This window comes from Somniosus microcephalus, chromosome 13, assembly GCF_052327205.1.
Source record: "Somniosus microcephalus isolate GS21.2 chromosome 13, FLI_Smic_1.0, whole genome shotgun sequence".
Taxonomy (NCBI): domain Eukaryota; kingdom Metazoa; phylum Chordata; class Chondrichthyes; order Squaliformes; family Somniosidae; genus Somniosus; species Somniosus microcephalus.
This window is the reverse complement of record NC_140999.1, coordinates 130,729,414-131,017,771: the sequence shown is the minus strand read 5'-3', so window position 1 is coordinate 131,017,771 and position 288,358 is coordinate 130,729,414. Positions and strand designations below refer to the sequence as shown.

General features: G+C 46.7%; 1 protein-coding gene across 1 annotated transcript; it reads right to left on the bottom strand.

Annotated features, from left to right (window-relative positions):
• Positions 1 to 75,710: 75,710 nt before the first annotated feature.
• LOC147108601 (uncharacterized) lies at positions 75,711 to 235,667 on the bottom strand. Its single transcript, XM_086005284.1, has 17 exons — positions 235,260 to 235,667; positions 221,750 to 221,875; positions 213,448 to 213,522; positions 212,473 to 212,646; positions 208,968 to 209,125; positions 182,203 to 182,379; positions 166,370 to 166,886; positions 161,069 to 161,231; positions 134,275 to 134,386; positions 121,237 to 121,327; positions 119,063 to 119,149; positions 92,653 to 92,805; positions 90,410 to 90,539; positions 90,277 to 90,309; positions 84,230 to 84,327; positions 81,355 to 81,438; positions 75,711 to 81,258 (listed from the first exon to the last, which is right to left on the bottom strand). Exons 1-17 carry the CDS (start codon positions 235,473 to 235,475, stop codon positions 81,130 to 81,132), a joined length of 2,523 nt encoding a protein of 840 aa, XP_085861410.1. The 5' UTR covers positions 235,476 to 235,667; the 3' UTR covers positions 75,711 to 81,129.
• Between the last annotated feature and the right edge of the window lie 52,691 nt (positions 235,668 to 288,358).

Here is a 288,358-nt window from a genome sequence, read left to right as displayed (position 1 = left end):
GGCTTTCAGCATGGCAGTATCCTACGAAGCAGCAGCACGGGGAGCTGCGGAAATACAACAGAAACCATAAGAATACAGCGCTAACGAAATGCCGTATGGAGCAGAAAAGTGCTATCGCTGCGGCAGAACAACCCATGATCAGAAGGACTGCTGGTTTAAGGACAAAGTATGCAGGCAATGTGGGAAAATGGGACACATAGCAAGAGTCTGCAGGTCGGAAAAGAAAACCAACACTATAAGAACTACTAAGGAAAAGTACAAGTAAGGAAATTGACAGACAGTAGTTTGGAAGATCAGGAGAGTGATAAGGACTCCGGGAGCAGGAGACTAAGTTGACTAAAGTTACACAACGTGATCGCAAAGGAGGATCACTGAACCATTTGGGTCACCCTCATGATAGCAGGGTCCCCAGTAAAGATGGAATTGGACACAGGATCAGCCCTAACTGTCATGAATCAACGAGATTATGAGCGGCTATTCCCACACATACCCTTGAAGGACACGTCCATTGTATTGAAGACATACACGGGGCAAAAAGTCTACCCCAGAGGAAAAATAAGGGTGCCAGTTGAATACAACGGCAAGGAAACACAGAAATTGTATCTATATATACTACCAGATGGAGGACCACCATTATTGGGATGTGAATGGATCCGAAAAATACAATTGGATTGGCATTCCATTCAGGCGCTAACTGTGACTGATAAAAAGGATGATGACGTCACACCTGGACGACTGTCAAAGTTTCTAACTGGCGCGAAAGAGGTGTTCCAACAAGGACTTGGGACTCTAAAAGGAGTAACGGCAACGATTAAAATCGAAGATAACGCAAAACCAAAATTTTTTAAGGCCAGACCGGTACCTTACGCGATCCGCCCAGCTGTTGAAGCAGAGCTGGAGAGTCTGGAGCATTCGGGTGTGCTGTCCAAGGTGGACTGGAGCGAGTGGGCCACACCCATTGTTCCTGCAATGAAGAAATCATTGAGCAGCACGCCTGGGGAACCGAAGAAGGTTCGCATCTGTGGGGACTTCAAGGTAACTGTGAACCCAGTCCTGCACACAGTACAATATCCATTTCCACGGATAGAAGATATTTTTGCCTCACTATCTGGAGGGAAACGCTTTACAAAGATTGATCTGGCCCAAGCGTATCTACAAATGGAGGTGGAAGAAGCATCTAGGAAATACCTCACGATAAACACTCACAACGGCCTTTACCCGTACAATCGGCTGGTATTCGGGGTAGCATCAGCCCCGGCTATTTGGCAGAGGGTGATGGAACAAGTCCTGCAAGGGATCCCGGGGACCCAGTGTTATTTGGACGACATCCTGGTTACGGGCGAAAATGACAGTGAACACCTTGCCAACCTGGAGCAGGTGCTCACGAGATTACAGGAATATGGGCTACGAGCCAACCGCCCCAAATGCGAGTTCTTCAGGAGACAAATCTTGTATTGTGGCCACATGATTGATGAGGAAGGGTTGCATAAGTCGCCGGACAAGATTGAGGCTGTAGTCAAGGCTCCAGCACCGGAAAATGTGTCGCAACTGAGGTCGTTCCTCGGGTTGGTGAACTACTACCATAAGTTCTTGCCGAATTTATCTACAATTCTGCACCCACTGAATGCCCTACTGCAAACTGGAGTAACTTGGAAATGGAGTGATGAGTGTAAGCGTGCCTTTCAGAAATGTAAATGCCTAATCACTTCAAAAGAAGTATTGGCCCACTACAATCCAACACTACCAATTCGGTTAGCATGTGATGCGTCTCCCTATGGCATCGGAGCTGTGCTGTCACACAAATTCCTTGACGGTTCAGAGAGGCCAATAGCCTTTGCGTCGCGCTCGTTAACCTCAGCCAAGTGTAACTACGCCCAGATTGACAGGGAGGCCCTCAGCCTGGTGTGGGGGGTGAAGAAGTTCAATCGCTATCTGCACGGGCAGAAATTCACCCTACTGACTGATCATCAGCCCCTGTTCTCCATTTTTAACCCAAAGAAGGGCGTTCCGGTGATGATGGCGCAACGGCTGCAAAGATGGTCACTTTTTCTAGGGGCACATCAGTACGACATAGAGTAAAAGGGTACGAAACAGCATGGAAACGCTGATGGGCTGTCGCACCTACCGTTGCCTACGGTAGAGGAAGCACCTGCAGTGGACACTGTTGAGATATTCCATGCGACCATAGTCGAATGTCTACCTGTTACAAACTCAAGTATAGAGAGGGAAACCCGAAATGACCCGACACTCTCTCGGGTCTATGATTTGACGGTGAAGGGATGGCCAGCACATGGCGACTCACTGTTGCCAGCATTCTCGCCAAGGAGAGAACAGCTGTCAGTGTGCCGGGGGACCTTGATGTGTGGATCCCGAGTGGTAATTCCACCCAAGTTGAGAGGTAGAGTGCTCAATGAGCTTCATGAGGGTCATCTGGGAGGGGTAAAAATGAAGAGACTAGCCAGAGCGTTTGTGTGGTGGCCGGGAATCGATAAAGAAATCGAGGATATGACCAAGAGATGCACAGGATGCCAGAAGGTCCAAAAAGCTCCACCACAGGCCCCGATACATCCATGGGAGTGGCCCTCATCTCCATGGCAATGGGTACACATTGATTTTGCTGGTCCATTTATGGACTCAATGTTCCATTCGCTGTGGACGCCCATTCGAAATGGCCGGAGGTCATCAAAATGTCCTCCACCACGATGGAGAAAACTATTGCAGTCCTATGGACCATCTTCGCCAGGAATGGCTTGCCAGAACAGATTTGCTCCGACAATGGGCCACAGTTTGTGTCCGAGGATTTCCGGAGGTTTCTGAGGAATAATGGGGTCATTCAGACTGATGCAAAAAAGCTTGGGGTGAAGAGCTACACTCACCCCACTATGACTATTGAGGCCTGCGTTAAAGCCATGGCTGGGGTTGTCGGCCCCTCAGCCATCATAGCGGCCTCAAAAATGTATGGGAAGGCTGTGTTCTTCCTGGGGTTGGAGTGGGCGGTGTCCCTGGCCGTCGCCAAGGGGCTCACCGTGGGCGGGACCTTCCTGCCGGTGGATCCTCTCGAGGCCACCGCGCAGAGAATTGTCATCTCAAACGTCCCGCCCTATGTCCCTGGTGAGCTCCTCCTCCCACATTTGCGCCAACTTGGGGAGGTGAGGTCGAGGATCATGCCCATCCCGCTCGGCTTCCGGGAAGCCAGCCTTCACCACGTCTTCTCCTTCCGGTGCCAGCTGTTCATCCAGCTGGCGCGGGAGGAGGGCACCGATGGTGCATTCATCGTCCACCATGAGGGGACCGCCTATCGCGTCTTCTGGACGTCGGACGGTGTGCGGTGCCACACCTGCAAGGAGGTGGGGCATGATGCGCCATCAATTAACCTGGGCTCGCCAGGGGCTGGAGCTGCCCTCAATAATCCCCTCCTTCAGGAGCCGCTCCACTTCGGTTTTGATGAAAACCCTGTCCCCGGCACTGTATCGCCTGCTCTTTGTGGCGATGGGCTTACAGTCGGGGGTGAGGTTAGCAAACAGTGGGGGGGTGGGACTCTGTGTGGAGAGGTTGCATCTGGTGCGCGGCGGGCAATTTGGAGGCTGCTGGCTGTGGACTGTGAGTGGGGGGAGGGGGCCACCGTACGCCATCGTAACGCTTTTGAGGTGGCACTGGAAATCCAACCCCAGTAGAACGGCAGCGCAAAGTTGGGGCAGGACCAGGAGTTTAAAATTATTGAACACAGTCCCGTCTACTACTAGTGTCACCACGCAGTAGCCGCCAATGTCCGCTGACTGGGACTCGGCGGCCATAGAAATCCGCTGGTGCGCAGGCAGGACTGGGAGAGAGCAACGCCGCACCGTGTCGGGGTGGATGAAGCTCTCTGTGCTCCCGGAGTCAAAAAGGCAGTTTATTGCATGGCCGTTTACCTTAACGTCCATTTTGGACCGAGCTAGTTGGTGCGGTCTCGTTTGGTCCAGCGTAACAGAGGCCAGCGTAGGGGTCGGTGTGTCGCTGCGGGTATCAGATGGCGGGGGGTTGGCGGCCTGCTGCGTCCCGGCTGGTGTCCAAGATGGCGGCGTCCATGATTCCCATGCGGCTGGAGTCGTCCAAGATGGCTGTTGCTGCGGTGGTTCGCACATGGCTGGGGAGGCCCAAGATGGCGGCCCGCACGGCCCACACGCGGCGCTGTTGGGGGCCCAAGATGGCGGCTCGCACGGCCCACATGCGGCGCTGCTGGCGTTCGGGGTGGCTTTGGCCTTGCAGACGTTAGCGTAGTGTCCCTTTTTCCTGCAGCCCGAGCAGGTCGCATTCTTCGCCGGGCAGCGCGCTCTGGGGTGTTTGGCCTGGCCACAGAAGTAGCATTTCTGGCCTTGGGATACTGCTGTCTGGCTTTGGGACACTGCTGCGGTGGTTGGGCTGTTGTTGGGCTGTGGCTGGGGTGGCACGGTGCTATGGGGCTGTCCTACCGTGTCCCAGGTCGTCGTTCCCCGCGGCGTCCACGGTGCAGAGGAGTAGGCATCCATGCCCCGGTAGGCTGCGTCCAGCGTTAGTGCGATTTCGGAGGCTTTGTCAAGGGTGTGGTCACTCTGCTCCAGCAGTCGCTGTCGGGTGTAGTTGGACCTGTGGCCCGCTACGAAGGCATCCCGGATCAGTTCCTCCATGTACTTAGTGGGCGTTACCGCCTTACACCCACAGGCCCGGCCAAGCACGGACAGTGCTTGGAGGTATTCCTCAGTCGATTCCCCAGGTTGTTGCTTGCGACTCCCCAGGAGGTGCCTGGCGTAAACTTCATTCACAGGGCGCGTGTACTGGGTCTTGAGGAGCTGGAGGGCGGCTGTGTACGAGGTCGCGTCCCGGATGACTGCGTACACTCGGTGGTTCACCTTGGAGATCAGGACAGACAGTTTGTTCGCATCCGTTACGACCGCAGTGGAGGCAGTCAGGAATGCCTCGAAGCACATGAGCCAGTGAGCAAACTTGGTGGAAGCGTCCGCTCCCGACTGTCCAGGTCCAGGCATGCTGGTGTGAGGATCTTCTCCATTATAAAAAATTTAGTTAATAAAATTGATGCGCCATCAATTACTCAAAAGACTGAGGTTAAGCGAGTAACAACCAGGCTTTTATTAACTAAAGAATGAAGGTCTAGTCTCGAGTGGTCGACCCGTCCAGAATACTAAGGGACTGCGTGGTAGTCACTTATATACCTGGAATAGTGGGAGGAGTCAGCCGAGGCATGTCCAGACCTGTACCTAGTGGAATACACATATACATACAGACAGGTATAACAGTGGTTTACCACAGGGCACATCTGGAAAAACTGCCCTGCCTCCAAGGCCGCCGGATCATCTCGTGCGGCCGAGGCTGGCGCCACCGCCGCTCCTCCCCCCGGATTTGCCCGCGCATCGGGAACATCTGATGTGCGGTCGACGTCGGGGGCCGATGCTACCAAGGCCTCCGGCGGGGGGGAGGGAGCGCGTCCGGCCAGAAAGAAGGCGCGGCGAAAAACTAAACACCTTAGGGCGGGTCCCCCCGTGGAGGGCCAGCCCTTGCCCCTTGCGCCCCTTACACTCGTGCTCCTCGCGGAGTAAATCGGGGCAAACGCGAGTGGGAGCAGCCTCGTGCCCGAGCCTGTGGCCGCAACCGCCGTAGCGGTAACGCCAATACCTGCGGCCGGGCTCGGGCCCGAGGAACCCGACAAACCTGCTCCGCCGGAGGGAGCAGAGGAAGAGGCCTCTGCGGACATAGAGGTCTCCCTCGCTCCCTCCGTGCTAAAAAGAAGGCGCGACCCCCTGGAAGAGGAGGAGGACCGGGAGGAGGAAGGTCCCTCCGAGCAGGGGGAGTCGTCGTCTGCCGCGGGTACTGCGCCCCCCCCCCGCTGTCGTCATCACCAGCGATCGGCGGGGGTCGCCTGTCCCTCGGGTGGCTGAGGCAGATGTGTCTGTCCGGCACGTGCCTCCTGGGGATGGGGACGAGACCCTGCCCGTGGGGGGGGTCGCGGAACAACCCGCGGCTATTGACATTTTATCGGTGCCGTTACCCCTCGCCGGGTCGGGCGGCCTGGGGTCTGGGTCGGGCGACCTCGAGGAAAATGAGCTCGCCCAATGCGACCCGGACATCTCCCAGGGGCTGTTCGACCTGGTAGAGGGTTTAATTCAAAACACACCAGCTGGTGGCCACCATGTTGTGGTACCGGTTGGTCACTTTGATCTCTCCCACTGCGTTTGTCGCCAAGATGCAGAAGAAGCTCATCGACTTCTTCTGAGACAAAAGGAAGCACTGGGTCTCTGCCGCGGTTCTGAGTCTCCCGCTTAGGGAGGGCGGTCAGGCGCTGGTGTGCCTTCGCACCCAGGCTGCGACTTTCCGTCTTCAGACGCTGCAGAGATACCTGTACATCAAGAATCCTCCGAGATGGTGTGCGCTGGTGACGTATTCCTTCCGCCAGCTGCACGGCCTCAATTACGACACGCAGCTCCTGTTTGTGAAAGTGGGCTGCAGGCGTGCCGGCCTGCGGGAGCTGCCTGTCTTCTACCAGGAACTGCTATGGGTTTGGAACTACGTCGCTTCCAGGCAGAGCTCTCCTCCGTCAGGAGCGGCGGCTCTCCTTCGGGAGCTGCTGCTCAGGAATCCGCACCTCCACAACCGCGGGTTCGGGCGGCTGGCGGAGGGCAGGGCTGTGCCTGGCAAGGTGACCAGAGTCGGGGACCTGCTCGATGGCGGAGGAGCGGGCTGGATGGTGCCGGAGGAGCTGGCGCGGCGCCTGTCCTGGGCTAATGTCAGGCTCGCGGTCGAAGCCATCGAGTCGGTGAAAGTGGCACTGGGCCCTGACTCCACTAAGTGTATCGAGGCGGCTCAAGCATGTGGGGTGATCCCGTCCGAGCTTACCCCCGTTCGGACGGAATTCCTCATCGGCGCCTGGCCCCGAAAGTCCCCTCGAGAACCGACGCCTCACAACTTGAGCCGTCTTGAGGAAATATCCTCCGTGCCTTTTCATTCCGCGCGGAGGGGTTTCCTGTATGGGCTGCTCCTGCACACTCTCCACTTTGCCATCTTCGTTTGCCGTCCGGACACGCCTTGGCGTGGCGTCTTGCCGACCGGCGGAGGCGGGGGTCCCCAACGGAGGGCTCTCTACGAGGGAGTCCTCCCTTGTTCCATCGGGGACTGGGCCTGGAGGGTGTAGCATGGAGCGGTCCCGTGCAATATGGTTTTAAGTAGGTTCACGGACTCCCAGGCCACCTGTATTTTTTGCGGCCTGGAGGAGTCCGTGTTTCACGTTTACATCGAGTGTGAGAGGTTGCAGCCCCTCTTTCACTACTTGAAGGGGCTGCTCCTCGATTTTTGTTTGCACTTCAGTCCCACGCTCTTGATCTGCGGTCACCCGGTGCGGAGGGGAGCGGGCAGGTTGGAGTACCTCCTTGTAGGCCTGCTCCTGGGCCTGGCTAAAAGAGCCATCAATTGGTCCAGGCAGCGAGCGGTCGAGGGGGTCATATGGCCGGATTGCCTGACTGTCTTCCGCGGCCATGTTCGCGCCCGGGTGGCCCTGGAGATGGAGCACGCGGTGTCCGCCGGCACGCTTGAGTATTTCCGCGACCGGTGGGCGCCGCGGGGACTGGAGTGCATCATCAACCCGGAAAACCAAATTTTAATTTGATTTGTTAAGTTTTAGTTGAACTTTTGTTAATTTACAGTCCAATTTGTTTTGGGGTTTCTTTGGGTCCAAACAAAAGAGTACCCTCTGTTTCAGCATTTCTGGCTGTGCAGCTGCCTCAGTCAGCAGGAGGAGAAGGAGCAGCCAAACCAGGAGAGTGGAGAGTGGAAAGTGGTGGTCTCCTGACCAGGAAGAGGAGGAGAACGAAAGACCACCACCACCACCACCTCCACCATCATCACAGCAACTGGGGTGCCTGGAGAGAGAAGACAGAGGAGGAGAAGGAGAAAGCAGGCCAGCAACAACACCAACCAGGGGAGAGGCCTTTCCTATCACTGCCTCCCCAAATTGGCCTCCACTTCAGAAGAGGGAGAGAGGGGAGAGAAACCACCTTCACCATCAACCACCAACCGTTTGGAAGGAGGGAAGGAGAACATCTTTCATATCATCTACAGGTGGGTGTTATTTGGGGCACTCTCCCAAAGACTTTGTTTTGCAGTTGGGGGGAGAAAAGAAGAAACAAGGCCGGAACATCAAGGGGTGTCTGTGTGTGTGTGTGGCTCTTGTTAAAAACTAGGCCACACACACCACTAATAAGCACCCCTTCTATTGCCTGACCTGGGACAGCTGGAGTTGCCTAGGTGAAGTCCAATTTCATTAACTACATCATTAAGACCTGTTGTGGGACTGAGCCTGGGGCATCTCCAGCTTTCCCAGGTGAAGACATCTTCTCCCCCTGCCAGAAGACCACCACCATCAAAGACTTTTAATTTTCCATTGGAGAGTGCACTCCTGCCAACACCCACCCACCCACCATCCTGAGTGGCAACCCTGCCCTTGCGGCCTCCCTTCTTCCCACCCCCACCTCTCTCTCTCTCTTTGTCTCTCTCTGCCTCTTTCTCTAGGCACTTCAATTTCATTTCATCTTTATTGATTAATTGCCTATTGAGCAGAAGGGAGAAGGCCCCTCTCCCAATTTCAATCAAGAAGGGGAAAGGAGTGCCTACATTTTAAACAGCTCCCTCTGCTCAATAGAGGACCAAAAAAAATACCTGAGGCCATTAACACCTTCAGGCCTGTGACTTGGGGTGAGCGTAGCCCTTATAACAACACCCCATAATGGCGACTGCATCTTCGCCGGTGGCAGGACCAGCCAGGACTTATGCGGGAGTGGCAGCCACAGCCACAGCTGCTCCCGCTACTTCTGCTGCCCTGTCGCCTTTTAAACTTATGACAAAAAAGCTTGGGGTGAAGAGCTACACTCACCCCACTATGACCATTGAGGCCTGCGTTAATGCCATGGCTGGGGTTGTCGGCCCCTCAGCCATCGTCACGGCCTCAAAAATGTATGGGAAGGCTGTGTTCTTCCTGGGGTCGGAGCGGGCGGTGTCCCTGGCCATCGCCAAGGGGCTCACCGTGGGCGGGACCTTCCTGCCGGTGGATCCTCTCGAGGCCACTGCGCAGAGGATCGTCATTTCTAATGTCCCGCCCTATGTTCCTGGTGAGCTCCTCCTCCCCCATTTACGCCAACTTGGGGAGGTGAGGTCGGGGATCACACCCATCCCGCTCGGCTTCCGGGAGGCCAGCCTTCGCCACGTCTTCTCCTTCCGGCACCAGCTGTTTATCCAGCTGGCGCGGGAGGAGGACACCGACGGGGCGTTCGTCGTCCTCCACGAGGGGACCGCCTAACGCGTCTTCTGGACGTTGGACGTTGTGCGGTGCCACGCCTGCAAGGAGGTGGGGCACATCAGGAAAAACTGCCCCGCCTCCAAGGCCGCCAGATCGTCTAGTGCGGCCGAGGCTGGCGCCGCCGCCGCTCCACCCCCCGGGTCTGCCCGCGCATCCCGAGTAACTGATGAGCGGTCGACGCCGGAGGCCGATGCCACCAAGGCCTCCAGCGGGGGGGAGGGAGCGCGTCCAGCCGGAAAGAAGGCATGGAATAAAACTAAACACCTTGGGGCGGGTCCCCCCGTGGAGGGCCACCCCTTGCCCCTTGCGCCCCTTACACCCGCGCTCCTCGTGGAGTTGATCGGGGCAGACGCGAGTGGGAGGGGCCTCGGCCCGAGCCTGTGGCCGCAACCGCCGTAGCGGTAACGCCAATACCTGCGGCCGGGCTCAGGCCTGAGGAACCCGACAAACCTGCTCCGCCGGAGGGAGCAGTGGAGGAGGCCTCTGCAGACATGGAGGTCTCCCTCGCTCCCTCCATGCTAAAAAGAAGGTGCGACCCCCTGGAAGAGGAGGAGGACCGGGAGGAGGAAGGTCCCTCTGAGCAGGGGGAGTCGTCACCCGCCACGGGTACTGCGCCTCCCTTCCCGCTGTCTTCATCACCAGCGATCGGCAGGGGTCGCCTGTCTCTCGGGAGGCTGAGGCAGATGGGTCTGTCCGGCACGTGCCTCCCGGGGATGGGGATGAGACCCTGCCCGTGGGGGGGGTCGCGGATCAACCCGCGGAAATTGACATTTTATATGTACCGTTACCCCTCGCCGGGTTGGGCGGCCTGGGTTGCGGGTCGGGCGAGCTCGAGGAAAATGAGCTCGCCCAATGTGACTCGGACATCTCCCAGGGGCTGCTCGTCCCGGTCGAGGTTATAATTCAAGACACCCCATCCGCTGGGTCGGAGGTTGGTGGCGGGGAGGAGGATGGCCCCCTGGCTGCGTCTCTGGTGCCGGACGTACTGGAGGAGCTGGGAATTGTTCTCTGCCCGGTTTCTCCGGTCGTTCTGGCATCTGGGGCGGGGGGGACTCCGAACCACCGCCATCTTCTGTCCCGGCGCCCCTAGAGGAGCCCAGGGAGGAATCCTCTGCCGCCGATCCTGGGGGTGGGATCCGGGCGGAGGCGGGGCCGGCTGGTGCGGCCGAGCTGTTCGCTGCGCACTGCGCGACGGATGGGTCGGCCGCTGGTGATGACCCCCTGGAGGAGGATGGGGACTCGGTGATGGGCACGGAGGACGATTTGGACTTCACCGTCAACGAGGCGCTGGATGACCTCGTGCCCCTTGCCGAGTCTCTCCTCATTCCCGTAAGGGAACTCCGGGACTTTATGGCCACGTGCCAAGGTCGGCACAATAAGATCCGGCTGGCCCTCAACAGGTGGTCGGAGCTGGCACTGCTCATCGTGTCCGTCCACGCCGCCGTTAAAATCATGGGCGCGGACGAGGGCGTGGACCCGCTCGAGCTGCGTCGGCTCAGAACGTTTCTCACTGGGCTGCTGAGGAAGTGGCGGCTGACCAGCGGCTGCGCTCCCTCCCCCCGTTAGGTGTAGGTAGAGGTTGCACTATGCTTCTGACATGAAGATAACCATAGCCAGCCTCAACATCAACGGCAGCAGGGAGGCGCGCCGCAGATTCAATAACTTCTCGGTCCTTCGGGACGGGAAGTATGCGGTGTGCTTCCTGCAAGAAACCCACACCATTCCGGGAGACGAAGCCACGTGGCTCCTGGAGTGGCAAGGAGGGGTCAGCATGAGTCACCTCTCCAACAATTCCAGCGGGGTGGCTATCTTGCTGGCCCCGCATTTTCAGCCGGAGATCTTGGGGGTCAAGGAGCACGTGCCGGGCCGCTTGCTCCAGGTCACTGTTCGCCTGGGGGGCGTGCCGCTCCATCTAGTGAACGTGTACGCCCCTCAGACCGGTGCGCAGCAAGTGCACTTCTTCGAAGAAGTGTCCGCTCTTTTGGGCTCCGTCGACGCGGGCGAGCGCATCATCCTCAGGGGGGATTTTAACTGCACCCTCGAGGCGAGGGACCGTTCAGGTCCCCCGCGAAGCCCGGCGGCGATGGAGAAGTTGAGGGACCTGGTCGGGTCCTTCGACTTGGTGGACGTCAGGCAAAATCTCCACCCCGACTCCAGTGCCTTCACTAGTGTGAGGTTTGGGGGAGGAAGGTCCAGAATCGACAGCCTCTACATTTCCCGGGCGTACGTCTCCTGCGTTCCGGCGGCTTCCATGCGGCCGGTGCCGTGCACGGACCACCACCTGGTGTGGACGGAGCTAGCTCCGCTGCGCGCGCGGGGGGTGTCCGAGTACTGGCAATTTAACAACCTGCTGCTGGAGGATGCGCGGTTCCGGGATTCGTTTCGTCGGTTCTGGGCCAACTGGAGCAGGAAGCGGGGGGGCTTCCCCTCCTTAAGACTATGGTGGGACGTGGGCAAGGCTCACGTCCGTCTCTTCTGTCAGGAGTACGCGAAGGGGTCGACCAACAGGCGGGAGGCCCGGATCGGGCGGTTGGAGAAGGAGGTGCTCGACCTGGAGTCCCGTCTCGGTCAGGTCGTCGAGGACCCAGCCCTGCGGAAGGTGTACGAAGAGAAGAAGGGCGAGCTGAAGGACCTGCAGCTCGTTGGGTCCCGAGGCGCGTATGTGAGGTCGCGGATCCAGCTCCTGCGGGACCTGTACCGTGGCTCCCCCTTCTTCTACTCGCTGGAAAAAAGACGGGGGGTCCGTAAGCAGCTCTTGGGGCTGCTGGTCGACGACGGATCTCTGGTCTCGGATCCGGAGGGAATCACCGCGGAGTACCGTGCCTATTACAGGGCTCTGTTCTCTCCGGATCCGTCCAGCGAGGATGCGCGCAGAGTTTTGTGGGAGTACCTGCCGAAGGTCAGCCCGGAGGACACCGAAAAATTGGACGCTCCTCTAAGCCTGGCGGAGCTGACCGGCGCCCTCCGCCAGATCTCCAGGGGAAAGTCCCAGGGGCTGGACGGGCTGACCGTGGAGTTCCACAGGGCATTCTGGGACGTCTTGGGGGGCGACTACGCGCGGGTCCTGGGAGAAAGTTTGGTGACTGGGGAGATGCCCCTCTCTTGGCGCAGGGCGGTCATTGTCCTGCTGCCTAAGAAGGGCGATCTCCGCCTCCTTAAGAACTGGCGCCCAGTCTCCCTCCTCAGCACGGTCTATAAAATCTTTGCCAGGGCCATGTCTGCTTGCCTTGGCACCGTGCTGGCCCACATGATCCACCCCGACCAGTCCTATACGGTCCCGGGCCAGACCATCCATGATAACATCCATCTGGTCCGGGACCTGGTCCACCACTCCCAGAGGGCTGGTCTGTCGGTTGCCTTCCTTTCCCTGGATCAGGAGAAGGCGTTCGACAGGGTGGATCACGAGTATCTCTTCGGGACTCTGCGTGCATTCGGGTTCGGGACGCATTTCGTCGCCCGGATCCGACTTCTGTACACCGCCGCGGAGTGTCTGATTAAAGTTAACGGGTCCTTGATGGCGCCCCTTCGCTTCGGGAGGTGGGTGCGTCAGGGATGCCCCATGTCCAGTCAGTTATACGCCATTTGCATGGAGCCTTTCCTGCGCCTCTTGTGGAAGAGGTTGACAGGACTGGCTCTGTAAGGGCCGGGCGTGGAGGTGGTCCTCTCGGCTTACGCCGACGACGTGCTCCTCACGGTCACGGATCCCGCTGCACGGCCTCAATTACGACACGCAGCTCCTGTTTGTGAAAGTGGGCTGCAGGCGTGCCGGCCTGCGGGAGCTGCCTGTCTTCTACCAGGAACTGCTATGGGTTTGGAACTACGTCGCTTCCAGGCAGAGCTCTCCCCCGTCAGGAGCGGCGGCTCTCCTTCGGGAGCTGCTGCTCAGGAATCCGCACCTCGACGACCGCGGGTTCGGGCGGCTGGCGGAGAGCAGGGCTGTGCCTGGCAAGGTGACCAGAGTTGGGGACCTGCTCGATGGCGGAGGAGCGGGCTGGATGGCGCCGGAGGAGCTGGCGCGGCGCCTGTCCTGGGCTAACGTCCGGCTCACGGTCAAAGCCATCGAGTCGGTGAAAGTGGCACTGGGCCCCGACTCCACTAGGTGTATCGAGGCGGCTCAAGCACATGGGGCGATCCCGTCCGAGCTTACCCCCGTTTGGACGGAATTCCTCATCGGCGCTCGGCCCCGAAACTCCCCTGGGGAACCGGCGCCTCACAACTTGAGCCGTCTCGAGGAAATACACTCCGTGCCTTTTCATTCCGCACGGAGGGGTTTCCTGTACGGGCTGCTCCTGCACACTCTTCACTTTGCCATCTTCGTCTGCCGTCCGGACACGCCTTGGCGTGGCATCTTGCCGACCAGCGGAGGCGGAGGTCCCCAATGGAGGGCTCTCTACGCGGGAGTCCTCCCTTGTTCCATCAGGGACTGGGCCTGGAGGGTGTTGCACGGAGCGGTCCCGTGCAATATGGTTTTAAGTAGGTTCACGGACTCCCAGGCTGCCTGCATTTTTTGCGGCCTGGAGGAGTCCATGTTTCACGTTTACGTCGAGTGTGAGAGGTTGCAGCCCCGCTTTCACTACTTGAAGGGGCTGCTCCTCGATTTTTGGTTGCACTTCAGTCCCATGCTCTTGATCTACGGTCACCCGGTGCGGAGGGGAGCGGGCAGGTTGGAGGACCCCCTTGTAGGCCTGCTCCTGGGCCTTGCTAAAAGAGCCATCAATTGGTCCAGGCAGCAGGCGATCGAGGGGGTCGTCCAGCCGGATTGCCTGCCTCTCTTCCGCGGCCATGTTCGCGCCCGGGTGGCCCTGGAGATGGAGCACGCGGTGTCCGCCGGCACGCTTGAGTATTTCCGCGACCGGTGGGCGCCGCGGGTACTGGAGTGCATCATCAACCTGGAAAACCAAATTTTAATTTGATTTGTTATGTTTTAGTTGAACTTTTGTTAATTTACAGTCCAATTTGTTTTGGGGTTTTTTTTGGGTCCAATCAAAAGAGTACCCTCTGTTCAGTAAATACCTGTTATTATTGTTCTCCTGCAGTCTGTGTATTATTTGTACTCGGACACTACAGTGAGGCGGACCTGCACCCCCTTACAGACCTGGAGGAGCGAGTGGGCGACATCATTGGGGCCCAGGCCGTGGGGGCTGTGGCCATTTGAGAGGTCGACCCCCTTGGGGACAACAACGATATGTTTATCACCTCTCCCTCTTCTCTCATACTACTTCCCCCTCACACCACAAGCCTTTCCCACTTTCCATCTAAATATATTGTCTTCATTCCTTGCTCCCTTCCTGCACCCCTCACCTGAACTTAACCACACACTTGTGTCTTTATGCTTTCAGATAATCAGCCACCATATGACCAGCCTGTCCTTCAGCCTCCCAGTGGCAGCGATGCGGGAGAGGAGGAGGAAGAACAAGCCAGAGCCTCACTGCCTGTGTCTCCCGAAGGCGCTAGGTTGGATAATGGGGCGACGCAGTCACTGGAGCACAGCCTAGTACAAGGGTCTGATGTGTGTGAAGCCCCGGGACCCAGCGGCCTGCATCAATGCCACGGGGAAAGGGAAGCTCCAATGCCATCTCCCCGGAGGGTGAGTTCACACAAGTTCTGCTGCACAGGGCTCAGATGAGGACCTCGATGTGGAGGCTTTGACCAGACGGTCGATGGGCATGCACACTGAGCTCATGGGTACAATGGGAAGGGTGCCTGAGAGCATAGATGCACTGGCTAGAAGGATTCCGCCTCCAGCATTGCACTCATCTCTGTGCACACCATCGAGCCCATCCTGGCACTTTGCAGAGGATGGTCGACTCACAGAGGGACCGTGGGGACCCAGAACTCATGCCACGTGTCATGCTTGAGGTGGCAGCATCTATTGCAGCGCAGGCCAAGGCAACGCAATGGCTTAGTGCTGTAATGGAGTCATTGGCTGGTGTCATCCAATCTGAGACTGCTCTCATGCAGTCTCAGATTGATGCACGCAAGCGCTGACTGCTGCCATTGTCGCTGGGTCGCCCACTGTCCACCGGGGATCTCACAGTGCCGCAGCAGGCCAGCAATCTGTGCTCAAGCAGATTCATCCTGATGCTGTGGTTCTGCCCCGGGGGAGTGGCAGTGTGTCAGTCGAGCAGGAAGGTGCTGTCCTCTCTCAGGAGGACAGCATTCCTGCTCCCACCACTGCCACTCCGCCATTGCACTTGTCGCAGCCTGTAACCCAGCCAGCCCAGACTGCTGCCACCTATGCTGAGGTGGTGCTGTCTGCAGCCAGGCCCTCCAGGCCCAAAGCTAGTTGAGAGCATCCTGCAAGGCCATCTGCAGTCTCTGGCTCCCAGACTCAGCAGCCTTCCACCAGCCTTGCTGCAGCCACTGGGGCCACATTATGGAGGAGCAGTAGGGTCGGGAGGGGGGATCTCCAAAGGGGAGGGAAATCATTGAAGAAGGGGGAGTAATGAAGACTTTATTTGCAAATGAGTGTAAGGTGAGTTAATAAATTGATGTGTTTGTAAATAAATTGTTGTGTTTGTTTATGAATAGTTGTGTTTCATAAGAGAGGGTTGTGTTCCATAATAAATTGTTAATTTGATGTTGCACATTTTGTGATGTTTCTCATTTGACCTTTGCCCGGTGATAGGGGCTGCGAGCTGGATGTAATGATGTGGTTGTGCTGCACAAATACTATGTGATTCATCATTTATTGGAAACAGTGTCTAATGAGGTGCTCACGCATGGCCTTGCAGAAGCAAGATTGAGTGCCTCCCTCCTCCGTTGCTGCTGCTCTTCCTCCTCTTCATCCTCCGCCTCCTCCTCCTCTTCCTCCTCCTCTCCCTCTTCCTCCTCCCGAGGTGGATCTGCAATCCCCGGTGGTAATGGCTGGGCCCTCAGAATGGTCAGGTTGTGCAGCATGCAGCACACAACGATGAGAAGGGACACTCAATCAGGGGAGTACTGCAGGGCTCCTTCAGAGCTGTCACGGCAGCAGAATCATTGTTTTAGCACCCCGATAGTGTGTTCGATCAGGTTCCTGGAGGCACTATTGCTGTCATTGTATGTGTGCTAAGCAGGAGTGTTGGGGCTGTGGAGGGGTGTCATCAGCCAGGTGGCGAGTGGATAACCCTTGTCTCTGAGCAGCCAGCCGCGAGCTTCATGTGATGGGTGGAACAGTGCTGGGACTGTCGTAGGATGAATATATCGTGCCTGCTGCCAAGATAGCAGGCATTGACGGCAAGGATGCGCTGCCTGTGGTCGCACACCAACTGAGCATTCAGAGAGTGGTAGCCTTTGCGATTACGGAACACCTCTGCATTGTGATGAGGTGCCCACAATGCCACGTGGGTGCACTCAATGGCGCCCTGAACCATGGGGAAGCCCGCTATTCTTGCAAAGACACATGAGCATTCTTCTTGTTTCTCCTTGGTCATGGGGAATGTGATGTACTCCCTTCTCCTTCTGTAGAGAGCATCTGTTACCTCCCAGATGCAGCAATGGACAGTGAACTGGGAAATGTTTGCAACATCCCCTGTTGAAGCCTGGAAGGAGCCGCGAGTATAGAAATTGAGAGCGACTGTGACCTTAATTGCCACTGGTCCTGAGCTGAGGCTGGAGCTCTGGCTGCAGGAGGTGGCAGAGCTCTGTGACCACCTCCTTGCTGAAGCAGAGCCTTTTAAGGCACTGCTCCTCTGAGAGGTGAAAGTAGGAGAAGTGCTCCCGGAATCCTCTGGGAGAGTAAGGCCTCCTGTTGCGAGGTCTGTTGGCCCTCCTCCTACCTCTGGCCACATTTGGCAATCTCTGACTCTGCAGCTGCTGCCTCTGACAGAGTTGCTGGGGGGCAAGGTGGAGTGCCAGCACAGCCCCCATAAATGAGAGAAAAAAGCAGGTGGAAATGTTCAGTGCAATACAAGTGAAGAAACTGTTAGAGCAGCAACAAAGCAAAGATGGAGAAAATGTGAACGTAGTCAAAACGCTATCTGACAAACCAGCAATGAATCTGACCTCCCAATGACCCGATAGCTGATCCCTTTAAATAGCGCCCCAGGAGCAGCAATCCCAGGTATCAACGCCTGCTATTTCTGTCATTCTCAGCGCCAGGCGGTAAGTTGGGGAAGCGACTGAATTTCGCATCTGGGGCGCTAACGGGGCGTTGCACACTCATTGAAATCACAGTCTGAGCGGCACTACAGGGCCAGGCGCTAAGTGCTAGTGTCAGCGCTAAATGCCGACTGAATTTTGTGGGCGGCGTTCAAATCGCCATGCCCGGGCGACAAGCCATTGGCGCCCTGTTAGCTCCCCGCCTGGGCGCTAACAGGAGGCACTAAGGTACCGAATTTCTAGCCGTACATCTTTATGGGTTAAGTTTTTTTTCCTATTTACCATCTTTGGTTTTATTAATGTAACTTTATGGTCTGAAGTACAAGCAGAGAAGGATCTACAGCAACTTATCAAACAAACATAATTGCAATAGCTCAGAAATACAAGCTTCCAACTCCCTAAATAGGGTATATAAGATTAAATGTGGTGTAACTAATCCAATAACCAGGAAGTGGAAAAAAGAAAGAAAAGCAAAAGAAGCCCCTTGTGTTTGACTCTCAAAGAGCACATTATATTGTGGAATAGCTCATTATATTTCAGTGGAAGTAGATTTGAAATGCATTCAAGGGCCCTGGTGCTCTGAATTTGAACTGTTTAATTGCAGGGTGGACTTTGAACACTAGTGGTACATTGAAGCTTCTGTTAATGTACAATTGTTCACATGCATGGTTACCTCCAATTCATATTACTCGCCTTTAGGATCTTGACTGTGGACTGTCACCAATGTCAGTAGTAGCATTTGGTTATGTTTGCCAACAGCAGCAATGTACATCCAGTTACAAAGTGAGAAACCAGCCCTCGAGGCCAGCTCATTTACAATACAGCACTGTTAGCAGAATAAAGGCCACCTTTGATAGCAATGCTATAATATAAGTGTAGTGTAAATAAAACAAGCCACCCACCGGTAAGTTAATGACTGATATATTTTAACAAGTATATCACCAGGAAATTGTTTAGAACAACTGAGATTAACATTGTAACTGTTACAATGAAAAACTATGAGAAAACCCTATTCCAATTACAAAGATACAGAAACAGCAATTACTGCGTAACAAAAAGAAACGCTACAAGGGAAACAATCGTGACTCTTTTAAAAAGCCTGTTGTGCATGGAGAATCAGCATCAGTGATAAATTTATAACCTGACATACACCTCTAAACAAAGACAATACATCAATAGGCATGTCAACACTTTATCTACCTGCCAATATGTAAAAACAGTCATACCCAGCTAATAGAATGCACCAGTAGAGACACATATACAGAAAACTTCTCTGTCTATATAAACATTGATTATCTCAGATCACCATCAGACTTGTCAGACCCAGAAGAAATGAATCTTCAATATTAGATTAGGTGTGAAGATTGTTCTCTGAGCTTATTTTCGCTCTTTTAGGCAGGCAATAATGGATGGTTGGAATGAAATGTACAATGGGATGTGGTTCCAAGTAGGGTTGAGGCTAATATATGTGCATGAGAGGGCACACCCCTACTATTTACCACACAAACCCTTGCTTCTACTCAATCACATTTCTAGGTTTGTTTATCCACTTGCTTACTCTCATAAAAATCAACTGACATTGCATTAGAACTGATTGACTGCACAAGGAAGATACAAAAAAGGAGTGATGTCAAAGCTGTTGCCTCACAGAGGACTGACGATGGATTTACATAATTACAGGAAAATAATAGTACAAAAATATGTAGATTATGAGGATATAATTTTACAAAATACAGAGGAATCTCGCCCCATTTTTCGGCGTGAACGGTAGCAGGTCGAATGAAAAAAAAATATTTGTGCTGATTTTGCGCCAGTAGCCTAGCCGATGCAATTTTCAAGTGGGCCTCCATTTAGGTGGCCAGCGCTCCCGCCGAAACAGGTGGGAACCTCGTTAAAATATTTAAATCGGGGTCCTAAGATGGTCTTTCAGAGGGTGAATTGCTGTGAGTCGCTCTAAAAAAGGGAAGTAACAGTTTTTCCAATGATTTTTATGGGGCCAAGAGGAGCCGCTGGATTTCCCACCTCACCCCGACCGGCAAGCTGCCTGTCAGCACTCATCCAACATTGGCAGCTCACAGGCTTATTAAAATAAGGCCTGACCACAAAAATGGATCGGGACTCACACCCACATCATCAGGCGGGCATAGCAGATGCCTCAGCACCTGATTGATGCAATAATCAAAAATCACCCCCTTTGCATCAATCCAACGCTGCTTTCACATTTACACTGCAGGTTTAGGTTTAGCAATCTAGAATCAGGGCCTGATTACTTCAGAATGAAGCAAGAGGTAGAATTCCTGGATCCAGAGTGGTGCCAAAACTGGTTTACAAGGCATTTAGGAGTTTCGTACAATGTCCTGCACATCTTTCAAACCTACCTATTTCAACCTAACTGTTCAGGGAGTGGGAAATCTTTCATTTGTGCTATCTAAACATTTACTTTTCTACCTGTTAGTTGAGAGCTCTGATCCTACCTGTATCGAGAGAGATGCAGACGTTTTTCCTAAACAGGAAAGTTAAAGTTTCAGCCAGGCAGGAAACCAGCTGTTGTGTCTCATTGTGTTCTTATTACTATATATATTACAGACACTTTTAGTTCATTTTAGTTAGTGCTTTTACTTAGCTGTATTTTTTACTTTGTTACAGCGCTGCCGCATGGTGCAGAGTGTTAAAGATGTCCGACGCTGCACTGTGCACTGCCCGTGCACAGTGTGCCACATAGCAATATAACTACACCATACCAAATTAGTTCCATACCAAAGTAGTTCCATTTAACGATGTGATACTATAACAATGTAACATCCCTTTCTCAAAAAACTAAAACATGAAATTTAACAATTTAAATTAACAAATATTATATCTAAACTATTATTATCAACTACAAAGAATCGTGAGTTTTTTTTTTATTTGCGATATCGTTCAGGTGGTTGGATGTTGTCCCTCCATCTTGTGGATTTGGTGGTGACCATTCCTCTCTGCGGTGTTTTGGTGTGTTCTGCTCTTGTTGTTGTTGTTGCTGTCGCCTTTGGAGTTGGAGTGTGCATGCTCGTGGTTGTTTGATTTGTAGCGCTTGTTTCTGGTGTTCTACTGCTTGTGGTAGCTGGTGTTGTCAATGTTGCTGATGTTGTCTGCTGCTTATCCAGTTCAGGTGAAGGTCTGATGTGGAGTCTGTTCCGTCTGTATTGGTTACCAGGTTCAGTCTCTATGAAGTAGGATCTTGGAGTATCAGCTTTTCCAATGACCTTGGCTGGATTCCAGGTTTTCAACACCGGGTCTTGCACATGCACTGATTGTCCATTCAGCAATTCTGGTAGTGTCTTTGCATGTTTATCGTAATGTTTGCTTCCTACGATTTGTGCTTCTGCCAGCTTTTGTCTGAAGTCCTCCTGGTCCTGGGGAGGATGTATTTTTGCTGGTAGTGTAGTCTTAAACTTCCTCCCATTCAGCAATTCCACAGGTGATTTCATGTCTGCTTTCAGTGGTGTTGATCTGAGTAATAGGAGGGCAAGGTCTTGGTCTTCCCCCATCTCACTACTTTTGATGAGAGTTCTCTTGACAGTCTGGATCTGCCTTTCGATGAACCCGTGTCCCTTTGGGAAATGTGGGGATGAGGTTACTATTTTGAACCCATACTTTTCTGCCAGAGCTCTGAATTCACTCGATGTGAACTGGGTTCCATTGTCACAGATTACCTTTTCCGGGATTCCTTGTTCAGCAAACAAGCTCTTTGCAATCCTGGTGGTGGTTGTGGCTCTCAAGTCCTTCATCCTTCTCACAAAAACAAACTTGGAATAGTAATCTGCCACTATGAGATACCATTCTTGATTGCACATGAAGAGATCTGCCCCAACAGTGTGCCATGGTCTTGACGGTATTTCACTAGGTATCATCTCCTCTTTCTGTTGTGCATTTCTGTATTTCTGGCATATACCACATGCAGAGACCATCTGTTCGATATTTTTGTACATGCCTATCCAGTATACAGCTGATCTGGCTCTCAGCTTGCATTTCTCCATTCCCATGTGGCCTTCATGTATGAGATGGAGAAGTTGTGTCTGCTAATAGTTCTCTTTCTATGTTGGTGTATCTCGTCTCGGCTGACGTCAAGCCCTTTGATGCGAAAGCTATCGGCTTTCCTTCCTGCACCAGAGCTGCCCCTAGTCCTCTGGTAGAAGCGTCTACTTGCAGAGTGACTGGTTTTCTTCTGTCATAATATGACAGACTTGTTTCTTTGCACAACAGTTCTTTAAGTTGTTTGAAATTCCTTTTGTGTGATTCAGACCACTGGTATTCGGCGTCTTCTTTCAATAGCTCTCTGAGATTTGTTGTATGTTCCAACATGTGTGGGATGAAAGAACTCATGTATTGGACCAAGCCGAGGTAACTACTCAGCTCTTTCTTGTCTTTGGGTGGTTTCATTTCAGCAATCGCTGCAATCTTCTCTGGATTTGGCTTGACTCCCTCTGGTGTATAAATCATACCGAAGAATTGGCATTCCTTGACTTTAACTATGCACTTATCTGCATTTAACTTGATGCCAGCCTTCCTGGTACTCTCCATGGCCTCATGTAGGTACATGTCATGGTCTCTTTCATCTGCTCCATAGATCTGAATATCATCAGCTATTCCTATAGCTCCTTCACAGCCTCTGTATGTCTCGTCTATTTTCTGTTGAAAGATATCTTGACTGACCTTTAGCCCAAATGGTAGCCGGAGGAATTTGTAACGCCCAAATGGTGTGTTGAATGTTGTCAGTGTTGTTGATTCCTCATCCAACTTCATGTTCCAATATCCATTTCTGGCATCTAGTTTTGAGAAAACCTTGGCTCCTGCCAGTGATGGCGTAATCTCCTCTAGCGTTGGGGTGGGATAGTGGTCCCTCTTTATCTCCTGGTTTAGATCTTTGGGGTCCAAACATATTCTGAGATGCCCGTTTGGCTTTTCTCGTACCACAATTGAGTTTACCCAGTCTGTGGGTTCAGTGACCTTTACGATCACTCCCTTTTCTTCCATCTCCTTTAGCTCTCTTTCAAGCTTTGTCTTCAGCTCAATGGGTACTTTTCGTGGAGCATGGATAATGGGCTTTACCTTTGGATCAATGGTGATGTGGTATTGGAAATCTCCGAAACATCCCACTGTATCATCGAAACATTCCGGATACATGTCTATCAAGTCTTTTTTACTCTTGATTTGTGGGCGGTTCTCCAGTGGGGTGTTGCTGTCTATCTTCAGTGGCATTTCCGTCAGCTCATGATGCACTGAGATCAATCTCAACTTCTCGCAGCTGTTTAATCCCAGGATCGCTGGCCCCTCAGTGTCGGTGACATAGAACATGCAGTTGATGTTCTTTCTTTTATGTGTCCCTTTGATAAAGGTTATTCCGAGTTGTTTAATCTCACTCCCCCCATATGCTGTCAGCGTGACATTATTTGCCTTTAAACAACCATTTTTCGGGTAGCCATCTTCTCTCAGGTTTCCGGGAAAGACCTGCTGGTACAGTCTCAATGGGAGAATGTTGCTCTGAGCCCCTGTGTCCAGCTTCAACTTTAAGTTGATGGTTGTGGGCCGACCTTTGACCTTTTTTTGATTTGGATGATGGTGTGCAATTCTCTCCTCGGAGTATTTTCCACTCTGGACATCTCGTGAAGCTGTATCTTTATGGTTTCGATGTTTAGTGCATTGTCGTGATCATCATCATCATCCTGCTCATCCATGGCATGGATATTGTGTTTCTTTCTCTGGTTCAGCTGTCCGCCTTTGTTTTTGATGTATGTTCCTTCTTTCTTCGTTCTACAACTCTTTCCCTGTGGTTTAGTTTGCCACATGCATTGCAGCTTGTTCCATATGCTGGACATTTCCTCTTGTCTGTGTAATCGTGCGGTCTTCCACAATTTCTGCACGTTTCCCCCGTTGTCATGTGCATGTCTTTGTGTGTTGTACTTTTCTCTCACTGCATCCACTCTGTTGTCCGTCTCAGAAGCCGTCCGCATGTCAGCCGTTTGAGAAATCAGCATTTTCATTTGCTGCTTCATGGCTTCATGAGCTCTCGCAGTATCTATAGCCTCTGTTATTCCGAGCTTTTCTTTTCCTATCAGGGCTTTTTGTACCTCTACATGCGCTGACCCCCATATTAGCTGGTCCACAAGCCTTTCCTCCATTTCCTTAAATTTACACTTGCTGGCTTCATTTCTCAGCCTTGTCAGGAAATTGTCAGCTGTTTCACCGGGTTCCTGTCTTAGACTCTGGAATTTGTATCTGTGTATACGGTGATTGGATTTAGGCTCTAGATGGTTGCTGAATTTATCAAAAATTGTCGCAGGGTTTTCCTTTTCCTCTTCAGTCAAACTCCAGCTATTATACAAATCTAGACCTTTTTCTCGTGTCCACAACAGAATGTGACTAACCTTTTCCTCGTTGGTAGTACCCTTCAGGAAGCTTTTGAATGTAAGCTCACATTTCTGTTTGAACTTGCGGAATGCTTCTACTATATCGTCGGCTTCCCAGTTCATGAGGGGTTGCATTTGCACAGTCAGTGCAGTGGCAGCTGTCATTTTAGTTTCCCGTAGGATTCACTTTCAATCACCGCAGACACCGGCACTCACAATCAGCTCATAAAATCACTTTTCGTCTTATTCGTAGTTCGTATAGCACAATTTTGTACTCACTTATACCGCTGCCACCATGTCGTGTCTCCTTGTGTTCTTATACTATATATATTACAGGCACTTTTAGTTCATTTTAGTTAGTGCTTTTACTTAGCTGTATTTTTTGCTTTGTTACAGTGCTGCCGCATGGTGCGGAGTGATACAAGATGTCCGATGCTGCACTGTGCACTGCCCATGCACAGTGTGCCACATAGCAATATAACTACACCATACCAAAGTAGTTCCATACCAAAGTAGTTCCATTTAACGATGTGATACTATAACAAATTAACACCAGCATTATAAACATGGCTCTGCCTGGCTGGAACTCAAATTACAGTTACCAGTGTACATGCATCCTTGGGCAAGCAATCTCACACAACTTCAGCTCAATAGTATAACTGCAACTAGTGCAAACCAAACGTTTCAATTTTTAAAATTAAATTTCAAAGCCTCATAGTTAATCTGTTAGATTGCCTTTAAGGAACAGGCTGCTGGCTCGTGCAGAGAATGCTGATTTGCTGAATTCCTTCAAGTGAGAGCTGGACCTGTTTCTGGCTGTGGTGGAGAGCACGTCGTACAAGAGATAGGTCCAGTGTAACACTAATCAGGGACACAGTGGTATCCTGGACTAGTTTTGATTGTCTAAGGAGGTCAGAGAGGAATTTTCCAGATTATTTTTACCCCTAATTTGACTGGGTTTTTAATCTGTTTTTTTGCACCTCTCCCAGTAGGATCACATGGCTTCTGGGTGGAGTGGGGAGTGCATATATTGTGATGCACAAGGCATCGCAGTTGTGTGGGACAGGCTGAGTGGACCAGTGGATCTTTCCCTGTCTGGCATTGTTAGTATGTTTGTAAGTTTTAAAAGTTAGTAAAGTAATAGGATAGTCAGTCATTGAACAACATTTAAACATTTTACCAACATTTGGATGCCACAGATTGTAGGTCTTCTTGTGTGTTTAATTTTACATGGTCATAGATCACTTTTTCTTAGCATAAGGCAGTGAGCAAGACAACATAACCACCAGTTTATATCACTTTCAAAAAATGTAGTAGTCTCAAACCTGCAGAATATATAAGAACTATTTGATGCGCCATCAATTACTCAAAAGACTGAGGTTGAGCGAGTAACAATCAGGCTTTTATTAACTAAAGAATGAAGGTCTTGTCTCGAGTGGTCGACCCGTCCAGAATACTAAGGGACTGGGAGGTAGTCACTTATATACCTGGAATAATGGGAGGAGTCAGCCGAGGCATGTCCAGACCTGTACCTAGTGGAATACACATACAGACACAGACAGGTATGACAGTGGTTTACCACACTATTACTTCTAATTTGTATTCAATGCTATTACAGCACAGCAGTATTGCAATACTGCGAGTAAGAAATTAAATAGTTTGGTTATTGCAGTTCCGTGTCTTCTCATTTAAAATAAAAGACATACACAGCAATAATGGAGATTCACAACTCCCAATGGTTACATTTTACACAGACAATTCCAATCATAGGAATCTAAAATTTGAGGGTTACACATAATTCAGTTTCAGTTGGACAGGTCTCGCACCTCACTTCAAGTCATTCAGAACATGCCTTTGTTTCCTGTTGCAATTAAAAGCTGAATAGAACTGCATATGATTATAATATTCAGATGCATTAGGAAAATGAAACTTGACAAAAATATGCTTCCACAGCAATCTGCTATCAAATCTGCATATATATGAAGTTGACTGGATATATTAGAGCAGAGAGGCAATATGATCAAGTGTCAGTGTGATGGGGGTTGAAGCTTTCAGCTCAAGGACCTTAGTTTAATTAGTTTCTTGCTTCCATCCCTCCCCCATTTTGCTGATGCACCTAATTCGCCCATTGCTGTGAAGTATTATTGGGTTCCATTTGCAATGGTCTACAGTAGGCATATTGGACCATGTAAGATATAGCTGAGTGTAAGATCCATCAAAATTGTAGTACACAGATAATGCATCATATAGAGTTATATGACATATCATTGTCACATCACTGACAACTTCAGGTTTTCAATTTTCTATTACATTTCAACTAGTATTGAAATTCGGAGCTAACATTTTTCTGTGGATGAGGGACTAGTTAATAGTGTGTTCAGATTTGAGTTGCTAACTTCTTTAATTTTCCATTTTAGAATAGCCTCTTTGTATTCCATCATATAGTGCATTGTACTTCTTACTTGTGAGTGGTGGACATTTTGTACACCCTTTTTCAGGCAAGTAAGTACCCTGTAGCTTGGGCTGCCTATCATCATACTGCTGCATTGTTGGCTAATATGGTCCTTCCTCTGTACAAGTGTTTGTAGCAATAATTTTTCACCCATTAAATAAATCCATTGGGTCTAATTCCAGCTTTACCTTCCCATTATGCACCCCGCATGTCGGATGGAATAGGAATTTGGGCGGAGACAACAACAACTTGCAGTTACATAATGCCTTTAATGCAGTAACACGTCCCAAGGTGCACGTTTTATATTGGAAATACCTATTTTATATTGGAAACAAAACTCTCTCCTCTGATTTCACTGCCCTCCTGTCCTCCCTTAATTTCTCTCCATATGAACTCTCCTACCCATATTCGTGGCTATCCTCTCAACATTGTCATCTCACATGGCCTCTCTACTCTCAATCACAGACAAGGCCATTTCCAACCACTTTCTTGTTAGCCCCCACCAATCCCCTTCTAACGTCATGTCCTTCTGCATCCATGGAATCCATTCGAGATGCTTCTGAGAATAATATGTCACAGAACAAACCAGGGAACAAGATATTTTAGATCTTGTGTTGTGTAATGAGACAGGGTTAATTAGTAATCTCATAGTACAGGATCCTCTGGGGAAGAGTGAGCACAGTATGATAGAATGTCACACTGAGTTTGAGAGTGAAATACTTAAATGCGAAATGAGAGTCTTAAATTTAAATAAAGCTAATTACATAGGTATGAGGGGTGAGTTCACTAAGATAGATTGGGAAATTATATTAAAAGGTATGACGGTAGATAAGCAATGGTGAACATTTAAAGAGATATTCCAAAATTCTCAACAAATATACATTCCATTGAGAAATAAAAACTCGACGGGAAAACTGATCCATCCGAGGCTAACAAGAGAAGTTAAAGATAGTATTAGATTAAAAGAAGAGGCTTATAATGTTGCAAAGAATAGTACTAAGCCTGAGGATTGGGAGAGCTTTAGAAACCAGCATAGAATGACCAAAAAATTGATTAAAAGGGAGGAAATAGAATATGAGAGTAAACTAGCAAGAAATATAAAAACAGATTGTAAGAGCTTCTACAAGTATGTAAAAAGGAAGAGAGTAGCAAAAGTAAGCATTGGTCCCTTAGAGGCTGAAATTACAATGGTGAATAAGGAAATGCAGAGACTTTAAACAAATATTTTGGCCACGATTTTCTCAGCGGTGTCGGGATGAGGGTGGGTCAGCTGGTTTCCGGGTTCCAGTCACACCCCCAGCTGCCTCCGCTCTGCAGATGTGATTTTCCCTTGATTGGCCTTGTTAATTAACAGGAAGCGGTCTGATGACGTCATTTATGATGTGTCATCTGCCGGTTTCCTTAAAGGGACCATGCACAATTTTATTTTGACAGTTGATTTTTCAGTGTTTGACAGCATTGAGGTGCTGAAAATACTGACAATCACTGCACAAAGGTGAACTCTTGCACCCAGGCTCTCCATTGACTCCCTCCATATGCTTATGGAGGGAGTCACAATACGCAGGGAGGTTCTCTTTCCTTCCAAGGGTGAAAGAGACCTCCCCAGGACACAACTTACCTTGCACCTCCACCCAACCCTCTCTATCTACTTTATCACTTCCCCATCTCACTAGCCACCCCTCACACTCACCCTCATTCTACTGCAAGCAAACCAACTAACAACACACAAGGGTGGGCACTTGAGAGGTTTAGCCAATGTCCATGTGAAGTTTCTGGTAATGTGTTGTCATACAGTGAAATCTCTATTTCAAAAAGTGTCCCTTATTGGACGGCTCTGAGCACATTTTGAGAAGTGTCTTACTGAGTTCCCCCCCCCCCACCCCACCCCACCACCCCACTATAGTGATGTGTGTGCATGGAATGGCTTGGACATTAAATGGATGCTTCACGGTGCTGGTGTGGGATGGTGTCAACCTGGCACATCATCTGGCAGCCAGGGTTTACAAAATCAAGTGAAGAAAGTCTGGCCATGGTGATGCCATCGCTGGCCTCCCGGACAGCAATTTTGTCAGGAGCTGATGCCCTGTGTCCAGTGCAGCAACAGGTGATGGTGGTGAAGTTTGGTGATGAGGTTGGTGATGTTGCTGTTGGGGCTGATCGTGGGAGGATTTGGAGGACCAAGGTCTGATTGTTTCATTGGCTCCGATGTTGCTGGAATAGATGGCAGCTGCGGGTGAGATGACAGAAGCGATCTGTCAATGGTGAGAGAGGGTCTCCCAATGAGGTGGCACTGGACATACAGTTGGATTTAAAAACTTGTAAGCTAAAGAAATCTGTATATGTATTAAAAATGCAGTCACCAACATTTTCTTTGCTCTGAAACTCACCATGTGCAACATGGCATCCTTGACACCACTTCTGCAGGTGTCATCTTTTCACAAACATCAGACCAGACTCACAACACGCCAGATTGAGCTGGCATGTTCCCCAAACAGCGGGTAACCAGTGGGGGAAAAGGCAAAATTAGAAGTAAGCCTCAAAAGATTCTTAAATTGGCTCTTAACAAGCCATTTAAGTACCAGAATTGTCTCCCCCGCCACTTGGTGCCGGGTCAGTTCTGCGCTGACAGACCCGACACCTGGAAGACTCGCATGGAGGTGGGTTGACAGCTGGTTTCCTACCCGCTGTCAATCTTTGCGCTTTTGACAGCGGTCCCGCCTCCAAAGCTGCACTCTGAGCGCTGGCAAAATTCCAGCCAAAGTATCTGTCTTCACAGTAGAAGACACAAAAATCATACCAAAAATAGTGGAGAACAAAGGGGCTATTAAGATTGAGGAACTTAAAGTAATTAATTACAGTAGAGAAAAAGTATTTGAGAAACTAATGGGACTAAATGTCAGCAAATCCAATGGACCTGCTGGCCTACATCCGAGAGACCTAAAAGAGGTAACTGCAGAGATAGTTGATGCATTGGTTCTGATCTTCCAAAATTCCCTAGATACTTGAACGGCCCCAGTGGATTGGAAGGTAACAAATGTAAACCCTGCTATTCAAGAAAAAAACACTAGTGGGCGTAGTCTATAGGCCTCCGAACAGTTGCAACTCTGTTGGACGGAGTATCAATCAGGAAATAGTTAAGGCTTGTAATAAGGGAGCATCTATAATTATGGGGGATTTTAACTATCATATTAATTGGACAAATCAAATTGGGCAGGGCAGCCTTGAGGATGAGTTCATTGAGTGTATTAGGGATGGGTTTCTTGAGCAGTATGTAACTGAACCGACCAGGGGGCAAGCAACCTTAGATCTGGGCCTGTGTAACGAGACAGGATTAATTAAAAATGTCCTAGTAAAGGATCCCCTTGGAATGAGTGACCATAACATGGTTGAATTCCATATTCAATTAGAGGGTGAGAAGGTTGGATCTCAAACAAGTGTGCTAAGCTTGAATAAAGGAGACTATGAAGGTATGAGAGCGGAATTGAGTAGAGTGGATTGGGAAAATAGATTAAAGGGTAAGACGATACATGATCAGTGGTGTACATTTAAGGAGTTATTTTACAACTTCCAAAAAAAATATATTGCACTGAGAAGAAAAGGGTGTAAAAGAAAAGACAGCCATCCGTGGCTAAGTAAAGAAATTAAGGATAGTATTTGACTAAAAACAAGGGCATATAAGGTAGCCAAATCTAGTAGGAGGATAGAGGATTGGGAAAACTTTAAAAGACAGCAAAAAATAACAAAAAGATTGATTAAGAAAGGGAAGATAGATTATGAAAGTAAATTAGCAAAAAATATAAAAACAGATAGTAAGAGTTTTTATAGTTATATAAAAAGAAAAAGGGTGGCTAAAGTAAATGTTGGTCCCTTAGAGGATGAGACCGGGAAATTAATGGTGGGAAATATGGAGATGGCAAAAACACTGAATGAATATTTTGTATCAGTCTTTACAGTAGAAGACACTAAGAATATCCCAACACTGGACAAACAGGGGGCTATAGGGGGGAGGAGCTAAACACGATCAAAATCACTAAGGAAGTGGTACTCGGTAAAATAATGGGACTCAAGGTGGATAAATCACCTGGACCTGATGGCTTACATCCTAGGGTCTTGAGGGAAATGGCGGTAGGGATTGTGGATGCATTGGTAATAATTTTCCAAAACTCCCTGGACTGAGCAAAGGTCCCGGCAGACTGGAAAACTGCTAATGTAACGCCCTTATTTAAAAACGGCAGTAGGCAGAAGGCTGGAAACTATAGACCGGTTAGCCTAACATCTGTGGTAAGTAAAATATTGGAGTCCATTATTAAGGAGACAGTAACAGGACATTTGGATAATCATAATTTAATAGGACAAAGTCAGCATGGTTTTATGAAGGGTAAGTCATGTTTGACAAATTTGCTGGAGTTCTTTGAGGAAGTAACATACAGGGTGGATAAAGGGGAACCAGTGGACGTAGTGTATTTAGACTTCCAAAAGGCATTTGACAAGGTGCCACACAAAAGATTATTGCTTAAGGTAAAAAATCACGTGATTGGGGGTAATATTCTGGCATGGATAGAGGGTTGGCTATCTAACAGAAGGCAGAGAGTTGGGATAAATGGTTCATTCTCGGACTGGCAATCAGTAACTAGTGGTGTTCCACAGGGGTCAGTGCTGGGTTCCCAACTCTTTACAATCTATATTAACGATTTGGAGGAGGGGACCGAGTGTAACATATCAAAATATGCAGATGATACTAAGATGGGAGGGAAAGTAGTGAGTGAGGAGGACATAAAAAACCTGCAAGGGGACATAGACAGGCTAAGTAAGTGGGCAGAGATTTGGCAGATGGAATACAATACTGGAAAGTGTGAGGTTATGCACTTTGGCATGAAAAATCGTAGAGCAAGTTATTATCTTAATGGCAAGAAACTGGAATGTACTGAAGTACAAAGGGATCTGGGGGTCCTGGTGCACGAAGCTCAAAAGGTTAGTATGCAGGTGCAGCAAGTGATTAAGAAGGCCAATGGAATGTTGGCTTTCATTGCTAGGGGGATAGAATATAAAAATAGGGAGGTATTGCTTCAGTTGTACAAGGTATTGGTGAGACCGCACCTGGAATACTGCATACAATTTTGGTGTCCATACTTAAGAAAAGACATACTTGCTCTCGAGTCAGTACAAAGAAGGTTCACTCGGTTAATCCCGGGGATGAGGGGTTGGACATATGAGGAGAGGTTGAGTAGATTGGGACTCTACTCATTGGAGTTCAGAAGAATGAGAGGCGATCTTATTGAAACATATAAGATTGTGAAGGGGTTGGATCGGGTGGATGCAGGGAGGATGTTCCCGATGATGGGTGAAACTAGAACTAGGGGGCATAGTCTTAGAATAAGGGGCTGCTCTTTCAAAACTGAGATGAGGAGGAACTACTTCACTCAGAGGGTGGTAGGTCCATGGAATCTGCTGCCCCAAAAAGCTGTAGAAGCTACATCATTACATAAATTTAAAACAGAAATAGACAGTTTCCTAGAAGTAAAGGGAATAAAGGGTTATGGGGAGCGGGCAGGAATTTGGACATGAGTCTAGGTTCGGATCAGTCATGGCCCTGTGGGTAGCGGAGCGGGCCCAGGGGCCGTGTAGCCTGATCCTGCTCCTATTTCATGTGTCTAATTCTGTTAGATTCAGGAGATGGTTCTGTGATAGTAGATTGGCGGTTAGGATCAGATCAGCCATGATCTTATTGAATGGCGGAGCAGGCTCGAGGGGCTGATTGGCCTACTCCTGCTCCTATTTCTTATGTTCTTATGTTCTTATGAGAGAGAGAGCAAACAGGGAAATACAGGCCAGTTAGCCTAACATCAGTTGTCAGGAAAATGCTGGAATCCATTATTAGTGAAGTGGTAACAGGGCACTTCGAAAATTATAATATGATTAGGCAGAGTTAACGTGGTTTTATGAAAGGGAAATCGTGTTTAACAAATTTATGAGAGTTTTTGAGGATGTAACTAGCAGGGTAGATAAAGGGGAACCAGTGGATGTAGTATATTTAAATTTCCAAAAGACATTCCATAAGGTGCCACATAAAATTTTGCTATGGAAGATAAGGGCTCATGTGATTGTGGGTAATATATTAGCATGGATAGAGCATTGGTTAATGGACAGAAAACAGAGAGTAGGGATAAATGGGTCATTTTCCAGTTGGCAGAATGTAACTAGTGGGGTGCCGCAAGGATCAGTGGTGGGCCTCAGCTATTTAAAAATAAGCAGAGTGGATCAGGAAGGGACAGAGAGAGTAACAAAGGTAATAAGGTATCAGTGACTAAGTGACATCAGGGAAAAATACAAATAAGTCAAAGCTAAAGGTACTATATCTAAATGCGTGAAGCATTCGCAACAAAATAGATGAATTAATAGCACAGATAGAAATGAACAGATTTGATCTAATAGCCATAATGGAGACGTGGTTGAAAAGTGGCCAAGGTTGGGAACTAAATATTCCAGGATACTTAACTTTCAGAAGAGATAGGCAAGTTATTTATAAGCCCCAAACATTAGATGTAATGTAGGGCAGAACATAAATCAGGAAATTAGAGGTGCATGTAACAAGGGTAATACAGTAATCATGGGGGACTTTAATCTACGTATAGACTGGGCAAACCAAATTTGCAGTAATAGTGTGGAGGTTGAATTCATGGAATATATGCAAGGTAGTTTTCTAGATCAGTATGTTGAGGAACAAACTAGAAAACAGGCTATTTTAGATCTAGTATTGTGCAATGAGAAAGGATTACTTAATAACCTTGTAGTAAAGGGGCCTTTAGGGAAGAGTGACCATAATATGATACAATTTTATATTGCGTTTGAAAGTGATTTAGTTAAATCCAAAACTAGGCTCTTAAATCTAAATAAAGCAAACTACGTAGGTATGATGGGCAAGTTGGGTAAGTTAGATTGGGAAACTACATTAAAAGGTATGACAGTAGACAAGCAATGGCTAGCATTTAAAGAATTAATATATAATTTACAACAAATATATATTCCTTTAAGGCACAAAATCCCCACAGAAAAAGTGGTCCAACCGTGGCTAATGAGAAGTTAAAGATAGTATTAGATCAAAGGAAAAGGCTTATAATGTTGCCAAAAAGAGTAGTAAGCCTGAGGATTGGGAGGATTTTAGAGTTCAGCAAAGGAGGACCAAGAAATTGATAAAGAAAGGGAAAATAGAATGTGAGATTAAATTAGCGAGAGACAAAAAAACAGATTGTAAAAGCTTCTATAGGTCTGTAAAAAGGAAAATATTAGCAAAAGTAAATGTGGGTCCCTTACAGGCTGAGACAAGAGAAATTATAGTGGGAAATAGGAAGTGGCAGAGAAATTAAACAAATACTTGTTGTCTGTCTTCATGGAAGAAGACGCAAAAAAACTTCCCAGAAATAGTGAAGAACCAAGACTCTAGCGAGAATGAGGAATTGAATGAAATTAGTATTAGTAAAAAAAAGTACTGGAGAAAATAATGGGACTGAAAGCCGATAAATCCCATGGACCTGATGGCCTACATCCTAGGGTTTTGAAAGAGGTGGCTATAGAGATAGTGGATACATTGGTTGTCATTTTCCAAAATTCCATAGATTCTAGAACGGTAGCAAATGTAACCCCACTTTTTAATAAAGGAGGGAGAGAGAAAACGGGGAACTACAGACCAGTAGTAGGGAAAATGCCAGAATCTATTATTAAGAATGTGGTAACAGGGCACTTAGAAAATAATAATAGGATTGGGCAGAGTCAACACAGATTTATGAAAGGGAAATTGTGTTTGACAAATCTGTTTTTTTGAGGTTGTAACTAACAGAATAGATAAGGAGGAACCAGTGGATGTTGTGTATTTGGATTTTCAGAAGACATTCGATAAGGTGCCACACAAGAGGTTATTAAAGAAAATTAGGGCTCATGGGATTGGGGGTAATATACTAGCATGGATTGAGGATTGGCTATTGGATAGGAAACAGAGATTAGGAAAAAATGGGTAATTTTCGGGTTGGTAGGCTGTACATAGTGGGGTACCGCAAAGATCAGTGCTTGGGCCTCAGCTATTCACAATCTACATCAATGATTTGGATGAGGGGACCAAATGTAATATATCCAAGTTTGCTGATGATACAAAGCTGAGTGGGAATATAAGTTGTGAGAAGGATGCAAGGAGGCTTCAAGGGGATATAGACAGGCTAAGTGAGTGGGCAAGAACATGGCAAATGGAATATAGTGTGGAAAAATGTGAAGTTATCCACTTTGGTAGGAGAAATAGAAAAGCAGAGTATTTTTTAAATCGTGAGAGATTGGGAAATGTTGGTGTTCAGAGGGACCTGGGTGTCCTTGTACATGAATCACTGAAAGTCAACATGCAGGTACAGCAAGCATTTAGGATAGCAAATGGTATGTTGGCCTTTATTACAAGAGGATTTGAGTATAGCAGTAAAGATGTCTTACTGTAATTATATAGGGCCCTGGTGAGACCACACCTGGTGTATTGTGTACAGTTTTGGTCCCCTTACCTAAGGAAGGATATACTTGCCATAGAGGGAGTGCAATGAAGATTCACCAGACTGGTTCCTGGGTTGGGGGGATTGTCCTATGAGGAGAGATTGAGTAAACTGGGCCTATATTCTCTAGAGTTTATAAGAATGAGAGGTGGTCTCATTGAAACATACAAAATTCTTACAGGGCTTGACAGGGTAGGTGCAGGGAAGATGTTTCCCCTGGCTGGGGAGTCTAGAACCAGGGGCCACAATCTCAGAATAAGGGGTCGGCCGTCTAGGACTGAAATGAGGAGAAATTTCTTCACTCAGAGGGTGGTGAATCTTTGGAATTCTCTACCCCAGAGGGCTGTGGAGGCTCAGTCGTTGAGTATATTCAAGACATAGATCGATAGATTTTTGAATATTAAGGGAATCAATGGATATGTGGATAGTGCAGGAAAGTGGTGATGATGTAAAAGATCAGCCATGATCTTATTGAATGGCTGAGCAGGCTTGATGGGCTAAATGGCCTACTCCTGCTTCTATTTCTTATGTTCTTATGTTCTTATTTACAATCTATATTAATGACTTAGATAAAGGGACCAAGTGCAGTGTATCCATGTTTGCTGATGATACAAAGCTAGGTGGGAAAGTAAGCTGTGAGGAGGACACAAAGAGCATGCAAAGGGATATAGACAGGTTAAGTGAGTAGGCAATGAGGTGTCAGATGCAGTATAATGTGGGGAAATGTGAGGTTATTCAGTTTGGTAGGAAGAATAGGAAAACAGAATATTTTTTAAATGGTGAGAAACTATTAAATGTTGGTGTTCAGAGAGATTTAGGTGTCCTCGTACATGAAACATGAAACATTAGCATGCAGGTACAGCAAACAATTAGGAAGGCAAATGGCATGCTGGCCTTTATTGCAAAGGGATTGGAGTACAAGAGTCTTACTATAAGGAAGTCTTACTACAATTGTACATGGCTTTGGTGAGACCACACCTGGAGTACTGTGCATAGTGTTGGTCTCCTTATCTGAGGAAGGACATACTTGCCTTAGAGGTGCAATGAAGGTTCACTAGATTGATCACTGGGATGAGAGGGTTATCCTATGAGGAGAGTTTGAGTAGATTGGGCCTATACTCTCTGGAGTTTAGAAGAATGAGAGGTGATTGTATTGAAACATACAAGATTCTGAGTAGGAATGACAGGGTAGATGCTAAGAGATTGTTTCCCCTGGCTGGAGAGTCTAGAACTAGGGGGCATAGTTTCAGGATAATGGGTCAGCCATTTAAGACTGAGACGAGGAGGAATTTCTTCACTCAGAAGGTTATCAATCTTTGGAATTCTCTACACCAAAGGGCTGTGGATGCTGAGTTGTTAAGTATATACAAGGCTGACATAGATAGATTGTTGGACTCTAGGTGAATCAAGGGATTTGGGAATCGGGCGGGAAAGTAGAGTTGATGTTGAAGATCAGCCATGATCGCATTGAATGGTGGCGCAGGCTTGAGTGGCCGTATGGCCTACTCCTGCTCCTAATTCTTAAGTTTTTATGTTCACTCTGGGGAAAAAACTCTCCCTCAAGTCATTTACAATTGCACTTTCAAGCTGCCTAGCCTCCTTTGGTCCTTTATTCACTTCTGCAACCATTAATCTCCCTCTCCTCCATATTTGATCCTCTTGTTCCCACTAAAACCTTTAGGGCTAAAAATTCAGTTTGGGGCGCCAAGCTCGCCTGGGCGCCGGAATTACCGCTGCACGCGGAGCCACTTGCGCCATCGGGATATTCAGTTTCAGCGCCCCAAATGGAAGCCGGCCGCTAAACAAGGCTTTAGGCGCCCCGCTTGGGGCGCTGAAACTGAATTTCGGCGCGCAAAGTGCTGCAACGCCACCCGCTGCGGTACGGCAGGCTGCGGTACTGCAGGCCTTCCTCCCACTGTTAAGGGGGAGGTGCCTGCAACAGCGCGATCCCCGCTCGCGAGTGCCGGCAAATGAGCCCGGCACCAAGGAGAAGTGCCGGGCTCTCGGGAAACAGCCGGCAATGCCGCGGGGGGGGGGTGGTTGTAGGAGGCCGGGGACGGAGGTGCGGGCAGGCGGCCGCCGAAAAACCAGCCGGCCGCACCTCCACCTTAACTCGCCCCACTACCGCCACAGGTAGGCCCCTGTGTACCGGTCGCTATTTGCGGCCGGCGCGGAAGATGCGGCCGCGACCTAATATGGCGCTCGGGGCGGTAGCGGGGCGCTGCGCACACCGATCATGTCATCGGTGGCGGCGCAGCGCTACAGGCTAACACCGCCATTAGCGCCCCGCTAAATATCGCGGTGGTTGTGGCCAGTGGTGCTAAAGCCTCTGAGTGGCCTCTTTGGGCGCAAACTGGTGGCGCAAGCAACTGAATTTCTAGGCCTTAGTCTCCCTCCTGGTCATTCCATGTGGCACAGCCCCCATCTTTGATTCTTCAAATCCTAGGGGCACAGACTTGAGCATATCTGATGCATAACTGGTTATCCATTGCCAGATCTAGCTGGATGACATCAAACACTTCCAGGCCTCATTCCTCTTACAAAACTGTCTACTATTCCTGATATCATAACACACAGCTTTTCTCCACTACCATCCATTTCCTCAAATCCCTGTCCCCTACACCTCCAAGTATAAAGAGCTCATGGAGTTCTTTATCACTCAGATCGAGGCTAGCTGTTCAGCTGCCTCTGCTACTTCCCACCCCCACCCCTATCCCTTGCTCTCCATGAAGGCTACCCCCCTGCTCTAGACCTGAACCTGCATCTTTCTTTAGTTTCTCTCCTATTGTCCCTCATGCCTTCTCTGAGCTCATTTTGTCCATAACAGTCACCTTCTACTCCCTTAGCCCAATCCCAATAAACTACTGACTACCCAACTTCCCTTCCTGGTTCCTATGCTAGTTAACTACTGGCTCTCTCCCTTTCAAAACTGTCGTCATCACCACCCTTCTTAAAAATACTCCCCTCAAACTCTCTGTCCTTGCAAATTACCATCCCATCTCTAATGTAATTTCATCTCCAAAGTCCTTTAATGTGTTGTTACCTCTCAAATCTGTAGCCATCTTTCACACAACTCCATGTTTGAATCTATCTATATTAGGTTTTTGACCTTATCCCTCATTGTCCTTTCTGCAACTTTAGACACAGTCGATCACCAACTTCCTCCAACGCTTCTCCTCCATTGTCCAGATGAGTGGGACTGCCCTCGCTTTCTTCCGCTCTTACCTATCCAATTGTAGCCAGAGCATTCCCAGCAATGGTTTCTTTTCCCACCCCACACCATTAACCTTAAGAGTCCTCCAAGGATCTATTCTTAGACCCTTCCTCTTCCTCATTTACATGCTGCCCCTTGGCGACATCATCCGCAGACATGGGGTCACCTTCCACAAGTGTGCTGTCAATAGCCATGACCTCTCTTGACCTGTGTTGTCAGACTGCTTGTCTGACATCCAGTCTTGAATGAACCGCAATTTCCTCTAGTTAAACACAAGGAATACCAAAGCTGTTGTATTTGGCCTCTGTCATAAACTCCTTACCCTTACCTCCACTTGGCATCCTATTCAACCCCAAGCTAAGCTTCAGACCCCATAATCCTCTCCATCGCAAAGACAGTCTACTTCCATATAAGTATCAAAACATATATGGAAATTCTCCAAGAAATCTTGAAGTAATGGCATTAGATTATGCTGTAGACTGTGTGTAAATGCGCATTTGATTGAACTGGAGTGGCAGATGCAATCACAAAAGATTATGGCTTCGATTTTCATTGGGCCATGAGGCGGGCTTTGAGGAGGGCGGGGGGTTAAAATCGTAAAAAATGGCAGGCGGGACCCCCCCCCCAACCGCCTGGTTCCCGACTCCGAGCAATTTTAACTCAGGCGTGTCTGATGGTCCCGACTCTGTCCTGCATCCAACAGGCGGGACTGGTCTTTAAGGCCCTTAATTACCACTAAATGGCCTCTATAATCCTCTTTTAACAGGCCTTTGCTATTTTAAACCTTTTCCCACGTAAAACACGCCTGGTGGGAATCACGAGTGTGAAACCTGGTGGGAGCACTATTGCATTGGTGACTTTCAACTGCAGGTCAACCATTAAAGCTGAGAATTGATCAGTCATGATTTGCTGGTGGCAGGACTTCATGGTCTCAGGTCTGGGGCAACTTTTACAAGGCTTAACCACACCTGTGGAAGGTTGGTGCCTCACACCCATCTCCATTGTGACCTCCTGGGAAAACCCTCTCGCTACCTTCACTCAGTGCTTCCTCAACGGAGGCATATACCAGAAGCATGGGAGCCATTTATTTCCTTCCCATCTGGGCATTAGAGGAGCTCGAGCAGCAGCCGCGGCAGCAGCAGAACCAGGAACAGCAGCAGCAGCAGGAGCGCCAGGTTGCTGCTCAGCCACCTGAAGCTGCACAGGCCAGAAGGGGCCAGCGCCTGGAAGCCCGTCGGTGCAGGAGATACCCCCCAAAGAGGGTCTACAGACGCAGGGTCAGCTACCTCAACATGTCTGAGCAGTAGTGCCAAAGGCGGCTCCGACTTTCGCGAGAGGTAGTGACTGACATCTGCGCAATGTTACAGCAAGACCTGCTGCCCAGAGGACCAGGTGGACAACCATTACCAGTGGCCATCAAAGTCACCACCACACTCAACTTTTTTGCCTCAGGCTCATTCCAGGGATCAGCAGCAGACATCAGCGGCATCTCCGAGGCGGCCGCACACACTTGCATCACGCAGGTAACCGATGCTCTCTTTGCCCTCGCGCACAATCACATCCATTTCACCAAGGACCGAGCAAGTGTCATGGCGCAAGCGGTTGGATTAGCTCATCTGGCAGGCTTTCCAAGGGTGCAGGGCATCGTTGACTGCATACATGTGGCCCTTAGGGCACCCCATCGCAATCCAGGTGTTTTTGTCAGCCGCAAGGGCTTCCACTCCCTTAACGTTCAGCTGGTGTGTGACCACAAGAAGGAAATTTTGCATGTTTGTGCCATGTACCCTGGCAGTTGCCATGACTCCTTCATACTGCGCCAGTCTACTGTGCCTCCGCTATTCAGTCCACCAGACCAATTTAACGGATGGCTACTTGGAGACAAGGGCTATCCCCTGAGGACGTGGCTAATGATGCCATTGAGGAGGCCAGCCAACGAAGCTGAGGAGCGCTACAACTCCAGCCACATTTCCACCAGATCCATTATCGAGCAAACCATTGGTTTGCTGAAGATGCGCTTCAGAAGCCTGGATAGATCAGGTGGGGCCCTAAAGTACTCAGCAGCCAGGGTCTCCAGAATCGTCGTGGTTTGCTGTGCACTTCACAACATGGCACAGCGTCGTGGCTTGCAGATTCCTGAGGACCAAGTGGCTCCTCACATATCCTCCTCCTCCTCAGAGGAGGAGGAGGGCGAAAACAAAGATCCTGCAGAGGCCCATCAACCAGCGGCAGCATTATGCGAGAACATTGCTGCTTGGGATGCAAGGAACGCGCTCATCCTGGCCAGATTTGCTTAGCCTAGTCAATCAAACACTTTTGCTTCACAGCTTCTTACCTGAGCATCGACAATGGCCAAGACCCTGCGGATTCCTAGCTATTTGACCAGCATACTGACATCTGCAATTAATCCTAAGCCTTCAATGTGAAAGTCCCATTCGCAAAATGACAGACGACACAACTGCAACAGTTGCCATCAGAATTTTTATGTACAAGAACCAACTGATGGCATTTTTACAATAAACACAATATTTCACCCAAGTGACTACCCTTGTGACTACTTGTGCAGAATTTTCCTCTTATGCGTGCTCCTACGTAATGCTTTCCCTGTGGCTTCAGCAGCTGTGGAGGCCCCTTGCTCACTTTCCTGCTGCTCCTGTCTCGACACCTTTGGCGGGTGTCCTCTGGGGTTGCGAGCCTGTGAGGGCTCATCAACAGTCTGCTGCTCCTGCGGCTGTGCAGGGGTTGAGATGTCTATCTCACTTGGGTGTGGACTCCAGTGGGGCTCTGACTGAGGGCTCTGCAGTGACATGGAAGTGTGAGCGCTTGGAGAGGAGCCCCCACTTCCTTGAGGTCTGCCACCAACCTCCCTCTCATGGGTCAGGTCCCCTTCAGTGCCTGCAAGTGGCTGGAGAGCAGCTTGCTGCACATCAGGGGGGCCATGGGGACCCGTATCTGCAATGGCAGTCCTACTCAAAAGGACTTCCATGAAGGTCTGGTTTCTCTGTTCAATAGATGCCCATCGCTCCTCAAGAGACCATATTTTCCATACCCTGGCGACTAAGCTCCTCCATGGCCGTAGCTCTCCTCTCCTCTACTGTAGCCATCCTCTCCTGCACAGTAGCCAGCCTTAACACGGAGGTAGCCATCCTTTCCGTGTTGATGCGTTCATGCGCCAATGACTCCACAAATGCTCTGCTCATGTTCGCTATGGACTCCTCCATTTGCTCCACACTCGCAGTGACCCTAGAGATAAAACCTGCCAGAGACTCCTGCATCTGTGCCTGGAGTTCCATCACCTCTGATCTTATGGATGGACCCAGAGGCAGAGGGTCGACATGCTGCTGAGCCGAGCTGGCAGAGTCCTGCACCTTCCAACTAGGACTCTCCACTGCTGTCCCTGTCTCCACAATCTGCTGATGCTCACTTGTGAGCTGTGATACACCAGGTGACAACACTACTCTATGTCCTGAAGGTCCCACCGAGGTGTGAGTGTCTGCGCTGGTGCTGGGTGCGCAGAATTCTGCTGACGCTGCGCCCTCAGAGGTTGCAGCTTCGTCTGAGGAGTCTGGCTGCTCAGCCTCTTCTTCCTGGCTAGGGGGGACGGATGCTTGTGATGGTCCTGTGGGGGAGTAAAGGAAAGAGTTACAGATGTGATGCCAAGGCTACATGCACATAGATTTTTGCAGATGCTCATAAGTCCATCTGTCACAGCTTGACAATCATTATCAGCAACTCATGCAATGTCAAAGAGAGAGATGGGAAACTTTTCTGTCACCAGCTTGCTGTGTTGCACCCGTCTGTCTGTCCCCCATGCGCGAATCATCCTCAATGCCAATGATTTCTAGGATGGCCTCCTCCCAGGGGGTCAGGTGGGCTATTGCGGGTGGCCCTCCTCCTGTCCTGGCTCGCTCTCTTTTGTTGTGAGCTCTCTTTTCCTGCAATGAGGGAGACAAGTGGAGGTTGAGTGAGAATGAAGGAGTGAGTGTAGAGATTGCATAGCATAGATACTTAGAAGGAGACAAAGATGGAGTGAGGTTGCAAGACCAAGGGCCCTCCCTGTGTGTTGTCAGTTGTGTTCAAAGCATCAGATTGAGAGGGAGTGTGAGGGCTGCATGGTGGAATAGTTACGTGAATGTGAGCATAGAGAGAGAGGGAATGGGTAAGGGTGCATGGATGTCAGTGTCAAGTGGGATGTGGAGGAAGAGATTGCTGAAGCTGAGTGCTGGTGAAGAAAGGCAATGGGGATCAGATTGAGGGTGATGGGAAATTCATACTCACATTTCCAGTGCGCTGAAGGTCATGAAATCTTTTCCTGCACTGTGTCCAGGTTCTGCAGGTGACTCCCAAGGAATTGACCTCCTCAGCCACCTGCCTCCACATAGTCTTGGTCTGAGTAGAAGGCCTCTTCCTCCCTGATGAAGGGAACAGGACCTCCCTGTTGGCCCTAGCCCCATCCACCAATGTCTGAAGTGCTGCCTCGTCAAAGCGAGGAGCTGCTCTTGCCCTCCTGCTTGTCATCTCTCCTGCAGGTCCCTCTGACACCAAATGGAGGAAGCTTGGAAGCTTGCAGAAGAAGCAAGGCTTGCTGTGGACCTTAAATGCAGCAGCAATGATGACGTCATCGGAGGGGACTTTCAGTCATGAAAAAGCCCCTTGCAAATGCTTCCCACACGTTGGAAATCAATTGGCCAATTGAGTTAAAATTGCATCAGTCTCCCACATCCATTTAGACTCATGTGGGAAACACGAAATTCGGGGAACATGACCACAGCCCACACCTGAACTAAAATCACCCCCTATGTCTAGTTATTCATTCCATGCATTTCACTATTATTGAGCAGATGTATCTTTACTGTATGTACATATTTATTAATTAGAAAATATACTTGAGTGAACAGAATTGTCCCTTATGTTTCATTAATATCTCTACCAGGTTCCTTCTCCAAAATCCACAATAGTTAACAACATTTTCCACAGTTTTTCACTCATCCTGATTGTAATTCAGATGGCCTGTATTTTATACACCTGTGTTATGAAAATCCAATGTCTTATCTCCAACTGTAAGGTTTTTATACTAAAAATGCTTCCACCTTACTTTTCAACCCAATCAACTTGACTGGAGGAATCTTTCGCAATAGAAATGCTGAGCACAGCATCTAGAAAAATGATTACAAGTCAGGATGAGTTACTCAGTCAATATATAAAACCAAGTTTCCTCCTGTAACCAGAGTGTTTCCAGTATGGGTCCCGCTGGGTATTGGTCAAAGGTCTGCTTTATTTACACTGCTGCAAACTCTAGATCTCTGCAAACTGTAGATCTCTGCAAGCTGTAAAGGCACAAGGCCAGGCATGGAAGAATGGTGACCAGACTGGCAATCCCCTGTTACTTGGTGAGTCTTCTATGTACTGCATCCATACAAATGTGCAATTAGGTGGGTTACTAACCAAAATAGGGTGCTAATGATGTTCACTCTAGAATGGAGTCCACTGTGGATTGACTACAGCAAAGATTCTGTTGGATAAATGAGATTTTAAATGCCTGCCCGCTTGCTATTAAGATTAGACAAACCCCAAGTGGCCTGAGGTGCATGCATTGAATTGTGAACACAAAATGGATTGTCTATTTGACATTATGACATTACAAGTCTAGCTTCTGCAATTCCCATATGGCGAAACATGAACTCTGTACAGTTAGCACCGCAAATGCTTTGACTGGTGTATTTAGGGCTAAATAGAAAATTTTCACAGTACAATCAACACTCATTAGTTATCTATGCAACTGAGTGACATTATGATGATTTTTCAAAAAAAGTTGTTTGACAGAAAATAAATGTCTTTAATACCAATCTATTAAAAATAATAGGCTGGAATCATCCTTTATGTGGGCAGAGCGTCTATTTGGGCAGCAATTAAACATAGTTATCAGCTAATTGTTTGAATGATTTTTTGTAAGGTATATTTATAGCTAAGGGTAAATTTAAAAGGTTTAAATGGAAACGTGTGCTCATTAACTATTTTAAGGAGCTTAGCTAATTGGAAATTAGACTCTTGACCTCTGCAAATTACAATGCCGTAATAGTGTTGTCATGAATCTTATCATTCATGAAGAAATGACTCATGAAGTAACACTGGGTGGCCAGCTGGTGGCGACGTCCAAGGAGCATAAATACTCGGGTGTGGGCCCAGCTTGCTCAGGACGTTTTTGTAACCAGGAACTAGAGATGTAACTAGAATCTCATGGTTGTGAAACAGTTGATTAAAGCCTTGTTTTATACTCAAACCAAGTGCTCAGTAGTCTTTTTACATCAATTTAATCAACTGGACCTGCTCCACGCTCTGAGTGGTCTTGGGAACAGACGGCTACGACTCAAACTGTAGAAGGGAACTCGGATGAAGTAATCGATCCATCATGGAGAAACTACTCAGACCCGCCTGTCTCGACTTGGACCCAAATTCACTTACAGCTGCTAAGGCATGGAAACACTGGTATCGTACCTTCAGCAACTTCCTTGAGGAGTGTGGTGAGAATGTTCCTAATAATTTACGAAAGCTTGCCAATTATGTATCCCCTCATGTGTTTGACTATATCGAAGACTGTGTAGACTATGACGCTGCTATCCAAATACTTCAGCAACTATATGTTAAGGCCCCAAACAAAATTTTTGCTCGGCATCTACTGGCTACAACTCGACAACAACCCGGGGAATCACAGATGAATTCCTTCAGAAACTTTGCAGGCTCAGCAAGGATTGTAATCTTAAAGCTGTCACAGCTGAGCAGTACCAGGAGGAGTTAATTCATGATTCCTTTATTAATGGAATTGCGTCTCCCTTCATACGTCAGCGTCTGCTGGAGAATAAAACCCTCAAGTTACAGGCTGCCTATGACCAGGCATGTTCTCTGGACTTGGCAAAGAGGAATGCAGATACCTATCTTTCACTACGTGCACGGGCTGCTGCTGTCACTTTTAGTGACTCCTTCGATAGGCCTCAAGCGGAAGCCCTCACTGATGATGACTCCAACCTGGCTGATGACAACCCTACCCTAGAAGCCTTCACTGATGACGACCCTGCCCTAGTGGCATCTTGGCAATCTGGAAGGAAGTGTTTCTTCTGTGGAGGTGCATTCCACTGTAGGAAATTTTGTCCTGCTTGTAACGCAGTCTGCAATCATTGCAGTAAGAAAGGTTACTTTTCTAAGGTATGCCAGTCAAGAGCCTCTGTTAGTAAGAAAGGCCACTTTTCTAAGGTATACCGGTCGAGAGCCCCTGTTAGTTTAGCAGCTGCTATCTATAAAACTGCTCCTCCCCCAAGAACCACCACTAAGGTTACAGCTGTCAAGGGTAAAACTGCCCCTCCTCCCATCACAGCTGTTTTTCCCCAAAATCTGTCCTATGCAGCCATGAATGTTTTGGTAAATAGACACATTTTGAGTGCACTAATCGACTCATGCAGCTCTGACAGCTTCATTAGTTAGTGGGCTGTCCCTCGGACAGGGAAATTGCAATGGCTCTGACGACACTGACCACCAACTCTTCTGGCTTTTGTCTTGTCGACCTTATTCTCAATGGCCGAACTTATTTCTCCACCCGGCTCGGGGTGCTCAAAAACCTATGCAGTGATGTGCTCCTGGGACAGGATTTCCAGAAACAACACAAATGACTCACTTTTGAGTTTGGAGGGTCAAAGCTGGAGCTTACTATTTCCAAAGTACCGTTTTGTGCACTTTCGGCAGCTTCGCTCAATGAGCCCTCCTTGTTTGCCAATCTTTCCCCCCCCCCGATGTAAGCCCAAAGTCACTAAATCACGATGTTTCAGCCAAGGTGATCGATCCTTTATCGAGGCAGAAATCTCTCGCCTTCTAGCTGACGGTATCATTGAGCCATGTTCATCCTCCTGGCGGGCTCAAGACGTCGTTGTTAAAAATCCTCTGAAGCAACACAAGAAACGTCTTTGCATCGATTACTCTCAAACTATTAACCAGTATACTGACCTGGATGCCTACCCACTACTACGCATCGATGACATGGTCAATAACCTTGCCAACTAAAAGGTATTTTCAACTTTTGATTTAAAGAGCGCATACCATCAAGTACCGTTAAAGGACTCTGACAAAAAGTATACGACCTTTGAGGCCAATGGTTGGCTTTATCAGTTTTGTCACCTCCCATTTGGGGTCTCCAATGGGGTGGCCATCTTTCAACGGGCAATGGATAGCCTAGTCAAACAGGAGAACTTAACGGACACTTATCCATATCTGGCTAATATCACCATTGCTGGTCATGACCAGAAGGAGCATGATGCCAATCTCCAGAAATTTTTTGACGTTCTCCGTCGTCGCAACTTAACCTTAAGTGAGTCCAAATCTGTGAAATCAGTACCATCAGTCAACATCCTTGGCTACTGGGTGGGCAACGGTGTCATCGAACTGGATCCGGAGTGACTTTGTCTGCTTCAGGAGCTCCCTCCCCCTACGAATCTCGGCTCTCTTCGTCGGGCACTCGGCATGTTCGCCTATTATGCAAAGCGAATACCCCACTTCTCCGACAAGATCCAGCCCCTGCTTCATGCGAAGTCATTTCCGTTGGAGGCAATGGCTATTTCAGATTTCAACCTCCTCAAGCGACAACTGGAAAAAGCCACGCTTCGTTCCATCGATGAAAATCTTCCTTTCGTGGTCGAGTGCGATGCATCGGAGGTGGCGGTCTCGGCTACTTTGAATCAAAGTGGTCAACCCGTTGCATTTCTGTCCAGAACTTTGCAGGGTAGCAAGCTCCATTATCCTCCTGTTGAGAAGGAGGCTATGGCTATCATCGAAGCAGTAACTGGAGTCATTTTCTCGCTCATCGCCATTTCACGCTTATAACCGATCAGCGCTCCGCAGCCTTTATGCTGGATAACCGGAAACGCACTAAGATCAAGAATAACAAAATACAACTCTGGAAGATGGAATTGGCTGCCTTTTGCTACACCGTACATTATCGACCTGGCAAAGAGAATGTGGCCCCGGATACCCTCACGCGGGCATTCTGCTCTTCTATGTCAACTTCGACTCTTGCGGATCTTCATATTGACTTATGCCATCCTGGCGTTACCCGTATGTTGCACTTTGTGCGACCTAACAATCTCCCATTTTCTACGGAAGATGTGAAAAGAACATGTTCCACCTGTAGAATTTGTGCGGAATTAAAACCGCAATTCTTCCGCCCATCGGATGGCTCGCTCATACACGCTATGCAGCCTATGCAGCGACTCAGCATTGACTTTAAAGGGCCATTGCCTTCCTCAACGCGAAACACCTACTTACTTACTATGGTGGACGAATACTCATGCTTTCCCTTTGCTTTCCCCTGTTCCAATATGCTTACTTCCACAGTGATCAAATGCCTCAATCAAGTCCTTTCCCTTTGCGGTACGGCTAATTTCATCCACTCTGATCGGGGTCCCTCCTTCATGTCAAGCGAACTCAAAAGTTATCTTTCCCAACGGGGAATCGCCACAAGTAAAACGACACCGTATCATCCCATCGGTAACGGACAGGTTGAGAGATACAATGCTATCATTTGGAACGCTGTTCGTCTTGCACTGAGGTCACGCAACCTACCAGACCAGCACTGGGAAACTGTGCTCCCTGACACGTTGTATTCCATCAGGTCTCTTCTTTCTATGTCCACCAATGTCACTTCTCACGAGCGATTCTTCAGGTTCCAGCGTTTCTCCACTCATGGGACGTCCCTACCGTCATGGTTGGCAGCTCCCGGCCCCGTGCTGCTCCGAAGATTCATCCGATCTTCCAAAAACGATCCCCACGTCGACGAGGTGGAAATAACAGACGTTCATCCCACATACGTGCACATGCGGTACCTTGATGGCCGGGAGTCCACCATTTCACTCTGAGATCTGGCTCCTTCTCCAACCGGTCCCATGGACCCAACTGATAGAGGAACCCATAGTAATGATGCTGACACTCTGCGCTCCTTTGAGGATGACGCCCTACCTGGGACATCAAGGTATCTGCCGGCTACTCCACTGGATCAACTCGGGGAGCCAAGCGCTCCCCACAGGATGGCCACCCGAAGCCAGGACGCCGGTCAATCCCCGGCTATCAAACAAGATGAAGCCAGCTCTGCGCTTCTGGGGACCCGCACCCGGAGTCACGATCTCCTCAGTCTCCCTCAGGTCGATCAAGACGACACGGGCCCTGTCGCTCTACCAGTACGGACCAAGCGACCCAGAGACCAAGACACAGTCCGAGGAGACGTGCCTTCCAGCTGCAAACAAAGATCTAAAAGACTGCGGCTATTCGTGGTCCGCCTAATCCGCTAGGAGGAAGTCGTCAGACTCCCAAATCTTTCAGGCGGGAAGAATGTCATGAATCTTATCATTCATGAAGAAATGACTCATGAAGTAACATTGGGTGGCCAGCTGGTGACGCTGTCCAAGGAATATAAATACTTGGGCGTGGGCCCAGCTTCCTCAGGACGTTTTTGTAACCAGGAACTAGTGATGTAACTAGAAATCTCATGGTTGTGAAACAGTTGATTAAAGCCTTGTTTTATACTCAAACCAAGTGCCCAGTAGTCTTTTTACATCAAGTGTTAACTTAACATTGTGCAAAATAGCAACTGTAACAAAGAGAGCCAAGAAATAAAGGTTTGAGAATTAGAAGGTCTGTGGCAGAAGTGCTAAGTCCCATGGTTGTCTTCAGGACCAGAATTATTTCAATAGACTCCACAGCCCACCCATAGAAAGGCCTAAGAGAGGAAGCTGAATGGTCAAACACAACCTCCCGATACACAAATGTGCCAGAATGTGAAAAAAATAGTTCAAAGAAGAGAGATTCCTCAAACTTACAGAGGAGGGAGAGTAGCTAAACCTTTTACCATGTAGTGTTTGAAGAACGTTGGTGGTTATGCCATTGCTGATAGTAGGATTGACTCTAGGTAGGCTGTTCGGTATTTAGAAATGGTGGTGGTAATGTCATGTTTATTTTATCTTAAGGTAGGAATGTTAATTACTTCAGTTACCCACTGAGTGAATTTATTCTACGGGATTTTGTTCGCCTTAGTTGTCAAAATCTGGCTAATCAGGATTTTGTGTTTCTCAAATGGCTTAATAGCCACGTAATGAGTCAAGTAACAGCCCTGGGGACATTAATCCAGCTCCAGAGAGTAGGAAACTGAATAAAGTTAAGCAGCACACTGAATTCCGACAGCGCAACGCACTGACTTGGCCATTTCTAGAATATGACAGGTTGCTTTATAGGTCTATGACATTCACACCAAATTATTTGCTCTTCATGGAGTAGATCTTGACTCTGTGTAATAATGTAAACTAGTGAATTGGCAGCCCACTTTACATCACTCCCGATATTTATTTCTGATGAAGTCAATAGAAACAAAAATCGGGCAAGCTGTAAAACGGGCTGTCGATTCATTATCACCTGATTTACATTATCGCACAAAGTCGAGATCTACCACTTTACAGGAAAGATGTGGTTGCACTAGAGAGGGTACAGAAATTTATGAGGATGTTGCCAGAACTAGAGAATTTGAGCTATGAGGAAAGATTGGATAGGCTGGGGTTGTTTTCTTTGGAACAGAGGAGGCTGAGGGGAAACTTAATTGAGTTGTATAAAATTATGAGGGGCCTAGATAAAGTGGATGGGAAGGACCTTTTACCCTTATTAGAGAGGTCACTAACCAGGGGGCATAGATTTAAAGTAATTGGTAGAAGGATTAGAGGGGAGTTGAGGAGAACTTTTTTCACCCAGAGGGTGGTGGGGGTCTGGAACTCACTATCTCGTCTCACCTTGAATATCTCTTAATGTCTCTTCTTTCATCCCTTCCCCCATTTCCTAGCCCCCCAAACTGCCTTTTGTTTCATTTCCTGCCTTTTCTCTCAGTTCTATAGATGGGTTTAGACCCAAAACGTTGACTCTATTTCTCTCTCCACGGATGTTGCCTGGCCTGCTGAGATTTTCCAGCATTTTCTGTTGTTATTTCGGATTTCCAGCATCTGCAGTATTTTGCTATCGTATTAGTGTTTGGTTCACTGCCACCTCTCTTCTAGGGATGCCCACCTTGAAGAAGTTATGCTCTTCTCTTCGACGGGATCTCTGTTTGGCTCTTCAACTTTGTTCATCTTCATTGCTTTCAGTTTCCCTTCTCGTGTTTGATCAGGTATCTGCCAAGACTCGGTTTCACAGCCATATCATTTTCCTCAGCAACTGTCTCCGGTTCTGACTTATTCCACGTGGATTCCAATTAAACTTCCACCCTTCGTGTTTCGGATCCACCCAGGATTACAAATATCTCCAAGATAAGAACATAAGAACATAAGAAGTAGGAGCAGGAGTAGGCCATACGGCCCCTCGGGCCTGCTCTGCCATTCAATAGGATCATGGCTGATCCGAATCTAGACTCATGTCCACTTCCCTGCCCTCTCCCCGTAACCCCTAATTCCCTTATCTGCTAGGAAACTGTCTATCTCCGTTTTAAATTTATTTAATGTTGCAGTTTCCACAGCTCTCTGGGGTAGCAAATTCCATAGATTTACTACCCTCTGAGTGAAGAAGTTCCTCCTCATCTCAGTGTTGAAAGGGCAGCCCCTTATTCTAAGAATTTGCCCCCTAGTTCTAGTCTCACCCATCAGTGGAAACATTCTCACCGCATCCACCTGATCAAGCCCCCTCACAATCTTATATGTTTCGATAAGATCGCCTCTCATTCTTCTGAACTCCAATGAGTAGAGGCCCAACCTACTCAACCTTTCCTCATACGTCAACCCCCTCATCTCCGGAATCAACTGAGTGAACCTTCTCTGAACCGCCTCAAGAGCAAGTATATCTTTTCTTAAATATGGAAACCAAAACTGCACGCAGTATTCCAGGTGTGGCCTCACCAATATCCTGTATAACTGCAGCAAGACTTCCCAGTTTTTATACTCCATCCCCCTTGCAATAAAAGCCAAGATTCCATTGGCCTTCCTGATCACCTGCTGCATCTGCATACTAACTTTTTGTGTTTCATGCACCAGGACCCCCAGATCCCTTTGTACTGTAGCACTTTGCAGTTTCTCTCCATTTAGATAATAACTTGCTCTTTGATTTTTTCTGCCAAAGTGCATAACCTCACACTTTCCAATATTATATTCCATCTGCCAAATCTCTGCCCACTCACTTAGCCTGTCTATGTCCTTTTGCAGGTTTTTTATGTCCTCCTCACTCACTGCTTTCCCTCCCATCTCTGTATCGTCAGCAAACTTGGATATGTTGCACTCGGTCCCTTCCTCCAAATCGTTAATATAGATTGTAAAGAGTTGGGGTCCCAACACTGACCCCTGCGGAACACCACTAGTTACTGATTGCCAGCCCGAGAACGAACCATTTATCCCAACTCTTTATTTTCTGTTAGATAGCCAATCTTCCACCCATGCCAGTATATTACCCCCAATCCTGTGATTTTTTTTATCTTGATCAGTAATCTTTTGTGTGGAACCTTGTCAAATGCCTTTTGGAAGTCCAAATACACTACATCCACTGGTTCCCCTTTATCCACCCTGTATGTTACATCCTCAAAGAATTCGAGCAAATTTGTCAAACATGACTTCCCCTTCATAAAACCATGCTGACTCTGTCCTATTAAATTATGTTTATCCAAATACTCTGTTACTGTTTCCTTAATAATGGACTCGAACATTTTGCCAACCACCTTATTCTTTCCAGTTTTGAAAAAGGGTTCGACCCGAAACGTCAACTCAAATTTCTCTCCACGGATGTTGCCTGACCTGCTGAGTTTTTCCAGCATTTTCTGTTGTTATTACAGATGTTAGGCTAACTGGTCTATAGTTTACAGCTTTTTGTCTACTTCCCTTCTTAAATAAGGGTGTTACATTAGCAATTTTCCAATCTGCCGGGACCTTTCCTGAGTCCAGGGAGTTTTGGAAAATAATCACCAATGCATCCACAATTCCTACCGCCACTTCTCTCAAGACCCTAGGATGTAAGCCATCAGGTCCGGGGGATTTATCCGCCTTAAGTCCCATTATTTTACCGAGTACCATCTCCTTAGTGATTTTTATCATGTTTAGCTCCTCCACCCCCATTGCCCCCTGTTTGTCCAGTGTTGGGATATTTTTAGTGTCCTCTACTGTAAAGACTGATACAAAATATTTGTTCAGCGTCTTTGCCATCTCCCTGTTCCCCACCACTAGTTTCCCGGTCTCATCGTCTAAGGGACCAACGTTCACTTTAGCCACCCTTTTATTTTTATATAGCTGTAGAACCTCTTGATATCTGTTTTATATTTTTTGCTAGCTTACTTTCATAATCTATCTTCCCTTTCTTAATTAATCTTTTAGTTATTGTTTGCTGGCTTTTAAATGCTTCCCAATCTTCTATCCTCCCACTCGATTTGGCTACTTTATATGCCCTTGTTCTCAGTCGGATACTATTCTTTATTACTTTACTAAGCCATGGATGGCTGTCTTTTCTTTTACTCCCCTTTTTCCTCAGTGGAATATATTTATCTTGAAAGATGTGAAATATCTCCTTGAATGTAGACCACTGCTCTTGTACCGTCTTACACTTTAATCTGTTTTCCCAATCCACTTTAGTCAATTCTACTCTCATACCTTCATAGTCTCCTTTATTTAAGCTCAGTACACTGGTTAGAGATCCAACTCTCTCACCCTCAAACTGAATTTGGAATTCAACCATATTATGGTCACTCATTCCAAGGGGTTCCTTTACTAGGACATTTTTTGTTAATCCTGTCTCATTACAGAGGACCAGATCTAAGATTGCCTGCCCCCTGGTTGGTTCAGTTACATACTGCTCAAGGAACCTGTCCCTAATACACTCTATGAACTCTTCCTCAAGGCTGCCATGCCCAATTTGATTAGTCCAGTCAATATGAAAGTTAAAATCCCCCATGATTATAGCCATTCCCTTATTACAAGCCCCAACTATTTCCTGATTTATACTCCGACCAACAGAGTTGCAACTGTTAGGAGGCCTATAGACTATGCCCACTAGTGACTTTTTCCCCTTATTATTCCTTATCTCCACCCAAACTGTTTCACTATCCTGATCCTTTGACCCAATATCATTTCTGACTATTGCAGTGATTCCATCCTTGATTAACATAGCAACCCCACCTCCCTTTCCTTCCTGTCTGTCCTTCCTAATTGTCAAATACCCTTGTATATTTAGTTCCCAGTCATGATCATCTCACAGCCATGTTTCCGTAATGGGCACCAGATCATACCCATTTGCAGTTATTTGTACCGTCAACTCGTCTATTTTGTTACGAATGCTGTGTGCATTCAGATAAAGAACTTTCAAATATGTTTTCTGACAATTTATTCCTGCTTTTACCCCTTTTACTACTTTACCTTTATCATTATACATTCTGTCCCTTCCTGACATGCTCTGGTTTTTAATTCCCCCACTGCTACCTTGCTCTATTGCCTTCTCCGCTGTCATTTTTATTTTTCGCTCTCTTAAAACCTCCCCCCCACTAATTAGTTTAAAGCCCTCTCTACAGCCCTAGTTATTCGATTCGCCAGGATTCTAGTCCCAGCACTGGCCAAGTGAAGTCCGTCCTAACGGAACAGCTCTCTCCTGTCCCAGTACTGATGCCAGTGTCCCAAGAAGCAAAACCCATTTCTCCCACACCAGTCTTTGAGCCACACATTTAACTCTCTAATTTTATTTACCCTAGCCAAATTTGCACGTGGCTCAGGTAGTAATCCAGAGATTATTACCCTTGTGGTTCTGCTTTTTAATTTGGCCCCTAGCTGCTCAAACTCCCTCAGAAGAATCTCTTTCCTTGTCCTATCTATGTCGTTGGTACCAACATGGACCACGACAACTGGATCCTCCCCCTCCAACTCCAAGTTTCTCTCCAGCCCAGAGGAGATGACCTTAACCTTGGCACCGGGCAGGCAACACAGCCTTCGGGACTCTCGCTCTCGGCTGCAAAAAACCCTATCTATCCCCCTCACAATACTATCCCCTACCACTACAACATTTCTTTTAACACCCCCCACTTGAATGAGATATTCATTGATCCTCGAACTACTGCTCTCGCCGCATCTTGAGATCCACGCTCAACGCCATGTGGCACCACATGAACACTCTCGACCTCTCTCTTCAGCAGCACTGACGCACTCTATCTCAAAGCTGTCCGGGTCCATAGTTCCATTTCATTCTTCGACTAATCCGACGCGTCAATAAAAAACTTTTTTTCTTCTTTTCCGATGTCAAGGATCGCAAGCTTCATCAACTCTTGAACACCAACGCCCCTCCAGAACCTTCTTCCCCTTCACTTTCCTCTGACCCCCCTTCTCCCAATCTCACCCCCTGCCGCGTTTTCACTATCCCCTGTGACCTTCCCCTCTCTGACTCCGAATGATCAGTCCTCAGCAGAGGCCTGAGCTTCATCCCCTTACGCCCCCACCTCAATGAATTTCGAGCTCGGCACGATACTGAACTCTTTTTCCGCCGCCTTCACCTCCGTGCCCACTTCTTTGGCCAGGAGTCTTCCCCTCACACGGCTGACCCTTTCTCCCGCTTTCAGAATTCTCGTTCTACCTGGACCCCTCCCTCTGGCCTCTTACCCTCTCTAGATCTTTTTATTGCTAACTGCCGTCGCGACATCAGCCATCTCCATTTCTCTGCTCCTCTCACTCACTCCAGCCTACCTCCCTCTGAACTTGCAGCACTCCATTTGCTCAGATCCAACCCCAACATTGTCATTAAACCTGCAGACAAGGGTGATGCTGTTGTTGTTGTTTGGAGAACCGACCTCTACCTAGCAGATGCTGAATGCCAACTCACCGACACCTCCTCCTACCTCCACCTGGACCATGACCCCACTACCGACCATCAAACCACCATTTCCAAGACTTGGCCTGAGGGCGCTCCGCTTCTTCCTTGAACAGAGGCCCAACCAGTCCCCATCCACCACCACCCTCATCTGCCTGGCTGAACTTGTTCTCACATTGAACAACTTCTCATTTGACTCCACTCATTTCCTCCAAATTAATGGTGTTGCTATGGGTACCCGCATGGGTCCTAGCTATGCCTGCCTTTTCGTGGGATATGTGGAGCACTCTTTTTTCTAGTCCTACTCGGGTCCCCTCCCTCACCTCTTTTTCCGGTACATTGATGACTGTATCTGTGCCGTTTCCTGCTCTCGCCCTGAACTAGACAATTTCATTCACTTTGCCTCCAATTTCCACCCTTCCCTCACCTTCACAGGGTTCATCTCTGACTCTTCCCTTCCCTTTCTCGACTTCTCCATCTCCATCTCTGGGGATAGGTTATTGACCAACATTCACTACAAGCCCACTGACTCCCACAGCTACCTGGACTACACTTCCTTGCACCCCGCCTCCTGTAAGGACTCTATTCCATTCTCCCAGTTTCTCCGTCTCCGCTGCATCTGCTCCGACGATGCCGCCTTCCACACCAGTGCTTCCAACATGTCTTCCTTTTTCCTCAACCGAGGATTCCCCTCTACCATGGTTAACACGGCCCTCAACCGGGTCCATTCTATCTCCCGCACTTCAGCCCTCACCCCTGCCCCTCCCTCCCGGAACCACGATAGGGTTCCCCTTGTCCTCTCCTTTCACCCCACCAGCCTCCACATTCAATGGATCATCCTCCGCCATTTCCGTCACCTCCAACATGACCCCACCACCAAACGCATCTTCCCCTCCCCTCCACTTTCAGCATTCCATAGGGACCGCTCCCTCTGAGACACCCTAGTCCACTCCTCTATCACCCCCAGCACCCCTTCCCCTTCGCCCGGCACCTTCCCGTGCAAGCGCAGGTGATGCAACACCTGCCCATATACCTCCCCCCTTCCCACTGTCCAGGGCCCCAAACTCCCCTTCCAGGTGAAACAGTGATTTACTTATACTTCTTGCAATCTAGTATACTGTATTCGCTGCTCACGATGTGGTCTCCTCTACACTGGGGAGACCAACTGCAGATTGGGTGACCGCTTTGGGGAACACCTCCGTTCAGTCCGTAAGGGTGACCCCGAGCTTCCGGTCGCCTGTCATTTCAATTCACCGTTCTATTCCCACTCAGACCTCACCGTCTGCGGCCTCTTGCATTGTTCCACGGAAGCTCAGCGTAAACTCGAGGAACAGCATCTCATCTTCCGATTAGGCACTTTACAGCCTTCTGGACTCAATATCGAGTTCAACAATTTCAGATCATAATCTCGGCCCCTATTATATTTTTATATTTTTTATCCACTCTTTTGGTTTGTGCCTTTTCCTTTTTTTTCTCTCTCCCACACGGCAGCTGTCTCTCACTCTGCCAGCGCATTTCACACTTCATCTAGAGCCATTGTCTGTTTCTTTACCTGTCCTATGACTATCTCGTCTCACCTTGAATATCTCTTAATGTCTCTTCTTTCATCACCTCCCCCATTTTCCAGCCCCCCAAACTGCCTGTTGTTTCATTTCTTGCTTTTTCTCTCAGTTCTGTAGAAGGGTTTCGACCCGAAACGTTGACTCTATTTCTCTCTCCACGGATGTTGCCTGGCCTGCTGAGTTTTTCCAGCATTTTCTGTTGTTAGCCTGGAACTCGCTGCCTGAAAGGGTGGTAGAAGCAGAAACCCTCACCACATTTAAAAAGTACTTGGATATGCACTTGAAGTGCCGTAACGTACAAGTCTACGGACCAAGAGCTGAAATCAGAAACAATTCAAGTTTATAAATTGTGCGCATCATCTACTTGTTTGATTTGTATTGAAAATGTTATTTTAATTTAATTTCATAGTTAGTTACAGTCTCCTTTGTACTTGTAATTAATTATTTAAACATTGAAACTTGGACATTTTTCATTCCCGAGAGAGAGCAAAATATACTGCTGAGCAGTGCATTAGGGCTTTTAAATCGTTTAAAGTGCCTGTGAGCAGAGCACTGCTCAGCTGATTAAAGTGTCAGTGTGCATAGCACAGTAGATCATTTAACAGCCCAATGGTAATGAGTGAAGTGGGTGCTTAGTCTCTGGTGGAACCTACGCTTTCAGGTAACCCTCTCCCATCAATGACAACACTGAACCAGCTAATATGATAGTTGCAGGAAATCCATGTTGAGCTGATAATCGGCCACAGAGTTTAGCTGCTCCCTTGTTGAATTGACCCCAGCTCACTGGGCGAGGCCAATCCCACCGGATCATTTTCACTTCCTCCAGCAGAAAACTGCTGCACCTTTTCTCTAAAAGCCCATTGAATGGCCTTGATAACCAGCGGCAGATTAAAATAAATGTTGCCAATTCCGCTCCCCCTTCTTATGTGGAATAAGGAGTTGTGCAAAAACGGGTGGGGGGGAGATACTGGTGGTTTCAGCTTATCTCCAGGTTTTTATTTGCCAGTTCTCACAATCAACTCGCCGTTACTGCTGTTTAAAAACAGATAACATCGACTGGTAGATTTCTTTTGAATTCTATAATGACAGTCACTGTACAAAATTACCAACCGCGTGAAATTGAAGTTAACATGATATGGATGCCAATTATACATTATGGAGCATACATCTTGAAGGCTGACTAGTTTTACCTCAATTTCATGAAGTTTTCTAAGCATACGTAGCTGAATGTCTTATGCAGCAATCTTAAAAAAAAACTTCTCAGATGATGTATAGTCTGAAGCCATGTGCTCATAAAACATATTTTCACATCTACATAGGTAATTCATTCATATCCCAAACCACAGCTGATTCCACGGTGGAAGATGTGTCCAAGAGAGAGGAGAGATTTACACTACTGACATGCCATATGCTATCTGCAGTCACCACACCCCCAACACAACAGAAAGGCTGATGGAGAAGATCTCACTTTGCAGGGTTAATACACAAAAGGAAGAGATCTTTTCTGCTTTGAAAACATGAAGGGACACTTTACCTAAAAAATGTCAAAAGTTAATCCCAGTTGTTCCTCCACTCACTGTTTAAGACACAATATGACAAGGAAAATCACTGAAACCACTGAAAGTGTATATGATGCTATGTATGGCTTCCACCAGTTGCATTATTAATTTACACCCTTGCAGAAAACCTTGCAAGTTATTGGGTACAGTTAAAGAAGCAGGATAGCCCTTTCTTTAACCTGCTGACTGCAGTACTCCATCCCCCTACATTCTTCTATGCAAGTAGAGATGTCACTAAGCAAAATTTTATGGAATCCTCTGACAGTCAGCTTGGATAGAAAGAATGAACTTGTAGTTAGATAATGCCTTTCACATCCTTAGGTTTTCCCAGTGCTTTTCACAGCCAACACAGGCTTGGATTCTCCTGTAAAATGCCACCCCTTTCGGGAAGATTTTTTGGGGGGGGGGGCTAAAGGAGTGAAATATGTTCTTAAAGATGGGCACTTCAAATTCATCAAAAAATAAGTGCACCTACATTCTCCTCCCAAAAAAACACCAGTTCCCTTTAAGACCCACCAGAAGCCTGCTCCACCATACTTAAATGAGGCTGAGGCGGCATGGCAACCTCCTCCCCTCTATTACCCTCCATTTCCACCCAAAATCATTTCCACCACTATATCAGATATTTGCTGAAAAGTGAAATTGCCTGACAGCCTTATAAAGATTGCCTCAAAACTGTTTTCCCTCTCAGCAATAATAAGCCAATGAAGGATGGTTTTCCAGTCTCCAAACTGCTCTGCATGGTAAGTGAGGTTTCTGACAATAAATTGTAGCGGATTATCAGTGGTTTCACATTGGCGAGTGTCAGGACCCCTTGCTGAAAACTAGCCAATGGGAGGATAATCCAGGTCTTAAAATACAAAAGGCATTGATATATTGGCAAATGTGGACAGCCAATTTGCACGCAGCAATTTGAACTGTTGAGAGAATTTGAGTGCATCTGTGGGTAATGTGTTACTGAATTGAGAGGTTGACCCGACATTAGGATCTTTGTTGTGATACCTTCTCCAATAGGCCTACTTCAAGTAAGGTTTAATTTTTTAATATTAAGTAAAGTTAATCACTTTTTACTATATAAGCATCACAATAGGTTTTTTAAAATATGTTAAATAACAAGTCATTCTTCATCATTCCGCATCCAGATACTTTTCTTCAATTGAAATTTTTAAGACTGATTTTTGTTAGGTTAGGTACGGATATCAAGGGATAAAGCAAAGGAGGGTAAATGGAGTGGAGGTGCAGATCAGCCATGATTTAATAAAATGGTGGAACAGGCTTGAAGGGCTGAATGGTCTACTCCTATTCCTATGTTCCTAAAGTGGGATATTATTCCCAAATAAAACTTTAAAAAGAGAAGGATATCGCAGCACTGGAGTATGTGCTGTAAAGTGTACATGCATCTTGCACATTCATTACTGAAGTGTTCTGGCAAACAAGACATACAATTATCATTTGGGTTCTCATTTCCTTACTGTACACACATAGAAGGTAGCTTACCTTGTGCCAGATAAATCATTATTATATATATCATAGAATCATAGAATCATTCTTGTGCAATTTTTACTTATATTATATCTGTCTCCTTCTGTCAGTTAGCTAATGTAATCATTGTAGGTAGTTTATAAAATGGAGACTACTTAGAAATGCCAAAACTATTTTGTGTTTCCATTAAAGTCAATTATAATGAATCATAACAGTTCAATAAATCACAACAGTTTAATTTATATGGAATATATATGGAAGATTTATGATTAAACATTTGCCTTAGAGAGGGAAGGAATTAAACCTTACTTCAATTCTATCTGGTAGCACATATGTGGAAAACTATTTTTATTTTAGTCAGATCCATACCTTAAGTGTTAAATTAACCCTACTAGTACCCTGGGCAAGTTTACTTGTCTATGGGGTCTATTACGTCCGTGAATGATTGAGACACGGACAGCAGGAGTTGAACAAAACAGGTCTTTACTGATGGAAGTCAATAGTGAAACTGAAAACAACAGCGGCTCACTAGCGCCTTTTATACAGGGGTGGTCACTGCCGGTACTGCAGTCTGAGACCAGTTATTCTCTTAAAGGTACATACACAACAATTCCTCCCCTTTTAGATAAACAGTACATAACATTCATTTAACAACTAAATGATAACTAATTACAATCACAATTACGGTTGCTAGATACATTGGTTAAGTTTAAGCAATTATAAGTTCAGTCTTTGAGGAGGCTTCCTGATTCTGTCTGGATAACGCCTCTTTGGGGTATCAGGTTCTTCTGGCAATGTTGAGTCGGGATCAATGTCGTTGTTTGATTCATCTGCTTCCAATATTACCGGTTCTGCGGTAGCTGCAATTGGAACGTCGATTTCATTACCAGGTGTATCAGATCGTGGTGTGGAGTTGACGTTTTCCAGTGACTCTAGAATCTGGTCAGCATGGCATCTTACAATGCTCTCCCCAATGTCCACGGTATACATGAGAGGTCCTTGCCGTGTACAAATCGTTCCTGGCTGCCATTTCTCAGTGCGGTAGTCCCGGGCCAAAACTGGTTGACCTATCTTAAAACTCCTGGTCGGCCTTTCATTCATATTCTGAAACTGCCTGTTCTCCACATCTCTTCGGACATTTGGCTTAACCAAATCCAAGCAGCATCGTAGTCTTCGATTGAAGAGCATCATGGCTGGAGTTTGGTTGGTAACCGCATGTGTCGCATTCCGGTAGGCAAACAAAAAGTTGTCCACCTTGTGTTGTAGGGGTATATCTTCATTACACATTGCCTTGACAGCCTTCTTGAATGTTTGGACAAACCTCTCGGCCAATCCATTAGTGGCTGGATGATATGGGGCAGATGTGTAATGCTTAACACCATTGTTCTTTAAGAACCTCCGGAACTCTTCAGACACAAACTGTGGTCCATTGTCAGAGCAAATCTGTTCAGGCAGCCCATTCCTGGCGAATATGGTTCGTAAAACTGCGATAGTTTTTTCCGTGGTGGTTGAGGACATTTTTATTACCTCTGGCCACTTTGAATGTGCATCCACCGCAATTAAAAACATCGAGTCCATGAAGGGACCAGCAAAATCAATGTGCACCCTTTGCCATGGAGATGAGGGCCACTCCCATGGATGCAGAGGAGCTTGTGGTGGGGTGTTTTGGACCTTCTGGCATCCTGCACAGCTTCTGGTCATCTCCATTCGATTTCTCTATCGATTCCCGGCCACCACACAAACGCTCTGGCTAAGTTCTTCATTTTTGCCCCACCCAGATGACCCTCATGAAGCTCATTGAGCACTCTATCCGTCAACTTAGGTGGAATTACTACTCTGGATCCACACATCAAGGTTCCTCTGCACACTGACAGCTGTTCTCTTCTCGGCGAGAATGCTGGCAGCAGTGGTTCGCCATGTGCTGGCCATCCCTTCACCGTTAAATCATAGACCCGTGATAGTGTCGGGTCATTCCGTGTTTCCTTTTCTATGTTTGCATTCGTCACAGGGAGACATTCGACTATGGTCGAGTGGAATAACTCCATTGGATCCACTGCAAGGTCTTCTTCTTCCACCGTCGGCAACGGTAGGCATGACAATCCATCAGCATTTCCATGCTGTTTAGTTCCTTTGTACTCGATGTCATATTGGTGTGCCCCTAGGAAAAGGGACCACCTCTGCAGCCGTTGTGCTGTCATTATCGGTACGCCCGTCTGAGGGTTGAAAATGGAGACAAGAGGTTGATGATCGGTTAGTAGAGTAAATATTTGACCGTGCAGGTAGTGATTGAACTTCTTCACCCCCCACACCAGGCTGAGGGCCTCTCTGCCAATCTGGGCGTAGTTATGCTTGGCAGAAGTTAACGAGTGTGACGCAAAAGCTATCGGCCTCTCTAAACCATCAAGGAATTTATGTGACAGTACCGCCCCAATGCCGTAGGGAGACGCATCACACGCCAGTCTGATCGGCAGTGCTGGGTTGTAGTGAGCCAATAATTCCCTTGAAGTGATTAAGTCCTTACTCTTCTGAAAGGCCCGCTTACAATCATCGCCCCATTTCCATGCTACCCCCGTTCGTAGCAGGGCGTTCAGTGGGTGCAGAATTGTCGACAAATTCGGCAAAAACTTATGGTAGTCATTCACCAATCCGAGGAATGACCTCAGTTGCGACACAGTTTCAGGCGCTGGGGCCTTAACAACTGCTTTAATTTTGTCAGGGGACTTATGTAACCCCTCTTCATCAATCACATGGCCACAATACGATATCTGTTTCTTAAAAAATTCACACTTGGGGCGGTTGGCTCGCAGCCCATGTTCCCGTAGTCTAGTGAGCACCTGTTCCAGGTTGTTAAGGTGTTCACTGTCATCTTCACCTGTCACAAGGATGTCGTCCAAGTAACACTGAGTCCCCGGAATCCCTTGCAGGACTTGTTCCATCGCTCTTTGCCATATCGCCGGAGCCGATGCTACTCCAAATACCAATCGATGATACTGGTAAAGACCTTTGTGAGTGTTTATCGTGAGATACTTCCTAGAGGACTCTTCAACCTCCATCTGCAAATGTGCTTGTGCTAGGTTAATTTTTGTAAAACGCTTCCCTCCAGACAGTGAGGCGAAGATGTCTTCTATCCTTGGAAGAGGATATTGTACTGTGTGAAGGACTGGGTTCACAGTCAACTTGAAATCCCCACAGATGCAAATCTTCCTTGGCTCCCCGGACTTATTGCTTAACGTTTTCTTCATGATAGGAACGATGGGTGTCGCCCACTCACTCCAGTCAACCTTAGACAACACGCCTGCCTTCTCCAGATTCTCCAGCTCTGCCTCGACGGCTGGGCGAATATGGTACCGGTCTTGCTTTGAAAAACTTGGGAACTGCATTCTCTTCTATTTTTATCGAGGCGGTTACTGTTCCTGGGACTAGGGACAGGGTCACTGGCAAGGCTTGGAAGCTAAGCAGAGCCAGGCCTTGTTAGTACCTGGAGGGGTGACCATCAGGGAAGACCAGGTGCAGAAGGTCACGGAAGGAGCCCTGAGGAGGGGCGGTTGGTGAGAAGGTCACGGAAGGAGCCCCGGGAGGGGCGGCTGGTGAGCAGGCCCGGGCGTTGGGCTGAAGATTGTCGGACAGGAGGAATGGTGGAAATAGAATGGCGGCGCGCACAGACGCAGCAGCTTTGCTTCTCCCAGGACGGTGCTATTTACGTTTAATGTTAATGTTATTTGTACTGGACTCATGGGAGCTTGCAAGATCACATTTCGTTGTTCATGTACTTGTGCATTGTACAATGACAATAAAGTTGAATTATTATTATTATTATTTAAGCGTGCCCAGTTCTTGTTGAAATACCTCTTTGGCGTTAGCTACGATTGTTGACAATCATCCAGGAGTGACGTCTTCATCTTTTTTACCGTCCACCGTCATTGCATGAATGGAGTGCCAATCTAAGTTTATCTTCCTGATCCATTCCCGTCCCAATAATGGTGGTCCACCATTTGGCAGTATGTAGAGATACAATTTCCGTATTTTCTTGCCGTTGTATTCGACAGGCACCCTTATTTTTCCTCTGGGCTATACTTTTTGCCCCGTATACGTCGTCAAGACGATGGATGTCTCTCTCAAGGGTATGTGTGAAAATAGCCGCTCATAGTCTCGTCGATTCATGACGGTTAGCGCTGATCCTGTATCCAATTCCATTTTAACTTGGGACCCTGCTATCGTGAGGGTGACCCAAATGGTTCGGTGGTCCTCTTTTGCGATTACATTGTGAAGTTTGAGACAGCTTAGTCTCCTGTTCCCGGATTCACTATCGCTCATCTGGTCTTCGGAACTACTGTCCGTCATCTTTTGTACTTTCTTGTACGGTTCCTTAGTAGCCTTTTTGTTGTCGCTGGTCTTCTTCCCAGACCTGCAAACTCGTGCAATGTGTTCCATCTTCCCGCATTGCCTGCATATTTTGTCTTTGGACCAGCAGTCCTTCTGGTCATGGTTAGTTCTGCCACAGCGATAACATTTTGCAAATCCCCGTGTCATTTCGTGGCTGCCATATTCCTGTGGTTTTTGTTGAATTTCTGCAGCTCCCCTGGCTGCTGCTTCATACGATACTGCCACGCTGAAAGCCTTATCTAGCGTCAGCTCTTTCTCTGAGAGTAACTTCTTCTGTGTTCCTTCACTCAGGAGTCCACAGACAAATTTGTCCCGTAGGGTATCTGCCAGTCCTGCTCCGAACTGGCAGTGCTTTGATAGCTTGCGTAGTTCCGTAAGGTACTCAGCATTGCTCTCATCTTTATGCTGAGTTCTCCTGTGGAATTTAAATCTTTCTGCTATCAACAGTGGTGCAGGGTTTAGGTGTTCCTGTAGGACAGCAACAATTTCGTTAAAACTCTTTGCCTTCAGTTTGGCTGGAGTAATCAGGTCCCGCAATAGGCCGTACGTTCTAGCGCCCATTAAGTTTAGCAATATCGATGCCTTTTTCTCCTCCGCTATTTCATTTGCCTCGAAATATACCTCGACTCTTTCCACATACGTGGTCCAGTCCTCTATTGTATTATCAAAAGCAGTGATACAGCCAGTCTTCGGCATCTTGCAAATCTAAAATGGCGCCTCCCGCGCTTTGCCTTCTTCCCCAATTTAACAAAATGGCGCCTCCCGCACTTTGCCTTCTTCCCCGCTGATTAAGATGGCGCCTCCCGCGCTTTGCCTTCTTCCCCGCTGTTGTTAGCACTGCTTTCCGCGGTTCCCGTTGCAACCTGCAGCTCCTCGCAGTTTCTTGCGCGTTTAATATTTCTTTTTTTTAAATTATTTTCCCGTCGTGGAACAACCCTGTGGGACCCTTGCCTCCCTCTTCGCGGGTCTATACGCAGCCCGGCTTCGTAGCACCGGCCGCGCCCTGTGTGCTCCACCCTCTCTCTCTCTTCTTCCCGACAACGCTGCTCGGCCCCATTGCAAACCACCCGCTCGAGTTCACGACCGCCGCAGCCCAGGAAGGATCAGTGCACTACCTGCCACCAGCCCGATTAGCTGAAGCACCGTTGACAGGAACCAGGCCCCGCTTTCGACAGCTTCTCCAGCAATCTTCAACTCCGCTAACACAGGGGTGGATGCCCACGGTCGACGCCCGTTTCTACTGCCTCTTACTTTCTTTTCTTTCTGGCCTCGACCTCTGCTCACTTTGCTGTAGGAATGGATCCCCGGAGGTGGTGCAGACTGTAGGTAGGTTCGTATCTGCTCGTCGCCAGTATTACGTCCGTGAATGATTGAGACACGGACAGCAGGAGTTGAACAAAACAGGTCTTTACTGGTGGAAGTCAATAGTGAAACTGAAAACAACAGAGGCTCACTAGCGCCTTTTATACAGGGGTGGTCACTGCCGGTACTGCAGTCTGAGACCAGTTATTCTCTTAAAGGTACATACACAACAGGGTCCACTAACAAATTTTCTCATTGGCAGCAGAACTTCCTGGTTTGGATATAATCTTTATGTTGTACATTGACTTGATAATTTCTATGATGCAACCATAAATTCCTTGAATCTATTTTATTCAGTGGCTGGAAAATCATCTTTAGTGTGAATTTTTAGCCAACAGAAATGCTGTTTAACAAACACCGTTGCTCCAACCTCCAAAAATAGTCAGTAGAAGCAGGGAGGCAGAAGACATATGAGCAAAATGTTTTAAACAATGGCCCAGTAATTCCAGTCCCAACGCGTGAGTACGGACGGGGTACTCACGCGTGGGCCCGTTGGAAGTGCCGGATTTCAGCATGCACAGCGCATGCGCGGAAAACCGGCAATTCCTCTCCTCTGAACCAAGGGGTTAAGAGGCGGTTCCCTTGCGACGTTGGAGGCAGCGTGTACGCGTTGAACTTCATTTTTTTTGACAGGTTTGTCCGTGCGTGAAGGCCTCCACTTTTTACGAATGTAAAAAGCAGATGTAAGGACTTAGTTTTATAAGGTAAGTGGTCTAATAATTAAAGTTAGAAATTTTTTTCCACAGGTTTATAATTTTTAAAGAATTTACAGTAAGGTAAGTGTATTTTTGGACCGGACTTCTTGAAAAAAAAATTTTGGCAGAAATTTGAATAATTGTTTAAAATAGTTTGTTAAAGTTATTAATAGTTCATTTAATTATTGGAATGTTTTTTTAACTTTTATTTAAAGTTTAAGTAGTGTATTGGGCGCCCGGACTTTTCATGAGTTTGACAGGTCTTATGTCTAACTCATGAATGGACTTTTGTAAACTCCCATTGGTTGCCCAGTGCTCACGTGATCCCAGCCAGCTCATCGCACTAAGTACGCCGCTGGATCACGCACGCACAGCGCGCCGGGAGCTGAACCGGGCTACAGACCGGAAATCCATGCAGGCCCAGTCTTCAAATGTCAGCGCGATATGTAAGTGTAGGTCGGGGGCTTGCACCCGCGGGAAGCCCCCGACCCGAATTTCTGGGCCAATATAAAATGTAGGGAGAAAAGTGTTGGGATGGGTAGAATGGGGTTAAAATTGTAGAAAAGAGTAAATTAAGTTAACATTTGAAGAGGACCAAGAGAATAGGAGGAAAAAAATGAGAGGTTCAACTGCATTTTATTTTTATGTGCTTATATTTTAGGTGTTTAGTAGTTTTGGTCATTATTCAAACAAAATTATTCTTGATATTTGTGTATATCATTGTAACTGTGAAACTAATATATATCTCTCAGTATGCAATGCTGGAAACCAACAACACTGGCTGAAGCAGGGAGACATTTTAGCCAAATCAAAAAGAAAATACTGCAGATGCTTGAAATCTGAAATAAAAACAGAAAATGCTGCAGATACTCAGTAGGTCAGGCAGCATCTGTGAAGAGAGAAACAGAGTTAACGTTTCAGGTCGATGACCTTTCATCAGAACTGGAAAAAAGCAGGAAATGGAACATATTTATATCTCCAAATTTGCAGACGACACAAATCTGGGTGGGTGTGTGTGATGTGAGGAGGATGCCGAGAAACTACAGAATGATTTGGACAGGTTGGGTGATTGGGCAGAAGCATGGCAGATGCAATAAAACGTGGATAAATGTGAGGTTATCCACTTTGGTGGCAAAAACAGGAAGACAGATTATTATCTGAATGGCAATAGATTGGGAGAAGGGGAAGTGCAACGAGACCTGGGTGTCCTTGTGCAACAGTCACTGAAGGTAAGCATGCAGGTGCAGCAGGCAGTTAAGAAGGCAAATGGTATGTTGGCCTTCGTAGCGAGAGGGTTTGAGTACAGGAACAAGGATGTCTTGCTGCAGTTGTACAGGGCCTTGGTGAGACCACATCTTGAGTATTGTGTGCAGTTTTGGTCGCCTTATCTGAGGAAGGATGTTCTTGCCATGGAAGGAGTGCAGCGAAGATTCACCAGGCTGATACCTGGGATGGCAGGAATGACGTATGAGGAGAGATTGGGTCGATTGGGCTTGTACTCGCTGGAGTTTAGAAGAATGAGAGGGGATCTCATTGAAACTTTTAAAATTCTGACAGGACTGGACAGACTAGATGCAGGAAGGATGTTCCCGATGGTCGGGGAGTCCAGAACCAGGGGTCACAGTCTAAGGATAAGGGGTAGGCCATTTAGGACAGAAATGAGGAGGAATTTCTTCACCCAGAGAGTGGTGAACCTGTGGAATTCTTTACCACAGAAGGCAGTAGAGGCCAATTCATTAAATATATTCAAGAAGGAGTTGGATATATTTCTTAAGGCTAAAGGGATCAAGGGGTATGGGGAGAAAGCAGGGACCGGGTACTGAATTTGGATGATCAGCCATGATCGCATTGAATGGCGGAGCAGGCTTGAGGGGCTGAATAGCCGACTCCTGCTCCTATCTTCTATGTTTAAGCAAGTGTAGGGGCTGGGAAAGGGGGGAGGGGATGAAAGAACAAAAGGGAAGGTCTGTGATTGGATAGAAGGCAGGAGAGGTTAAGAGACATTGAGAGATATTCAAGGCAAAAGGAGATGGTAATGGGACAGGTTAAGAAACAAAGGATGGCTCTAGATGAAGTGTAAATTGCCCTGGTAGAATGAAAGACAGCTGCCATGTGGGAGAGAAAAGACACAAACAAAAGGTGTGGATAAAAAATATATATATGATAGGGGCCGAGGTTATGATCTGAAATTGTTGAACTCTATGTTGAGTCCAGAAGGCTGTAAAGTGCCTAATCGAAAGATGAGGTGCTGTTCCTCGAGCTTACACTGAGCTTCAATGGAACAATGCAAGAGGCCGAGGATGGAGAGGTCAGAGTGGGAATGGAGCGGAGAATTAAATGACAGGCGACCGGAAGCTCGGGGTCTCCCTTACAGACTGAATGGAGGTGTTCCGTAAAGCGGTCACCCAATCTGATTTTGGTCACCCCAATGTAGAGGAGACCACATCGTAAGCAGAGAATACAGTATACTAAATTGCAAGAAGTACAAGTAAATCACTGTTTCACCTGGAAGGGGTGTTTGGGGTCCTGGGCAGTGGGAAGGGGGGAGGTACATGGGCATGTGTTGCATCTCCTGTGCTTGCATGGGAAGGTGCCGGGCGAAGGGGAAGGGATGTTGGGGGTGATAGAGAAGTGGACCAGGGTGTCACGGATGGAGCGGTCCCTTAGGAATGCTGAAAGGGGAGGTGAGGGGAAGATGTGTTTGGTGGTGGGATCACCATGAAGGTGGCAGAAATAGCGGAGGATGAGCCGTTGAATGTGAAGGCTGGTGGAGTGAAATGTGAGGACATTTTAGCCATCTTGCAGAGATTCAACATGTCCAAGTACAATAATTAACAAATGTGAGGATATGAATTGGCACACTGCTCATCATATGTGGTAACTAGGGTTGCCAACCCTCCAGGATTGTCCCGAAGACCGCAAATGTAATGGAGGAGGCAGGAGAGCTGGTTTCCTGGTTCCGGTCCCACTCCCAGCTGTAGCCACTCTGTAGACATGATTTTCCCTTGATTTTGTTAAGCCCGTCCTGCGGGCTTCCCGGCCAATTAACAGGAAGCAGGTCTGATGATGTCATTTGATGACACATCATCAGCTGGTTTCCTTAAAGGGACCACATGGAATTTGACAGTTGTTCTGTCAGTGTTTGACAGCATTGAGGTGCTGCAAACACTGACAAGCACTGCAAAAAGGTGAAAGCTTGCACCCAGGCTATCCAATGACCCCCTCCATATGCTTATGGAGGGAGACACAGCATGCAGGGAGGTTCTCTTCCTTTCCAAGGGCAGACAAGACCTCCCCAGGACACCAACGCAGCCTGGGTGCACATTGCACAGGAGAACAAAAGCAGGGATGTCGTCAGGGGTCCCTGGCTGCAGTGGCGCCAACCTTTCAATGATCTCAGTGGATCACAAAATGTTACTGCAAAGCCACACTCAAACTCATCCTGCTGTGCCACTCAACACATCCCCATCACTCTGCCTTTCATACCCTTCTCCTGCATATCCTTACTCACACCAACTTACCTTGCACCTCCACCCAACCCTCTCTTTCTACATCAACACAATAAAAGATGGAGAAACTGGGAGAATGGAATAGAGTCCTTACAGGAGATGAGGTGGGAGGAAGTGTAGTCCAGGTAGCTGTGGGAGTCAGTGGGCTTGTAGTGAATGTTTGTCAATAACCTATCCCCAGAGATGAAGACAGAGAAGTCGAGGAAGGGAAGAGTCGAAGATGGACCATGTGAAGGTGAGGGAAGGGTAGAAATTGGAAGCAAAGTGAATGAAATTTTCTAGTTCAGGGCGAGAGCAGGAGACGGTACCAATATAGTCATCAATGTACCAGAAAAAGAGGTGAGGGAGGGGACCCGAGTAGGACTGGAACAAAGAGTGTTCCATATATCCCACGAAAAGGCAGGCATAGCTAGGACCCATGCGGGTACCCATAGCAACACCTTTGATTTGGAGGAAATGAGTGGTAGAGATAATATCTACATTATCACTTCCCCATCTCACTAGCCACCCCTCACTCACCCTCATCCTACTGCAAGCATACCAACTAACAACACACAAGGGTAGGCACTTGAGAGGTTTAGCCAATGTCCATGTGAAGTTTCTGGTAATGTGTTGTCATACAGTGAAATCTATTTTTTCAAAAGTGCCCCTTATTGGACAGATCTGAGCGCACCTTGAGAACTGTCTTAGTGAGTTCCAGTGATTGTTCAGACATAACTCCCCCACCCCCCCAACCCCAAGCTATAGTGATGAGTGTGCATGGAATGGCTTGGACATTAAAGGGATGCTTCATGGTGCTGGTGTGGGATGATTTGGCAGCCAGGGTTTACAGCGTCAAGTGAAGTAAATCTGGCCATGGTGATGCCATCACTGGCCTCCCGGGCAGCAATATTGTCAGGGGATGATGCCCTGTGTCCAGTGCAGCATCAGGTGATCGCGGAGAAGGTTGGTGATGTTGTTGGTGCTGCTGGTATGCCTGGTGATGTTGGTGTTGGGGCTGATTGTGGAAGGATTCGGAGGATCAAGGTCTGATTGTTGCAATGGCTCCGATATTGATGCAGTAGATGGCAGCTGCAGGTGTGATGACAGAAGCGATCTGTCAATGGAGAGGGAGAGGTTCTCCCAATGAGGTGGCACTAGACATACAGTTGGATATAAAAACTTTTAAGCTATAAAAACTTTTAAGCTAAAGAAATCTCTGTACGTATTAAAAATGCAGTAACCAACATTTTCTGTGCTCTGAAGCTCACCATCTGCAACATGGCATCCTTGACACCACTCCTGCAGCTGTCAGCTTTTCACAAACATCAGAGCAGATTCAAAACACGCCAGGTTGAGCTGATGTGTTCCCCAAACAATGGGTAACCCATGGGGGAGAACATAAAATTAGAAGTAAGCCTCAAAATAGTCTGAAATTTGCTCTTAACAAGCCATTTAACAATCTGAATTGTATCCCCCGCCGCTTGGTGTCGGGTCAGTTCACCGCTGACACCTGGGAGACTCGTGTGGAGGCGGGTTGACAGCGGGTTTCCTACCCGCTGTTAATCTTTGCTATTTTGACAGTGGACCCACCTCCAAACACGCCCCCTGAGCACGATTAAATTTGTGGCCAAAGTCTCCAGGAATGAAAGGTTAATCTCCTGGACTTAGAAACATAGAAGATAGGAGCAGGAGTAGGCCATTCGGCCCCTCGAGCCTGCTCCGCCATTCAATGAGATCATGGCTGATCATCCAAATTCAGTACCCTGTCCCTGCCTTCTCCCCTCATCCCTTGATCCCTTTAGCCTTAAGAAATATATCTAACTCCTTCTTGAATATATTTAATGAATTGGCCTCAACTGCCTTCTGTGGTAGAGAATTCCACAGGTTCACCACTCTTTGGGTGAAGAAATTCCTCCTCATCTCTGTCCTAAATGGCTTACCCCTTATCCTTAGACTGTGACCCCTGATTCTGGACTCCCCGGCCATCGGGAATATCCTTTCTGCATCTAGTCTGCCTAGTCCTGTTAGAATTTTATAAGTTTCAATGAGATCCCCTCTCATTCTTCTAAACTCCAGCGAGTACAAGCCCAATCGACCCAATCTCTCCTCATACGTCATTCCTGCCATCCCAGGTATCAGCCTGGTGAATCTTCGCTGCACTCCTTCCATGGCAAGAACATCCTTCCTCAGGTAAGGCGACCAAAACTGCACACAATACTCAAGATGTGGTCTCACCAAACCCTGTACAACTGCAGCAAGACATCCTTGTTCCTGTACTCGAACCCTCTCGCTACGAAGGCCAACATACCATTTGCCTTCTTAACTGCCTGCTGCACCTGCATGCTTAACTTCAGCGACTGGTGCACAAGGACACCCAGGTCTCATTGCACTTCCCCTTCTCCCAATCTATTGCCGTTCAGATAATAAGCTGCCTTCCTGTTTTTGCCACCAAAGTGGATAACCTCGCATTTATCCACATTATACTGCATCTGCCGAATCACTCAACCTGTCCAAATCATACTGGAGTTTCTCGGCACGGCTGCAAATAACGCAGGAGAAAGCTCATAGGGGCGTTTAAAAAAGTGCTTCTATTATTTTCTTCATTTATTAGTTAGAGAAACATATTGGAGATGGGAACAGGCTGTTTGACTGGGCGGGGCGGTTGGAGGCAGGAGGTGACGTGATGGAACCTCCAGGAATAGTTCCAACCAGCGTTGACAGCCCTAATGGGTAGGAATATTACCGTGAAGATCATAATTCTGGACAAAATGTTTAAAAGCTGCATCTCTGGGATGAAGCAGATGTATTACACTCTTGATCCAAATTCCAAAATATATTTAGCTCAAAGACATGTTACTCTGTTTCAGATCACCTGGCAACACTGGTTGCTATCAGTTACTAGAAAATCCTAAGCATTTGTCAAAATACTGTCTGCAGCCCAGAGTAAAAACACAGGCACTCATTTGAAAACATTCTATAGATTTGTGGCAACGATTGATTTGGAAGCAGTTGTCAGCAGGTAAGTTGCATCAAATATTTTAAAAGCAGAGCTTGAGGCAAAAGACAAATTAGTGCATGTAAAAAGCTCATTTCATGTTGCAAACACTATCAGTTAAGTGTGAATTAGTAAGCTGGTAACTAAATGCATTAGGAAGATTACAGAAATATGAAGGTCCAAATGGAAACATGCTCAATACATTGGGACACGGTCGTAAGATAAAGGAAGAATTGGCACAGTTGAAGGAATATGTAAGAGGGCAACATATACAAGAGTGAGAAACATACAATAGGAAGTAACACAAATTTACTCTGGAGATAGAAACTTATTTGGGAAGCAGGTATATTAAGAGATATGGTGAAAGATAAAAGAGCTGACATGGCTAACAAAATGGTAGAGCAAGCTCGATGCACTGAATGGCCCATTGCTTTTGTTACAATACCCATATCTCAAAAACAGTATAATTGTGCAGTGTGCAGGACAATCCGTGCCAAACAGATTAAACGTATGTTTAATAAAATTGCAAATCCAAACTGAGTTTATAATCTTAATTTAAATGGACCCATTTTGTTTCCAGCTATAAACCTGTTGGGTTAAAGAAGCAGCTTTCAGTGTGCCTTCAGCATTGTGACTGTCAGGGCAATAATTTATCACTGCAGCCAAGTGTTGTACATACTATATAAAAAGTAAGATAAAAACACACTTTTTTTCTCTTTAGCAACCACAAATTCACATTTAACGGAATTGTTTGGCTTGGTATAAAATAGAGGAATGAGATGTAAAATTATGAAATGACTAGCACTTTCCCATGACTAATATGTATATACTTCAAGAGGCTGCCCGCTAAAGTCCTTCTTAGAAATGACTCCAAAAATAACTTAAATCTATGAACTGAACTGTGGATGACATTGTAAAATTCAACAGTCAATTTGTTCTCACTTCAAGTAATGCAAGTTCATAAACAGGTATGTCCTTGGAATTATGTAAAAATAATATTCACAGATCCAATAAATTCACAAATCCAATAAGCCTGAAGAGATTGGCCTGGATTTTGCAGTCAGCGGTGAAGGAACGGTGCTCGCCGTTCATTATGCTTACAGCTGCCCACGGACTTTTCATGGGCTATTGACGGCAACTTACGAATACTAGCAATCCTTTGCCGTGTGGCGCCCTCTACAGGGGCTCTGTTCAATTTTCCTTTGTTTATTGTACAAGTACTTGCATTATATTTTGGAAATTGATGAATGGAACAGTTTTAGGAACAAAAGGAAAGCTCATTTAAGTCTGTATATAATGTATAATTAATGAAGTAAGAAATGCTTGCTTTTTCCTTTATGTTTTTCAAATTCCCTATGCTTGTCTTAGCTTGTGATTGAGTGAGTAGAGCTGGTGAGTTTAGAAAAAAAATGCATTAGACAAAACAGTACTACAAAGCAAGGCCTTAGCTTCAAACAGCTTGCTTTAAACATTTTAAAATAATACCTGTTGCTGAGGCGTCAACATATCAAAGGCTGTCGGAATAGGTGCAGCGGAATGAAAATTTAAGCTATCACTTGTCACTCCACAAACTGGCACCCAGAGGATGTGAATCAATATCACATTACCCATTGTTTGGTCAGTGTCAGAGTAAGTTCTCAGATGTCCAGGTTGAACATACAAATAGCTGTAATCATAGTGACCAACGTAGAATTCAAAGAGCGGTAAGAGATGACTTAATTACAAATTGGCTGTTGCAAGAACAAACAGAAAATTGAATAAAATATTCTAAAGGAAAGAATTGACTAAATCTTTACATAAAAAGTATATAAGAATCTGACGTCTTTGAGACATATTAGTACTGTACATGATTCTGTACTCAATCTAATTTTTAATCCTTTTTGCTGCCATCATCCACACTCTGAGTTATTTATTGTGTTTCATTTAATAACTTCAGTTTTTTGCTTCCCTCTCTATTTTTTCCCTATCCTATCCGGTGTTAAAGTAGGGATGTCCAAACTAGAGTCCATGGGCCACATCCAGCCCACAAATCCTGGCAATCCAGCACACAAAGCCCGAGGAGCTCAGTTCTATTTACACTTCTACTTCTCATGCCCTGGTTTTTTCTATTTGCGTTTTGTGGGCACAACGGCTTTTAAAAGGCAGTTCTTTCAGCTGTTTCCTCATTGGTAGATAAATCCTCAATCAGAATGCCACGATGGGTTAGTATCTGCAGTGTGAGAGATATGAAAATTAATTGCCCCATTATATGGGGTCCAGGAGACAGTGGCCCACAAAGACAAAAGCCTTGGACTCTCCTGCCTTAAAGATTGTTCTTCAATTATTTATCATTTTATCTCATTCCTAATGTTTTTTTTAATCTTATGTTTGAACTAAACAATTTGGGGGAAAACATTTTTTTTCAAAAATGTGTCACCTAAACTCAGCACTGGATTGTGTTGGCTTTTGTTTTAGGTATTACATTCTGATTTAAAATTTACAATAATTTTTAATTAAGCAGTGACTTGAGTGAATAAGAATTGAGCAATAAATTAATGAGTGTCTCTGGTGAGTTTATCACAACTGGGTAATTCATATCACAACTTACTCCACATCTCCCCACCCTTTTTTCATTGTTTTATTTTTCCATATGAACAAGGAAGACCATTCGATTCATTAGAGAAGGGCAAATTTAGGAGAGGTACAGAGAAATATTTCTTTATGCAGAAAGGATGTTCATACATGTAGCAACCAGAGAAAGTCTTTCTCGCTTAAGGACTTACCATTCTGCCAGGTGCTTCCTTTGAAAGTGAGAGCTGATGAAAGGTGTCATTAAATAGTGCTAGGTGAACATTTTCAGCACTTACATTAATTTGATCCTGAAATACTGAGAACAATTGAAGGGGGGAAAAAAGTAAAATTCTCTGCCATCATCCACACTCTGAGCAACCAAAGAATGGAAATAGTGAAAGCAACTAACAGTTATATGCGAACACCTGATGCAAAAGCAAAGCTGCGAACAAAATGACACACACAAACACAAATGTGACATTTTACAATCTGGATGATTAAGAGCAAAGAAGCAACACCTAGTGTGCTTTGTAAATGGAAGTTAAATGTCAAAATGAGTATTTTATAAATGATGGATATGAACAAATTGATTTTTGTTTATTACTATGTCAACAACATTTTTTTTTAGTGCGGTCACGGAGGGTTACTGTCGCTGATGGCAATATGGCACAGTGCAAGTCAAAATTGCACCTCTAGGCAGCTCTTACAATGTGTAATCAAAGTAGCACCACCAGATGGTGACAGTAAGAGACAGAGGACTAGGTAAACTCTTACTGTGAACTACAGTATGACAGACTGGCTTAATGACAACCGGATGCAGCATTGCAAATTTATAATATGCATTAAATAATTTATTAACTGATAATTGGTTGCTGAAAATACACATTGCAACACGGCATGTTACATAATGCTAGACGCCATCAAGCTAAGCTTCATTAATAATCCTGATCTTCTGCGTACAATTCATGTATTTTTTAGGCAGATATGCTCACGAGCTACATGCATTCTGCTTTTAAATTGATGCATGTCTGATCAATCTGAAGGTTAAAACCATGGCAAATAAAAACAGTTCACAACAGTTGCCCTGTTGGAAAGAATGTTGGGCAATTTCATGGGAGGCAAGTGGGCATTTCTTGCACCCACCTGGTTCCATTCTAACCCATTGAAAAAGGTGGGACTGGCAAGATAGGAAATTAAGCCCTGATATTTACAGGGAGAGGGTCGTAGTGCCCGGAAATGCAAGTAGTGCAGAGGTTCTGCCGAATTTAACAGCAGGACCTCATTTGAATTTTTTTCTCTTCGTTTCCCGGCCGGTAGCCAGCCAGATTGAGAGGCTGACTGGGTGTCAGGTGGCAAGGCCTGCACTGGAAGGCTTCAGCTAGGGAGCGGAGAGGAGGGAGGGGGAGATGGGAGCATGGGTCAGGGGGCGATCAGAGCGTGGGTCGGGGTGGGGGAGATCGGAGCATGGGTTGGGAAGCCACTTTTCCTGATCAGTAGGGGGCAAGCACTCCTGCTCCTCCTGGTCCACAAGCAGTCCTGGAAAAAATCTTAATGGATCCTGTCTTTCTCGCCTCTCTTCAGCTGCCAGTTTTCCCAAGCCCTGGGAAACCCAGCCAGCAGCTGTTAAATCTGAAAGGCTGTTAAAACTTGGGGGAAGAGAGTTCCAGATTTGTGTGAAAAAGTGCTTCCTGGTTTTGCTCCTGAAAAGCATGGCTCTAATTTTAAGATTATGTCCCCTTATTCTTGATCTCCCCCACCAGAGGAAGTAGTTTAAACACCTCGATCAGATCAGCCCTCAAGCTTCTATACTCAAGGGAATACAAGCCAAGTTTATGAACCTGTCCTCATAATTTAGCTCTCCAAGACCCGGTAACATTCTGGTGAATCTGCGCTGCATCCCCTCCAGGGTCAATATATCCTTTCTTAGGTGCAGTGCGCAAAACTGAATGCAGTACTCCATGTGAGGTCTGACCGAGGCTCTATACAACTGAAGCAATAACTTCCTCACCTTTTGTATTCCAGCTCCCTTGGGATAAAGGCAAACATTCCATTAGCCTTTTTGATTGTATCCCTCCAGAAATCCTGCCAGTTCTGCTCTGGCATTATGCAGACTTACTTACTATACCAGCATGGAAGTGAGGGTCTAATGCCGGTTTCCTCATTGATTCACAAAGCAATTGATTATTATTAGGAAAGTGGTTCCACATAAATCTCCAGCATTTCTCTTTGAAAATTAAACTTTTGAGCTGAAACAGCCAACCACTACCACCCCACCGTTGACTACCAAGGTGCCTCTCCAATATCTCTAAGAGACAGTCATGCAGGGAGTGGCCCCTTTATGCAAATAACCCATAAATCAATATTTGGGATAAGGTCTATGCTGGGCAAAACTGACAGCTGGAATTGTTGCCCCATTGCACTTCCAGCAGAGGATTGGGGATTGAGGAATTTCAGGGCCTTGTTGTCTTCAATCTTGAAAGAAGTCAATTGAGAGAGGGACAGTTAGTGGTATACAAGATAGAAACTGGTGTAGAAAATGTAAATATAGATAAATTGTGACAGGAGGTCAAGGGGGCACAGATTTGAACCAGTGAAAGACAAATTTAGGACTAATGTCAGGAGGTTCTTACGCACACAAAAAGTGATCAACCCATGGAATGAGCTTTAAGATCATAAGAAATAGGAACAGGAGTAGGCCATTCAGCCCTTCGAGCCTGCTCCGCCATTCAATAAGATTATGGCTGATCTTCTACCTCAACTCCATCATCCGGCACTATCCATATATCTCTTGATTTTCTTAGTATCTAAAAATCTATCGATCTTTGTGGTAGGGTACTAAAGGGATAAACCTTGGAATACCTTTTTTTTAATTGGCTGTTGTGATAAGTGGATTGTAGGTTTTTTTCTGTATGGATAATAGAGGAAGAACTGTCTTTGTAGTAATCTTGTCAACCTGCCAAATGAAAACACTAAAGGGGTAATTTTGCAATGCTCCACCCCCAGCGTGGAGCCTCACTAGGTGGCGAGGAGAGAGCTGAAACAATGTGGCCCTAACCTGCACTCGCCAGTAGAGTCTTGCAGAATTACCCCACAAAACTAATCAAATAAAACTTATTATTTCAACCAAAAGAAAGAACTAGAGAAACAGTCCTAGTTGACATGCCCAGGAGTCTCTGCAGATCAGTTACCAGCAAGAAGACATCTCAAGATATAGAAGGAAGGTGTGTTAACAGGGGTAGTGGTACCAGTTATTGTGGTCTCCTGGAGTTTACTTGATCACCGCTGAGGGTTGGAGAATCATTTTCCAGAGTTGTTTTCCCTAAATTACCCCAAGGCTTTTTCCTCCTTTTATTTTGCCTCTCCCAGGAGATTGTGGGAAGTGAGAAATGGATTTAATGATGTGAACCATGTGGAATGGGATGGGTTGATGGACCAGCTGATCTTTTCCTATCCTTTTTTGCATGTTCATATGAAACTATTTCCTGTCACTTTCCCTCTCCTTCCTGCTCCACCAACAGCAGCCCTCTCTCAGAGGCTCAGCTTCCCCTCAATATTCATGACTTCTATTCTCTTTTTTCACAATGGCAAGAGCATTTCCTTCTTTCTATAATTTCAGCTCTCTTCCTCACAGTAACTCCCTCCTTGATTTTCCTATCAAAGAGCTAAACTGTGGGCTGAGAATGCATAATAACTGCTCCATTACTAAGTTAGCAGGGACTGTTTCATTATCTGGCATGGTGCAGAGCACCTACAGACCAATCGGACATGCCACTGAACACGTGTTTTTAAATACAGTTAGAAGAAGGTACAATATAACAGACTCAGCACATGGGTAAGAGCAGTCGGCCCTGGAAACTACTACCACACGGACAGATGGATAGATGTATACACAGACACAAAATGACAAGGGATTTGGAACTTAGATGTCAATCGTATAAAAGACACATTCAATTCTGAAAGACCAATCAAATACCAAACAATAAAGTTTATATGATATCTATGAGCAAAACAGAAACCCAAGCCATTTATATGAACAGAACAGGACTGGAGAAAAGGAGCTTTTCACAGCTGAAAACTACAGCACAAATCGTATTAGGTTAAGAGGTGTGTAGGTGGATGTCAAATAGACTTGGGGAAATGACAGGTTTCATGGTTGCTCAGTGGCACCCTCAATGTTTCTAAAAATCAATTCTTTGGAGCTAAATTTCTTTTGTCTGGAGCAGTGCACTCAAGCTCATGAACAAAGTTTAACATCTGAATCTCAAATTCTCGTTCTAATAAAAAGATGAAGACATAAAACATATGATTTTGAAAAAAAATGAATATTTTTCTATTAGTTTACCATGGTCTATCAACAGTCTTTATTTTGGCCTAGAAATTCAGTTGCGTTTGCGCCCACTTACTGGCTATAGAGTGGGTTGCGCCGGAAGTTTTTTACGCCCGAAATTGAGTTCGTCCCTAACATTGGCATTAGCCGGTAGCGCTGCACTGGCACCGATGATGTCATCGGTGTGCGCAGCGCCCCGGTTCCAATGGTAAACCGTCCCGATGGCCAAATTCAGTTGCGGCCGCCTCGCCCATCGCAGCCGCAAACAGCGTTTGCAAAACGGTGCCTTGCAGCTCCGAAAGGCCGGCGCATAAAGGTGGAGCGGCAGCCGGCCGCTTTTCCGGCGGCCGCCTGCCCGCAGCTCCCTCCCCGGACTCCTGCACCATCCCCCCGCGGCATTGGTGTGTGACTCCCGCGAGCCCGGCACTTCTCCGTGGTGCCGGGCTCATTTGCCGGGGGAAATCCAGCGGCGATCTCACGGCTGCAGGCAGCTCCTCCTTAAGAGAAGGAGGAGGCCTGCAGTACCCCAGCCTGCCGCACCGCATCGGTTGCCGCAGCGGCAGCTGGGCGCCGGAAACTGACATTCTTCGCCCCAAACGAGGCGGCCAAACCCTGCAATAGCGCCCGCCGCCGTCTTGGGGCGGCGCTACTGAATTTCAGGCGGGCGCTAGGGGAATGCGGCCCAGCGCTAAATTTCGGGCACTAAAGACCTGGCGCGGGGAGACCGAATTTTTAGCCTTTTATATTTTACAGAGTTGTGTAAATTCTATTTTCCATTACTTTTACCTGAATTTTCTGCAGGTTATAGCTCCAAGGATGACAACACTGAGCCCTAGAACAGTTTTGCAGTTTTTGTATCTACCATCAGCAGCAAGAAACCTCCCTCCTGTTCTCCCTCCACCCCCAACAACCTCAGAACGCTTCCTCCTTGCAGTAAAGTAATGTTTCCATTGCCAATAAGAGCTGTCCTTATAGTCTCTCTGACTGTGACTGTCCAATTAGTGGCAATCACTGGTGTATTCTAGCTAGGCTTGTGCTGTTTTGAGACTGTCCAAAATGATTTTACTCAGCACATTAAACAGTCATCAAGAGATTTAAAAAAATGTCTTCCCATCAGTCTGAATTGAATTTAAACTCAAGGCAGACATAATAGTATTGTCACTCAACCCACTGTGAGCTTTTTTAAGAATAGAATTTGATGGTCTTATCAAAAAAAGAGGTCTTTTGTTGTTCACATCACACACCACATAAAAATATCAAAAATAAGAGCAACATATTGGTCCTAGTTCACTCAATTGTTCCGCATACAGATGAATTGTATGTTGGTCTGCAAGTAACAGTGTCTGGTACGTGTATTCAGGCTTTCAGATTTGAACAATACCTTGAAAAAAAACCAATGCAATCAGTACTCAGCTACCTTAAACTGGAGTGAGACATCATTCTGGTGCTTCAACATTCTGTGCCACAGAATAATAGGATGCTGGGCCATACCCCTGGTTCTCCTCACAATGACCTTTCCAAACTTGAATATCCATCCCATCAATGGGTGAATGAGTCATCCTAGACTGTTTCCGCTTAAGAGCTAATGTGAATGGCACTGAGGGGAGACTGAGAAGAGGTCAACTCGTTGTTCTCACAGATGGTGTGTAGCATAGAGGGAGATAAATTAAATGGGGGGGGGGGGAATAAATATCTTAAAATTGCGATGAATAAATTGGTGCTTCTATTTCAGTTTTCAAAATATAATATGCTAATTTTTGGTACACGAGTACAGATTTGATCTGCAGTCCAGCACTGGAAGGTGATCTGAAACACAACGTAGAGGCATCAGGAAAAAAATCTAGATAAAATCTGAGGTACATTTCTTTCTCGACTGCGGAATACGAAAACCCTAGAATGCTTCATGTAACAAGCTTTCGCATTATTTCTGAGCTGTTTGGAGTCTGCAGTTTCTTTGTTCTTTGACAGCTTTCCTAAAATCTTTAATGAAGGAGGAGACCCATCCGAACATCTCCTGCGAGTCTCGATTCTGTGGCTCTCCAAACTTAACCTATCAGAAACAGACAGAAGCAGATTTGAGGTTATTGTCATAAAGAGGTAACAATACAATGTGCAAATGAATTAGAAATGTCACTAGTAATATTACCAAGATGCAATTGTAGAGTTTCTTCATTTCATCACATTGCTTGGTCAAGTGAGACATTTCAGCTTCATATTTTTGAATTACAGACTGGAAACAAAATGAGAAAGGATCATTTTATTTCAAAACGCTTTACAGACAAGACTTCAGAAAACTAGAGAAAGGCTGCTCATTATGATCAAATTCATTTCTGATCTTCAGACAAAGCTGATATTAAATTATCTTGCTGATTTGATATTATTGTCTTACAGGGTTCTTCAGTGTCTCAAACTATAACAGAAATTGACCTCCTCTGATGTGCTAAGTGTAGAGACTTATTGACATGGCCAACATTTTGTTAGAACTCCAGCTCCTGCACTTCCCCCACATCTCTCTGTCATGCAAGTGCACATCCCAATTTTCCTTCTTTTGCTGGTGACACATGTTCCTCTTCTCTGGCTCATGCAAAATCTACAATTAAGTTAAAGGAAAACAGAGCTGATGGTGCCTGTACTAATAACCAGGGGTGTATTTTGCAATGTTTTGACAAATATTATATCATGAGGCACCTAAAGCTTTGAATTGTTCAGATTCTTGTAAATTATTCCTTTTCTAGAGCTGCAACACGAATTTCCCTAGTGCCCGCACAGGCAAATAATGATTAAAAAACTCAGAGATATGGTACCTGCTAACCCTGCATGTCAGCCTGTGATGCCCAATCCCAGCCATGCTGTCAAATTATTTTGCATTGCTATAAATTGTGTTTGTGCTGTTGCAATGGGTGCGGGGAGGGGACATCATGTGCAGTTTTGATAGCCAGGTGGTGGCAAAGAGGCAAGGCTGTGGTACAATGATTGCTTTGAAGGAGCTCTGTGTCAAACACCGTGATGCAGCCTGAGAGAATGAGTGAATACATAAAGGATCTTAAGGATTATCACTGAGTTCAGAGGCACCTGGAGGCAGTTATAACAGCTGAATTATTGACATTGTGTCTCAAGTTTTTTAGTATCACAAAGACAACCTTCTAAAAAATGTAATATAGAAATAACAGCCTTCTGAAGGTTTGAAGCGCAGAAATGAGCTTACTCTGTACTACACTCACTAACCTAACACAATCTTAAAGAAGACTTGCAATTATATAACGCCTTTCACGGCCTCAGGAATTCCAAAGCATGGATTTGTTAAGGGAAGGTTGTGCCTGACTAACTTGATTTAATTTTTTGAGGAGGTAACAAGGAGGGTCGATAAGGGTAGTATGTTTGATGTAGTCTATATGGATTTTAGCAAGGCTTTTGATAAGGTCCCGTATGGCAGACTGGTCATGAAAGTAACAGCCCATGGGATCCAAGGCAAAGTGGCAAGTTGGATCCAAAATTGTCTCAGAGGTAGGAAACAAAGGGTAATGGTCGAAGGGTGTTTTTGTGACAGGAAGCCTGTTTCCAGTGGGGTTCTGCAGGGCTCAGTACTGGGTCCTTTGCTTTTTGTGGTATATATCAATGATTTGGACTTGAATGTAGGAAGTATGATTAAGAAGTTTGCAGATGATACAAAAATTGGCTGTGTGGTTGATAATGAAGAAGAAAGCTGCAGACATCAATGGACTGGTCAGGTGGGCAGAACAGTGGCAAATGGAATTCAATCTGGAGAAGTCTATCAAGGCAAGGGAATACACTATAAATGATAGGACACTGAGAAATGCAGAAGATCATAGGGACCTTGGAGTGCATGTACACAGATCCCTGAAGGTAGCAGGACAGGTAGATAAGGTGGTTAAGAAGGCATATGGGATACTTGCCTTTATTAGCCAAGGCATAGAATATAAGAGCAGGGAGGTTATGCTTGAACTGTATAAAACACTAGTTAGGCCACAGCTAGAATACTGCGTGCACTTCTGGTCACCACCTTACAGGAAGGATGTGACTGCACTAGAGGGGGTGCAGAGGAGATTTACGAGGATGTTGCTTGGGCTGGGGAATTGAAGCTATGAGGAAAGATTGGATAGGCTGGGGTTATTTTCTTTGGAACAGAGGAGGCTGAGGGGAGACCTAATTGAGGTGTATAAAATAATGAGGGGCCTAGATAGAGTGGATAGGAAGGACCTATTTCCCTTAGCAGAAGTGTCAAGAACCAGGGGGGCATAGATTTAAAGTAATTGGTTGGAGGTTTAGAGGGGATTTGAGGAGAAATCTTTTCACCCAGAGGGTGGTGGGGGTCTGCAACTCACTGAAAGGGTGGTAGAGATAGAGACCCTCATCACATTTAAAAAGTACTTGGACATGCACTTGAAGTGCCGTAACCTATAAGGCTACGAACCAAGTGCTGGAAAGTGGGATTAGGCCGGCACGGACAAGATGGGCTTAATGGCCTCCTTCTGTGCTGTAAATTTCTATGATTCTATGAAAACACTTTACAGACAATGAAGTACTTTTTTGAAGTATAGTCACTGTTGCAATGTGGGAAACGCAGCAGCCAAATTGCACACAGCATGGTCCTACAAACAGAAATGTGATAATGACCAGACAATCTGTTTTAGTGATATTGGTAGAGGGATAAATACTGGTCAGGACACTTGGAGAACACCTCTGATATTAGTATTAATATTAAATTTAACATTGATATGAATTTTATGCTAAGAGCCTACTCCTCAAGAGAAATTGCATAAAAAGCATCCTCAATGTAGTATGTCCTTCAATGGGGCACCATTAGATTAACGTGACATCTACCATGCATTGTTTATGATTCTACATTAATGGAGAAACCATTAAAAATTCCCTTTTTATTAAATGGTCCTCCCTACAACATGCTTTAGAAATGGCTTCCAAATTCAATGTATTGTGCTAAAGTTGCTGTGGAGACATTTTAAATCGCAGCATATTCAGAAAATTTGCTCCCCTGGAATTACCTTCAGCTCTTTGTAGAACTGTCCATCCGAGCTCATCTTGTTCTTCGGTTTGAATACTTTTTTGTGCTGAATAATCTTCCCAAACTCGTTCTTCAAAACTGTTGCAACAGGAAAATTACAAGATCTCAACCATTCTTATTTCAAGTGCGATAACACACTTAAAAAAATCACCAACAATGCAAATACTGCCATTTGACTGATCTGAAATTTATGTTGCCTTTGCCTCACACCAGTGTTGTCGATGGTATCCCATCTTCAGCTGTAGCACAGAGTATGAGATGGTGCCGTTAGCTCGAGAGCATCCGCGAACTCACCCAGAGAAGTGCTTTCTGGGAGCCTCCAGGGTTAGCGTGTCCATTCAGATAGAATAAATAAAGGAACAGTATAACTGGAATTATACTTGGGTGAGAAACGTACTTCCTATACTCCACTGCACCGCATCTATTTGTAGTGAAATGTGAACCAATCTATGCAGCAAAACATCAACAAAATGTGAAAAACAGCAAGAGGTGGAGCGAGAACTGACAACTACTGAAAATGAATTCTTCCATCTCGAAGAGTGGATCTTGTGTAAGCGGAGTGTCTCAGTTCGTTCAGTTCAACCATTTCCAATTTAGTTTCATTTCATGGCCACTAGCTAATGCCTTTGTCTTACTGAAACTCTCTGTCATTTCAGATTCTTAGAAATTTCACTAGATCAATAAAATTGGTGCCTTATTGTTGAAAAAGTTTAAAATGTTAATATGTATATTAATATTTATTTTTGTTGTTTTAAATTGATTTGGGCAATCTTTCCGGATTCTGATTATTCAGAAAGATTTGCAATCTGAAGTGCATTCTGTGTGAATGTCAAGGTTTCAGTTGGAACTGAGTTCAAATTGATTACTGGAGTGAAAACCTCATGTATTTCGCATGGCCAAAATTTCCACAGCTCGACAAAGTTTACTTAGAACAAATGGAGTATGTGATGCGATACCTCTCATTGCCTGTTGGTGGTGCAGCAGAGAACCGTGGGGGAAAAATTTGGTATCGACCATTTTGGGGCGCTAACAGCGGCTGGCCACAAACTTTAGCACCCAGCATCAGCTACCGTGAAATTCGTCTCCAGCGCCCCTGGAGGTGACTGGAGTGCTAAATCAAGCACTACACACTTCTCTTAGGGCGCCAACATCGGGGAACAGGGCGCTACTCAAGCTGTCAATTACCTAGTCCTCAGACAGACTGGTACCTTCCAGTTCTTAAAAGGGAGGTTCAATCATGCTGCACAGCCTCACCCTGATCATTGCTGCTTGTGACCTGGGCCTGCAAGAAGGTGCAATTCTTCAACCAGGAATCTCATGGCTGCTCAGAGGTCCAGGGAGAGAGCTCGCTGGTTCAGCAATCAGGCATTGGAGGCTCTGGTTGTGGCTGTGGAACGCTGACGGGCAGTGCTGTTCCGAGGCACTGGCAGGAGGGCATTGCCCCGGGAATTCACAAGGATGTGGAGGGAGGTGGCCCAGTACATCTTGTCCAGAAGCGTGGTCCACAGCACTCACACTCAGTGCCGCAAGAAGTTCAATGACCTCACTCGGGTGGTCAGGGTGAGTACATACTTGAAATGCTTCTACGTCCCACCATCTCAACCTCACTCTGAGCACAGACGGTATAAACTGCCAAATCCCCAACACTTACCCACCAACTATACCCATGTACTAAAAGTCACATCCACATCTCACACCTTGCTGACATTAACGGCTATCCAACTATGGTAGGCACATCTGCCAAGCATATGGCCGCACACTCACTCACACGCTGTCCTTTTTCTTTCAGGCCAAGCTTGCTCATAACAGGAGGGAGCAGCTACGCACGGGAGGAGGTCAGGCGTTGCTGCACCCCCTTACAGACCTGGAGGAGCGAGTGCACAGAATCACTGAGAGCCATGTCATGGGCGCTATGGCAGTCGGAGAGGTCGACCCCCTTGGGGACAGCAACGGTATGTTCATCACCTCTCCCTCTTCTCTCATACCATTTCCCCCTCACAACACGAGCCCTTCCCACCTTCCATCTAAGTATACTGTCTCCATTCCTTGCTCCCTTCCTGCCCCTCTCCCCTCACGTTAAACCCACTCTTGTGCCTTCCTGCTTTCAGATAGTGAGCAACCATCTGAACAGCCTGTCCCTCAGCCTACCAGTGACAGCGATGCGGGAGAGGATCAGGAACACCAAGCCGGAGCCTCATTGCCTGCGTCTCCCAAGGGCAACACATCGGATACTGGGACCACATGGTCACTGGAGGGGAGCAGAGGAATTAGCTCTGATGTGGGTGAAGCTCCGGGACCCAGCGGGCTGCAGTAACGCCACGGGGAAAGGGAAGCTCGGGAGCCATTCCCAGAGAGTGAGTGCGCGCACGAGTTATGCTGCACAGGACTCAGATGAGGACCTCAATATCGCGGCGATGAACACACAGGTGATGAGCATGCATACTGAGCTCATGGGTGCAATGGCAAGGTGCCCGAGAGCATGGATGCACTGGCTAGGAGCGTGGAGGTGTCCTCCTCCAGCATTGCTCTCATCTCTACACAAACCATCGAGCACATCCTTTCCACTTTGCAGAGGATGGTTGACTTGCAGGGAGACCGTGGAAACCCAGACCCCATGCCGCATGTAATGGGCGAGGTGGCAGCATCTATTGCAGCACAGGCCGAGACAACGCAATGGCTTATTGCTGTAACGGAGTCAGTGGTTGGTGCCATCCATTCTCAGACTGCTCTGATGCAGTCTCAGATTGATGCCACAAAAGCGCTGGCTGCTGCCATCGTAGCTGGGGTGACCACTATCCATCGGGGATCTCACGGTGCCGCAGCAGGCCAGCAATCTGTGCTCGAACAGATTACTCCGGATGCTGTGGTTCTGCCCCGGGGGAGTGGCAGTGTGTCAGTCGAGCCAGAAGGTGTTGTCCTCTCTCAGGATGACAGCATTCCTGCTCCCACCACTGCCACTCCGCCAGTGCACTTGTCGCAGCCTGTAACCCAGCCAGCCCAGACTGCTGTTGCCTATGTAGAGTTGGTGCAATCTGCAGCCAGGCCCTCCAGGCCCAGAGCTGGTCAAGGGCGTCCTGCAAGGCTATCTGCAGTCTCTGGCTCCCAGACTCAGCAGCCTTTCACCAGCCTTGCTGCAGCCACTGGGGCTACATTACAGAGGAGCAGTAGGGTTGGGAGGGGGGAAGTGCGAAGGGGAGGGAGATCATTGAGGAAGGCCCACTAACTAAAATGTTTAGACAAAATGGGGGGGGGGGGGGGGGGGAAGGGGGTTGTACCAAAGTTGGATGTGTTTGTAAATATATTGCTTACATTGTTAAGAATTATTTTGATGTGCTAAGAACCGGTTCTGTTTGTTAATAAATTGTTGTGTTTATTTGTTATTAGTTATGCTTAATAAGACACAGTTGTTCAGAATAATAAAAATGTTTATTTCAATGTTACAAATTTCCTCATGTTTCTCATTGGAACTTTGGCTGGTCATAGGGGCTGTGGGCTGGCTGTAATGATGTGGTTGTTGAGCCCAAATGCCATCTGCTCTTTCATTCGTCGGAAACGCTATGTAATGAGGTGTTCACGAACGGCCCTTGCAGAAGCAACATTGAGCGCCTCCCTCCCACGTTGTTGCTGCTCCTCCTCCTCTTCATCCTCCTCTCCCTCTTCTTCCTCCTGAGGTGGTCCACCAATCCCTGGTGGCAATGGCTGGGTCCTCAGAATGGCGAGGTTGTGAAACATGCAGCACACAACTATGAAAATCGATCCTCGATCAGGGCTCCTCCAGAGTGGTCAAGACACCGGAACCATTGCTTCAAGATGCTGATGGTCTGTTCAATGAGGTTCTTAGTATGCAAGCTCAGCAGGAGTGTTGGGGTTACGGAGCAGTGTCATCATCCAGGGGGAGAGTGGATAACCCTTGTCCTCGAGGAGCCAGCTGCGAGATCATGCTGTGGTTAGAACAGTGCTGGAACACCAGTCTGGCGCAGGATGAATGAATCGTGCTGCTGCCAGGATAGTGGGCATTGACGGTGAGGACGTGCTGTGTGTGGTCGCATACCAACTGCACGTTCAGAGAGTGGAAGCCTTTGCGGTTGCGGAAAACCTCTGCATTTTGATGAGGTCCCCACAATGCCACTTGCGTGCAGTCAATAGCGCCCTGAACCATGGTGAAGCTCACTATCCTAGTGAAGCCACATGCGCATTCATGTTGTTTGTCTCGGGTCATGGGGAATGAGATCTACTCCCTTTTCCTTCTGTAGAGAGCATCTGTGACCTCCCGGATGCAGCAATGGACAGCGAACTGGGAGATGTTTGCAATATCCCACGTTGAAGCCTGGAAGGAGCCGTCGACGTAGAAATTGAGAGCAACTGTGACCTTCACTGCCACCAACAGAGACGTCCTGGTCCTGAGCGGAGCCTGGAGATCTGGCTGTAGGAGGTGGCAGAGCTCTGTGACCACCTCCTTGCTGAAGCAGAGCCTTCTAATACACTGCTCCTCTGACAGATGGATATATGATAACTGCTCCCAGAATACCCTGGGAGGGTAAAGTCTCCTGTGGAGAGCCCTGTTGGCCCTCCTCCCTCTGGCCACATTTCCAACTCTCTCTCTCTCCGCTGCCTCCGATGGTGAAGCTGGAGGGCGAGGCCCTGAGCCAGTACAGCCCCCATTAACTCTTGTAAATGTGGTAGTACCAAAGGTTACAGAAATGGGAACCTGATAACCTTTAAGTAGAAAACCGTCAAATCTCTCCAAACACCTCTCTCCCTCTCCCAACGTGCGTAGGCAGAATTGATTGCTAACAGGAAAAAACAGGAAGCGCACACCTTTAAATAGTGCTCCCCCAGCTCCCAGCCGACTGCAAACCGTCCCCCTCTACCTGTCGTTCCTAGCGGCAGGCGCTGAGGCAGGGGGCGAGAATCAATTTCCGGTCCAGGGCACTACTGGGGTGATGCGCGCCTGGATGATGTCACGATCTCTGGGCGCAGGAGATCGTGGCGGTAGTGTTTAGCGCCACCGCAAACCACTAGTTGAATTTCGTGGGTGGCACTAAAATCGCCGCGCTCAGGCAGTAAGTCGTTTGCGCCCCCTGGTGGTGCTAACAGGAGGCGCTAACTAACCAAATGTTCCCCCCTATAACTTCTACATGCTCAGCATTACCACCAAGGAGGCATTTAGCAACCTTGAAGTTATTTGTGACATCCATGAAATATTTGTGAAATGTAGTGGCTGTGCCTTTAACAAGAGGAGGTATTATTGATTGAGTGGCTCATATGCAACATGAATTACAATAAAAACCAAGACTATTGCACTTAAATAAATAGGTTTTAATATTTAACTCCCCAGAGGAATCCAAAACTGATTATGTAAGGACAAAATGATTGTGAGGAGGCTGGCAGGTTTAAATAAATGCAGTGCTACATATCACTCTAATATGCCTAGACATTTAACACCAGATATATGTTAATACTGTGAAAGAGCAATTTCATTAAGACTGTAAATGTGTCAATGGGATGTTTAATGCCGTTGGTTATTTTTACCTGCTTTTGAGCAGGTGCTCTTATTTTCTTTCTCCTCGGACTCCATTTCCTCCAACCCCACTCCATACTTCTTAATCAGCAGCATTGTGAGGTACAATCTTTGATGCCAACAGGCACCATCAATGTCTTCAGATCACCAGCCAGGAGGTGACCAATTCAGGAAGTGGCCTTATCCGAACAAGTGCCCACTCTTGTGCAGAGCGCCCAAAAGAGAATAGCCAACTTACCCCTAAGGTGGAGAGTTGTACTTAGAAATTACTTAGAAAGTTGCTGACGCACCAGTAATCGATGCAACAAGAAGAATTCCTCTATTTGTAATTTATGGTGAAAATGTAAACACATTCTTTATCAAAGTGTTTTATGATTTTGCTACAAATAATGCCCAGATGACACCTTCCCCCTGAGATACTCAGAAGACCAACCATATCAATTTGCTACATGGTGACAGAGAATCCTACAAAATCTCTTCCTATATAAAAAGGAGTATTTACCTACCATCTATCTCAGCAATCAGACCCTTAATGGAATCTAAGAAGGAAGAGAAACAGACCAGCATCAGGAATGCAGACGATGCGGAGATATTGTACCCTTCCTAATAGCCCTGCTAGATTTAAATGTTTCCACTTACCTCCAGGAACATCTTCAAATTCTGTGAGCTCTTGGGGAAAGTTTGCCAAGGCTGGCTCTTGTGACATAATCTGCTCCACAAGAGCATGAACTAGGGTGAACTTCCTGTCCTTTCCTTGCAACTGGGCCACCTATGAACAGATAACACTGACAAATTGAGATTATCCCTAAATCCCTTTAGACAATTTCAGATGTAAATTAATCCGATAGAGGTTAGATTTCACTTTAAAATGAACTATACTGGTTTGAGCTTTGACATACAGCCCTTTATAAAATTGTGCATTATCATCCAAATCATATGAAATCTGTAATAAATGCTCAGCAAGAATCACAAAATGATTCCCATCTGCATATTCAAAGGGTGGTTGAAGTTTGAAACTCTCTTCCGCAAACAGCAATTGATGCTAGATGAACTGTTAATTTTAAATTGGAGATTGATTGCTGTTTGTTAACCAAAGGTATTACGGGATATTGGCCAAAGGCGGGTATATGGAGTTAGGTGACAGAGCAGCCATGATCTCATTGAATGGCAGAACAGGCTCGAGGGGCTCAATGGCCTACTCCTGTCACTATGTTCCTATATACAAGGAGAGAGGTTGTTCTGCTTGCTATGTGCAGTGACATCACTAAAATGTTTAGCGATTTCCTCTGTCGCATTTCCAGCAAAATTATAAGTCATTCTTCTTAAAACATGTTTGTGATATTAAGAGAAATATTGACCAGAGGAAATCTTCATAAACATATTTATTAATTTGCTGCTCACAGCAGTAGAACAATTCTTACTTATGGATAGCGACAGTTGATTAAAGTAATAAAGTATCTATAAATAACAAATTGTGACATTTTAAGTAAGTTCATAATTGAATCTATTTGGTACACTACCTGCTATGAATGCTTTAAATGGGTTTTAATATTTGGCTGTTTGTAATCATGTCTAAAATAATGCATTAGTTTACAGACTGCAACATTTATCAGCCTCATCCTGCGTTGATGGTTCTGGAACATTAAAGTCATAAGCGTTCCTGTGAAACAAGCAATTGACTCTGCTTACAGAATGGTCTCCACTCAAAAAGAGTTATGCACTCCTCTTCAACAATTCTTAGTTTGTTCTAATGGGTGGGTCTACTTATTCAGTAGTAAATCAAATACCCCTTATAAACTGACAAGCACTGGGAATATGCTGAATAGGGTATCGAGAGCCAGCAGCTGTTAAAGGGACGATGCTGCCCTTAAGGATGTGGTGATTTTGTTCTTGAAAAGAGGTCTTCCAGACAAAAGGCCCAAATCGCTGATTGAACATTGGAGGCCATGGGGCACTAGCCTTGCAACAGAGGGTGGCCATATGTAGCCTTGGAGTTGAACTGGGACATAAAAAGCAGTATTTTTTATCAACTAGATATTCCAGCTATTTTTTTTCCAAAGAACTACTGCAGTTATGACTTGATATCATATGTTTAGATGTCTAGAGAAACCCATATTCAAATGCAGCTCAGGAACAAATCATTAAGGGTGCTGTTATACTGTAGATAATAGTTTGATAATAATTGACTCTGCATAGCTTTGAGTTATACTGCTGGCTGCATATTGTTTTCTGGTTAGGATAAATTGAGATTTGCATATATGTGCTTACAAGTGTGTGCAGAGCTTCACTCACCAATATCCAAATGCCAGATACATTTTTAAATGATGCTGAAGAGCTGATAGTGCAGTCATTTCTTTGTGCTTATATTTCTTTGTGCTTATATAAGAAAAATGTTAAAATGAAGCTTAAAATGTTTTTAAAGTTTACTTAGCACCAGCTGTAGTGATTCTGTAGTCAGTGTGAAACCCAAGCAGCATTAGGCTCCTGGTGGAGGTCACATACTATTTCCCAGAATTCAATGCAGCACTTGATTTGCAGCTTCACTCCTGAGTTAGGTGAGTGATGTGTCACGGTGTGATATCCCAGGACAGATTCTTACAACTTAACTTGAGGATCGCAATTTTAAAAATTCATGCTACTTCTGAGCAAAATCAAGAGAGAACTTTGTTGACACCTGAATTAGTGTAGAAAACAAGCATGAGGCCCAATCAGCATCATATCATTTGCTTTTCTACACTGCAATTGTTTTTTCAGACACATCTGAACTGCAATTGGCAAGTGCCTCCTTTTGACAGGAAAGCTCAGCATTGTCCATGGATCTTCATATCATACCAGGGGCCAGCTTTAAGGTTAGCGTGTGGTAGAATTTGTTCACAACTTACTTTTGTCAGGGAAGAAAGACAAAATCCTTTTGCCTGTCCCTTGCCAGCATTCTTGTTCAGGAAATTACCAATTGCGAGGAGGTACTCGAGCACAGAAACAAACAGTTTACTGTCCTGCAACTGCAAACATGCCTTGATTTTCTGCTTTATCAGCTGAAACAAAAGCAAGACGAAAAGATTAATGTGACCTCATGCCACTCAAGGCTCATAATCATAGACAACAAACTAGTCCTCATTATCAACGTTCCATCTGATAAAGGTTGGAGATATTGGTCAGAACTGTGGAAAACGATTAAGTAAAACATCAAACTTAGAGTAAACATTTTTTTTAAATAATCAGGTTGGACCACACAAGACAGATTGAAAATATTCCATTTCTCCCTTTTTTAATGATAGACTTTTTTGACCAGTGGGACTATAAACTATTTCACAGCTCTTCCATGTACTATCATGAAGCATCAATCTCTACTGGAAGTGCAATGAAAGAACCACGCATTGATGGTGAGCATCCAGAACTCATTCAGATATATTCTGAATCCAAAGTAAACAAAAGCCCAATGTGTAAGTGGGAACAGCACCTCTCCAGATCACAAGGCAAGACTGGTACATCCACTGTAAGACTTCCAGGAAACATAAATGCATCACCATTGCTGGACCACTAGGACTAGGAGGGAACTCTGACGTGTGCTCCTTCCCAGAACGTTAGTGATCTGATGCATAATAAAAGTGCCTAGCTTTGCAGTAACTCTGAATCTTGGATACAACAGAAAATGGCATCACATACAAGCAGAGGCAAACAGGCTTCTATATAATTTTAATGGAATGGCTGCATCACAATTTGAACACAGTGAACTTGGTATTTTTCCCACTTAATTCAAATGTTCAGAATTAAAGCTACTTCAGATTTGCTATTGAGTTTGGTGTCATGCTGTTTGTTGGTAAAGTTGTGGGCACTCTGGTAGTCACGCACATTTTTTTAAATCAGTGTTGGGGGATTGCCATCTTTCACTTTTGGCACCCAGTGTTAGTACAGGTAGACTATCCTTTATCCGAAAACCTCGGGACCAGCCGTGTTTCGGTTTTCGGAAAATTTCGGATTTCGGAAGGTATTTTATAAGACTGGGAAATGTGTCGGGGGGGGGGGGGTCGGCGGGGGGGTCCGCGGGAGTCGGGGTCCGTGGGGGGGGGGGGGTCGGCGGGGGGGGTCGGGGTCGTGCGCACAACTTGCGCTGACCCTCTGCTCAGCGTAAGTCGTGCGCCACTCTGGTCATGTCGTGCGCACGACTTACGCTGAACGAAAAAACCTTCGGTTTTTAGAGGGTTTCGGTTTTCGGAAGTTCGGATAAAAGGTAGTCTACCTGTACCAGGTACTCAGTAACATACATCACTGTCACATCCAGAGTAAAACTTCCGTCTCTCCTGCCCCAACAACATGCTTTTGTTCCCAACTACAGAACAGTAAGCTCTATTATGACAGTATGAAGCATTCTCTGAGCAAGACTGTCAATTTAGTGTCTAATTAGAGGGAGCTTTGTACTGTCATGTCCTCTAGGAAATCAGCTGGGATTATCCAAACTATTTCACTCAACGCCCTTACAACAAATAAGCAGAGATTTGAGCCCAGGTCCCAAAGGTAAAGCACATTAACTCACTGGGCTATCCAGCCCATTAAAATGAACTTCTAAGTAAGTTACTGTAACATTTGAATAAATCTAGCTCAACTCACTATGGGCTGTAACCATTGGTACACCATTTATGTGTCTATATAAAAGCTTTGTGAGATCACATTTAGGGTGTCACACATGCAAGTTTCCATGCCACACTTAAAAAAATTATAAACAAACACATCATCATTCTTCTTCTTGCTAACAGACCTCCAGATCTGCACAAGGACAATTAACTTCTAATTGACCTGAGGAAAGCACAGCAATTAGATCTTAGGCTGGATTTTGTCAATGGGGGCGCGTTGGGGACGGGACTGCTGGTTTTCGGGTTTCAGTCCTGTTGAGTCTGTGTTTCCAAATTTAGTTATGCTGAATAACTGGACACAGACTACAGAAATAATTAAACAGGTCTTTAGTAATTGAGGGTCAGGGCTGAACTGGAATACACTTTGCTCCACAGGGTTTATATACCGGTGTGGTCACCACCGGTACTACAATGTACAGGAGCCATCAAAAAGTAGTCCATCACCTTAAGGTATCCTTTTAAGGTGGTACAGGTTACATACACTACAATTCCTCCCCTTTTAGCTTAACAGTGTACACCCCAAATTAAACATTACATGGATAACATATATACAATTTACACACAAAACTGTTCAAAGATTCAGTCTCTGAGGAGGCCTCCTGATCCGGGCCGGATAACGCCTTTCAGGGGTCTCTGGTTCTCGTTGCTGGGGTGACCCATCCATTTGATCTCCTATGGATTGAACATCATCATGTACGTTCGAGTCTGAGGTAGATGCTACAGGCTCAATAACTTCTTCAACTGGTGTCTCTGCCGTAGACATGGGGTCGACCCTTGTTCTCGATTCCACAAGTTGGTCAGCATGACGTCGTATTACGTTCTCTCCAACGTCTACCGTGTACATCAAGGGTCCTTGTCGGGCACGAATTGTTCCGGATTGCCATTTATCATTCCTATAGTCCCTGGCCAACACTGGTTGTCCTATTTCCAAACTCCGAGTGGCCTTGTTATTTACGTGCTGGAATTGCTTGTTTTCGACTTCCCTACGCACATTGGGTTTTAACAAATCCAACCGGGACCGCAACCTCTTGTTATAGAACATTATGGCAGGGCTTTGATTTTTCACTGCATGCGTGGCGTTTTGATATGCCATCAGGAAATTGTCCACCTTGTGTTGTAGTGGAATATGGTCTTCGCTCATGGCCTTTATCGCCTTTTTGAACGTTTGTACAAATCTCTCGGCCAACCCATTTGTAGTCGGATGATATGGGGCAGATGTATAGTGTTTCACCCCATTCTTTTTCATGAATTTCTGGAATTCTTCTGACACGAACTATGGTCCGTTGTCTGAACATATTTGTTCCGGCAACCCATTCCTTGCAAATATGGTTCTTAGAACTGCGATCGTCTTTTCAGAGGTAGTGGTCGACATCTTAAATCACTTCTGGCCATTTAGAATGTGCGTCTACTGCTATCAAAAACATGGAATCCATGAATGGACCGGCAAAGTCGATATGCACACGTTGCCATGGGGTTGAAGGCCATTCCCACGGATGCAGCGGTGCAATTGGAGGTGCGTTTTGAACTTTTTGGCACCCTGAGCCGCTTTTAGTCAGATCCTCTATTTGTTTGTCGATACCTGGCCACCACACCTAAGCCCTAGCAAGGCTTTTCATCTTGACTCCCCCCAGATGACCTTCATGCAATTCCTTCAGAACTCTCTCCCTTAATTTAGGAGGAATAATCACCCTTGTTCCATACATCAATGTTCCTTGACAGACGGACAGCTGTTCTCGTCTGGCTGAGAATGCTGGTGACAGTGGGTCGCCATGTGCTGGCCATCCCTTCACTGTCAAATCGTAGACCCGAGACAGTGTCAGGTCGTTTCGGGTCTCTCTCTCAATATCCGCATTGGTGACTGGTAAGCATTCGATGATGGTCGAGTGAAATATCTCGACAGGGTCAACTGCCGGTGCCTCTTCCGCTGTAGGTAATGGCAGGCGCGACAGCCCATCAGCATTACCATGTTGCTTTGTACCTTTGAATTCGATATCATATTGATGTGCCCCTAGGAAAAGGGACCATCTCTGAAGCCTCTGCGCCGTCATAACCGGAACACCCTTCTTAGGGTTAAAAATGGAAACCAACGGCTGGTGATCTGTCAGCAGCGTAAACTTTTGGCCTTGCAGGTAATGGTTAAATTTCTTAACTCCCCACACGAGGCTGAGAGCCTCCCTATCTATCTGAGCATAGTTGCGCTCTGCGGAGGTCAATGATCTGGATGCGAATGCGACTGGCCTTTCCAAGCCATTTGGAAACTTATGAGAGAGCACTGCCCCGATACCATATGGAGAAGCATCACAAATTAAGCGAATAGGCAGCGTTGGGTTAAAGTGAGCCAGCACTTCCTTAGAGGTGATCAGTGCCTTGCTTTTTTGAAAAGCCCGCTTACAATCATCGCTCCACTTCCATGGTATTCCCATTTGCAAAAGAGTGTTCAGCGGGTGTAACACCGTGGATAAATTTGGAAGAAACTTGTGGTAATAGTTAACCAACCCAAGGAACGACCTCAACTGGGATACATTTTCCGGAGCGGGAGCTTTCACAACAGCTTCGATCTTGTCAGGTGACTTATGGAGCCCCTCCTGGTCAATGACGTGGCCGCAGTATGAGATTCGCTTTTGAAAGAACTCACATTTCTGGCGATTAACTTGGAGCCCATATTCTTTCAATCTGGTGAGCACCTGCTCCAAATTCGCGAGGTGCTCCTTATCATCATCTCCTGTAATCAGAATGTCGTCCAGGTAGCATTGTGTGCCTGGAATTCCCTGCAATACCTGCTCCATGGCCCTTTGCCAAATCGCTGGAGCCGATGCCACTCCAAAAACCAGTCTATTATACCGATATAAGCCCTTATGTGTGTTGATCGTGAGATACTGGCGTGACGCTTCATCAACTTCCATCTGTAGGTACGCCTGCGCCAGGTCTATCTTGGTGAAGTGTTTCCCGCCAGACAGCGAAGCGATCTTCAATCCGTGGAAGCGGATATTGCATCGTGTGAAGAACTGGATTAACAGTGATCTTGAAATCGCCACAGATGCGAACCTTCCCAGGTTACCCCGGCTTGTTGCTCAACGAACGCTTCATGACAGGAACAATGGGTGTGGCCCATTCGCTCCAGTCCATCTTAGACAGTACTCCTGAACGTTCTAGCCCTTCCAGCTCTGCTTCCACAGCAGGTCGTATCGCATAAGGTATCGGTCTGGCTTTGAAAAATTTTGGGTTTGCATGTTCTACAACCTTGATGTTTGCCGTAATTCCTTTCAGTGTTCCCAGTCCCTGTTGGAACACCTCCATCAGGTAACACATACAAGTCAATTTCCTGACTTTCTTTACCATTGTAGACCACATTTACTTTTATCTTTCCGATGGGGTATACTATTTGCCCAGTGTATGTTTTCAATACAATCTCCGTATCCCTCAGGGGAATGTGCGAGAATAACCTTTTGTAATCTTGCTTATTCATGACCGTCAATGCCGATCCTGTGTCCAATTCCATCTTCACTTTGACTCCTGCTATCAGAAGCATGACCCAGATAGTTTGGTGGTCTGCTGTGTTACCCACATTATGTATTTTTAGACAACCCAGTTCCTTACTGCTGGAGTCTGATTCCATCTTCTGTTCATCTGAACTGTTCTCTGTCACCTTGTGTACTTTTTTGTACTTCTCCTGTGGCGACTTTTTGCTGCTGGTCTTCTTTCCTGACCGGCATACTCTCGCTATGTGACCAAATTTGCCACATTGCCTGCATTCTTTATCTTTGAACCAGCACTGGTTCTGGTCATGCGTTGTCCTTCCGCAACGATAGCACTTTACTGCGCCCAATGCCATTTCATTGGTGCCGAATTCCAATGGCCTTTGCTGTATCTCTGCAGCGCCTCGTGCTGCTGCCTCGTGCGATGCTGCAATGCTGAAAGCTTTGTCCAGCGTAAGATCCTTTTCCTCTAGCAGTCGCTTCTGGGTTCCTTCCCTTAGGAGCCCACACACAAACTTATCTCTCAGTGCGTCTGCTAGTCCTGTACCGAACTGACAGTACTTTGATAACTTGCGCAGTTCGATTAAGAATTCAGCGTTGCTTTCCTCTAAGTTGAATTCTTTTGTAGAATTTAAATCATTCCGCTATCAGCAGCGGCGTGGGGTTTAAATGCTCTTGCAAGATAGTAACAATATCCGCGAAACTCTTTCCTACCGGTTTATCTGGTGTTACAAGGTTCCTTAATAACCCGTACGTCTTCGCACCCATTGAGTTTAATAGGGTTAGTGCTTTCTTATCCTCCGGTACCTCATTCGTTGTACAGTAAACTTCGACGCGTTCCACATAAGTGGCCCAATCTTTCACATCGCTATCAGAAGCAGTGATGTTACCCGTTTTTGGCATCCTTGTTGAGTTTCCTTTCCTTCGGATATGATTATTATTTTATTTTATTTTTTTCAAAATGGCGGCTTCCCGCGCTTGGCGGCTTTTCCCGCGCTTGTCTTCTTCCCCCGCCGACTCAAAATGGCGATTACTGCGCTGTTGCCGTTCTCGCATCCCAGCAGTCCTTTATTTTCCCCTACGCTGCTGCTCTTGTTCCCCGCCGCTCCCGCGGTCCTTGTGGACATAAACGCTTTTCTGGCTGCTGCGCGTCTCTGCCCCGATTGCAGTCCGGCCCCTGACACCGGCTGCGGTCGTGTTCTCCGCCCTTTTCGTCGTTTCCCTCCCCTTCTCTTACTGACAACTCGGCCGACTTCCCCCCCGTGCCGCTCGATCGGGCTTACCTGCCGCTGTCGTCGAAGGGATGTTCACTGATGTTTGACTTCGTGGCCAGAAACCAACCCGGGTTCCCAATTGCCTCCCGTGCTATGCAGTGCCCAGCAGGATGTTGAGGGTGGATGTCCTTGATCGACGCCTGTTTCAGAGGCGAAGCTTCCTTTGATGCAACTGCCGCTAGGTAAGATCAGACTCGTCGCCACTGTTGAGTCTGTGTTTCCAAATGTAGTTATGCTGAATAACTGGACACAGACTACAGAAATAATTAAACAGGTCTTTAGTAATTGAGGGTCAGGGCTGAACTGGAATACACTTTGCTCCACAGGGTTTATATACCGGTGTGGTCACCACCGGTACTACAATGTACAGGAGCCATCAAAAAGTAGTCCATCACCTTAAGGTATCCTTTTAAGGTGGTACAGGTTACATACACTACAATTCCCACCCCCAATGACGTCTGACCAACCCACGCTATTTTCCCTTGATTGACCTCGTTAGGCCCGCTGTGCGGGCTTGCCGGCCAATTAAGGGAAAGCTGGTGATAGAGGATGTCAGCGTATGACGCTTCATCTGTCAAAAAAATTGACAGATGAATTGTCAGCATTTGACAGCTTTGAGAAGCTGTCAAACACTGACAATCTCTGTTCTAAGGTGAGCCCTTGCACTGAAGGCTCATCAAAACCTCTCTCTTCAGCAGAAAGCAGATGGATGCTGCATCTGAGAATGCAGCAGCCATTCTGTCATCTCTGCCACCGAGATGAGGCACCTCCGGATCCCCAAGGGTTGATGTCTGCAGGAAGAAGCAAAGGTAAGGGAACTTTTTCCAACACTTTACACTCACCTCTCATACTTACCTTTCCACACTTGCACCCATCACTCACCTCCACAGCGGACTTTTTGATCCCTCTTACCCCCGCAGACCCAATGCTCGCCTCGCTGACCCTGGCGAGGTTCGCAGCCGGCAGGAAGCCCGCACTTGCAGGGGTAAAATGGGGATAAGCCTCAAAATTGCCTGTTAACTACCTGTTAACAGGCAGTTAATTGGCTCTAATCCCCTTCCTGCCTCCCGAGAAGATGGCATGGAGGTGGGTTGGGAGCGGGGTCAGTACCCGCTCCCAGTTTCTCCCATTTTTCCGGCAGTCCCGCCTCCCTAGGGCTGGGAAAATTACCCCCCCCTTGTGTCAGCCGTGGCTTAGTGGTAGCACTCTTGCCTCTGAGCCTGAAGGTCAAGGGTTCAAGTCCCACTGCAGAGACTTGAGCACAAAATCTGTGCTGACACTTCAGTACAGTACTGCAGGAATATTGCATTGCCCTATAAAATGCTTTGGGATGTCCCATGGTCGTGAAAGGTGCTATATTAATGCATGTCTTTATTCCTTGTGGCCTTAATGGGAGATACCAGTTACACACACACAAGTGCACTTCAGCAACAGAAAAATACTTTGTACGTGACATGGTATAATACTCCTGTCCCTATCAAATAGCTTTTCATCTGACTTGTCGTGAACAATACCATGTAGATCCACTAATATTTTGAAAAGTTCTCTTAAACTTTCCTGCTGTTATTCCCAAACTTGCTGACGGGTATCAAAGATTTGATGTGATTTACTTTTACAAGAGCAAGTGTTTTATTGTTTACACTGGCAGTGGTTATACTTTAAATTTCTCACATATGTAAATTATAGTTCGTGGAGAATCATAGAAAAGCATGCTTGCAGAAGAGCATCTGTGTAAATGTGAACGGCCTGCATACCATGAAAGAATGAATATATTGTAGCTTCTTCAGATAGCTTCCTTAAAACAGTATAAGATGAAGAATTGGTTCTAAAAGAAACTGTAATAAGGAGACACTGTGCATGCGATTTCTTCATTAATATATCTTTAGTTACAGCCGCAGCATTCTGAAGATTAATATCCCACCACACATAGATTTGTTGTGAAAGGTATTGAGCACGGACTACTTCACATTCCAATTTCAAGGGGTTTCTCAAAAGAATAAGCAAAACATTTCTCCTTCGTCCTAATAATGCTGCCTCTGACTATAAGTAATGGAATAATCAATCTGGAAGGGCCCCGAGACAATCAGGCCTCACTGTCGCTCTGATCCAAGTTATCACAATGTTCACTTATTGTAAACTCTCGGAGGACCATGGCGGGTTTGCAAACTACATTCAAAATCATTACCAGGTAAAATTCCTCTGCTTGCTATCTGTAGCAACATCAGAAATGTCCTTGTGAAGATTTCCATGGTTCAGTATTTCTAGAACATCAGAAATTACTCTCAGAAAACACAAGATAATATAACTCCATAACCATACATATTTCACAATAGCACATGTAGAATCTTACAGCACAGAAGGAGGCCAATCGGTCCATCATGCCTGTGCTGGCAGCTGGAAAGAGCTATCGAATAAGTCCCACTCTCCTGCTCTTTCCCCATAGCCCTGCATTTTTTCCCTTTCCAAGAATATATATTATGCCATACACCACCTGGAAAAAGCCAGTAAAGACTCATGAATCAAATTATCCATGTGTTTCTATTTAGTATTTCTGTAATACATTATTGACACATTAGCTGAACTGGATTACTTTTTCTCCTTCCACTAATTACTAAAGTGTAATTTGAGAGAAATTTGGATACTACAAACTTGAACAGCTTTCCTGATGGAAAACTTCCAGTCTGAATCTGTAATTGTTCGTTAGGATGTTCATCAAGACAATAAACTGTAGGGTATGGTAGCACAGTGATTATGTTACTGGACTAGTAATCCAGCGGCCTGGAGGAATGAACCGGCAATGGGGAATTCAAATCCCACCAAGGCAGCTGGATAATTTAAATTAAATTAAATAGATCTGAAATAAAAAGCTAGAATCATTAATGTCGTAAAAAGCCATCTGGTTCATTAATGTCCTTTAGGATAGGAAATCTGCCATCCTTACCTGGTCTGGCCTATATGTTCTAGGCCCAACCATCTTCAGCTGCTTCATCAATGACCTTCCCTCCAACATAAGGTCAGAAATGGGGATGTTCGCTGATTACTGCACAGTGTTTAGCGCCATTCACAACTCCACAGGTAATGAAGCAGTCCATGCCCGCATGTAACAAGACCTGGATGACGTTCAGGCTTGGGCTGCTAAGTGGCAGGTAACATTCATGCCACACAAGTGCCAGGCAATGACTACCTCCAACAAGCGAGAGTCCAACCACCTCCCCTTGACATTCAACACCATTACCATTGCTGAATCCCCCACCATCAACATACTGGGGGGTACCATTGACCAGAAACCTAACTGGATGAGCCACATAAATACTGTGGCAACAAGAGCAGGTCAGAGGCTAAGTATTCTGCGGCGAGTGTCTCACCTCCTGACTCCCCAAAGCCTTTCCACCATCTATAAGGCACAAGTCAGGAGTGTGATGGAATACTCTCCACTTGCCTGAATGAGTGCAGCTCCAACAACACTCAAGAAGCTCGACACCATCCAGGACAAAGCAGCCCGCTTGATCAGCACCCCACCCACCACCTTAAACATTCACTCCCTCCACCACCGGCGCACCGTAGCTGCAGTGTGTACCATCTACAAGATGCACTGCAGCAACTCGCCAAGGCTTCTTCGGCAGCACTTCCCAAACCCGTGACCTCTTCCACCTAGAAAGACAAGGGCAGCATGGGAACACCACCACCTCCAAGTTCCCCTCCAAGTCACACACCATCCTGACTTAGAAGTATATTGTCGATCCTTCATCGTCGCTGGGTCAAAATCCTTGAACTCCCTCCCTAACAGCACTGTGGGAGTACCTTCACCAGACCGACTGCAGCGGTTCAAGAAGGCGGCTCACCACCACCTTCTCAAGGGCAATTAGGGATGGGCAATAAATGCTGGCCTTGCCAGCGACGCCCACATCCCATAAACGAATAAAAAAGACCCACAGCAACATGGTTGACTCTTAACTGCGCTCTGAAATGGCCAAGCAAGCCACTCAGTTGTACCAAACCGCTACAAAAAACAATAATAAGAATAAAACTCTACGGAGTTGGCTGAGCTGTCCTGCAGGCTAGTCATGCAACAGCCTGACGTAGTCATACTCACAGAATCACCGTGGCTGCAGTGTGTACCATCTACAAAATGCACTGCAGCAACTCGCCAAGGCTTCTTCGGCAGCACCTCTCAAACCCGCGACCTTTACCACCTAGAAGGACAAGGGCAGCAGGCGCATGGGAACACCATCACCTCCAAGTTCCCCTCCAAGTCACACACCATCCTGACTTGGAAATATGTTGCTGTTCCTTCATCGTCGCTGGGTCAAAATCCTGGAACTCCCTCACTAACAGCACTATAGTAGTTTCACCACACAGACTGCAGCGGTTCAAGAAGGTGGCTCACCATCACCTCCTCAAGGGCAAATAGGGATGGGCAATAAATACTGGTCTTGCCAGCAACGTCTATATCCCATGAACAAATAAAAAAAAGCTCTCACATAGGTTCATTGGCAGGCAAAAAAGGTCTTTCTGGCTGGTGAGAACTGTAAACCTCTTTCTCTGGGGCACTTTTTCAGAACTAGACTGACATGTCTGCAGAAATATATCCTTCTAAGCAGGAACAGGACTACGCCATTCAACCCTGGGGCCTATTCCGCTATACAGATCATTAGATCATTGCACTGTACCTCAACTTCATTTACCCGCCTTAGCTCCATATCCCTTGATACTTTTACCTAACAAAAATCTATCGCTCTCAGTTTTGAAAGCTCTAATTGTCCCAGCATCTACAGCTTTCTGGAGGAGAGAATTCCAGAGTTATACGACCCATTGTGTGAATAAGTGTTTCCTGATTTAGCTCCTCAATGGCCTAGCTCTAATTTTAAGATTATGACTGCTCAATCTTGATTCCCCCATCAAAGGAAATAGTTTCTCTGTATCTACCCTATCGATTCCTTTTATCATTTTAAACACCTCAATCAATCCTCTATACTCAAGGGAATACAAGCCATGTTTATGCAAGTGCTCAAGAGCAAGCATTTCGATCTCTGCTCGAGTTTGGTCTAACCCAAGGACTTGAGCTACAAGGTTCTGTTTTACATTTACCATTCAGATTTTACACAAGTCTCAGTCAGGGACTGAGGCAATGACAGAAGTTACATCGTCTCACATGGTCCACAGAAACTTTCTTTTCATTCACTGCAGATTATCGGCCCTGAATTTGTTGAAAAAATAATGACAGCTGAACGATGCACAATGTTATTAATGTGCAAATCGGCTAGAAAGTTGTGGTGAGGAAGAGATACTCCATGAATTGCAAAACGCCACAAGCTCCTGGACAATTTACAATGCTCCAACGTTAGCTTCTCATCCTTAACCTCCCCGTGATTTTCAGAAAGTTGCTGCATTTTTTAAAATTCATTGATGGGATGTGGGCGTCGCTGGCTGGCTAGGCCTGCATTTAGTGCCCATCCCTAATTGCCCTTGAGAAGATGGTGGTGAGCTGCCTTCTTGAACCACTGCAGTCCATATGGTGTAGGTACACCCACAATGCTGTTAGGAAGGGAGTTCCAGGATTTTGGCTCAGCGACAGTGAAGGAACAGCGATACAGGTCCAAGTCAGGATGGTGTGTGGCTTGGAGGTGAGCTTGTAGGTGGTGATGTTCCCATGTGTCTGCTGCCCTTGTCCTTCTAAGTGGTAGAGGTCGCGGGTTTGGAAGGTGTTGTTGAAGGAGCTTTGGTGAGTTGCTGCAGTGCATCTTGTAGATGGTACACACTGCAGCCACAGTGCGCCGGTGGTGGAGGGAGTGAATGTTGAAGGTGGTGGATGGAGTGCCAATCAAGCGGGCTGCTTTATCCTGAATGGTGTCGAGCTTCTTGAGTGTTGTTGGAGCTGCACTCATCCAGGCAAGTGGAGAGTATTCCATCACACTCCTGACTTGTGCCTTGTAGATGGTGGAAAGGCTTTGGGGAGTCAGGAGGTGAGACACTCGCTGCAGAATTCCCAGCCTCTGGCCTGCTCTTGTAGCCACAGTATTTATATGGCTGGTCCAGTTCAGTTTCTGATCAATGGTAACCCCCAGGATGTTGATAGTGGGGGATTCAGCGATGGTAATGCCATTGAATGTCAAGGGGAGATGGTTAGAGTCTCGCTTGTTGGAGATGGTCATTGCCTGGCACTTGTGTGGTGCGAATGTTACTTGCCACTTGTCAGCCCAAGTCTGAATGTTGTCCAGGTCTTGCTGCATATGGACACGGACTGCGTCAGTATCTGACGAGTCTCGAATGGTGCTGCACAGTGTGCAATCATCAGCGAACATCCCCACTTCTGACCTTATGATGGAGAAAAGGTCATTGATGAAACAGCTGAAGATGATTGGGCCATTAATTGCCCATTAAGCGCACCACAGAAAGTTAATTAACAGTGTAAGTACCACTTTAATGACGTGATAATTGTTAATGACTGCCAATCAACCTCACTTGCCCAGAAGGTAAACAATTAAAAGTGTAGCATCTTATTCCTTCAGGTAGTGAATTGTTGTTAGAGATTTTAAAAATGTCAAATTTTACATTAAAAAACATTTTCTTTTTGTTTTTTTTTCTACTCTTATCGTAATCCAATCTTTCTTTCCCTCTTTTTATTTCTCTTTCTGTACCTGATTTGACATTGAATTTACCCACGCTAATTCATCCTCCTGCTCTGTTCTCCTCCTGTTTATTTCTCCATCCTTTAATCTCATTGGTTAAGGAGATACACTGATGGTCCTGTCATTCATTCAGGTCCCAGATGCCCTGTTGCCCTCGCCATGCTGGCACTTCCAGAAACTTTGTGGACAAAAAATGTTAAAACCTAAGCGTAAGTCTAACAGGGAACGAACACCTTGAGATGCCCCGCTCCAGCAAAATCAGGCCCTGTATGTTTTTCACCACTCAGTTATAAATCAGATCATTGCTTTCAATTGATAATCCATGATTTATTAATACATTTCTTAATCCTCTTGATGTGCAGAAAGACATCATTACTGTCCAGTTCAATGGTGTTCTCTGGCAACTTATTCCATATGCCTCTTATCCCTTGTATAAAAAAAGGTTCTCCTTTCTGGCTCCTAACTTTCTTTTTTTGTTGTTTTTGCTTGTGTCTCCTGGTATTTGAGCTCTTTGCAACACTGAACTGTTTCTCTGGATAAGCTTCTGTCAATCACCTTCACAATCTTGAAAACTTCAATTAAGCCTCTTCTTTTTCCCCCTCAAAATTTCCTTTCTCCCCCAAAATAAACAAGACCAACTTCCCAAATCTTTACTCATACTTAAATTCCTGATAGCCCAATAAAGAAACGTCAACCGATTAAGTATTTTGCCCAGGTTTTCTTTGTACTTCAAATAAAAACACTCTCCACACTGTAAAAGTCCGGCCCTCTGCTAATTGGTTCCTATGGGAACACATGCTCAGCATACAAAAGTGTCACAAGGTCGTTTGTACTGATGCCGACACGTTATCTTCTGTCCCCAATCCTTTTCAAGGCAGGCATGTACGTCAATTAATTTTGTCCAAGGCTGCAGCAAGCAACTAGTTGATACTCCGCTCACCCTAGATGATCTAAACAATGAGTGGAGTCTGTGAAGGTGGCTGGATAGGATTGTAGTGTGTGTAGAACGTTTCTATTTGAAGATGAAAAGGCCCGACCAAGACAGGTAGTCTATGAGAGCACATGGATTTGAAGTGGATCTATTGACATGGGTAGGGAATTGGTTAGGAGGTAGGAGACAGAAAGCAGGGATAATGGGTATGTATTCAAATCGGCAGGATGTGACTAGTGGTGTCCCCCAGGAATCTGTACTGGGGCCTCAGCTTTTCACTATATTTATAAATGACTTTGATGAAGGAATAGGGAGCCGTGTATCCTAATTTTCTGACAACACTAAGTTAGGTGGCACTGTAAATTGTGTAGGTGAGAGAATAAAGTTGCAAAGTAACATTGATAGATAAGTGAGTGGGCAAAACTGTGCCAGATGGAGTTCAATGGGAGGAAGTGTCAGGTCATCCACTTTGGACACAAGGAAGATAGATCAGAGTATTTTCTAAATGGTGAAAAGCTAGGAATTGATGAGCAGCAGAGAGATTTATGGGTCCAATTATATAGAAATAACTAAAAGCTAGTGGACAGCAACAAAAATAATTAATAATGGAATGTAGGTGTTATCTAAAGGGGTCTGGAATACAAAGGGGTGGAAGCTATGTTACAGTTATATAAAGCTCTGGTTCAACCCCACTTAAAGTACTTTGTTCAGTTCTGGCCACTGGACAAAAGGTAAATCATGCTCGACTAATCTACTGGAATTTTTTGAGGATGTAACTGGTAGAATAGATAAGGGAGAACCAGTGGATGTGGTGTATTTGGACTTTCAGAAGGCTTTCGATAAGGTCCCGCATAAGAAATTAGCATGCAAAGTTAAAGCACATGGGATTGGGGGTAAGGTACTGACTTGGATAGAGATCTGGTTGGCAGACAGGAAGCAGAGTTGGAATAAACGGGTCTTTTTCCGAGTGGAAGGCAGTGACTAGTGGGGTACCGCAGGGATCGGTGCTAGGACCCCAGTTATTCACAATATATATTAATGATCTAGACGAGGAAACTAGATGTAATATCTCCAAGTTTGCAGACGACACAAAGCTGGGTGGGCGTGTGTGCTGTGAGGAGGATGCCGAGAAACTCCAGTATGATTTGGACAGGTTGGGCGATTGGGCAGATGCATGGCAGATGCAGTATAATGTGGATAAGTGCGAGGTTATCCACTTTGGTGGCAAAAACAGGAAGGCAGATTATCTGAACGGCAATAGATTGGGAAAAGGAGAAGTGCAACGAGACCTGCGTGTCCTTGTGCACCAGTCGCTGAAGGCAAGCATGCAGGTGCAGCAGGTGGTTAAAAAGGCAAATGGTATGTTGGCCTTCATAGCGAGAGGATTCGAGTACAGGAGCAAGGACGTCTTGCTGCAGTTGTACAGGACCCTGGTGAGACCACATCTTGAGTATTGTGTGCAGTTTTGGTCACCTTATCTGAGGAAGGATGTTCTTGCCATGGAAGGAGTGCAGCGAAGATTCACCAGACTGATACCTGGGATGGCAGGAATGATGTATGAAGAGAGATTGGGTCGATTAGGCTTATATTCGCTAGAGTTTAGAAGAATATATTCAAGAAGGAGTTGGATATATTTCTTAAGGCTAAAGGGATCAAGGGATATGGGGAGAAAGCAGGGACAGGGTACTGAATTTGGATGATCAGCCATGATCGCATTGAATGGTGGAGCAGGCTCGAGCGGCCAAATGGCCTACTCCTGCTCTTATCTTCTATGTTTCTATGACCTCAGAAAGGATATATTGGCCTTGGAGGGGGTGCAGCACCTATTCACCAGAATGAGACCGGGGCTAAATGAGTTAAATTATGAGGACAGGTTGTATAGATTAGGCTTGTACTCCCTTGAGTCTAAATGATTAAGGCGTGATCTAATTGAGGCACTTAAGATAATTAAAGGAGTTGATAGTGTAGATAGAGAGAAACTATTTCCTCTGGTGGGGGAGTCCAGAACAAGGAGGCATAACCTTAAAATTAGAGCTAGACCATTCAGGGGTGATGTCAGAAAGCACTTCTTCGCACAAAGGATAATGAAAATCTGGAACTCTCTCACCAAAAAGCTGTTGAGGCTAGAGCAATTGAAAATTTCAAAACTGAGATTGATAGATTTTTGTTAGGCAAGGTTATTAAGGGTTACGGAACCAAAGCGGGTAGATGGTGTTAAGATACAAATCAGCAATGATCCAAGTGAATGGTGGAACAGGCTTGAAGGGCTGAATGGCCTACTCCTGTTCCTATGTTCTTTATTCTACATTTACCACACAACACAAGAACATACCAAAGTACTACAACTTATGTCTGGAGGGAAGACCCTAAAATGGACTCTGAACAACAGCCACCAGGAGGCTCTGGAAAAGCCAAATGGGAAAATGTGAGCGTGTCGGGAAGCCGGCTCCAACCCACCGACTTCCATGTTTAACGTGAGCATGTTAGGCTGCTTGCACGCAACCTACTCAGGAGAGGTGGGTTGCCAATTAACATATGCTAATTGTTCAATTTGGAGTGAGATTTCAACCGACTTTTAAATGTAACGTGCAGCCTCAGTTTTCCTGGGCTTCCTGAAACTCGCCAGTGAAAGCAAGGCGAGAACATAGCGGCAATTGAAGGGGCGTTAGAAATGAGGAGTGCCTAAAATGCATATTGGTTACACAAATGAAATTATGACACGAATAATACTGTGTTTAGATGATTGTATTAGAGCTTGAGATAAAGTGTCTTCAGCCTAGTATTAGAGTAGCTGGATAGATGCTTAAAATTTGCCTATGTTTTTGGTTCCCTGTGGATGTTGTAACATTCCACATATTGGCAGTCACATATGACCTTGCTTCCCAGGCTAGCTGTCTGCTGTTTGTGTGCTAGGAAGGCTGCTGACTGTATCTTTAATTTGGCCAACCAAGGCCCAACGCCTATGTTTCTTCCATTATCGCCAATAACCATATTATAATGCTAAGTTAGGATTTTGACTCTGTTTAACAAAACTGCTTGCTAAGAAGCATAAGTTAAACAGTGTGTCAGAATAGAATAGAGGATATCTTTGGGAATTTAATGATTCATTCCATGGTACAATAGTCTGATAATGGATTGAAATAGTTAGTTTTCACAGCTAGCTGCATAAACATCTTTGAACATAAATAGCTGATAACAAGCAGTTACGGACAATTTGAAGGCCGAGCCTGGTATGTCTTAGAAGTTGTTAACTCCAAACTTGGGAGGACAGGGCCGGATGAGTTAAGGGGTAAACAGTCCTCAATTCTACCCCAGGTCCACCCCTAAAAAGAGTATAAAAGAAAGTTCTGAATAGCCCCAGCGCAGATGGTGGAGTGGAGAGCTCCTGAGAGCGGATCCCTATGACTTTGGTCTAACACTCTTGGGCAGTTCAAGAAAGAGAGACATGTGAGATGAGAAGGAGAGCTGTTCGCACACGCCAGCTGTCTGTCCGATCGGGGCCAGTACTCACTACCTGTCATGGTCGTATGTTTTTGCTGTATAACTGGTGTGTTATATTCCACCTTAAACTCCGATTAAACACAAAATACCCACCATATTGGTTGCAGTCGATCCTGATTATTCGAAAGACCAGAGATAAGCTAATCTCTACGGGGGCTGATTCAAACTCATGGAAATACTGCACTAAATACTCAGTACTCACAGCTGCTACTGGGGAAGGGTTTGTTCACAGTACTTTTGCTGAAAGTTTACTTTCTACACAAAGTTTTCTGAATGACATCAGGATGGGTGGCACTTTGGCTGCCTGAGATTGGATCACTGACGAGGACCAATATGACCACACCAGCCTGCTGTTCAGAGACCTATAGCTGGACAGCAGAGAGGGGGGCCGCAGAGAGAGGGGGTGGCTGCAGGGAGGGGGAGCCGCAGAGAGAGGGGGGAGCCGCAGGGAGGGGGAGCCGCAGGGAGGGGGAGCTGGAGCTGCAGAGGGGGAAACAGCAGAGGGGGGGGGAGCAGCTCACATGGGGCACTTCCCGCGACACAGGGTCTACAGGCAGAGGTCGAGTTTCCTTGACATGTCCGAAGAGCAGTGTTTCAGGAAGCTTAGGTTGTCGTGTCAGCTGGTGGCAGACATCTGTAACCTGCAAGAAGAGGACCTGTTGCCTGCTGGACCTGGTGGCCACGCCAAAGTCACCACCGCCCTCAACTTTTTCGCCTATGGATCCTTCCAGGGATCTGCCAGAGACATATTCAGGATCTCCCAATCAGCGACACAAAAATGCATAAGACAGGTAACCGATGGGTTGTTTGCGAGGGCCTGCAATTATGTGAGCTTCGCCTGTGATGACGCTAGTCAGAATGATTGGGCACTCGTGTTTGTGTCTCTGGCTGGCTTCCCACAGGTGCAGGGCGTCATCGGCTGTACACACATGGCAATCCGTGCACCCCCAGATCAACCAGAAGTATTCGTCAACTGCAAGAGCTTCTACTCCATCAATGTGCTGCTGGTGTGCAACCGCAAAAAAGATATTTATACAGGCGTATGCAAGATTCCCTGAGAGCTTGGCCATAGAGCTTGGAGATAGCGCTGGGTGAATCGCAATCGGAGTGGATTGCAGTAGAGTTGAAGCTGAGAATTTGGTGATGATAGGAATTCGGTGGCGAGGAGGAAGACGGTTTCTCACGCCCAACTCAAAAGAAGTACCTAGGTATCTAATATTTAGGTACTTTGTGTTGTTATCTCAGTGGTTCTTGCTAAGCTCGAGTAAATAATTAGTCTTCGGTTAGTTCACTTTGAGGAGCAAATGGAAAAATAGCAGAGTAGTTTAAGCTTAGTTAACAGCAATTATATAAATAATAATCAACTTGTATCTGAGGAATTTATTTAAAGTTTCTAATTAGAATGGAGGGACAGCTGTGATCCGTTGCCTGTAATTCCTGCGCCAGATGGGAACTTCATGACGCGTCGTGTGTCCCGGAGACCCACGTTTGCAGGCAGAGTCTCCAGCTGCTCAAACTCACGCTGAGGGTTTCTGAGCTCGCAGTGCAACTGGATTCACTGCAGGGCATATGGGTGGCTGAACGTTTCCTGGATCGCGGGCCCCAGGAGGTGGTCACCCCATAGCCAGATAGAGTTCAGAGTAGCAAGTGGGTGGCCACCCGGAAGGGTAGGAAGAGGCAGCAGTGCAGGAATCTTCCGGGAGTGAGGCACTCTCAAACATTAGCATTGAGGAGGCTCTTAAAATTAAGTTGGTTCTTGGTTCTTTTGGGCACAAGGACACTAATAGGCACATATTAAAAGCTTTTGAGTATCATTTTTTTTTAATTTACTAAGAAACTGACTGAAACTATACTGTACCCCAATATATTAGCAAATGGTTCTGTATATATTTTTTAAGTCATTTTCAGTCATTTAAAATCAGGTTACTCACAGATGGTGGTCTAGACATTTATTAAAATGCTTATTTTTTGTGATAAACCCATTTTCAACTGTAATAATCAAACTGCACCAAGTTATCACTCTTAAATATATAGGTCTATATTCCCTGGAGTTTAGAAGAATGAAAGGTGATCTCATTGAAACATGTAAAATTCTTAAGGGGCTTGACAGGGTAGATGCAGGGAGAATGATTCCTTGGGGAGTTTAGAACCAGGGGTCACAGTCTCAGAATAAGGGGTAGGCATTTAGGACTGAGATGAGGAGAAATTTCTTCACTCAGAGGGTGGTGAACCTTTGAAGTTCTCTACCCCTAGGGCTGTGGATGCTCAATCACTGAGTATATTTAAGACAGAGATCGATAGATTTTTGTATACTAAGGGGGAGAAATTCGGTTATGTCCCGTTTGGGGGCGGTAACCGAATTAGCACCAGCCATTTAGCGCCCGGCGCGGGAGTACCGCCCCGGTGCTACATTGGGCTTACCACCCCGGCAAGGAAGCAGAGTGCTATCTCGGGCGCTCCGCATCCTCTCAGGGTGGTGTCTGGGGCGCAAAACGTGGTAGCACCGGAGCACAATGCAGCTGCTCGGTGTAGCGCTGATGCGTTTCATCGCCCCTCACCTTCCGTTAAAGGGGAGGGTCACTGCGCACTCTGCAGGCCGTTTGATGGCCTCCACTAGCTCACCAGGCGGCGTGGTGCCGTCGCCGCAGCCCAGCACCGAGACGTGGTGCCGGGCTGCGCGATGGCGGCAACGGCCCATGCCAAGGACTGCCACGAGGGGCCGACCTGGAAGTCAGCCAAAACAATGAAATGGCGGTGCAGGGTGCAGCCAGGCTTCCCCTTTAATTACCGCCTCGCGGGTGGAGGTCAGCCCAGTTCGCAACCCGCGAGGCTGTCGCTGACATCGCCCATGGCAGCTTCACGGGGCGCAGCCAAATTTCTGCCGCGGGGCGCTAAAGGTTCACGTCGCTTGACGATGGCGTCATTGCCGGCGGCGCAGCGCCGCGGGGAGCTACCGGCTACCGCCGCCACTAACCTCCCGCTGAATTTCCTGGCCCACAAGCATTACTGAAAAAGCACTTACCTTCTCCCCGAAGCTGTCCTCGCCTCTCTTTAGCTGTCGGCTTTCCTGAGGTCTGAGAAACCCGGCTGGCCAGGGTTAAATCTACAAAGCAAGTTAAATCTGAGGCTGCCAGCCTCACTTAAATATTTAAATGGCCAACATGCCTCCTGGGAGCGGGTTTGCTGCCCGCTCCTTCTCCCACCTCTGTTAAACCTGGAAGTGAGTGGGTTGAAATTTTAACATCTCACCTGACCCCAACCCACCCATTTTCAGTGTCAGAAAACTCCAGATTGGAGCTCCCAGTCCTTTCTCTGAAGTGCTCATTGCTTTGTAACTTTAATGTTTTCCTGTTTTTTCCCCACTTCAGGCCAGATAAGCAAAGTACTGTGCCTGTATTCTGCCTTTTTATTTTCCTTCCTTATTTCCTTTTTCTTCAGTGCGCTCTGAAAAGGGCAAGCGAAGCAGAAATTTATCAGAAACTCGATGATCTAAAGGGAGAAAGCTACACTGCCTATGTATCGTAGACAGATCCAAGAATTTGAGTAGTGAGTGAAACGAGGACCAAAAAACTCAATGCTGAGGCAGGGTAAAAATGAACTAATATATAGGTGCATCCCATTACCTCATACAGGTCATATATCAACACCAATGCAGATGATGTTGTGATTTATATTAAGCATGCCGACTCTTTATAGAGTGTGTGGAGAATGCAGAATAAAGAACACTCTTTTGCCAAATAAAGCTAATATACATTTGTTGACAACTGTCCTGCTGTATCCCAATAGCTGCTTAAAGCATCAAACTACTGAATGTGTTCAGGAACTTCAGTTACCTCTCTCCATAGCCACCATAGTGACAGTGCCTGGAGTTAACGTGTGTGAATTGAATCCTCCAGCCACCAGTACAGTAAATTGGGGAGGAAGTTAAGTATGAAATTCATAAATAAAACAACTATTCAAATCCTCTTTTCACAGTCTTAATGGCCAGAAAACCTGCAGAAATGATATTGAATTCTGCTTACTGATGTTCATTAAAAATAAATAAATCAGAAAGCTATGATTAGTATCTCACTCGCGAGTCATTCAGCCCTAAGTAATGTACTAATACACGGGAGGCGGGGGGAGTCTGGACTGGTTTAGCAGTGGATCCGTTGAGGCCTCACAAATGAAGGAGGGGAATAAATGGTTCTTCTGCAGCCCGAGCATTGAACTCTTCTGCAATCTGATTAAACAGGATTGCAGTGGAAGAGAATTAACATGTAAAGCACACAAACAACTCACTGCTCATATAACTGCCACAGACTGTTATTTAACGTCATCAATATGAAAGATGTCAAATACATCTGCCACCATACATCTTTCAGTATTGAGTCTTCCTGTAAAAAATACGGGTGGTTATTGAATCTTAATTGTAAATGTGACCCATAATCTAGCCAACTTGCTTATTGATAGAAACATAGAAGACAGGAGCAGGAGTAGGCCATTCGGCCCCTCGAGCCTGCTCCGCCATTCAATGAGATCATGGCTGATCATCCAAATTCAGTACCCTGTACCTGCTTTCTCCCCTTAAGCTTAGACTGTGACCCCTGGTGCTGGACTCCCCAGCCATCAGGAACATCCTTCCTGCATCTAGTCTGTCTAGTCCTGTTAGAATTTTAGAAGTTTCAATGAAATCCCCTCTCATTCTTCTAACCTCTAGCGAATATAAGCCTAATCGACCCAATCTCTCCTCATACGTCATTCCTGCCATTCCAGGTATCAGTCTGGTGAATCTTCGCTGCACTCCCTCCATGGCAAGAACATCCTTCCTCAGATCAGGCGACCAAAACTGCACACAATACTCAAGATGTGGTCTCACCAGGGTCCTGTACAACTGCAGCAAGACATCCTTGTTCCTGTACTCGAACCCTCTCGCTACGAAGGCCAACATACCATTTGACTTCTTAACCGCCTGCTGCACCTGCATGCTTACCTTCAGCGACTGGTGCACAAGGACACCCAGGTCTCGTTGCATTTCCCCTTCTCCCAATCTATTGCCATTCAGATAATAATCTGCCTTCCTGTTTTTGCCACCAAAGTGGATAACCTCGCATTTATCCACGTTATATTGCATCTGCCATGTTTCTGCCCAATCACCCAACCTGTCCAAATCATACTGGAGTTTTTCGGCATCCTCCTCACAGCACACACGCCCACCCAGCTTTGTGTCGTCTGCAAATTTGGAGATATACATCTAGTTCCCTCATTAATATATATTGTGAATAGCTGGGATCCTAGGACCGATCCCTGCGGTACCCCACTAGTCACTGCCTGCCACTCGGAAAAAGTCCCGTTTATTCCAACTCTTTGCTTTCTGTCTGCCAACCAGTTCTCTATCCAAGTCAATACCTTGCCCCCAATCCCATGTGCCTTAACGTTACACGCTAATCTCTTATGCGGGACCTTATCGAAAGCCTTCTGAAAGTCCAAATACACCACATCCACTGGTTCTCCCTTATCTATTTTACCAGTTACATCCTCAAAAAATTCCAGTAGATTAGTCAAGCACGATTTACCTTTTGTAAATCCATGTTGACTTTGTCCGATCCTGTCAGTTTTCCAAGTGCTCTGATATTACATCTTTTATAATGGACTCTAGCATTTTCCCCACTACCGATGTTAGGCTTACTGGTCTATAATTCTCCGTTTTCTCTCTACCACCTTTTTTGAATAGTGGGTTAACATTAGCTACCCTCCAATCCATGGGTACTGTTCCAGAGTCTATCGAATTTTGGAAGATGACCAGCAATGCATCTACTATTTCTCGGGCCACTTCCTTAAGTACCCTAGGATGTAGATTCACCACATTTCTTGATCGCTGTGGCCAGCTTTTAAACAATACAATTTGCACAATTGTTGAGTACAGGGCTCCATCAGAAATTACTGCTGGGAGGCGAGAGGCTGGGTGTAAAGAAAATTCCCTGACTGAGAAACCTGGAAAAAGTCCTCAGTTACAGGCGACTTCAGTTATGCCTACTAATTTTAGCAGGACAAGTCTCCTGGTAAGAGTAAACTGTCTTTCTCTTACAGGCGAGTTTTCTTGAAGTCAAGGTCGCAGACATTTGACAGAACGGAAGTTGGGAACAGATTTTAGAAAATTACTGGGCTGGACTGGGCTTTATAAGATTTCCCACGAGACAGGATATTCCGGCCGACTCACATTTTCTGACGTTGCTCAGATGGGGCAAAGAATTGGGTGGGGAGCTAAATTAACAGGTGTCCATCCAAATTTATTCTTGGGATGTGGGCGTTGCTGGCAAGGCCGGCCTTTATTGCCCATCCCTAGTTGCCCTTGAGAAGGTGGTGGTGGGCCTTTGTAGTTGACAACAACAACTTGCATTTATATATCACCTTTAATGTAGTAAAACAATCGCAAGGTACTTCACGGGAGCGTAGCCTGGCAGAAGTTTAATCACTGTAGTCTGCGTGGTGAAGGTGATCCCACAATGCTTTAGGTAGGGAGTGCCAGGCTTTTGACCCAGCGACAATGAAGGAACAGCAATATATGTCAGAGTCAGGATGGTGTGTGACTTGGAGGGGAACTTGCAGGTGATGGTGTTCCCATGTGCCTGCTGCCCTTGTCTTTCTGGATGGTGGAGGTCTTGAGTTTGGGAGGTACTGCCAAACAACCCTGGGCGAGTTGCTGCAGTGCATCCTGTAGATAGTACACACTGCTGGCACGGTACCCTATTGTGGAGGGTGTGGATGTTTAAGCTGATGGGTGACCTACTCTGCAGTGCCTGTAGTGATCTTCTGGCATCACTTCTGCCAGACACCTGCCCAAAGATGATTCAGGTCGACGGAGGGATCATCAATAATGGCAGCCAGCGGGTGGAATACTGGCAATTTATTGGAGCCAGCAAGTCTTTTGTATTGGTCGCAGCTCCCTCCCTGCCCCTTTAAGCTGCTGCATGAACCACCTCTTCCCCACCCTGCCCTTAGCTCAAGTGGAAAAACTGTACAATCCTCCCAAAACTGAGGCAGATGGGGCAGCAGAAAACCCATCCCAACATACGCCCAGCAGCAATGAAACCACAGTGAAAAATCTAGGTCATGTTATTGACCAGAACTTTATCCCAATATATAATTTCTGGCGATGGGATCAATCAGCTGTGATGGAAACAGTGGCCTCATTTTAAAACAGTTCCTTATATGTGTTTTTTCTCCTTGGAAAACTGTACATGCTTTTAACAGAAGTGGTCTATATTTATTTTATTTAATACATGCAGTTATGTACAGATTCTTTTAAAGTTCAGTCTAAATGCTACAAAGTAACTTGTGTAGTCCCATCATTAAATAGTGATTTACATTGGCCCGGATTTTGCAGTACGAATACCAGTGAGGCTATCAGTGCTCACCGCTATTAAGGAGTAAACTGGACAGCAACTTCCAGCATCTGCATATGCACAGCTAAACACGGAAACCAGCAAATTGCTGTCCGATTTTACCTGCTCCTCCACAAGCTTCGCTATACCGGTATCTCACCGAGAGAGTTGGCACTGAAACACATGCAACGGCGTGAAGTTGTGGTACTTACCGCTAGATACCCACTAAACATGTCACAAAATATGCCTTGTCCATTCAAGTGTAAGTGATTTTTTTAACAGTGTGGTAAATCTTAATTCCTCTCTTAATTATTGGCACTGAATATACTTTTACCAGTGTGGAGTCTCATTCCTTCAAAGTGTAATTATTGTTGGAGATTCTTTTTTTTTTTTTTTTAATCAAAAATTAAAATTAAAAAATGTTTTTACTTTTTCTTTCTGTCTCTTTTATCCCTCTCTCTTAATCCCATCTTTATTTTCCTCCCTTTATTATGCTTTCTGTACATGATTTTACATTGAATTAAATATTCTCACTTACACTCTGCGTGGCTCAGTAAGGATTCTTCAATCTGATTAGATGAGGAGACACGCCATTGCTTGCCCTGTTCACACAGGTCCCAGATCCCCTGTAGAGGGCACCTCGCTGTTTTGCCTCTCTAATTACTGTAAATCGTAGTGTAAAAGCCCACAGAAATTCTGTGGGAAAGTGTAAGTTCAATGACTTTCGTTTGCCGCTGATCGCAAAATTCAGGCCAAAAATTATGTTTCCAATCACCATCTGGATCTTGAGATGACTAGAAATTCCAAGGGAGCTACTGCACTACTGGAAGTCCAGTGACTTCTGCCTCTAGCATAGCTATATTATATTATATACTGCCCACCTAGTCAATCTCCACTGTGACCTCGCCTTAAACCTTGGAGTTAGATCTTTTACATATTAGGGGCAGGTGCACTTGCCAGTAGTGGTGCCAAAAGGAACGCCCGCCCCCACACACCTGGTGTGACTTATTGCTGCTCTGTGGGAGGAGGCTGCAGGCTGGTCTGGACAAAGGTTCCTGGCCTCGAAAGGTTCTCCATTGCTGCTCTATCACCAGCGGACTCCCAATTCAAATGGCAATCAATCTCTCTGGGATAGATTGCTATCAGAATGCAGCATTCTGGGGCTCACATGAGGACCTGTATGGCAAGTAAGCCCGTTTCATGTGGGTGTACTTCCTGTTGGTCATAACACTGGCGTATCTGGTGGGATTTGTGGGGCATCCCACCAAAAAGTGGCGTTGGGGCGAAAGGAAGGGATGGGCATCCAGCAGAGATGGTTTCAATTTCCAGCCCCCTGATTTTTGTCCCATAAAAGAACAGAACTTCTCAGCTCCTGTCTTCAACTTAGTTGCACATACCAGTCTTTTTTAACAGTACAAGTTAAAGGGAGATTTCCTCTCTACTATATGTATGTTTACCGTCATTATCATTGTACAACAGTGCTTACCGGCTGAAGGTCATCAACTGTTTCTGGAAGTTCTCGTATGGTAAGGATGAGATTCAGTCTGTGACTCAGATAGGGAATGTTGCACATCTGTGAAGGAAGTATAGCATGCATAATATGGTTAATGAAGCACCTAATGTAACATTTTATAATTTAATTCTGTAAGTTAAACACCATTAAAAACTCAAGTTCACTATTCCTATTATTGTTAAAGCCAATCCTCACATTGTGATGCACAGAGTATAATTTGTTCAGGCCACAGTGAATTAGTATTGAGATACTGAGCCAGCGGCACATTGTTTTGTCAGTTCGACTCTGGTCCATGGTGAGTCAGCCGGTCTCAGCTGGGGCCACTACAATTGGTGTTTCTGTCACCAGGCTAAGAAAGGGGAAGTCAGCCAATGTCCCCACTCCGGATCCCCACCCAGTGATCTCTGCATGAAAGTGCATGTGTGTGGACACTGGATGAGGACAAGATCAGGCTTGTCATGTTCTCTCAAAAATCATATTGTCAAGGCTTATACATGAAGAACGGCCACTTCGCTGAGGAACCAGTAACTGGCAGACCTAGAACTGTACTCCAACATGAGTTAGTGCCTTCAGAGATAGACTGGAGAAAATTCAGGAAAAGAAATCTGTGCCATTATGCACCATTTTGAAAAGGATATATACAGTGTGGTTAGCAGTGTCTAGGAACTGGCAGACTCAGTAAATCTCACTCATTTCGAGTGAAGCTATCTCACTTGGTTTAAATGCGAAACCTATTTTGATGTATCTCATTCTAATATAAAAGCCCCATTTCTTCAAATGCATTTGCAAGCGGTCTCATTCTTGTTGATCAGAAATTTTACTGCTACTATTTCTCGAACGTTGATAGCTCTGGCAACAGGTCGGCTGCTTGGCAGGGAAATCATAGAATTACATAGAAATTACAGCACAGAAACAGGCCATTCCGCCCAACCGGTCCATGCCGGTGTTTATGCTCCACACAAGCCTCCTCCCACCCAACTTCATCTAACCTTTTCAGCACATCCTTCTATATGTGTGCAATGTGAAAGGAAGAGGCATGCGGAAGAAGCTTAAAATACAGAAAGTAAATAATTCTTAAAGAGAAAGATCTAAAAATAAACTAAGTATTATACTGAAACTAAAAATTCTGTTTGCTGCAAATGGATCTCCTGTTGCTCTGAACTTGCTTGGAGTATAAACAGCATGGACCTTCTGTGAAGTACAGATTTTACTACAAGGAAGTCTAGCAGACACAGGCCCAGACTACGGCTGCACATGCCGAGGTGGTGCAGTCTACAGCTGGGACTTCTAGGTCCACAGCTGGTCGAGGACATCCTGCAAGGCCATCTGATGTCTCCTGCATGGAAACTCACCAGCCGTGTTGCAGCCACTGGGGGCGCACTGCGTAGGAGCACTAGCATAGGAAAAGGCACACGAATGACAGGCACTAAGGGATTGCACAAGGGTGATTAGTTAATAGTATTCATGTAATAGTGTGATATGTTTACAGATAAATTTCTTGTGTTTGGAATCTTTTGTGGTGTCTCTCATTTCAGCTTTGCACCCAGGAGGACGCTGTGATATGGTGTGAGACAGAGATGGTATGATAAGGATGTGGTGAGCTACGGGGATCTGGGGTTTCTTTTATGCAAATCAGAGTCTGATGAGCCGGTCACAGAACTCTGCCACCTACTGCAACCAGACCTCCAGCCTCAGACCAAGGCGACCACAGCTCTCCCAGTGGCAGTCACGGACAGCCTGTCCGGAAGGCCGACGGTCTCACTGCCTCCGCCTTCCCTCCTGTTCCTCCTCCCTCCTGTTCTTCCTCCTCGTCCTCTTCCTCCTTGTACTCCTCCACCTCTCCCTCATCCTCCTCCTGAGGTGGTCCGCAATCCCTGGTGGCAACCTCTGAAACTTCTCTCTTGCCCCTTTCAAATAACAATGGAGCAAAAACAACTCCGGAAGTCTAATATCAAAGCCCATATAATTCAACATATTGTTACGACTCAACACTTTGCACAGGTGACACTCCCACCGTCCCCAACAATACAGGAATCACGGTGTTCCAAATAGTATTTCCATCCTTCTTATAATCTACAATCCATTTCATAATTAAATATTTGTTCAGAAACTTGCTGGAAAGCACAGGATTAAATAAGACTACTTACCTCCATCATATATTGGTCAACAATATGGAGGTCGGACTGGGAGCCTTTGTACATTTTGTACTTTTCAATATCATCCGGCGTGGGAACATATCTGATTTATAAAACAAAAGTACAAAAAGTTACATTTCAGAAATGTAATTAATCAACCTGCACTTAATAAACAAAATCAAGCATACAACAGATAGAAAACTGATTGGAAGTATTTTTTCGAAGAAACTCCAATTCCTGCCCATTAAGTTCATTTCCATATATTGCAACCTTAAGTATGCAGAAGATACTCAGTGAATTAAAAGGCAGTAATCCAATCATGGAAATTTGAGGTGGTCATTTCCGTTGTCATAATGCTATTGATCACTTGATTTAGAAGCTGAAGGAATATCAGTTTTGTGCTGAAGAACCTACAATAATACCATCTGATGAACTACAGGAAATGTCAATCATCTATGCACTAGTCATGGAATTTGCTAATATCGTGAACAACACTGTAAAGCTAAGGGAAGCACAGACAGTTTAATTGCTAGAAATGAAATGAGGTCATTGTAAATCACTCAGTTTTCCTCCATCTCTGATCTAGCTGGCTAGGACAAAATCATTGACAATCCAATTCCACACGGCATAATCCATGGCCAAATAGTGTTTCACTGTTGGGGAATATACTCTGATGCATCTATCCATTTCATTCTGGGGGGCCTTCTTGGTATCCATCTGCCTTTTGTTGATCTCCCGGATGGAGGTGATGCAAGTGTTGGACTTAGTACAGGTAAGGAAGGATAAGACAACCACAGTCACAGAGGATGTAATTCGTGATTTTGGCTAGGGCCATTTTGATGCTGTACCTAGAAAGAAAAATTGGGTCAAGGGCAATGTTCCCCACGCAGCGCTCCAGGGAACCTGCACAGCTGGCTTTTCAATGTAAAACCATGCATGTGTGCTGTTTTGGATGGCTCGCCAAAAAAAAATTACAGGGAACATTGGTCAAGATTAGAGTTTCTGATGACTGAGTTACTGCACTGACTGCCTGTATCTGACTTTTATTTTACTTTTTATGTTGTTAAAGGCCTTGCATCTCCATATCAACTCTGGTGAGAGGATGGCGAAGTTGAAGATGCGAAAATTTTCTTTGATTCGTGCCTTGGTCACAATCAGTTACTTTGTCTGGAAATTGTGTGTTGGAAAATCCTGAGATTCTGTATCTTCATTGGCAATGCCACTGAGGTCATGTATTTGTAGAGGTGTAGGAATGTCTAGTTCCTATCCAAAAGACTGAGGTCCACTCAGGCAATCAAATAAACGAGGTTTAATGAAAAGTAACAGAGATTAACAGATAACTACAAGAGAACATCGAATATAGGTCTAGTCAGTTCGGAGGCTCCACGAGGACTGCTAGGGCGGTTCCGTGGCTGACGTCATGATGTCATCACGTTTTTCCCGCCGGTGGGGGATCACGTGATGAACGGCGTGACGTCATCGCGTTTACCCACGCTATTAAAGTGATCGCGCTCTGTACATGTAAACAGTGAAAACAAAGATACAGACTCAGGCTGTAGCCAACATATTATTAAAGGGAATTATATACAATTGATTGGAGTCCCTTAGTGGCTCTGCCACATGCGCCCCCCCCAGAATTGTCTTTAATAGCAAAAGTAAAATGGTGAGGAGGCCTGACAAGCCTGTCAGATCGACTTCTGTAGCCTTGAAGTGGAAGCTGATGGACGGCGGGCGAGCTGGCGGGTGGTTGCGTTTGATCTGGCACGGCGACTGTGGGCAGTCGGCCACGTTTCGGCGGTTGTGCTATCTCGACTGGGCGGTCAAGGTCCAAGTGAGCCGGCTTCAACCGGTCAACCGAAATGTGGTCCGGTTTACCACCGACATCGACTGAAAAAGATTTGTCGCCCGGCTCTATCACACGGAAAGGACCAGTGTAAGGGGGTTTGAGTGGGTCCCGATGAGCGTCGTGGTGGATAAACACATAGTTGCCGTTCTTCAGCTCAGCTGGGATGTGGGAGCTCTGCAAGCCGTGATGCGATGTAGGCACTGGAGCGAAACTTCTGGCTGCCTCCTGGTGGCTGATGAGCTGCTGGGATGCGGACCATGGCTCTGTTGGAGACGGAAGGAAATCCCCTGGTGCGCGTAGCGGCTGGCCATATACGAGCTCCGCTGAGGACGATTGAAGATCTTCTTTGGGTGCCATACGAAGACCCAAAAGGACCCATGGAAACCTGTCCACCCAGCCCGCGCCTTGAAGGCTGGCTCGCAGTGCGGCTTTGAGCGACCTGTGGAATCGTTCGCACAGGCCGTTCGCCTGTGGATGGTAGGCGGTGGTGTGATGTAGCTTGACGCCGAGCCCCTGAGCCACAGTGTTCCAGAGCTCCGAAGAAAACTGTGGCCCACGACTGGATGAGATGTCCGCCGGTACCCTGAAGCGGGCGACCCAAGAGGAGATGAATGTCCTGGTAACGTCTGCGGAAGTGGTGGAAGACAGAGGAACCGCCTCCGGCCATCGAGTGGTGCGGTCCACCATTGTAAGAAGATGAGTAAACCCATGCGAAGGCGGAAGTGGCCCCACCAGGTCCACATGCACATGATCAAACCTACGTTCCGGAACGGCAAAAGTGGCCAATGGAGCCTTGACGTGACGCTGCACCTTGGCCTTTTGGCAGACCACGCAGGTGTTGGCCCAGTCGCGAACATCCATGTGCATGCCCCGCCACACGAATTTGGATGACATCAACTGTTGCGAGGCCTTCATGCCAGGGTGCGACAACCCGTGGATGGCATCAAAAACTTTTCGGCACCAGGCAACCGGGACGATAGGGCGAGGATCTCCTACGGAGATGTCGCAGAGTAGCGTAGTGCCCGCAGCATGGAATTTGATGTGGCCGCTTGGAGGCTAGAGGGGTTGGTTCTGTAAAATTGGACCTCCGGATCCGAGGCTTGATCCACAGCCATGAGGGCATAGTTGATGCCGAGCTGGACTGCATGAACGGTCGCGCGGGAGAGGCAATCCGCCACCAGGTTGTCCTTACCGGACACATGCTGAATGTCAGTGGTGAATTCTGAGATAAACGTCAACTGACGTTGTTGCCAAGCTGACCACGGTTCGGTGGTCTTGGCCATAGCGAACGTTAGTCTAGCAAGAACCGGAAATGGCAGATGGCCAGAAAAAGGGCCAGCAACTCCCGGTCGAACGTGCTGTACTTTCGTTCGTTTCGCCGTAGTTGACAGCTGAAAAACGCCAGCGGTTGCCACGTCCCATGCACCCACTGTTCCTGCACTGCGCCGATGGCATAGTCTGATGCGTCGGTGGTAAGGGCGATGGTGGCACCTGGCAGCGGGTGTGCCAGCAAGATTGTGTTGGCTAAAGCGCCTTTTGTGTCGACGAACGCCCGGTCCATGTCGACTGTCCAGCTGATCCGACCCTTGCCGGACTTGCACTTGAGGGCCTCGTACAGGGGCTACATGAGCAGAGCTGCATTAGGGACGAACCGGTGATAACAATTTACCATCCCAAGGAACTCCTGCAGGGCCTTGATGGACTGCGGGCGCGGGAACGAAGTAACTGCCTCCACCTTCGTTTGCAGGGGAATTGCGCCATCTGATGTGATGCGATGGCCTAAAAAATCAATCTGCTGCAGGCCGAACTGGCACTTGGCCGTGTTGACTGAGGCGTCTAAAGAGGGTGCGCAAATGGCAGATGTGCTCCTCTTTATTAGGGCTGGCGAGGAGGATGTCGAGGTAGACGAACAGAAACTTGATGTCCCGAAGCACGGAGTCCATCAAGCGCTGGAAAGCCTGTGCAGCGTTCTTCAATCCAAATGGCATCCGCAGAAATTCAAACAGGTGGAATGGGGTGATGACTGCAGTTTTCGGGACGTCTTGCGGGTGTACGTGGACCTGGTGGTAGCCACGGACAAGGTCGACTTTTGAAAAAATGGTATTTCCCGCCAAATGTGCAGAGAAATCCTGAATATGAGGGATCGGGTACCGATCAGGAGTAGTGGCATCGTTCAGGCGTCGGTAGTCGCCGCAAGGCCGCCATCAGGTTTCGGAACAATGTGGAGAGGCGAAGACCAGGGACTATTCGACCGGCAAATAATCCCTAGCTGCTCCATCGTGTCGAACTCCGCTTTCGCAGCTGCGAGCTTGCCAGGTTCGAGGCGCCGGGCCCGTGCATAGACCAGGGAGCCAGTAGTGGTGATGTGGTGTTCGACACCATGTTTCGTGGCCGTGGAAGAGAAAGTGGGTCTGGTCAGGTCTGGGAAATCTCCGAGGAGGTGAGTAAAGTCATCCAGAGGTGGGGACGCGCAGGAGACAGTGCGCGCCACAGTGTTACCGCAGTAGCACGGGATGGAGTGAAAAGTGGCTGCATTGATCAACCGGCGGTGCCGTACATCCACCAGGAGGCCATTGTCGCACAAAAAATCCGGCCCGAGGATGGCTTGAGAGACTTTGGCCGTGATGAAATCCCAGTAAAACCGCTGGCTGCCGAAGCACACCTGGACCCGCCGGCTTCCGAAGGTCCGAATGGCCCCGCCATTAGCCGCCTGGAGGGAGTGGCCGTGCCCCCCAACTTGTAGATCAAGATCTGATGCGGGTAGGATGCTACATTGCGCCCCGGTGTCGCAAAGGAAATGTCGACCAGATAGGGAGTCGTTGATGAAGAGGAGTTTTCCCGAATTACCGATTGCCATCGCAGCCGCGGGGCGCTCCTTATACCCAGTCCTCCTTCGACAGGGTGGCTGCTGTTTTGTTTTTTTTGAGCGAAAAGCTGCAGGGAGGGCGGCATCATCTTGCTTTCACGCCAAAACGGGTGTGGTAGAAGCACAACCCCGCAGGTTGAGGGGCTGGAGCGGCGTCCATGGGGGATGGGCGCCTCGTGGCAGCGCAGTACTGCTGTGTCACCGCGAAGATCTTGTCCGCATCGGCAGCCAGCTCTGCGCAGTCGGTGACTTCCGGCTTGGCTAGGGCAGCCTGAACTTGCTCTGGTAGCTGGCTGAGGAATAGCTCCCTGAAGAGGGAGCATTCCGGTTCGGAGCCCAGGAGCGTGAGCATTTGGCTCATGAGCTCAGACGGCTTGGAGTCCCCGAGGCTGGGCATATTGAGCAGCCGGTGGGCGCGCTCCAACTTTGTGAGGCCGAAAACCTGTAACAACTGCGCCTTTATCGTATCATACTTGCGGTCTTCTGGTGGATTACCAAGCAGGCTGACGATCCGCGAGGCTGTGGCGCTGTCGAGGGCGGAGACCACGTGATAGTAACGGGTCTGATCCGCAACGATGTTCCTGATTGCGAACTGGGCTTCAGCCTGGATGAACCACGCAGCTGGCTGTTGCTCCCAGAACTGTGGTAGCTTCAAAGCAACGGCATTCGATTCCATGTTCAGTAACTTCTGCGAAAACTGTTCGCAAAAGTTGGGGTCACCAATCTAGGAATGTCTAGTTCCTATCCAAAAGACTGAGGTCCACTCAGGCGATCAAATATACGAAGTTTAATGAAAAGTAAGAGTTTAACAGATAACTACAGGAGAACATCGAATATAGGTCTAGTCAGTTCGGAGGCTCCACGAGGACTGCTAGGGCAGTCCCGTGGCTGACGTCATGACGTCATCACGTTTTTCCCGCCGGTGGGGGATCACGTGATGAACAGCGTGACGTCATCGCGTTTACCCATGCTATTAAAGTGATCGCGCTCTGTACATGTAAACAGTGAAAACAAAGATACAGACTCAGGCTGTAGCCAACATATTATTAAAGGGAATTATATACAATTGATTGGAGTCCCTTAGTGGCTCCGCCACAGAGGCAGCTTTTTGGAGGGTGAATGGTGCCAGATTTTGCTTTCTTGTAAGTAAGGGGGTTGCTATCTGTAGTTGCTCCCAAGTTTCTCTGATCAGCTGTAGTGCTCAGGATTGATGCTGATGGCCGAGTGGTTCTAATTTGAATTTCCTTCTCAGAGGCACATTGGCAGAAGTCAGGCTGGCAATTTCTTGGTCTGGGCCGGGCTACAGCTTTGCATTGCTGCTCTACATTCTGGAGTTGGAGATGCGGGCCAGGGATAGAGATCAATGATTTTCAGGCCCTGATTTTGAATAGGATCCCTGTACTTTCTGCAGCCTTTCCAAGAGCCATAAATGCACAAGGTCAATGCCTTTTTGAGGCTGCTGCTTGCTAGTGTATTTTTTCACAAAAGAAACAGTCAGCAGCTGGTAGGAGCTCCTTCTTCATGCTGCTGCACTGAACATGAAGTCACCAGAAGCTTATTTTCACTTTTAGGACAGTTTTCTTCCATATCATCTGCCCCTTGATATGTATAGTGAATACATTAGGTAGAGCTGTGGGATATAATTTATATCTGATAAGCTGGCTGATCTGATTACTCACACACAAAGTCCCAAGTGAGTTATGCTTTATGTCATGAGTGGGATATAAATCATATCCCATGGGCCCTCATAATGTCTTCAGTTTGCATCATACATTAAAAATTAATTAGGTAAAGAGCCAAAAAAATGGGTTTAATGGTACACTATATTCATTTGTGGGCTGTGCCATGCAGTTGGAACCATTGCGAGTGCTAATTAGTCTTTCATTGCGTGATATGAGTTCAGAATCATTATGCTTCGCTCATTCTCTTCAAATGATGTTGAAAGGAAAAGCAGTAGCAGGAATTAGAATGTGATGTTATCCCTGTGAAATACGTAAATAGGAATATTTGTTCAAAATAAATTTTACAAAAAAAGAGATTACACATTCCTCCGTTCACAATGTTTAATGGAAAAGTAGATGTGTAAGAGTGGTAGAGAAAGTGACAACTGCTATCCATGCTGCTCCTCAATAAAGGTAGTTAAAATGCTTGTAAAAAAATGGGAAACAGGTTTTATTAATACTTTGGTCAAGAAGGAGTGCCTAATGTCTAATTGCACAGCTACAAAGCCACATTGAAAAATAAGAATTCCACAGAAGTTCAGACTTAGCATGAGTGAGGATCACTAGCAGGAAGGGTTAAAAATTGAGGAGCGCTAACTTCGCCGGGGAGCTACTTTTAGCGCCCCGGGAAAATTAGCGACCCCGTGCCAGAACTTGAGTGGTTGTGCCCCAAGAGGGAAGTGGGGTGCTATTGGAATCACCCCGCATCCCTCTTGGGGCGCTGCGAGTCAATATCGTGCCGCGGTATTGCAGGCCTTCCTCCCCTTCTTAAAGGGAAGGGGCCTTGCGCAGCGCGACCCAGGGCCCACCTGGGCCCCTGGGGATCGGGAGTGCCGGCAAAAGAGCTCGGCACTCGAGAAGTGCTGGGCTCTTGAAGCGCAGCTGGCACTCCGCGGTGGGGGGTGCCATTCAGGAGGCCGGGGACAGGAGCGCAGGCAGGTACTGGCAGGTGGCCAGCAACAAAAATGGCCGCCCCGCACCTCGCCTTTAAATTGCGCCTCCCCAGCCACAGGTAGGCCTCCCTGACCCCGTTGGACATAGCGTCTGGCAGTAAGTCAGAGGGCGCTCCCGAAGATCGTGAGCGGGGCACGGCGATGACGTCATCACCGGCAGCGAAGCGCTGTGGGGTGCTACCGGTTAGCGCCACGGGGCGCTGCCGGTTAGCGCCGCTGCTAACCTCCCGCTAAATTTCGCGGGAGGCGTGGGCAGCGCCACACCCAGGCGCTAGTTACTTTGCACCCCGTTAGCGCCCTTAGGGCGCTAACAGGAGGCGCAAAGCAACCCAATTTTTCCCCCCAAAGTGTTTTGAGGAGTAATGAGGGCAGCGATTAGCATTGGAGTTTTCTGACCAGAAGCATGGGTTTAGCATCCATTGTTGGGCATTTCCTGGAGGAGCATGAGGAGAGAGAGGTCCAAGAGCACAGAAGCCATGGGAGGCTTGTAAGTCCCAACAGGCATCACCCCAGGGAGCAGGTCTACTTCAATACCCGTTGATGATGCGAAACCCACGACTAAAGAGGCACAGGCTCACCAGGAAGATTGTGATTAGGATGTGCAATCAAGTTTCTTCGGACCTGCAGGGACAGTAAAATATCTAAAAGCATTACCAGTGGTGAAGGAGGCCACCATTGCCATCAGCTTTCATGCCACATGCACCTTCCAGGCACCCACAGAGGGGCATCAAACACTTTACCATACTCCCAGTTACATATATCTCAGCAAAGACCAGAAGCAGATCAGTCTCTAAAAGTAGGAAGACTGATAAGTGAGTGTTTCATTGCCCAGTTCTTCCAGCAAATGCTGGTATTGGCACAATTATTTCCATTTGGACTGATTTATAATCACAGAATTGTTACTTGCAATTTTTTGTTCTGTGCTGTATGTTTTATTTGACTTTTTGGACAACTAACAACATCTTTTCGACACAACGGGAGTGGAATTGGTCAACGGCAGTAGCACAAAGCAGGCTGATTTTCTTTTCCAATAGACCTACGTTACCAAGGTCTCTGCAGTTGTACCGGTGTTGCCATGTGCCTATGTGGCACATAGCTGCGTGTATCTGAATGTTGGACTCCTCCAAATTATCCAGACCACTTTCAAATGCCAAATGCAAGGAGACAAATGACTCCTCAGTACAGTCTTCCTGCTGTAACAACCTGCATTTGAACAAAGATCCAATAAAGTCTGTATTCCTATACAATTCAGTGGCCCCGCATCAGCCATCGCCACTGCTATCCCTTCTTCACCAGTATTTAATGCTTCGCCTTGTGCTTCCTCATACTTATCAATATCAACATCTTCCACAGTGTATATCTGTGATAGTGCCTGCTTCAAGTGGTGGGGGAGGGGGGGGGGGGGGGACAATTGGTCCTTGGGTGTATGGTGGTTGACTGCGTTTTCCTTGCTCTGTGAAGTGAAAAGATGGTGTAAGAAACTTTGCCATATTGGTACTGCAATGCCATTACATGCACTATTAAGTGTTTGTGCATAAACAATGTGTACAGACATGCTGATGTAACATATCAGGCAAATCATAGCATATCTGATAACTATGGTACATAACCACTATTTCCCTATGGTATTCCAATCTTTACTGAATCAATCTCTTTCAGACTATATGTGCTCAATAAATCTACCATTCTTTCCTCACGTAATATGAATACCCACAGGTCTGGGGGCCTACTGGTTGTTGAGAGTTTTGCTTTTGAGCATGAGAGAACTGGGGTTTGCAACATATCCTACAGTATATTTCCTCTCTAATCATTGTATTATACAATTTGCACAATCTGGCTATTTCACTTAATGCTTACTTGTTACGTTCTTGTTAGCATTTGTGTGTCTGTGCAGTATTTTTTTGCATATATTTTGAGAACTACAACTTTCCATCATGTGCTGACATGTTCTGTGTTGCTCTTTACAGTAACATTCATACCTTACCTTGGTGCTTCTCATTAGATTGTGTATCATCTTCTCGACCTCCTGCCTGGTTTATTGAGTGGACGGCAGAGCATCGACACTGCCAGTTGCACATTGCTATGCTTGATGCCTTCTTTGCACATTTGGAGAACTGTCCTTCGTCTATAATCTGCTCCTGTTTCTCCATAACCATCCAGAACATACTTACTGAAACTGGCTTTGTGCTGCTGTCATTGAGCTCTTTTCCCACTATTATTGTGCATTCCATAGCTAGATCCTTGGACACTTCAAAATTCATTGGAGTGAAATGGCTCATTAGCAGCTTCAGAAGAGTGAAAAGATCATTACAGCACTTTTGTTGCAATGCGGCGCTATTTTGTCATTGCAGCTCATAAATTTACATTTTTCACAGCTGGAACCTAGGAATGCCAGATCCTCCGGCTGCTTAATTTGCAAATCTGTTAAAAGTTGGAAGATCAAGTTTTACACCTTTTTAAAAAACAACCACCTGAGGAATACAACGCCCACTGTATGTAGGAATCCTATGGAATAAGAGTTAACCATTCATAGTATTGACCTCCAACACCAAAGTCCCACTTACCTGTTCAATAGTTCAAAGGTGTACCGATGATGAGATTCCTTCTTTAAGCATCCCCTTTCCGATGTTTAGTTATTCGGAAGGGTTGCAATGGTTTCAAGATCGCTGAGCAATCCTTTAATCTCCAAGTGTCAATAAAGCTCTGGATTAGATTTCATTTTCCCATAATGTTAAACCTTTCATTAGATAGTATGAAGACATCAGTGTCCTCTGAGCAGACTTAGGTACGGTTGAGTGGCTCTCTTGTGAAATCCTCCAGCATTGTTGGGACAAGTCAAATTATTTTTTTGAGTGATAGATTATTTTGCTGGGAGTGGTACTGCTTGAATAAGAATGGAGCTCATTTGCTATCTATTCTAGAGAAAAATCAGTCATAAAATGAACATTTTGTCAATGCTACAATTGTTTTTTTTTAAACTCAGTATGGCTGCCATTTCAACTCACTTTATACAAATGTGGGAAACACCCAGAAAAAGAGTTTCCATATGTCACAATTTTAACATCAGCTCCATTTAATGCTTCTTTTAATACTGAGTCAGAAGGTTGTGGGTTCAAGTCCCACTCGAGATTTGAGCACAAAAATCTAGGCTGACACTCCAGTGCAGTACTGAGCGAGTGCTGCACTGTCAGAGATGCCATCTTTCAGATGAAATGTTAAACCGAGACCCCCTCTGCTCTTACAGGTGGATGTCTTCAGCCAATTCGATTCACTCCACGGGATATCAAGAAATGGCTGAGCACACTGGATACTGCAAAGGCTATGGGCCCCGACAACATTCCAGCTGTCGTGCTAAAGACTTGTGCTCCAGAACTAGCCGCGCCTCTAGCCAAGCTGTTCCAGTACAGCTATAACACTGCCATCTATCCGACAATGTGGAAAACTGTCCAGGTATGTCCTGTCCACAAAAAGCAGGACAAATCCAATCTGGCCAATTAACGCCCCATCAGTCTACTCTCAATCATCATCAAAGTGATGGAAGGTGTCGTCGACAGTTCTATCAAGTAGCACTTACCTCACCAATAACCTGCTCACTGATGCCCAGGAACACTCGACTCCAGATCTCATTACAGCCTTGGTCCAAACATGGACAGAAGAGCTGAATTCCAAATGTGAGGGGAGAGTGACTGCCCTTGACATCAAGGCAGCATTTGACCGAGTGTGGCATCAAGGAGCCCTAGTAAAACTGAAGTCAATGGGAATCGGTGGGAAAACGCTCCACTGGCTGGAGTCATACCTAGCACAAAGGAAGATGGTTGTGGTGGTTGGAGGTCAATCATCACAGCCCCAGGACATCGCTGCAGGAGTTCCTCAGAGCAGTGTCCTAGGCCCAGCCATCTTCAGCTGCTTCATCAATGACCTTCCTCCATCATAAGGTCAGAAGTGGAGATGTTCGCTGATGACTGCACACTGTTCAGTGCCATTCGCAACTCCTCAGACAATGAAGCAATCCATGCCAGCATGCAGCAAGACCTGGACGACATTCAACGGCATTACCATCGCCGAATCCCCCATCAATATCCTGGGGGTCACCATTGACCAGAAACTTAACTGGACCAGCCACATAAATACTGTAGCAACAAGAGCAGGTCAGAGGCAGGGTATTCTGCGGCAAGTGTCTCACCTCCTGACTCCCCAAAACCTTTCCACCATCTACAAGGCACAAGTCAGGAGTGTGATGGAATACTCTCCCCTTGCCTGGATGAGTGCAGCTCCAACAACACTCAAGAAACTTGACCCCATCCAAGACAAAGCAGCCTGCTTGATTGGCACCCCATCCACCACCTTAAATATTCAGCCAGCATACTGTGGCTGCAGTCTGTACCATCTACAAGATGCACTGCAGCAACTCGCCAAGGCTTCTTCAGCAGCACCTCCCAAACCCGTGATCTCTTCCACCTAGTGGGACAAGGGCAGCAGGTGCATGGAAACACCACCACCTCCAAGTTCCCCTCCAAGTCACACACCATCCTGACTTAGAAGTATATCGCTGTTCATTCATCCTGGGTCAAAATCCTGGAACTCCATCCCTAACAGCACTGTGGGAGTACCTTCACCGCACGGACGGCAGCGGTTCAAAAAGGTGGCTCACCACCACCTTCTCAAGGGCAACTAGGGATGGGCAATAAATACTGGCCTTGCCAGCAATGCCCACATCCCATGAACGAATAATTTTTAAAAATCCTATGGTACTATTTCAAAGAAGAGCAGGGAAGTTATCCCCAGTGTCCTGGCCAATATTTATCCCTCAATCAATGTAACAAAAACAGATTATCTGATCATTATCACATTGTTGTTTCTGGGACCTTGCTGTGCACAAATTGGCTGCCGCGTTTCCTACATTTCAACAGTGACTACACTTCAAAAAATACTTCATTGGCTGTAAAATGCTTTGGGGAGTCAGGTGGTCGTGGAAGGTGCTATATAAATGCATGTCTTTCCTGCTTTTCTTTCTTTCTCTCCATTTTAATGATATTATATAAAGAGCATACTTCTTCATTATATGAGGGTATGGGTGTGATAGCCAAATGGTTGTGGTACTAGGCTTGCAACTCAGGAGGTTGAGGGTCCAATTCCAATCATGGCAAACTGGGAAACTGGATTCAATATATCTAGGACCAGGAAATTACCACAAAAGCTTCCAGATTGTTGCAAGAACCCACATGGTTCACTAATATCCTTCACATAAAAGAGCCTGGTACCCCTGTTCGGTTTGGCCACTATGTGGCTTCAGTCCCACGTGATATGGTTGACTTTTAATGCTCTCATGGAATGGTCAATAAGTACTATGCTTGCCAGTGTTGCTCACATTCCAAGAACAAATGAAAAAGAAAATCTACTGAGTGTAAGACAAAATAAATTAAGTAACAGCGATTAGGTAACATCAAGTGTGGGTTTTAAAAGACTGTAGATTGTTGAAAGAAGACTGAGTGGGGTAAGCAGTAACAATGGTTTGAGGATCTGGTAAATTAAGGTAATTAATCTTGTTTTCAAACCAGTATGTGGACAATTCACGACTCACAATGGCAGCCATACAGCTCCCTCTCTCTCGCATCATTCCTGAATGGTGCTAATGACTAAGTATCCCTTTCCCTGAAACCTTACCTCCGTAAAGAAGCGATCTGCTCATTTGTTAATCCACCATTTTCTTCTCGTAATATGAACAATTTCCCCCTCAGCTGGGTCACTTTGACAGGGAAGCTTTTCAGAAAAATGTCTTAAAAACAGAAGAAAAAATTATTTAAAATCAGTCACTGTCCATAAATTATGAAGCCCATGTTAATTAGGAGAAATGCTACAAAACCTGTTTTCCATTAATTTTCCAGTCTAATAGCTTTCACATTCTATCTTTTGCGCCCACTTTATTATAACTTTAATTTTATTTTTTTACTCTAATCGATCTATTCTAATGCTTTTTACTCCCAAGAAAATTCAAAACATTTTAATTATCTGCATTCTTCTTTCTTCTGCAACATTGTCAACATTCATGATTTACGGATTTTTTAATTGTTTGTGATTCAAGCAGGGTTTAATATATGTAGAAAGTTCCACTTAAATTTCCCACTTGAATTGTAAGCATTAGAGAAATCTCCATGAATCACCAACTCACAAGTGAATTGTGAGGGTGACATTGTTGCTTCTGGCGAGTTAAAGGTACAGCAGATGTCAAAAATGGGCTATGATGGGCTGGAAAAACAAGTTGATGAGTTATTTTTTCCAGCCAATTAAAAGACAAAGTGGTTGCATTATAGAGGTGACAAGGTCAACATTTAACATGTAAGAAAAATCAAGCTCATAAGTGCCACCAGCTGATGATTAATCATTTGTCCAGAGCCAGGTTGTGGAACGTGCTACCACAAAGAGTAGTTGAGGCGAATAGTATAGATGCATTTAGGGGGAAGCCAGATAAGCACATGAGGGCAAAAGAAATAGAAGGATATGATGATAGGGTTAGATGAAGTAGAGTTGGAGGAGGCTCATGTGGAGCATAAACGCTGGCACAGACCAGTTGAGCTGAATGGCCGGTTTCTGTGCTGTATGCTCGATGCAACTCCAGAGACTTGAGCACAAAAATCTCAGCTGACACTTCAGTGCAGTACTGAGGGAGTGCTGCACTGTTGGAGGTGCCGTCTTTCAAATCAGATGTTACACCAAGGCCCCGTCTGCCCTCTCAGGTGGATGTAAAAGATCCCATGGCACTATTTCGAAGACGAGTAGGGGAGTTATCCCCGGTGTCCTGACCAATATTTAACCCTCAATCAACTGATCAACAGTCACTAAAAAACAGATTACCTGATCATTATCACATTATTGTTTGTGGGAGCTGGCTGTTCCAATAATCCAATTCTCTACCACATCATGGAGGGTTAACTGATCTGGGCACCATCATCGAGTTAAAAGAAAAGAAAGACTTGCATTTATATAGCACCTTTCATGACCTCGGGACCTCCAAAAGTGTTTTACAGCGAATGAAGTACATTTGAAGTGTAGTTACTGTTGTAATGTAAGAAACGTGGCAGCCAATTTGCACACAGCAAGGTCCCACAAACAGCAATGTGATAATGACCAGATAATGTTTTAGTGATGTCGGCTGAGGGATAAATATTGGCCAGGACACTGGAGGGAACTCCCCTGTTCTTCCTGGCAAATTGCAGCACCAGAGTGGAGGGATGAAGTATTCTCCCCCACCACCACCATCACCTTTACTGAGTTCTTGATCTCATCCACACTGCTATGCAGAGGCACTGAGTGGAGCCACAATGCAGAGGGGAAACAAAATCAGAGAGTCATTGGGCTGGATTTTCATTGAGTCGTCGGGTAGGAGGCGGGACTACAACTTTCAGGGTTGTAGTCCTGCCTCCATCGAGTTCTAGCCAACCCATGCGATTTTGACTTGATTGACCTTGTTGAGCCCGCCCAGCGGGCTCAGCAGGCCAATTAAGGGCCACCCGGCAACAGGTGATGTCACAGATTGAAATTTCATCTGTCAAGACCTTTTGACAGATGAAATATCAGCGTTTCACAGATGTTTGAAGCTGTCAAACACTGACAATCTGTATTCTAAGTGAATTCCTTCCTCTCAGGATGATTTAGAGATCTCCCCGGAACAGAAAGCTGAATGCTGCAATTTTTGACAGCTCGCAGCCATTCTGCTTTCTGTGCCGGTGAGATGAGGGACTCCCGAGACCTGAAGGAAGGAAGGCTGTAAAGGTAAGTAAAGGTACAGAAAACGTTGTGATATCCGGCACCGATGGGAACGAGCTGTTGCTGTCCCATCAAAACTGCCGGACAAACCAGCGATAATGTTAAAACATACGGAGCTTGAGCTCCGTATCTAGCAACAAACCCTGTTGCGCTTCTAAACAGTCGGCCGTAGCTTGCAAGCGTCTCTGTAGCTAAGCAACAGCTTTAGCTAGACCTTGCAGAGCCTGACTGGTGAAAAAAAAGCACCGAAAAGAAAAAAAAAACTTACTGAACTGACTCCTGAATTTTGCCGGTGGATCGAGCATTCCGGACAGTTAACCTCCGGATAAACCAAAGTTTCCTGTATGTAAAACTTCTTTAAACACTTTACACACACCAAACACACTTACCTTTGCACTCATGCACCCATCACTCACCTGAACACCGGACATCTCGACCCCGCCAAGCCCTTCATCACGACGGTCCGCCTCCTCTAACTTGGCGTGGTTTGGAGCGGTCGGGAATCCCACACTTCAACGTTAAAAATAGGGATTAGGCTAAAAACTGCCTTTTAACTACCTGTTAGCAAGCAGTTAATTGGCACGAATCCCCTTCCCGCCTCAGGGGGGCGGGTCCCAGTGCGGGGCAGGTACCTGCCTCCTTTGAAACTGGCATGGAGGCGGGTTGGGGGCAGGATGGGTTTGTGCCCCCTGATTTCGCGATTTTAACCCCCCACGCGCCTCCAATCCCGCCTCCACGGCCCAATGAAAATCCTGCCCATTATATCTCACTGTTAGTGGTCACTGGCTGGGGATTAAAAGCAGCTTCAGAAATGGCCTGGGAGCAGGGTGCCAACTCTAAGCTACCTGAAAACAAAGGTGAAAAAATACAGAAAAATAGAAATGTTTCATACCTCTCACAGGAAATAAAATGCGCAATAAAAGAGAAAAGGAGAGAAAAAGACAGCTGTAAATATTTGGCAAATCTTAGGTGTGAGATTTCCTGTTGTGAGTCAGTTGCATACCCAATACGTTACCTCACTCCAAAATATAAACATCTGAAGTGCCTTGGGATGTTTTTCTGTGAAAATTGCTAGACAAATGCAACCTGTTGATACTAAAAGTGGCAACAGCAATGGATTGTGGGAATACCATCAGTATTTAATCCATCAATGTATTTTGATTTACTCCTTCAACATAACCCTAATTTATGACACCACTTCAGCATTTTAAACCCAAGCGCAGTGGAGGCCCCAACCAGATTACCAGCAGTCCATCGAATCCTTTTTTTCCCCCCATTCAGTTCCTACAGACTACCTGCTCTTCAGTCCTCTGTTGCTCACGATGTGTCTCAGTCCATTTTTTTATACCATATCACTCAATCACTTAGATACGTACATAGATGAGACCATCGCCTTTGCATAGGATTACCTTTATACAGAATCATAGAATGGTTATAGCACAGAAGGAAGTCATTCGGCCCTTCGAGTCCATGCCGGCTCTCTGCAAGAGCGCTTCAGCTAGTCCCATTCCCCCGCCCTTTCCCCATAGCCCTGCAATTTTTTTTCCTTCAGGTATTTATCCAATTCCCTTTTGAAAGCCACAATTGAGTCTGCCTCCACCACCCTTTCAGGCAGTGTATTCCAGATCCTAACCACTCGCTGAGTAAAAAGTTTTTCCTCATGTCGCCTTTGGTTCTTCTGCCAATCACCTTAAATCTGTGTCCTCTGGTTCTCGGCCCTTCCAATGCGAACAGTTTCTCTCTATCTACAATGTCTAGACCCCTCATGATTTTGAACTATTTAAAAATACAGAAAAATAGAAATGTTTTATACCTCTTACAGAAAAAAAGTGAGCAATAAAAAAGCAAAGGAAAGACAGCTGTTAATATTAAGTAAATCTTAGGCGTGAGATTTCCTGTTGTGGGTCAAATAGCCTCCTTCTGTGCTGTAAACATTCTATGATTCTATGTAATCTCCTCTCAACCTTCTCTGCTCTAAGGAGAACAACCCCAGCTTCTCCAGTCTATCCAACTAACTGAAGGCCCTCTTCCCTGGAACCATTCTTGTAAATCTTTTCTGCACCCTCTCTAAGGACTTCACATCCTTCCTAAAGTGCAGTGCCAGAATTGGGCACAATACTCCAGTTGAGGTCGGATCAGTGTTTTATAAAGGCTCATCATAACTTCCTTGCTTTTGTACTCTGCCTCTATTTATGAAGCCCAGGATCCCATATGCTTTTGTAACCGCTTTCTCAACCTGCCCTGCCACCTTCATCGATTTGTGCACATACACCCCCAGGTCTCTCTGTTCATGTAACCCCTTTAGATTTGTACCCTTTAGTTTATATTGCCTCTCCTCATTCTTCCTACCAAAATGTATCACTTCGCACTTTTCGGCATTAAATTTCATCTGCCACGTGTCCATTCATTCCACCAGCCTGTCTATGTCCTCTTGAAGTCTATCACTATCCTCATCACTGTTCACTATATTTCCAAGTTTTGTGTCATCTGCAAATTTTGAAATTGTGCCCTGTACACCCAAGTCCAAATCATTAATATATATCAAGAAAACCAGTGGCCCTAGTACCAACCCCTGGGGAACACCACTGTGTACCTTCCTCCAGTCCGATAAACAACCATTCACCACTACTCTCGGTTTCCTGTCAATTAGCCAATTTCATATCCATGCTGCCACTGTCCCTTTTATTCCATGGGCTTCAACTTTGCTGGCAAGCCTATTATGTGGCACTTTATCAAACGCCTTTGGAAGTCCATGTACACCACATCAACCGCATTGCCCTCATCAACCCTCTCTGTTACCTCATCAAAAAATTAATCAAGTTAGTTAAACACAATTTGCCTTTAATAAATCCGTGCTGGCTTTCCTTAATTAATCCATCCTTGTCCAAGTGACTGTTCATTTTGTCTCAGCTTATAGTTTCTAAAAGCTTCCCCACTACGGAGTTTAAACTAACTGGTCTGTAGTTGCTGGGTTTATCCTTACACCCTTTTGTGAACAAGGGTATAACATTTGTAATTCTCCAGTCCTCTGGCACCACCCCCGTATCTAAGGAGGATTGGAAGATTATGGCCCGTACCTCCACAATTTCCACCTTTACTTCCCTCAGCATCCTAGGATGCATCCCATCCCTGGTGACATCTACTTTAAGTACAGCAAGCCTTTCTAGTACCTCCTCTTTATCAATTTTTATCCGATACAGTATCTCAACTACCTCCTCTTTCACTATGACTTTGGCAGGATCTTCTTCCTTGGTAAAGACAGATACAAAGTGTTATGTCCATGTATCTTAATGTTGTGTCCTTCAATAATCAGACAACAGACTGCAGGGAACGATTCAATAGGTGTTTACTGAATGAGGGTTACTCTAGAACTAACTGTACAGCTCACTACTCAGGGTTTATATACAGGTGTGGTCACTGCCGGTACTACAGTATACAGGAGCTGTAAAAAGTAGTTCTCTCCCTTAAGGTATATATACACATTACAATTCCTCCCCTTTTAGATTAATACCATAATACTCATTTAACAATTAACATTTTTAATATACAATGTTATATGAAAATAGTCCATTCATATATTCAGTCTCTGGGGAGGCTTCCTGATTCTTTCTGGATAACGCCTTTCCCGAGTGTCTCGCTCTTGGTGCGGAGGCGATTCTAGCACCCTGTCGTCAGTTGATTCATCAGATTCCAATGCTATTGTTTCTGAGGTAGATACAACCTGTACGTCGGGTTCCTCACCAGGTACGTATGGCCGAGACATGGGGTTGACTCATTCCTGTGACTCTAGGATCTGGTCAGCATGGCGTCTCACAATGTTCTCCCCAACATCCACTGTGTACATTAGTGGCCCCTGCCGTGTGCATATCGTTCCGGGTTGACATTTCTCTGTTCGGTAGTCGCGGGCCAAGACTGGTTGCCCTACATTGAAGCTCCTTGTCGGCTTCTCATTGATGTGCTGGAATTGCTTACTCTCAACATCTCTTCGTACATTTGGTCTGAGCAAATCCAGACGAGATCTCAACCTTCGGTTGAAGAACATCATGGCCGGGGCCTGGTTGGTGACTGCATGTGTCGCATTTCTGTAGGCTAACAGGAAATTGTCCACCTTATGCTGCAGTGGAATGTCGTCATTGCACATGGCCTTTACTGCTTTTTTAAAGGTTTGTACGAACCTCTCAGCCAATCCATTTGTGGCTGGATGATACGGGGCGGATGTGTAATGCCTTACCCCATTCCTTTTCATAAATTTTCGAAACTTTTCGGACACAAACTGTGGTCCGTTATCAGAGCAAATCTGCTCTGGCAAGCCGTTCCTGGCAAAAATGGTCCGTAGGACTGCAATAGTTTTCTCCGTGGTGGTGGAGGACATTTTGATCACCTCAGGCCATTTTGAGTGCGCATCCACGGCTATTAAAAACATTGAGTCCATGAATGGACCAACAAAATCAATATGCACCCGATGCCATGGAGATGAGGGCCACTCCCATGGGTGTAGAGGGGCATGCGGTGGTGCATTTTGGACCTTCTGGCATCCTGAGCAGCTCTTTGTCAGGTCCTCGATTTGCTGATCGATCCCCGGCCACCACACAAGCCCTAGCAAGGCTTTTCATTTTCACCCCTCCCAGATGACCTTCGTGAAGCTCATTGAGCACTCTCTCCCTTAACTTGGGTGGAATTACCACTCGGGATCCACACATCAAGGTCCCCTGGCATACTGACAGCTGTTCTCTTCTGGATGAAGTTGGCAACAGTGAGTCGCCATGTGCTGGCCAGCCCTTCACCGTCAAATCATATACCCGAGACAGTGTCGGGTCATTTCGGGTCTCCTTCTCTATACCAGCGTTAGTTACTAGCAAGCATTCAATTATAGTCGAATGAAATATTTCGACAGGATCCACTGCTGGTACTTCCTCCGCAGTAGGCAGTGGCAGGCGTGATAGCCCATCAGCGTTTCCATGCTGTTGCGTGCCCTTATACTCGATTTCATAGTGGTGCGCCCCTAGAAAAAGGGACCATCTTTGTAGCCGTTGCGCAGTCATCACTGGAACGCCATTCTTTGGATTAAAGATGGAGACAAGTGGTTGGTGGTCAGTCAGCAAGGTGAACTTCTGCCCGTGCAGATAGTGATTGAACTTTTTCACTCCCCACACTAGGCTGAGGGCCTCCCTGTCAATCTGGGCGTAGTTACGCTCGGCTGAGGTTAGTGACCGAGACGCAAAGGCTACTGGCCTCTCCGAGCCTTCCGGGAATTTGTGCGACAGCACCGCTCCAATGCCATAAGGTGATGCATCACACGCCAACCGAATTGGTAGTGCTGGGTTGAAATGAGCCAACACCTCTTTTGATGTGATCAATTCTTTGCACTTCTGGAAAGCTCATTTACATTCGTCATTCCACTTCCATGGTACCCCCGTTTGCAATAGGGTGTTCAGTGGGTGTAGTACGATAGACAAATTCGGCAAGAACTTATGGTAGTAGTTCACCAGCCCGAGGAACGACCTCAGTTGTGACACATTTTCCGGTGATGGAGCCTTGACTACTGCCTCAATCTTTTCAGGGGACTTATGTAACCCCTCTTTATCAATAACGTGGCCACAATACGAGATCTGCTTCTGGAAAAACTCGCATTTGTGGCGATTAGCTCGGAACCCATATTCCTTCAATCTAGTGAGCACCTGCTCCAGGTTGGCGAGGTGATCACTGTCATTTTCACCCGTGACCAGGATGTCGCCCAAATAACACTGGGTCCCTGGAATCCCTTGGAGGACTTGTTCCATTGACCTTTGCCAAATAGCTGGGGCTGATGCTACCCCGAACACCAGCCGGTTGTATTGGTAGAGACCTTTATGAGTGTTGATCGTGAGGTACTGTTTCGAGGCTTCTTCTACCTCCATTTGCAGGTACGCCTGGGCCAGATCAATCTTAGTGAAGCGTTTCCCTCCAGATAGCGAGGCGAAAATATCTTGAATCCGCAGAAGCGGATATTGTACAGTGTGAAGGACTGGGTTCAGTGTCACCTTAAAGTCCCCACAGATGCGAACCTTCTTTGGTTCCCCAGGCGTATTACTCAACGACCTCATCATTACAGGAACGATGGGTGTAGCCCACTCGCTCCAGTCCACTTTGGACAGTACTCCTGAACGCTCCAAACCTTCCAGCTCTGCTTCGACGGCTGGGCGGATCGCATAAGGTCTGGCCTTAAAAAAACTTTGGGCTTGCATTTTCCTCTATTTTGATCATCGCTGTTATGCCTTTTAGTGTTCCGAGTCCCTGCTGGAACACTTCTTGTGCGTCAGTTAGCATTTTTGACAGTCGTCCAGGTGTGACGTCGTCATCCTTTTTGGCATCTACAGTCAGTGCTTGTATGGAATGCCAATCTAGCTGTATCTTCCGGATCCATTCACGTCCTAGTAGTGGTGGTCCTCCATCTGGCAATACATATAGGTCCATTTTTGGTGTTTCCTTGCCGTTATATATAACGTTCACCCTTATTTTTCCTTTGGGGTAGACTTTTTGCCCCGTGTACGTCTTCAAGACAATCTTTGTATCTCTCAAGGGTATATGTGAGAATAGCCGCTTGTAGTCCCTTCGGTTTATGACTGTTAGGGCTGATCCTGTGTCCAAGTCCATTTTCACTTGGACTCCTGCTATCTTGAGCATGACCCAAATAGTTTGGTGATCCTCCGTTTTGATCACATTATGTAGTTTCAGACAACCCAGCTCCTTGCTTCCGGAGTCTGTATCACTCTTCTGTTCGTCTGAACTACTCTCCGTCACCTTATGTACCTTCTTGTACTTCTCCTGTGGAGATTTCTTGCTGCTGGTTATCTTTCCCGACCTGCAGACTCTTGCTATGTGTCCTACTTTTCCACACTGTCTGCACACTTTGTCCTTGAACCAGCAATCATTATGGTCGTGTGTTGTTCTGCCGCAGCGATAGCACTTCACTGTTCCGTATGACATTTCATTTGTGCCATATTCTTGCGGTCTCCGTTGTATCTCTGCAGCACCCTGTGTTGCTGCTTCATGTGATACTGCAATGCTGAAAGCCTTGTCCAGCGTAAGATCCTTTTCTGATGGAACCCAGAAACGGCTTCTTTCACTTTGAAGCCCACACACAAACTTGTCCCTTAAAGTATCTGCTAGTCCCGTTCCAAACTGGCAGTGTTTCGATAGCTTGCGCAGTTCCGTTAAATACTCAGCATTACTTTCATCTTTATGCTGGTTCCTTTTGTGAAACTTAAATCTTTCTGCTATCAGCAGCGGTGTGGGGTTTAAGTGGTCCTGTCGGATTGACACTATGTTTTCAAAATCCTTTTCTACTGGCTTCTCTGGGGTTACTAGGTTTCGTAGTAAGCCATACGTTTTTGCACCCATTGAATTCAACAATACCAGCGCTTTCTTGTCATCTGGCACTTCATTCGCCTTGCAGTATACTTCTATGCGTTCGACATATGTCGTCCAATCTTCGACTTCATTGTCGAACGCTGTGATACTGCCACTCTTTGGCATTTTTGGGTGTGGTTACACTGGCTTAAAATGGCGTCTCCCGCGCTTTCCTTTCTTCCCCGCTGCGGCTTAAAATGGCGTCTCCTGCGCTGCTGCCAACGCCGCTCTCGGCGGTCCTCGCAGCAAATGGCGGCACCCTGTGGGTTTCACGCGCTGCTCCTGCGCTGCTGCCAACGCCGCTCTCTGCGGTCCTCATGGCAATGGCAATGCCTCGTGTTTTCCTGCGCGCCTCTCTCCCCCCGTTGACGCTGCTCGGCCCTTCAACACCGGCTGCGCTCTGCTCTCTCTTGTCTCTCTCCCCCGTTGACGCCGCTCGGTCCTGAACACCGGCTGCGCCCTGTGCGCTCTGCCCTCTCTCTCCCCCGTCGACGCTGCTCAGCCTTTTTCCGTGCCGCTCGGTCGGGCTCTAGCCCGCCGCTGTCCGGGAAGGGTCTGCGCAGTACCTGTTGCCAGCCCGTTTTGCTGGACCACCGTGACTGGAAAGCCAAGCCTGGCTCTCGACAGCCTCCCCTGCGATGCTCAAATCTCCACTGGATAACTGGGCGGTTGCCCGTGGTCGGCGCCCGTGCTTCTGGACTTGACCTTCTTCCTCTGTTCTCCAGGAGCGAATCCCTGGGAGGTGATGCAGAGTTGCAGGTAGGTTCGAATCTGCCTCGTCGCCACTGTTATGTCCGTGTATCTTAATGTTGTGTCCTTCAATAATCAGACAACAGACTGCAGGGAACGATTCAACAGGTGTTTACTGAATGAGGGTTACTGTAGAACTAACTGTACAGATCACTACTCAGGGTTTATATACAGGTGTGGTCACTGCCGGTACTACAGTATACAGGAGCTGTAAAAAGTAGTTCTCTCCCTTAAGGTATATATACATTACACAAAGTACTCACTTAGTACCTCAGCCATGCCCTCTGCCTCCATTTTGGTCCCAAATCGGCCCCACCCCTCCTCTTACTACCCGTTTACTATTTATATGACATAGAAGATTTTTGGATTCGCTTTTGTGTTGGCTGCCAATCTAGCCTCATTATTTCCTTTATCACTTCCCCTTAGAACTTTCTATATTCAGCCTGGTTCTCACGTGTATTCTCATCCTGACATGTGTCATTTTTCTGCTTCATCTTACTCGCTGTTTCTTTCGTCATCCAGAGAGTTCTGACTTTGGTTGCCCTACCTTTCCCCCTCATGGGAATTTACCTCGACTGTACCCGAACCATCTCCTCTTTAAAGGCAGCCCATTGTTCGATTGCAGTTTTGCTTGCTGATCTTGGATTCCAATTTACCTGGGCCAGATCCATTCCCAACCCACTGAAATTGGCCTTCCTCCAATTAAGTATTTTTACTCTAGATTGCTCCCTGTCCTTTTCCATAGCTAATCTAAACCTTATGATAGTATGATCACTGTCCCCCTAATAATACTTGCTCCACTTGTCCCACCTCATTCCCCAGAACCAGACCCAGCAATGCCTCCTTCCTCATTTGGCCAGAAACATACTGATCAAGAAAGTTCTCCTGAACACACTTCAGAAATTCTTCCCCCTCTCTGCCCTTTACATTATATTAGGATAGTTGAAGTCCCCCATTATTACTACTCTATAGTTCTTGTACCTCTCTGTAATTTCCCTGCAAATTTGCTCCTCTATATCCTTCCCACTAGTTGGTGGCCTATAGAATACACCTAGTAGTGTAATGACACCTTTGTTATTTCTTAACTCTAACCAAATAGATTCTGTTCTTGACCCCTCCAGGACATCCGTTCTCTCCAGCATGGTAATATTCTCCTTAACCAATACTGCCACCCCACCTCTGTTCTTTCCTTCCCTATCTTTCCTGAACACCTTATATCCAGGAATATTTAATAAGCAATCCTGCCCATTTTTGAGCCAGGTCTCCGTTATCGCCACAACACATATTCCCAAGTGGCTATTTGTGCCTGCAGCTCACCAACCTTATTTACCACGCTTTGTGCATTTACACACATGCACTGTAAACCTATCTTAGACCTTCTTGTATTCTCTCTTAGTCTGACCCCACCTAATATCGTATTACATCTTACTCTAGTGCTATCTGTCTCTCCCAATCCTTCGTGCACCTTGTTTCTCCTTTCTAATGCTACATCCTGGTGCCCACCCCCCTGCCAAATTAGGTTAAACCCTTCCCAACAGCACTAGCTAGCAAACCCCACCCATGAGGACATTGGTCCCGGCTCTGTTGAGGTGCAACCCTCAGTTAGATCCAGGAGATGCTTTTGTGCCATTGTTTTAATTCAGATTCTAGTAGTCTGGCATCCATGTGCCAACTCCCAGTGTTTATGTTAAAACTGCTTTTCGGAGCCGAGTGGCAGATTTGCAGATCCAGACTGAAGCTCCCACTACCCTGCCCCAATCATGTTTCTGATGGACAGCCAGAAATTTATGAGATGTAATGTGGACACAAAAGTCAGACTGTTTTTAAATGAAGGTTTACTTTATCCACTCGCTTCCACACCTTATGACATGGAGACATTAATTATTAAAGCTGCTAACTTTTGGACAATTTTTCATCATCAGCAAAGCAAATCACAGAACTCAAGCCCACAAACACACCTCCTACCCTATCTCATCCCATCCCTTAACGTGTTGTCGCCTCCCAAATCCGTGCCCATCTTTTCCACAATTCCATGTTTGAATCCCTCCAATCAGGTTTCCGCCCTTGCCACAGTACTGAAACGGCTCTCATCAAAGTCACAAATGACATCCTTTGTGACTATGACAAAGGTAAACTATCCCTCCTCGTCCTTCTTGACTTGTCTGCAGCCTTTGACACGGATGACCACTCCATCCTTCTCCAACACCTCGCCACCGTCGTCCAGGTGGGTGGGACTGCACTTGCCTGGTTCCATTCTTATCTATCTAATCATAACCAGAGAATCACCTGCAATGGCTTCTCTTCCCGATCACGCATTGTTACCTCTGGTGTCCCCCAAGGATCTATCCTTGGCCCCCTCCTATTTCTCATCTACATGTTGCCCCTTGGCGACATCATCCAAAAACACAGCGTCAGTTTCCACATGTACGCTGACGTCACCCAGCTCTACCTCTCTACTTCTTCTCTCGACCCCTCCACGGTCTCTAAATTGTCAGACTGCTTGTCCGACATCCAGTTCCGGATGAGCAAATATTTTCTCCAATTAAATATTGGGAAAACCGAAGCCATTGCTTTCGGTCCCCACCACAAACTCTGTTCCCTATCACTGACTCCATTCCTCTCCCTAACATCTGTCTGAGGCTGAACCACACTGTTCGCAACCTCGGTCTCATATTTGACCCTGAAATGAGCTTCCGACCACATATCTGCAGCATAACAAAGACCGCCTACTTCCACCTCTGTGACATCGCCCGTCTCCGCCCTTGCCTCAGCTCATTCACTGCTGAAACCCTCATCCATGCCTTTGTTATCTCTATGGTGTGGAGATGCCGGTGTTGGACTGGGGTGGACAAATGTAAGAAGTCACACAACACCAGGTTATAGTCCAACAGTTTTATTTGAAATCACAAGCTTTCGGAGCGCTGCTCCTTCGTCAGGTGAAGTGGAGAGATGCATAAAGACACAGCTTATATAGTCAGAGAATTATGACTATATAAGCTGTGTCTTTATGCATCTCTCCACTTCACCTGACGAAGGAGCAGCGCTCCGAAAGCTTGTGATTTCAAATAAAACTGTTGGACTATAACCTGGTGTTGTGTGACTTCTTACATTTGTTATCTCTAGACTCGGCTATTCCAACGCACTCCTGGCTGGCCTTCCACATTCCACCCTACGTAAACTTGAGGTCATCCAAAACTCAGCTGCCCGTGTCCTAACTCGCACCAAGTCCCATTCGCCCATCACTACTGTGCTCGCTGACCTACATTGGCTTCCAGTTAAGCAGCACCCTCGATTTCAAAACTCTCATCCTTACTTTCAAATCCCTCCATGGCCTCGCCCCTCCCTGTATCTGTAATCTCCTTCAGCCCCACCCCCACCCCGAGATATCTGCATGCCTCTAATTCTGCCCTCTTGAGGATCCCTGATTATAATCGCTCAACCATTGGTGGCCGTGCCTTCTGTTACCTAGGCCCTAAGCTCTGGAATTCCCTGCCTAAACCTCTCTGCTTCGTTACCTCTCTTTCCTCCTTTAAGACGCTCCTTAAAACCTACCTCTTTGACCAAGCCTGCCCTAATTTATCCTATGTGGGTCGGTGTCAAATGTTTTGTCTTAAAATACTCCTGTGCAGCGCCTTGGGACGTTTTACTACATTAAAGGCGCTATATAAATACAAGTTGTTGTTGTTGTTATCCAATTTTAGATTTAACAATACGTGGTGCCCCAGTTTTTCTTCCATTTCTCAGAGTTAGTTGTTGCTTGGATCAGAAAGACATCATTTCATGAGAAAAAATTGCTGAAGCAGTTTACCATTTTCAGACTTGGACAAAGATGGATTTGAAACAAGAGTGTGGCGTTCCTAATATCAAAAAAATCTGACTCACTCATCATTTAACATTTCACTTGAATAGAAAGAAGCTAATCAGTGCTTAATAGAATTTTCTCCACAGAAAATATATTCCAGATTACAAATTTTAAACAATCATAGCTTTAGAATGGATCATTTAATTTTAATGATTTAAAAAGTGCTGGAAAATGAAATCAATCTCCAGGTAATAAAAATGATATTGTAATATTTGTTATTCTTTTATCTTACATTGTTTGTTCCAAGAAGTTACACAATCCCTGGTTTAGTTAAGGCAGGTTTGTTCCATACTACTTATACAGGGTATTAGACTCGGTTCACCAGTTAGCACCAGAAAAATGTTTTCCCCGTGCATGCATGCCCTCCACTGGCCAACTCCTGCATGCATAAGCCAAATTAAGCTTCTTCATCATAATTCAAAACAGCACGCATTACAAGTGGAGCCTTTTTTATGTGGCTGCGCATTGTGGGAACTGGGGCTATATATTACAATCCTTGGGAGAGGACACAAGATCACAATATCATAAGTGAATCACCCACCAAATATTGATAGGCCTGGAGAAAGAACATGATCAAAAATGTCCACAAAAGATAATTTAAAAAATGTCCACAAAAGATAATTTAAAAAACACTTTTATTCTCATTTACTTGCCTGTTTGACACAGCTTCAACACCCAATGTGTTTCATCTTTCTCCAACATAAGTTTATCTTTCTATCTATTGATTAGCTAAATTCGGCTTTTCAAGGTTAATTCCCCGGTTTCTCCTCAGATTTTGGAAAGTGAATAAATCTAGAAGCCTATATTATGGCAGCGTTAGCGACAATTAGATATTATTAATTGCCTACATTGGCAACCTCATCTCCCAACAGAAATTCGGATCGGGGGCTTCCCGCGGGTGTAAGCCCCCGACCTGCACTTACCTTGCGCGCCAGCCGTTGAGCTGTGGGCCCCCGTGGAATTCCGATCCGGGGCCTGGTCCAACTGCCGGCGTGCAGTGCTTGCGTATCCCAGGGGCGCAGTTAGTTCGATGCGTCCCCTGGGATCACGTGGGCCATGGAGAGCCAATTGGAGCAGGGAATGCTCCATTCATAAGATTGACAGGAAAACCCGTCAAAAGTTATAAACACTACGGCCCCAAAACAGCACTAAATCTTCAAATAAATTTTTTAAAAATCACATTTTTTAAATAAACTATAAATTACATGAAATAACTATTTGAAACAATAATTTAAATTTTTGAATTTTTTTTTTTTATTTTCTAACGGGGCTAAAAATAAACTTACCTTGCTTTAAAGTATTTAAAAATAATAAACCTGTGGAAAAAATGTTTTAATTTTAATTAATTCACCACTTACCTTGTAAAAAGCAGGCCTTATGCCTGCTTTTTACATGTCTAACTTCTGGAGACTTACCCTCGCGGAAAAACCTGCAAAAAAAAACCCGAAGTTTGATGCGCACGCGCAGCCTCTCCCGCGCACGCGTTCAACCTCTGAACCTCTTCTTTCAGGGGAACGAAGTGCTGGTTTCCCACGCATGCGCAGTGCATGCAGGAAACCGACACTTCCATTGGGCTTACGGGTGAGTACCCCGTGCGTACTCACCCGTGGAGACCCGAATTTCTGGGCCATTAAATCCTTGCCCTTATCTTCAAACTCTTTCACAACCTCATCTCAACTTATCACTACAATCTCCGCTACTTTTACATCCCCTGCCCTGCCTATTGCTCCTGACACTAGCCTTCTGTGCATCCCTCCACCATTTGCCCCACCACTGGTGGCAGAGCCCTCAGCCACCTTGATCCCATTCTCTGTAACACCCTCTGAAAAGTGCCATGCGTTATAAATGCAAGTAAGACATCAGTGCAGCCAACTCCCAGGGGGTGAAATTGGTCTGCGCCAGTAGTGTGAAACAGGCTCACAGCGAATTGGCAGCCTGTTTCACACCGCACAATGGAAAAGTAAAGAAAATTGGGTACAATGTAAAACAGGCTGCCAAATCACTATGAATCCACTTCACGCTACTTGCAAAGACCAATTTCACCCCACGTGTTTGAAGAATAATAATTTTAACTGTAGTTGCGTCACAGCAACAGATTCCCCAGGGAAGAAAAGCAAAATGCTGCAAATGCTGGAAATCTGAAATAAAAACAGAAAATGCTGGAAATACACAGCAGGTCAGGCAGCAGCTGTGGAGAGAGAAACAAATTTAATGTTTCAGGTCGATGACCTTTAGTCAGAATGGGAAAAAGTTATAGAGATGTAACAGATTTTAAGTGAGTGCAGGGGCAGGGAACGGGGGGAGGGGAGGAAAGAACGAAAGGGAAGGTCTGTGATAGGATGGAAGGCAGGAGAGATTAAAAGACAAAAGGGATGATGGTGCAAAGCAAAAAAAGAGATGGTAATGGGACAAGTAAAGAAAAAAAGATGGGTCAAGAAGAGGTGTAAATGGGTATAGTAGAATCATCAACAGCTGCCATCTTAAACAATAGGGGCAGAGGTTATGGTCTGAAATTGTTGAACTCAATGGCCCGGATATTCCGATCCCTACGGATGGGTACGCGCTGTGTACCCACCCGTAGGGACATCGGAAATGCCGGTTCCAGGTGTGCACTGCGCATGCGCTGAAAACCGGCATTTCCGATCTGTCAAGAATGGTCTTGACAGATCCTCCAGCTGCCCTGGAGAAGGGCCTCTGTGGTGGGATTGTTCCACTTTTTGGAGACCCTCCGCCTGCAGAAAACCCTTACAATTCTTACACCTGGTAAAAGCAGGCGTAAGGTTTGCTTTTACCAGGATAAGAGTTCAAAAAAAAATTTTTTTTTTTTTTTTTTTTGCGGATTTATCATTTAAAAATACTTTAAAAAAGGTACGTTTATTTTTAGCCCGTAAAAAGCTTAAGGCCCAGAAATTCAGGTCCCAACGCGTGAGTACAGACGGAGTACTCACGCGTGGACCCGATGGAAGTGCCGGAATCTTGCATGCACTACGCATGCGCGGGAAACCGGCACTTCCGATCCTCTGAACCAAGGGGTTCAGAGGTCGAACGCGTGCGCCCGGGAGTCTGCGCGTGCGCGTTGAACTTCCCTTTTTTTGTACATTTTAGAAATGTAAAAAGCAGCCGTAAGGACTTCATTTTCAAAGGTAAGTGGTCAATTATTTAAAATTAAAACATCTTTTCCACAGGTTTTTTACTTTTAAATACTTTAAAGCAAGGGTAAGTTTATTTTTAGCCCTGTTTTTTTATAAAATTATTTTTTTCAAAAATGTAAATTGTTTAAAATAGTTATTTAATGTCATTTATAGTTTATTTACAAAGTGTGATTTTTTAAAAAATTTATTTGAAGGTAAAGTACAGCTTTACAGCCTCAGCATTTATACATTTTGACAGGTCTATCTGTCAAGACTTATGAATGGAGCATTCCCTGCTCCGATTGGCTGCCTGTTGCTCACGTGATGCCAGGGGACGCTTCGCACTAACTACGCCCCTGGGACACGCCAGCATAGCACGCCGGCCTCTGGGACAGGCCTTGGAGAGGAATTCCACATAGGCCAAGAGGTCAACTGCCGGCGCGCTAGGCAAGTGTTGGTCGGGGGCTTGCACCCGCGGGAAGCCCCGACCCGAATTTCTGGGCCATTACCTTTTTCAAAAAATTAAATTTTTGCTTAATATACTTAATTTATTGTAATTTCAAGTCATTTTAAAAATGTGATTTAAAAAAAAATTAATTTAAGTTTTACTATATTTTTGGGGTGATCGCCATTCAATTATTTGACAGGTCTTCCTGTCGAGTGTATGAAGGGAGATTCCCTTCTTTGATTGGCTCCCCATGGCCCACATGATCCCAGGGATGCTGCGAACTGCCTGCGCCCCTGGGATACGTGGGCCCTGCATACTTGGAGTTTGGAGAGGCCCAGGAGCGGAAGCGTGTGCCTCCCGGGAGCCCTCAGGTAAGGGCGTAGATTTTTTCAGATCGCAGCGCTCTGCCTGTGGGAGGCCTGCGATTGGAAAATACGGGCCAATGTTGAGTCCGGAAGGATGCAAAGTGCCTAATGGAAAGATGAGGTGCAGTTCCTCGAGCTTACGTTGAGCTTCGTTGCAACATAGGATCATAAGAAATAGGAGCAGGAGTAAGCCATTTGGCCCTTCGAGCCTACTGCGTAATTCAATAAGATCATGGCTGATCTTCTACCTCATCTCCACTTTCCTGCACCGTCCCTTGATTCCTTTAATATTCAAAAATCTATCAATCTCTGTCTTGAATATACTCAACGACTGAGCCTCCACAGCTCTGAGGTAGAGAATTCCAAAGATTCACCACCCTCTGAGTGAAGAAATTTCTCATCTCAGACCCCTTATTCTGAGACTGTGACCCTGGTTCTAGACTCTCCAGCCAGGGGAAACATCCTCCCTGCATCTACCCTGTCAAGCCCTGTAAGAATTTTGTATATTTCAATGAGATCACCTTTAATTCTTCTGAACTCTAGAGAATATAGGCCTAGTCTACTCAATCTCTCCTCATAGGACAATACCCTCACTCCAGGAACCAGTCTGGTAAACTTTCGTTGAACTCCCTCTATGGCAAGTATATCCTTCCTGAGGTAAGGAGACCAAAACTGTACACAATGCTCCAGGTGTGGTCTCACCAGGGCCCTATATAATTGTAGTAAGACGTCTTTACTCTTATACTCAAATCTCTTATAATAAAGGCCAACATACCATTTGCTTTCCTAATTGCATGCTGTACCTGCATGTTAACTTTCAGTGATTTGTGTACAAGAACACCCAGGTCCCCCTGAACACCAACATTTCCCAATTTCTAACCATTTAAAAAAATACTCTGCTTTTCTATTTTTCCTACCAAAGTGGATAACTTCACATTTCTCCACATTATATTCCATTTGCCATGTTCTTGCCCACTCACTTAGCCTGTCTATATCCCCTTGAAGTCTCCTTGCATCCTCCTCACAACTTACATTCCCACCCAGCTTTGTATCATCAGCAAACTTGGATATATTACATTTGGTCCCCTCATCCAAATCATTGATGTAGATTGTGAATAGCTGAGGCCCAAGCACTGATCCTTGCGGTATTCCTCTAGTTACAGCCTGCCAACCTGAAAATGACCCGTTTATTCTTACTGTCTGTTTTCTGTCCATTAACCAATGCTCAATCCATGCTAGTATATTACCCCCAATCCCATGAGCCCTAATTTTGTTTAATAACCTCTTGTGTGGCACCTTATCGAATGCCTTCTGAAAATCCAAATACACCACATCCACTGGTTCCCCCTTATCTATTCTGCTAATTACAACCTGAAAAAACTCCAACAGATTTGCCAAACACGATTTCTCTTTCATAAATCAGTGTTGGCTCTGCCCAATTCTATTATTATTTTCTAAGTGCCCTGTTACCATGTCGTTAATAATAGATTCTAGCATTTTCCCTACTACTGATGTCAGGCTAACTGGTCTGTAGTTCTCCATTTTCTTTCTCCCTCCTTTCTTAAATAGTGGGGTTATATTTGCTACCTTCCAATCCATGGGAACCATTCTAGAATCTACTGAATTTTGGAAAATTACAACCAATGCATCCACTATCTCTACAGGCACCTCTTTTAAAACCCTAGGATGTAGACCATCAGGTCCGGGGGATTTATCAGCTTTCAGTCCCTTTAATTTCTCCAGTACTATTTTTTTACTAATACTAATTTCTTTCAGTTCCTCATTCTCGCTAGAGCCTTGGTTCTCCACTATTTCCGGGAAGTTTTTTGCGTCTTCTTCCGTGAAGGCAGACACAAAATATTTGTTTAATTTCTCTGTCATTTCCTTATTGTCCATTATAATTTCTCCTGTCTCAGCCTGTAAGGGACCCACATTTACTTTCGCTAATCTTTTCCATTTTCCATACTTATGGAAGCTTTTACAATCTGTTTTTGTGGCTCTCGCTAGTTTACTCTCATTCTATTTTCCCTTTCTTTATCAATTTCTTGGTCCTCCTTTGCTGAATTCTAAGATCCTCCCAATCTTCAGGCTTACTACTCTTTTTGGCAACATTATAAGCCTCCTCCTTTAATCTAATACTATCTTTAACTTCTCGTTAGCCACAGTTGGACCACTTTTCCTGTGGGGTTTTTGTGCCTTAAAGGAATGTATATTTGTTGTAAATTATGTATTAATTCTTTAAATGTTAGCCATTGCTTGTCGACCGTCATACCTTTTAATGTAGTTTCCCAATCTACCTTAGCCAACTTGCCCCTCATACCTACGTAATTTGCTTTGCTTAGACTTAAGACCCGAGTTTTGGATTTAACTAAATCACTTTCAAACTCAATATAAAATTCTATCATATTATGGTCACTCTTCCTTTAAGGCCCCTTTACTACAAAGTTATTAAGTAACCCGTTCTCAATGCACAATACTAGATCTAAAACTCTAGTTGGTTCCTCAACATACTGATCTAGAAAACTTGCATACATTCCATGTATTCGTCCTCCACACTATTACTGCAAATTTGGTTTACCCAGTCTATATGTAGATTAAAGTCCCCCATGATTACTCTATTACCCTTGTTACATGTGCCTCTAATTTCCTGATTTATACTCTGCCCTACATTACATCTACTGTTTGGGGGCCTATGAACAACTCCCACCAATGTTTTCTGCCCCTTGCTGTTTCTTAGCGCCACCCAAACTGATTGTACTTCTTGATTTTCGGAGCTAAGATCCTTTCTCTCTACTGTCTTTATCCCATTATCAGGGCTACCCCTCCTCCTTTTCCATTTTGCCTATCCCTTCTAAAAATTATGTATCCTGGAATATTTCGTTCCCAACCTTGGCCACTTTGCAACCACGTCTCCGTTATGGCTATTAGATCAAACCTGTTAATAGCGCAGATAGAAATTAATTCATCTATTTTGTTGCAAATGCTTCACGCATTCAGATATAGTGCCTTCAGCTTTGAGTTATTTCTATTTTTCCCTGATGTCACCTTCGCCATCCTTGTTTTCAAGTCCCTCGATGGCCTCGCCCCTTCCTATCTCTGTAACCTCATTCAGCCTCACAACCACCCCCTCCCCCCACCACCAAGATATTTGCACTCCTCTAATTCTGCCCTCTTGAGAATCCCTGATTATTATCGCTCAACCTTTGGCGGCTGTGCCTTCTATTGCCTAGGCCCTAAACCCTGGAACTCCCTGCCTAAACCTTGCTGCCTCTCTACCTCTCTTCCCTCCTTTAAGACGCTCCTTAAAACCTACCTCTTTGACCAAGCTTTTGGTCACCTGCCCCAATTTATCCTTATGTGGATCGGTGTCAAATTTTTTGTCTTAAAATACTCCTGTGCAGCACCTTGGGATGTTTTACTACGTTAATGGCACTATATAAATACAAATTGTTGTTGTTCTGGTCACTGATGTCTTATTACCTTTGTTACCCTCTCTGTCCCTTCCTGACCCACTCTGTTTATTTTACTCAATACTCTATTATGCTCTGGAATCTTGACATTTCTCTCGCTGCTTTTAAATTTACTCTTTCCTGAAGCCTCCCACCCCCTCCCCTTCATTAGTTTAAAGCCCTGTCTACTGTCCTAGTTATTTCGTTCACCAGGTCACTGGTTCCAGCCCAGTTTCAGTGGAGCCCATCCCAACAGAACAGCTCCCTCTTTCCCCAGTACTGATGTCAGTGCCCCATGAACTGAAACCCCTTCCTTCCACACCACTCTTTGAGCCATGCATTTAAACCTCTAATCTGTTTGTCCCTATGCCAATTTGCACGTGGTTCAGGTAACAATCCATAGATTATTACCTTTGAGGTTCTGCTTTTTAATTTGGATCCTAGCTCCGTAAACTCCCTCAGCAGAACCTCATTCCAAGTTCTACCTATGTCATAGAGTCATACAGCACGGATAGAGGCCCTTCGGCCCATCGTGTCCGCGCCGGCCATCAAGCCCTGTCTAATCTAATCCCATATTCCAGCATTTGGTCCGTAGCCTTGTATGCTGTGGCATTTCAAGTGCACATCCAAATGCTTCTTAAATGTTGTGAGGGTTCCTGCCTCCACAACCCTTTCAGGCAGTGAGTTCCAGACTCCAACCACCCTCTGGGTGAAAAAGTTCTCTCTCAAATCCCCTCTAAACCTCCCGCCCTTTACCTTGAATCTATGCCCCCTAGTTATTGACCCCTCTACTAAGGGAAAAAGCTCCTCAGCATCCATCCTATCTATGCCCCTCATAATTTTGTACACCTCAATCATGTGCCCCCTCAGCCTCCTCTGCTCCAAGGAAAACAAACCCAATCTGCCCAGTCTCTCTTCATAGCTGAAGCGCTCCAGCCTGGTAACATCCTGGTGAACCTCCTCTGCACCCTCTCTAACGCGATCACATCCTTCCTGTAGTGTGGCGACCAGAACTGCACACAGTATTCCAGCTGTGGCCTAACCATTGTTTTATACAGCTCCATCATAACCTCCTTGCTCTTATATTCAATGCCTCGGCTAATGAAGGCAAGTATCCCATATGCCTTTTTTACCACCTTATCCACCTGTTCCGCCGCCTTCAGGGATCTGTGTACTTGCACACCCAGATCCCTCTGACCCTCCGTCTTGCCTAGGGTCTTACCATTCATTGTGTATTCCCTTGCCTTGTTAGTCCCCCCAAAGTGCATCACCTCGCACTTTTCCGGGTTAAATTCCATTTGCCACTGTTCCGCCCATCTGACCAACCCATCTATATCGTCCTGCAGACTGAGGCTATCCTCCTCGCTATTTACCACCCTACCAATTTTTGTATCATCCGCGAACTTACTGATCATACCTTTTACATTCATATCCAAGTCATTAATGTAGACCACAAACAGCAAGGGACCCAGCACCGATCCCTGTGGTAGCCCACTGGCCACAGGCTTCCAGTCACAAAAACAACCTTCGACCATCACCCTCTGCCTTCTGCCACTAAGCCAGTTTTGTATCCAATGTGCCAAGGCACCCTGGATTCCATGGGCTCTTACCTTCTTGACCAGTCTCCTGTGCGGGACTTTATCGAAGGCCTTACTGAAATCCATGTATACCACATCCACTGCGTTACCCTCATCCACACGCCAAGTCACCCCCTCAAAAAATTCAATCAAATTAGTCAGACATGATCTTCCCTTGACAAAGCCATGTTGACTATCCCTGATTAATCCTTGCCTCTCCAAGTGGAGACAAATTTTGTCCCTCAGAGTTTTTTCCAATAATTTTCCTACCACTGATGTTAGGCTCACTGGCCTGTAGTTCCCCGGTTTTTCCCTACTTCCCTTCTTGAATAATGGTACTACATTAGCGGTTCTCCAGTCCGCTGGCACATCCCCTGTGGCCAGAGAGGTCCTGAATATATGTGTTAGAGCCCCCGCAATCTCTTCCTTTGCCTCACACAGCAGCCTGGGATACATTTCATCCGGGCCTGGGGATTTATCCATTTTTAGGCCAGCTAAAACCGCCAATACCTCCTCCCTCTCGATGTTAATATGTTCGAGCATATCACAGTCCCCCCGCCCTATTTCTATGTCTACATCGTCCTTCTCCATAGTGAAAACAGATGCAAAAAATTCATTTAGAACCCCTCCTACATCTTCCGGCTCCACACACAGATTGCCACTTTTGTCCCTAATGGGCCCTATTTTTTCCCTAGTTATCCTCTTACCCTTAATATACTTATAAAACATCTTAGGATTTTCCTTTATTTTGCTCGCCAGTGTTATTTCATGGCCCCTCCTTGATCTCCTAATTTCTTTTTTAAGTATCCCCCTGCACTTTTTGTACTCCTCTAGGGCTTCCTCCGTCTTTAGCCTTTTGTATCTGCCAAAAGCCCTCCTTTTTTTCCTAATCCATTCTCGTATATCCCCTGACATCCAAGGTTCCCTGTGGTTTTTGGAACCACCCTTGACCTTTACGGGAACATGTTGCCATTGTATGATCTCAATCTCCCTTCTGAAAGCCTCCCATTGCTCCGATGCGGATTTTCCTACAAGTAGCTGATCCCAGTCCATTTTGGCCAGATCCTGCCTTATCCTATTAAAATCGACCTTCCCCCCCAATTTAGAACCTTTATTTCCGGCCCATCCATGTCCTTTTCCATGACCACCTTAAATCTTACCATATTATGGTCACTGTCACCAAAGTGCTCACCTACTAGCACTTTTTCCACTTGGCCAGCCACATTCCCTAGAATTAGGTCCAGTACCGCCCCCTCTCTTGTAGGACTTTCTACATGCTGGCTCAAAAAGCTCTCCTGGATGCACTTTAAGAATTCTACACCCTCTGTGCCTTTCACACTCTGACTATCCCAGTTAATATTGGGGAAGTTGAAATCCCCCATTATTATTACCCTATTATTTGCACATTTCTCTGAGATTTGCCTACATATCTGTTCCTCTATCTCCCCCTGACTGTTTGGAGGCCAATAGTACACTCCCAGCAAAGTGCTTGCCCCCTTTTTGTTTTTAAGCTCCACCCATATGGCCTCATTAGAGGAACCTGCTAATATATCATCCCTCCTTACTGCAGTAATTGACTCCTTAATTAATATTGCGACACCCCCTCCTCTTATACCTCCCCCTCTGTCTCGCCTGAAGATTCTGTACCCCGGAATATTGAGCTGCCAGTCTTGCCCCTCCCTCAACCATGTCTCCGTGATAGCAACAATATCATACTCCCATGTGTATATCAACACCTTCAGTTCATCCACCTTATTTGCAAGACTCCTTGCATTAAAATAGATGCCATCCAGCCTTGCCCTTATATGTTTGCCCTGTCTACCAAGCTGACTTGTTTTTTTCTCTATAATTGGCAGCACATCACCCCCTATTTCAGCTCCCCTCTGTATCCCATCCCCCTGCCAAGTTAGTTTAAACCCCCCCCAACAGTGCTAGCAAACCTCCCCGCAAGGATATTTGTCCCGCTCTGGTTCAGGTGCAACCCGTCCGACTTGTACAAGTCCCACCTTTCCCAGAAGCAGGCCCAGTGATCCAGGAAAGTAAAACCCTCCCCCCTACACCAACTGTCGTTGGTTCCTACGTGGACCACAACAACTGGATCTTTCCCCTCCCACTCCAAGTTCTTCTTCAGCCGCGAGGAGATGTCTTTAACCCTGGCACCGGGCAACACAGCCTTCGGAACTCTCGGTCACAGCTGCAGAGAACAGTGTCTATCTCCCTGACTATACTTCCCCCTACCACAACTACATTCCCATTCACTCCCCCCACTTGAATGACCTCCTGCACCATGGTGCCATGTTCAGCTTGTTCATCCATCCTGCACGCTTTTCCCTCATCCACACAGACAGCAAGAACTTCATACCTGTTGAACAAAGGCTGAGGCTTCTCCAGCACTGCGCCTGGGGTCCCCTTACCTGCCTGAGTTGCAGTCACACCCTCCACCACTAACCAGATCTGTACCACTACCTCGCCTAAGAGGTGTGACTGCCTCCTGGATCAAAGTGTCCAGGTAACTCTCCCCATCCCGGATGCCCCGCAATGCCTGCACCTGAGACTCCAGCTCAAAAGTCTGAGCTGAAGTTCCTCAAGATGCAGGCACTTACTGCAAACGTGGTTGTTCGGGATGCTCTCCACAAACTCCCACATGCTGCAGTTGTGGCACACCACCTGCACTGCCATCCCAACATGACCTTATTTTATGTAATTAATTAAATTTGTAATTTGGTAACTTAGTTTACATTTTAGTTTCTTGACTACTTACTTGATCTAGCCTAAGGGTACTGAAATTAAATATCTACCTGTAACACAAAGTGCTACAAGTAGCGTAGGCAAAAAGCAGCAACTTCTTCCCTCTCTTCTCCAAATTCCCACTCTTTCCAAACAATGTAAGAGGCCGAGGACAGAGCGATCAGAGTGGGAGTGGAGTGGAAAATTAAAGTGACAAGCGACCGGAAGCTCAGGGTCACGTTTGAGGACTCAACGGAGGTGTTCTGCAAAGTGGTCACCCAATCTGCGTTTAGTCTCCCCAATGTAGAGGAGACCTCATCATGAGCAGTGAATACAGTATACTAAATTGCAAGTACAGTAAATCACTGTTTCACCTGGAAGGAGTGTTTGAGGCCCTGGATGGTGGAAAGGGAGGAGGTAAAAGGGGAGGTGTTGCCTCTCCTGCGCCTGATCGGGAAGGTGCCAGGCGAAGGGAAGTGGGTTTTGAGGGTGATTGAGGAGTGGACCAGGGTGTCACGGAGGGAGCAATTCCTTCGGAATGCTGAAAGGGGAGGGAAAGATGTGTTTGGTGGTGGGTTCACACTGGAGGATGGACGGAAATGGCAGAGGATGATCTGTTGAATGTGCAGGCTGGTGAGGTGAAAAGTGAGGACAAGGGGAACCCTATCATGGTTCTGGGAGGGAGGGGAAGGGGCGAGAGCAGATGTGTGGGAAATTAAATGGACACAGTCGACAGCCATGTCAACCATGGTAGAGGGGAATCCTCGGTTGAGGGAAAAGGAAGACATGTCAGAAGCACTAGTCTGGAAGGTGGAAGTATGAAATCTTTTACATCTCTAACTTTTTCCAGTTCTGATGAAATGTCATCAACCTGAAATGTTAACTCTGTTTCTCTCTCCACAAATACTCCAAGGACTTGTTTTAGTCACTATGCAGAAAAGTTCTAAAATCACAAATATAGGTCTTGTTTAGTAAAGGATGCAATATTAAACTTACTGAAGTTGTGAGCAACTTTTTCATTCAGAAGAATTTGCTGATGGGTAGAAATATCATTGACAGTGTGAGTTACGATAGCTTGGACAGCGAACTGTTCCAAGAGTCTTGGATAATGTAATTGTATCTTTGCCGTACTGCTTTGTCCCCAAATAGATTTCTGAATCTGAAATCAAGAAAATAAATCATCTCAATACTAACAGTAATTGCTTCACATTTGGTCATTTTCTGCTATCATCTAAAAACACATTCTTTAAGAAGATTACTTTGTACATATATATTAGAATATAAAACCACAGTGTACATGTCACAAACAATATTAACAATTTAGAGTACATCCTGCACAGAGCAGAATTCTATGAGGCTATCACAGGGGTGTCTTTGAAACTGGAAATACTTTCCACACATTAAGCACTTCCAGGTCAGCAACCCCTTGGGGGAGATGTAACACTGACCTTCACTTACTTTATCCCAGTACCTCAACCCTTAAAAGAGTGCACACACACCCTTCACCATTACACCAATCTGACGTTTCCACACCTCGGGCAGGATTTTCATTGGGCTGTGGCGGCGGGACTGGAGACGTGTGGGGGGTTAAAATGTAAAAAACTGGCGTGCAGGCCGAACCCCGCCTCCATCCCTCCAAGCAATTTTCATTCATTCGTGGGTAATGGTCCCGTTTCCGCCCCTCCTCCAAGAGGCGGGATAGGCCGTTAAGGCAATAAATTGCTTCTATAATGCCATTTTGAAAGGCCTTTGCGATTTTAACCCTTTTCCCACGTGAAACACGCCTGTTCTGAAACACAACGGTGAAACCTGGAGGGAGCACAATTGGATTGCTGACTATCAGCTGCAGCTCAACCTTTTTTGCCTCAGGCTCATTCCAGGGTTCAGCAGCAGACATCAGCGGCATCTCCCAGGCGGCCACATACACTTGCATCACGCAGGTTACCGATGCCCGATTTGCCATCGCGCACAATCACATCCATTTCACCAAGGATCAAGCAAGTGTCACGGCACGGGAGGTTGGATTAGCTAATCTGGCAGGCTTTCCAAGGGTGCAGGGCATCGTTGACTGCACACAGGTGGCCCTTAAGGCAGCCCATCGCAATCCAGGTATTTTTGTCAACTGCAAGGGCTTCCACTCCCTTAACGTTCAGCTGGTGTGTGACCACAAGAAGGACATTTTGCATGTTTGTGCCAAGTACCCTGGCAGTTGCCATGACTCCTTCATACTGCACCAGTCTACTGTGCCTCCGCTATTCAGTCCTCCAGACCAACTTAACGGATGGCTACTTGGAGACAAGGGCTATCCCCTGAAGACGTGGCTAATGACGCCGTTGAGGAGCCCATCCAACGAAGCTGAGGAGAGCTACAACTCCAACCACATGTCCACCAGAGCCATAATCAAGCAAACCATCGGTTTGCTGAAGATGCGCTTCAGATGCCTGGATACATCAGATGGAGCCCTGCAGTACTCAGCAGCCAGGGTCTCCAGAATCGTTGTGGCTTGCTGTGCACTTCACAACATGGCACAGCGTCGTGGCTTGCAGATTCCTGAGGACCAAGTGGCTAGTCACATATCCTCCCCATTCATCTTGGCCAGATTTGCTTAGTCTAGCCAATCAAGCACTTTTGCCTCGCAGCTTCTTACCTGAGCAACGACAATGGCCAAGGACCAGCGGATTCCGAGCAATTTGACCACCATACTGACAATTGCAAGTAATCCTAAGCCCTCAACGTGAAAGTCCCATTCGCGAAATGACACACGCCACAACTACAGCAGTAGCCATCAGATTTTTTATTTACATTATTCATCTGATGGCTTTTTCACAGAAAACATCAAATTTCACCCAAGTGACTACCTTTGTGACTATTTGTGCAGTATCTTTCTCTTGCGCCTGCTCCTACGTGGTGCTTCCCCTGTGGCTTCAGCAGATGCGGAGGTCCCTTGCTCACTTTCCTGCTGCTCCTGTCTCGACACCTTTGGCGGGCGTCCTCTGGGGTTGCGAACATGTGAGGGCTCGTCAACAGTCTGCTGCTCCTGCGGCTGTGCAGGGGTTGAGACGCCGATCTCAGATGGGTGTGGACTCTGGTGGGGCTCTGACCGAGGGCTCTGCGGTGGCATGGAAGTGTGAGTGCTAGGAGAGGAGCCCCCACTTCCTTGATGTCTGCCACCAACTTCCCTCTCATGGGTCAGGTCCCCCTCAGCGCTTGCAAGTGGCTTGAGAGCACCTTGCTGCACATCAGGGGAGCCATGGGGACCTGTATCTGCACTGTCAGTCCTACTCAGAAGGACTTCCATGAAGGTCTGGTTCCTCTGTTCAATAGATGACCATCGCTCCTCCAGAGATGTCAGTCTATTCTGAACACTCACCATGTTTTCTGCACTCTGGCGACTTATCACTTCCATGGATGTTGCCATCCTTTCCATGGTGATGCGTTCATGCGCCAATGACTCCACAGGCTCTGCTCATGTTCGCTATGGACTGCTCCATTCGCTCCATACTCGCAGCGACCCTGGAGACAAAACCTGCCAGAGACTCCTGCATCTGTTCCTGGAGTTCCAGCACCGCTGATCTTATGGATGCACCCAGAGGCAGAGGGTCGACATGCAGCTGAGCCGAGCTGGCAGAGTCCTGCGCCCTCCAACTAGGACTCTCCACTGCTGTTCCTGTCTCCACAATCTGCTGATGCTCACTTGTGAGCTGTGATAGAGTAGTGTTGTCACCTAGTGTATGTCCTGAAGGTCCCACCAAGGTGCGAGTGTCTGCGCTGGTGCGGGGTGCACTGAATTCTGCTGACGCTGTGTGCTCTGAGGAGTCTTGAGGCTCATGCTGTTCCTCCTGGCTAGTAGGGACGGGTGCTTGCGATGGTCCTGTGGGGGAGTAAAGGAAAGAGTCAGAGATGTGATACCAAGGTTACATGCACATTGCAGATGATCATTAGTCCATCTGTTAGAGCTTCAGAATCATTATCAGCGACTCATGCAATGTCAATGAAGAGATGGAAAACTATTCTGTCACGAGCTTGCTGTGATGCACCCCTCTGTCCGTCCCCCACTTGCGCATCTTCCTCCACTCCTACGATCTCCAGGACCGCCTCCTCCCATGGGGTGAGGTGGGCTACTGAGGGTGGCCCGCCTTTTGTCTTTGCTCGTTCTCACTTTGTGTGAGCTCTCTTTTCCTGCAATAAGGGAGACAAGTGGGAGGTTGAGTGAGAATGAAGGAGTGTAGAGATTCCATAGCATAGATACTTAGGAGACAAAGATGGAGTGAGGTGGCAAGACCAAGGGCCCTCCCTGTGTGATGTCAGTTGTTTTCATAGCATCAGAGTGATAGGGAATGTGAGGGCTGTATAGTCGAATAGTTAGGTGAACGTGACCATAGAGAAAGAGGGAATGGGTAAGGGTGCATGGATGTCAGTGTCAAGTGGGATGTGGAGGAAGAGATTGCTAAAGCTGAGTGCTGGTGAGAAAAGGCAATGGGGATCACATTGAGGGTGATGGGAAATTCATACTCACTTTTCCAGTGCGCAGATCGTGAAATCTCTTCCTGCATTGAATCCAGGTTCTGTGGGTTACTGATAATGAGTTGATCTCTTCTGCCGCCTGGATCCACACAGCCTTGGTCTGCTGGGGAGGCTTCTTCCTCCCTGAAGAAGGGAAGAGCACCTCTTTATGAGCTCTTGCTCCCTCAACTAAAGCCTGCAAGGCAACGTCATCAAACCTCGGAGCAGACCTAGGTCTCTCGCTGGCCATTCTTCCTCCAGGTCCCTGTAGCATGAAAGGCCAAAAGGTTGGCAGTCTGCAGAAGAAGCAAGGTTTGTTGCAGACCTTAAATGCAGCAGCAATGATGATGTCATCGGAGGCGACTTTCAGACTGGAAAAACTCATTTGCCATGGGTTCCCACACGTTGGAACTCAATTGGCCAATTAAGTTAAAATCGCATCAATCTCCCACATTGATTTAGATTCGGGTGGATAACACGAAGTGCGGATTACACGACCCCAGCCCGCCCCTGAATTAAAATCCAGCCCCTGAAGTTTGTTCGTCTCATTGCCAATATTGGTGTCAAGTTAGTGCTCGAATTAATGGCAATATATTGTGAACTCATATCCACTCTTACCCGGAGACCATCCAGACTCATTCCCATTACATTAGCAGCTTTAAGGGAGGGCAGCCTTTCAATAATTCTGTTCAGATATAGCCCCAGAGCAGAAAGGAGAATTCCCACAATCTACAGCACCCAGTTCATGTACCCACAGACCTATTTTTATCAGCTATTGAAATGAATAAACTAAAGCTTGGATGTTTGAAACATCTTGAGATCTACTTTGCCACATGTAGAGTTCGAACTGATAATATTAATTAATGAAAAGGTCATGCTTTGCTTAAATAAATAGCAATTCAATTATTAATAGCCCATACTTTACAATGACGTGAACATAACTGGCAGACAGAAAACAGCGCGCGTGCCATATTACATCAGTATTTTAAGACATACGAAACAATGGATGGGACACTTGGATGATAATTTTAATAAAACTTGTGAACTCCAATTTGTGCCACATAGATGGAGTCATTGGAAAAATTACATATTAGTTCTACACTAAATATAAATAACCAGCTGTTGACTTTCCCGTCTTCATGTATACACCAGCTATCTGGAAATTTAATATTCTTTGTCAACAGTCTCTCAATTATATACAGCTACTGATAAACAAAGGTTCAATGGCCTATATCCATTGACCACAGCAACTGGGAGTAACTTTGTATAAAAGAGAAACCATTTGAAGTGTAATTCTTGAGGAGACACATTTTTAAAACATTTTCTCAATTGAGCTGAGAATCAGAACAAATTCCTTACAGCAACTTCTTGTTTCTTGGAGGCAGTTTGATTTCCTTTGCTCCCTACCACCCCTCCTGTCCTCCAACCCCTACAGTGACAACTTGAAAAGTCTAAAAAGAAATTTAAATTGTTGCTGAAATTTTTTTTTTTTTTTTTACTTTTTTTTTTATAAACTTGCCAGTTTGGAGGAAGGAAAAGCAAATTGACTGTGATAGGCCAGATGTAAGTTTGACAGGCTTGGCTCTGACAAATGTAGAAAATGAATCAAGCTGGAACTCACAGCCAGGTTACAATGCAAACAGACTCAAAGCTGTGCTCTTGCGGTATCATCCCCTCGTGGTTTGATTTTACGGAGAAAGGTACTAATTCTTCCAATCCCTAGGCACAGCTGCTGATTGGCATTAAAAACAGTGCTACAATAAAGGGTAACAGGGAATTACTGAAACTACTGACCTTTTCTGGGGCAACTGCTTCCCAATGAAATGGTTTAGTTTTCTTCACCATACTACTCGAATTCTTAAGTGGGAGTGGAGGAGGTACAGGAATAGCTGGTGGCAGAGGGGGAAGGAGAGGTAGAGGTGGAGCTGGTAGACATTGGCGTGCAAGGGGAATAGCTACTGTTCCCAAAGGTGATTCTACAGTTGTTTTCTTAACTGGAGATGCAAGTTCAGTTCCTTCTAACGCCTCTGCCTTTTTTCCTGCAGCCTCTTTTTGTTCTTCTTTTTCCTCTTCCTCTTCCTGGTTTGGGTTTCCAGGTGAGTCCGGTTGTTTTAATACAGTTTGATCAGCAGGCTCTTTTGTGAATGGTGTATCTGGCATAACCTCAGACAAGTTATTGTCTACAAAAAGCTGTGACTGGGATAAACGCTTCCAGTGCAAACAGCATTTATCAATAGCATCAATCCATTCATCCCGGCACTTTCTTAAATCTTCTGTACTATTCAACTGGCCAGTAACTGGTATTCGGAATCTAAGATTAAGAAAAGGCAATTGGATTATTATGTGCACCAAAATTATTTATTAAAACAGCCTATATATCCTTTACCGAAGTGTTCCAAAACATTCTAGCTTCACATTTTCCTGAAACAGTTTCAGAAATAGGGAATTACCATGAACATTTCTTGAAAGAAATAGCTCAAGAAAGATGAGCCCTAAGTATATGGTGACTGTGTATATTTGAGGTATATGGAGGACTAGAATACAAGGGGGTAGAAGTTATGTTACAACTATACAAAGCCCAAGTTAAACCACACCTGGAGTACTGTGTTCAGTTCTGGGCACCACACCTTAGGAAGGATATATTGGCCTTGGAGGGAGAGCAGCGTAGATTTACCAGAATGATACCTGGACTCCAAGGGTTAAATTATGAGGAGAGATTACACAAACCAGGGTTGTATTCCTTAAAATTTAGAAGATTAAGGGGTGATTTGATTGAAGATTTCAAGATATTAAGGAGAACTAATAGGGTAGATAGTGTTGTGTATGTACCTTTAAGGGAATAACTGGTCTTAGACTGCAGTACCAGCAGTGACCACCCCTGTATAAAAGGCCCTAGCAGGCTTCTGTAGTTTCAGTTTCAAGCTGCCTCTTGTTCAGTAAAGTACCTGTTAAACTGTTCTCCCGAAGTCCGTGTATTATTGAGGCGCGGACTTTACAGTGGCGACGAGTAAGTTCGAACTCACCTGCAGTGTGGCATCATCTCACGGGGGTCTTGCCTGAAAGGAAGGTCCTGGAAGGTCGTAGTCTGAGCAACGGGCGTCGACCGAGGGCAACCGCCCAAAGAATCCATCGGTGTTTGGAGAATTGCGGGAGAGACTGTTGTTCCAGCGAATCGTGCTGGTAGCAGGTAGCGCGCTGACCCTTCCGGACTGCGGCGGGCTCAAGCTCGATCGAGCGGCTCTACAAATCGGGCTGCGCAGCGTCGCCGGGAAAAGAAAACGAGAGAGGGTGGAGCGCACAGGGCGCGGTCGGTGCTCGAGAACAGGACAGCGGAGAGAAACTAAATGGGGGGGGAAGGAAAGCGAGACGCGCCGAAGCTGCGGATCGCCGCCATTACCCCGTAGAATGCTAGGAGCAGCGTGGCAGTAAAGGGAAGAAGCAAAAGCGCGGGAGGCGCCATTTTATCCCGTTGGGGAAGAAGCAAAAGCGCGGGAGGCGCCATTTTATTCCATTGGGGGGGGGAAGAAGCAAAAGCGCGGGAGGCGCCATTTTAAATCGCCCAAGATGCCGAAAAATGGCAGTATCACTGCTTTCGACAACGAGGTAGAAGACTGGACCACGTATGTGGAAAGAATTGAAGTGTACTGCAAGGCAAATGAGGTGGCTGATGGAAAGAGGGCGTCGGTATTATTAAATCTGATGGGTGCGAGTACGTACGGCCTATTGCGGAATTTATTTACCCCAGCTAAACCAATGGAGAAAAGTTTTGAGGAGATTGTTCATATCTTACAGGAACATCTAAGCCCTACACCACTGCTGATAGCAGAAAGATTCAAGTTCCATAAAAGAAACCAGCACAAAGATGAGAGCAATGCTGACTATCTTACGGAACTACGCAAGTTATCGAAGCACTGCCAGTTCGGAGCAGGACTGGCAGACACCTTACGGGATAAGTTTGTCTGCGGGCTCCAGAGTGAAGGAACCCAGAAACGACTACTTTCAAAAAAGGACCTGACGCTAAAACAGGCTTTCAGCGTGGCAGTATCCTACGAAGCAGCAGCACGGGGAGCTGCGGAAATACAACAGAAACCACAAGAATACAGCGCTAACGAAATGGCGTATGGAGCCGAAAAGTGCTATCGCTGCGGCAGAACAACCCATGAGCAGAAGGACTGCTGGTTTAAAGACAAAATATGCAGGCAATGCGGGAAGATGGGACATACAGCAAGAGTCTGCAGGTCGGGAAAGAAGACCAACACGACAAGAACTACTAAGGAACAGTACAGGAAAGTAAAGAAACTGACCGATAGTAGTTCAGAAGATCAGGAGAGTGATAAGGACTCCGGGAGCAGGCGACTAAGTTGTTTAAAGCTACACAATGTGATCGCAAAAGAAGATCACTGAACCATTTGGGTCACCCTCATGATAGCAGGGTCCCCAGTGAAGATGGAATTGGACACAGGATCAGCCCTAACTGTCATGAATCGACGAGACTATGAGCGGCTATTCTCACACATACCCTTAAAGGACACGTCCACTGTATTGAAGACATATACGGGGCAAAAGGTCTACCCCAGAGGAAAAATAATGGTGCCAGTTGAATATAACGGGAAGGAAACACAGAAACTATACATGTATATACTACGAGATGGAGGACCACCATTATTGGGACGTGAATGGATCCGAAGACTACAATTGGATTGGCATTCCATTCTGGAATTAACTGTGACTGACAAAAAAGATGATGACGTTGCACCTGGACGTCTATCACAAATTCTATCTGACGCGGAAGAGGTGTTCCAACAAGGACTTGGGACTCTAAAAGGAGTAAAGGCAACCATAAAGATTGAGGATAACGCAACCCCAAAATTTTTCAAGGCCAGACCAGTGCCATACGCGATACGCCCAGCTGTGGAAGCTGAACTGCAGAGTCTGGAGCGTTCGGGGGTGCTGTCTAAGGTGGACTGGAGCGAGTGGGCCACACCCATCGTTCCTGTAATGAAGAAAGTATTGAGCAGCACGCCTGGGGAGCCAAGGAAGGTTTGCATCTGTGGGGACTTCAAGGTGACTGTGAACCCAGTCCTGCACACAGTACAGTATCTGCTTCCGCGGATAGAAGATATTTTTGCCTCACTATCTGGAGGGAAACGTTTTACAAAGATTGACCTGGCTCAAGCGTATCTACAAATGGAGGTGGAAGAAGCATCTAGGAAATACCTCACAATAAACACTCACAAAGGCCTTTACCAGTACAATCGACTGGTATTTGGGGTAGCATCGGCCCCGGCTATGTGGCAGAGGGCAATGGAACAAGTCCTGCAAGGGATCCCAGGGACCCAGTGTTATTTGGACGACATCCTGGTTACGGGCGAAAATGACAATGAACACCTTGCCAACCTGGAACAGGTGCTCACGAGATTGCAGGAATATGGGCTACGAGCCAACCGTCCCAAATGAGTTCTTCAGGAGACAAATCTCGTATTGTGGCCACATGATTGATGAGGAAGGGTTGCATAAGTCGCCGGACAAGATTGAGGCTGTAGTCAAGGCTCCAGCACCAGAAAATGTGTCGCAACTGAGGTCGTTCCTCGGGTTGGTGAACTACTACCATAAGTTCTTGCCGAATTTATCTACAATTCTGCACCCACTGAACGCCCTCCTTCAAACTGGTGTAACATGGAAATAGAGTGATGAGTGTAAGCGTGCCTTTCAGGAATGTAAATGCCAAATCACTTCAAAAGAAGTATTGGCCCACTACAACCCAACACTACCGATTCGGTTGGCATGTGATGCATCACCTTACGGCATTGGAGCGGTGCTGTCACATAAATTCCGTGACGGTTCAGAGAGGCCAATAGCCTTTGCATCACGCTCGTTAACCTCAGCCGAGCGTAACTACGCCCAGATTGACAAGGAGGCCCTCAGCCTGGTGTGGGGGGTGAAGAAGTTCAATCACTATCTGCACGGGCAGAAATTCACCCTGCTGACTGATCATCAACCCCTGGTCTCAATTTTTAACCCAAAGAAGGGCGTTCCGGTGATGACGGCGCAACGGCTGCAAAGATGGTCACTTTTCTAGGGGCACATCAGTATGACATAGAGTACAAAGGTACAAAACAACATGGAAACGCTGATGGGCTGTCGCGCCTACCGTTGCCTACGGCGGAAGAAGCACCTGCAGTGGACCCGGTGGAGATATTCCATGCGACCATAGTCGAATGTTTGCCTGTTACAAACGCAAGTATTTAGAAGGAAACCCGAAATGACCCAACACTCTCTCGGGTCTATGATTTAACGGTGAAGGGATGGCCAGCATATGGCGACTCACTGTTGCCAGCATTCTCGCCCAGGAGGGAACAGCTGTCAAGTGTGCCGGGGAACCTTGATGTGTGGATCCCGAGTGGTAATTCCACCCAAGTTGAGAGATAGAGTACTCAATGAGCTTCACGAGGGTCATCTGGGAGGGGTAAAAATGAAGAGCCTAGTCAGGGCGTTTGTGTGGTGGCCGGGAATCGATAAAGAAAATCGAGGATATGACCAAGAGATGCACAGGATGCCAGAAGGTCCAAAACGCTCCACCACAGGCCCCGCTACATCCATGGGAGTGGCCCTCATCTCCATGGCAACGGGTACACATTGATTTCGCTGGTCCATTTATGGACTCAATGTTTCTAATCGCTGTGGACACCCATTCGAAATGACCAGAGGTCATTAAAATATCCTCCACCACCACGGAGAAAACTATTGCAGTCCTAAGGACCATCTTCGCCAGGAATGGGTTGCCAGAACAGATCTGTTCCGACAATGGCCCACAGTTTGTGTCGAGGATTTCCGGAGGTTCCTGAAGAATAATGGGGTGAAACATTACACATCTGCCCCATATCATCCAGCCACAAATGGATTGGCTGAGAGGTTTGTTCAGACCTTTAAAAAGGCCATAAAGGCAATGTATAATGACGACATACCACTGCAACACAAGGTGGATAACTTACTGTTTGCTTACCGGAATGCGACACATGCAGTAACCAACCAAACTCCAGCCGTACTGTTTTTCAACCGGAGACTAAGGTGTCGCTTGGATTTGCTCAAACCAAACATAAGATGAGATGTTGAGGATAAGCAGTTCCAGCACATAAATGAGAAGCCAACCAGGAGCTTCAAGATAGGGCAACCAGTCTTGGCCCGCGACTACCGAACAGAAAAATGGCAGCCAGGCACGATATACACACAGCAGGGACCACTAATGTACACAGTGGACGTTGGAGAGAGCATCGTGAGACGCCATGCTGACCAGATTCTAGAGTCACAGGAACAAGCCAAACCCGTACCAGAAGCATGTGCACCTGGTAATGAGCCTGAAGTACAGATTGCGTCTACCTCAGAAGCAGGGGTATTGGAAGCTGACGAACCAACCAATGACAATGAGCCAGAATTGACTCCACCGCCAGAACAGGATACTCGAGAAAGGCGTTATCCAGTCCGGATCAGGAAACCTCCTCAAAGACTGAACTTATAAATGACTATTTCAGTTGATGTATATATTACTGCGATAATTGTAATTGTAATTAGTTATTATTTAGTTGTTAAATGAATGTTATGTACTATTTATCTAAAAGGGGAGGAATTGTTGTGTATGTACCTTTAAGGGAATAACTGGTCTTAGACTGCAGTACCGGCAGTGACCACCCCTGTATAAAAGGCCCTAGCAGGCTTCTGTAGTTTCAGTTTCAAGCTGCCTCTTGCTCAGTAAAGTACCTGTTAAACTGTTCTCCCGAAGTCCGTGTATTATTGAGGCGCGGACTTTACAGGTAGAGAGAAACTATTGTGAAGCAATAAGCCATATAACCTATTCAGAAAAATACACCATTCTATGAAAAAATTCTGGCCTTATTAAAACATGACAAACGGTGTCTGGAAATCTAGAAACCGAACTATGAAAAAGCTTTGAAAGTATTCTGGCTATAGAGATAAGATAGTTGTTGACACTGAATCAATAACCTTATTAAAACAGAAGGTTAAAGGCTCCGGTAGGCTGACCTTTCCGAACAAGACAATGGTTCACCCTGGTTAAGGTGTTCTAATTTACACTTCGTAAAGAAGCACAAACATCTGCCTTTGTAAAAATAACATCATCAAGTAAAAAATGCACCTGCCGTTACACTGTTTTTTATGGTAAACTTAGAACACCTAGAGAAGAGACATAATTCTGTAATGTTATCAGCTGAGGTGACTAAGAATTGCAGGGGTCAGCAGAAAAATGACTAGAGATAATTAGCTTACATCAGCAGAAAACCTTAAAGGAAATACCACTGGAAAAGGGTATAAATATTGAACTCTCAAATGGGATAGTAGACTCGCTTTAAAGGGGCAAAGTGATTCTCAGCTTCAGGAGGCGGCTCTGTAAGTCTCTAACTCTTTGTACCTCGAGGATCAAATGTATTTGATTTTGGTGGCTATCCTGTAGAAAACTAAGAACTGTAAAACTGTAGCGAAGTTAAGATTTGAGAGTAAGGATCTCTGATAATAGAATTGTAAGCTCTCTCTTTTTGGAACTGTTAATGTTGCAATTGACTCACCAACTGTAAATTACATGTCGGTTCTTTAATAAATCTATATATTTTTAGAATTGTCTTACATAAGACTTCTGTATCAAACTCGCAAACTCAATTTCTGTACACTCTTTGGTGAGGAGTTGCAGAATTCTGGGGGAGTTTTCCAGACCCTCATAATATCCGGAACGTTACAGTCTAGCTAAACTTATTAAAAGTGCTATCTGGAGGATGGTAACATTTTCAGGTTGTTCCTTTCCTTTAGGGAGAGATGGTCCAGACCTTTAGACTCAATTAAGCGTCTTTAGGATTCGGCTACCTCAAACTTTAGTTGAAAGTGAACGTCTGAGGAATATGCCTGATCAGGGACTAGTAATGGTACTATTTTCGCTGGTTGGGGAGTCTAAGACTAGGGGACAAAGCCTAAAAGTTAAGAGCCAGGCCTTTCAGGAGTGAAGTTAAGAAATACTTCTACATGCAAAGGATGGTAGAAGTTTGAAACTCTTTCACAAATGGCAATTGATGCTAGATCAATTGTTAATTTTAAATCTGAGATTGATAAGATTTTTGTTAACCAAAGGTATTAAGGGATATGGGGCAAAGGTATATGGAGTTAGTCACAGATCAGCCATGATCTCTTTGAATGGCAGAACAAGTTCAAGGGGCTTAATGGCCTATTCCTGTTCCTATGTTGCTCGATACTGTAAATGAATATTGGTTTTCATTCACAGCAAAGATAGTCTGTCTCAAATCTTTCCATTTCCACTATGATGGGTATACTACTGACCTAGTTTCCCATTTAATGCACAAGAATTGACCGACAAATCACATGGTAATTTTTTTTGCAACAGGAAAAAACTATTAGGCTCAACAAGCCTCTCTCTTTTAGATAGATAAGCTTTATGTATCTGCCTACTCACTTTATCCTTTAATCCCTTTTCTCTCCAAAATGATACATAATAGGCATTTGAACTCATTTATATTGCCCTCTTCAATGGGTTTCCCTGGTAACTTGCTCCACAATCTTCCACCCTTTGGGTAAAAAAGATTTCATCCAACTTCTTTTCTTATTCCTAACTACCTTATTTAGAAAAAAAACTTGCCTCTCCTGTTATTAGAATCTAACTCCAGTGAACAATTTGCCTGGATTTATTTTCCCAATTCTGAAAATGACAGTTAGGTTATCGCAAAGTCTCTGGGGACAATTTTGCCAGCCCTAGGTGTTGTGTCCGTGTATAAGACACAGACTGCAGGAGAAACGGTACAACAGGTGTTTACTCAACGTGGCTCACAGTGGAACTGATCTGTACAGATTACTACTCAGTGTTTTATACAGGTGTGGTCACTGCCAGTACTGCAGTATACATGAGCTGTAAAAGATAGTTCCCCCCCCTTAAAAGGTTACAATTCCTCCCCTTTTAGATTAACAGTACTTATTTAACAATTAACACTCATTAAACAATTAAATATCAAACTAATTACAATTAACACTTTTAACATGCAACATTAGCTGAAAATAGTCTATTTATATATTCAGTCTTTGGGGAGGCTTCCTGATCCTTTCTGGATAGTGCCTTTCCCGAGTGTCTTGCTCTTGGTGCGGAGGCGATTCTGGCCCCCTGTCGTCGGTTGGTTCATCAGCTTCCGATGCTACTGTTTCTGGGGTAGATGCGACCTGTACGTCGGGTTCATCACCAGGTACGTATGGGCGAGGCATGGGGTTGACTTGTTCCTGTGACTCTAGGATCTGGTCAGCATGGCGTCTCACGATGCTCTCCCCAACATCCACTGTGTACATTAGTGGGCCCTGCCGTGTGCATATCGTTCCTGGCTGCCATTTTTCTGTCCGGTAGTCGTGGGCCAAGACTGGTTGCCCTACATTGAAGCTCCTTGTTGGCTTCTCATGGATGTGCTGGAATTGCTTACTCTCAACATCTCTTCGTACGTTTGGTCTGAGCAAATCCAGGCGAGATCTTAACCTTCGGTTAAAGAACATCATGGCTGGGGCCTGGTTGGTGACTGCATGTGTCGCATTCCGGTAGGCGAACAGGAAATTGTCCACCTTGTGCTGCAGCAGAATGTTGTCATTGTACATAGCCTTTATTGCCTTCTTAAAGGTTTGTACGAACCCCTCAGCCAATCCATTTGTGGCTGGATGATAAGGGGCGGATGTGTAATGCTTTGCCCCATTCTTTTTCAAGAACCTCCGGAACTCTTCGGACACAAACTGTGGTCCGTTGTCGGAGCAAATCTGTTCTGGCAAGCCATTCCTGGCAAAAATGGTCTGTAGGACTGCAATAGTTTTCTCCATGGTGGTGGAGGACATTTTGATGACCTCAGGCCATTTCGAGTGCGCATCCATGGCTATTAAAAACCATCGAGTCCATGAAGGGACCAGCAAAATCAATATGCACCCGTTGCCATGGAGATGAGGGCCACTCCCATGGGTGTAGAGGGGCCCGTGGTGGTGCATTTTGGAATTTCTGGCATCCTGAGCAGCTCTTGGTCAGGTCCTCGATTTGTTTATCGATTCCCGGCCACCACACATAAGCCCTGGCTAGGCTTTTCATTTTTACCCCTCCCAGATGACCCTCATGAAGCTCATTGAGCACTCTACCTCTCAACTTGGGTGGAATTACCACTCGGGATCCACACATCAAGGTCCCCCAGCACACTGACAGCTGTTCTCTCCTTGTCCAGAAAGCTGGCAACAGTGAGTCGCCATGTGCTGGCCATCCCTTCACTGTCAAATCATATACCCGAGACAGTGTCGGGTCATTTCGGGTTTCCTTTTCGATACAAGCGTTCGTTACCGGTAGGTATTCAACTATAGTTGAATGGAATATTTCGACAGGATTCACTGCTGGTGCTTCCTCCGCAGTAGGCAGTGGCAGGCGTGATAGCCCATCAGCATTTCCATGCTGTTTCGTGCCCTTATATTCAATCTCATAGTGGTGCGCCCCTAGAAAAAGTGACCGTCTTTGCACAGTCATCACCGGAACGCCCTTCTTCGGATTAAAAATGGAGACAAGAGGCTGGTGATCAGTCAGCAAGGTGAATTTCTGCCCGTGCAAATAGTGATTGAACTTTTTCACTCCCCACACTAGGCTGAGGACCTCCCTGTCAATCTGGGCGTAGTTACGCTCGGCTGAGGTTAGTGATCGTGACGCAAAAGCTATTGGCCTCTCTGAGCCGTCCGAGAATTTGAGAGACAGCACCGCTCCAATGCCGTAGGGTGACGCATCACATGCCAACCGAATTGGTAATGCTGGGTTGTAATGGGCCAATACCTCTTTCGATGTGATTAGTGTTTTGCTCTTCTGGAAAGCTCGTCTACATTCGTCACTCCACTTCCATGGCACCCCAGTTTGCAGTAGGGTGTTCAGTGGGTGTAGTATTGTAGACAAATTTGGCAAGAACTTATGGTAGTAGTTTAGCAGCCTGAGGAACGACCTCAGTTGTGACACATTTTCTGGTGCTGGAGCCTTGACTACTGCCTCAATCTTCTCTGGGGACTTATGTAACCCCTCTTTATCGATAATGTGGCCACAATACGAGATCTGTTTTCTAAAAAACTCGCATTTGCGACGGTTAGCTCGGAGCCTATATTCCTGCAATCTAGTGAGCACCTGCTCCAGGTTGGCAAGGAGTTCACTGTCATTTTCGCCCGTGACCAGGATGTCATCCAAATAACACTGGGTCCCTGGGATCCCTTGCAGGACCTGTTCCATTGCCCTCTGCCAAATAGCCGGAGTTGATGCTACCCCGAATACCAGCCGGTTGTATTGGTAGAGACCTTTATGGGTGTGGATTGTGAGGTATTTTTTTGATGCTTCTTCTACCTCCATTTGCAGATACGCCTGGGCCAGATCAATCTGAGTGAAGCGTTTCCCTCCAGATAGCGAGGCGAAAATATCTTCAATCCACAGAAGTGGATATTGTAGTGTGAAGGACCGGGTTCACTGTTACCTTAAAGTCCCCACAGATGCGAACCTTCCTTGGTTCCCCAGGCGTGCTGCTCAACGACTTTTTCATCACAGGGACGATGGGTGTAGCCCACTCGCTGCAGTCTACCTTGGACAGTACACCTGAACGTTCCAGACTCTCCAGCTCTGCTTCGACCACTGGGCGGGCTTAACAAGGTCAATCAAGGGGAAATAGTCGATGGAGGCGGGTCTAAAACCCGACAAGCAGCAGTCCCGCCTCCAACGCGGCCCCATTGGCAAAATCACAAATTGAGAAATTTGTGCGTATTTTTTTTATTTTTTTATTTATAAAGGAATTTTTTTTTGCACTTTAAACAACTTCAAAGACTCCAACCCAAATTAGAATGAATTAACTCTCTTTGAAGGTAAAAAAATTGCCCTCATCAGTGTAAAATGTTGCTTCCTGTCACAGATACCAATTTGTTTGATTAAGGTTTTATGATAGACTAGCATATCGGGGCAGATTTTATTGGCCCCTGCATGGCATAAATGTGGTGGTAGTGGCCTGAAAAGGTGTTGGGTCACTTACCGTCTCCGCTTATGCTGATGCTCTGACTGCGGTCACCTTGGGTAGGGTTCCGAGATGGGCAGGCATAGTGCCCACTTCCTTCTGCTGGGAGGCCAATTGTAATGGAAAAATTGGGGTCCGATGATGTACATAGGGCCTCAATTGCTGCGCACACTCCATTCATTTGTACCACCATAGAGCAGCCTAAGCAGCGGTCCTTAAAGTCCGTAATTGGAACAAGATGATGAGAGTTTGAATGTTTTGCAAGCTTTATCAATTGAAGTTGAAAATTTGTGGTAGGGTTTGAGTGGGGAAGGAGCTCCAGTTAATCTGTGCCCTTCAAGAATGGCACTACAATGTGACTGAAGTTTTTCAAATAGAGGAAGAGATGTGTTATGGATTAGATTTCTTGTAAACTAAAATATTAGTCTGTCATAGTTATAGTCATAGTCATATGGCACAGAAGGAGGCCATTCGGCCCATCGAGTCCGTGCCGGCACTCTGTAGAGCAATCCAGTCAGTCCCATTCCCCCGCTCTATCCCCATAGCACTGCAAGTTAATTTCCTTCAAGTGCTTATCCAGTCTCCTCTTGAAAAAATTGAGGGCTCGATTTTGTCAATGGGGAGCTTTTGGAGGCGGGACTCCCACTTTTTGGGTTGTAGTCCCGCCTCCATCGACTTGTGGCCAACCCACGCTATTTTTCCTTGATTGACCTTGTTAAGCCCGTCCAGCAGGCTTAGCAGGCCAATTAAGGGTCACCTGGTTACTGGTGATGTCAGCGATTGACATTTCATCTGTCAAGAGCTTTTGACAGATGAAAAATCAGTGTTTGACAGCTCTGTGAAGCTGTCAAACACTGACAATCTGTCTTCTAACTTGAGTCCTTCTACTCAGACTCAGTTAGAGAGCTCTCCAGACCAGAAAGCAGAGGCTGCAGCTTTGACAGTTCAGCGGCCATTCTGCTTTCTGTGCCGGTGAGCTGAGGGACTCCCGAGAACTGAAGGAAGGAAGCCTGCAGGAGAAAGTAAAGGTAAGTAAAACTTATTAAAACACTTTACACTTACCTCACATACTTACCTCTGCACACATGCACCCATCACTCACCTGCACAACGGACATCTCGACCCCTCCAAACCATGAAGACCGACTGTCCGCCTCGCTAACTTGGCGTGGTTCAGAGCCGTCGGACAGCCCACACTTCAGGGCTAAAAATAGGGATAGAAACATAGAAGATAGGAGCAGGAGTAGGCCATTCAGCCCCTCGAGCCTGCTCCACCATTCAATGCGATCATGGCTGATCATCCAAATTCAGTACCCTGTCCCTGCTTTCTCCCCATATCCCTTGATCCCTTTAGCCTTAAGAAATATATCCAGCTCCTTCTTGAGTATATTTAATGAATTGGCCTCTACTGCCTTCTGTGGTAGAGAATTCCACAGGTTCACCACTCTCTGGGTGAAGAAATTCCTCCTCATTTCTGTCCTAAATGGCTTACCCCTTATCCTTAGACTGTGACCCCTGGTTCTGGACTCCCCGACCATGGGGAACATCCTTCCTGCATCTAGTCTGTCCAGTCCTGTCAAAATTTTATAAGTTTCAATGAGATCCCCTCTCATTCTTCTAAACTCCAGTGAGTATAAGCCCAATCGACCCAATCTCTCCTCATACATCATTCCTGCCATCCCAGGTATCAGCCTGGTGAATCTTCGCTGCACTCCCTCCATGGCAAGAACATCCTTCCTCAGATAAGGTGACCAAAACTGCACACAATACTCAAGGTGTGGTCTCACCAAGGCCCTGTACAACTGCAGCAAGACATCCTTGTTCCTGTATTCAAACCCTCTCGCTACGAAGGCCAACATACCATTTGTCTTCTTAACCGCCTGCTGCACCTGCATGCTTACCTTCAGCGACTGGTGCACAAGGACACCCAGGTCTCTTTGCACTTCCCCTTCTCCCAATCCAGTGCCATTCAGATAATAATCTGCCTTCCTGTTTATAACACCAAAGTGGATAACCTTGAATTTATCCACATTATATCGCATCTGCCATGCTTCTGCCCAAATCATCCTGGAGTTTCTCAGCCTCCTCCTCACAGCACACACGCCCACCCAACTTTGTGTCATCTGCAAACCTGGAGATATTACATCTAGTTCCCTTGTCTCGATCATTAATATATATTGTGAATAGCTGGGGTCCAAGAACCAATCCCTGCGGTACCCCACTAGTCACTGCCTGCCACTCGGAAAAAGACGCGTTTATTCCAACTCTTTGCTTTCTGTCTGCCAACCAGTTCTCTATCCAAGTCAATACCTTGTCCCCAATCCCATGTGCCATAACTTTACATGCTAATCTCGTATGCGGGACCTTATTGAAAGCCTTTTGAAAGTCCAAATACACCACATCCACTGGTTCTCCCTTATCTATTTTACCAGTTGCATCCTCAAAAAATTCCATTAGATTAGTCAAGCACGATTTACCTTTAGTAAATCCATGTTGACTTTGTCCGATCCTGTCACTGTTTTCCAAGTGCTCTGCTATTACATCTTTTAAAATGGACTCTAGCATTTTCCCCACTATCGATGTCAGGCTTACCGGTCTGTAATTCCCCATTTTCTCTCTACAATCTTTTTTGAATAGTGGGGTAACATTAGCTACCCTCCAATCCATGGGTACTGTTCCAGATTCCATCGAATGTTGGAAGATGATCAGCAATGCATCTACTATTTCTAGGGCCACTTCCTTAAGTACCCTAGGATGTAGATTATCAGGCCCTGGGGATTTATCGGCCTTCAATCCCGTCAATTTCCCTACATTTCGCTACAAATACTGATTTCTTTCAGTTCCTCCCTTTCATCAGACCCTATGTTTCTCGACATCTCTGGGAGGTTATTTGTGTCCTCCTTTGTGAAGACAGAACCAAAATATGTATTTAATTGGGCTGCCATTTCTTTGTTCCCAATTATAAATTCCCCTGATTCTGACTGCAAGAAACCTACGCTTGACTTCACCAATCTTTTTCTCTTCACATATCTATAAAAGCTTTTACAGTCAGTTTTTATGTTCCCTGCAAGCTTACTCTCATATTCTATTTTCCCCTTCTTAATTAATCCCTTTGTTCTCCTTTGTTGAATCCTAAACTGCTCCCAATCCTCAGGTTTACTGCTTTTTCTGGCCAATTCAAATGTCCTCTCCTTGGATCTTATGCTATCCCTAATTTCCCTCATTAGCGACGGTTGAGTCACCTTTTTTGTTTTATTTTTATGCCAAACTGGGATGAACAAATTCTGTAGTTCATCCATGCGGTCTTTGAATGTTTGCCATTGCCTATCCACCGTCAACCCTTTGAGTGACATTCCCTAATCCATCCTAGCCAACTCGCGCCGCATACCATCATAGTTTCCTTTATTTAAATTCAGGACCCTCGTCTCTGAGTCAACTACTTCACTCTCCATCTTAATGGAGAATTCTATCATATTATGATCGCTCTGACCCAAGGGGCCTTGTACAACAAGATTGCTAATTAATCCTTTCTCACTATCTGTTAACAGGCAGTTAATTGGCACTAATTCCCCTTCCCGCCTCAGGGAGGCGGCTCCCAGCACAGGTCGGGTACCCACCTCCTGGGACATTGGCATGGAGGTGGGTTGGGAGCGGGGTGGGGTCCTGCCCCCCGATTCTGCAATTTTCCCACCACTCCCGCCTCCAAACCTGCCTCTTCGGGGCTTGGAAAATCGAGCCATGACTGTCTCCGCTTCCACCACTTCTATCGGCAGCAAATTCCAGGTCATCACCACTCGCTGCATAAAAAAGTTTTTCCTCACATCCCCCCTGTATCTCTTGCCCAAAACCTTAAATCTGTGTCCCCTAGTCCTTGTACCATCAACTAGTGGGAACAGCCTTTCCCCGTAGAGCCTATCCAAACCAGTCATAATCTTGTACACTTATCAAATCACCCCTCAACCTCCTTTGCTCTAATGGAAGCAAATCCAGATTCTCCAACTTGTCCTTGTAGCTAAGATCCCCCATCCCTGGAACCATTCTGGTAAATCTCCTCTGCACCCTCTCAAGGGCCTTCACATCCTTTCTAAAGTGTGGTGACCACCTTGTTGAAATGATGGGTACTATAACACCCACAGTGGCTGTTGAACGTTTCTGTATGGGAGCCCCCTGAAAATAGACAGATTTTGGAGAACACCAATCCTAATATCCAGAACAGATTACCATCTCCTGAGTGGATACAGTGCTGTTGGTGCAGAAACCTTTTCTTTTTACTCAGTATACACTGAACTAACAGGTCAGGGAATTAACAAATACAGAGAAAAAAAATGATGACAGTCAGGACCTAAATCTGATGACTGGTGGAGCCCCTGGGTTCCCTCACTGGCCCCATCAGGTCCAAGGTCTCCCTTTGAAAATCTATTCTGTAGAACGTATTTAAAAATTCTCTAATGCCTCCTTTAGTAGGATCGAACCTAGCTCCAAGTGGAATGTTGCTCCAGAGAGCTTGCAGCAGAAAATGTTTGCAGCTGACTTTGTCAATAAGATTTATTCATATGGTACACACAAAATGAAAGTCACTTACAAGTAACAGTTTTTCTTTGTGATCACAGTGAAGGAGCCGCTCCCCGCCTCCTTGTGTACACTTGCGTTACCATCCGACAAGTAAATCACGTTCGGAGTCAAACCCAACTGCTCACTCACTTCACCAAGACTGAGGCGCTGAAAACAAAGCTCTCCTTTGCACAACTGCACACAGTATCTGAAACAAGGAAACAATAAGATGAGGAAGAGTGTGTTCTCCTTTAAAAAAAGCACAAAAGATTCTATTTGGCATATTGGAGTCACCATCTTAACCACCAGTTTATGCACAGTTTACAATTGATAATTCAGTCATTTTTTGCAGTACAAATTTGAATTATCACACAATTTTAATTAAGCAGTGTAAATAACATTGGAAAATAGGAATTCAGTGCTGAATTTGAATTAGATAATTGTAATGAAACAATTTTGAATTAATAGACTTTGTAAGTAAATGCTTTAGTGAACACTTGTGGTGGATATAAAGTACTCCAACACAATACTACCACAGTTGGCCCTTTTTTAGTTTATGAGGTGGCATTTCAATAGAACATGGGCTAAGGAAGGTGCATGGGATGTATATAAATTTATGGGACACATTAAATTTGTTTCAACATATCTCAGCAGCAGTGAGGAAATCAATTGGAGGGACTTAGACCACCATTTTGTCTCATCCTGCTGACACCATTTTGTTTTCCTATGCTGATCCCTAGGATAGGATGAGGTATGTACGGCAATATCTACCAGGTTGGCATCTGCGTTCAAATCCCAGGGGCACTAGGTCATGGACGCTTGGCTTGCAGGGGGAGGAGCGAAGCAGATCAGCCGGTGTCTACAAAATTTTAAATTGCTAGCTACACCCCTGCAAGACTGTTCTGATGGAGCCAGAATATGGACAAAGGTTGCTGAAAACACAAGTTTGGAAAAAATTCTATTAGTGCTCTAACAGGCATACCAGAACATCCCGAGCCCAACACAGTTCTGCTCACCAACCTTTTGGCACTAAGGAGTGTCGTGCTCAAGGTTTACTCTCAGAAAATACAGGATAAAGTAACATGTTTCCATGATGTTACATGTTTCTGAATAGCACATGGGGAATCTTACAGCACAGAAGGAGGCCAATCGGTCCATCGTGCCTATGCCGACTCTTTGAAAGAGCTATCCAATTAGTCCCACTCCCCTGCTCTTTCTCCTGCAATTTTTTCCTTTTCAAGAATATATATTATGCTGTAGGAACTGGGGTTCCTAGCCGAAGAATTGAGATCGACTCAGAAAATCAAAAACAATAAAATTTAATGAACAAACGAAGCTGTACAGGAAACTATAGGATACAATGCAAATAGGTCTGGTCTGTTTGAAAGCCTCTCTGGAAACTGCTAGAAGGTTCCGAGCTCAACTGCTAGCAGGTTCCGAGCTCTGACGTCATGATGTCATCACGTTCTTCCCGCCGTCGAGAGATCACGTGACGGACGGCATGACGTCATCACGCGGAGTACAGGAAAGAAGCCCTAGTACAGTTAACAGATACATTAAAAAGGTGCAGCCCCCAGCTGTACTACATTGCTGTAAAAGGAATTATATACAAATGTCCGTAATCCTCTGGTGGTTCCACCACATGCGCCCCCCCCAGAATTGCTTTTAACAGAGAAGGTAAGGCGAGAAGGAGTTCTGACGAGTCTGTCCGACCGACTGATACCCCGGCAGCTGGAACGGAGCGCTAGAAGACGAACTGGACGTTGGCTGTGGTTGGGATGACGCCGCAGGCAGAGAAGAGGCCGGCTGTGGTCGACCTGGTGAGGCGAGCACTGGCGACTCGGCGGATGACTGTGGCTGTACCGGACTGGCAGTCGACGGTGGACGACCACGACGAGGCGGCTGAGGGGTGACGACTGGTTCGCTCAGATCCAGATGCGCTGGTTTCAACCGGTCGATGGAGATGTGGTCAGGCTTACCGCCGACGTCGACTATGAAGGACTTGTCACCTGACGAGATGACGTGGAACAGACCTGTGTAAGGCGGTTTGAGCGGGTTTTTGCAAGCATCCTGCCGAATGAACACGTATTCTACGCTCTTAAGATCCACCAGGACATGGGAGCGCTGCAGGTCATGATGCGACGTAGGCACTGGGATGAAATTCCTAGCCGCTTCCTGGTGGCTGACGAGCTGCTGAGCTGGGGACCAGGGTTCCATGTGAGGAGGAAGAAAATCGCCAGGCACTCCGAGTGGTTGGCCGTAAACCAGCTCTGAAGAAGAATGCAGGTCATCCTTAGGCGCCGTGCGAAGACCTAGCAGCACCCAAGGGAGCCTGTCCACCCAACTAGGCCCACGGAGACTAGCACGCAGTGCGGCTTTAAGGGACCTGTGGAATCTTTCACACAGACCGTTCGCCTGTGGATGGTAGGCGGTGGTACGATGAAACTTGGTGCCCAAACCTTGAGCTACGGCGTTCCAAAGCTCAGGTAAATTGAGGCCCCCGGTCGGAGGAGATGTCAGCCGGTACCCCAAACCGAGCTACCCACGACAAGATGAAGGCTCTGGAGACGTCTGCCGCTGTGGTGGCAACCAAAGGAATTGCCTCTGGCCACCTGGTGGTGCAGTCTACCACGGTGAGGAGGCGAGTGTACCCGCGAGAGGAAGGGAGAGGACCAACCAGGTCCACGTGCACATGGTCGAATCGACGCTCCGAAACCGGAAAAGTGGCAACTGGGGCCTTAACATGGCGTTGTATCTTGGACTTCTGGCAACTCACGTAGGTATTGGTCCAGTCACGGACGTCGAGATGCATGCCCTTCCAGACGAATTTCTTTGCCATGAGTCATTGTGACGCTCTCATGCCAGGGTGTGACAACCCGTGGATAGTGTCGAGAATTCTCCTGCGCCATTCGACTGGAACGATTGGACGTGGGACGCCCATCGAGATGTCACACAGGAGTGTGGTCCCTGCGGCCTGGAAACTGACATCAGCCACTTGTAAGCTGGAAGGTGCGGTCCGGTATGCCTGCACTTCAGGGTTTGCCTTCTGTTCTTTTGCCAAACTAACATAGTCGACTCCCAGTTGTACTGCGTGGAGCTGGGCGCGGGAGAGACAATCCGCCACCAGGTTGTCTTTGCCCGAGACATGTTGTATGTCGGTTGTAATTTCAGATATGTACGTAAGATGACATTGTTGCCGTGCCGACCATGGTTCCGCTGTCTTGGCCATCGCAAAAGTAAGTGGCTTGTGGTCTACAAAAGCCGTGAATGGGCATCCTTCCAGTAGGAAGCGAAAATGGCGGATGGCCAGAAACAATGCCAACAACTCTCTATCAAAAGTACTATACTTGCGTTCTTTCTTCCGCAATTGGCGGCTGAAGAAAGCCAGTGGCTGCCATGTGCCGTCGACCCACTGCTCCTGTACTGCCCTGATGGCATAATCAGATGCGTCAGTGGTAAGGGCAATGGTTGCGCCCGGAAGGGGATGTGCCAACATGGTCGCAGCAGCCAAAGCGTTCTTAGTGTCGAGGAAAGCCTGGTCCATCTGGGGTGTCCAATCGATCAGGTCTTTGCCCGATTTACCTCGGAGGGCCTCGTACAAAGGTTGCATCAACAATGCTGCCTTGGGGACGAACCGATGATAAAAATTGACCATTCCCAGAAATTCCAGGAGGGCCCTGATGGTCTGAGGAAGAGGGAACGAGGTGACTGCTCCCACCTTTGTGGCCAGCGGGACAGCGCCTTCTGAGGTGATTCTGTGTCCCAGGAAATCAATGCTGTGCAACCCAAACTGGCACTTGGCCGGGTTGATAATAAGGCCATGTTGGCGGAGACGAGAAAAAAGGGTACGCAAGTGCGTAATGTGTTCTTTCGTGCTGTTACTGGCAATAAGGATGTCATCTAGGTAGACGAAGATGAATGGCAGATCGCGCAACACGCAATCCATGAGACGTTGGAAGGCTTGTGCTGCATTCTTCAGCCCAAACGGCATACGAAGGAACTCAAAGAGCCCGAAAGCTTTGATGACGGCAGTTTTGGGGACGTCCTGAGGATGCACGGCCACTTGATGATAGCCTTGGATGAGGTCTACTTTGGAAAAGATGGAATTCCCTGCCAGATGGGCCGAAAAATCCTGAATGTGAGGAATTGGGTACCGATCCGGTGTGGTAGCCTCATTCAGGCGTCTGTAGTCGCCACATGGTCGCCATCCGCCGCCCGGCTTAGGAACAATGTGTAATGGCGAGGACCAAGGACTATTCGAACATCGAATAATACCCAGGTGTTCCATTATATGAAACTCCGCCTTGGCGGTCGCGTGTTTACCAAGTTCCAGCCTTCAAGCTCTCGCATAAACGGGGGATCCTGTCGTGGTAATGTGATGCGCCACGCCGTGCCTCGCGACTGAAGAAGAAAATGTGGGCCTGGTGAGCTCAGGGAACTCACTGAGAAGATGAGAGAACTCATTTGGAGACGGGACTGCACAGGCAACTGACCAATACATCGCGGTGCTTCGGTGGCAGGGGACCAAGTGAAAAATGGAGGCACTGATTATAAGAACATAAGAAATAGGAGCAGGAGTAGGCCATACGGCCCCTCGGGTCTGCTCCGCCATTCAATAGGATTATGGCTGATCCGAATCTAGACTCACGTCCACTTCCCTGCCCTCTCCCCGTAACCCCTAATTCCCTTATCTGCTAGGAAACTGTCTATCTCCGTTTTAAATTTACTAAATGTTGCAGCTTCCACAGCTCTCTGGGGTAGCAAATTCCATAGATTTACTACCCTCTGAGTGAAGTTTCTCATCGCAGTTTTGAAAGGGCAGCCCTTTATTCTAAGATTATGCCCCCTAGTTCTAGTCTCACCCATCAGTGGAAACATCCTCACCACATCCACCCGATCAAGCCCCCTCACAATCTTATATGTTTCGATAAGATCGCCTCTCATTCCTCTGAGCTCCAATGAGTAGAGGCCCAACCTACTCAACCTTTCCTCATACGTCAACCCCCTCATCTCCGGAATCAACCGAGTGAACCATCTCTGAACTGCCTCAAGAGCAAGTATATCTTTTCTTAAATATGGAAACCAAAACTGCACGCAGTATTCCAGGTGTGGCCTCACCAATACCCTGTATAACTGCAGCAAGACTTCCCTGTTTTTATACTCAATCCCCCTTGCAATAAAAGCCAAGATTCCATTCGCCTTCCTGATCACCTGCAGCACCTGCATACTAACTTTGTGTGTTTCATGCACCAGGACCCCCAGATCCCTTTGTACTGTAGCACTTTGCAGTTTCTCTCCAGTTAGATAATAACTTGCTCTTTGATTTTTTTCTGCCAAAGTGCATAACCTCACACTTTCCAATATTATATTCCATCTGCCAAATCTCTGCCCACTCACTTAGCCTGTCTATGTCCTTTTGCAGGTTTTTTTATGTCCTCCTCACTCACTGCTTTCCCTCCCATCTTTGTATCATCGGCAAACTTGGATATGTTGCACTCGGTCCCTTCCTCCAAATCGTTATAGATTGTAAAGAGTTGGGGTCCCAGCACTGACCCCTGCGGAACACCACTAGTTACTGATTGCCAGCCCGAGAACGAACCATTTATCCCAACTCTCTGGCTATCTAACAGAAAACAATCTTCCACCCTTGCCAGTATATTACACCCAATCCCATGATTTTTTATCTTGATCAGTAATCTTTTGTGTGGAACCTTGTCAAATGCCTTTTGGAAGTCCAAATACACTACATCCACTGGTTCCCCTTTATCCACCCTGTATGTTACGTCCTCAAAGAATTCGAGCAAATTTGTCAAACATGACTTCCCCTTCATAAAACTATGCTGACTCTGTCCTATTAAATTATGTTTATCCAAATGCTCTGTTACTGTTTCCTTAATAATGGACTCCAACATTTTGCCAACCACAGATGTTAGGCTAACTGGTCTATAGTTTCCAGCTTATTGTCTACTTCCCTTCTTAAATAGGGGTGTTACATTAGCAGTTTTCCAATCTGCTGGGACCTTTCCTGAGTCCAGGGAGTTTTGGAAAATAATCACCAATGCATCCACAATCCCTACCGCCACTTCTCTCAAGACCCTAAGATGTAGGCCATCAGGTCCGGGGGATTCATCCGCCTTAAGTCCCATTATTTTACCGAGTACCATCTCCTTAGTGATTTTAATCATGTTTAGCTCCTTCCACCCCCCCCCCCCCATTGCCCCCTGTTTGTCCAGTGTTGGGATATTTTTAGTGTCCTCTACTGTAAAGACTGGTACAAAATATTTGTTCAGCGTCTTTGCCATCTCCATGTTCCCCACCACTAGTTTCCCAGTCCCATCCTCTAAGGGACCATCATTCACTTTAGCCACCCTTTTTCTTTTTATATAGCTGTACAAACTCTTGTTATCTGTTTTTATATTTTTTGCCAGTTTACTTTCATAATCTATCTTCCCTTTCTGAGTTAATCTTTTAGTTATTGTTTGCTGGCTTTTAAATGCTTCCCAATCTTCTATCCTCCCACTCGATTTGGCTACTTTATATGCCCTTGTTTTCAGTCGGATACTATCCTTTATTACTTTACTTAGCCACGGATGGCTGGCTTTTCTTTTACTCCCCTTTTTCCTCAGTGGAATATATTTATCTTGAAAGATGTGAAATATCTCCTTGAATGTAGACCACTGCTCTTGTACCGTCTTACACTTTAATCTGTTTTCCCAGTCCACTTTAGTCAATTCTACTCTCATATCTTCATAGTCTCCTTTATTTAAGCTCAGTACGCTGGTTTGAGATCCAACTCTCTCACCCTCAAACTGAATTTGGAATTCAACCATATTATGGTCACTCATTCCAAGGGGATCCTTTACTAGGACATTTTTTATTAATCCTGTCTCATTACACAGGACCAGGTCTAAGATTGCCTGCCCCCTGGTTGGTTCAGTTACATACTGCTCAAGGAACCTGTCCCTAATACATTCTATGAACTCATCCTCAAGGCTGCCATGCCCAATTTGATTAGTCCAGTCAATATGAAAGTTAAAATCCCCCATGATTATAGCTGTTCCCTTATTACAAGCCCCAACTATTTCCTGATTTATACTCCAACCAACAGAGTTGCAACTGTTAGGAGGCCTATAGACTACGCCCACTAGTGACTTTTTCCCCTTATTATTCCTTATCTCCACCCAAACTGTTCCTCGCTATCCTGATCCTTTGATCCAATATCATTTCTGACTATTGCGGTGATTCCATCCTTGATTAACATAGCAACCCCACCTCCCTTTCCTTCTTGTCTGTCCTTCCTAATTGTCAAATACCCTTGTATGTTTAGTTCCCAGTCATGATCATCTTGCAGCCATGTTTCCGTAATGGCCACCAGATCATACCCATGTGTAGTTACTTGTACCGTCAACTCGTCTATTTTGTTACGAATGCTGCGTGCATTCAGATAAAGAACTTTCAAATATGTTTTCTGACAATTTATTCCTGCTTTTACCCCTTTTACTACTTTACCTTTATCATTATACATTCTGTCCCTTCCTGACGTGCTCTGGTTTTTAATTCCCCACTGCTACCTTGCTCTATTGCCTTCTCCGCTGTCATTTTTATTTTTCGCTCTCTTAAAACCTCCCCCCCACTAATTAGTTTAAAGCCCTCTCTACCGCCCTAGTTATTCGATTCACCAGGGTTCTAGTCCCAGCACTGGCCAAGTGAAGTCCGTCCCAACGGAACAGCTCTCTCCTGTCCCAGTACTGATGCCAGTGTCCCAAGAAGCAAAACCCATTTCTCCCACACCAGTCTTTGAGCCACACATTTAACTCTCTAATTTTATTTACCCTAGCCAAATTTGCACGTGGCTCAGGTAGTAATCCAGAGATTATTACCCTTGTGGTTCTGCTTTTTAATTTGGCCCCTAGCTGCTCAAACTCCCTCAGCATAACCTCTTTCCTTGTCCTATCTATGTCGTTGGTACCAACCTATGTCGTTGGTACCAACATGGACCACGACAACTGGATCCTCCCCCTCCCACTCCAAGTTTCTCTCCAGCCCAGAGGAGATGTCCTTAACCCTGACACCGGGCAGGCAACACAGCCTTCGGGACTCTCGCTCTTGGCTGCAAAGAACCCTATCTATCCCCCTAATGATACTATCCCCAACCACTACACCATTTCTTTTAACTCCCCCCACTTGAATGGCCCCCCGCTCCACGGTGCTGTGGCCAGGTTGTTCATCCTCCCCGCAGTCCCCGTTCCCATCCTCACAGGGAGTAAGAGCCTCAAACCTGTTGGACAAGAGCAAGGACTGTGGCTCCTCCAGCACTACCTCCCGGCAGTGTCGGACGTCGATGAGAAACCCGTTTGCACAGAAGAAATCTGCCCCCAGGATGGCCTGTGAGACTTTCGCCGTGATGAACTCCCAAACAAAACGTTGGCCGCCAAAACTCAACTGGACTCTACGTTTTCCGAACGTGCGAATGACCGCACCATTGGCTGCCTCGAGGTGGGGACCTTGACCGCCGAATTGAAGATCTAGCTTCGACGCTGGTAGGATACTGCACTGGGAGCCAGTATCACAGATAAAACGTCGCTCTGACAGGGAGTCTGTAATGTATAGGAGTTTCCCTGCGGACCCGACGGCCATCGCAACTCCGGCGCGTCCCTTAGGCCTTATTGATCTTCTCAGAAACCGCTTGTTTGAGGTAGGTTTTTTTTTGGTGAGAAACTGCAGGGCGGACGGCAATTTCTGGCCCTTGTGCCGAAACGAGCATGGTATGCACACCAGCCTGCAGGAGTCGTCGTCGGAGTCGCTCTTGTGGGGGATGGGCGCCTCGTGGCTGCACCAGATTGTTGAGAGACGGTGAATATTTTATCCGCTTCCGCGGCGAGTTCAGCACAATCCGTGATCGCGGAATTGGCCAAGGCCGTCTGTACTGGCTCTGGTAGTTGACAGAGAAACAGCTTGCGGAACAGAAAACATTGCGATTCCGAGCCCAAAAGTGTGAGCATTTGGCTCATGAGCTCTGAGGGTTTTGAGTCTCCAAGGCTGGGCATGGAGAGAAGTCTGCGAGCGCGCTCCGACTTGGACAGACCGAAAATCTGCAGTAAACGTGCTTTTAAAGCTTCGTACTTGCCATCGTTCGGTGGACTCTCGAGGAGGCTGATGACCCGCGAGGCCGTGGCGCCGTCGAGGGCGGAGACCACGTAATAATAACGGGTCAAATCCGCTGCTACTCCCCGGATTGCAAATTGGGCTTCCGCCTGGAAAAACCATGCGGCCAGTTGTTGCTCCCAAAATGGCGGCAGTTCGCGGGTGACGGCGTTCGTGTCCATGATGTAACTTCAACGAAAATTGTTCGAAGAAATCAAGGTCACCAATGTAGGGACTGGGGTTCCTAGCCAAAGAATTGAGATCGACTCAGAAAATCAAAAACAATAAAATTTAATGAACAAACGAAGCTGTACAGGAAACTGTAGGATACAATGCAAATAGGTCTGGTCTGCTTGAAAGCCTCTCTGGAAACTGCTAGAAGGTTCCAAGCTCAACTGCTAGCAGGTTCCGAGCTCAACTGCTAGCAGGTTCTGAGCTCAACTGCTAGAAGGTTCCGAGCTCTGACGTCATGACGTCATCACGTTCTTCCCGCCGATGAGAGATCACGTGACGGACGGCATGACGTCATCACGCGGAGTACAGGAAAGAAGCCCTAGTACAGTTAACAGATACATTAAAAGGTGCAGCCCCCAGCTGTACTACATTGCTGTAAAAGGAATTATCTACAAATGTCCGTAATCCTCTGGTGGTTCCGCCACAATGCCATACATCAACCTGGAAAATACCAGTAAAGACTCAAAAATCAAACTATCCATGCGTATCTATTTAGTATTTCCATAGTACATTATCGACACATTTGCTGAACTGGATTACTTTCCCCCCCTCACTAATTACTAGACTGTAGTTTGATAGAAAATTGGATACTGCAAGTTTGAACAGCTTTCCAGAGGGAGAACTTTCAGTCTGAATCTGTATTTACTCTTTAGGATGTTCATTAAGACAATAAACTCTCACATAGGTTCAAAGGCTGGCAAAAAAGGTCTTTCTGGCTGGTAAGAACTGTAAACCTCTTTCTCTGGGGCATTTTTTCCAGAACTAGACCAACTCGTCTGCAGAGATATATCCTCCTAGGTAGGAGCAGGAATAGACCATTCAACCCTCTAGCCTATTCCACTGTTCTATTAGATCATGGCTGATCTGTTCCTCAACTCCATTTACCCGCTTTAGCTCCATATCCCTTGATACCCTTACCTAACAAATATCTATCAATCTCAGTCTTGAAAGCTCCAATTGTCCCAGCATTTACAGCCTTTTGGAGGAGAGAATTCCACATTTGTACTACTTACCCATTGTGTGAGAACATTTTTCTGGATTTTGCTCCTGATTGAGCAGTCATAATCTTAAAATTAGAGCCAATCTTGATGTCCCCATCAGAGGAAATAGTTACTCTGTATTTACCCTATTGAATTCTTTTATCATTTTAAACACCTCGATCAAATCCCACCCACCAGTCCTCTATACTCAAGGCAATACAAGCCAAGTTTATGCAAGTGCTCAGTAGCAAGCATTTCGATCTCTGTTAGGACTCGGTCCAACAAAAGGACTTCAGCCACAAGGTTCTGATTTACATTTACCATTCTGATTTTCCACAAGTTTAAGTCAGGGACTGAAGTTTATGACAGGAGTTGCATCATCTCACAGGTCCGCAGAAGCTTTATTTTTATTCACCACAGATATCAGGTTTTTCACTGTTACCTCCAAGGGTGAATTATGCAAAATGTGTGTTTTCACTACAAACAGACAACATGGACAGTTGGGCCAGGGTGAGGGGAGAAACAAAATTTTATAAGCCATAAAATATCAAAGCAATGTGATATTATTCATCTGATGATGCTTTCTTGAGAAATCCTGGAGCTCTTGTGACCAGCTCAACTGAACCCCAGCAACCAAGGCTAACTTACTTAAACCCTTAAAAACACATTGCTGCCAACATATGCAACTAAGGCACCAATGTACCCTCCAAGGGCTGTGAAACAATATACACTATGGGCTGAATTTTCCAGGGTGGTAGTGGGCAAGTTCGGTGGCAGGACGGGTGGGAATGTAGTTTTTTTTGACAGCGGGTCAGGAACCCGCCGTCAACTCGCTCCCACGTGCCTTTCCCACAGGCGCATCTGTCAGCATGGAGCAGACCTGACCTGCAGCGGCGGGGGACCTAATTGAAATTAGGAGGTACTTTACAGGCACTTAAGAGCCTTTTCCCCCCTATTTTTTAAATTTCCTGCATGGCCACGGGATTTACATAGTTCGGGAACCACGTCTGTCAACCTGAGGCGTGAGTTCCGTGGCCATTGATCCAGCTGATGACTTGACAGCATGGAAAACAAACCAAATAAAAACATGTTGATTACATCAGCTAACAGATTGATGGAGATTCTGTACGACTTGAAAAGCCACTGGTAAATGTTAATTTTTCACCACCATTCTCGGCTGTTGCCTTCCAACTGAACAGTAATTGCAGTGAATTGATCTGCACTATAAAAAAATGACATATACCATTTCAATACATTGTGTTGTTTCTGGTCAGACTTTTCTCACAGTATACTGTGATTGTCCAGTTACACATTAAATCAAGTCATCAGCCATAACAATTTCATTCTTATCACTCATTCCACTGGTTCAATTTGCTTTCAGTCCCTAAATATATGACTAATTAAATTTTTCAGTCTGAGACTTTAGGGTGAATTTCTGCAGAGGTTCTCTCACTTGTCCATTATTAACTTCAACAAAAGAGCTGTAGAAATCCCAGAAACACATTGTAAGCACCGCTTACACTGTTTGTCAGGGATTCCGCAGTTCTTCCGCTGAACTTGCATAAGGTTGTAACTCCACCCCTTTACAATGACATTTAAAATCTGCTTAATTTTATGTATTATCTATACACACACATCCTTTATTTGTACCAGTTACTGATACAAAAGTCTACTGATTTGTGACTAAAGCACCAATAACTTCACAATTAATGTACTTTTTTAATTATGTTCCTGATCGTATTTGTATTATTGATCATATTACTTAATGATAATTTTATTCAAATATTTGTCACTCATATTACATTATATGATTGTACAGTAAAGATTCAACATCCACTATGTTAGATTGAACTTAAAATGCAATGTGGCCAGTGTCCCTTTAAGGATCCCGACTTAAAACACGTCATGAATGACGTCACCACACCTGCTCCAGCTCATTGGGCCGGGTAACGCGCTGGGTGGGCTTAATAGGCTCCATTAAGGTAAGTTCATTTTCAACAGCGGGATGGAGCCAGCAGTGGGGTTGCGACCTGACACGGAGACCACCCGCACTGGACCCACCAAGGTAAGGAAAATTCCGGCCTATATATCTGTATGTAAACTCTTGAAACAGTAATTTTAAAAAACGTCTAAAGTAGTTTTGCTTTAATCTTCCGCTCACCAAGAGGTACATAACTATGTTTTAGAAGCTTTGTAATATGGAGGGGGGGGGGGGGAATTTGGTTGCTTTGCCCCTCCCGTTAGCGCTCTAAGAGGGTGCTAACGGGGCACAAAGCAACTAGCACCCGGGTGCAGCACCGTCATCGCCGTGCGCAGCACCCCGCTCGCGATTTTCGGTAGCGCCCCCCGACTTACCACCGGACGCAATGTCCGACGGGATCAGGGGGGCCTACCTGCGGCCGGGGTGATGCTATTTAAAGGCGAGGTGCCGGGCGGCCATTTTTGTTGCTGGCCGCCTGCCAGCACCTGCCTCCACTGCCGTCCCCGGTCTCCTGACCCGCCCGCCCCCCTCCCCCCATGGAGTGCCGGCTGCGCTCTGTGAGCCTGGCGCTTCTCTTGAGTGCCGTGCTCTTTTGCCGGCACTCCGATCCCCGGTGGCCCAGCTGGGTCCCAGGTCACGCTGCGCAAGGCCCCTCCCCTTTAAGAAGGGGAGGAAGGGCTGCAATACCACGCCACGTAGAGCCACGATATTCCCTCGCAGCACCCCAAGAGGGAGGCAGGGCGCTTCCAGTAGTGCCCCGCTTCTCTCTCGGGACGCTACCACTCAATTTCAGCCACGGGGCGCTTATTTTTTCGGGGCGCTACCGGCGAAGATAGCACCTCAAAGGGGGCGCGGCTCAATTTTTCCCCCATGGTTTTTTTCTTAAATGCTGTGTAAGTACACAGTATATTTAAAGTTAAAATGCTCACAAGCCTACTGCAGCAACACCTGGACTGTATTTTTGTGTCTTCTTTCCTGTTAATTCAAAATCTTAACTTCAATGAGTAACATTACTAACAAAATTGCCGGAACAACTGGCTTTGTAATGTTTGATTTCTAAGAATGGGGTTCTGCTAACAGGTTGTTAGTTAGAGATGGACAAGTATTTCTCCTGTTTTTTGTAAAAAGAATTTAATTCCCCAGAGCAGTCAGTATTTCGTCTGCATCTACATTCAGCCAACATGTCAAGAATGCATTCAATTTACAAGTCACTAGGAAATAGCATACACTGCATAAACTAACCATCAGAAAGATCACAAAAGAAATAATAATTAATATTAAAAACATTATCTGGACTCAGCATGTAATCAACATCTGAGGTGCATGGAATCCAATTAGTAATGAAGTGACATAGGGGATAACACAACATGGAGAATCTAGTCTGTTCATATTTTTCAGACAAAATGCACTATTTTTAATCATGCTCACTGCACCTGACCAAGTTAGAGTTTTCATCAGTGACGCTTGATGAATTTAGGTCAGAGTTAGGTCTCAATTCTCAATATTAAATACAATACACAAGTATTCACTTTACAACTGTAAACAGTATATTAAGCATCATTTGAAACTGTTAAACTGGTCATGGACAACTTCATATAACGTTATTAATCACACGTTAGAATGGCTCATACATAATAAATTGCAAATATATCACCGAGGGCAACATGTTAATGCTAAATGATTTTCTGGAATAAATAGAACAGATGATGTGTGTTCTTTTGCATTATAGAGTAACACTGAATGGGACTGTTGCTTACAGGCAGCAGTTTAGACATTAAAATTCTATTTAACCCTTTCCCGGATAATTAGCATTCCATACAGTATTAACTGAGATGTCTGTCTGCACTCGTATCTTCAGTTTAAGTTGAGGGGAATAACAATTCTTCAGAATTTTGCAAATAAAATTCAGTTGTAGGAACGGAGGTTCCTATCAAAAAGACTGAGTTCGACTCAGGTAATTAAATTAATGAACTTTAATGAAATCAAACGAGTTTAAACTGGAAACTGCTAGAACACATCAATAACAGATCTACTCTCCTTGAGGGCTCCACGAGGACTGATCCTCTGATCAGGAGAGTGACGTCATGACGTCATCACGTTCTTCCCGCCATTGGGGCATCATGTGCTGTAAAGGTAACTAGGCATTGTACAGTCAAACAGTGTAATTAAAAAGGTACAGGCACAGACAGTAACTACATTGCTGTTAATAGAATTATGTACAACTGCTCCAAGTCCTTTGGTGGCTCCGCCACATGCGCCCCCCAGAATTGTCTTTAACAGAAAAGGTGAGGCGAGGAGGAGGCCTGATGAGCCTGTCCAATCGACTTCGATAGCCTGGTAGAGGAAATTGACGACCGGTGGACGAGTTGGCAGTCGGTGGCGGCTGAGCAGGCACAGCGAGCGCAGTCGGGTTGTCAGGTGGCTTTGGTTGATCAGATGCGGCGGCAATGGGCGGTCGGCCACGTTTGAGCGGTTGCGCGACTACGACAGGGTGGTCGAGGTCCAGGTGAGCCGGCTTCAAGCGGTCCACCGAGATGTGATCCGGTTTCCCTCCGACGTCGACCAAAAAGGATTTGTCTCCCGGTTTGATGACGCGGAAAGGACCAGTGTAAGGGGGCTTGAGCGGATCCCGGTGAGCGTCGTGTCAGATGAAGACATACTCCGCAGTCTTCAGTCCCGGTGGCACGTAGGAGGTCTGCAAACCGTGATTGGACGTAGGTATCGGGGCAAAGCATCTGGCCGCTTCTTGGTGGCGAACGAGTTGCCGGGAGGCGGACCATGGCTCTGTGGAAAAAGGGAGGCAATCTCCTGGTACACGGAGCGGCTGGCCAGAGACGAGTTCAGCCGAAGACAATTGTAGATCATCTTTGGGCGCCGTACGGAGACGCAACAGGACCCATGGGAGTCTGTCCACCCTTCCTGCGCCTTGAAGACTGGCCCGAAGAGAGGCTTTAAACGACTTGTGGAACCGCTCGCAAAGGCCGTTTGCCTGCGGATGATAGGCGGTGGTGCGATGAAGTTTGGTACTGAGCCCCTGAGCCACAGCGTTCCAAAGACCCGAGGAAAATTGTGGCCCGCAGTCCGAGATGTCTGCCGGTACCCCGAAACGGGCGACCCAACAGGAGATGAAAGCTCTAGCGACGTCTGCCGACGTGGTGGAAACCAAAGGAATTGCCTCTGGCCACCTAGTGGTGCGGTCCACTATGGTAAGGAGATGAGTATAACCCTGAGAAGGCAGAAGCGGCCCCACGAGGTCCACATGCACGTGGTTGAAACGACGCTCTGGAACAGTGAACGCAGCCACTGGAGCCTTGACATGATGCTGGACTTTGGCTGTCTGGCATACGACGCAGGTATTAGCCCAGTCACGGAGGTCGATGTGCATACCTTTCCAGACGAACTTGGCTGAGATAAGCCGTTGCGAAGCCTTCATCCCTGGGTGTGACAATCTGTGTATGGCATCAAAAACCCTTCGGCGCCATGCAACTGGCACTATGGGACGAGGAACTCCCATGGAAACGTCGCAAAGGAGCGTGGCACCTGCGGCCTGGAAGACGACGTCGGTCACTTGGAAGCTAGAGGGAACGGTTCAATATGATTGGACCTCCGAATCCGAAACCTGATCTGCCGCCATGAGGGCGTAGTCGATTCCCACTTGCACCACGTGGACCGTCACACGGGAGAGGCAATCTGCCACCAGGTTGTCCTTACCAGACACACGTTGAATGTCCGTGGTAAATTCGGAAATGAACATCAAGTGACATTGTTGACGAGCGGACCACGGTGCGGTGGTCTTGGCCATGGCGAACGTAAGGGGTTTGTGGTCGACAAAAGCCGTGAAGGGGCGCCCCTCCAATAAAAACCGGAAATGGCGAAGAAAAGGGCCAGTAGTTCCCTATCGAAGGTGCTGTACTTTTTTTCATTTGCTCGCAATTGACGGCTGAAAAACGCCAGTGGTTGCCATGTGCCGTTGACCCACTGTTCTTGCACCGCACCGATGGCGTAGTCTGGCACGTCAGTGGTAAGGGCGATAGTAGCACCTGGAAGTGGGTGCGCCAGCATGGTTGCGTTGGCCAAAGCGTTCTTGGTGTCGCCGAATGCCTGGATCATTTCAGCTGTCCAGCTGATTGGGTCTTTACTGGACTTGCCCTCGAGGGCCCCGAACAAGGGTTGCATGAGTTGAGCCGCCTTGGGGACGAAACGTTGGTAGAAGTTGACCATCCCCAGGAACTCCTGCAAGGCCTTGACTGTCGACGGCTGCAGGAAAGAAGTAACCGCCTCAACCTTCGTCGCCAAAGGGACGGCACCGTCCGATGTTATGCGATGTCCCAGGAAGTCGATTTGTTGCAGGCTGAACTGGCACTTGGCCGGGTTGATGAATAAACCGTGTTGGCTGAGGCGCGTAAAGAGGGAACGCAAATGGGAGATGTGCTCCTTGCTGGCACTGGCGATGAGTATGTCGTCAAGGTAGACGAAAAGGAACCGCAGGTCTCGAAGAACGGAGTCCATTAAACGCTGGAACGCCTGTGCTGCGTTCTTTAAGCCAAATGGCATCCGCAGGAACTCAAAGAGGCCAAAAGGGGTGATGACTGCAGTTTTCGGGACGTCTTGTGTGTGTACTGGAACCTGGTGATATCCACGGACGAGATCGACTTTAGAGAAGATAGTATTTCCCGCCAAGTGGGCCGAGAAGTCCTGGATATGCAGGATCGGGTACCGATCTGGAGTGGTGGCGTCGTTGAGGCGTCGGTAGTCACCGCATGGCTGCCAGCCGCCGCCTGGTTTCGGCACAATGTGGAGAGGCGAAGACCAGGGACTCTTCGATCGCCTAATGATGCTGAGCCGCTCCATTGCGGCGAACTCCGCCTTCGCAGCTGCAAGCTTGCCGGGTTCGAGTCTTCTAACCCGCGCATAAACCGGGGAGCCAGTAGTGGTGATGTGATGTTCAACACCATGTTTCATCGCTGAAGAGGAGAAGGTGGGCCTTGTCAGCTCCGGAAACTCCCCAAGGAGCCGCGTGAAGTCATTTGGAGGAGGGAAAGCACAGGCAATGGAACGTGCCACGGAGGTACCATGGAAGAATGGGATCGAGTGGAAGGTGGCCACGTTGATCAGCCGGCGGTGTCGGACATCGACTAGTAGGCTGTTGGCACACAGAAAATCTGCCCCTAGGATAGGCTGTGAGAGTGTAGCTGTGACGAAATCCCAAAAGAAGCGCTGACCGCCGAAACAGACTTCGACCCGCCACTTTCGGAACGTTCGAATAGCTGCGCCATTAGCCGCTGCGAGGGAAAAACCGAGGTTCCCAGTCTGCGTGTTGAGCTTCGACGCAGGTAGTGTGCTACACTGCGCCCCGTGTCACAAAGGAAACGGCGGCCCGAGAGGGAATCGGTGATTTAGAGGAGTTTCCCCGTAGAACCGACGGCCATCGCCACCGCAGAACGCCCATTAGACTTGGTCATCCGTCGCCAGGGACGCCGCCTGTGCCTTCTTGTTCTTTTTTTTGGCGAAAAACTGCAGGGGGAACGGCAGCATCGTGCTTTCGCACCAAAACGGGTGTGGTAGGAGCACCAGCCCGCTGTAGGAGAAACTGGGACCGCGTCTGTGGGGGGTGGGCGCCTCGTGGCTGCGCAGCACTGCTGGGTAACCGTGAAAATCTTATCGGCTTCGGCCGCGAGCTTGGCGCAGTCAGTAATGTCGGAGCTGGCCAGGGCAGCCTGAACCTGTTCAGGCAGTTGATAGAGGAAAAGCTCCCGGAAGATGAAACATTCCGGTTCAGCCCCCAATAGCGTGAGCATTTGGCTCATGAGCTCGGACGGTTTGGAGTCCCCGAGGCCGGGCAGCGTGATGAGCCGGCGAGCACGCTCCGACTTTGATAGCCCGAAAACCTGAAGCAACCGCGCCTTAATTGCATCATACTTGCTGTCAGTAGGAGGACTACCGAGGAGGCTGATGATCCGTGATGCAGTTGCGCTGTCGAGGGCGGGGACCACGTAATAATAACGGGTCTGATCCGTGTTGATGTTCCGAATGGCGAACTGGGCTTCAGCCTGGATGAACCAGGCGTCCGGTTGTTGCTGCCAGAACTGTGGCAGTTTCAGCATGATGGCGTTCGTGTCCATGTCGAATCGGCCACGAAAATTGTTCGTAGAAGTCGGGGTCACCAATGTAGGAACGGTGGTTCCTATCAAAAAGACTGAGTTCAACTCAGGTAATTAAATTAATGAAATCAAACGAGTTTAAACTGGAAACTGCTAGAACACATCAATAACAGGTCTACTCTCCTTGAGGGCTCCACGAGGACTGATCCCCTGATCAGGAGAGTGACGTCATGACATTCTTCCCGCCATTGGGGCATCACGTGACTAACGGCATGACGTCATCACGTGCTGTAAAGGTAACTAGGCATTGTACAGTCAAACAGTGTAATTAAAGGTACAGGCACAGACAGTAACTACATTGCTGTTAAAGGAATTATGTACAACCGCTCTGAGTCCTTTGGTGGCTCCGCCACACAGTAAAGATTGTAGGAAAACAAAATATATATAATTCAGTAATTAACAGATAAATTCCAGGGAACTTCTAACCACGATCGGATCAGCCTGACCAGAACTGGCTGCTGCAAGAGCTACTCCAGGTATAAACATCACTGTAAGAGCCGCGCCACTACAATCACTTTTGAAGGGGAAATAGTACAGATAAAGGTGCTTCATGTGACCACAATAGAGAATTATTGGTTGTAGCTGGCTAGCAATGAATAATTGCTACATATCTGATTTCTTACAGACCCAGAAGTGTGGGGTTCGAAGTGGAATTATAATCTTCGATAATGAGTTTCAGAAAATTTGAATTTTGCACAGTACATTATTAATTACAGGAAAAAATGCACAAATCATAATATAAAACCCCAAGCAATGCTTATTCTTCATACACAGCACTGTCGATTCCTGATGCACATTGATTTGCCATAGCTTTCTATACAGATTTACCAAAGGCAAGAGTAGACGTGAGGCATGCTGCAATGGAAGACTGATGCTGTTTCCTACTTTGAAGGATAGACTGTTTAAAAGCTTGGGATATATTTGTATTGGTTAGGCTCAGTTAAAAAGATGGATAATTCATGAATAGCATTTGCATCATTAAGAATTGGAGTATGGATGTCATATTAGCTGCTGAGAGGTTGTTTCCCCTGGCTGGAGAGACTATAACTAGGGGTCATAGGACTCGATTTTGCCATTGGGGTCAGGCTGGGGCGTGTCTGGTGGTTTTCGTGTCAGGACCCCAACTCCGATTTGAAGTGGGAAAAAAGTGCGATTTTGCCCTAATTGGGTATTTGATTTCCAGCGTGTGGAAACCGCTGGCCCAATGAGTCTTTTCATACAGAAAATCGCCTCCGATGATGTCATCAATGCTGCTGGATTTAAGGCCTGCAAGCAGCTTTGCTTCTTCTGGAGACTTTAAACTTTATGCACATTGTTGTGATCGCTTCATTCAGCAACTATGTCCAGCCGTAGGCCAAAGTGTGCTCGAAGGTTCGATGAGGCCTCCTCCAAGCTCTGGTGGAGGGAGCAAGATCAAATAAGGAGGTGCTCGTCCCTTCCTCAGGGAGGAAGAAGCCTCCCCAGCAGACTAAAGCTGTGTGAATGCAAGTGGCCCAGGAGGTCAACTCAATCTCTGTATGCCGCAGAACCTGGCTGCAGTGCAGGAAGAGGTTTCATGACCTTCTCCGCACAGGAAAAATTAGTATTCCTTTCCTATCACCCTCAATCTGATCCCCATCACCTCTCCTCACTTTTGCCAACCTCTTCCTCCACATCCCACTTACATCCCTGCACCCTTACCCATTCCCTCTCTCTCTATGGTCACATTCACTTAACTATTCGACCATGCAGCCCTCACACTTCCTATCACTGTGATGCAATGACAACAACTTACAACACACAGGAAGGGCCCTTTGTCTCCTTCTAAGCATCTATGCTATGGATTCTCTACACTCACTCCTTCATTCTCACTCAAACTCCACTTGTGTCCCTCATTGTAGGAAAAAAAAGGCCACAATAAGAGGGAAAGAGTGAGGACAGGAGGAGGGCCACCCTCAGTAGCCCAGCTCACCACCTTGGAGGAGGCAGCCCTGGAAATCGGTGTCGAGGAAGATTCACAAGTGGGGGACGGACAGACGGGCGCATCACAGCAAGCGGAGTGACTGATAATGATTCTGATGCTCTAACAGATTGACTTATGATCAACTGATTCAATGTGCATGTAACCTTGGCCTCACATCTCTAACTCTTTCCTTTACTCCCCCACAGGACCATCAGCAGCCCCCGTCCCCACTGTCCAGGAGGAACAACCTGAGCTTCAAGACTCCTCAGAGGAAGCTGCAACCTCAGAGGGCGCAGCGTCAGCAGAATTCAGCGCACCCAGCACCAGCGCAGACACTCACACCTCGGTGGGACCTTTGCAAGATAGAGTAGTGTTGTCACCTGGTGTATCACAGCTCACAAGTGAGCATCAGCAGATGGTGGAGACAGGATCAGCAGTGGAGGAGTCCATCGTGAACATGAGCAGAGCCTTTGTGGAGGTATTGGCGCATGAACGCATCACCACGGAAAGGATGGCAACCTCCGTGGAAAGGATGGCTACGGTAGAGGAAAGGATGGCTACGGCCATGGAGGAGCTAAGTCGCCAGAGTGTTGAAAACATGGTCATTTTTCAGAATAGACTGGCATCTCTTGAGGAGTGATGATCAGCTATTGAGCATAGAAACCAGACCTTCATGGAAGTCCTCTGGAGTAGGACTTCCAGTGCAGAAACGGGTCCTCATAGCCCCCCTGAAGTGCAGCAAGGCACTGTCAATCCACCTGCTAGCTCTGAAGTGGGGCTGACCCATGAGTGGGATGTTGGTGGCAGACAACAAGGAAATGGGGGCTCCTCTCCAAGCGCTCACACGACCATGCCACTGCATAGCCCTCGGTCAGAGCCTCACCCGAGTCCTCACCCAACTGAGATGGGCATCTCATCCCCTGCACAGCCGCAGGATCAGCAGACTGTTGCCGAGCCCTCACAGGTTCGCAACCCCAGAGGACGACCACCAAAGGTGTCGAAACAGGACCAGCAAGAAAGTGAGCAAGGGGCCTCCACATCTGCTGAAACCACAGGGGAAGCACCACGTAGGAGCATGCGTAAGAGGAAGATAATGCACAAGTAGCCATAATGGTAGTCACTTGGGTGTTCCGTTGTATTGATTTTTGAAATGCCATCTGTTGTGTATGTAATATGTGTGCTACTTTGAACCTATGGACAGGACTGCACTACTTGTAGGGCGTAGTGATACGCAGTACCACTCCTGGCCATAGGGGTATAAATAGTACTGTGGGTACTGATCTCCCCTCAGTTCCCGCCTGTGGGCATGAAGTAAAGACCTACGTGCAGTCCCTACCTCCAACCAGTAAAGACCTGTTTGAGTTATACGGTTAAGTCTTTGTGTTAATTGTTCAATACAATACACATACTTAACACTGGCGACGAGTCGGTTCGAACCCTGCGGCAGTTATTCCACGGCGGCTTCGTCCAAAGACAGGACGTTGAAGAGAGGTTTCAATCCTCAACACCCCACTCAAAACTGAAGGGCAGCAGAAATCCTGACAGCTTCCAGCGACTGGAAGCGACAGGCATTAGGACCCTGAAGCCTCCATAACCTCGTGGGTAAGCCAGAGCCCGGGAGGGAGCGAGCAAGAGCCGCGCGAGCGGGTGAGCCAGAGGCCGCTTCAAGTGCGAGGCGCAGCGCGGGCCAGCGATCGGGACCAAAGATAAGGGCCGCACTCGGACTGAAAGGCGCGGCGGCTGCAGAAGCTCAAGGTGCGAGAGCCGCGGTGCACAGCGCGGGCTATCGATCACACAGAAGACAAGGGCCGAGAGCCGCTTCGGTCGGGAGCCACTTCGCGATCCAGCGATCGCATCCGCTGATAAGGGCCGCACTCGGGCGATCGCGGCGAAGATAAGGGCCGCACTCGGGGGCTGAAGGGAGACGGCGGCTGAAGGGAGACGGCGTCGGGGGACGGGTGAACACCGCCAAGCGCGGGAAAACCGCCATTTTGTGGGCGGAGGACGACGGCAAGAGCGGGAAGCCGCCATCTTTGATAACAAGTAAAGAAAATAAAATCTGAGAAATTGCAAATCTACAATGCCTAAACACGGGAATATTAGCACCTTTGATAGTGACCTCGAAGATTGGGCCATATATGTTGAAAGAGTAAAAAATTATTGTAAGGCCAATAAAATTCGTGACCAAGATAAAGCTCTAACATTATTAAATTTAATGGGTGCGAAGACATACGGGCAATTGAAACACCTGTTATCACCAGATGAACCGGCGGATAAGACGTTCGATGAGATTGTTACTGTCCTGAAAGATCATCTAAACCCCACGCCGCTGATGCTAGCGGAACGATTTAAATTTTATGACAGAAGGCAGCTACAGCATGAAAGCAATGCTGAATATTTGCTGGAATTGCGTAAATTAGCGAAATATTGCCAGTTTGGAACGGGACTGACAGATGCACTACGAGACAAATTTGTGTGTGGTTTATTTAAACAGGATACACAAAAGCGACTGCTCGAGGAGAATGAGCTGACGCTTGAGAAGGCGGTCACTATGGCAGCAGCACACGAAGCCGCAGCGAGAGGCACGGCAGTAATGCAGCTACGGTCAGTGCACACAAATTGGGTGTGAGTTCTGGCAAATGTTATCGTTGTGGAAAGACAACGCATGATCAGAACCAGTGTTGGTTTAAAAACCAAGAATGTAGAACTTGTGGTAGGCTTGGACACATAGCTAGAGTATGCAGGTCAGGGAAGAAGACCAGCAACAAGAAGTCACCGCAAGGAAAATACGCAAAAGTACACAAGGTGGCCGAACAGGAGTCCGATTCAGACGCTAGCAGTAATGAACTGGCTGGCTTAAGCAGTATTGAACTGGCTAGCTTAAGGGTACTCAACGTTGGTAAGGGTGCAGACCTCCAGACAATTTGGGTCACTCTTCAGATAGAAGGAGTCCAAGTAAAACTGGAATTGGACACTGGATCGGCATTGACGGTCATAAATAAGAAAGATTACGGAAAGTTATTCCAACATATTCCCCTACAGGATACGGGGATTATATTGAAAACATACACGGGGCAAAGAGTGTACCCCATCGGGAAAATAGAGGTTGCAGTGGTCCACAAGGGCGAAGACAGTCAAATAATGGACTTATATGTGATATCTGAAGGAGGTTCTCCACTACTAGGACGGGAGTGGATTAGGAAAATGAATATGGACTGGCATTTCCTACAAACAATAACGAGTGAGAACTCGGTGAAGATAGTCGGCCCAGACTCTGGAACGGATGATGGTAAGCCCAACTCAGGTGCAAAAGACAAAGTTTCAGCACAGAATTCCACTGAGCAACAACAACATAGTTTAACTGTGGATTCTGAGTCTGGCAAGTCTACTGATGTGCCCATTTCTGAGGGACACTGGGCTCGAACTCAACTCCATTTCAAACTACAACAGCAATTAGAACAAATGCTTCGCTGTTGTGAGCAAGAGTTGAATGCAACGAAAGAGTTCTTTGATATAGAGTTGGAGAATCTGGAAAGACAACAGAAGCAGCTGATGGAGAAAATGGAGCAGGAGCACACAAAACGTCTGATGTCAGAGGAGTTAACGGTCAGCCAACTCCTGCATATGCTGAAGGACAGGACTCTGAAATGGGAAAAACTTGAACACGAACTTCAATATTCAAACGAAAGGGGTTCGGAGCTCTCAAAGGTTATTGGAAGAGCTGAGGTGGCAACACAGACTGAGATGACTGCAACAGAGCAGCCCTTGGATGCCAAAAGTACGCTGACTCACGTCAACGTAGAACAACAGACCGCTGAAACAGCTGCTCCGGTAGAGGGATTGAATAGTCCGATCAATCAATCTCCAAAAGAAGTTGAAGTAGTAAAATCTCAAATGAGGTCATTAGTAAACGATTTGCTGAAAGCCCAGAAAAAGCTGGATGAAGAGGTACGCATGAAGAAGTCTCTTCAGGAAAGATGTCTGGACTTGGAACAAAAGCTGGCTAACGCCCAGTTGGGTATGGAGGAAATAGAAGACCCTCTCGCTGGCCTAGATCAGGACGACACCGAATATTACTATGTCCTGTCCTGCCCAACTTGTAACTTCGACTCCCACCATACAGAAATCATGGAGGAGCACCGAAAGTCTACGGAACATCGGGAGAAGGTGGCTCTACTACGGATAAAGGAGGAAGAGAAGGAGGAACTGCGCATGCAGTTGGCAGCTGACAGTGGAGCCCAGAGAGTCTCCAAGAAGCAGAAAAGGAAAAGTCGAAACAGAAGATGACCCATCTGAACCATTATTACCTCTACCAGATCACACACGTGGTCCCTCCGAACGGAGCCAATTCAGTTCGGAAGTTCAAACTGTTAAATCCATGGAAGGACTATTGAATGAGTCACTCCAGCAACGTGAACCGACTACACCACAGAGATTGAATCTGTGAACTGTTTTCCGCAGAGACTGAATCTGTGATCTGTTTTGACATGAAGTTATCTATGTATCTATGTTATTCTGTTATGTAAACCTGAAGTTATATATGTATATATGTTATTACGTTATGTTAAATGGGGAGATGACTGTAAAGCTAAGAAGGGAGGAATGTTGTGTATGTAATATGTGTGCTACTTTGAACCTATGGACAGGACTGCACTACTTGTAGGGCGTAGTGATACGCAGTACCACTCCTGGCCATAGGGGTATAAATAGTACTGTGGGTACTGATCTCCCCTCAGTTCCCGCCTGTGGGCATGAAGTAAAGACCTACGTGCAGTCCCTACCTCCAACCAGTAAAGACCTGTTTGAGTTATACGTTTAAGTCTTTGTGTTAATTGTTCAATACAATACACATACTTAACACCATCAGTTGCTTGTTGTGATAAAAAAATTCTGATGGCAAACTGTTGAAGTTGTGGCCTGTGTCATCTCGCAAATGGGACTTCCACATTGAGGGTTTAGAGCGACTTGCAATTGTCAGTATGGTGGTCAGAGTGATAGGAATACGCAGGTTCTTGTCTATTGTCGATGCTCTGGTAAGAAGGTGCGAGGCAAAAGTGTTTGATTGTGCAAGCAAAGCAAATCTGGCCAACATGAGTGCGTCCCTTGCATCCTGGGCAGCAATGTGATCACGCACTGGCGCCTTCGCAGATTCAGGTGGGTGAGCAGCAGCTTGGCGCTCCTGTTGTTGCTGCTGCTGTTGGTGGTGCTGTTGTTCATGGTTCTGTTGCTGCCACGGCTGGTCTGCATCCGAATCTGATGTCCAGGAGGAAAGGAAATAAATGGTTCCCATGCTTCTGGTATATGCCTCAGTTGAGGATGCGTTCAGTCAAGGTGGAGACAGGGGTTTCCCAGGAGGTCACACTGGAGATGGGTGTCAGTCTCCAAACTTCCACAACAATGAGTAGGCCTGCTAAAAGATCCCCCAGACCTGAAACAACAAAGTTCTGCCACCTGCAAATGATCACTGGTCAAAACTCCTTTTTAATGGTGGAGTTGCAACTGTTAGTAAGCAATCCACTTGTGAGGCCGCCAGGATTCACTGGCGTGTTCCAGAGGAGACGTGCAGGATGTGGGAAAAGTGTTAAAATCAGAAAGGCCTCTCAAAATGGGATTATAGAGGCAATTAACTGGTTGTTAAGGGCCTATCCCGTATCTTGGAGGCGGGATGGAAACAGGGTCTGAAACCCCGATTCTGGGAAAATTGCTCGGAGGCAGGCTGGAGGCGGGATTGGAGCCACCCACCATTTTTTACGATTTTAACACCTCACACGCCTCCAATCCTGCTTCCTTGGGCCTGGCAAAATCGAGCCCATAGTCTCAGGATAAGGGGCCGGCCATTTAGGGATGGGCAATAAATGCTGTCCTTGCCAGCGATGCCCACATCCCATAAACTAATTAAAAAATAAAAACTTAGGGTTGAGATGAGGAGAAAATTCTTCACTCTGAAGATTGGGAATCTTTGGAATTCTCTAGCTCAGAAGGCTGTGAATGCTCAGTCATTGAGTATATTCAAGACTGATATCAGTAAATTTTTGGACACTAAGGGAATTAAGGGATATGGGGATATGGCAGGAAAATGGAGTCGAGGTAGAAGATCAGCCATGATCTTATTGAATGGCAGAGCAGGCTCGAGGGGCCGTATGCCCTATTCCTGCTCCTATTCTTTTATCTTCTTGTAAAACACTACATGTAACAGAAAATTACTTCCACTATAACCCACAGAACAAAACAAACCGCCCTGGAAACAATCAGGGAAACATTTAGCTTTTCAAACACTGTATGTGTAAGAATACCAAAAATTGAAGAGACAAACACTTAGAAGGAATAGAATTGATCAAAAAATGCAGTTTGTACCTGTTCCACTTTACTGAAGCAAGGCCTCCTTTCTGCAATTCTAGTTGCCCCTCTTTTATAACCCCAGTATCTTTTTGTGGGGTATAATTGCTACTCTCAGTTGTCTGATGGGTCTCATAAATGCTACTTTGAATGATTTGGTTCAGAAGCTGAATGATCTGTAATCAATGTAAAATAAATGCAAATTAATTCACCACATTAAATGCAATCAAGGCACTGAAGCAAAGACTAGACTATCTGAAAACTTTGTTAAATGACAGATAAGGTTCAAGGCAAGGGATAGTGGTTAATACAGCAGAAAATAAAGCAATTTTACCAGCTCATTGTTTTTTGTCTTTCTCTTAAAAAAACATGAATTTATTAAACTTACAAACAGAATATAATGTACGGTTTATCATGGTTCAGCTTAAAAGATTAATATTCAGTCAAGTTAGATCCCCAGTTTGTGCTGAATTATTAGATCTCAACAATGGCAAAAGTAGAGGTATGATAATTGGGTTCATTACCCTTGGATTAGGGAGTGTGAAAAAACAGCCAAGGTTTCCTACTCCTGAATACGATGCAGCGTGTGTGTGTGTGGATACGTATGTATGTGTGGATACGCGCGTACGTGTGTTTGTGCGCATGTGTGCGTGTGCATATACACGTGTATGTATGTGTGTAGAATTGGGCTCAGTTGTGATGCCTCCCCCTTCTCCCACCTCCACAATTGTCAAATAACCTGCTGGCTCTCTGTCTAGGCTCACAGGTGAAGAATGACCACGTGGATGAAGTGCTGTTAGAAACTAGGGGTGCCTAAAAATGTATATGGCTACACGAATAATACTGTGTTTAAATGATAAGTTTTGTTTTCCTGGAAAGCATCCATTAGAATTTGAGACAGTCTTTTTAATCAGTTAGATTAGGTGAAACAAACATTCCACATGGGAGCCCATAGGATGGTCCTGCCAGGCTAGTTATCTGTTGTTTGTAAGTTAGGGTTTTGACTTTGTTAATGTATCTTTAATTTGGCCAGTGAAGGCCCAAACTATGTTTCTTCCATTATTAATAATAACCATATTATAATCTCTACAGATAGAATTTGGAGTTTGTTTAACAGAACTGCTTGCAAAGATAATTAAAAGTTAATTAGGAAAAGACATAGAATGAAAGGAATTTGAGGAGGCTAATGTATCCATCTTAGAATGAGCCATTTGCTAGATGAAAAAGAGAGATAGCGACTGGCGAACATGCGACAGCTCTGGCTGGGGCCATGATTAAGAGGGACAGGGCCGGGCCTTGTACTTGCTGGGTTAAGGAGGATAGAGTCAAGAGAGATAAGATGAGTTCCAATAGAGGAACCTTGAAAATGTAAAGACAAGAAAGATAAATTGGATGAAGTAATGAGACCCTATTTTGGGAAGGGCTTTCATCCAAGAACCAAGACAAAGAACTTGAGCTGTCATTGGTTGATGAAGTTTTAGAGGAACCTCTATAGGTTAAATGGTCTTGTCAATAACTTGGCCTCAGTCCCACCCCTAAAAAGAGAATAAAAGTGACACCCCAAGGGTTTGCCCACAGAGACAGTGGAGGGGAGAGCCGAACAGAAGTTGCAAAGAGAAGTTGGGCTGGTCGAACGCTCTTTTGAGAGTGATCCCATGCTCACCATCGGTGGTTCTAGAGTGAAAGAAAGAGAGAAGAGAGGAGAGAGGGAGAGAGGCCAGAAGCCAGAGAACTGTTCACGCATGCCAGTCGTCTGTCCGATCGGGTCCAGTACCAACTGCTTGTCACGGTCGTATGTTTTTGCTGTATTACTAGTGTGTTATATTCCGTCCTAAACTCCGATTAAACACAATGGCCTAGAAATTCAGTATAGCCACGTTCGGGGCGCTAGTCGGGCGGCCGCTAAAGTTTGCGCCCGGCGCAAGTTCGCGCCACCTTCGCCGATATTCAGTCGCATCGTCCCAAGAGGTTGCTGCTGCGCTAAAACAGGCGATGCACAACTATCATTAGGCGCTAAGCCGGCGGTCCGGGGCGATACCCCCGAGGGCGGGTGCAGCGCAGGTGCGGCGAGTTGCTGATTGACGGCAGACACTCTGGCGCCGGTCAGCTCTTAAAGGGGCAGGGTGGACTTGTCTGGCTGCCATGCCCTGCGCACTGCAGCCCTGAAGCAAGGCCTGGCCAATGCTGGCTCATCAGTTCTACGCCCTGGACCATGGGGAAGCCCGCTATTCTTCCAAATCCCATTGCACGCTCTTGCTGCTTGTCCAGGGTCATGGGGAAGGAGACGTACTGACGTCTCCTTCTGAAAAGGGCATTGTTCACCTGTCGGATGCAGCAATGTACCGCGAACTGGGAGATGTTGGCAATGTCCCCAGTAGCGGATTGGAAGGAGCCGGTGGCATAGAAGTTGAGAGCCACCGTCACCTTCACTGCCACCGACAGAGACGTCCTGCTCCTCAGCTGTGGCTGCAGATCTCTGCGAAGCAGGTGGCAGATCTCAGTGACCACCTCCCTTCTGAATCGCAGCCTCCGAACACACTGCTCCTCAGACATGTTCAGATATGAGAACTGCTGGCGGTATACCCTGGGTGGGTAAGGCCTCCTGTGCCGACACCTGTTGGCCCTTCTCCATCTGGCCATGACTGGCACTCTCTCACGGCGTCTCTGATCCCTTTGAATACAATGCAGAAAGCCAACGTTTCCACCCATTGTAGCCCCCATTACAGTATATGTGGCGACTCAAGGCTATGGCACTGAAAGTGAAATCCAAGTGCAAAGCTCTGGCCTGAAGCCAGAAGTACCTGTGCGAGCACTGAGTCAAAGCAGAAAGCTCTCTGCCTTTGTCTCTCACACAGGATTGGCACAAAATGGCTGTCACTTATAATGCAGGAGGAGTCCCCTTTAAATAGCGCCCCCCGCACCGACTGGGAACCGTTCCCCTCTACCAGTCGCTGGGGGCGCCAGGCGCAAAGAAGGGCGGCGCCACTGAAGTTCCGGTTTGGGGCGCACAAAGGGCGTTGCACGATGAAATGACGTCAGGATCTGCGCGCGCAACTGAGCGCGCGCAAAGGCTTTGCGCCGACGCTAAATCTCTAGTGAAGTTGGGGAGAGGCGCAGATCGCGCTGCGCCCGGCCGCTAGCCGCCTATCGCCCAACATCTCCTCCTCCTAAGGTACTACCGGCTGGCGCAAGCAACTGAATTTCTAGGCCAATATACCCACCATATTGGTTTGCACTCGATCCTGTTTACCAGAGATGCGGGAATCTCTACAGTGCCAAAGGGCAGTAGGCGCATGTTGAGCCACACCCTAGAATGAGGCTGCACCTTCAGGAGAGGAAGGGGGGAAAATTGCAAAGAGGGATAATTGCGAAATATATATTCAGCTGACATTTCCATTCATGCTTTCCCTGTTGAGCAAACTAGGAGAGAAAACTGTCTAAAATGTCTCTTCCTACATCAGTCAAGCAGGGAGATGTTTTTAAGTATTAGGGTTTGGAGAATGCAGAAATATTTGACTATTACCTTTATTCTATCTTCAGGAGAAGTAGCTTCAAGTTCATAATCATGGTGCCTTAAAAAGGAAATGCTGATCTTCTGCCCTTCAATATGCTCACAGGATTTGATGGATTTAAATGGAAACTGTTTTTTAATGATACCTTTTTCAATATTACACAAAATCCTTGAATTATACTCAATCTAGAAAGGAAATACACGTTAATCAGTAAATAAGAATCAATGCAGTCTGTAGCAGCAGGCAATAATAGTCAATATTTGGAGGACATTGAAGGAGGAAAACATTACCTGAGAGAATCGGATCTTGACATAGAAGCAATGAAATTCTGGGGCAGTTATGCAAGTCCATTTCCTTTCAGGAAATTTCACATGGTCTCCAAAGTATTAACTTTTTCTGTTGTGGTTTTTTTGCTGTGATTTTACTCTTTTTTAAGAAGCAAGAAGCTGCTATTATTGAGTACAAATGGTTCTTTGATAACACTGTGATATGGTTTGGATTGAGCTGTTGGATGTAAAGATTTATCAGTGTGCGATTCTGGTTGTATTAGGATGAGACTGATTATGAGCAAAGCAAAGTTTTCCCAGTGATCACTCATGAAAGTGCACTGGGGTAGATTTTGACTTTGTGCGATAGTGTAAAATGGATGATAGTGAATCGTCAGCCTGTGTTACATCTCTCAATTTTTATTTCCATTAACTTCACCTGTTTTATATTGTCACACAAAGTCAAAATCTACCCCATTGTCTTGTTTTTGTCCAGGGAGGGAGAAGGGACAGAAGTGCAGTGTGTCACTATCATCAATCATTTCATGTGAAAGGTGATCCAATAATGTGGTTCAACACAATTTACATCGTCATCTTAAAGTGTTTACCGATGGAATAAAAAGGTTTGCAAACTGTTTTCATTGCCGATCGTGCCCCTTTAAGCAAAGCATATTAAACTGCCACCTCATATTTAATTACAGAGCAAATCGTTCAGCTTACCATCAGTACTCTTTTCTGCCTTCTGTATCGGTTATATTTATAGACAAAAAAGTTGTATTGTGTATTTTCAGGTATCTAAACGCAAAGAAAAATGCAAATTGCAAATTAAATATGGTTAGGGGTTACAGAGAGGAGCATTTTGATGCTTATGTTACAACTGTCTTGTTACAATCTGCAATAGAGCTTCAGAGCAGTTCTCAAAGTAATTCAAAACAGAAGGAATTAAGCACATAGAAGAGGCCACTCAGGTCCCCTAATCCAGAGGTGTTCAAGCTCTGTACCTTAGTGGACCAGAAACCCATGTACCATGGAGCCTCCAGGGCCATATATAAAGTTTAAATCAAATTTCCCATTAAATTGCATATACTTCAAAATGGTGTTCCAACAGTGCTATCCAAACCTCCAGCCCATAAAAATTCAATCAGGACCAACCAGCGAATAAGAAAATCAGTCCAAATGGGAATGAGTTGCTTGGGTTTCAAGGGATAGATTGGCAGAGCTCGTGGGCTGCATGTGGCCCGGACTGCACTTTGACCAATCCTGATCTTCTCCATTCATTTACTGGTCAGATCCTATGCTATCTTCATCATTATTTATATTATTCTACTCAAAATGTATTTTATGCAATGTTATCTGATGCTTATAACAGAAAATCTTCCAACACCCAAGCACTAGCCAGGTAGAGCACACTTTGAATTGCACTTCGCCTGATATGATCTGAACCTATCTGGATTTCTGTGTCCAGGTCAGTAGCCTGGGCCAAACACTCCCCCAGCTCACAAGACTTCTGGCTACTCTCCAAAAGCCACAACCAGAAGGCCTCCAGGCATGTGTTCAGTACCTGTAAAGGAAAGGTACTTATTCTATCCAGGCTCCATCTTCTTGTTTCCTGTCCCTCTGATCAGGTTAAAGCTGGGTGTAGGGACCACGGCGCACATTTCCGGATTTCCCACTGGTGTCAAGGGAGGAAAATTAGGCAGGCGGTCATAGTTACACTCTGCTGCCTCATTAGTGTGGCTACGCCAACTTGGAGCATAACTATTCCATAACCCCATCAGGGATCCCCAGCAAATCCCTGGGCAATGTGCTAGGTCTCCACCTCCTTTTTTAATCTACTTTGCCTTGGGACATTCCCCTGGTGCAAAGACGAGGAAAATCAATCCTTTGAGGATAAAGAGATTCAACGTAGAAAGTTAGTGTTCAGCAAGTTAAATGACTCCATAGTTCTTGAAGAAATGTTCCCTCTCATTATTTTTTCATCCGTTTCTTGTGATATCAATCTCCTTTATAAGTATCTCCAAGGTATAGAGTACAGAGCATCAATTATGTAATAATGTTCAGTGTAGTGCAAGATTCTTTGAGAAGTACAATAAGTTACAACTGCAGAACACTGTTGGATAAAACATGACAACAATAAATGTAGTCCTACTGCATGACTAAGGGAAATATCACTTCACTATTAAAAGTAAACAAAACTGCGATAGGTGTTGTGCTTTCAGAGTGTAGCGTCGTGTAATGTTAATATATTATATCGCGCTTCAGTGGAAAGTGCTTTTTGCATTGCATCTACCCTAGACACGTAGTGTAGCAATCCAACATTTGAGATTGTCCCTAGTTAAGTGAAGTACCAGTTGCAATATAAATGTAACTGGTCAATTTTGTTTTAAAACTTTAATATGAATAATGGAATCCCGACTAATTGAGAAAATAGCAGAATCCAAAAATATAATAATGAAGTCAACATGGATTTCAAAAGGGAAAGTCTTGCTTGACCAACCTCATTAAATTCTTTGAAGAGGTAACAGAGAGAGTAGACAAGGGTAATGTAGTAGATGTAATATATCTAGATTTCCAAAAGGCCTTTGATAATGTACCACATAATAGACCAATGAATAAGGTCAGAGCATGCAGAATCAGGGGACAAGTAGCAGAATGGATAGCTAGCTGGCTGAAAGACAGAAAGCAGAGAATGGGGTAAAAGGTAGCTATTCAGAGTTACAGAAGGTAGGAAGTGGGGTTCCACAAGGATCAGTGCTGGGACCACTGTTGGTCACAGTTTATATTAACAATTTAGACTTTGGAATCAAAAACACAATTTCTAAATTTGTGGACAACACCAAATTGGGGGTGGGGGTGGGGTGCAGTCAATACTGGAGGAGAACTGCAACAAATTACAAGACAACATTAATAAACTTGCAGAATGAGCATATAATTGGCAAATACATTTCCACATAGATAAGTGTGAGGTATTACATTTTTGTAGGAAAATAAAGAGGTCACATTACTTGGAAAATAAGAATCTAAATGGGGTAGAAGAGCAAATGGATCTGGGAGTACAAATACACAAATCACTAAAAGTTGCAACACATGTCAATAAGGCCATAACGAAAGCAAACCAAGCACTAGGGTTTATTTCTAGAGGGAGAAAATTGAAAAGTAGAGAGATTACGCTAAACTTGTATCGAAACTTAGTTAGACCATATTTGGAGTACTGTGTGCAGTTCAGGTCATCATATTATAAAAATATAGAGGCACTGGAGAGGGTGCAAAAAAGGTTTACAAGGATGATACCAGAACTGTGAAGTTATACCTATCAGGAAAGGATGAACAGGCTGGGCCTCTTTTCTCTTGAAAAGAGAAGGCTGAGGGGGTGACCTAATAGAGGTCTTTAAAATTATGAAAGGTTTTGATAGAGTAGACACAGAAAGTGTGTTTCTGCTTGTGGGGAAGAGAAAAACTAGAGGCCATCAATATAAGATAGTCACCAAGAAATCAAATAGGGAATTCAGAAGAAACTTCTTTACCCAGAGATTGGTGAGAATGTGGAATTCGCTACCACATGGTGTAGTTGAGGCGAATAGTATAGATGCATTTAAGGGGAAGCTAGATAAGCATATGAGGGAGAGGGGAATAGAGGGTTATGCTGATAGAGTTAGAAGAGGAAAGATGGGAGGAGACTCGAGTGGAGCATAAATACCGACATGGACTGGTTGGGTGGAACGGCCTGTTTCTGTGCTGTATATTCTATGTAATTCTATGTAACACTGAAGATCAAAAAATGATTCAGAAGATTCACTGATATGTTTGAGTTAACAATAATAAAAAGGAACAGATCATAGCAGCCCTTTTTAAACTTTAAAATTATCACTGACTAGCAAAACTTTAAAATTATCACTGACTAGCAAGACTGCATTCCAGCGAGGAAGTGAGGAGCTTTGTTTTCCTGCCGACTCCAGGTGAGGCATAAGGTGGTCTGTTACTGCAATCGGGGTGAAGGCATTGGATAACTGTATTTATTTTAATAAATTAACTTAAGAGGTGCCTTCTATGCTGTAAATTAGAAATCTTGAATGTTTATCCCCTTCCCACCCCCAAAGTATCCAAGTGTAAAACTTAAGCAGCATCTCAAAAAATGGCCAACAGACTTATTTCATACTAACACAAACCAATATTAAATTTGGTCCAGGGTCTCATCATTTGCTGCCCAACTGAAGGTTGAATTATATGCCATTAAAAATAAAGAGTACACCAGCAGAAATATTTTATCTTTCCCAAAACATTCCTAATAATGTTGTTTTGTACAGTACAAGATGGTACTGCTGAAAAAAAATTAAAAATTCAGGAAGATTCACTAATTATAATGTTTAAGTCCCAAAAGGGTTTGTTCTTGTAATGGTAGGGATAAAGTTAGCTATATTTTTCATGGTACAGAATTGCAAATTCTTTGTTTGCAATATTTCACTGACAAGTATACCCTGCTGTGTTCTACTATTAAGTCATTTTAATTAATCCATTATAAAATTAAAGCTCATTTATGCAGTGCAATACAATTTTCTGAATAAATTGATGACCATACTTTAACTAAACAAAGATTAGTCAGTCAGCTTCAAATCCAATGGGCTAGATTTTCAGTTGCTTGCGCCAGCAGTTAGCGCCTTAAGAGAAGTGATTTCCGGGCGCTATGCGTGTAGCGCCCGGGCGCAGCGCAGTTTGCGCCCCGCCCCAAATTAAGTTGCCCGTTAGCGCCGGCGCAAAGTTTAGCGCCCGCCCGGATGCGCGCGCAGAAAATGACGTCACATACTCGTGCAACGCCCTTTGGCCGCCCCGATTGCAAACTTCAGTCGGACCGCCCCATTGTGCGGCGGGCGGCCGGAGCGTTTGGAAAAAGGAACGCAACACAACCAGCGCGGGCCCCGGGGGGCGCTAATTAAAGGGAACGTCCTCTCCAGTATAAAGGCCATCCATTATTTCAGAAAACAGTCTTGTGCAACGCATTTCTGGAGACACAACGAGGAGGATAGCTAACTGGTTTCAAGCAGCAAGAGCCAGGTATTTTTGGACTCAGGCAACAGCGCTGCAAGTGGCCATTTGGAAATTAGAGTGTTTGCCAGGATTTGATGGGGGTTGCATGGGGTGCCAACGCGGAGCTGCAGCTCCATGTCCGTAGGGCTCGCAGACGTATTGTGAGAGGGGCAGCCCTGGCTAGAGGCAGAGGGGGCTACAGGCGTCGGCCACGTAGGCCTTACCCAGTCAGGCTATACCGCCAGCAGCGCTCCTACCTAAACATGAGTGCCGCGCGATGTGTTAAAAGGCTCCGATTCCGGAAGGGGGTGATTGCAGAGATCTGCCACCTGCTTCGCCGAGATCTGCGGCCAAAGCTCAGGTGCAGGACGTCTCTGTCGGTGGAAGTGAAGGTGACAGTGGCATTGAACTTCTATGCCACCGGCTCCTTCCAATACGCTGCTGGGGACATAGCAAACATCTCCCAGTACGGCGCGCATCGCTGCATCCGCCAGGTGACCGAAGCACTGTTCAGAAGGAGAAGCCAATTCATCTCCTTCCCCATGGCCCTGGAGAGCCAGCATCAGCGCGCATTGGGATTTTCCAGACTCGGGGAATTCCCCTTGGTGCAGGGCGCCATTGACTGTACGCATGTGGCTTTGCGGGCCCCTCTGGAGCATGGTGAGCAGTATCGCAACAGGAAGGGCTACCATTCTCTGAATGTGCAGCTGGTCTGTGACCACAAGCAGCGCATCATGGCAGTCAATGCCAGCTTCCCAGGCAGCAGCCACGATGCCTTTATCCTGCGGCAGAGTACTGTGCATGACATGTTCCAGGCACAGCCTCCCCCAAGAGGATGGCTACTCGGGGACAAAGGCTATCCTTTGTGCACCTGGCTCATGACCCCGCTCCGCGCGCCCAGGACCGCTGCTGAAGAGGCCTACAACGAGAGCCATCAAACCACCCGCAACATCATCGAGCTAACTATTGGGGTCCTCAAGCAGCGGTTCCGCTGCCTTGATCGCTCCGGAGGAGCTCTCCAGTATTCGCCGGACCGGGTCTCCCAATTTGTGGTGGTTTGCTGCATGCTACACAACCTGGCTATCCGCAGGACTCAGGCACTGCCACCTGACGTTGGACCAGCACCTCAGGAGGAGGAGCAGGAGGAGCATGAGGAGGAGGAGGAGGAGCAGGAGTACGTTCCCAGGAGGGAGCGACCAGGGCCAAGGGCCGCACGACGCCACCTTATTACACGGTACTTCTAAGCCCCCTGTCAGGGAATGGCCAGGGGCCATGAGGGAAGATGAATGCAGCCGCTCCGCAAGCCCTCAGCCGGCGAAGCCAACAAACACTAAGAAGAACAACCATGGAGACTGCATGAATAAAGATAATTTTTTATTAAACAAAAATGAAAAGCCCTTCCCACATGAATCCCCAAAAACAATAAACGGGCCCCACAAAAAGCCCAACAAACGACTCACTCCCACAAACTGGGGAGGAGCCACTCCACCTTTATTGAAACCGGGCCTCAACGTCGGCCTAACGCAAAAAAAAAGCCCTCCAAAAGCACAACCATGGGCAAAATAAAGATGGCCACCGCCATATTAAAGGAAAGCTGGCCACACCCTCTACTGAGTGGCCCGCGAGGGCGAGACCTTGGCCAGCATTTTGCCTCCCCTGCCCTGCCTGCTGCTCCTTCGCAAGCTCTGCCCAGTGGCTGCTGCGAGGCTGGGGGAAGGCGCCTGAGGCTCAGATGCCCTTCCGCCAGATGCCGCTGGGGGGCGGCCTACACGGCGTTTGGGCCTCGAGGGGCCGTCTCCTGAGTGGCGCGCCTGAGCCTGGCCACCATCAGCTGCAGCCGCTTGCCCTTGACGCCCCAGAGGGGGAATGGCGGCGACGGATGGTGCAATGTGGGCCAGCTGGCGTCTGGGATGCGCTGGCTGGTGCTGTGGCGCGGTGGCACTCGGCCGGGCCCGCACTGCAGGATCCGCAGCAATCAGCCGACGGCCGGCTTGCTGGGATGGTCCAGCGCGGCGCCTGCCCTGGCGATGCCTGCCTGAGACAGCGCGTGTGGCAGCAGTGAGTGGCCCTCTGGTCCTGGTGTGCGCGCGCATCACATCCGCCAGGGTCTTGACGGCATCAGTTAGCATGCGGCCAGTCGCGGCAGTTGCTGCCCCGAACTCGCGCACACTGGTCGCCAGCGACTCGATGGCCTCAGGCATGCGCCCCACCACGCTCATGAGCTCCGTGTGGCGCCGGTCCGAGTCGTCGGCCATCTGATCGAGCTTCCGCACCTCCTCCGAAGTGAAGGTGTCCGGACTGGAGTCGCGACTCTCCCGCTGGGGAGGAGGGGGCCGAACTAGGGGACCCTTGCCGCGTTGGTGACGGCGAGTGTGCCGAGCAGCAGCACTCCCCTCTGATCCTTCCCCCCTTTGGGGGGAAGGCCGCGGGCCACGCGCACGGCTGCTGGGTGGCTGGACGCCACTGGTCCCAGAAGCTGCATTGCCCTGCGACAGTTCCTCCAGGCACTCGTCCAGTGAGGAGGTGTCGAGCATTTCCTCCTCTCCTGCGGGACGTGACTGTTCCCCCGAAGGTCCGGCTTGCTCCTCCTCCTCCTCCTGGTTGGAGGTGCTGTCACTGGCAGCCTCAGGGTCCTGGTCGTCACCAGCTGAAAGCAGGAATGCACAAGAGTAGCTTCAGAGTGAGGAGACGGCGTCAGCGAGGGAGTTAGGACTGGTGGGATTCAGCGCATTGGTGGGACAGTGGCAAAGGAGGTAGCTCGGATGGGCCAGTGCGACGCGAGAGGGCCAAAAGGCGAGGTCCTTACCATTGCCGGGCAGTGGAGGGTCGGATACACCGCACGCTGTGGGAACAATCACACGTGCTCCCATGAGCACACACACGCGCTCCTCCAGCCGAGTGAGCTTCTGCAGCTTGGCGCGGCCACCCCTGGCACGGGCCTGGCGATTAAACGCTACTTTAGCCTGCAAGAGAAAGGACGGGCTGTAAGGGCGCAGTGAAGCCCTGATGTAGTGTGCACTGCCTCCCATGGTGGAATAGCTTGGACAGAGTGAAGCCCTGATGTAGTGTGCACTGCCTCCCATGGTGGAATAGCTTGGACAGAGTGAAGCCCTGATGTAGTGTGCACTGCCTCCCATGGTGGAATAGCTTGGACAGAGTGAAGCCCTGATGTAGTGTGCACTGCCTCCCATGGTGGAATAGCTTGGCCAAAGTGTAGAGTGCCGAATGGCCATTTGATGCTCATGACTGTCCCAATGCTGCTGGCTGAGGGCTGGCCAAAAGGACTTTCAGGTCCCTTTGCCCATCATGTCAGGTGTACATGCAAGAATGAGGAGGAGACTGGAAAGGCTACTCACCCTCACAATCCTGGTCAGATCGTTGTACTTCTTACGGCATTGTGTGTGGGTCCTGGGGGCCTCGCCGGTGAATGTCACCCTCTGGGCGATCTGCTTCCAGGCTTTGGTGTAGTCGTGGTGGGTTGGATTCCTCCCACTGTCTGGAAACAAGATCTTGCGCCTCACCTCCAGAGCTGTGAGCATGATGTCCAGATCACCCTCTGAGAAGCGCAGGGCACGCTGACGGGCCTTCTCTGGCGTTGCCATGACTCCCTGGGGCTGAGCAGTAGTGTTGAGGCCTCTTTGCAAGGCTGCAGTGTGCAGGGCGTGGCAGCAGACTAATTCGTCCCTTCCCCCTTTAAGAGCTGGTCGGCACCACGGGGTCTGCTGTCAGTGCAAAAATGACCGCACCCGTGCTGCGCCCCGCCTGGGCGCTATCCCTCTGGACCGCCGGCTTAGCGCCTAAAGAGAGTAGTGGAACGCCTCTTTTAGCGCTCCACCAACCTCTTAGGGCGAAGCCACTGAATTCCCGGCAACGGGGCGCTACTTTGGGGCGGGCGCTAACTTCGGGCGGGCGCTAAAGCTAGCGCCCCAAAACTGCCTAAACTGAAAATCTAGCCCAATATCTTTTAATGGCTAATAAAAGAGGATTGCTATTATCATACCTTATCTGGTCTGCTTGGCTCCTGATGTGTTGGCTTACCACTTTGTGCAACTTCCCAGGCCTGATCAATGGTGAGCTCTCGGTTTTTCACTGCATTGAGTAGCCTGATCTGTTCATCGTTGCTAAGCTATGGTGCAGAACAAGAACATTGAAAAGGTTAGTGGAGCAACCAATCATAAAAAGGTGGAAGAGATAGTTAACACAAACTGCTAAAATGACAGCACAAGTCATTGCTCACTACAAAAACATGGTTACTTTTTCAACTAATGCATATTGTGATTATCAGAGATATTAATATCCTTAAATACAGTGAGATAAGATTACACTGCTAATTCTGTCATGCAGCAAAGAGACAATAATTGTTTTAGTTCATTTGAAGGTGGCAGGTCAAGATGATAAGGCTGTTAAAAAAGCATATGGGGTCCTTGGCTTTATAATTAGAGGCTAGAGTACAAAAGCAAGAAAGTTATGTTAAACTTTATAAATCACTGATTAGGCCTCAGCTGGATTATTGTGTCCAGTTCTGAGCATCCCACTTTAGGAAGGAGGTCAAGGCCTTGGAGAGGGTGCAGAGGAGATTTACCAAAATGATACCAGGGAAGAGGGGCTTCAGTTATGTGAAAAGACTAGATAAGCTGGGATTGTTCTTAGAGTAGAGACGGTTGCAGGGAGATTTAATAGAGGTATTTAAAATTATGATGGGTTTTGATAGAGTCGATAGGGAGAAACTGTTTCCACTGGCAGGAGGATCAATAACCAGAGGACACAAATTTATGATAATTGGCAAAAGAACCATAGGGGAGATAAGGAGATTCAGTAGTAACTTTCAAAAGGGATTTGGATATATGCTTGAAAAAGAAACATTTGCAGGACTATGGGGAAAGAACACAAATTGTGTGTGTAAAAACAAACCCAGTTACTTACAGCAGTGCAGTCTCCAGGCGAGAATGGCAGGGAATTACCCAATCATCACCATTCTGGCCGGGACTTGTGGGGGAGTAATTTTGCCAATGGGAAGCTTTTGGAGGCGGGACTCCCACTTGTCGGGTTTCAGTCCCGCCTCCAACAACTTCTGGCCAACCCACGCTATTTTCCCTTGATTGACCTTGTTAAGCCAGCCCAGCGGGCTTAGCAGGCCAATTAAGGGAAAGCCAATTGCAGAGAATGTCAACGCATGATGTTTCATCCGTTTTTGACAGATGAATTGTCATCATTTGACAGCTCTGTGAAGCTGTCAAACAGTGACATTCAAGACCTCATCAAACTTCTTTCTTTTACAGAAATGAGATGGTTGTTGCATCCGAGAATGCAACAGCCATCTGTCATCCCCAAAGCGGAGGTGCGAGACTCTCCGCATACACCCCGAATGAAGCCTGCAGGAAGAAACAAAGGTAAGTACACTTTTAATAACACTTTGCACTTACCTCAGATACTCACCTCGCCACTCTTGCACCCATCACTTACCTTCACAGCACACTTTTGCACCTGCCCCCCGCAGACCCACTACTCACCTCGCTGAGCTGGCGGGTTTCGGAGCCTTTGGGAAGCCTGCACTTGAGGCCAAAAAGGGGATAATCCTATTTTCTGCCTGTTAACAGGCAGTTAATAGGCTTTAATCCCTTCCCGCCCCGGCGCGGGACAGCTACCCACCTCCTGGGAAGATGGCTTGGAGGCGGGTTGGGCACCCGCCCCCAATTTCTGCCATTTTCCCAGCAGTCCCGCCTCCATACCCACCTCCCCAGGGCTGGCAAGATCGCGCTCGTGGTGTCACTATATGCAGCCCACTATATGGCCCCAATACAGTATCCAGATTCAGGGAACTCTGCATGGATCACAGAAGTGGTTCACAGAAGTTGTTCTCAGGAGTCCCAGTTAGAAAGATGGGCTGAAATTCCTTGTGTGTTTTTTTGCATGCACATCAAACTTATGACAAAAGCTTTTTTTTTTTTTTAAAGCTGTTGTTAACTCAAAATTGCACACACAGGAATTTGACATGAACACACTAATGAATTGCTCAACCTCCTTACAGCTCAACAGAGGGCAGACCAAGATCCAACCTTGCTCACACACTGACAAATAACACACCCAATAACCTTTCGAATCAGTTGGCAACCAAGTTCTACAGTCAACAGACACAAAGAACATCTGGAAGTAGTGACCTCTAGAATACATTGCCAGCTGGTGCTGCGTGTGCTGACTCTCTGGGCTGGATTTTGTTAATGGGAATGGGACTGCTGGTTTTCGGGTTTCAGTCCTGCCCCCAACAACATCTGGTCAACCCACGCTATTTTCACTTGATTGACCTTGTTAAGCCCGGCCAATTAAGGGAAAGCCGGTGACAGAGGACGTCAGCATATGACGTTTCATCTGTCGAAAATTTTTTGACAGATTAATTGTCAGCTTTGAAAAGCTGTTAAACACTGACAATCTCTGTTCTAAGGTGAGCCCTTGCACTGAAGGCTCACCAAAACCTCTTTCCTCAGCAGAAATCAGATGGCTGCTACATCTGAGAATGCAGCAGCCATTCTATCATTTCTGCCAGAAGCCTGCGGGAAGAAGCAAAGGTAAGTAAACTTTTTCTAACACTTTACACTCACCTCTCATACTTACCTCTCCTCACTTGCACCCATCACTCAACTCTACAGCGGATGTTTCGATCCCTCGCACCCCCGCAGACCCATAGCTCGCCTCGCTGACCCTGGCGAGGTTCCCAGCTGTCGGGAAGCCCGCACTTGCAGGGGTAAAATAGGGATAAGCCTTAAAACTGCCTGTTAACTACCAGTTAACAGGCAGTTAATTGGCTCTAATCCCCTTCCCACCTCGAGGAGACGGATCCCTGCGCGAGCCGGGGACCCGCCTCCTGGGACGATGGCGGGTTGGGAGCGGGTTCGGTACCCGCTCCTAGTTTCTGCCATTTTCCCCAGCAGTCCCGCCTCCATACCCACCTCCCCAGGGCTGGGAAAATTCCCCCCTCTGTGTGCCTTCAAGGAGCTGAACTGGTTCTTGACTGGGGCAATGATTGAATCATTATAGAAGATAGTGGATTAACAGATGGTCCATGTGATCTCCTGGACTGATTTCAATGGCCTGAGGGGGGTTAGAGAGGAATTTTCCAGAGCATTTTTTCCTTTATTGGCCCTGGGTTTTTCTGCCTCTCCTAGGTGATTACACAGTTGCTAGGAGGTGTCTAGTCATGACCCTCCAAGCATCATGGGTGCGAGGCAGACTTGATGCACCAGCTGGTCTTTTCCTGCTGTCTTTTTCGTTTGTTCTTAACCACAAATGCCAACCGAGAAAAGCTAGCAAAACCTTCAAAAAAGCCCAAGAGAGCTGATAACTGCAAAATAAATCTGAAGAAAGCAGAGCACAAGCTTGTAACTTCAGGAATGCTGAGGAAATACAATTCTTAAAGAGGATCTGAATCTGAAAAGGTACAAGATCTATTTTCTAGGGAAGTTTGGAGAAAATGTAAATTTTTGACTCTTTACAACATTTTCTAGTACTTTGAAGTAAAAATTTTGCTTCTGCATTTCTGGCGCACATCAGGACCACATGTCATGAAATGGCACACTCCCAGCCTACGATCTTCTGTCCATTAATTTACAGAGACAGGAATCATGGGCGGGTGGAGCACAGAAATTGAATTTTTACCCCTGTGCCATATACAATGAACATGGATAGTTACTAGAAGAAAGCTATTGCTCTTTTTTTTTTAAAAGTTCTAATTGCCAATTTTGGGATTCAATTATTTTTCTTTATATCTCAAAACAATAATAATCTGTTACTGGGGGAGAGAAATAGCCAATAAGGAATCAGTTTTACTGACCATAAGATCATTTCAGCCAAGGCTGTAAGCAATGCTCCCTATAATTTTGTTCTGGCCCGCATGGCCCCTTTAACAGGCTGCATGGGCCATTCAAAATTCCATGGTTCTTCTACTTAAAAGCCGGCTCACCGTCTGCGCGGGACCTGCAGAGCGCTGATTAAAGGGAACGTTGGTTGCAAGAAGTACATTTACAATTTATAGTAGTCCTTCCAAATTCTCCCACCCTCCAAACTGGTCCGATATTTTATGGGAGGTTTGCTCCCCTGGACAATTTGGAATTTTTACATGAAAATGGTGAATTCTGTTTAATTTTAAGCATTTCTACACTTTACAGTTTCTTGATTTTTAATCTTAAACAAAAAGTGACATTCAGGTATCAACAAATCAAACAGACCCAATTACCACTCCCTAACTGCCCCCCTCCCCATCTCCCCCGCGTACTGTTCCCAGTTTCATCTCCACAACCGCCTCCCCCCCACCTACCCCCAAGAAGTGCTGCTTTTGGCATTCTCGCTCTCCCGACTCTCTACCACCCTATAAATACTAGCACACACTTCCCGGCATCTCCTTCCCAACAAAATGCGACTCTATCTTTCCCCTCCACAAAGCGCTACTCCTCCCTTCTCTTTGCACCACTCAGATGAGGCCCCTAAATTCTCAATACCCTCAAAATATTGGCTCCAGTTTCCTCCCTCTCTCCACTCCCCCTACAAATACTGTTCTTGTTTTAAGTCCTCTCCCCACAGAAAGCACTACTCCCCTCTCTTGCTGTTAACTAGCTAGCTTCTACTGCTTGCTCAGTGAGATCAATGACAGTCAGACAATACGCTCACAAGCAAAAGGTCACTTATTCAATGTTTAATGCTTCAAATAAGATAAAGAACTTACAGCCAAACAAAGCTTAGTTGGGGAAACAATGGGCCAGATTTTTCTGAAAAAATAACGGTGTCTGAATGATGCAAGTTGGTGTTAATGCGCAAATCAGCAAGAAAATTGTAGCAAGGAAGAGATACCCCACAAATTACAATACGTTGGCGGCCAATTTGCGCCGTTCCACCGTTAGCTTTGCAAAAATGGCATCTTGCCCTTAACCGCTCTATGATTTTCATAAAGTTGCTACATTTGCACATTAGTTGCCCATTAAACTCACTACAGAAAGTTGTCTAGTAATTAACAGCAGTACCCTTTTACCAATGTGATAATTGTTAATGACTGCTAATCAATTTCTCTTGCCCAGAAAGTAAGCAATTTTAAGTGTGGATTCCTTCAGGTTGTGATTTGTATGAGGAGATTTTAAAAATGTTAAATTTTAAATGTTTTATTTTTTTCTCATTTTTCCTTTGTCTCTTTTTTCTCTCTCTCCAATCTTTATTTCCTTCTTTCTGTACCTGATTTGACATTGAATTCACCCACTCTAATTCACCCTCTTTCTCAGTCCTTCCTCTGTTTATTTCTCAACCCATTTTTTGGCATTCGTTAAGGAAATACACTGTTGGTCCCAATTTTCACCATGGTCCCAGATGCCCCATTGTCCTCTCTGCACCATTATCAGTTTGCACTTCCAGCATCTTTGTGGGCAAAAAAATTTAAAACCTAAACGTGCAATTGTAAGTCTAACTAATTGGTCACACTGCAAGCTGCCCCGCTCCAGTAAAATCTGGGCCAACATCTCAAGTTTACAGCTCTTGAGCTCAATCTTCCCGGCTCAAATCTAAATTGCTGCTACAATTCACTGGTTTATATACCTTTCTTGACTATAAATCATTCATATAAATGCCCTTATATGGCATGCTGAGCATTGCCTATTCACGTCTTGTTCTAATGCAATGCTACATCTCTAAGCTACAAAATATATAGACGACCATGATTGACATGGGTGAAGCTGACTCCATCTTTCAAACATCTCGTTTTCCACTTTCTCCAACTTCTTATCTCTCCTTCCTGAGGTTGCCAGGCCATTTTAATTAAGTAGTGCCCGTCAGCATCATTGCTACACTCTCTCTCTCTCTCTCGTGGTCCATGCCATGATAAAGATACAGGAGTTTATTTCAGGTGAGACCTCTTCCTGTCCTCTCTCTCTCTCTCTCTAGTATTTGGCAGATAGCGAACCTTTCTGACTGTGATTCGCTGTGTGCTGAAGTTAGTAATATACATTTTAACCCTTTCTTACCCATGTCCCCCCACTACTCCCAAAGTGATGCTTGTAGCTTCTCCAAATGCACAAAGCACTGGACGAGGCTTAGCCACTCACCCCAAAAACACTGTTCTCATCTTTGCCCGATCTGTTATTACCCTCCAAGTGCTACTTCCAACCTCCTCCCAGTTTGGACTTTTAATGGGATTGACAGCACTTTACACTATACATGGGAATTTGCTGAAGATTGAGAATTTCTTCACATAGTTTACAACACCATCAATCACAGCAGGAGTGGTAGCTGTAGTGTATGTACCCGTCTACCTTTAAGAGAACTATTGTATGTAACCGTTCACCTTTAAGAGAACTATTTTAGGTGTGGCACTACTTTGTTTGGCTTCTGTATACGGTAATACCGACGGTGACCACACCAGTATATAAATGTTGTGCCAGGAGTTATTGGGCAGATTCGCCCTGACCTTCGAATAGTAAAGTCCTGTTTTAAGTTACTCTTGGAGTCTGTGTATTAATTAACTAAACAACCCACAGACTTTACAGTAGCAGGTAGGAGCTCAGAGCGGCACATGGAGAAGGGGCTTGGTCCGTGCAGATTTTGGTCCATAAGTGTAGACAGTGTCCCCAGAACACAGTCTGCATCGAACACTGATAGTTAGCAAGCATTTATGTATGCCATAGGCACAGCCATGATGACATGCATACTCAACAATAGCAAAATACTGTGGATGCTGGAATCCGAAACAAAAACAGAAAATGCTGGAAACACTCAGCAGGCCAGACAGCATCTGTGGAGAGGTAGAAACAGAGAGTCAACGTTTCAGGTCTGTGAACCTTCGTCAGAACTGGAAAAAGTTAGGGATATAACAGATTTTTTTCCAGTTCTGACGAAGGGTCACAGACCTGAAACGTTGACTCTGTTTCTCTATCCACAGATGCTGCGTACTCAATGTTGTGCTGTACCTTGGTAAAGCCACCAATTAGCCGTCACTGCTGTTGATTGTTGTGGACTTAAGTGTATGTAGCAGAGTGAACTGCAATACAGGGAATTGATTATCCATGGAATGGGAAAGGGGCTGATTGCACAGATGTTCCCTTTGGGTGCCTAGTAGTACCCTGCAGCATAAAGTTGAGTAAAATGATGACCATCAGGGCCACTGATAATGCAAAGTGAATGATAGTCTGTCCATGCAGGTTTTCTTAGAATGGATGGCGCACCTCAACCAATCACCCTGCTTAACCTGAACACCCTCAAGCACCAGTCCTCAATTATGCCACATAGGTAACACTATTGCAGAAAATCTACTGCCTGGAATAGTGACCATGTGCATCTTGCCTCCACAGCACACTTGAGTTACCTTCTCATCGACCCACTACTGCACTGCAAAATGCATGGCAATGGCGGTAGAAAACTCCTTTATTTCTGTGACTGCTTGAAGTCTCACCTTTCATTAACATCACTAACTCCAGGGGCTGGATTTTGTCATGGGGCGGGCTGGGGTTGTGTCATCCGCTTTTCGTGTTATCCACCCGATTCCAAATCGATGTGGGAGAATGATGCGATTTTCACATAATTGGGCAATTGAGTTCCAGCGTGTGGGAACCCATGGCCCAATTAGTTTTTTCAGTCTGAAATTCGCCTCCGATGACATCATCATTGCTGCTGCATTTAAGGTCTGCAAGAAGCCTTGCTTCTTCTGCAGACTGCCAACCCTTTGTCTTTTGCCGTGAGAGGGGCCTGGAGGCAGAATGAGCAGCAGGAGACCCAAGTCTGCTCCCAGATTTGATGACGTCGCCCTGCACCCTTGGAAAGCCTGCCAGATTAAACCGCATGCGCCGTGACACTTGCTTGATCCTTGATGAAATGGATGTGATTGTGAGCGATGGCAAAGAGGGCATCGGTTACCTGCATGATGCAAGTGTGTGCGACTACCTGGGAGATGCCGCTGATGTCTGCTGCTGATCCCTGGAATGAGCCTGAAGCCAAAAAGTTGAGTGCGGTGGTGACTTTGATGGCCACTGATAAGGGTTGTCCACCTGCTCCTCTGGGCTTCAGGTCTTGCTGCAGCATTGCGCAGATGTCACCAACTACCTCTCGCGAAAGTCGGAGCCGCCTTTGACACTGTTGCTCACTCATGTTGAGGTAGCTGACCCTGTGTCTGTAGACCCTGTTTGAGGGGTATCTCCTGCGCCGACGGGCTTCCATGGGCTGGCGGCTTCTGGCCTGTGCAGCTTCAGCTGGGTGAGCAGCAGCTTGGCGCTCCTGTTGATGCTGCTGTTGTTCATGGTTCTGCTGCTGCCGCGGCTGGTCTTCATCCTCATCTGATGTCCAGGAGGAAAGGAAATAAATGGTTCCCATGCTTCAGGTATATGCCTCAGTTGAGGAAGCGCTCAGTCAAGGTGGCGAGAGGGGTTTCCCAGGAGGTCACACTGGAGATGGGTGTCAGGCTCCAAACTTCCACAGCTATGGTTATGCCTGCTAAAAGTTCCCCCAGACCTGAGACAACAAAGTCCTGCCACCTGCAAATGATGACTGATCACCATTAAACAGGAGATTTGGAGCTGAAGCTGATAGTCAGCAATTCAATTGTGCTACCGCCAGGTTTCACCGTCGTGTTGCAGAGGAGACGTGAATCACGTGGGAAACGTGTTAAAATCGGAAAGGTCTCTCAAAATGAGATTATAGAGGCAATTTAGTGGTTAAGGGCATTAAGGGCCTATCCAACCTCTTGGAGGCAGGACGGAGACGGGATCAGAAACCATGCATTTGGGAAAATTGCTTGGAGGCGGGATGGAGGCGGAGGCGGGGTCGGGCCTGCCCGCCACTTTTTGCAATTTTAACACCCCACACGCCTCCATTTCCGCCTCCTCATGCCTGGCAAAATCCAGCCCCAGGTCTTAATTGGAGTTAACTACTCACTTTTTGAATATTTTCCACAGAGGTGTAATTTTTTACAAGTTTATCATGATTGACCTCTAACATGTAAAAAAAATTCTTCTTCTCATTGTTAATGTTTGTGAAGCCATTTTAGAGTAAAAGTCCTCAAAAAAGCACTACACAGAGAAATAATCTTTTAATACTTTTTTACCACCATTATACCACTTTCTAACATCCATTATTCGCTTTTGTAATTGAAGGAGGATGTCCTCTTGGTGGAAACAAGACTTTATTTTCACAAAGACTGCACTTCTATCAATCCTATCGTGGGCAGACACGTCTGCTATAGATAGATCAATGAAGATGAAATCATGTTGGGAATAGTAGCATAGTGGTAATGTTACTGGACTGATAATCCAGAGGCCTGGACTAATGATCCAGAACATGCGAGTGCAAATCCCTCCACGGCATTTAAATTCAGTTAATTAAATAAAATCTGGAATATAAAGCTAGTATCAGTAATGGTAACCATGAAACTATCAGATTGTTGTAAAAACCCATCTGGTTCATTAATGTCCTTTAGGGAAGGAGATCTGCTGTCTTTACCTGGTCTATATGTAACTCCAGACCCACAGCAATGTGGTTGACTCTTAACTGCCCTCCGAAATGGCCGAGCAAGCCACTCAGTTGTATCAAATTACTAGGAAAGCCACTGGGTGATGGCCACATGTGTGCAGTCGATGACACCTTGCACCAGTGGGAAGCCAGCCAGAGCCACAAAGCCGAGTGCCTGCTCAGTAACATTGGCTTCATCAGTGGCAAAGTTGATATAATTGGCTGACTCATCAAACATGGCATCGGTCACCTGGGAGATGCATCTGTGGGCGGCCGACTGCGTGATGCTGCAAATGTCTGCTGCAGATCCCTGGAAGGAGCCCGAGGCGAAGAAGTTGTGGGTGGTGCTGACTTTGACAGCCAATGGTAAGGAGTGCCCACCAGGACCTCTGGGCTGCAGGTCATCTTCCAGCAAGCTACAAATGTCTGGTGCGATAGCCAGAGCCTCCTGAAGCACTGCTGCTCAGTCATGTCCAGGCAGCTCATCCTCTGCTGTGTACCCTGTGTTGGGGGTATCGCCTCCAGTGCACTGCCCTGTGGTGCCCCCTCTCTCTTGTGCAGCATCAGGTCTTTGAGGAGAAGGCTGCCGTTGTGGTTGCTGTTGGTGTTGTGGCTGATGTTGTTGGTGCTGGGGCTCATCTTGGTCCAATTCTGAGGTCCAAGGTGAGACAGCATAAGTGGCATCCATGCTGATGTAATAGATGGCAGGTAAAGTGGAGATCAGAGGCCCAATCCCTCAGTGTTGTAATTGTGACAAGCAACATGGTGAGAGTGGCTTCCAAGGCAAACTGCTGACAGCTAAACCTCTGGAGTCAGCAAGAGCCTTTCCATTAGTCAAGTAATCAGGTGTAATGTGGAAGTATTTATGTGTTTTTTCCACCTCACAATGAATGAACTTGCACAATGGCCACTGAGCCTCTGTCTCCCCTTCACAGGCGAGGTTCCTAAGCTGTGTGAGTCCCGTGCTCCTGCAATTAAGGTCAAAAGCTGGTGTTAAAAACCCTCTTAAGGGTCTCTCAATGAGCAGTTAACTAGTTGAATAAGGTCACCCACCTCTGCCGATCAGGTCCGTGGCGCGCCTTCAAAGCCACCCAAGTTAAATGTGCGAGGAAGCAGGATGACGGCGGGTTCCTGACGCACTGGTAATTTTGGAGATTTTTACTGCCGACCCGCCCCCAAACCTGAACGTTCAGCAACGGGAAAATTCCGGCCATTATCTCGAAGTATTTTTTAAACCATATGCTTGTCATGTATTTTACAGTCAATTATTCTTATTCACTTTGTTGACTTATGTTGGGATAGTAATAATAGCACAAATCCCATGGTTTTCAAGATTTGCATCAGGTAGCCTAATTATCTCCCCTAAGAGCACAATTCTCTGAAAAAAGTCAGTTAAACTGTCAATTCCTGATTCCCATCCAATTAAAGTTACCCGTAATCACTGCTTAGCATATGATTTATGATGTGTGCACTATTCCCATTCAAGCTTTTCCCATGATGTACATTTCCGACCAAGGTTTGTGTGCCAGATTTTGATGAAGCTATCTCCACCTAATCTGGTACACTCATCTATTTGCACAACCATCAGCACATCTGTATCTGTGCATCCTAAGAAGGACCAATCATTACACCTCTAGAGGTGCAAACGTTGAAAAGCTATTCATGGTATTTCATAGGGGTTTTATGGAAAAGCAATGCAATGTCAATTTTGCCAGCAACCATGAGCTGTACCCAAGCAGAAAAGGGTTAAGAAATGAGGAGAAAAGGACATAGAGTGAGTGGACGAAGTTGCCACTCTGTCCGGATGCAAGGCTCCCATCTTGATGATCCCCTAGAGAGCAAAATACTGAAGGAAAAAGTTGGGAGCTCAATATCAACTTTCCAAAGACCAAGATTATGCTTGTAGCATGAGGAAAGGCAGATAAAGACAGCAGAAGACACTGCTGGTGAGGAGGTGGAGGATGAGTCTATGTACGTAAGCAGCCGATTCCCCAGTAGAATCAGGGGGAAAACTGCCCACTGGCTGGAGTCATACATAATGCAAAGGAAGATGGTTTTGGTTGTTGGAGGTCAGTCATCTCAGTACCAGGACATCGCTGCAGGAGTTCCTCAGGGCAGTGTCCTAGGTCCAACCATTTTCAGCTGCATCATCAAAGACTTTCCCTCCATCATAAGGTCAGAAGTAGGGATGCTCGCTGATGATTGGAACTGAACATTGTGCATTCACAACTCCATAGATAATGAACCAGTCCATGCCCGCATGCAGCAAGACCCGGCAATATTCCGGCTTGGGCTGAGAAGTGGCAGGTAATATTCGTGCCACACAAGTGCCAGGCAATGACTATCTCCAACAAGAGAGTCTAACCATCACCCTTTGAAATTCAATGGCATTACCATCACCGAATCCCCCACCATCAACATCCTGGGGGGGTCACCATTGACCAGGAACTTAACTGGACCAGCCACATAAATACTGTGGCTACAAAAGCAGGTCAGAGGCTGGGTATTCTGCGGCGAGTGTCTCACCTCCTAATTCCCCAAAACCTTTCCACCATCTACAAGGCACAAGTCAGGAGTGTGATGGAATACTCTCCACTTGGCTGGATGAGTGCAGCTCCAACAGCACTGAAGAAGCTCCAGGACAAAGCAGCCTGCTTGATCGGCACCCCATCCACCTTAAACATTCACTCCCTCCACCACCGGTGTATTGTGGCTGCGGTGTGTACCATCTACAAGATGCCCTGCAGCAACTCACCAAGGATTCTTTGACAGCATCTCCCAAACTCGCGGCCTCTACCACCTAGAAGGACAAGGGCAGCAGGCACATGGGAACAGCGTCATCTCCAAGTTCTCCTCCAAGTCACACACCATCCTGACTTGGAAGTATATCACTGTTCCTTCATCATCGCTGGATCAAAATCCTAGAACTCCCTCCCTAACAGCACTGTGAGAGTACCTTCACCACACAGACTGCAGCGGTACAAGGTGGCGGCTCACCACCACCTTCTCAAGGGCAATTAGGGATGGGCAATAAATGCTGGCCTTGCTAGCGACCCCCACATCCTAGGAATGAATAAAAATAAAGCTCTTGTTGGAAATACTTTTGATGGATTATGGAAATCAGTCTGAAGTGTGAGATGTGAAAAGTAGAGTTTATAAGGGATGTGCACAGTCAACACTTCAGCTGAAACAGAAGATGGAAGCTTGTTGGATCTCCGCACGCAAGAAACTAACTGGTTGGACACTGACTAGCACTGAAACAATGAAAGAACATGACCAGGGTGCAGAATTAGAGCATAGGAAGATGGCAATGACTAAGGCATGTCCCCTATGGCTAAAGATCAGTAACCATGCAAGGTGAAGGACTGCGTCCCAACTGGGGAAGACCACAATGAAAGGGAAAGCCGGGATGGTGAGACTGCATGTGAAAAAGAGAGAGAATGGGCAGATAGCAGGAGTTGGTAAAGAGGACAACACTTCTGGTATTTCTGGTCAGCCTTATTATGAAAGCTGACTTTTAATCTGTCAAGTGTCAAATCAAACTCCGTACTAATAGGAAACAGCTACTAGGCCCAAATCCTGTATTTCGAGTCAGCAAGGGAGTTTCCCAAAATCTGGGAAATGGACGTTTTTACACACACTTTCCCCTAAAACAATTACAATTAAAACTGAGCTCACTTAAAATGACAGGAATAAGATCTCTCAAGCACTGCGATAAACAATGTGAAAATTCCCCACTGTTGTGTGTCTGATAATAAATACAAGTACAGTATCAGTAATTGTTATTCCAAAGCTGCACTTCTTTCAAGTTCCAGTACATGGGCTAAACTTCTCGATAAAGTATCAAGTTACCAAGTCAAAACTAAACAAGTAGGTACTGGTGCAGTGGTTAGAATCGTTAAAGTAAACCTCAAACAATTCTTTATTCTGACAACACTATGCAAATACAATTCCTAACCAGGAAGACACAAGTTCTGATCCTCCGGGTCTTTCTCCAATCCCACGCATGCAGATAACGAACTGCACGACATTTGTGCTCTTACCTGGGGCATGGCGCTGGAACTTCCACCGGTCAGATCCATCCCGATTCCGCCTTTCTTGAGTTCGTCGATGCCCTGACCAAACGTGAGCGTTCCCGATTTAACAGCATTCAAAAGCCACGCCTGCTTCCCGGCAGTCAAGTCGGCGTTACCAATCATTTTCTTTGCTATTGTGCTCTGGTTATTTTCAAGTTCAACCTGGCCCTGTGGGTGAATCATTAACTTCCGCAATCCGAGAGTCTGGGTGTGAAGCTGGCCTTGACATCACAGGTAATGGTCCCGCTCTGTGCAATTCTGTTTGAAAGTGGGGGAAGGTTCTTTAAACCAGAGCATATTGGACCGTTCTAAATTACAGTAGGGGCATTGCATTATTACATCAGTTCTAGTGAAGCCATATTGACGCCCAGTTCGTGATAGAAGAGCAGCATTGGGAGGGGCTCATGAATGGTAAATATAATTATCGTTGCACATAAGCCACATTAGATTTTAGCATGTGTACTTGATGAAGATTCAGTTATGCAGTCTTGAAAGAGTTGTAACTCATATAGGTTGCACTTGATGTGATTAAGGGTTACTTAAATTATGTAATAGGTATAGATGAAAACATTGGCTAAAGATTAAATGAAGACATCTTTTAACACGTTCGGGGAAAAATTGGGTCACGCCCCCTTTGGGGCGCTAACTTCGCCAGCACCCCGAGAAAAGTAGCACCCCCGCAGCCAAAATTCGCCGGTAGCACCTCAAGAGGGAAGCGGGGTGCTACTGGAAGTGCCTCACCTCCCTCTTGGGGCGCTGCGATTGAATATCACGGCGCTATGTGGTGCTGCGGCACATCACGCCACAGTACTACCCCATCGAACATAGCGTCCGGCGTAAGTCAGGGGGCGCTACCGAAGATCACAGCCGGGGCGCGAGTGGGGTGCTGTGCGCAGTGATGACATCATCGCTGGTGGCGCAGTGCCACGGGGCGCTGACGGTTACTGTCACCACTAACCTCCTGCTGATTTTCGCGGGAGGCGTTGCCGGCGCCGCACCCAGGCACTAGTTGCTTTGCGCCCCTCTTAGGCGCTAACGGGAGGCGCAATGCAACCAAATTTTTGTCAGTAGCTACTTAAATAAGAAAGATTGCCTTTGTGAGGAGCAAGTGAACTTCTGAAACTATGTGGTAATGAAAAGGGACAACCTATTGTAGCACTGGAACAACCTATTGTAGCACTGGGACAACCTATTGTAGCACTGGGACTGAAGGGATATTTACTCGTCTGTACGGAGTTGGCATGTGCCCAGTCAGCTCTGCCCCTGACTGTCCCTGAGCGGTTCGAATCGCTCCCACACCCCTGGGTTCTAGACACCAGACTTAGGTACAGGCGGCGATACAGATAATTGAGTAGACAACTGGTTTGGTGCAAGAAAACCGTAATTTTTATTAAAGGCAAAATAAAATCACAATACTGAGAATTACTAGGATAATTACAGGCATATAAAAACAATACACTTATTTGGAAATGGGGAACACATGGCACATCGAGGGTACAAACACATTAAAATCCCCCTACCCTTGTCCCACCCCCAATACCTAACTAGATTAAGCTATGAGGGGCCAGGGATTCATGCTTACCAATTCGAAACCTGTTGATTAAACCGGTTGTGGTTTTTGGGGTTCACTCTTGTTGTCCTTTGGGGTCCGTTGTCGTCACGTGGTCACAGGGCGTGGCGATGGAGTTGTTTGTGCGAAGTACCCTCCTTTTCCTCCGTTGACGTCTTCGTTGGGTACTTTGCAGCGATGGGTCTTCTTCTTCTGGTGGCGGTTTGGTCGCCGACGGTTTTGTTGCAGCTGGGGCTCGGTTGGCGGTTTATATTGTCAATTGGTCTTCCTACCCATGCTTTGAATGCCAGCTTATAAGTAGGCCGGGGTGTGTACCCGCTCGTCCCCAACGCGTCTTTCCGCTGCCCTTCTCTGCCTTTATTGGTTTTACCGTTTTTCTCGTCTCGTCTCATCTCATCTCATCTCGTCTGCCGGTTCGTGGCCCCGTGTGTCCTGTGCATTTTCAATTTGGGTCTCGTTCTCCTCCCACGTTCGGCCCCTGGTGTAGTAATGGGCGTCCTTGGTGTCGAGCGGCGCGGGAAGGGAGAAGAGAGCCCGCAACAAGGCACGAAGCAAGAGCGAGAGGCAAGAGGCAAGAGCGAGTGAAGAGACCAAGAGACCTTGGCTACCGGTGGGCCTACAATTATACCCGGTTCTTCAACCCTTATCTGTGCGCCAAATCAGGTCAGTCCTTTGTCTAACTTTTGGCGGGCTCGTCCAAAGTGATTACGGTCATCTACTTTAACGGCTTTTGGGGCGGTTGTCTCCTGGTTTAATGGCTCCGATATCCTGGCTGTTTGTTATTTATGAAATTTAATTGTCCTTTTCCTGGCTTGGTGGCTACTGTGAGCTGTTACCGATTATGTATGCAGAAACTTAATGGCCTCAAGATTAGGCCCATTCTGACTTGATCTGTTCCAAGATGAAGAATGCATATTCTGTGTTTACCTAGTTGTCTGGCTTCACAAAGTCTTTCATAGATTCATATATGTTAGGTTTCGTTTCAGGTTTTGAAAGTGCCTTGCTTTTAAAATTCTGTACGTTTTGGTCACGAGGTTTCAGAAGCCATTTTGGGTACCCTTTTTCATAACTTGTCCATACAGGGTCCCTTTATCCATAACTTTTGGGGAATGTGGGAATTTTGAGAACCCTACATCATCCTAGCCCCTTTGTGGCTATCCCGGATCAGGCGTATTTCCCAGACGTTCACTTTCATCTAAGGTTTGAGGTAGACGAATCCTAAAGACACTTAATTGGGTCTAAAGGTCCAGGCTATCTCTCCCTAAAGGAAAGGGACAACCTGAGAATGTTACCGTCCTCTAGATAGCGCTTTTAATAAGTTTAGCTGGACTGTAACGTCCCGGATATTATGAGGGTCCAGAGAACTCCTTCAGAATTCTGTAACTCTTCGTACAGAGATTGAGTTTGCGAGTTATTGATACAGAAGACTTATGTGAGACAATTTAAAAAATATATATATAAAGATTTATTAAAAGAACAGACAAGCAATTTACAGTTGGTGAATCTGTCAATAGCAACATTAACAGTTCTAATTAGAGAAAAAATATGATATTATTAACAGAGAATCTTACTTTTAAATCTTAACTTCGCTACAGTATTACAGTTCTTAAAGTTTTCTATACAGGATATCCATCAATATCAAATACCTTTGATCCCCGAGGTACAAAGAGATAGAGACCACAGAGCTGCCTCTGTAGCTGAGAATCATTTTGCCCAATTAAAGTGAGTCTGATATCCCATTTGAGACTTCAATATTTATACCCTTTTTCAGTGGTATTTCCTTTAAAGTTTCTGCTGATGCAATTTAATTATCTGTATTCATCTTTCTGCCGACCTCTACAATTCTTACTGCGATATCAGCTTGTAATATTCCAGAATCTTTTCTTTCTCTAGGTGTTCTGGGTTAACCATATAAAACGGTGTGATCGGCAGGTGTTCCTTATTTTATGTCATCTTTACGAGGGCAGATGTTCCCTATCTTATGTGCCATCATTACAAAGTTTAAATTAAAACACCTTATCCAGGGTGAACCATTATTTTTGTTCCCAAAAGTAAGCCTGTCAGAGCCATGCACCTTCTGTTTCAATAGGTTATTTATTCAGGGTCAACAACTGTCTTATAGTCAGAATTGTTTCATAGTTAGGTTTCTAAATTTCCAAACCCAGTTTGTCATGTTTTAAAGAATTTATAAGGTAGAGTTCCTTATATAGAATATTCCTTCACAGGACAACCTATTGTTGCACTGGGACAACCTATTGTAGCACTGAGACAATCTATTGGAGCAACAACAACAACAATAACAACTTGTATTTATATAGCACCTTTAATGTGGTAAAATGTCCGAAGGTGCTGCACAGAAGTATTTTAAGACAAAAAAATTGACTCCGATCCACATAAGGAGAAATTAGGGCAGGTGACCAGAAGCTTGGTCAAAGAGGTAGGTTTTAAGAAGCATCTTAAAGGAGGAAAGAGAGGTAGCAAGGCGGACAGGTTTAGGCAGGGAATTCCAAAGCTTAGGGCCTAGGCAACAGAAGGCTTGGCCACCAAATGTTGAGAGATTATAATCAGGGATGCGCAAGAGGGCAGAATTAGAGGAGCGCAGATATCTCAGGGGGTTGTGGGGCTGGAGGAGATTACAGAGATAGGAAGGGGCGAGGCCATGGAGGGATTTGAAAACAAGGATGAAAATTTTGAAATCGAGGTGCTGCTTAACCGGGAGCCAATGTAGGTCAGCGAGCACAGGGGTGATGGGCGAACAGGACTTGGTTCGAGTTAGGACACGGGCAGCTGAGTTTTGGGGGAGGCCAGCCAGGAGTGCGTTGGAATAGTCAAGTCTAGGGGTAACAAAGGCCTGGATGAGGGTTTCAGCAGCAGAGGAGCTGAGACAATGTAACAACGCATTGTTGCACTGGGACAACCTATTGTTGCACTGGGACAAACTATTGTTGCACTGGGACAACCTATTGTTGCACTGGGACAACCTCTTGTAGCACTGGGACATCCTATTGTAGCACTGGGACAACCTATTGTAGCACTGGGACAACCTATTGTAGCACTGGGACAACCTATTGTAGCACTGGGACAACCTATTGTAGCACTGGGACAACCTATTGTAGCATTGGGACATCTTATTGTTGCACTGGGACATCTTATTGTTGCACTGGGTCATCTTATTGTTGCACTGGGACAACCTATTGTAGCACTGGGACAACCTATTGTAGCACTGGGACAACCTATTGTAGCACTGGGACAACCTATTGTAGCACTGGGACAACCTATTGTAGCACTGTGACATCTTATTGTTGCACTGGGACATCTTATTGTTGCACTGGGTCATCTTATTGTTGCACTGGGACAACCTATTGTAGCACTGGGACAACCTATTGTAGCACTGGGACATCCTAGTGTAGCACTGGGACAACCTATTGTAGCACTGGGACATCCTATTGTAGCACTGGGACATCCTATTGTAGCACTGGGACAACCTATTGTAGCACTGGGACAACCTATTGTAGCACTGGGACAACCTATTGTTGCACTGGGACAACCTATTGTAGCACTGGGACAACCTATTGTAGCACTGGGACAACCTATTGTAGCACTGGGACATCCTATTGTAGCACTGGGACATCCTATTGTAGCACTGGGACAACCTATTGTAGCACTGGGACAACCTATTGTTGCACTGGGACAACCTATTGTAGCACTGGGACAACCTATTGTAGCACTGGGACATCCTATTGTAGCACTGGGACATCCTATTGTTGCACTGGGACAACCTATTGTAGCACTGGGACAACCTATTGTACCACTGGGACAACCTATTGTAGCACTGGGACAACCTATTGTAGCACTGGGACAACCTATTGTTGCACTGGGACAACCTATTGTTGCACTGGGACAACCTAATGTAGCACTGCGACAACCTATTGTAGCACTGGGACATCCTATTGTTGCACTGTGACAACCTATTGTAGCACTGGGACATCCTATTGTAGCACTGGGACAACCTATTGTAGCACTGGGACAACCTATTGTAGCACTGGGACAACGTATTGTAGCACTGGGACATCCTATTGTAGCACTGGGACATCCTATTGTAGCACTGGGACAACCTATTGTAGCACTGGGACAACCTATTGTAGCACTGGGACAACCTATTGTAGCACTGGGACAACCTATTGTAGCACTGGGACAACCTATTGTTGCACTGGGACATCCTATTGTAGCACTGGGACATCCTATTGTAGCACTGGGACATCCTATTGTAGCACTGGGACATCCTATTGTAGCACTGGGACATCCTATTGTAGCACTGGGACATCCTATTGTAGCACTGGAACATCCTATTGTAGCACTGGGACAACCTATTGTAGCACTGGGACAACCTATTGTAGCACTGGGACATCCTATTGTAGCACTGGGACAACCTATTGCAGCACTGGGACAACCTATTGTTGCACTGGGACAACCTATTGTTGCACTGGGACATCCTATTGTAGCACTGGGACATCCTATTGTAGCACTGGGACATCCTATTTTAGCACTTGGACAACCTATTGTAGCACTGTGACATCTTATTGTTGCACTGGGACATCTTATTGTTGCACTGGGTCATCTTATTGTTGCACTGGGACAACCTATTGTAGCACTGGGACAACCTATTGTAGCACTGGGACATCCTAGTGTAGCACTGGGACAACCTATTGTAGCACTGGGACATCCTATTGTAGCACTGGGACATCCTATTGTAGCACTGGGACAACCTATTGTAGCACTGGGACAACCTATTGTAGCACTGGGACAACCTATTGTTGCACTGGGACAACCTATTGTAGCACTGGGACATCCTATTGTAGCACTGGGACATCCTATTGTAGCACTGGGACAACCTATTGTAGCACTGGGACAACCTATTGTTGCACTGGGACAACCTATTGTAGCACTGGGAGATCCTATTGTTGCACTGGGACAACCTATTGTAGCACTGGGACAACCTATTGTACCACTGGGACAACCTATTGTAGCACTGGGACAACCTATTGTAGCACTGGGACAACCTATTGTTGCACTGGGACAACCTATTGTTGCACTGGGACAACCTAATGTAGCACTGCAACAACCTATTGTAGCACTGGGACATCCTATTGTTGCACTGTGACAACCTATTGTAGCACTGGGACATCCTATTGTAGCACTGGGACAACCTATTGTAGCACTGGGACAACCTATTGTAGCACTGGGACAACGTATTGTAGCACTGGGACATCCTATTGTAGCACTGGGACATCCTATTGTAGCACTGGGACAACCTATTGTAGCACTGGGACAACCTATTGTAGCACTGGGACATCCTATTGTAGCACTGGGACAACCTATTGTAGCACTGGGACAACCTATTGTAGCACTGGGACAACCTATTGTAGCACTGGGACAACCTATTGTTGCACTGGGACATCCTATTGTAGCACTGGGACATCCTATTGTAGCACTGGGACATCCTATTGTAGCACTGGGACATCCTATTGTAGCACTGGGACATCCTATTGTAGCACTGGAACATCCTATTGTAGCACTGGGACAACCTATTGTAGCACTGGGACAACCTATTGTAGCACTGGGACATCCTATTGTAGCACTGGGACAACCTATTGTAGCACTGGGACAACCTATTGTAGCACTGGGACAACCTATTGTTGCACTGGGACAACCTATTGTTGCACTGGGACATCCTATTGTAGCACTGGGACATCCTATTTTAGCACTGGGACATCCTATTGTAGCACTGGGACATCCTATTTTAGCACTTGGACAACCTATTGTAGCACTGGGACAACCTATTGTAGCACTGGGACATCTTATTGTTGCACTGGGACATCTTATTGTTGCACTGGGTCATCTTATTGTTGCACTGGGACAACCTATTGTAGCACTGGGACAACCTATTGTAGCACTGGGACATCTTATTGTTGCACTGGGACATCTTATTGTTGCACTGGGTCATCTTATTGTTGCACTGGGACAACCTATTGTAGCACTGGGACAACCTATTGTAGCACTGGGACATCCTAGTGTAGCACTGGGACATCCTATTGTAGCACTGGGACAACCTATTGTAGCACTGGGACAACCTATTGTTGCACTGGGACAACCTATTGTAGCACTGGGACATCCTATTGTTGCACTGGGACAACCTATTGTAGCACTGGGACAACCTATTGTACCACTGGGACAACCTATTGTAGCACTGGGACAACCTATTGTAGCACTGGGACAACCTATTGTAGCACTGGGACAACATATTGTAGCACTGGGACAACCTATTGTTGCACTGGGACAACCTATTGTTGCACTGGGACAACCTAATGTAGCACTGTGACAACCTATTGTAGCACTGGGACATCCTATTGTTGCACTGTGACAACCTATTGTAGCACTGGGACAACTTATTGTAGCACTGGGACATCCTATTGTAGCACTGGGACATCCTATTGTAGCACTGGGACAACCTATTGCAGCACTGGGACAACCTATTGTAGCACTGGGACAACCTATTGTAGCACTGGGACAACCTATTGTAGCACTGGGACAACCTATTGTAGCACTGGGACAACCTATTGTAGCACTGGGACAACCTATTGTAGCACTGGGACAACCTATTGTTGCACTGGGACATCCTATTGTAGCACTGGGACATCCTATTGTAGCACTGGGACATCCGATTGTAGCACTGGGACATCCTATTGTAGCACTGGGACATCCTATTGTAGCACTGGAACATCCTATTGTAGCACTGGGACAACCTATTGTAGCACTGGGACAACCTATTGTAGCACTGGGACATCCTATTGTAGCACTGGGACAACCTATTGTAGCACTGGGACAACCTATTGTAGCACTGGGACAACCTATTGTTGCACTGGGACAACCTATTGTTGCACTGGGACATCCTATTGTAGCACTGGGACATCCTATTTTAGCACTTGGACAACCTATTGTAGCATTGGGACAACCTATTGTAGCACTGGGACATCTTATTGTAGCACTGGGACAACCTATTGTAGCACTGGGACACCCTATTTTAGCACTGGGACAACCTATTGTAGCACTGGGACACCCTATTGTAGCACTGCGACAACCTATTGTAGCACTGGGACATCCTATTGTAGCACTGGGACAACCTATTGTAGCACTGGGACATCCTATTGTAGCACTGGGACAACCTATTGTAGCACTGGGACATCCTATTGTAGCACTGGGACAACCTATTGTTGCACTGGGACATCCTATTGTAGCACTGGGACATCCTATTGTAGCACTGGGACAACCTATTGTTGCACTGGGACATCCTATTGTAGCACTGGGACATCCTATTGTAGCACTGGGACATCCTATTTTAGCACTGGGACAACCTATTGTAGCATTGGGACAACCTATTGTAGCACTGGGACATCCTATTGTAGCACTGGGACATCCTATTTTAGCACTGGGACAACCTATTGTAGCACTGCGACAACCTATTGTAGCACTGGGACATCCTATTGTAGCACTGGGACAACCTATTGTAGCACTGGGACATCCTATTGTAGCACTGGGACAACCTATTGTAGCACTGGGACATCCTATTGTAGCACTGGGACAACCTATTGTTGCACTGGGACATCCTACTGTAGCACTGGGACATCCTATTGTAGCACTGGGACAACCTATTGTTGCACTGGGACATCCTATTGTAGCACTGGGACATCCTATTGTAGCACTGGGACATCCTATTTTAGCACTGGGACAACCTATTGTAGCACTGGGACAACCTATTGTAGCACTGGGACAACCTATTGTAGCACTGGGACAACCTATTGTAGCACTGGGACAACCTATTGTAGCACTGGGACAACCTATTGTAGCACTGGGACAACCTATTGTAGCACTGGGACAACCTATTGTAGCACTGGGACAACCTATTGTTGCACTGGGACATCCTATTGTAGCACTGGGACAACCTATTGTAGCACTGGGACAACCTGTTGTAGCACTGGGACAACCTGTTGTAGCACTGGGACAACCTGTTGTCGCACTGGGACAACCTATTGTAGCACTGGGACATCCTATTGTAGCACTGGGACAACCTATTGTTGCACTGGGACATCCTATTGTAGCACTGGGACATCCTATTGTAGCACTGGGACATCCTATTGTAGCACTGGGACAACCTATTGTAGCACTGGGACAACCTATTGTAGCACTGGGACAACCTATTGTAGCACTGGGACATCCTATTGTAGCACTGGGACATCCTATTGTAGCACTGGGACAACCTATTGTAGCACTGGGACAACCTATTGTAGCACTGGGACATCCTATTGTAGCACTGGGACAACCTATTGTAGCACTGGGACATCCTATTGTAGCACTGGGACATCCTATTGTAGCATTGGGACAACCTATTGTAGCACTGGGACAACCTATTGTAGCACTGGGACATCCTATTGTTGCACTGGGACATCCTATTGTTGCACTGGGACATCCTATTGTAGCACTGGGACAACCTATTGTAGCACTGGGACAACCTATTGTAGCACTGGGACAACCTATTGTAGCACTGGGACATCCTATTGTAGCACTGGGACATCCTATTGTAGCACTGGGACATTCTATTGTAGCACTGGGACATCCTATTGTAGCACTGGGACATCCTATTGTAGCACTGGGACAACCTATTGTAGCACTGGGACAACCTATTGTAGCACTGGGACAACCTATTGTAGCACTGACACATTTTGCCAAGAGTGATGGTATCTACCATTTCACCACTCACTGATTTCCCAATCTCAGCTACACCACAGCCGGACTTTTCTCCTTAAAAAAGAGTGGGTTTGGAGTGTGGGGGCAGTTAAATTTTTTAAAATGGGATTCCCAACCTGATCCCCCCTCCAACCTGCCCACTTCCGGATTTGCCGGAGGCGAGACGGGGGGCGGGCAACCAACCCACTCCCAGGGAGCATTACCTCAATTTAAATATTGTAATAAGGCTGGAAGCCTCTTTTTCCCCGTATATCTTGTGTTTAACTGCCCGTGGACGAGGTTCATACAATTCGTGAAACTCAGCAGTTAAGCCGAGGCGGGGACTGCTGCATCCAGGAGGTAAGTGGTTTTTTATCTACCTCCTTGATCCAGGGTCCCCACCATACCCACCCCTCAATCGGAGACCCCCCCCCTCATCCCACGAGGCCTCCGATCGCATTCGCAGGCCTCCCCCACACCCAGGCCTCCCCCACATCCCCGCCAATGATGACGATAAGACCAGCCACAATCCTCTGGTGGTCGGCCCCGATCCTCCAGCCCCCCGCCGATCCCTGGCCGACCCCCCCACCTACAATCCCCGATCCCCCCCCATGATCCCCGTGTGCCTGCTGATCCCCAACCTCCCCGATCCTGCAACCACCACCCCGCCCATCCTCTCTCCCCCTCCCGTTGTCCAAATACGTGTTAAACATGCATTTTTATAAAAATAGATATTTGATTAAAAAAGTAGGAACTTTTTTATAAAATGCAAAAACAACGTAATTATATAATCCAGGTAAAATATTACTGTGCTATAATGTCATTAAAAAAAAGCAATTAATCAAGAAATTATGTATTTTTAAAAAACCTCTAAAATGCTGCTAAAAATCTAATAATTGTCAGTCTCTTAGTTTTGATGAGTAAAATTACTTCAACTGCAGTAGGACAAATAATATCAGAAATTCAACAATCTTGAGCATGCAGACATGGCTACAATAATTTTTTGTCTGCTTCCAAAAACCAGCAAGATCTCAGAAAGCTGTTTGCATGTGATTTCTGCAAAAGCTTTCATCATGGAGCTCCTACTGCATTTACCCTTTAAGCGAGTTTCTGTCTTTAAGGCCCCTTCTGGAAACATAGAAGATAGGAGCAGGAGTAGGCCATTCGGCCCCTCGAGCCTGTTCCGCTATTTAATGAGATCATGGCTGATCATCCAAATTCAGTACCCTGTCCCTGCTTTCTCCCCATATCCCTTGATCCCTTTAGCCTTAAGAAATATAGCTAACTCCTTCCTGATTATATTTAATGAATTGGCCTCAACTGCCTTCTGTGGTAGAGAATTCCACAGGTTCACCACTCTCTGGGTGAAGAAATTCCTCCTCATCTCTGTCCTAAATGGCTTACCCCTTATCCTTAGACTGTGACCACTGGTTCTGGACTCCCCCGCCATCGGGAACATCCTTCCTGCATCTAGTCTGTCTAGTCCTGTTAGAATTTTATAAGTTTCAATGAGATCCCCTCTCATTCTTCGAAACTCTAGTGAATACAAGCCCAATCGACCCAATCTCTCTTCATCCGTCATTCCTGCCATCCCAGGTATCAGCCTGGTGAATCTTCGCTGCACTCCCTCCATGGCAAGAACATCCTTCCTCAGATAAGGCGACCAAAACTGCACACAATACTCAAGGTGTGGTCTCACCAAGGCCCTGTACAACTGCAGCAAGACATCCTTGCTCCTGTACTCGAATCCTCTCGCTATGAAGGCCAACATACCATTTGCCTTCTTAACCACCTGCTGCACCTGCATGCTTACCTTCAGCGACTGGTGCACAAGGGCACCCAGGTCTCGTTGCACTTCCCCTTTTCCCAATCTATTGCTGTTCAGATAATAATCTGCCTTCCTGTTTTTGCCACCAAAGTGGATAACCTTGCACCCAATCACCCAACCTGTCCAAATCATACTGGAGTTTCTCTGCATCCTCCTCACAGCACACACGCCCACCCAACTTTGTGTCGTCTGCAAACTTGGAGATATTACATCTAGTTCCCTCGTCTAGAGCATTAATATATATTTTGAATAACAGGGATCCTAGCACCGATCCCTGCGGGACCCCACTAGTCACTGTCTGCCACTCAGAAAAAGACCCGTTTATTCCAACTCTTTGCTTCCTGTCTGCCAACCAGTTCGCTATCCAAGTCAGTACCTTGCCCCCAATCCCTTGTGCTTTAACTTTATATGCTAATCTCTTATGCGGGACCTTATCGAAAGCCTTCTGAAAGTCCAAATACACCACATCCACTGGTTCTCCCTTATCTATTCTACCAGTTACATCCTCAAAAAATTCCAGTAGATGCGTCAAACATGATTTACCTTTTGTAAATCCATGTTGACTTTTTCCGATCCTGTCACTGTTTTCCAAGTGCTTTGCTGTTACATCTTTTATAATGGACTCTTAGCATTTTCCCCACTACCGCTGTCAGGCTTACCGGTTTATAATTCCCCTTTTTCTCTCTACCACCTTTTCTGGGTTTGCATCCAATAGTGTGCTGTCACAAGTGTCCAGCACACATCAATAGTATGGTATTCAGACCCTACAGGAAATTGGGATGCAATGATCTGGTATGCTCTGCCCACATTGCACTGAGGGAGGCCCCAAAGCGGGAAATCTACCCATTTAGATGTCTCTTTCAAATATGTACAATCCACTCAATCATGGATTCTACCGAACCCAGTTAATCTCCAAACAAAATGTTGTGCAAAGTTTATCTCTGACTCCAAATGTAAATCATTCCAAACTACACAGCACCTCAATCACATTCCTTACCAATTATTCATCCTGCTCTTTTGCTTTAACTGGATCACTCTAGACTGTTCCTATGTTGACTCTAAAGAGGCATCAATAGCAACCAGAGACCTTGTATGGCCACTAATGGCAGAGGAATGATAGATTGCCTGGGCAACCCAAAGAAGAGCAATAAAAAACTTAGAAAACTGAGTTGAAAATGGAGGAATCAAAAGAAGATTCTACATTAATGGTTGCGGGGGGGGGGGGCAGGAATTGAAAGTTAGTGGAAGGAGAATTTGAGCAATTACTTTTAATCCATTTATGTTTAGACAGACATATAGGGCTGGATTTTCCAAGACCCGAGGAGGCAGGTATGGAGGCGGGACAGCCAGTAAATTCTGAGAAAGTGGGGGCGGATGGCAAATCCGGCCCCATCCCGCCTCTGTGCCCTATTGCCAGGAGGCGGGAAGATGTGCTGCTTTGGGTCCCATCTCCTGGAGGCGGGAAAGACATTTAATCCTTTTAACTGCCTGTTAACAGGTAGTTAACAGGCAGAAAAAAGGATTCGTGCCATTTTACCTTCACAGGTGAAGGCTTCGCGACCTCGGAGAACCCCGCCGGGTTGGAGGAGACGTGGTGGAGGTCTGTGGCGGTCGGAGGCACCTGGAAGTAAGATGTAGAGGTGAGTGATGGGTGCAAGTGTGGAGTGGTAAATATGCAAGATGAGTGATAAGTTTTAAAAGTGTTCACTTACCTTGTTTTCTTCTTACAGCCTTCAGACGCGCTGAATCGGGAGAGCCGACATCCTCCTTGTCAATTTCACAGACTGGCTGTTGGAGCCTCTGAACCAACAGCCATGTGAAATTTACAAATTTGAAAGGTTTGATGAGTCCTGAACACAAGGGCTCATCAAACTAAAGAGAATGTCAGTGTTTGATAGCTTCACAGAGCTGTCAAATGCTGGCATTTCTTCTTTCAACAAGTCTTGACAGATAGCATGTCTGACGTTGATGTGTTCTGTCAGTGACTTCCTTCCTAATTGGCCTGTTGGCTTAACAAGGTCAATCAGGGGAAAATCCCTCTGGTTGGTCAGGCGAGGATGGAGGCGAGACATTGACACGACAAGCAGCAGTTCCGCCTCTAACTCGCCTCCATTCACAAAATCCAGCCCATAATGTGAGAGAAAGTCATGGTTGAGTGAAATATTGCCTATGAAAAATATAAAGCACATTTCTGCACTTGATTCTTCCTACATCAGCACAAGTCAAACTTTGCCAAAGGGCAAATAAAATAACTTGAGACTCTACCACGTATGCTGTGCCAAAGCTGACATTACAAAATGTAGCAGGTTTAACCATCTGATTCTGGCATGCACCGGCATGTACCTCTGGTACAGCGATGAAGTCTGAGAAAAACAAAACAGTGGTACCTATTTGCAGCAGAATAAGTGCAATTTTAACACAGATTTATTTTACATGTCTCCAATTTCTGTTTCATATTTACCATAACCCTTTGCGTCCAGATTGAGGAAATGCTGTAGTATTATAAATCAAAAGCTTTTGGTCAGTGCATATCTGGTAATCTGATCAAGAAGGTAAGTTAACTTTCTCACAGAATGTACCAAATAGCATTGTGAAAGCAGCTTCTTATTACCAGTTACAAAGTTATAGGCAATGAGAGACTAGAAGATACCAAGATAGGAGAGTTCGGCTGTCATCTAACCAAAGAGAGGGGAGTCTCCATGTCCTGTCATCTTGACTAACTGAGCCAAGCTGGCTCCTAATTTAATTAGCACCCATCAACAGTTTTTATCTTCATTGTTCTTCTCCTCAGATGTTGTTGAACACAAATGCAATATTGATGATAAAAGGGGGAAAGTTCACTAGGAACTGTTGACACACCTTTCACAGATTGCTATTTAATATAGAACCACAAATGTTTACAGCACAGGAGGAGGTCATTCGACCCATGGGGCACGATCTTGCCAGCCCTGGGGAGGCAGGTATGGAGGCAGGACTGCCGGGAAAATGGCAGAATCTGGGGGCGGGTGCCCATCCCATCCCTAACCTGCCTCCGTGCCATCTTCCCAGGAGGTGGGTAGCCGACCCGCGCCGGGTCCTGTCTCCTGGAGGCGGGAAGGGGATTACAGCCACTTAACTGCCTGTTAACAGGTAGTTAACAAGCAGTTAAGAGGATTATCCTCATTTTTCCAACAGAGGCGCAGGCTTCCCGACGTCAGGAAACCCCACCAGGGTCACTGAGGCAAGCAATGGGTCTGTGGGGGTCGGAGGGGTGCAAAAGTGTGCTGTGAAGGTAAATGATGGGTGCAAGTGTGGAAAGGTAAATATGTGAGGTGAGTGAAAAGTCATAGAAAATGTTTACTTACCTTTGTTTCTTCCTGCAGGCTTCAACAGTTGGGGATGTGGAGAGTCTCGCATCTCACTGGCAGAGATGACAGAATGGCTGCTGCATTCTCCGATGCAACAAGCATCTAATTTCTGCTAAAGAAAGAGGTTTGATGAGTCTTGAACACAAGGACTCATCAAACAACATAGAATGTCAGTGTTTGACAGCTTCAGAGGTCATCCACTTTGGACCAAAAAAGGATAGAGCAGAATACTTTCTAAATGGTGAAAAGCTAAAAACAGTGGAGGTCCAAAGAGACTTGGGGGCCCAGGTACATAGATCATTAAAATGTCATGAACAGGTACAGAAAATAATCAAAAAAGCTAATAAAATGCTGGCCTTTATATCTAGAGGACGAGAATACAAGGGGGTAGAAGTTATACTGCAGCTATACAAAACCCTGGTTAGACCACACCTGGAGCACTGTGAGCAGTTCTGGGCACCACACCTTAGGAAGGATATATTGGCCTTGGAGGGTGTGCAGCGTAGATTTACCAGAATACTACCCGGACTTCAAGAGTTAAGCTACAAGGAGAGATTACACAAGTTAGGATTGTATTCCCTAGAATTTACAAGGCTAAGGGGTGATTGTAGTGTCCGTGTGTAGATAAAAACACTGAAGACAGGAGTTGGTTCATAGGTATTTACTAAGCAAGTCTGGGGGGGGTTTTCTAAAGGATATACACAATACACAGGCTTATATAGCCCAAGTGGCAATTACCGGCATTACGCACACCTGGGGCTCTTAAAGGCACATACACCACAATTCCTCCCCTTCTAGCTAACTAGTACATCATATTTTAAGTAATTATTAATTACATGTTATATGCAAAATAATATACATTGCTGTATTAATTAATTATAAGTTAGTCTCTCAGGAGGCTTCCTGACTCGGTCCGGATAACGCCTCGTGGGTGTAGTAGTTTCTGGTGGTGTAGTAGGTTCTTCTGGCAAGGCTAATTCGGCTTGAAGGCCAGTGTCGGGTTCATCGGGCTCCAGTATCACCGGATCGGAGGTAGATATGGGTATCTCTACTTCATCGTTAGATGTATAGAGTGGTGGTGTAGGTTGTCCCTTTTCGGATGACTTGATGATTTGGTCAGCATGGCGCCTTATTATGCTGTCTCCGATGTCCACGGTATACATCAGTGGTCCTAATCGTGTGCAGATAGTTCCAGGCTGCCATTTCTCGGTACGGTAGTCCCGGGCCAAAACCGGTTGGCCTATCTGGAAGGCCCTAGTTGGCCTTTCATTCATGCCCTGAAACTGCCAGTTCTCCACGTCCCTTCGGATGTTGGGCTTGACCAAATCCAGCCGGCATCTTAGGTTTCTATTGTAGAACATCATGGCGGGAGTTTGGTTAGTAACCATATGCGTTGCATTCCTGTATGCAAATAAGAAGTTATCCACCTTGTGCTGAAGTTTTATGTCTTCATTACCCATGGCCTTTATGGCCTTCTTGAAGGTCTGGACAAACCTTTCAGCCAATCCATTGGTGGCGGGATGGTATGGGGCGGACGTGTAGTGCTTTACCCCATTGTTCTTTAAGAACTTTCTGAATTCTTCGGACACAAATTGCGGTCCATTATCAGAACATATCTGCTCCGGCAGCCCATTCCTGGCAAATATGGTCCTTAATACTGTGATGGTTTTTTCCGTGGTGGTGGAGGACATCTTTATTACCTCCGGCCACTTGGAGTGTGCATCAACTGCAATTAAGATCATTGAGTCCATAAATGGACCAGCAAAGTCGATGTGCACCCTTTGCCAGGGAGATGAGGGCCACTCCCATGGATGTAGAGGGGCCTGTGGCGGAGCATTTTGGACCTTCTGGCATCCTAGGCAGCTCTTGGTCATGTCTTCGATGTCTCCATCGATACCTGGCCACCATACAAACGCCCTAGCTCACAGAAACTCACAGAAACCCCACAGTGCAGATAGAGGCCATTTCGGCCCATCGAGCCTGCACCGACACATATCCCACCCGATCCCCGTAACCCCTACTTAGGTTCTTCATTTTCACTCCACCCAGATGCCCCTCGTGAAGCTCCTTTAGCACTTTATCCTGGAGTTTGGGTGGAATCACCACTCTGGATCCACACATCAAGGTTCCTCGGCACACTGACAGCTGTTCTCTTTGCGAGAATGCTGGCAACAGTGGTTCGCCATGTGCTGGCCATCCCTTCAGTGTTAAATCGTAGACCCGTGAGAGAGTAGGGTCATTTCTTGTCTCCCTTTCAATGGCAGAATTTGTCACCGGTAGACATTCCACTATGGTAGAGTGGAATATCTCTACTGGGTCTACTGTAGGTGCCTCTTCTATCGTTGGCAACGGTAGGCGTGATAAACCGTCAGCATTCCCATGCTGTTTTGACCCTTTGTATTCAATGTTGTATTGGTGTGCCACTAGAAAAAGGGACCACCTCTGTAGTCTTTGTGCCGTCATAATGGGGACACCTTTTTTAGGGTTGAATATGGAGATGAGGGGTTGATGGTCAGTCAGCAAGGTAAATTTTTGTCCGTGTAGGTAATGGTTGAATTTCTTCACTCCCCATACCAGGCTGAGTGCTTCCCTGTCTATCTGGGCATAGTTACGCTCAGCTGAGTTCAATGAGCGTGACGCAAAAGCTATCGGCCGTTCCGAGCCATCAGGGAATCTATGGGACAATACCGCTCCTATGCCGTAAGGGGATGCATCGCACGCCAGTCTGATTGGTAGTGATGGGTTGTAATGAGCCAAAATTTTCTCGGATGTGATTAAGTCTTTACATTTATGGAAGGCACGTTTACAGTCTTCGTTCCATTTCCAAATCACTCCTATCTGTAGAAGATCATTAAGAGGGTGTAGAATAGTTGATAAGTTCGGTAAAAATTTATGATAGTAATTTATTAATCCCAGGAATGACCTTAATTGTGAAACATTTTCAGGTGCTGGGGCTTTTATAACTGCTTCAATTTTTTCAGGTGACTTATGCAACCCTTCCTTATTAATTATGTGGCCACAATATGATATCTGATTTTGGAAAAATTCACACTTGGGGCGATTTGCTCGTAGGCCTCGTTCTTTCAGCCTAGTGAGCACCTGCTCCAAATTGGCAAGGTGCTCGTTGTCGTTTTCTCCTGTTATAAGGATGTCGTCTAGGTAGCATTGAGTCCCCGGAATCCCTTGCAGGACTTGCTCCATAGCTCTTTGCCAGATAGCTGGAGCTGATGCTATTCCAAAAACCAGTCGATTGTACTGGTACAGGCCTTTGTGTGTGTTTATTGTGAGATACTTTTTAGAGGTCTCCTCAACCTCCATCTGTAGATATGCCTGTGCCAAGTCAATTTTTGTGAAACGTTTCCCTCCGGATAGTGAGGCGAAAATATCTTCTATCCTCGGAGGATACTGTACCGTGTGAAGGACCGGGTTTACAGTCACCTTAAAGTCCCCACAGATGCGAATTTTTTTCTGTTCCTCAGAGTTATTTTTCAATGTTTTTTTCAGGACTGGAACGATGGGTGTTGCCCATTCGCTCCAATCTATTTTGGATAATACGCCTGCCTTTTCCAAATTCTTCAGCTCTGCCTCGACTGCCGGACGTATTGCATATGGCACCGGTCTTGCCTTAAAAAATTTTGGAATTGCTGTATCTTCCACTTTTATTGAGGCAGTGATGCCTTTCAAGGTTCCTAGTTTCTCTTGAAACACTTCTTTGGCGTTGGCCAAGATGTCTTTTAATCGTTCAGGTATGATGTCATCATTGTTTTTTTCCTTACTGGTCACCGTCAGTGCCTGAATGGAGTGCCAGTCTAAACGTATCTTCCTTATCCATTCACGTCCCAACAACGGTGGACCACCATCTTGTAGAATGTATAAATACAACTTTTGTATTTCTTTGCCGTTGTATACCACAGGCACCCTTATTTTTCCTTTGGGGTAGACTTTCTGCCCCGTATATGTTTTTAAGATAATGGATGTGTCTTTTAGAGGTATATGCGAAAATAGCCTCTCGTAATCTCGTCGATTTATTACGGTTAGAGCTGATCCTGTATCTAGCTCCATTTTAACTGGGGACCCTGCTATTGTGAGGGTAACCCAAATGGTTTGGTAATCCTCTTTGGCAAGTACATTATGTAATTTGAGACAGCTTAGTCTCTTGTTTCCAGAGTCGCTATCGCTATTCTGGTCTTCGGAGCTACTGTCCGCCATCATTTGTACCTTCCTGTACTTTTCTTTATTGATTCTTTGTTTTCTGTCAGTGGATTTATTTTGTCCAGATTGGCATACCCGTGCAATGTGTCCAATCTTACCACATTGCCTGCATGCTTTGCCCTTGAACCAGCAGTCCCTCTGGTTATGGGTGGATCTGCCGCAGCGATAACATCTTCCGAACTCCTGTGTCATTTTATGGGTGCCGAAGTCCTGTGTCTCTTGTTGTATCTCTGCAGCTCCTTTTGCTGCTGCTTCGTATGATACAGCCATACTGAAAGCTTTGTCCAATGTTAAATCTTTTTCAGAAAGCAGTCTTTTTTGTGTTCCTTCACTTAAGAGACCGCAAACAAATTTGTCTCGAAGATAATCCAATAGTCCTGCTCCGAATTGGCAGTACTTTGATAGCTTTCTTAATTCGGTTAGGTAATCAGCGTTACTTTCATTCTTGTGTTGATTTCTCTTGAAGAACTTGAATCGTTCCACTATCAGCAGCGGTGTTGGGTTTAAATGCTCCTGCAGGGTATCAACAATTTCTTTAAAAGTCTTGTCCTTTGGTTTGGCTGGAGTGATTAAATTTCATAACAGCCCGTATGTCTTCGCGCCCATTAAGTTCAGAAGTACTGAAGCTTTTTTTTCATCTGTTATTCCATTTGCAGTGCAATAAACCTCTACTCTTTCCACGTATGTGGTCCAATCTTCTATTTCGCCATCAAAAGCCTCAATATTACCAGATTTAGGCATTTCAGAAAAGATATGGCGCTTCCCGCGCTTTTTTTTTCTCTCTCTGTAGCAACGATATGGCGCTTCCCGCGCTTTCCCGCCGCTGCTACCGATAACAACGCTGTTTTACTGTGGTTTCCGTTTATTCACTGTTGGAGACTCATTCCCGACGGAGGTCTAAACGCTGACCTGCTTGCCACGCCGGCCGTCTCTCGAGTGCACCCTCCCAGTCCGTTATTGCTTGCCTCCGATTTCGCTGCCTGTCTCAGCTGTAGAGCCCGCCGCTGGAGCTCCAGCCTGACGCCCAGGAAGGATTAGCGCAGTACCTGTCACCAGCTTGGCCAGCTGGTGAAACCACAGTTTCTCTTACTTCCTTGAGTCTTCTGGACGCTGGAGGAATCGATGTCCTTGAGGTGCTGCCGAATTGCAGGTAAGTCCGTTTCCACTTCGTCGCCACTGTAGTGTCCGTGTGTAGATAAAGACACTGAAGACAGGAGTTGGTTCATAGGTATTTACTAAGCAAGTCTGGGGGGGGGTTTCTAAAGGATATACACAATACACAGGCTTATATAGCCCAAGTGGCAATTACCGGCATTACGCACACCTGGGGCTCTTAAAGGCACATACACCATAATTGCTCTTAAAGGCACATACACCACAGTGATCTGATCGAAGTTTTCAAGCTATTAAGGGGAACAGAAAGGGTAGATAGAGAGAAACTATTTCCGCTGGTTGGGGATTCCAGGACTAGGGGGCACAGTCTAAAAATTAGAGCCAGACCTTTCAGGAGTGACATTAGGAACCACTTCTACACACAAAGGGAGATAGAAGTTTAGAACTCTCTTCTACAAATGGCAATTGATGCTAGATCAATTGTTAATTTTAAATCTGAGATTGATAGCTTTTTGTTAACCAAAGGTATTAAGGGATATGGGCAAAGGTGGGATATATGGAGTTAGGTTGCAGATCAGCCATGATCTCATTGAATGGTGGAACAGGCTCGAGGGGCTGAATGGCCTACTACTGTTCCTATGTTCCTAAATATGTAGATAGTGTTAGCCTGAACTCCCATGAGCGGCAAGTTCTTGCAAATTTCAAACTCACACAAGTATTAATTATTATTTCCTAATAAACACTTCAATTGGCTGCTTTTCCAGACCTTTCTGGAAAATTCCATGAAAGAATAAAAAAAGCAATACAAGAGAGGCCTTGGAGTATAATTGCAACAATGTGCCTACTCCCATCAGGGGGCCATCGAGTGTACAGTTAACAATATACAAGTACCATACATATCATTAATTTTAGCAAAAATAACTCCTGTCCAACTGCACCTCAATGCTGAGTTCCTTTAAAGTCTGAACTCCCACTGAATCGAAACAGCGCACTCTTCTAGCCTTTCACACTTCATTGGTCTCTCAATGCTCGAGATTAATACTATAAGTTTCCACAATGGCGCATCTGGTAAGGTGTGTTACTGTGTCATAAGGATCAAGAAAGCTCAAAGTTTGATTCCCAATCTGTCCTGGATGAGCTGATCTCAGCTGAAGTAAGGAAGTTGCCTGTGCCTGCATTAAACTGCTGTCGGCCTTGGCTCAGTGGTTGCACTCTCACTTCTGATTCAGAAGGTCACTGCAGATACTTGAGCACAAATCTGGGCTGATACTTTAGTGTAGTGCTACACTTTTGGTGGTGCTGTCTTCCAGATGAGATGTTAAACCGAGGCCTCTTCTGCCTGGTCAAGGTGGATGTAAAAGATCTTGCAGTAATATGAAAAGGAGACATGGGGAGTTCTCCTGGTGTCCTGGCCAGCATTTATCCCTCGACTAAAACAGATTTATTTCATTGCTATTTGTGGGACCTTGCTCGGTGCAAATTGGCTGTCAACTGTGCCTATATTTCAACAGTGACTGCACTTCTAAAGTGCTCCATTGGCTGTGAGGCACTTTGGCACTTTAGGAAGTCTGAGGGTGTGAAAGGCATTTGAAAAAAGTGTGTGTGTGCGTGTGTGTGCACGCGCGTGTGCTGCATCATGTGTGTGGTATAGCTGGCACTTGTAAAATCATACAGGAGTTAATGTCTTCAGGAGAGAACAAGGGGAGAAAAGGAGAGAAAATTGACAGATAAATTAATCACATAGTTGATTTAATAGAGTTTTGCAGATTCATATTCCATCATTATTCCATTTAAGAAAAAATATCTCTAGGCCAACACATATTGTCAGAGTGGCCATGATTAAGTTAGTTATCTTGTGTCCCTTGGCAATTTCGCATATGCAGATCAGTACTTCAAGTCCCACATTATCCTATCAATTTGAGAATGTTTAAAGTAACTTGGAGAAAGCTTGGGATGATATGGAAGCTGTAATGTATGTACCTTTAAGAGAGGAACTATCTTTTACAGCCCCTGTATACTGCAGTACCAGTAGTGACCACACCTGTATATAACACCGTGTAGTAATTTGTACTAACAACAGAAAATGCTGGAAAAACTCAGCAGGTCAGGCAACATCTGTGGACATAAATTTGAGTTGACGTTTCGGGTCGAACCCTTCTTCAAAACTGGAAAGAAAAGATAGATCGGAGGCAGGGCTGCGATCGGACAAAAGAACAAAAGAAACAAAAGAAGTAAAAAAGAGACAATAAAAGGTGTTAGAAGCTAGACGAGATGGTAATAGGCTGAGATTGGGTGTAAAGTGTACTGGCAGGGCAAGGGATAGCTGCCAGGTGTGAGAGCGAAACAAAAGGAAATGGGGGGGGCGGGGGAAAGGAGTGGAAAAATTACAAGAAAAAATGAAATAGGGGCCGAGGTTATGATCTGAAATTGTTGAACTCGATATTGAGTCCGGAAGGCTGCAGAGTGCCTAATCGGACGATGAGGTGCTGTTCCTCGAGTTTACATTGAGCTTCCGTGGAACAATACAAGAGGCCAAGGACGGTGAGGTCCGAGTGGGAATGGAGCGTTGAATTAAAATGACAAGCGACCGGAAGCTTGGGGTCACCCTTACGGACTGAACGGAGGTGTTCCGCAAAGCGGTCACCCAATCTGCGTTTGGTCTCCCCAATGTAGAGGAGACCGCATCATGAGCAGCGAATACAGTATACTAGATTGCGAGAAGTACAAGTAAATCGCTGTTTCACCTGGAAGGGGTGTTTGGGGTCCTGGACAGTGGGAAGGGGGGAGGTATAGGGGCAGGTGTTACATCTCCTCCGCTTGCACGGGAAGGTGCCAGACGAAGGGGAAGGGCTGTTTGGGGTGATAGAGGAGTGGACTAGGGTGTCTCAGAGGGAGCGGTCCCTGCGGAATGCTGAAAGGGGAGGGGAGGGGACGATACATTTGGTGGTGGGATCACTTTGGAGGTAGCGGAAATGCCGGAGGATGATCCGTTGAATGTGGAGGCTGGTGGGGTGTAAGGTGAGGACAAGGGGAACCCTATCGTGGTTCCGGGAGGGAGGGGCAGGGGTGAGGGCAGAAGTGCGGAAGATAGAACTGACACGGTCGAGGGCAGTGTCAATCACGGTAGAGGGGAATCCTCGGTTGCGGAAAAAGGAAGACATGTCGGAAGCACTGGTGTGGAAGGTGGCATCGTCGGAGCAGATATGGCGGAGACGGAGAAACTGGGAGAATGGAATAGAGTCCTTACAGGAAGCGGGGTGGGAGGAAGTGTAGTCCAGGTAGCTGTGGGAGTCAGTGGGCTTGTAGTGAATATTGGTCGATAACCTATCCCCAGAGATGGAGACGGAGAAGTCGAGGAAGGGAAGGGAAGAGTCAGAGATGGACCATGTGAAGGTGAGGGAAGGGTGGAAATTGGAGGCAAAGTGAATGAAATTGTCAAGTTCGGGACGAGAGCAGGAAACGGCACCGATACAGTCATCAATGTATCGGAAAAAGAGGTGAGGGAGGGGACCAGAGTAGGACTGGAACAAAGTGTTCCACATAGCCCACGAAAAGGCAGGCATAGCTAGGACCCATGCGGGTACCCATGGCAACACCTTTGATTTGGAGGAAATGAGTGGAGTTAAAGGGGAAGTTGTTCAATGTGAGAACAAGTTCAGCCAGGCGGAGGAGGGTGGTGGTGGATGGGGACTGGTCAGGCCTCTGTTCAAGGAAGAAGCGGAGCACCCTCAGGCCATCCGGGTGGGGGATGGAGGTGTAGAGGGATTGTACGTCCATGGTGAAAAGGAAGCGGTTGGGGCCAGGAAACTGGAAACTGTTAAAGTGGCGGAGGGCGTCTGAAGAGTCGCGGATGTAGGTGGGAAGAGACTGAACAAGGGGAGAAAAGATGGAGTCAAGATAGGAAGAGATAAGTTCCGTGGGGCAAGAACAGGCTGAAACGATGGGTCTACCAGGGCAGTCCTGTTTGTGGATCTTGGGAAGGAGGTAGAAGCGGGCTGTGCAGGGTTGGGGAACTATGAGGTTGGTGGCAGCGGGGGGAAGATCTCCAGAGGAGATGAGGTCAGTGACAGTCTTGGAAATGGTGGTTTGATATTCGGTAGTGGGGTCATGGTCCAGGGGGAGGTAGGAGGAGGTGTCAGAGAGTTGGTGTTCAGCTTCCGCTAGCTGCAGGTCAGTGCACCAAACAACAACAGCACCACCCTTGTCAGCAGGTTTAATGACAATGTCAGGGTTGGATCTAAGAGAATGGAGTGCTGCAAGTTCAGAGGGAGGTAGGTTGGAGTGAGTGAGGGGAGCAGAGAAATGGAGACGGCCGATGACACGGCAGCAGTTAGCGATGAAAAGATCTAGAGAGGGTAAGAGGCCAGGGGGAGGGGTCCAGGTGGAACGGGAATTCTGCAAGCGGGAGAAAGGGTCAGTTGTGCGGGGGGGGAGACTCCTGGCCAGAGAAGTGGGCACGGAGACGAAGGCGGTGGAAAAAGAGCTCAACATCGTGCCGAGCTCGAAATTCATTGAAGTGGGGCGTAAGGGGATGAAGCTCAGGCCTTTCCAGCATACCCTCTGTTCAGTAAACACCTGTTATTACCGTTCTCCTGCAGTCCATGTGTTATTGATACGCGGATACTACAGTGGCGACGAGCAGGTTCAAACTCACCTGCAGTACTGCATCACCTCACGGGGATCCATCCCTGAAAAAGAAGCTTCTTGGAGGTCGAAGCCATAGCAATGGGTGTCTACCGTGGGCAACTGCCCAGTGATCCATCGGAGTTCAGAGAATCGCAGGGGAAGCTGTGGCGAGCTGGGCTTGGTTCTCCAGTCAAGGTGTCCCAGCAAATCGGGCTGGTAGCAGGTAATGCGCTGACACTTCCCGGACTGCGGCGGGCTAGAGCTCGATCGAGCGGCTCTGCAAGGGGGCCGAGCAGCGTCGTCGGGAAGGAAAAGAGAGAGAGAGGGTGGAGCGCACAGGGCGCGGCCGGTGCTCGAGCCGGGCAGCGTTAAAGAAAATAAAAAGGGAAGGAAAAGAGACGCGCAGTGGGCAGCGTTAAAGAAAATAAAAATGGGGAAGGAAAAGAGACGCGCAGTGGACAGCATCGAAGAAGAATAAAACTAAGAAAATTAAGTAACAAAAGAGAGATGCGCAGAAAGCCGCGGGGCGCCGCCATTACTATTTAGAACGCTAGGAGCAGCATTGGCAGCAGGGGGAAGAAGGAAAAGCACAGGAGGCGCCATTTTAATCCATTGGGGAAGAAGGAAAAGTGCGGGAGGTGCCATTTTAAACCACCCAAGATGCCGAAGAGTGGCAGCATCACTGCTTTCAACAACGAAATAGAAGACTGGACCACGTATGTGGAAAGAATTGAAGTGTACTGCAAGGCAAATGAGGTGGCCGATGAAAAGAAGGCGTCGGTATTATTGAATTTGATGGGCGTGAGAACGTACGGCCTATTGCGGAATTTAATTACCCAAGCTAAACCAATGGAGAAAAGCTTTGAAGAGATTGTCAATATCTTACAGGAACATCTAAACCCTACACCGCTGCTGATAGCAGAAAGATTCAAGTTCCATAAAAGAAACCAGAAAGACGAGAGTAATGCTGACTATCTTACGGAACTACACAAGTTATCGAAACACTGCCAGTTCGGAGCAGGACTGGCAGATACCTTAAGAGATAAGTTTGTCTGCGGGCTCCAGAGTGAAGGAACCCAGAAACGACTACTTTTGGAAAAGGACCTTACGCTAGAAAAGTCTTTCAGCGTTGCAGTATCCTACGAAGCAGCAGCACGGGGAGCTGCGGAAATACAACAGAAACCGCAAGAATATAGCACCAATGAAATGGCATATGGAGCAGAAAAGTGCTATCGCTGCGGCAGAACAACCCATGACCAGAAGGATTGCTGGTTTAAGGACAAAGTATGCAGGCAATGTGGAAAAGTGGGACACATAGCACGAGTCTGCAGGTCGGGAAAGAAAACCAACACTAAAAGAACTACTAAGGAAAAGTGCAAGAAAGTACAAAAGATGATGGACAGTAGTTCAGAAGATCAGAAGAGTGATAATGACTCCGGGAGCAGGAGACTAAGTTGTCTAAAGTTACACAACGTGATCGCAAAGGAGGATCACCGAACCATTTGGGTCACCCTCAGGATAGCAGGGTCCCAAGTAAAGATGGAATTGGACACAGGATCAGCCCTAACAGTCATGAATCGACGAGACTACGAGCGGCTATTCTCACACATACCCTTGAAGGACACGTCCATTGTCTTGAAGACATATACGGGGCAAAAAGTCTACCCCAGAGGAAAAATAAGGGTGCCCGTTAAATACAACGGCAAGGAAACACAGAAACTGTATCTATATATACTACAAGATGGAGGACCACCATTATTGGGATGTGAATGGATCCGAAAAATACATTTGGATTGGCATTCCATTCAGGTGCTAACTGTGGCTGATAAAAAGGATGATGACGTCACACCTGGACGAATGTCAAAAATTCTAACTGACACAAAAGAAGTGTTCCAGCAAGGACTTGGGACTCTAAAAGGAGTAACGGCAATGATAAAAATTGAGGATAACGCAAACCCAAAATTTTTTAAGGCCAGACCGGTACCGTATGCGATCCGCCCAGTCGTCGAAGCAGAGCTGGAGAGTCTGGAGCGTTCGGGTGTGCTGTCCAAGGTGGACTGGAGCGAGTGGGCCACACCCATCGTTCCTGTAATGAAGAAATAATTGAGCAGCACGCCTGAGAAGCCGAAGAAGGTTTGCATCTGTGGGGACTTTAAGGTAATTGTGAACCCAGTCCTTCACACAGTACAATATCCACTTCCGCGGATAGAAGATATTTTCGCCTCACTATCTGGAGGGAAACGCTTTACGAAGATTGATCTGGCCCAAGCGTATTTACAAATGGAGGTAGAAGAAGCATCTAGAAAATACCTCACGATAAACACTCACAAAGGTCTTTACCAGTACAACCGACTGGTATTCAGGGTAGCATCAGCTCCGGCTATTTGGCAGAGGGCGATGGAACAAGTCCTCCAAGGGATCCTGGGGACCCAGTGTTATTTGGACAACATCCTGGTTACGGGCGAAAATGACAGTGAACACCTTGCCAACCTGGAGCAGGTGCTCACTAGATTACAAGAATATGGGCTACGAGCCAACCGTCCCAAATGCGAGTTTTTCAGGAAACAAATCTCGTATTGTGGCCACGTGATTGATGAAGAGGGGTTACATAAGTCCCCAGACAAGATTGAGGCAGTAGTCAAGGCTCCAGCACCGGAAAATGTGTCGCAACTGAGGTCGTTCCTCAGGTTGGTGAACTACTATCATAAGTTCTTGCCAAATTTGTCTACAATTCTGCACCCACTGAATGCCCTGCTGCAAACTGGAGTAGCATGGAAATGGAGTGATGTGTGTAAGCGTGCCTTTCAGAAATGTAAATGCCTAATCAATTCAAAAGAAGTATTGGCCCACTACAATCCAACACTACCGATTCGGTTGGCATGTGATGCGTCTCCCTACGGCATTGGAGCGGTGCTGTCGCACAAATTCCATGACGGTTCAGAGAGGCCAATAGCCTTTGCGTCACGCTCGTTAACCTCAGCCGAGCGTAACTATGCCCAGATTGACAGGGAGGCCTTCAGCCTGGTGTGGGGGGTGAAGAAGTTCAATCACTATCTGCACGGGCAGAAATTCACCTTACTGACTGATCACTAGCCTCTTGTCTCCATTTTTAACCCAAAGAAGGGCGTTCGAGTGATGACGGCGCAACGGCTGCAAAGATGGTCCCTTTTTCTAGGGACACATCAATACGACATAGAGTATAAGGGCACGAAACAGCATGGAAACGCTGATGGGCTGTCGCACCTGCCGCTGCCTATGGTGGAGGAAGCACCTGCAGTGGACCCTGTTGAGATATTCCATTCGACCATAGTCGAATGTCTACCTGTTACAAACACAAGTATAGAGAAGGAAACCCGAAATGACCCGACACTGTCTCGGGTATATGATTTGACGGTGAAGGGATGGCCAGCACATGGCGACTCACTGTTGCCAGCATTCTCGCCAAGGAGAGAACAGCTGTCAGTGTGCCGGGGGACCTTGATGTGTGGATCCCGAGTGGTAATTCCACCCAAGTTGCGAGATAGAGTGCTCAATGAGCTTCATGAGGGCCATCTGGGAGAGGTAAAAATGAAGAGCCTAGCCAGGGCATTTTTGTGGTGTGCGGGAATCGATAAAGAAATCGAGCAAATGACCAAGAGATGCACAGGATGCCAGAAAGTTCAAAACGCTCCACCACAGGCCCCGCTACACCCATGGGAGTGGCCCTCATCTCCATGGCAACGGGTACACATTGATTTTGCTGGTCCATTTATGGACTCAATAGCCTAGAATTTCAGTATAGCCAGTTCTGGGGCGCTAACGTTAGCGCCCGCCCGAAGTTAGCGCCCGCCCCAAAGTTGCGCCCCCTTGCTGGAAATTCAGTGGCTTCGCCCTAAGAGGTTGGTGGAGCGCTAAAAGAGGCGTTCCACTACTATCTTTAGGCGCTAAGCCGACGGTGCAGAGGGATAGCGCCGAGGCGGGGCGCAGCGCGGGTGCGGTCATTTTTTGATTGACAGCAGACCCCGTGGCGCCGACCAGCTCTTAAAGGGGGAAGGGACGATTTGGTCTGCTGCTACGCCCTGCACACTGCAGCTTTGCAAATAGGCCTCAACACTGCTGCTCAGCCCCAGGGAGTCATGGCAATGCCAGAGAAGGCCCGTGAGCGTGCCCTGCGCTTCTCAGAGCGTGATCTGGAAATAATGGTGACAGCTCTGGAGAAGAGGCGCAGGATCTTGTTCCCAGAGACTGGGAGGAATCCGACCCACCAAGAATACACCAGAGCCTGGAAGCAGATCGCCAACAGGGTGACGTTCACCGGCGATGCCCCCAGGACCCACAAACAATGTCGGAAAAAATACAACGACCTGACCAGGATTGTCAGGGTGAGTACCCTTTCCAGTCTCCTCCTCATTCTTGCATGTACACCTGACATGATGGGCAAAGGGAGCTGCAAGTCCTAATGGCCAGCCCTCAGCCAGCAGCTTTGGGACAGTCATGAGCATCAATTGCCCATTCTGCACTCTACACTCTGGCCAAGCTATTCCACCATGGGAGGCAGTGCACAGTACATCAGGGCTACACTCTGGCCAAGCTATTCCACCATGGGAGGCAGTGCACAGTACATCAGGGCTACACTCTGGCCAAGCTATTCCACCATGGGAGGCAGTGCACACTACATCAGGGCTACACTCCGTACTTACAGCCCGTCCTTTCTCTTGCAGGCTAAAGTTGCCTATAATTGCCAGGCCCGTGCCAGGACCAGGGGAGGCCGCGCCAAGCTGCAGAAGCTCACTCGCCTGGAGGAGCGCGTGTGTGGGCTCATGGGAGCCCGGCTGATCGTGCCCACAGCGTGCGGAGTAGCCGACCCTCCACTGCCCGGCAATGGTAAGGACCTCGCCTTTTGGCCCTCTTGCGTCACACTTGCGCATCCGAGCTACCTCCTTTGCCACTGTCCCACCAATGCGCTGAATGCCACCAGTCCTAACTCCCTCGCTGACGCCGTCTCCTCACTCTGAAGCTACTCTTGTGCATTCCTGCTTTCAGCTGGTGACGACCAGGACCCTGAAGCTGCCAGTGACAGCCCCTCCGAGCAGGAGGAGGAGGAGGAGGAGGAGCAAGAGCAAGCTGGACCATCAGGGGAACACTCAGGTCCCGCTGGAGAGGACGAAATGATTGACACATCCTCACTGGACGAGTGCCTGGACCAACTGTCACAGGGGATTGCAGCTTCTGGGACCAGTGGCGTCTAGCCACCCAGGAGCCCTGCGCGTGGGCCGCGGCCTTCCCCCCCAAAGGGGGGAAGGATCAGAGGGGAGTGCAGTTGATCGGGACACTCGCCGCCACCAACGTGGCAAGGTTCCCCTAGTTCGGTCCCCTGCTCCCCAGCGGCAGAGTCCCGACTCCAGTCCGGACACCTTCACCTCGGAGGAGGCGCGGAAGCTGGACAAGATGGCCGAGGATTCAGACCGGCGCCACACGGAGCTCATGCGCGTGGTGGGGCGCATGCCTGAGGCCATCGAGTCGCTGGCGACCAGTGTGCGCGAGTTAGGGGCATCAACTGCCGCGAGTGGCCGCATGCTCACTGATGCCGTCAAGTCCCTGGCGGGTGTGATGCGGGCGCACACCAGGACAACAGGGGCACTCACTGCTGCCACACGCGCTGTCTCAGGCAGGCATCGCCAGGGCAGCCGCCGCGCTGGAGCATCCCAGCGAGCCGCCCCTCGGCTGATTGGTGCGGATCCTGCAGTGCGGGCCCGGCCGAGTGCCAGCGCGCCACAGCACCAGCCAGCGCATCCCAGACACCAGCTTGCCCACATTGCGCCATCCGTCGCCGCCACTCCCCCACTGGGGCGTCAAGGGCAAGCGGCTGGAGCTGATGTTGGCCAGGCTCAGGTGCGCCACTCAGCAGCCGGCCCCTCGAGGCCCAAAGGCCGTGTAGGCCGCCCCCCAGCGGCATCTGGCGGAAGGACAGCTGAGCCTCGGGCGCCTTCCCCCAGCCTCGCAGCAGCCACTGGGCAGAGCTTGCGAAGGAGCAGCAGGCCGGGCAGGGGAGGCAAAAGGCTGGACAAGGTCTCGCCCTCGCGGGCCACTCAGTAGAGGGTGTGGCCAGCTTTCGTTTTATATGGCGGTGGCCATCTTTCTTTTGCCCATGGTTGTTTGGTTCGTGGGCTTATTTTTTGCGTTAAGGCCGAGGTTGAGGCCAGGTTTGTACAAATGTGGAGTTACTCCTCCCCAGTTTGTGGGAGTGAGTCATTTGTTGGGCTTTTTGTGGGGCCCGTTGATTGTTTTTGGGGATTCATGTGGGAAGGGGTTTTCATTTTTGTGTAATAAATAATTATCTTTATTCATACAGTCTCCATGGTTGTTCTTGTTAGTGTTTGGTGGCTTCGCCGGCTGAGGGCTTGCGGAGTGGCTGCATTCTTCTTCCCTCATGGCCACAAGGCATTCCCTGACAGGGGGCTTAGAAGTAACGTGTAATAAGGTGGCGTAGCGCGGCCCTTGGCCCTGGTCGCTCCCTCCTGGGAACGTACTCCTGCTCCTCCTCCTCCTGCTCCTCCTCCTGAGGTGCTGCTCCAACGTCAGGTGGCAGTGCCTGAGTCCTGCGGATAGCCAGGTTGTGTAGCATGCAGCAAACTACCATAAATTGGGAGACCCGGTCCGGCGAATACTGCAGAGCTCCTCCGGAGCGATCAAGGCAGCGGAACCGCTGCTTGAGGACCCCAATAGTTTGCTCGATGATGTTGCGGGTGGTTTGATGGCTCTCGTTGTATGCCTCTTCAGCAGCGGTCCTGGGCGCGCGGAGCGGGGTCATGAGCCAGGTACACAAAGGATAGCCTTTGTCCCCGAGTAGCCATCCTCTTGGTGGAGGCTGTGCCTCGAACATGTCATGCACAGTACTCTGCCGCAGGATAAACGCATCGTGGCTGCTGCCTGGAAAGCTGGCATTGACAGCCATGATGCGCTGCTTGTGGTCACACACCAGCTGCACATTCAGAGAATGGTAGCCCTTCCTGTTGCGAAACTGCTCGCCATGCTCCAGAGGGGCCCGCAAAGCCACATGCGTACAGTCAATGGCGCCCTGCACCAAGGGGAAGTCCCCGAGTCTTGAAAATCCCAATGCGCGCTGATGCTGGCTCTCCAGGGCCATGGGGAAGGAGATGAATTGGCTTCTCCTTCTGAACAGTGCTTCGGTCACCTGGCGGATGCAGCGATGCGCGCCGTACTGGGAGATGTTCGCTATGTCCCCAGCAGCGGATTGGAAGGAGCCGGTGGCATAGAAGTTCAATGCCACCGTCACCTTCACTTCCACCGACAGAGACGTCCTGCACCTGAGCTTTGGACACAGATCTCTGCGCAGCAGGTGGCAGATCTCTGCAACCACCTCCTTTCGGAATCGGAGCCTTCTAACACATCGCGCGTCAGTCATGTTGAGGTAGGCGCGCTGCTGGCGGTATAGCCTGACTGGGTAAGGCCTACGTGGCCGACGCCTGTAGCCCCCTCTACCTCTAGCCAGGGCTGCCCCTCTCACAATGCGTCTGCGAGCCCTACGGACATGGCGCTGCAGCTCCGCATTGGCACCCCATGCAACCCCCATCAAATCCTGGCAAACAGTCAAATTTCCAAAAGGCTACTTGCAGCGCTCTGGCCTGAGTCCAAAAATACCTGAGCTGTTGCTGCTTGAAACCAGTTAGCTATCCTCCTTGTTGTGTGTTCAGAAATGCGTTGCACAAGAGTGTTTGCTGCAAAATGGCTGGGCTTTATACTGGAGGGTACGTCCCCTTTAATTTGCGCCCCCCGGGGCCCGCGCTGGTTGTGTTGCATTCCTTTTTACAAACGCTCCAGCCACCAGCCGCACAATGGGGCGGTCCGACTGAAGTTTGGAATCGGGGCGGCCAAAGGGCGTTGCACGAGGATGTGACGTCATTTTCTGCGCGCGCATCCGGGCGGGTGCTAAACTTTGCGCCGGCGCTAAGGGTCAACTTAATTTGGGGCGAGGCGCAAACTGCGCTGCGCCCGGGCGCTACACGCATAGCGCCCGAAATTCACTTCTCTTAAGGCGCTAACTGCTGGCGCAAGCAACTGAAATTCTAGGCCAATGTTTTTAATCACCGTGGATGCACATTCGAAATGGCCAGAGGTCTTCAAAATGTCCTCCACCACCACGGAGAAAACTATTGCAGTCCTACGGACCATCTTCACCAGGAATGGCTTGCCAGAACAGATTTGCTCCGACAATGGACCACAGTTTGTGTCTGAGGATTTCCAGAGGTTTTTGAGGAATAATGGGGTGAAGCATTACACATCCGCCCCATATCATCCAGCCACAAATGGATAGGCTGAGAGGTTTGTTCAAACCTTTAAAAAAGCAATAAAGGTGATGTATAACGACAACATACCACTGCAACACAAGGTGGATAATTTCTTGTTTGCTTACCGGAATGCGACACATGCAGTCACCAACCAAGCTCCAGCCATGATGTTCTTTAACCGAAGGTTAAGATGTCGCCTGGATTTGCTCAAACCAAACATAAGACGAGATGTTGAGAATAAGCAATTCCAGCACATCAATGAGAAGCCAACCAGGAGCTTCGAGATAGGGCAACCAGTCTTGGCCCGCGACTACCGAACAGAAAAATGGCAGCCAGGAACGATATGCACACAGCAGGGACCACTAATGTACACAGTGGACATTGGAGAGAGCATCGTGAGACGCCATGCTGACCAGATTCTAGAGTCACAGGAACAAGTCAAACCTATACCATGATCATACGCACCTGGTGATGAACCCGAAGTACAGATTGCGTCTACCTCAGAATCAGTGGTATTGGAAGCTGACGAACCAACCAATGACAATGAGCCAGAATCGACTCCGCCGCAAGAACAGGATACTCGAGAAAGGCGCTATCCAGACAGGATCAGGAAGCCTCCTCAAAGACTTAATTTATAAATGATTACTTTCAGCTGATGTATATAGTACAAAGAAAATTGTAATTGTAATTAGTTATTATTTAATTGTTAAATGAATGTTATGTACTGTTTATCTAAAAGGGGAGGAATTGTAATGTATGTACCTTTAAGAGAGGAACTATCTTTTACAGCCCCTGTATACTGCAGTACCAGTAGTGACCACACCTGTATATAACACCGTGTAGTAATTTGTACAGTTAGTTCCAGCATACCCTCTGTTCAGTAAACATCTGTTATTACCGTTCTCCTGCAGTCCGTGTGTTATTGATACGTGGACACTACAGAAGCGTTATCCTAAGCACAAATGCACGTGTACCAAAGCTGATAACAGGAGCATCTACTATTGCTGTGGGTTAATAATTATTTAATCAAAAACAGTCACAATGCAGCATTTTAAAAATCACAATATTAATTATCATAACAACTATTCCCTGGAGACCTAATTATACATGAACTAATTGGATTAATGCCAGTTTTTAAAAATTCCATCATAGACCATTCCTTATTACTACGCTGATATTGCGAAGAAATGTCTCTCTGAATTTATTACCTTTTGCACCGACTATTATCAGGCTTATTTTAGATTAATTCACTTACCAGCATGAGTAAATTACATTAATGTAAAGCTTTGTTTTGCTTGTCCCTGAAGATTGATTTCAGGGTCATTTATATTTGTATATTAATTGGTTTTATTCACACATAGTTTAAGTCATTGTTTAAAATCTCATGGCATTATAGTACGAAGACAATAGAGTCTGTTATATGAATTCGAGCTGAAATAGGAAGATGGGGAAAATGGACAGCAGACCAGAGGAAGGTCAGTATTTTTTTATAGTCCCACATCCTGAGGATAGAGTTTAATGATGCAGATTAGGCACAACATAGTTCATGCATACAATCTCATGAAGTCCACAATAAATACAGTGATAAATGTCATGTAGCAGTGCAGCTTTAAAAATATGCAATTACTGTGAGCTCAAAAGTGGATTGATAACATCAGTGTGATACTACTTTATAGTGAGATTTCTTTGTTAACTGTATGAATGTGAGTGGAGCTCATGTGCATGCAGAACTGGCAATATAACTTGTTTCTGCCACTCTCACATCACTAAGTTACAGTTTCAAACCAATATCTGTAGTTTAACAGGGTCATAAATTTGGTGTGACAACAGGACTCATGTGGAACCATCCATATATTTGCTCTTCCTGCATCAGAGTGACTTCATAGTGAATGCTAAATTAATGTTTACAGACACGTTTACAGATTTTAGCCTTTCTCTGTGTTATATAATGCTTCTTGTCATCATGGTAGCATATGTACAGAGAGATAGACAAGGGCATTGTAGCACAAGCCCTTTCAGACCTGACTAACAGCCATTATAAAGAGACTTATTAAACTCTCAGCTTCCCTGTACAGTATGGTATGCAGCTGCTAATAGTTTCTTTGGGCGTTAAATTGTCATTTCATCATGTAGCAGAATACTTTGTAGAAATCATTTCCAAGTAACAAAACCTTGAAACTCCAGTCAAGCTTTTAATAAAATGTCAGTAAATTACAAAATCTAATAGGACCATTGTTGAGATATGCAATGTGCTGTACATATATTCATTCAGGGCTAAATGCTTGTGCTGACAGTAAGAGCGTGGTGAAAAGAACAGTAAACTTTCTATATTTTCATCAATAGCGCAAAAAACCTGTCGGTTCTAGCTTTACAAAAAACGTACATTATTTACTTTCGAAGCATATTAAGGAACGAGGTCATCATGAAAAAGCATTTGGAAAATCAGTTTCCTTTGTAAATAAACACAAATAAACCATGGCGTCAATCATTTTGAAACTGATTGTCATGTCCTGTGCCCCTGTGCATGATAATGTAAATGATGCCCACTCTCTTCCCTCTCAAACAAAAATAAGGTTGACAAATATTTCCCCCATAAATATAGTGCCTCTTTAATGAATCATACAAGTGATTTACCAATGCAGATTACATTTGTTAGAAAATGGATTTCTCCTGGAACTCCAACTTTGCTTTATAAAACTCAATGATGGGGGTAATTTTAACCCCACTCACTCAGCAGAAACCTGGCGGCTGGGCAGTTAAAATCGCCCTGGCTCTTACCTGTCCAAAAGCCACCATGATCGTAACACCTGCAATTTTAACCCACTCTTCTGAGCAGGCAGCAAGGACACATGCCTGGAGTCAACAGGATCCTTCTTTACATATACATGTTGCAGCCCGATGACATAATTGAGACCCGACCGTAATATTAATTCAGGCCTGAGCGGGGAATCCACCTGGAATTAAAATCGGGGCAGTATTTAAGTAGAACCTTTTGAGAATACTAAGAATTATTGCAGAGATATTTAGCAAAAAAGAAAGATGCAAATTACTTCAATATTTTCTTAAGTTTGATATATTTGACATTTTCTATAAAAACCCATTTCCTAAACTGTGGACAGTTACGATAAAAGCTACGGTCAATGTTCCCTCTTATTTTTGGGGGTGCACGGCCCCTTTAAAGGGCTGCATGGCCCATTTCACAGTTTCATGTATGTGCAAAACTTGACATTGAAAAGCCGGTCCCAAGCTGCACAGGACCGGCAGAGAGCTGTGCGGCAGGAATGTTGGCTACGCTTCCATGTTACATGCAGAGAATTATTTATATTATTATTGTGGTATCTACCTACAGGGGTAAGGGAAACAATTCACTCAAAAAGGTGCTTATTTCACAGTCTCTGGAAGCTTGCCTGCAAATTTTGTTTCAATTTTTTTGTGTAGATTTCCAGCACTCCCTCAACACCAGCACCTTGTTCCCTTGCATTGGCATCACGCCTGACTCACTGTGCGAAACAGGGGTGAGCCTTTGGCTTAGTGGTAGCATTCCCATCTCTTGAACCTCGTAGATGCAGGGTTCGAACCCCACTACCAGATCGGAGTTCTAATTCTGAATTCTGGATTGACATCCAGCGGCATCCAGACTACTTCACGCTACTCACTGAGGGAAGATTGTGAAGGTATGAAATAGAAGCCATGAGGAAACATCACATGAGATCTGCTAGTATATCTGTATATAAAGTCTCGCACTTAGTACATGGCATTGCATTCCAGAAGTCACACACCAGACGCTCATACTTCAAAATATCATACTTTATCATTGGGGCAAAACAGACTTTAAATAAAAGAAAAGTAGTAATTGATTTAGAGTCTGAAGTTAACAAGCATCTTCTGATCTGCTATTAACTGATTGACTTCATCCTGTTTACTTAATAATAATTAGACTTTTTGCCCTTAAAGGGGCACAGATCCAACTTAGCAGCAGAATAATTCATGTGCATTACCATGAACAATGCCATGGGAGATCTACCAACAATAATAGGAAAGGTTTTGTGTATATCGTGTATCACATTTTAGATATGTCTAGCACAGAATATCTGTCATGCTTTCTTCAAATGGAACCAATCCACAAAGATCTACTCACTATGCACTTAATTCACTGTTCCTCACATCACTTAAAAACCTCGATCATATTTTGTGACTCACATTGAACAATGCCCTGAGAGGTCTACTAGTCTTGTTTAAAATAACTTTACTCGATATTCTGTCCTCCTGGAAGCTGTGTTGTGGATATATACACCTTAGAACGCACAACTTTTCAGTACATGAGGAGTGACATCTTGGTTTATTTGGTTTGCCCACTGACGTCATTATGGTCAGGCTTCACTTTAAAAACAGTTCCAGCAGTGAGGTACATAATGTAGAGCACCATAATGCAAAATGCAATTGCAGTAAAATATTTTGAATTATGCATCCCACCTGGGATCAGCTGTAGTGGAAATGTTATTCATAAGTGCACTTGCAAGCGGAAAGTAAGATGTCACTTCGTATGAAGTTAAAAAAAAATGTAATGCCACAAGATGGATTTCTCGGTGATACCAACTGCATAGTCAAACCCCAACTGACTGTGGATTAACATTATAACATCATAATAACATTAAGCCAACTTCTCAATTAAGTTTCAAACAAAAAAAAGATACTTTTCAGCCATTCGCTAGTGATTTAATTAAGTAATAATGGATGGCCATATGTACTACATTGAGGAACAAGAGTAACCAGACCAACTGAAAAATGAGATCAATTCTCACTATGTGCCTGCTGTCCCTTATTCCCCATTTCAGTCCACACAGAGTCTGTAATCACAGAATCAACCACTATATTCTAGAGGAGAAAGCTTGAAATAAGAAAGAACTTGCATTTATAAAGTATCTTTCACAACCTCAGGATGTCACAAGGCGCTTTACAGCCAATGCGGTATTTTTGATGTGTAATCACTGTTGTAATGTAGAAAATGCACAGCCAATTTGTGCACAGCAAGGTCCTATAAACAGCAATGAGATAATGACCAGATAAACTGTTTTAATGATTTTGATTGAGGGATAAATATTGGCCAGGACACCAGGAGAACTCCCCTGCTCTTCTTCAAAATAGTGCCATGAGATCTATTATGTCCTCCAGAGAGGGCAGTCAGTATAGCGTCTCATCCGACAATGCAGCATTCCTTCAGTACTGCACTGATTTGTCAGCCTAGTTTATGTGCTCAATTCTCTGGTGTGGGATTAAACGTACAACCTTCTGACTCAGAGGCAAGAGTGCTACCACTGAGCCAAGGTTGACACCTTTCATATTATTGACATCAATATTATACTGAGCCCCAAGAAATTCCAAAATAATGGATATTGTCAAAGCCAGATTGCAAAGATACACATTAATAATTAGAACTTTTAATTTATTAAGCAATTTCTTGTGTCCTCTGTGTAAAAGTTTAAGTCTACTTTTAAGTTTGACAATAATGACTGTAGATAGATTGTAGCTTTCAAAGATGCTGCCCCAACCCAAATTCTGTAGAGCAGTGGGACTGCATTTCACTGCTGATGAAATGCTATTGGAGCATCTCATGAGGATCTCTTCAATTGAATGTAACAGTCACCAGTCAAGCTTGAAACTATGGCATTCAGCCAATCAGACCACTGTAATAGAAAACAGAAGTAATTTAATGTCTTGATAAAAGTTTTTATTGAGAATTGATCCGAATCATAACATCACTCCCACCTGCGCTCATAACAGTAAAAATCAGTGGGAATGGAAAGCTAATCTTCACTGAGCTCTGTGCAGGGCCTGTCAGCAGTGTTACTTAGGTCTTCTGGCTTAGCACTACATTGTATATACCGTCTGAGACCAGTGTGCATGCCCAGCCCAGGAGAGGGAATGATCAATATCCCTTTAATATGTTTCTGAAGTTCAGAATTCCATGTTGTTGACATGTCCTTCGTGCAACTTCCACTCCTGCGCCATTGGTAAGTGATGCCTCCCCAGGCTGCCATCAGTCCTTTTACTGGGAGAAAATAGAAACTAGTATAAAACCAGCAATTAACCACAATAAGTGAACAATACAATGGGTCTGAATTTGCTGTAACGTCATATTTGGTGGCGAAAGCCATTAATTGGACATTTCCACTTCCAAAATATGTCCATCTCGCTCTATATTTGTGCTGCAAATTGCTGGACTGTCGTATCATCAACAGCATAGCAGGGACGAATCAGGAGCCTCATGGGCAGCGCAGCCAATGGGTCGCCAGTGGACCAACTACACGGCACTATATAAAGCTACGAACATATGCCATAGCTCAGATGAAGCCTGGCGCTGGGAGGTAAGCGTGCTGCAACTTCTGAAATCACCTTCAATCAACTTTGAAAAGATCATTTTAGTTTTTAAAAAACTTTGCGGAGGAGGAATCCCTTTTTTGAATGAGGTGATGCACCATGAGGGCAGGGCTCTGCAGCTGCAAGGGTTCCATGGTGCCACGCCTGTGGACCAGGCTGAGGATGGCCTTGCTTTGTGGGCACATGAACTCTGGTTCATTAGGGGGAATGTTAGAACTTGCTTCTGTGTCAGGTGTTCCATCATATCTCTAGGCCATTGTCCGATTAGGATATGCTAATACTGAAGATCAGTCGGGACGATGGAAGGAGCAACTGGCAGACATGTTGGCTACATCCCATGTGAGGTGTAAGTATCAGGTATTGGCCAGAGCAATGGAAGCACCCAAGCAGTGTCACATCCCAGATAACTATCTGGGATTGTCTAGGTCGTCCTATTCTTCCCTTCTATGTTCATATTCCCATGCAGCCCATGCGAGATCAGTGCACTCTATTTCTCCCGCTGAACCTTCCTGTTCCCCAACCCAATGCCCCGATACAGCGAACATAAGACCCCGTTGTTGCTCCAACTTACCCTTCAACTCCTGAATCTGTTTTTGACACACATCATTTCTGGTTCTCCACTCGTTGCTTAAGAACACCCCTTAGGGCGGCACTCAGTTAATCAGTTTTCCTTTGGTATTGTTCTACCAGCCCTTTCTTTTCTCCCAGCTCTGCCTTATGCTGCATCAATTTTCTGATCTTATCACCAATCTCAATCTGCAAATAAGAAAGTGACTCGCAATGCTGCTTTTAGTATTCTAGCTGCTTCTCAACCTCACACAACCTACTCTGATTCATCTCCGCCACTCCCTTCTGTCCTTCTAATTCTTCTTTTAATTTGGTTATTTCCTGCGTTTGCCACAGAATAATCATGGATTTCCAATCATGCCGGTTAATTTTCTTTTCCTTCCGTAACCTTTTGTGTAATTCTGACATCTGTCCCAGACTGCCTACCTCAGACACTAATAATTTAAATGTTCATAGCTTCTTGTCCACATATTTCTGAATAGTACTGACTAACTCTTCCGCCATGGCGCCCACCTCCTGTACTCAACTTGTGACCGAGGGACCGTCCACTAATTTGTTTCACCTAGTCGCAAGCGTCTCCCTTTATATAACCTGAAGGGTGGTCCACTAATTTATTTCACTTAGTCGCAAACTGTACCCCTCCTGTTGGAACCATGTCTAGCAATCCAACTTACTTTTTCCAACACTTTAACTCGAGCCCACCCAGGGACGCCAATATGTAAGGGAATCTGTTAACCTCAATTGAATGATTCCTCATGATTCAGGCTCGAGCGTATTGTCCAAATGCAAGTTTATTACTCAGACACCAATCGTATAATAACTATTACGGTTATACAATAGACTCAGACAGCCTGGTTTCCTGCAGACCCAAGGTGATCAAGCTTGGCCTCCGTAGTTGTTGGACTTTCGACCATCCTGTGATCTCTAACTCAAGAAGGCTGTTACCTGTTCCTTTTGGATCCCTCTTTTGTCATCTGTCATATGTTCAAAACCTTCCAGGTGAAATCTCTTAAAGTACCCTCCCCCTTTAATGTGAGTCAAATCACATGATGCTCAGAATGTATATTGAAGCAAGTTTCCTTCTCGCTAAACCTCCAAACTTGGCATAATAGCCATCTTGATGGTTTAACTGTTAATCAGTTTAACCTGACATCCGCCCTTAATATTACAAAAGGAACAGGATGACCTAGACAATTCCAGATAGTTCAAAAAGAAAATACTGCACATGCTGGAAATCTGAAATAAAAACAGAAAATGCTGGAGATACTCAGCAGGTCAGGCAGCTGTGAAGAGAGAAACAGAGTTTACTTCAGGTCAATGACCTTTCATTCTGACGAAAGTTCATCGACCTGAAACGTTATCACAGATGCTGCCTGACCTGCTGAGTATCTCAGCATTTTCTGTTTTAATCCCAGATAGTTAATGTGATACTACTTGGATGCTTCCATTGTTCTGGCCAATACCTGATACTCGCACCTCGCGTGGGATGTAGCCAGCATGTCTGCTAGTTGCTACTTCCATTGTCCTGACTAATCTCCAATATTAGCATATCCTAATCAGACAATCAGTCTAGAGATATGATGGGACACCTGACACAAGCAAGTTCTAACACACTGCATTGATTGTAAAGCTATGTCAATTGATGAATCAACATGTTGCATCATTGTAATTGTGCACCCCTGGGGTCTACCTACCTTTCTTCTGCCACATTCCCAGGCCATGAGAGTCTTCTCCTCTGCCAGATTTTCCATGCTTCCCTCTGCTATTCTGCTGTAACTGTTTACACCTCCTCTGGGCCCATCTTTTGTTTCCATACTTATCTCATTATCTGTTCCCTTTGCTTTGCACCATCATCACTTTTGTCATTTAATCACTCCTGCCCTCCACAGACCTTTCCCTTTTGTTCTTTCCCTGCCCACCTTTTCCCTGACTCTGCACTTGTTCATTTCGAACATCTTCCAGTTCTGATGAAAGCTCAGCGACCAGAAACGTTGGCCAGAATCTTTACCTTGGAGTTGGGTTGTGTGCATGCGGGCCGCGTAGCGGATTGGGAACCCAAGGATGTGAACAGTGCGAGTTTTACTTAATGGCCCCAATTAAAACAGTCATGCGTGTTTCCCAGCCCAATTATATGGAGCTAATGATGTCATTGATGACTCATTTCCAGCACGGATATTTAAAGCAGCCTTGCACACATCGCATTTGAAGGAGTGCATAAGGTGGTTTCCAGAGGTCTCAACGCAATAAAACTGATAAAACTGTGGGTCATAGAGACAAGGCAGAGGGCCATGCCAAGATTCACCGATGCCTCCCTGGAAGTGCTGGTGCAGGCAGTAAGAACACGCAAGGAGGTCCTCTTCCCTGATGGGCGATTGAAAACGACCACCCAAAGACACAAAAAGGGCATGGTTGGAGATCGCGGAAGAGGTCAGTAGCAGGGATGTGGTCAGGGGGACATGGATCCAGTGCCGCAAAAGATTCAATGATCTCATGAAGTCAGGAAAGGTGAGTGCAATGCCACACTCACCTACATCCTAATGTGCCTGTCACCACAACCCCATCACTCTGCCTTCCGAAGCCTACTCCTGCACATAATTCCTCACACCAACCTACCTTGCAGGCCCACCCATCCCTCCCTGGCTATGTACATACCCACATCCCCATCTGTCTAACCACCACTGACACTCACCCTCATCCTAATACAATCATAGCAAGTAACATCACAAAAGGAGGCCATTTGGCAATTTCATGTCACTTCCTCATAGTCACCATCTACAGATGTAGCCCAACCATTCCTTACACTCATTCCATCACTCTCACTCAAAGTTTTCTTCTTTCTCTCCCTGCAGGAGAAGAGAGCCCTGAACAACAGGGAGAGGCAGAGAACCAGGGGTGGCCCTCCCATACTCACTCAATTGACTCCAGCAGAGGAGAAGGCCCTGGAGATATCTCAAGTTGCAGAGCTGCTGGCAGTGGGAGACAGCGAGAGGGGGACAGCACAGCAACCTGGGGACAGAATTACATCTCATACAGCCACATGGCATACAACAGTCACTCATATGGTGACTGATGCCAGTGAAATGTCACCATGTGCATAATGGTAATGTTGACCATTCTTATTATAACACTTCTAATTCATCTCTTTACTCTCCCACTGGCTCATCAAGTGCCCTCCCACTGTCCAGCCGGAGAAGGAAGACGACGCCTCAGAAGAAACTCCAGCCTCTGAGGGTGCACCGTCAGCAGATCCAAGGGCATCCAGAACCAGTGCAGATACGCTTCCTCGGATCCCGATGGCCGAGTCTGCCCCTGCACAGTCACAGGAGGAGCAGTCTTTGGCGGGGCCCTCACAGGTTCCAAAACCCAGAGGACGTCCACCAAAAGTGTCTAAGCAGTTGCAGCAGGGAAGTGAGCAGCCGGCCTCTACCTCTGCTGAAGCCACAGGGGTTGCACCGCGTAGACGCACACAGAAAAGAAAAAAAGACACAATCCTAGATCCTCGGTGGGTCCAGTGTGAGATATAGTGTTGTCACCTGGTGTCTCTCATATCACAAGTGAGCAAGAATAGATGGTGTTGACAGGGACTGCAATGGAGACTCCTCGCCGGAGGGCATAGGTTGCTCCAAGCTCTGCTGAGCTGCATGCAGATGCTGAACCATGGGGGCCATCGAGAAAGAGGGTGATCTTGGAGAGCCAGCAATAATTGTATGAGGCTCTGGCAGCTTTTGCAGCCGTGATGTCTACAAATGTTCAGAGAATGGAGGAGTCCATCTCCAACATGAGCACCACCATGTCGCAGGCGATGGCAGCGATGTGCTCCGCCATGGAAAGGATGGCCACCTGCATGGAGCAGCAAATGTGCCAGTCACACAAGAACATACTTGCTGTGGAAAACAGATAGCAGACACTCATAGACCTCATCTCGAGGAGGGATATAAACGTTGACTTGGGCCTTCATCGCCCCACTGATGTGTAGCAAAGTGCTCTCCAGCTCCTTGCTAGAAGGGCAGTGCGGGTGGCCCATGAGAGGGATGATGGTGAAAGGGGACATGGAAGTGAGGGCTCTTCTCAAATCGCTCACACATCTCCCCCGTTGCCTTCCCCTCAGTTAGAGCCCCATATGCTTCCTCGGATCCCGATGGCTGAGTCTGCCCAGCACAGTCACAGGAGGAGCAGACTTTGGAGGGGCCATCACAGGCTCCAAAACCCAGAGGACGCTTGCCAAAAATGTCTAAGCAGTCGCAGCAGGGAAGTGAGCAGCCGGCCTCTACCTCTGCTGAAGCCACAGGGGTTGCACCTCGTAGAAGCACTCGGAAAAGAAAAAAGATACAATCCTAGATGCACAAGGGTATGTACGTGGGTGTATGAACAAATGTTAGTGATAAGTTTCCGTTATATTTAAGACACAGATACATATATTTCTTTGCACCACTTTCTGCTGTTGTCCATTTTTGCCTGCTACCTGGGAAGTGACTTTGTCATTTTGGAGTGAATGGTGAGACATTACTTAACCACAAGCAATGGGGGTTTGGGTGAGAGGAATGGCTTGGTCATCGTAGGGCTGCTTTATGGTGTTGGTGGGGGGTGGGGGGGAACTTAGTACAGCATGTGGCAGCCATATGGGTGCATTGGAGCGAGTTAAGTAAATCTGGCCATTATGAGGCCATCCCGGGTAGCAATGTGCGCTGCTGATGCCATCTCCACCTCAGGTTCCTCCTCCTCCTACTCATCGTCTTTCACCTGTTTCTCCTCCTCCTCCCCCTCTGAAGAGGCTGTGCACTCTGTGTCTTGCTCCTCCTGTAGCTCCAATCCTTGCTGCTGTGTTTTGTTGTTAAATAAATTGCAGCAGCGCTGTGATGATTCTGGAGACCCTGGTTGATGAATACTGAAGGGCTCCTCCAGATCTGTCAAGGCATCTGAAGCGCATCTTCAGCATGCCTATTGTTTGCTCTATGACACATCCGGTGGACAGGTGGCTCTCATTATAATGCTCCTTGGCCTCAGTACTTGGCCTCCTCAAGGGTATCATGAGCCACATCTTCAGTAGATAGCCCTTGTCTCCAAGCAGCCAGCTGGAAAGTCTGTTTGGAGGTGTGAAGAGCTAAAGGAGGATGGACTGGTGCAGCATGAAAGAGTCATGACAGCTGCCAGGGAATCTGGAGCACACATGAATGATGATCCTTTTATGGTTATAGACAAGCTGCACATTGAGGGAGTGGAAGCACTTGTGGTTCACAAACACCCCTGGGTGATGTGGGGACGCTTTGATGGCCACATGTGTGCAGTCGGAGATGCGCTGCACCTGTGGGAAGCCAGCCAGAGCAGCAAAGCTGAGTGCCCCCTCAGTAACATTGGCTTCATCAATGGCAAAGTTAACATAATTGGCTAACTTGTGAAACATCGCATCGGTCACCTGGGTGATGCATCTGTGGGTGGCCGACTGAGATCCTCCAAATGTCTGCTGCAGATCCCTGGAAGGAACCTAAGGTGTAGAAGTTGAGGGCGGTGGTGACTTTGACACCCACTGGTAAGGCATGTCCACCAGGTCCTCTGGGCAGCAGGTCTGGTTCCAGCAAGCTACAAATGTTTACGACAACCTGGCGTGATAGCCGGAGCCTCCTGGAGCACTGCTGCTCAGTCATGTCCAGGAAGCTCATCCTCTGTGTTGGGGGTATCACCTCCAGCGCGCTGCAGCCCTGTGGCTTCCCCCTCTCCCCTGTGCAGCATCAGGTCATTGAGGAGAAGGCTGCTGTTGTAGTAGCTGCTGCTGTTGGTGTGGCTGGTGTTGTTGGTGCTGAGGCTCATCTTGGTCCAATTCTGAGATCCAATGTGAGACAGCATAAGTGATGTAATAGATGGCAGGTAAAGTGGCGATCAGAGGCCCAATCCCTCAATGTTGTGATAGTGACTAGCAATGTGGCGAGAGTGGGTTCAAGTTTGCAGAAATGACCTGCAAACTGCTGACAGCTAAATCTCTGCACAAAATGGAGCCAGCAAGAGCCTTTCCATTAGCCATGTAATCACGTGTACTGTGGGAGCATTTATGTGTGTTTCCCAACTGTCAATTAATGGACTCGCTCAATGGCCACTGAGCTTCCGCCTGCCCTTCACAGGTGAGGTTCATGAAGTGCGTGAGTCCCATGCTTAAGAAAATAAAGCCAAAAGCTGCTGTTAAAAAGCCTCTTAAGGGTCTCTCAACAAGCATTTAAGTAGTTCAATGAGGTTGCCGCCTCTCCTGAGCGGGTCCGTGGGGCGCTGGGAAAGGCACCCGAGTTAAATGTGGAAGTCGGCGAGATGACGGCGAGTTCTCGACGCACTGGCAATTTCGGCGATTTTTACTGCTGACCCGCCCCCAAACCCGCACGTTCAGGCCTGGGAAAATTCCAGCCGTTAACTCTGGTTCTCACTCCACAGATGCTGCCTGACCCACTAAGTCTTTCCAGCATTTGCTGCTTTTATTTCTGTACAGAAATGTTAGATAAAGGCCGATAATTGTAAGAAGCAACTCTACAGAGGCTGTCTGGGTTCAATGTCTTGAGGTTTTCCCTGTGTTTGGCAAATGATCCTTAACATTTCTTGATGACTTCCTCCACTCTTAAGTAGTAAGAGTTAATGCATTTCACTCACCCTTCATCCAATCTTTAGAAATCAGAGATACCCATGATGAAAACGCCCATTACCACTTTGTACGGCATTTGAAACCAGACATCAATATCTCAACCATGAGCTCAACAAAACTTAAAAGAGACTTCCTGATAAAGCTGTAGAGGTGTGCCTGAAGCCGCCAACAGGGAAAACCCAGGAGAGGTGCAGCTTATATACAGCACAAGATGGGAAAGCCATAGAGGCTAGAGTTAAAGTTGAATAAAAGTGATGAAAGGACCTATTCTTGGCTTAGATCAAACTATGCTGTATTAACTGTGCTAGTATGGATTAAAACTGTCGAATTAACAACAACAAAAGCCTAAGGATGCCTCACTCCATCAAGTCAAAATCCTTTCCTGCATTGAGAGAGAACACTACGGCAAAGTCAACCAGGTACATGGGGGCGGGGGCGGCGGATTTTAACCCCCAAAAACAGGTGGGTTAGGATCGGGTGGGAGGTTAAAGTATTAAAAATGTGAATCCTGATCCAAACCTGTCTCTAACCCGTCCATTTCCGGGTTTAATGCAGGAGGGACGGGGCGGACAGCCAACCCGTTCCCAGGAGGTGGGTTGGCACTTTAAATATTATAATAAGGCTGGAAGCATCTGATTTAACCTACCACGCAGGATTAACTGTGGACGGCCACGGATCCCGGGCCTTGGGATTCCCGGCAGCTGCAGCGAGGCAAGGACAGCTTCGGGGAGCAATCTTTGTGGGCCAGGAGGCGAGGAGTGCTTCCTCCCGGCCCTACAAGCTCCCCCGCCCAGGTCGGTGATACAAACCTGCCCCCCAGGAATCGTACCACCCGAGGTCGGGGATCGGACCCCACCCGGGATTGGATCTCCCACCCGGGGGCCGAGGCTCGCACCTATCTGTGGTTAAGACCTCCTGTCCAGCCTGTCAATCAGGCTGGCTTCGGGGCGGGGAACCTGTCCGTGATGTCACACGCACTGTGGAGTTAAAACCTTTTTGATTGTTGGGAATGAACGTAGCCAAAGCCATCCTCAATGGCGCCTTTCATGACCACCTGACGTCCAAAGCACTTTACAGCCAACTAAGTACTTTTTTGGAGTGTAGTCACTGATGTAATGTAGGAAACGCGGCAGCCAATTTGTGCACAGCAAGTTCCCACAAACAGCAATGTGATAATGACCAGAAAATCTGTTTCAGTGATGTTGATTGAAGGATAAATATTATCCAGGACACCGGGGATAATTCCCCTGCTTTTCTTCGAATAGTGCCATGGGATCTTTTACGTCCACCTGAGAGAGCAAACGGGGCCTCAGTTTAATGTCTCATCCAAAAGACGGCACCTCCGACAGTGCAGCACTCCCTCAGCACTGCACTGGAGTGTCAGCCTAGATTTTTGTGCTCAAGTCACCAGAGTGGGGCTTGAACCCACAACCTTCTGACTCAGAGGCGAGGGAGATTTTAAAACCACAGTACAGTATATTGGTCTATATGAAGAGCAATAGATGGAGCTTGATGGGCCTTCAATAACCACAAAACTAGAAGTTATAGACTTAAGTTGGCTTTTAATCACTAAGATCAGAGCTAACATCTCGACACGCCGACTGGTTCACAGGAATGAGTCATACAGATCCTGGGATCTTTATGTAAGAGAAGTCAGGGGCGGAGCCAAGAGCCAAGACCTGGAACCTCCCAGGTTAGTCGGGAAAGAGGAAGTGAAACTATACACAGTGGGGGAGGGTAATCTGCATGAGTGCAAAACGAATACAGGATCAAGACAAACAGATTTCATTACATTCACCCCTTCTATAGATTTAGTCCATCGGGGTGATGTTTCTTAAAAGTTGGTATAAGTGAGTCTGTCAGGAGGTTTTGCAGTTCTCAGTGATCGGCGCAAAGCCGGTTGGGGTGCCTCTAGGGGAGTGGATTCTGGTTCCTCCGCTGTCCGGGCCTCCGCAGTGTCTTCCAGGTTATCTGCAGTGTCCTCCAGGTTAAAGTTGGGTATTGATACCTCTGGGCGTCCTGTCTCTTTGTAGTGTAGGTCTTCATCGGGTAGTCTCCCATCGTTCTCTCCGCTCCCCGAGGGAGCGAGGTCTTTTATGGAAACAGTGTCCTCTCGCCCGTCAGGGTATTCGATATAGGCGTACTGAGGGTTTGCATGGAGGAGCTGTACCTTTTCCACAAGGGGGTCCATTTTATGGCCTCTCACGTGCTTCCGCAATAATACTGTCCCCGGAGACGTCAGCCACGCGGGTAGAGATATGCCCGAGGTGGCTTTCCGGGGGAAAACGAACATCTTTTCGTGAGGGGTAGCATTAGTGGCAGTACATAACAGAGACCTTATGGAGTGGAGCACTTCTGGGAGGACTTCCTGCCAGCGGGAGGTCGGAAGGCCTTTTGACTTTAAGGCTAACGTGACAGCCTTCCAAACAGTAGCATTCTCCCTTTCCACTTGCACATTACCCCGGGGGTTGTAGCTAGTGGTTCTGCTAGTGGCTATCCCCTTCGAGAGCAAGAACTGGCGCAGCTCGTCACTCATGAATGACGTCCCCCTATCGCTGTGTATGTAGTTCGGCATGCCAAACATGCAGAATAGATTACAGAGACACTTGATGACCGTGGCACCGGTCATGTCTGGGCAGGGAATGGCGAAGGAGAAGCGGGAATATTCATCAATGATATTGAGGAAGTATACGTTACGGTCGGCAGAGGGAAGGGGTCCCTTGAAGTCCAGACTTAGGCGCTCGAATGGCCGTGTGGCTTTGATAAGGTGTGCACGGTCAGGCCTGTAGAAACGAGGCTTGCATTCCGCACAGATGCGGCAGGCTCTGGTCATTGCCCTGACCTCCTCGATGGAGTGGGGCAGATTGCAGGATTTTATAAAATGGTATAGTCGGGTGACCCCTGGGTGACAGAGGTCGTTGTGGAGACCCTGTAATTTGTCCGTATGAATGCTAGCACACATTCCCCGCGATAGGGCGTCTGGGGGTTCATTAAGGGCTCCCGGCCTGTACATAATATCATAGTCGAACGTGGATAGTTCGATCCTCCACCTGAGTATTTTGTCATTCTTGATTTTCCCCCTTTGTTTGTTATTAAACATGAAAGCCACCGACCGCTGGTCGGTGAGCAGGGTGAAACGTTTGCCGGCTAGGTAGTGTCTCCAGTGCCGCACTGCCTCCACTATAGCCTGTGCCTCCTTCTCGACAGAAGAGTGCCTGATTTCAGGTCCCTGAAGGGTTCGGGAGAAGAAGGCCACAGGTCTCCCAGCCTGATTGAGTGTCGCAGCTAAGGCAAAGTCTGACGCATCGCTTTCGACTTCAAGGGAATGCATTCATCCACTGCACACACTGCAGCCCTTTCAATGTCCTGTTTAATACTGGTGAAAGTCTCCCGAGCTTCAGCTGATAGTGGGAAGGACGTCGATTTAATGAGGGGTCGGGCCTTATCAGAGTAATTGGGCACCCATTGGGCATAATACGAAAAAAATCCCAGGCACCTTTTTAAAGCTTTGGGATTGTGTGGCAGGGGCAGTTCCTTTAGGGGGCGTAATCAGTCAGGGTCCGGTCCAATTACCCCATCTTCCACCACACAGCCGAGGATACAGAGACGGGTTGTGTTGAAGACACATTTGTCTTCGTTGTAGGTTAGATTCAGCTTTAGGGCAGTTTTAAAAAATCTCGCAAGATTTAGATCGTGGTCTTGCTGGTTGTGCCCGCAGATAGTGACATTGTCCAGATAGGGGTAGGTAGCTTGTAGTTTATTCTCATCAACCATGCGGTCCATCTCACGTTGGAAGACCGAGACCCCATTTGTTACTCCGAAGGGCACTCTGAGAAAATGGTAGAGGCGCCCGTTCACCTCAAAGGCGGTGTATGGGCGGTCCTCCGTTCTAATGGGGAGCTGGTGACACGCGGATTTGAGGTCGATAGTCGAGAAGACTCGGTATTGCGCAATCTGGTTGACCATTTCTGATATGCGGGGTAAAGGGTAGGCATCCAGCTGGGCATAAATATTAACAGTCTGGCTGTAGTCAATTACCATCCGTTTCTTTTCGCTATTTTTACCTATGACTACTTGGGCACGCCACGGGCTGGTACTGCATTCAATAATGCCTTCCCGCAGGAGTCTGTCCACTTCCGCCTTGATAAAGTGTCTGTCTTCCAGACTGTACCGTCTACTTTTGGTCGCTATGGGCCTACAGTTCGGAGCGAGATTAGCGAATAAAGAGGGCGGGCTGATTTTTAAGGTTGATAGGCCACAGACTCTGAGTGGCGGCTGGGACCCGCCATATGCTAGCGTGACACTTTCGTGGTGGCACTGGAAGTCCAGGCCCAAGATTACATTAACACAGAGTTATGGCCTCACGAGGAGTTTAAAATCCTTGTAGTCCGTGCCTTTTACAGTCAGTGTTACCACACAGTAGCCCAAAATGTCCAAAGTGTGGGGCTTAGCAGCCATAGCAATTCTGCTCTGTGTAGGGGTTACCGTTAATGAGTGCCGCCGTACCAGGCTAGGGTGGATAAAACTCTCGGTACTCCCACAGTCAATTAAACATTTCGTTAAATTCCCGTTTACCTGTATGTCCATCATGGATTTTGTCAACGGGTGTGGCCTGGATTGATCCACCATGATCGAAGCCACTGTTGGGCCCTGGGCGGCTGTTGAGTCGGGAAAAGATGGCGGATCCCAAGATGGCGGCACGCACAGCACGCACGAGGCGGTGACGGAGTTGGAAATCGGATTCCCCCTGCAGACTTTGCTAAAATGCCCCTTTTTCTTACATTTGAAGCATGTAGCGTCCTTCGCTGGGCATCATTGTCTGGGGTGCTTGGCCTGGCCGCAGAAGTAGCATTTCGGGCCTCGAGACATTGCCGCTGTAGTAGGGCTCCTGGGTGAACTTCTGCGTGGGGACTCCGGCGGCGTAGAGCTGGTCTGAGACCTGGATGGGGAAGATGGCTGATTCCAAGATGGCGGCCCCCTTGGCGCGCATGAGGCGGTGAGGGCCGCATGGCTGGCAGAATAAGAGTCAGAGTTTTTCTGGGCCACGTCCAGCGATCGCGCAGTGGCCACTGCCTTTTTAAAGTCCAGGACCTCCTTCTCCAGCAGTCTCTGCCGGATATAATTCGATTTGAGGCCCGTGATGAAGGAATCGTGGACCAATTCGTCAGAGCACGCGTTGGCCGTCACGGCCTTGCAGTTACAGTCCCGGACCAGGTCCTTTAGGCCCTGTAAGAAATCGTCCATTGATTCCTCTGGTCGCTGCCTGCGTGTAGCCAGCAGATATCTGCTGTACACTTCGTTTACCGGCCTCTGGTATTGGGCCTTCAGGATAGTGATGGCCTCCGTGTAAGAGGTGGCGTCCCGGATGAACGAATAAATCCGATGACTTACGCGAGTAGTCAGTAGACTCAGTTTATCTACCTCGCTAGCGGATGAGGCCCCCGCGAAGAGTTCGAAGCATTTGAGCCAGTGTCCAAATTGATTTGATGCTTCAGCAGAATGTGGATCCAAGTCCAGACGCTCTGGTTTTAGGAGTCGATCCATACTAGTATTCTTTAGTGATTAAAATTGATGGGCCTTCAATAACCACAAAACTAGAAGTTATAGACTTAAACAAGTTGGCTTTTAATCACTAAGATCAGAGCTAACATCTCAACACGCCGACTGGTTCACAGGAATGAGTCATACAGATCCTGGGATCTTTATGTAAGAGAAGTCAGGGGCGGAGCCAAGAGCC

Excerpts from the sequence above, each read along its gene's own strand:
- LOC147108601 (XM_086005284.1), bottom strand. The coding sequence starts at position 235,475 with ATGATTCACCCACAGGGCCAGGTTGAACTTGAAAATAACCAGAGCACA. Across the intron at positions 221,876-235,259 it reads GTTCCAGCGCCATGCCCCAG|CTTAGCAACGATGAACAGAT; the intron begins GTAAGAGCACAA and ends TCTGCACCATAG. Across the intron at positions 81,259-81,354 it reads AACTCTACAATTGCATCTTG|GTTAAGTTTGGAGAGCCACA; the intron begins GTAATATTACTA and ends TGTTTCTGATAG.